General features: G+C 38.3%; 2 protein-coding genes and 1 long non-coding RNA gene across 10 annotated transcripts; 1 reads left to right on the top strand and 2 right to left on the bottom strand.

The window, feature by feature from the left end:
- Positions 1–927: 927 nt before the first annotated feature.
- Antp (Antennapedia) lies at positions 928–99,079 on the bottom strand. 4 transcript variants are annotated; one of them, XM_012371056.2, is made up of 3 exons: positions 97,090–99,079; positions 13,971–15,339; positions 928–5,793 (listed from the first exon to the last, which is right to left on the bottom strand). In XM_012371056.2, the coding sequence occupies exons 2-3, from the start codon at positions 14,773–14,775 to the stop codon at positions 5,540–5,542; spliced, it is 1,059 nt and encodes a 352-aa protein (XP_012226479.1). In that variant the 5' UTR covers positions 14,776–15,339; positions 97,090–99,079; the 3' UTR covers positions 928–5,539. The 4 variants fall into 4 exon arrangements, with proteins under 4 accessions (XP_012226479.1, XP_012226496.1, XP_012226487.1 ...); XM_012371073.2 differs by lacking the exon at positions 97,090–99,079 and adding an exon at positions 54,766–55,889; XM_012371064.2 differs by lacking the exon at positions 97,090–99,079 and adding an exon at positions 38,362–40,407.
- On the top strand, positions 30,840–50,112 carry LOC136999893 (uncharacterized). Its single transcript, XR_010890173.1, has 3 exons — positions 30,840–32,478; positions 48,743–49,069; positions 49,356–50,112. It is a non-coding gene; the product is annotated as an uncharacterized lncRNA (long non-coding RNA).
- Positions 50,533–227,183, bottom strand: LOC105674628 (homeotic protein ultrabithorax). 5 transcript variants are annotated; one of them, XM_067354821.1, is made up of 6 exons: positions 221,778–227,183; positions 149,859–150,267; positions 102,598–102,636; positions 61,983–62,049; positions 61,248–61,366; positions 50,533–51,019 (listed from the first exon to the last, which is right to left on the bottom strand). In XM_067354821.1, exons 1-2 carry the CDS (start codon positions 222,451–222,453, stop codon positions 149,951–149,953), a joined length of 993 nt encoding a protein of 330 aa, XP_067210922.1. In that variant the 5' UTR covers positions 222,454–227,183; the 3' UTR covers positions 50,533–51,019; positions 61,248–61,366; positions 61,983–62,049; positions 102,598–102,636; positions 149,859–149,950. The 5 variants fall into 5 exon arrangements, with proteins under 5 accessions (XP_067210922.1, XP_067210924.1, XP_067210921.1 ...); XM_067354820.1 differs by lacking the exons at positions 50,533–51,019; positions 61,248–61,366; positions 61,983–62,049; positions 102,598–102,636 and adding exons at positions 125,546–126,023; positions 137,509–137,616; XM_067354823.1 differs by lacking the exons at positions 50,533–51,019; positions 61,248–61,366; positions 61,983–62,049; positions 102,598–102,636 and adding an exon at positions 67,683–69,168.
- Positions 227,184–243,793: the final 16,610 nt, after the last annotated feature.

The raw sequence follows: 243,793 nt of genomic DNA, 5'->3' as shown, positions 1-243,793 counted from the left end.
TTCTGGAATAATTTGAACGCACCATATACCGTTAAATAATTATTTCTATCTATCGATAAACAATCGATAATTATATCGGTTTGGATTTTATCTTGTTTTTAGCGACTATTGTAGTATACAATATTCTTGTCTCGCGTTACGGAGTCTATCAGTCTTCATATGGCGGAACCTATAATCGATGAGACCGTACATCTCATGAAACATTCGAAATAGTAAAAGATCGGAATTTTTTTGTATAGTTATGGCAATCTTTCTAACTGCAATTGCATAAACAATATATTTGTATCTTGATTGTTTTATACATATATAAAAAAGTATGATTCAATATCGAGATAAAGTAAATGTAATGAATATTAGTCAATTTAGTGTAAAATTTAAGGAAACAGATATTCTTCGTAATATTAAAGGATAAAACCAGTAACAGATTTTTCAAAATGATAACTTTAAATTCAATGGATAATAAGATGATAGAGCGAGAAATTTGCTTGTTTATACATTTTACGTTGTTGGATGAAAATACGGTATCTAAAAGGTATATGAAACTAATGACACTTTCCTGAAATGCGACAGGAAGTCAGGAACTCTTCGGCGCATACACATACGAGGACGAGATTTCGTGGCTCATTAATTAAACGTTTGCGTGATCAAAAAACATAATCTTTTACACGATCGCGAATTAGAATCTAAATTGAGCAGGAACAAAGCGTCGAATCGAAATGTGAATACACGAAAACACGTTTTTGCATCCTTTTTTGAACATCGTATCGTACCTACATGTAATCCGATAAAAATGATTGGATATGCGAGAGTACAACATCAGCGTAGGATTCTCGTAATCTCTACAAATCCGTGTTACTTCGTAGAGATACTCAAGGAAGTATATGTGTTAGAGTAATGGTACATACAAATACCTACACAACTATCTAGTACATTATAAAAAATATTTATTGTATAATCAATTAAACAAACAGAAAGATCCACTTTGCGGTATATATAACATGTATCAATAAATATTACTGGACTAAACAATATTACGGTCTGAAAATTACTCGTTCGTTGACAAGCATTACTTCTTGTTTATATTAATATTTCATTTTCCGTTTCCTTTTTTTTTTTTGTTCTACTTATCTGGTAGCGTTTTGCGGATAGCCTAGTTAGAAAGATCGGACTTATGTACATTGCCGCCGCTCTCTCGCGTATCGTGGACAATAATAAATAAAAATTTGAATTGCGCGTCTCCCGTGGTGTACGCTAAATGGCGGATACGGTTTTTCTTTATTTTAGACGAAAAAAATCCAATTCAAATTCACGACCGCCACCCTCCACTCGCTCTGCGACCGACATGCCCGTTTCACTTAATACTATTTCATTATTTTACGAATTAGACTTTAGGTGTTACAACACACTTATCGAATACGGACTATCTTAGTGACATACTTCGTACGTACACACTGCTGCATGTAGCTTTTAATTCTACTTTTGCATACACTCACGGTACTTGGTTTAAAATGTACGTATATCTGTAATTTTATGCGCATATATACGAGTAAAGATAAAATATATATTTTGCATTTCGTTCCTTCCAGTTAATACTATGAATTTCCCTTCTCGCGTTATATATATATTTATATATATATAATATATACTTTTAAAATCTAAGTAATAGTTTACTATCCAATAGATACAAAATTTTATTTTTTTTTCTTTAATTGTATTCGCATTCACGGCGATCGCTCACGACGACTACTTTTACAGCACCGAGATCCGTCGTACTTTTAAACGTATATTATTTTATTGCACTATTCGACTTTCTCAATATTACAACCGAGTCGGATTTTCATAGTCAATCTTCAACTTGACAGACCGGTACTGTATCTCGAATTTAAACTTTAAGCGCATATACTACAATTTCGATATGATTAAAATAAAGTAAATCTCATTCAAAACTTATTTTCCTTTCCTCTCTATCCATCTTGAAATAAAATCTCTTATCGAACCGACATCTCAATTTCGAGTATGTAAAATTTTCTGAAGCGTATGAAAATTCTTTTAGAATACTGGTCACAGTATCATGATCTAAAAGTGAAAAATATCTACATCTCAGGAATCGCATATTCTACATTTCAAATGTTATTATGCATTATTATATCCCACATAGATCTCGTTCGTTAATTGATGTACTAAAATTCACATGTAATTTGGTTAGAACAAAATGCATAAAAAAATTTATTTTATGCAAAATTGCACCGCACAAAAAATACGAACAAAAACATAAATTTGGACACAACTAATAGTAAGAAATCTCATAAACGAATAATTTTGATACTCAAATGTAGATTTTATTTCATTACAAAAACCAATAAAATAAAATAAAATGCAACAAGAAAGATTACTTTTATGAGACCATGATTGTAGCTAGATCACGCAGGCGTTTTAAACATGCGCGGCAGCGAGCGATCGCCGCGGATTTTCTGCTTCATACGGTTCATTGCTCCTCCAGGACAAAAGGTTTTACATAAATAAATCTCCCGAGAAGGAAAAACTGGTCGTTCTCATACTCGATTGATGCGCGAACGCGAGCTGGACCAAGTATTACGTATATCAGTTTACACGTTTCCATTGTTTCCTTCGCCCTTTTCTCCATGGGTTTTTTTTTTAATGCAAAAATGGTAAGACGCCGATTTTTGCAGCGAGACTTAGAAGACGGGCTGTTCGTAACTAGCACGCAATTATTAATATTGTTTATTACGTATATCGTTACTTGTCGTGTGTATACAAGATATACACTAAATAATTATGTCGAATCTAAGTTTACAACACAGCACAGATTCGCCGCGGCGGAGTATATCGGCTCGCCTAGCTACAACGTGGCGAGGCTTTCCTGGATCTCCCGATACGGCGTAATCAAATCAATTCATCGAACCAGATCGAGACGATCAGGTTGACGAGTGCTCTGATACCGCTTGCCACACTTAACGCGCTTGTCGCGATATAAATAACAAATTAGACTTACTCATCACGTATACCTTGCACGTGTTATCATAAATACTTTATTGTGTAAAAATTTAATAAAAATATTTTCATCGTCATATCGTTATACGATATGTGAAAAAAATTTATAAAAGGGGTAATACATTATTCAGTTAAGATAACTAAAATAAGCATAATTACAAATGCTCGTTGGATTTATCAAATCAATAAGGAAGAAACGAAGGCAAATAAGTCAACGCTAGATAAAAATGCGTTAGAGTGCATGAGATTATAAAAAAAAATATTTACAAACGTTTCGACTCGTTATCATTAGTGATAAATATGTAAAGATTCAAAATAAAACGTGCTTTAAATCATTATGTCGTGTATAAAAAAGATCTCAGAAAAACATATAACTGTTTGGAATGATAATATACACTCATACGATAAGATATACATATATTTTGCAAGAGAAAAAATTTCTCTTGGTTAATTTAGATCCAAGTCGCCATTAAGGTGCCAAGCGGTTTCATGCCGAAAGCATACTATTCCAAAAATACGCTATGTATTACAACACTTGGTAACTTGGCGTCATGTCGCGCGGAGCAAGAGTAAATTTTCAATCATTACTAATGCAAATAAACTTTTATCTCTTGAGTTATTTTTTAAAAAAATATTTACAAGAGAAAGAAGAATTGCAACGAATACATTTAGTACAATTACTACATTTGCTTTCAAAGGAATTCTAAAGGTAATAATTTATTCGAGATCACATTACGTGTCCGGCATCGTAAAAGACATCGTAGATTACACACTACAGCTTAATATCAAACAGTTATTTTCTAAAAATAGTTTTAAACCGTTTTAAGTATAAACTGAACATGTCCGGCCACGTTGAGAAATAATATATTATTTAAATTAAATATAGCATTTTTAAATTCTCAAAAAAATGCTAAATATTTTAACAATTAAATATATTTTTCCCAGTGGACACTTTTTTTAGAAAAGAACTGCTTATGTATATTATGTATATTATATTCGTCATTTTGAGCAATGTGCATTATAGGAACGAATTTTTCCAATTATCGATCAATGAAAGCACAATTTTGTGCGATCGCGTAAAACAAAGAGCGCGTGAAAATTTTATTCCTCATAATTTTCATATCCCTCAAAACTTATCCCATTTATCGAAAAAATGCGGACACGACAATTCAACGAAGAAAGTCTAACGTTAACCGATAATTGCGTATCATTATAGTAATCTTTATAAGACTGACCTTGCGATGCCGCTGATGAAGAAATGCCAAGTCGATTTGACTCTGCTCCGCCGAAGAGCGCTGCTTTCTTTCTTTCTTTTTTTGTTTCGAATTCACTTTATCATTCAACACTAATCCGTCCTCTATCCACTGTCATTCTGTCGCCTTTGCTTCGTACAACATTCCAAACTTTGCCGTGAACATTACATTTATACTTCGAATTCACTGATTTCCAATGGAATTGGTTTTGCACTCACTTGTTATCACTGTTACTGGAACTAGACGCGAAACTTCGTGACTTTCCTCTTCTCCCCGACGCCGCTTTCCTTCCGTCCACCTGCCGTGTCCCGCCGATACTCAAGCCATTTCTCCGATTTTATCAAAACACGCTCGAAGATCACACTTGGCACGAATCGTTAAATATCCTCGTTGGAGCCACCGCGGTGCTAAAGAAAGGTCTATCTAAAAAAAAAATCCTCTAAAAACACTAAACCGCTTATCTATCGCTAAATACAGACGCGACGGACATCTTTTCGTACTTCTATTCTACCAAATTCGTCCTACAGCTCTACTTGTTTACGATGTAAGAGAATAAATAATAAAATGCTCTCCTAAGATTTCAACGCGAATTTTCTTCTCTATCACGCTCACAATCGCGCATCACATTCTTCCGGTAAGCTTAACTCTTTATACCTATCACTCTATATACCGCCATTTTTACGCGCTCTATTTGCATTACTAGCAGTCACTCGCTTTCACGATTTCACATTAAACTACGGTACATCTCCATTCGCATATATATATATGTATATATATATATATATGTATATATATATGTGTGTATATATATATGTTCATAGGCTTTAGTACAATTACATTCGATTAAACGTAATGGAGGTTAACGCGGTTCTGATTAGCATGTGATCCAGTTTTGTTTATACGTTTTCTTTTCTTCTTTATTAATAATCTTGATCCACATTATTCATGCGCAAATCCTCTGCTGACTAACTGCTTCGTTTTGTTTCGTTCTCCGCTTCCATCTTCACCTTATCATAGCTCTCTTTCCGTTATCGTCTGTTCGTCGTCAAGCGCTCTTATGGGTCTTTCTACAACTTCCTCGGCTTCATCTTTATCTGCTTCGTTTTTGGTACAAGCAACATGATTAACACGATAAAATAAGCGTCATTGCTTAGAGGGATCATTTGGAGGTCATCGATGGGGATTGGAGTTTGGGTAGGGGAGGAGGTAGTGCTGGAAACAAGGTATTAACGACCCTGAGAGAGATGGAAAGAAAGTTCCACTCCTCGGAGCTCTCAACCCTGCGGCGACGTCTGCGGCGAGATTTCAGTGTCGCCATCGCCCGAGCCTGGCTCACCCTTCGTCTTGTTCTCCTTCTTCCACTTCATCCGTCTGTTTTGAAACCAGATCTTTATCTGCCGTTCCGTGAGACATAGCGCGTGTGCGATCTCGATTCGCCGCCGCCTAGTGAGATATCGATTGAAGTGAAATTCCTTCTCCAGTTCTAACGTTTGGTATCGTGTATATGTTTGCCGGCCCCTTTTCCTCTCTGAAACAAAACAAATTGCAATCTCGAATTAATATAAATCATTGAATGCTCCAATTATTTGTTATATAATATCGATATACACGCGTAATTTATTACATGTATTAAACGTGTATTATACAAAGAGAAAAAGAGATCGAAGTAATTTTATATTATATGTATATGACATATTAGAATATGTTCTTTCGTGACATTGCGCTTGCATGAATAAAAAGCGGCATAACGGGCACGAATATTTTTTTCCTTCGAGAGTTGCGGAGGCAACCAGTTGACTAAAGTACTTAATAAATGCCACAATCTTGTGTCAACCTAGCTGGAGTTTCTGTAAACTTCAACGAAACGAAAAATACCTCCGCGATTGAAAAAAAAATCGTCGAGATCGTAAGTGCAGTTCCGCATATGATAGATACCTTAGCGATATCCGCGATACGATCTGCGGTCGGTGCGCGGTACACGAATCCCGAACAAGAATATTAATTATGGTTGCCAAGAAGAGCGAAAGAGGCCGAGGAAAAGACAGAGGGAGATACTAAGGAGACAGAGTGAGTTGACTCTGTGTGAGAAGTCTCACAAGTTTACGAGGTATAAACCTCAAAGGGTTAGCTTAGTCCGCTATACGAGTGCGAGAGAGCAAAACGAGAATGTTTCAGAATGGTATGAGGGAGGGAAAAAGGAAGAGATGGCGCAGGGATGAGAACTGGAAAGTAAGGAGGGGAGAGGTGAAGAAGAAGAAGAAGAAGACGAAGAAGAAGAAGAAGAAGAAGAAGAAGAAGAAAACTCCTTGGCGAGCATTCGAGGCAAACGCCGCCCGTCGCGCTGTCGGCCGATGAAGATGGATGGCGGTTCTGCTCCAGAGAGAGATGGAGAGGTCGCGTAGGTTCCTGAACCGTTCGACTAGACGAAGAAGAAGAGATGGGGAGGAAGAGAAAAAGCGTGCGCGTTAGAGACAGAGAGGGCAGGATGGGAGAGGATAGAGAAAGTTGGGAACATGCCCTCTCGTTCCCTCCCCTTCGGCTACGCTCTCAAATTAACAACATACCAATCTCTAGCGCTCTCTTATAAGCTTTAACGATTTAGGCAGCTTCCTCGACTCTGTTTTAAAAAGGTAGTTTACTATTTTGCCAAAAATGTAGTAAATATTATAAAAAAATGGCTGTCTTTGTTAGATAAAGAAATGCAAACGATGATAATAGATCTTGCGTTTTGTCGCAAATATTTTTATAGAAATGTGTGCCACCGGCAAAATATTATCATAGTTGACTGTCGACTGTACTATGAAAGCTGCATCGTATTAATATTCATTCGTCACACCGTTAATGAAGACCATGTTCTAGATCTAAGATCAGATCAAAGCGTCCGAGAAATGTACGAAACATGTTCAAGTGACAGCATTAAAATCCAGAAAATTGCAATGTACATTTATAAATAAAAATTATACATTTATTTATAACATACTTTGTAAAATAAAAAATACATATATATATTCGGAATAAATAAATAAATATGTAAATGGTTAAAAATAAAGTCCACTCATCGAAATTGCTTCTTAAATTTCATATTAAAAAGAATTTAAATTACACTCGGTGCTTTACAATTCGAATAAATGTAATTAAATTAAAAAAAATGTAGACAGCGCTGTAATCGCGTGCGTTATATTTTTATATTATTGACAAAAATTTAAACACATATTTTTATCCAAGAGAAACATCTGAAACACATCCACGACCAATTTCAAATAAAGATAATCCTGCGCCGACGCGGCGTAATAATCAGGTTTGTTTCGAAAGGTCACTTCGCCCATAAATCCTCTCATGCCACTAGATGTTGCAGAGCAAAGAAATGAATTATTAAACGTTGCATCGACGAGTCCGTATTATTTATGAGCTAAAACCTATAGAATTTTTAAGATCGATTTGATCGTTGAAGACTCAAAATTCGATTAGGCGTAACCGGCTGTGAAAATTAGGCAGCAGACGGCGATATTGTGAGCACGAGATTTCTCGATGCTGAGGCATGCAGGGTTAATTAAAGAGACAGCGGTAGTCTGTGTTCTCAGACGCGTGCATGAATATGATTGCATGCGTATACCGAGCGCACACATAAGCACACTTGTATAGCAATCATAGCGTCCGAAAGAGCTGCACTGATAGTGCAATCACGAGTGCATATCACTCGAGATGAAGAAGTGGCTTAATAACTTTGCAAAAAAAGTCCAAAGATGTACGGCTTTTAGATGAGTTTTAATTGCCAATTTCGCGCCGCGATTGCAGCATTTCATAAAACGTTGAATAAAACAGATTCAGTGCACAGTTTTTTTTTTCTTATAATTTTCGTATGAGAAATACGGACTATTTCAGACAAAAATCCTATTCAATGGTTCACTATGTCAATTATAATAAACAAATGTGTATTCTGTATTAAATTTTTCATTAATATAATCTCAAATGAATACCTTCCTCATAAAGTAACACAGATAAGATCCAGTTTTGAAACAGCGTTATTATATATCTCTCTCTCGCAATAATGTAATTTATTGGAGTTGATACGAGCGATATTTCCAAGATATTGCGTCACACGGGGTGACTCCTGATAATAAGAAAATCGTACCGATGGCCTAAGTTTACGCCGGACCGTCGTACCAGAGCGCTGCCACGGCTTTCGCGGACGGAGGTGACTTTAAACGCGGGGCAATAAATTAACGGCGTTGGGTTACGCAAGGATCAAATGTCCCCTGGAGTATGCCCAGGAGATTTATGGGTCTGCCTTCACTGGCGCAGCATGAAGGAACGAAACAGAACAGAACGTACACAACCGTGCGGCTTATTATAGGCTAGTTGCTCCGCATCTCCACTTCCTCTCCCAGCCCCGACTGGTCTTTCAGGCCCGCCGCAGGATACACGCAGGACTTTTCAGATTAACAGCTAGCCGGATGTTGTAACCCGCTAATAAGGTGCGGCCACCACTCGCTGCCCAATTAAGCTAAGCTTTACGTGGGCACCGTAAGGCCAGGCCTTGAAACGCTCTTCGATTAGATACCCTAGATGTACCATTAATTTTATCATTCACTCGCGGTATGCGAAGCTTGGATTATATTTACACCGCTGACAGATATCCATATTAATTGCGCGAATTGCGCTTCAAATCTCAAAATATTTTTCTCCACAATTGCTAAAATCCACAAAGTTAGTATTTAAAACTTTTACTTCTCGAAATTGTTAATTTTTTATGCCAAATATAAATAAATCATTCTTTTTGAACATCATACATTTAAATATATTTCTTAAAGTGATTTTTCTATCAGATATTCCAAAGATAAATAAATGAGAAATAAGAGACGTAAATCTTTTAAATCTGAATTTTAAAGTATGTATAAAAATTAACGTTTAGTTTTACTGCATTTAGATGCGCAATTATTTACGTAACATACCCATAATTTAAACATAAAATTAGCACAATTTAAATATTTCAGCTGAAGCGAAACTGACTGAATGCCGCAGGAATTGTCGGCAAAGAAAAAAGGCGTCAAGCCTGCTAACATTCATAGAAAGAATTTAGAAACTTCCAAAGAACCAGAGTATCTGATAGGCAGGCGGTTTTCCCTCCTCGCTTTCGCTTTCCTTTTTTTTTTTGTCTTCCGGGCAGACGAACAGACAGCCAGACAAGAAGACGGAGTCTGAAAGAGCCCCGAGGTAGAAGGTTGAGATAATGAGCAGCAAGAATGGTTCGCCGCGACATATGCATCTTTACGGATATCATTTGAAGCATTAAAATTTACTTTTTCTCGCACCTGCTTCTCTAGATACGAGCAATATGGCTGTTCCATAAAACTCAAAATTGAAACGCAACGAATAGAAGCGTTTATTTCAAACAAAAGTCGGAATTAATTGCCAGATGCTAAGAAACAAATTAATCAAATCAATATGCAATACAATTGAGATAATTTAATGCCGCAAGTCTTACATTTTAGCCGCAAATAACGGATAGAAAATTAAACCACGACCTCCATATCGTTCACAATTGCCTCCATGGCGGAGCTCCAAAAGCGAACGGTCCCAGGATTTCTGTGGATTCATTCATCATCATCACCCGTCCCTTCTACCTCCTCCTACCGCCTTTATTCCCTTCTCTCTCTCTCACACACATGCATACACATATTCTCGTGTCTTTTTTTTAGCTCCTCCTTTCCTGCCCCTTTTGAACTCCATCGCTTTTCGAATATCTCACGAAGCCGCCATCATTATGGCCACTAATCTCGTGAAGAGTTAGATTATAATAAAATGCATTTCGAATTTAGAATGTCGGTTTCTCTGACTTGTTCTATGTGGAGCAGTTTGAATTTCACATTAATGTGTCATCAGTTTTAGTACTTTTTTTATCACTAATAAAGAAGTGCATATTTAAAAAAAGAAACAAGAAATTTAAAATTTTAGAATCTATTTCAATAGATTTTCCTACTCGCTTTTCGATAACATTAAAATTTACATTTTCTCGCACCTGCTCTAAAAATCGCTGTTCCATAAAATTCAAAATTTAATGTTCCAAATTGCGTCAATTTATTTGTAATATAAAATATGTACATTTTAAATTTTATTTCAAATACGCGTGATATAAGATTGTATACGATTGTGTATGTGCAGTAACGGAAGCTTCACACGTATATAACTGTATCACGACATGCTTACTCGCCAATTGAGAATACGAAAGGGAAGGAGTAGAGATGTCATAAATCTTTTCTCACAGAGGATTGCAATTATCTCATGCATTAAAAGCATCGCTGGTATCGATGGTCGGTCTCTTTTTCTCGGGTCAACACTTGGGATTGGAATGCCTAAAGTTGGACGGCATTGCAATGCAGCGAGCATCACGATAAAAAAATTAAAACGTATGTCGAAATTTCCGAATTTCATCAGACTGACATTTAAGGCACTTTAGTTTAACCGGTTTTTCTGTATATAAAATATATATATAATTAAAAATTAATTTATTTTAACCAATATAAAGAAATATATAATCAAATTATTTTTATAAAATAATTTTAACAAATATATTCTAAACGTAACAATATTTAAACATGACAGTATTTTGACATCTTTCTTTGGCGCTAACAAAAGATCTGTACTTATTTGCATTTCGTTATTTTATAATGCAGCTTGTGTAACGCGTTTCACAAAAGATGTCAAGCAATCTTGACGATTTCACCAAATGTACTTCAATGGCAATCTGTCAGAACTATGCATAATTCATGAAAGTCTGGTTGTAGAATGTTTAGCTCAGATTGCATTTCGCAATATAGAAAACGCAGAAAGCGTATAATGATATTAGTTAAATAAATAAAACTTTATCAAACTTGTTGCAATTTTAAGAAATCAATAATATAGAAAAAATTTAAAATCTTTCCTACAAGCATATAAAAAAAATTTTAAACTGCGAATATTATCTGATTACAAGTAATATGCTTTTCAATTATTAAAAATACATTTCACGACAAATTTAAAAGATCAAATTGATGAAAATGATGAAATACAAATTTATGTAACTTTGCAACAATTCGAAAGAAACTTGGTTCAACTTTTAAATTCCGTTAAACTTTTTTCTCAATAATGCATTTGCTCCAATAAATTTTTTTTTTAATCTTCTTTTTTTAAATTAAACTACGATTCTTTTGCTAAATTATTGTAATTTAAAATGACCAGTGTATCTTTATTTTTTTAGCTGAAGATACATCTTTATTAATGTATCAAAATATTGCCGATTTCTAACAAACAAAGCTGAAAATGCATTGGTAATTTAAAATCATAATAAATAAAAATTGTAGGAAAAATTTTAAGACAGTTTTTTAAAGACAAAACTTTAAGCTTTTAAAGGGTCTTAAATAAAGTTAAACAATTTCTTTTTCAACTATGCATAATCTCAAAGTTGTTTCTTGTCATGTTTGTACTTCGTTTGCATTGGAGCGATTGCCAAAGAAATACACTAGATAGACATTTCTTAATTTTTCAATGTGCTTTTTTCAAAATTGTCTTAAAGATTTTTTAAAGTTACATAAATTTGTAATTTTTTATTTTTGCCATCAATTTAAAATAATTTAATTTTGTCGAAAAGCATATTACTAGATATATTACTTTAAAACATATTGTAATATAAGAAAGCTTTTCTACATTTTTTGTGAGGAGCAAAGTTAATTAAAATTCTTGTAACGAAATGGATATACGCACAAAATTATAGAGTTAGTAATACGAGAGAATAAGACGGAGCATTCTTAAACGTGCCGACATCTGTGAGCACATTCAGGGACTCAAACCGTTTTCTTCGTTTAACAGGCAGTAAACTACGAACCACGTGGAGCCGTGTCATAACCGTACTGTTTATCGGCCAGTCCTGAAGCAGATACTTGGGATCAGCTTCTGAACTGAACCGAAAGATGGTATGAGCAATCATAAACAAAAAGGAATGTACATGATTGTAAAAAAAGTTGCAATATTGTGTTATTTATATGGATTTTAGAATATGCAAAAATCCTAAATATAATCTCATAATTTTTGTACATTTTAAAATTCATAAAAAAATATATTGCAGGTTTTTTGTCCACAATCATATTATAAAAATGATATTATAAAATATAAATATGTGTAAAATAGCACAAGTTACACTTAAAAATAAATAAAATAATAATCATAAAAATAAAAATTTTTTTAAATATTATAAACCATCTCATAATCTATAATTTGTATTTAATAATTTTTACTTAAAAATTTATATATTTAATGTGCGATAATATCTATCTTTCAATAAAATTAGTTATTTTAATATGCTCCCACAAAATATATAGAATAAAAAATCATAATAAAAAAATATGAATTATTTTAATTACTTTGACACATACCTTCGATCATTTCTATTATTTTTAAAATATAATTTCATAAATATTGTTACATAAAAAGTACTAATCACGTCACTCGCGCTACCGAATACTTAATCTGTATTTAATCTATACTTGACGAAAGAGATGCGGAGAGAAACTGCTGCTTCTACGACAAGCAACAAGCGACTGAAGAAAAAGAAAAGTAAGGAAAATTTGGCTCCTTGCTGTTTAACCTACTAGACAAATGCTACTTCGTGGTATTGGACAATAGAAAGACACTGCTTTTCACTATTGAAAACTGCAGATCCATAAGGAATGTAGAACGAAAAAGTGAATGTAGAATCAGCAGGGTTCCGCAATTTGTTCAATCGGCTGCGTCTAAAAAGGTTTCTTTTACCTAAGTGACAGTGTAATCTTATTGTCACGTCATTAAAGCGACCATAAATCGTCCGAAAAGTGTTGACTGCCATAAGAAATGTGAGAAGATTTGTCAAACTGTTCTACTGGAAATGTATGAGAAATAACCTGCTTAAATGTTCGATAGTATATTATTTAATTCCGCACAAATTTAAATATTAGAAGCTAAATCGAGCTGCGTAATAAATCTTAAAACAATTTCAAAATAAAAAAAGTATATATAATTTCTCTATGTAACAATACGCCATTTGTTGTAATTACAATAAATACAATTAAATAGATTAAAATGAGACTACAATGAATTATTTTGCGAATAAAAATGGATATATATGGATTTTACGAGTTGAAGCGGCCGACATGTGAAAGAAGAGAACAAGAAATAACTCTTATTGTAACCCGGTGAACAAGCGGTGAAACCAGCGGACAGGCTAAAAGGTCGGCGCAATAAATAACTCTGTTCGCAGTATATCTAAAGAAATTGTGCCAATTCTGAGTCGGCTGTCGTACGAATTTGGTCTAGTTTTGTGTGGCGTTGCATAAATACAAAAGTTGGCCACCTGCTACCTGAGAAGCCTTTCTAAAAACTTTAGCTTTCTACAAGACCTTTTAGTCACGCAGTGAAATCTCGATTCTATTCTTGAAAGAAGTGTCACGTATTCCATTTAACTTAAAAAATCCCCCCAATTTTAATGGATACCCCAAAAAAGTTTCTAATAATTATAAATAATTTTTTAATAAATTCTAACATAATCGATTTAGATTGTGCAATAAAGCTAAAATTTTTTAATAAACTAAAAATTTAATACATTAAATCTACATTATAAAATATCGCCGATATCGTTACGCGTGTTTTCACACAAATCTTTCGGCAATAAAATAAAAATAAAATTCTGAAACTCACCGAACTGACTCCTCATCCACGGGTATAATGGACTTGGTAAGTTTGAAGCTGCTGCACCTTGAGGCGTGCCTTGCTGCTGTTGACTGAGCGACGATGCAACGACGCCTTGATGCTGCTGAGCTTGCGGTTGCTGTTGCGGATGCATTCCACTTTGTCCCTGCTGCGACGCACTTTGAGATGGCTGCTGCTGTTGATACATCATATGCTGCTGCTGTGCCTGCAGATGCTGATGCTGCGATTGCTGCTGCGGATGCTGCGATTGCTGCGTCTGCATGTGCGGATGCTGGCTGTGCATTTGGTGGTGCATCTGCGACTCGACGAGGGGCGGACTGTCCGGCCCGTCGAGTACGGTACCTTGATGATCGACAGCAGCCGCCTGAAGCTTGCAACTGGCATAGACAATGGGGGTGGACGGATGTCCATTGGGGGTAGGTGTGTGCCCCATGTGGCCCATACCGGTGCTACTCGGTGACGTCGATCTGTAACCGGCCATGCCGTCCATACTTCCGTGTTCTTGATGCTGATAATAAGCCGTGTTGCGCATGTCGATCCGGTTGTACGGGGGAAACCTCGGATAAGGCATGTCCTGCTGACCTCCCGCGGTACCATAGTGGTGGGCGGACACTCCTTGACGTAACAAACTCGGGTCGCAGGGTTCACTGGCTTGCTGAGACTGCTGCTGAACCGACTGTGCCTGCTGAGGTACCTGTACGGCCGCACCGTAGTGCTGCTGATGCTGATGCGGGTGTTCCACCCCGCCATTTCGCAGGTCCGGGATGTACGAATTCGCGAAGTACGAACTCATGCTACTGTCCCACCTGTCCCACCTGCTAATGCCACTTCTCTAACGTTGCTAACTGACTTTCCTTTGGTTATCTCCGGCTGATCTATGAATCTCTTCCTCAGTTCTCTTTTTTTTTTTTTTTTTCTTCGTAAACTTACTTTGTTTTGTACTCTTCGTGCGGACACACTAGCACACGTCTTTACATAGATACAGATTTATCACTCCGGGATTGCATTTCTTTCACGAATATCTCTTTTTTCTCACTCGATTCTTCTCATCTCACGCACTCTTGGACAGCACAAGCACACGTATATTATATCAAATTACCATCATCGTGGATCACATGTACATCATTTGACTTTTTATCACACTGGATTCACTACCGTGGTTAAAATTATAAACTGGAGCACTGCAGAACCTTTAATTAGCAAGTGGAGAGAGGGGAGAGTATACTGCGTATACGAGGTGGTGGCGGAAGATCAGAGTCCTTCGTCTTCCCCGGTGTGACACCTTCGTTCAAAGCGCCAAGCCACTCCAGACCCGTTTCGTTCCTCTGTCCACCCTACAATCGAAGTTACGCCGCACCTGTAACACAAAAAAGAACAACTTATTACATACGGAACATATATGTAAGAAAAATAGATAAAATATTAAAGACGTAGATAAAATATATTAAATAATAAAATGGCGTTCGTAAAATGGTTCGTATTGCTTTGAATTTTGCGATATATTGTTAGCTAAAATTAAAAAAAATGCATGCTACAAATATTAGTGATATTATAATATAAATCATTTTATTGTTAGAAAAAATTAACCAAATTACGATTAATACGTTACGTAGCATCTTGAAGAATCTAAGATATTTAAATATATAGCGTCGCGCAACTAGAGGCACACTTTGCATGATCTGTGTCAAGCGGACTGAATGAACTGAGCAGAGTTTAGCTCTGAATGACAGAAGGCGAGTTGCACATGTGCTCGTCACGGTGACGGCCATCGCACAGACGCCAAACTTATTACAGCGTTCTGTGTGGGCGGGCTAAGCGATCGTTAAATTTGGAAAAATTTCCATCCATTAGGCAGCATGGCTACTTCTCCCTCCAAGACCTGCCTATCACATTAATCTCTTTTTCGGAAGCTTTGTGATGGTTCCGGTGTGAAATTAGTAGAGCTAATATAAATTACTCATGTTTAACTTGAAGTATGCATGTCAATTTAATTATAAGTACAAAAAAGATACGTATAAAATAAAATAAAATTGATATAACAATCGATTCAAGTTTAGCTTCTCAAAATAAATTTAATATAATTATTTAAACAATTTAAATCAATTTTTCACGCTTTGCAAAAATCAGTATAAAATTAATATTCTAAATAACATAAAAATCTTTTTTTTTAATTTGAGATAATATTATTTAAAAGGAATATGCGATTATTGTCATCAGAACAATCATGCTATAGTTTCTTATCGACTGAAACGCAAAAGACTTTCCTTTATCCCTTATTCCCTTGCTGATTCGAGATCGGAACCTTCTATACCGATATTTGATGATCTCAAAGTCGCATGACTTTTTGAAGTAAAAATTAATTTTTCTGTTTTAATTTTTAATTTTTAATTTTAAAATTCTTTTTAAAATAGACATTAAAAATTTTAATTAAAAAGAGTTTCCAAAACATTACATATTCGTTTAATGTGTAAACTATATTAACTTAAGTGTGATAGACTTTATAAAATGTTAAGAAATATCATAATTAACGAAAGAAAGTCATTAAAATCGAGATTCAATGATGCATTTGCTTTTTGCGAATAAATTGCAAAAAATTTATGTCGCCGCAGAAAATAACCAAAAATATGCATGGAGATATACATGTAGTATTGTTGCGAGCGGTATGACAGTGTGGGTGGTGCTAGACACGGGGTTAGAAACGGGCTCAAATGTGCATCGGGCAACATAGCAGCGTGAAGGGTGCGAGAGAGGGTGAGAGGAGCGGCCCTTGGGAGTTTGCTGTACATGAGAACGGGTCGGACGCGGGACGATCGCGATTAACATTCCGGCCGCTAGCTTGCTGTTCGCGCGGCGCTTTCATTAATTCCAGCGTATTGATTCCACGGATTGATGAATGGCCGCCGATAGCGATTCCACGCGCTCGCTGGCCCCCTCCGCCCCCATCACCCCCGCCTCGTCCCTCGCGTATAAATTCAACCTCTCGCAGGATTTGAACTCAATTCCCGCCCCGTAAATTCCCCTTTATGTATCCTCCTCTGAAGCGCAAGTATCTGAATACTATTGATGCGGACAGCGTACTTTTCGCAGCTTTGCACCCCTCCCCCCCTCCTCGCTGGCAGCCCTTTAATTTAATAGTAGAGAAATGTGCAGAATCAGTTACATTCTTCATACTATTCTTCAACTTTTAGTGAAATATATAAACATTTGAAAATAAGAATAATACGAAGAAAGAAGGTAATGCTACAGAGGAGTCGCTTTTCTTGCTAAATGCAACATATTACTTGACCCAAATTCCAAGATATATCCGATAGATATTTTAGACTTTGTTTAGTAGTGACATCGATCGGAAAGATCACAAGTCAAGAGCATTAAGGGGTGACTATTTAAGGGTTTAAGAAGTGCATGAATGTCACCGGTAGATGGCGATAGTGATAGCACAGAAGAAGAGGAAAAAACGGGGTGGAGCGTGTCTGACAGCTGGGTGGGTTCGGGCCAAGGTGATTGAAAACAGGGTGGAGCGTCATGTGACGCCATGGTTGGATATGGAAGTGACGTCACATAGCTACGATGGCCTCTAGTTAGCAAAATGGCTGGATAGAAGTTTCTTTATCTCCGTCTCATATTTGATACGGAAAACAGATGAGATGTATCTTACATCAACAGCTGACTGCATCTTACATCAAGCCAACAAAAAAAACAGCATGCGTTCATTACGTCATCCTTTCGATTCTAAGAATATCCACACGCTTTACAAAAATCTAGAATCAGTAATAAAAAGCATTTGAAATAATTATAATTAATTATCTAAAAAATTAGAATAAAATTTTAAATTAATTATTTTTTCTGATTATCTGACGTACGGGATTGACTGATGAAGAAATTGTTATTTTTATATAATCAAAATAAATATTTTATAATTAACAAGTTAAATGAGAAATAATAGTGATTTGTATGACGCTCATCATTGTTTTCATTAAAACATATAGAAAAAAATGACAAAGAGTGAAAGTGATTTGTGTATATCGCCGGTTAATGTAGATAAAACGACTGGATTAAATAAACGACACCGTTGTAGGCAGCTTTATCCCTAAAGATTGGACCATAAATGGCACTTGGATTTGACAGTTATGGAACTCGTAGCTCGTGTCGGTCGTTCGCGCCTCGTAAAACAGTCGTAAACTAAGTACGTCGTAAACTGAACGCACTTCTGCTGCCACGTACAGCGGTTTATATTAAAAAGTTTACGAGTTTTTGACCTAGTACTATGTAATACTTATTAGTACGTTTTATTTAACAGTTTTTAACGCGCTTATTTTGATATTCTGAGACGCAGAAAAACAACAGGATCGATGTGTTTCTGGACAAAATTATAATAAGACGTGACGTAAAACATTCAGTTAATTATACGCAATTATTAGAAATTATCAAATTATAAAAAATTGTTATTATCACAGATCATTAAGAGCATTTTCTGCGGTAGCTAACATCGCGATTATTATATTTTTTTTTTGTTTTACAAGCAAGATGTTAATGTGACGAATACCGACTATTTTTATAATATGGTCCGCACTACAAGCAGTTGCAAGATGGGCGCGAAGCGGATGCGGTAATAACTATCATTATGTACAACACATAATTTAGAATAAGATAGGAACTCGCGAAGGTACGAGACAATTAGTGATGAGCGATTAAACTGCAATTGATGCATATTTATGAGATATCGCGATTTCGAAGTGCTTTATTACGCGAAATGATCCATCCTACAGAAACAGGATAACAATATTTTTTTACCTCTATATTATACCGTAATCGAATTTATTATATGTATTCGATATTGCTGTCATATGATTTATTCGTCGGGCGGAAGTTCTCGGGCATTAAACCTGTCTGGACTAGCGACCATTGTACAATGAATTTACATTTTAACGCGTTATTATACATATATCACAATTTTTAATGATGCTGAAAATTACGTACATAACAAGAATGAAGAACGATTTAATTATTATGTTGATCAGTATTTCATATCGTATTGTTTTAAAATACAACATTAATTTGCTATTAAGAACACAAATAAAAAATCCATAAATTTTGCTGTCTACATAATTTCATATTTAAATCGAATATCACACATTGTTGAATTAATTTTTCGACGCGAGTAATATTTATATTCTAAAATTTTTTAAGTGCAATATAAAAATATTCAAACATATACTGTAGATAATATTTCAAATAATAAGATGCAAAAGCACATTTTTTTTGCAGAAAAAATATGCCAGCAAACAATCGCGATAAATTTAATAAAAACGCGGGAACATCTTGGAGATACCGTTAGATGTCCAGTTTGGCGGGAGATCGAGACGGCATTAAAGGATGTTCGCGTTCGAGGATTCTAGCACACTTTCAAGCAGCATAGATATACCGATTCTCAGCGTTGGCCGTGTGCGACGCGTGCGTATATGCTTTTCGTTTCTGTGTGTGTAAGGATAATGGCGCGACGATGAACACACGAGCCACGCGTGCCATGTGTGCGAGCGGGATCAGTCGAATGGTAACACGCATATGCGATTAGCATAATCGAGGCGAGCTGCAGGGAACCAGTTTGCAAGGCCACTGGAAAGCCGGCCGGCCCGATCGCTTGTGCCGTTCTCTGTCTACCGTCGAGAGCGCGCGATCCATCCGTAACACCGATAACGTCAGCCGAACGTGAGAGCAAGGATGGTGCCGATGCGCCCGTCGTGGATCACAGCTGTACGCGGGTGTTACGTGAGCTTTCTCTCGAATTACGAGATTTCGATAAGAACCTGACCGGATAACTGCCACTTAATACCGTATAATGGCTATCTGTACGCGTGTGTGATGTGTGCGCGATGTAAATTACGTTACTATTGAAATTTTGATGGATGACAGCGACGTGAAGTTGTGCCGACAGTGTTATTTAATGAAGGATCTCAATCAACAGTTCTGATTAAATTAATAATGCATCGTTAAAGAAAAAACAGTGATTTAATTATCGCAAATAAATGTTGCAGATGAATAAAAAATTCAATCGGCATCGATAGATCAATTTCGACTGTTTCTCCTGATAAATATTAAATAAAATTATTTAAATATGATAATTAATAAATAAAATTATTTAGATTAATATTTATTATATCTTAATCAATTTCGGTCTGGCTAATTTAAAATGCGAATGAGAAGTAAAATACCAACTTTCTGATTATAAAACGTAAAAAGATTACGTTTTAGATAGGAAGATAAGAGAACATCCATTAGAAAGCATGCTTTCCGAATGAAATCTATCTATCTCAGACTTATCCAAGTTCATCAAGCGGTAGAACCTTTTGCTTCCATCCGCAGCTGCTCACGCTGCCGTAACTCCTCTTAATGATAACAACTAATTAACCGCAGTACATAGATACGTATAATAATCAGTGGATAAGAAATCTACTCTCTTTTCTCGCTTTTCCGTTTCTCAGCGATGAAAAGCGCGATAAAAAACGAAAACCGTTAGCGAGCGAAAACTTGGACAAATCTAATGTATTTTTTTTTTGGAATTTTATGTGAGATAAGTAATACGAATTGTAGCATTAATTATTTAAGCGGTTAAACAAAAACTTGTTGACGTATTCGTTACATAGATACGCCGGTATATTTAATAAATAGAGATATGCGCATGTATGGATCCCAGAGGGCAAACCATTCCTGGTTTAAAGGGTAGAATGGCTCGCGGGTTAAAACTGTCGCCTGTGAACATCATAGATAACTTTCACCGACACTTGGCGTGCGCGCGCGCGCGCGTTTACTGGCCAGCGTACGTTGAATACATAGATGTGTATGTGTGTCTGTTTCATATGCATTCTTGTTTCACCAAACTTTAAACGTGCTATCAAAGCAACTTAATTTACATTAATTGCGCATTACGATGTATAGATATAACACGGTGTACATTTGTGCCGCAATATGCGATATAAATATTTTTATTTTGTTGAAATTTTAATCTTTGCTCGATAATTCTAATAATTGTCATTCACGTAATTCTGTACTGATTATACTTATATCGCGAAACTGCATATCTTCTGCATATAACGCATACAAGCAGGCGATTTAAGAATGCAAGAGGCAGCATGATAAATGAGCTTCGATAACTTGGTTTCCGTGTTTAACATACAGCGCTGCTTTAATTACATGGAATTTATTAACCTATTAAAAGCAATTAATAGCATATTCCGTAATCTAAAACGATCAGAATCATATTCATTGAATAATTCCAGAAGCTTGTACATATAACAATTATTATCACTAACATTTAATGAATTATGCTATGAATGATTATGTAACTGTAACTATTACAATTTTAAGAAAACTTAATTAATAATTTTTAATCAATCAAAGGATCAAAAAAATTTTCAACATTCTATTGTTAAAAAAAACTATTATTTTATATTTCCTTAGAAATTATTAAGTTCAATACTTTTGCTACAAAATTGTTGAACTACATTTCTGTTTGTTGATTATCTATTGTATCTGTTTGTTGTGTATCTATTGTAACAATTGACAGTTCGTACAACAGAAAGCATAAAGGGAACGAATTAGGGCACTGTCAAACCGATTTCCCTTGTAAAATATATTTTCGCAATTTTGCGTGACTACTTCCCCACGGGAGACCCGACGCTCTCCATGATTTTCTATAACCTGAGGGTTCCAATATATCACGCACTTTTTACCGGTAGCATCTAGCCGAAAGGTGTCAAGAATCTCGAGGATCGTCGCACGGTTGCATAACTTTCATATTTTTTTCAAATGGAAACGTTTTTGTTCCGAATTTAGAACGGTCCGTTTTCTCTTTCGGTCGAGCTCTTAAAAGGAGCAGCGGTCAGTCGACAAAGCGACGCGCTGAATCTCGAGTCTCGAGAGATTTCTTCTGATACAAGATGAAATTTCTAGTAATATTATCATTGTAGACAATCAACGTAAAAAGATTACGTCTGTTTTAAACGGGCAAAAGTTAATCACTCGGTCGCGAAGTCACTTTGTGCGACACGGTTTTTAGTATAAACTAGAAACGAGATCGTTAACGGTTCGCCGAATGAAAGTAGACTGTTGCTGATACACTATCGCGCGTAAGTGTCATTCCAAGTCCTGCAAACGTTGCCTCTGATTTGAGGTGCGCCGGGGTCAGAAGTCGGGGGTTAATCGTTCCAGATTTCACTTAATTAACGGAAGGATTAATGGAAGCTGAATTATCTCGTAACCAGATGCTATCGCAAGGTGGTAAAAGTTCTTTAAAAGAGTCGTAAAAGTTTTGCCGGGCGAAATGTACGCGTAGATAACCATGTGCCAGTATGACTGAACTAAATTAGATTTCCAAGTGAAACGTCTTCTACGCAATCTCGCATTTAATATAAAAAAAAATTCAACATAAATTAATTCCCTGAGTAATTAATTATGCTACAATTTTCCAATGCCGAGACAATTAACATATGTACAAGGCTGGCCTATTTTAATCGGTCTTGTAAAATAACTGGAAAACGACACGAATTTAAAAAGAGATTGGACATGCACTTAAAAAAATATTTCGCTGATGTAGTTAGATTTCTAGATATCGCAACAAGAATGTATCGCTATTTTTCGTATCTGTGAAAACATTGTTTGTCACATATAGAATTTATAGCAGTAATGTTCTAGCAATAGCTTCTGAAAAATTTAGGTACCATTGCTAAATGTTATTCATTGCATGATCTAACACGTGATTGATCTTATATAGATAGGCGCTTTAGAGAAACTTTCTTTTTTAAGTTCACAAACAATACAGATATATATTCTGTTTCTGTCATCTAAACTGATTAAGTAATTACATATGCAATATCACAACAGTTGCTAATCATTTATCTGTTTTAGTTAATTTTTTACACCTAGAAAATTTTAGCTATTATTGCAAGATCATTTTTTTGAGTGTGTGCAAATCATGCATATACACTCAAAAAAATATTTCGCTGATGTAGTTAGATTTCAAGATATCGCAACAAGAATGTATCGCTATTTTTCGTATCTGTGAAAACATTGTTTGTCACATATAGAATTTATAGCAGTAATGTTCTAGCAATAGCTTCTGAAAAATTTAGGTACCATTGCTAAATGTTATTCATTGCATGATCTAACACGTGATTGATCTTATATAGATAGGCGTTTTAGAGAAACTTTCTTTTTAAAGTTCACAAACAATACAGATATATATTCTGTTTCTGTCATCTAAACTGATTAAGTAATTACATATTCAATATCACAACAGTTGCTAATCATTTATCTGTTTTAGTTAATTTTTTACACCTAGAAAATTTTAGATATTATTGCAAGATCATTTTTTTGAGTGTATCAAAGTCAGGGAAGAATTCGCCATACTTTTTCAGTTAGCACGGAAAACAGATTTATAAAAAATAAATACGTAGCTGAAGCATTTTTCAGGCGGCAAGCGAAATTTTGCGATTGACCATTTTCACTCATCGCACCGAACTTTCCCGTGATTTAAATTAGATAATCAAGATTCATGATGCAAACTAGTTACTTTCCGGAGGGACAATGTGGGAAAGGTAGACACTTGGATAATTTATAATTTATGCGTATGTGGGTGACCGATGAGACGAGAGCTACATAACACCTGGGGAACCCTTTATTATAACGGTTGTAAAGTTTACGTATTACGTGTATTACATTAACGGGCGGAGTAAACGAATTTTGATTTGTAGTTTGATTTGCATAAACGACGATAAAGAAATTTAATGATTCCCGGGATCGCTAGCTCTAATTTTTGGCACCATAAATTATCTTTCACGGGGGTGAAAAAAGAAGGAAACCGAGCGCGTGTCTTTATACACAATGGCGACAGCGAAACTCGAAATTACGAAGCCGAGCCTTTATTTCGTCGCGAGCGCGCGAGGGGGTATCTATAAGGCCGCCGAGACACGGCGGAGAGTACAAAGTTTTGACATCACCCTATAAATCAACCAACACACTCGCTCGCTCAAGACGTTGCATCCTGGCCTGAAGTTTTGCTCACCGTATGTCTCCTCTGCTCTCAACACAGACAACTTGTACACGGTGAGTCAAAAATTTCGGCAGCACGCAGCTGCATGTTAAACGTCACACGCCGGAACTATCGCAGCATCATTTTAGATCAAATATACATTATTATGTGATCAGCGTGTTGAATAATCATTAGCGTATCGAACGATATGTGTGCGTAGAATTGTAATTGAGGTGTATGAGTAAAAATAGAAGATACGAAATAAATATTATAAATTTTTGTGAACCACTTTGTTAGTTTTTAAACGACAAGGCAATTCGAGAGCGATAAATTCGAATTAATCTATCTCTGGTGTAGAATTAACTATTTCTCAAGGCAATTTATAGTGCCACCGGAGAATTGAAGGGAGTGTTGAGTTAAGATGACACGCGCAGATGTACGGAGGTTAATCACGAGGTGGCGAGCGTGGAAATGAGCTATATGGCACGTGTACGGTGAGAACGTCGGAACGTCAAAATAAACAGCGGCTCTGGAGTTGACCCTGTCTACTGAAAAATTTTGGCATCGTCGCGCCATGGCACCCGACGCTGTCGGCACAACTTTGAAATTATCTCGAGGTAATTTATATAACGGTCGCGAGGAGAAAATGTGCGACGTACTCATGAATTAAAATAGTCGACGAAATAACGAATCGGAATTAATAAACTTTTGGAAAGTAAGCTGATATTGTATTAATTATTTGATTATTCGCATATTTTAATTCAAAAGAAAATAATAACGTAGATATAAGAAATGTTGCGACAAAATGCTCATTATTTTCAAGTAACAAATATAATAATTATTTAATTTCAAAGACATTGCTTTGTTTAATATTTTTTTATTTAACTATGATACGTGAAAAATATATAATTTGCAATCAAAAGAGCGATAAAACAATAAGATTATTGCAAAATTATCCGATGCAAATTAGTGAAATTTATGCAATGTGAAAACTTAACCTCACGCTATAGTTCTCGCAGTCAGTGTATAGATATACCGATACGATAGTCATGGTAATGTTCGTTATAAGGAAAATGAGTGGTCTTTTTTGCGCTTTCCTTTATATGCATGCGTATTTCTCGCGATAAGTTAAAAATAAAAATGTACAAATATTATACAATTAGGAAATAAGAAACCGATTTATCGTGAATCTTGATCACGATATCATACATCATACTACGAAAGCATAATCAGTTTCGAAATTACGCTGTAGATCTTTGTAAGTAATATGTGTGTAATTACCAATGGTAATAGAGACTATTAGTAAAGCCGACGCGATTATTTCACGTAGAAGATTAGAATTATCAACTTTACATATTTTACGTTCCAGTAGGTAACAATAAATTTGCGTTTACGCAACTTATGAAATCGTTATGTCGTAGAATATTGCCCTCCGAATGACCTATATAGATTTTAACAATTGTAAAATGACTTGTTCCTCGCTTTGACGAGATGTAAAAATAGATATTTGTACGCAATATCCGGCATCTGCATTTGCATCAATAAACGACTCACAATCTGTGGGTAAAAACTCATTGCCAGCGATGGAAGAGACTGCTGTGGAGAACGCCTTGAAAGGCGGAAATTGCAGCTGCTCTCTCGGCTCGTACAGTCGGCGATGTCTCGAACGCAAAAATCAAACGGCAGGCAAAGAAAAGCAGGCGAGAGAGAAGAAGAAGCGAGCGAGAGTGAGAGAGAGAGAAAGAGAAAAAAAGGAGGCACCGGGTGGGGTATCGTTCTAAGAGGGTGAGATCGAGGATTTGGCCGGAGGTGTAGAGGGGTTGGCGGCACGGACACGGTATTGGATGCTACCGGGGACGAGGGAGCCGCGGTAGGGGTAGTTTGACAAGTTGACAAGAGCACAAAGGCCGTGGCAGACACCCTCGAGCGAGCGGCAAGAAGGGAAGGGACGAACGCGCGCGGAGGATGGGTGAAGCGATGGTAGGGGGGCGTCGCGACGCTCAGCGACGGAGGATTGCCGGATGGCGGGGAGCCTGAAAGCCCGGTAGATCCGACGCCGCGAACAAAGGGTGGCTCACCCCACTGGGTGCCGGTAGTTTGGAAACGAGATCCCTATACCGATTTACTCGGAGTCGTGAAGATGCACGCGTGTACGTGCGTATATGCGCGCGTGTGCGCGAAGCGTGGGCGAGTTTGCTCGACCGATCCGATAGATACGCCGCGGGCCTAATATCGAAAGTTAAGGGCGAAGCTGAAGCCCGTGCTTAATTAAATCGGAAGACCGTGGGAGATAATCGCTGCTCCCTGAGCGGCGAAGGTCAATATATGGCGCCGGGCAATTTGATCTTCGCATGGCAATTGAAAATAAACGGAAATTTTCATGTGCGCATTCGATACGTATAATTAGACGAAATTAACAATATCAATCAATAATTTGCGAATTATTGATTAGAGGATAGAAATTTCTCTTCCTCAGAATTATTTATCGCTTTAGATCCGGTTAGATATTGAACAATTTTTATGATATTTTTTAAGTGACATGCAAACACAAGACTTATCGTATATCTTCGATACGGTTCCATAGAATTTTCCATCCCCGCCTCGGATTTTAAAAAGAAACGGGAAGCGAAAAGAATACGGTTCGCGCCCGTAAAAGCGCTGACAATTTTTCACAATGGAATGCTGTACCGCGTGCCGATAACCGTTCAAAGGGCAATAAATATCTTCGCTAACCACCTTCTATAAGGCAGCCTCCGCAAAAGCGTTCCATTCATACCGCGGTATAACGTTAGCGTGGGCACCGACTCTTCCCGTTTCCGTACCCCCTTCGTCACCGCGCTTCGGCCCACATTGATACACATATCGACTCCCTTATGGTTTACGAGCCGCCGCCGTGATTTATCGCGCTTGAAAATACCGCACGGCGTCATTAGAAACATCATTCGTATCTCGGAACGTCTATCATTCTGTACCCGAAGTAATTCAATGATCCACGCGCCGCCCTTGTCCGACCCTTTCGTCCCAAAGCATAGTTAATTTGTGTTATTGATATATGCGTTTATGCGCTTTCGCAAAGACCTCGGGGGGAAAAGTGAACTTTGAAAAATTTATTTAAATTTTAAGACGCGGATACGCACGATACATATTAACAAAGGCCGTTATTTCCAAGAATAATAATGTCATGCTAATTATTGAAAAAAAAAAATTAACTTTGATTTTTAAATCGTCGTGCTCGCGATCATTTAACTAAGAAGAAAGTCTGATCGATATATTCGTATATAATTATAGGATAAATATATGATAAATAATATGCTACGGACAAAAAAAAAGCGGCACGAATGAGATAACCGTTTTAAACTGTACAATAGCGACGCGTTGGTACGGGATTACCCCTTTTGCTTTCTGCTTTTCTTCATGCTCATGCCAAGCTTCTCTTCCACACTATATCTCGCTAACCTCATACCTGCGCAGCCACTAAATCAGAAACGCAGCGAAGCGTCTTTCGTTCCCGTCGCGTCGCGGTGCCGCGAATCATCTCCCTCTATACCATACGGTTTTATACTCACTATCTGGAAAGATAGCCGGGATAAATGTATAAAACTGGACTCGAAAAAGGAAATAGCATCCTTTTACACGTTTCTAAAAATAATTAAGAAAATCTACTCTATATAATAATTGCGTGAAAGCGCAAAATTCTTTAACAAATAAAATATACGATCTACTTTATTCACTTCATGAATAAATCTTTTAGAAAATTAAATAAGATAATTTAATACTGAAAAGATAAAGAAATTTGATATTTGAAGAAACAAATGTGAATGAAATTGTATTCGCATTTAGATTAGCAACAATTAGTATACATATTTAATAATAATATTGATGAATAATCACGAGTATTATATATGCGAATATCGTGGGCTTACAAGCAAAACTAAATCGTTCTTTTTATTGAATTTTAAAAAGCATGATTATCTTAAGGGACATATTTTTATTTAAAAATACCTGAAAAGCTAAATATAATTTATAAAAAATTTAAAAATGCATTCAAACTTTAAATTGCAAATAATTCTGAATCTAATTTTTAGACTTAGTGCTTTTTGTCCACGATATAATGATGAGAACTCGTAGAAATCGGCAGCACGTACAAGGAAACTGATATAGAAAAATAATTCTCTTACCTAATTCCCTGTAATCGTGTATAAACCTTTCTTACTACAATGAAAGACGATTATCTATGATAAGATTAATCCTTTGTCGGTGACCCTCGTCAAATCGAAGGGTTCGTAGCTCATTAGGTATTCGTAGGGTCCCGATACAGTATACCGGAACGCCTCTTATGTTCAACGCGATTGTGTACCAGTTGCAACAATAGCCATTTAGCGACACTTGAAAACGGGTTTCTCAATCAGTGACTTAGTACTTAAATGTAATCGAGACTGCCCAGCTTCTCGCTCGGTCGTCATCGTTTCCTGATAGAAGAGAGCAATAAAAGTAAAAGAAGTCATGAGAAGATCGCGTGCGTGACGAAACGAAGAACCGGAAAGCCGGTGAGACCCGGACAACTATTATACGAGATGACTCTCTTATCTTTTCAGGTAACCGAGTGACTTGTGATGCTCTTACTACCAAGTTACCTGTGCGGTCTCCCGCCCCCTGCTATCGGTCGCCGGATCTGAAACATCCGGATTTAAGATCTTAATCCGCGATAATACGGGGGTGTCGCACTTAGTGGGACATTTATTTTCACGTTCCAGAAGTGTCAGAAGTAAATCGCCTAATGCAGGTAGATACAGAGCTACAATTTCTTCGCCAGACAAAAGCAGATCGGAAAATTGCAAATTGCAGTATTAGAAATAATCGATCAAATGCATCGATCAATTAATAAATTGCTCGTATAAAATCGCCTTTGTAATTGTTGAAAAAAATTCAGGAATTTAGAGCGCGGTTTATCGACTAATCGAGTCGCCTTGATTAAGTGAACTTTTACGACTTCGCGATGCAGATCTCTTTCATCGACAACTCAATAACGTTATAGCGCGCGAAACAAACATACCTTTCAACCTTCGGTTACATGATCCGTCTTCGCGTTGATTTCCCGCGGCTAGAGATCGTCGATTCACACGTCTACTACGCACACCACTGCCTCTCGGCGCATACTTCCGCGCGCGCGGCAGCAAAACCTCTTCGCACTAGCTATCAGCTAATTAACATTACAGGCAGCGCGAGTCACAAGCAGGCCGGCAATTACGCGTACCGGACGCGATCGTCGTAGCGTCCTTATCGGCCCCGCGTCGTCGTTGTCAACCGCGAAAAACCGACAGGCGGCTGTCGGCAGACTGTGCAAACGGTGCCAATTAGGTGTACACAGGTGTCAATTTGTCGGTATCCCTCGTCACGCTTTCCTATCGCGAGTGCCGCGACCAAGGAATCCCCGGACGAGAGCGCAGCAATTTTCGCGCCCGCATTTAGGTGATTCGCATCGCGATGCAGCTGCGTAACGGCGGTAATTAGTCCCAGTGCACACGCTGGTGTAACGGACCGGCCGACTGCGCGGCGTATTCTGAACAGCGTGGCTGTCGACTGCAGTCTAGGAAGTGTTTGGATTTCTATTAAACGCTTATCCCTCGCTCAATGTTAAATTAGCAGTTGGAGGCTGAGTGTGATCGATCTGGCGATTCGTGGATCTCGGACGATGTAGCTTGCTGGATAAGAAGAGACATTCTTGCTCGAGTGATTTTTTACACAATGATTAATTAATGTCTATTCCTTCGCTCGCACATGCAGCGCGTATAATCAGATAATTGTATCGTCGAAAATGTGTAGAATCTTGTGCAGTTGTAATTTTCAAGGACTCTCAGATAATTCTCAATGTAGATTTTCTGTTGTACGTGAATCAGTGAAATATATGCGCGCAAAATTTAATTGCCCGCCAATTTTATCTGACGTGATGTAATTGATTTTGCGCGATCTGTCAGTATCGTGATAAGATTTGGCACATCTTTATCTTCCACTTTTCTTCAATTTAATTATTTTTAGACGAAATAGATCTGTGCGGCGATTTACATGCTCCGTGAGACACATGTGCGATCTCGAATGCGTATCGCTAAATCGAGTTCCACTTTTCGACGCGTGCGTAACAGCGATAACGATTACAACATTGTCCGACAAACTTTTACTACGTTAACTCGCGAGGCTCCTTTGCACTCCCAATTGCTACGAGCTGACAGCGGAGTGCGCGTCCCGAATGCTCGCGTACACACGATACGGCCCGCGCGTGTCAGAGCTTCTGACTCGGCAGAAGCACAGACAGAAACGAAACTACACAACGTGACTAACGCGCACAGAGAAACGAACAGACGTGAACTATGCGTATGCGTGTTCACGTGCATGCGTGCGAGGGGGGGGGGGAGCGAGAATGGAGGAGCCGAGAAGGCGAGAGAGTGTGGAAAAAAAGAGGGACAGAACGCTGGAATATCCACCGCGCGTTAACCAATTCCGCGAGCGTCGCGCGTGCGTGTGCGCGCGTATGTGGACGGACGTGAATGTGTGCAGAGAAGCGTATCCTCCCGTCGAGCGTGGAGCGGACGAGAGCGTCGAGCTGTCAGCGCACCCCACCCCGAAATCCCCTTTGAAACCAACCCCTCCCATCGTGACGAACTCCCCCTCTCCACGTCACAGGCTCTCTTTCCCTTGACTAGTCGTTTCTCCATCCCTCTTCGGATACCCGCCGGCTGTGACAATGTCGAGAAATCGTGCGCCTTGTCCGAAAGCGAAAGTAACAGGAGCAGTAAGAAAAAACGAATGAAAATTACTTTGAAACGCTGAAAGATATCGTTGCGGAAGAGAATTTATTTTTCTCATATAACGCTTTATCTCTGAAGAGAGCCTCGTTACTCTTCTTCAAATTGAAATTTTGTATCTTATTTTGAATGTACGCCTCACTATGCGAACTAAATCGAACAGGATGGGAAAGGAAAGGAGTAAGCGAATAAGGAATGATGTGCGAAGTACGGAAATACGAGAAGCGCATCCGAATATCGAGGGAGCGACTCGGTCCCTTTCATTTCCACTGACGCGAACGAATCATAATTCTTATTCACCTCCGGCTCCGAAATCATTCCCCCCCCTGCCCCCCCTCTCTCTCTCTCTCTCTTTCGGTTTCCGGACTTCTACTTCGACCTCGGCTTTGCCCATTTCCTTTCTGACCGCCCCACTTTCGCAACGGAGCGTGAACAGCCGTACCAAAATAGTCGTAGCAGGAAAATGTTTTATAGCAATAGAATACCGCTGTGCGTGCTTTCATGCAAAATTATATTTCGATGAATGTTTGCCAAATTGCAAACATCCTCCAAGCATTTGCTGGAATTTCTTGTTTTTTGTTCTCCGTCCGGTCCCATTCGCTTTATTATTGACGCGTGACCAAGTCCCAGCCCCTCGAGACGCAAGAATGTCAGTCGAAGGGCCGGCTCGGCTAGGGACAGGTATCGCGCGACGAAACGCGTGTGCGCGTCCGTGAACTCCAAAAGTGTATGGACCGACATTATGACCGAGGGCTTGTCACTGAGCACCGCCATTGTTCGACACTGGGAGGCTGACCTTTCGCTAAGCCAGGAATGAAGAATGCGATTTTACTAACATGGCCGTGACTTTTACGCGCTAGATCTCTTGCAAAATCAAATAATTTATCGTTTAGCATCAGTCATTAATTACGATTCATTGTAGTACGGATTTAATATTACTGTAAATATATACAACTTAAGGGAAAAAACAAAATTTATGCAAAACAGCAATATCTAAAATCGATATTGAGTTAATTTTGGTGTCTTTATAATTCAATTTAAAAAGAATTGCGCCAAGATGATATGGAAAGAACGTTTAGCCGACTGTAGATATAATTATCATTTTAATACGAAATAAATCGCGATCCTTTCATATTTCACATCTAGCAACGATTAACATGTAGAAGTTTTTTCGAATCGTTCCCAGATTCGTCCGAGATCGTACGAGGGTGGAAAATTTTTTTCAAAGAAAATGGAGTTGGCCTGTGTCCGCGCAGCGAAGTGATGACTTTATCCAATCGACTCGATTTCTCATCCGCATTCGTTCTCTACCCGCAGGCTGACCCGCAGTCCCATCCAAAGGGGGAAAGAGAGGGACCCGAGTGAGGGAGAGAAGCGCCCATGACTTATGGTCGCCATTACGGTACCGATAATTATATGCTGCTCCGTAGCCGCTCCCTCCTGTACGTTGTACGAAAGGAACGAGAGAGGTACGGTAGATGATATCCTGCCTGCCGACGAACTCCGAACAGCCGACCTCTAACGTAACCGCACGCACATCAACCATACGCTCTCCTCCTGACTCGTCGATCGATCCGATCGATACGTTCCGGTATTTCAGAAGAGCTGGAAAATAATTGCCCCGATCCAGGGTCGATCGTTAATATGTGCAATCTGTTTGTGCCACATGCTGGTGAGTATCTAAAAAAAATTTTAGCGTCCTATAATTTTATAACCGATTTTGCTAACGATAATTGACGCTGCAAAGAAATACCGAAGGGACAAAGGCAATTGCAAAACAATTTTTGCAAATTATTTTAACAATTTCTCCAATTGACCTATAAATTCAATAAATCAGATTTTAATATATTAATGGAATACGTCGATAATAAAGTAAAAAAAAAATAGTAATGGATGTTTTTTTGTAATTCGATAAAAACTGTTTCGGGTAACCGAACCGGCGAAAAATCGGGGAAAGGAAAGATTTGTGATCACGCACACACAGCCGTAACTCGCGCGAAGTAAGGAAGCAAGGAAACACCCTCAATTGTGTGGAAATGGTGGTCGTATATCGAAGAAAAGACTCGGCGGTATCCTTACGACTCCCCGCGGCCCACTTATTACGCTGATTCTCTTACGAAGCACAATCGTCTAATGTAAGTATTTCGTAAGAACCGTAACGCCATCAAATTAATTTGATTAATAACAAATAAAATGCACACATTGAACATTTTGCGCGTATTTCGATTTCACGCTGCGATTAAAAGAAACTTCGTCCATCGATTCTAAATACACAATTGTTCGAGATACAATAATTTATCAAACAAATTAATTTGAACAGACACGGCGACTTTTGATGCAGATTGCATCTCGTTAAAGAAACGCAATTGTCAGATTGTGTTTCGGTGTCCAATTGAGATCGCGCACAGCTTATTGAGACATCGGCGTGTTTAATGCGCCGTTACGTCACGCTCCGTGACTTTTATAGTAACAAATCGGGACGGCATTGTGCCCGTGCATGAGTTTCCACCACAATATTACAGCCTACATGCGTGCGAACGTCATTAGCATAACCAACAAGCTCAACACGGTGCCCCGCGCAGAACGCAGACGCGCCGAACACAGAACGTTGTTAGCTACATGTGTAAAGTTCAGGAGGGGAGAAGGGATGCGCGAGGAACGGCAGCGAATTCATGAGAGCACACCAGGTGTATTCCACCAGTTCTTGATCTTTCGAGCCACGTGCTCCGACACATTCTTAGCCCGGAATATTCGCGGATAATTTTGCCGCACTTTCTTGCTTCTCCCATTTATATCTTTCAATCTGTTGACATTTTCGCACTTCTTCGTCCGTGTATATTTTCCTTCATTTTCCTAAATAAATAATACGATAAAAGATGCGCTTATTTTTACTCATATTTGTTTATGAACGCAGCAATCTGTCAGAATGACAAGCGTCGATCAAATGTTTAATGTGTCATAAGTTTCTCAATTATCGATTCGTACAGATAATTTATTTAACTTACGTAAGGCGAAATAATACTTTTAAGGTAGAGTGGCGTGTCATTTGGTCATGCAACAATAATTTATTAAATATTTCCGGCACTCTTTTATCGTGAAGAGATAAAAAAGTTTCATAAAATATTATTTTCGTTAATTATTATGTTTCTCTGATTTATCACGACATAGATATAAGCACAAAAATTGTTTCAGTCAAAATTAACAAAGCACGCGCACTGAGTCAGTCAAATTCGCGCCTGTACTACTGGATTAAATTACGTGCCGTGCTTTCATTTGCATCACTTAATTAATTACCATTGTAACGAACGGTAGATATATATCTTTTAATATTCCAACTTTTCTGCAGCGGCGAATAACACCAATAAATGAGTTCAATAACTGAGCAAAGCTTCCCTAAAATAGTAGAGCACTCACACACAGACAGCGTTTCTTCACTTTGGAAATTATGTAACAGGGGCGCGCGCGTCGCCTTCATTGTTTACGAGCGCGAGTTTCTTAAATTCGTGTTATTCTCATCCGCAAGATGAATGGCATGCGGGTTTTTTGACAACAACGACGCGTCCGAGGGAGTGCTAGAGCAGAGAAATCAAGAAAGGAGACGGAGCGACGGAAAAGCAAGGATATGAGGGAAGTCTTCATCCCCTGCCTTTTCCCCCAAGAAAAAGTTAGAAAGTTCTTGAAGAGCGCGTTGGAGACGGTGAGCGGCACGTCGCTACCTCCTCGCCCCCGTATGTCATCCGCCCTTTCCCCTTCCACCTCCCCCCCCGTCGTCTTTTGTTTCCGTTGTCTTTTCTCCTTTTTTTTCTGCGCGTCCAAGAGCGACGTGCGACGCCTTCGGGGCGCCGTGCCTTGTTATCCACGTGATGTATAGTGCGCTAATTGTAACAGCCACCGCGTTGCGACAAAATCGATCACCTAGTTGTTCGCGCATGATTGCTTGTGCAATGTTCAAAATTTTACTTGTTTCTAAAATCGTTCAACAAATTATTATTTCCTTAAGTTTTCTTAAATTATGGTTAAAATGTGCATTGGCACACGTTTATCAAATGCAATTGGCGACTCGATAGTTCTTCTTTCGTCTTCCGGATTTACGTGTGTAACGGATCAAGTTTATAACAAAAATGAATAAGAATATTTTTTTGCTTAAAATGTGGTCTTCTATGAACTGTCGGGAATGTTGACAGTCCTCCGCCGCCATGGTTTTGGTTTTGCGTCCGGCAACGAGATTCCCCTCCGTTGGCCCTACTTCCTTAGTCCGTCCGTCGGCATTCGTGATTTATCGCAACAGAAAATAGGAGAAATAACAAGGGATGTCGGCTGCGTTATACGCCTCGCTCTATCCCAGAATAAAAATGTACTTTGGACCCGCAAACCCGCTATAACCAGACGATTTTTGAACCGTGAACATGATAACTGAGTCGAATATTTATTTCAGAAAGTTAGAAATAGTTTTTAACTGTGCGATAACTAATTTCTTTAGCTTTAATCTTCCTAAATATCGAACTCTCTCGCTTCTTAGCATTTTACGAAAAAAATACTTAACATTATAAATTGGAAAAACACAATAAAATATAAATAAACGATAAAATTATTTTCAGATACAAAAGTTCCGTAATTTAATTTATCTAAGAGCTTAAATAATATTTTTTATAAAAATTTCTTCGTTAGAAGGCAATTATTTCACTATGTTCTTGCGCATTAGACATTCAGATAATATAAAACAAATATAAATGCTAATACTAATCAGAAGAAAATGCCAAGTAAAAAATTAATTCCAATTTAAACAGACATTTTTAATGACGCATATGTTTGCGAGATCTGCGATCGTTCCTGCCGACCTTGGAATGTAACACGGAAATGTGAAACGGAAAGAGAGATGAGGTCGCAAGGTCGGTGCAAGCTCATTCTTATCATCGTATTAACTTTGCCTTTTCAGCGCTGGACTTTTAAAGAGAAATCGGTGAAAGTTTGCGCTTACTTGAATCCGAAAAAACAAAAATTTGTAATTTCACGGGAGCATTGTTGGTTCCGTCACTGTCGAGTTATCTTTTTGTCTCCTTTTTCTTTCTTCCTTTAGCGAAGCGAGAAGAGAGGCCTCGTATATAATATCAAAATTTATGACTCAGGCCGACGTAGGTATAGTTGACCTGAGCTTTTTCTTTTCAGCATCTCTCACCGCCTCTTTTCTCTTCTTTGGCTTGTTTCCTCGTCCTTCCGACAATACAGATCTTTTATTGTTATACTCGGCATTGTTTTCGCTGATACATTTAATGCAATACACATGTCTTTCGCCCCGGTATAAATTAGAACTTACTCATCGCGGTCAACTAGCCGACATACTTTCTAAGAAAACGGATATTTTTTTTCACAGCTTACGCGACGAATTCGACGTTACGCTGCGCGTCGAGTTATCTGAGTACAAGTGGCTCGTCTTAACGCCCGCCGGCGTTCCGATATCAAAAGTAAACCTTACTTATTAATAACGGAGTCATGAGAACAGCCACACATGCGGAGTGGTTTGCGTGCTGCGGTAATCAGTATAATGATCAGTGGCCGAATTGACGTATCGCCAAGATAATATATATGACGGCATATGGCGGCAGATGCATTGCGCAGCGTGACGTGCTCTAACGCGTCATTGATAGCCCTCCGCTCCTCTCCCCCGCCCCCCTCCCCCCCTTTCCCATACCTCCCGTCACTCTGCCACCCTCCATCAAATTTTCCTATCACCCCAGACTACTCCCTTCATTTCCTGCCCCGACGATCCCCCCCCTGCTCGCCCCCTGTACCGGCTCCCTCCTCCCTTCTATCGCGGAACGGAAGGGACGTAATACGAGCGAGGGGAACCCACGGCCAACCAGCGCCGTTGCTTTTAGGGATAAGAATTCTATCTGCGCCGTACCGAAGCCCTTTTTTTCACGCCGATGTTCGGCGGACAAAAAAAGTGAGAAACGTCGCAATGTCGACAGTCGACGGAACGGAGAATGAAATGGGCCAATGTTATATATCGGTGATATTTTCCTTCTCAGCCCGATATAGAAAGTATGTAATAACTGGATAAAATTTGTTAACGCAATTAATGCGAGAAACATTTGCGCGGCTTGACACAATAATTCACGTGAATAAGTTTTCCAAGTTTACGTTCTTTTTAATGTTTATAATTTTATGTTTAAAACGCATCAAAATGTTATATTATTTCGACGAGGATATTAACGTACGTGAAAATTGGCTGAAAATCTAAATCAGCCGTGATTGATTGCATATGCAAAAAGTAGAGCGAGATAAATTATAGCATACCGATATAATAAGATTAAAAACGGAGCTATCGCGAAAGCCTGCTAAGTCTAGACCGATCAGGAGACGAGAGTATCCCAACCCACTTTTTTTTGGAGAAATTCCTCACGTATTACGGCTGGAGAGTAGTATTATAAGTATTTGATCGGCACGTCGATGAAATTTGTTGACACGCCGGGAGAAAAACGGAATTGCGGCGCGATGTAAAACGCCAGGACGAGATGGCCAAACGACCACCGGCAGCCGAACCGGGCTATAAGAAGCCGGATAAATTGCAGTTAACACTGGAATCTGTGTTTTTGCGCCGACCGCACAAGCCGCCTTGAAATCTACTGCGGATCAATTACAATTAAGCGCGGTTAGCGAATTGCCAAACGTTTCAAGCACGCGGCGCAGATATATTCCACGTTTCATGCGCGGCTCGATAAGCGTCTTCTCGGAAAACGTAATTTCGCATCATTAATCTCTGCCGCGGATCTTCGACCATCGCGAACCGCCCTGTTTACGAAACGCTGCAGTATATAATCTTATCTGGCATAATGCGTGAAAGTTGTTTGATGACGATAAGAATATTCATTATTTTTCTCATTTTCATATAAAGATCACGCGAAAATGATAGTTATTTCGTCAAATTGCATATTTATTGCATATTTTTTGCATAATTGATATTTGAAAGTTATAATTTGGATATTAAAGTCAAACACACGATGAAAAGCGTGGATGTCGCGAAAGAATCACGAATAGCTTTATCAGTCGTCCACGTACTTCATCAATGGTCGCGCAAATTTTGATGAATAAGCGGAAAGTGAATAACGAATTTTGGCAGGATCATTGATCGGAGGCCGTTACGAGGTTTTGTAATGTGACGGTCGAAGCGTATTCCACACTATGATTCGACGTTAATTTAAATGACGTTATCTCTCGCCTGTTTCGCAATTTGTTATAACTCTATCACTTGCAAAACGTGTATTTCGTAGAAAGTTCGCGCCGCTCGACGATGATAAACTAGACCGCTTCTATTTAAACATTTCTCGCGTTAAATCGCCCAATTAAATCGCCGAGGGAGTTGTTGCATCTTAAAGTTAATATTGTATATGCTCTCTAATAGAGCATGATTACAGCCTCCGTTAAGCAGATATTATTTCATTTTACTCAAATTTCTACCGTAATTTCTACTCGAGTGAAACCGTTTTTCGAGACACAATCATCAATCTTGAACGACAACAATAAGGCGATTAAAGCCATTTGACTATCCGCTCACCTCCGTCGCTTCTTTTTCCGTCGCCTCCGTCGGCGAGGTCGCCTCCTAGTTTCCCCCCTGTTCAAGGGGGTAGTCGCTCTCCCCTGTAGTTTCAGGGCCGTTGCTGCTATGCTAAACTCGATTTCTTCCCTTGCCTCGCGTCTTCCCTGCACCGGGGGCCTTGTCTCCGCCCCGGCGCTGGGCCCCGTCGTGGCTGGTACTGCCTTTCACGCACCACCTTTTCGGGTGTCTTTGTCCACGAAGAGCGAACGGATTCGCCGACAGTCACCGAGCCAGATACGACGGGAAACTGCGTGAGATCAGAAAAATCCAACACCGTCGACGAACCATGTGTCCCTCGAGCAGACTCACTGTCTATCGGATAGAGTGACCATGTGAGTCCATTCACCATCACCCTTTTCTCACTTGGCCTTCGCGATACCGTTTCACACGATCTTACGAACCCGCAGGAGTCACACAGAAAATACTCTCGGAACGTGCTGCGATCCTAACAGTGCCGCGCTTCGAGGTGAGTTCTTACGTTATTGGATTGTCTCGAGGAGATGTCGCAAAATCGTGGCAAATTTATCAGCTGATAGGACTGCGTGCTGATGAATAACAATAAAAAATAAGCGAGCGATTGGCTTAGCGCAACATGAAGCGGATCATCCGAAAATTATCGCCGTTCAAACTCTCGCACCTTTATTCAGATGATATCGCCGACAGAAGCCTGGATTACTGGTTCGGCTTCTTCAAGGCATAGCGAGGGTAACGTTCGTGCGAGGTCGATGAGCAGCTCACTATATTCAATAAGCTGCAATTTAACATTGATTTATAAGATCTGCAATGTGAAACGCAGTTCTGGAACGAGTTTCTGGTACGAGCGCGAAGTCGAGCCCCGCTTTGCAAACTTGGGTTGGTTTCTTCGGTTTTTTTTTGTATCCTTTCTTCTAAAGATATAATGCGGAAATCAATGACGAACAGTTCGAATAGACGAAGATGCGTCTGTTTACGAGGTGTCTCTCACGATGCCACACTTCTCTCTCCAGTCATACAACGTTCTCATACAACTTTAACTCGAGCTAAAGCACAATGATCCCAGTTTCTTTTTTATTTCAGAGTACCAAGAAAAATAAGCATCAATCCTTCAGGATTCGTTAACTGGAACTCGATCGTCGTGTCGGCTCGGTGCTCTGTTCCGCTGACGCAAGTCCTCCGGCGAACTCGTCGTCGTCGTCGCACTTCAAGACGTATCGCACGTGTATCGCGTTGCGCGAAAGACCGCAATTTCGGATGATATCATTCGTCACCGAGCGAATTCCGGACACGGCATCCCGTCCACGATTGACGGTCCTCGCGGGCGCTTGGTGCGTGTCGGCCAGCGTCGGGACGGCTCTGCGCTCGCCGATACCCATGGAAAACCGCGGACGGTGCCGCGGTGATGTATATCTTAAGCGAGAGATGCGACGACTCTGATCCGCGAATTCCGCCCGCTCGGTTTCGCAGCCTCCGACCGGCGGGACCGGAGCGCCGCGACGCGAGGCGCCCTGTGCACATGCGTTAAGCTTCACTCCCCCGATACACCCGTATCCCCCCTTGGCCTTCCCTACGGCTCTTGCTTCTCTTGACGCCCCCGTGATCCAGCACGGTGGTGGTTGTGTACAGCAGCAGAATCTCCCTTCTCCCCCGCGTCCGTCTTCGGGACACGGAGAGAGACTCGAGGGGCAACACGGGACACTCGAGGCGTCTACCGTATATACTGTCACGCTGCTACTTCCTGCGTCAACAAAGACAGCGCGCTGCGCGTCTAATCGGCGTCCTCCGTTGCCGATTACGTCACGCAATTTCGCAATGACGCAAAATCAAATATTGAACTATTTAAAGATAACAAAAAATCTACATTTGCGCGTTACATTTCAAGATATCCCACGAATAAGTGTTAAATCACGTTCGATATTAAAATCGTGACGATAAATTTCGAATAAATTAATGACATTGTTTTTGACAATAGTGACCGGCATCGTTCTACCATTTGAAATTAGATTGCAATATATCTCGTCTTCTATTTCCGAGTTACTCGATGACACACGATGGCTGTTTTCGTCGAGAGAGAGAGAGAAAGAGAGAGAAAGAGAGAGCTATTGAATTACACTTAATCATATAATTTATTGTACATGTATTCAACGGAGAGGAAGAGCCGACTCAGCCTCGAGGCCCATATCCACTCACGAATCTATTTCCTCCCGCAACTATTTTTAATCCCGAGAAAAATGCTGAAAATAACATTGCTGACGCTAACTAAACCGTTGTACACTCGCGCACATCGCATCCACGTGCCACTCATTCAAGCTTCTATCAACCGCAAGCGTACGCGATTCGAATTGAATGCCGAGCTTTCGAGCCTCCGAACGTGCACGGCCTACTGCGCAGCAAAGGCCGCGGAGAAAATTGCAGAAAATCCCGAACCCGTCCACGCCGTAGAAAGTCGCTGACGGATTCGGCCGTCAATCTTTCAGCGATAGTCGTAATCCTATCAGACTACTAACATCGACTCGCGTAAAGTCAGATAAAACGCTGAAATATTTTTCGAGGGAAATAGTGCTCTGCGGACATACGTTAGCGAGACGTATACGCCGGTCTGATTATGCTCGTATAATCTGTCCATCAATATTAATTTTTTTATCAAAATATACAAATCTGCGCATAATTTCGTTATCCCTCGAGATCTGCTAATTGATGTAATTATTCAAAAAAAAAAAAAAAACAGCTTAACAATGTAAGAATAGTTAATTGATATGGACAACAAATCTGAGTTAATTATACAATTATGATTTATTACAAAAACGTGATGAGTTCGTGGTGTTACACGGTCTAAACAGCTATTGCGCGCTGCAACGGAACATAAGCATGCTCGTATACGGAACATAAAGAGTGTAACTAAAGAGTGCAACTGCGTTACGTTATAAATATTAATCGCAGTTTCTGTTCCGTTCCGTCGAAATATCGCTTACTATTACCATGTATTACATCACTTATAACGGTATTAATTACTTGTTAGCAAGTTTTAAATTTTATCTGGTGTCATTATCTGTCTAATTTAAAAGCAAATAAGCCACCGCTGACAAAGCGGTGTTATTAGCGATGGCCATAACAAAATTCGTTAGATAGTTTGCAAATAATGTCAATTTTTTTTCAAATCTATTTTCACGCGTCGATTAAAGTATGTCAAATGTAGTGCAAAACTAACAAAAAGCAAGATTTTGTTGAGATTATAGGCCAAAAAGTATCACTCACATGTGCAAATTGTATATTACTTGTAGTATAAATAATATTGATAATAGAATTGTATTAATAATAATATATATAATAGATATAAAAATATATTTATAGTATTCTTAAGCTGCATAGATCTCCTTCTATACATATTCCAAAGTAAAGAGTGAAGCAAGATTTGTGACGTGACACGAGAACGTATTTTCGAAACGCTGAGTTGCTGTTGCAGGTTTAACTCACTGCGAGAGATTTAAGGGACCTCGAAAGAGCTAAATTTTCAGACAAGTGCGGTAATCGTCCTGCGGATCGCAAGAAATTAACAGGACACTAAGTTGTAGAGTGCTGAGCGTAGGAAGGTAGCATCGAGAAATCACAAACTAGGCAGCTACCGAGACAGCAAAAGTTCGCACGTCGGTAGGAAAGAAAAGAAAAACGAGGAGAGGAATCTAAAGAACGGTGAGCGAAGTAGATAAAGAGAGAGGCGGTGTATGAAGCAACGGGCAGTGGCCGTGAAACAAAGCAGGAGTTGCCGGCCGTGTAATTGGACTTTTTGGGACTTGGTGCTCTTTTTACGAGGAAGCAGGCAGTAGAACAGAATTTTCTTAGTTATTAATCGAGATCTCAAGTCACTTATAAGATGTCCGTTCGTATTATCTTGTACGTACAATTTAGACATACAAGATTGATTTTAAAAAATACTATCGTTAAAAGGGGCGAAATAATTCTAGAAATAAAATATTTTCGAAGTAAGCAAAATTTCAACGATAAAAATTATATAAAATTACAGCGAGTTAAACTCGCTGTACATTTCCAAAGGTTGTAAGCCGGGATGTAATAACGCCATCAATAGCGAAGATAATATCGTCAGCAGCAAGAAGCAGCCAACCGTTCATTTGTCCAGTTAGCTCTCGATTGTAGACGCATTGGGGCTACTACCGTACCCTCGTCTTGGGCAGTCGCACACACGCAGACGCCCATGCGCGCATGGGGCCCCTTCTCACAATCAGTAACCTCTTCCTCCTTCCACTTCTTTCATGGCCCACGCAGCCAGTTGTATCTCACGATCGTAGATACGCTCAACATTCGTCTGCAAATGGTCGCGGATGGTTGCGTGAGTGTGTGCCACCAAAGAACTACGTGACCTAGTTTGTCGATGAGGCGCGTGATGTCCGCGTGCAATAAACAGAGCTTCATGACAATTGAAGAATGCTTTGATTGTCCGTCTTGTTGTGCCGCCTGATAATCGATTCTTATTTATCGATGCTTTTATATGGCCTTCCAGCCACAATGTGAGGTAAAGATCTCATTTGGAATTAAATTTTAGCATTAAGAGATATTTACAAAAAAATAAATGACAAGATACACACGAGCCAGCAAAAAATCGTATCTTACGGAATACTGTCTTGTTACACATTTTTTTTTTAAATTTGCTTTGTCTAAAAGTATAAAAGAATTAAAATATACCGAATAAGTAAAATCAAATGACAAACAGTCTATATTTTTACTCCTATCCGCATTTCAAACGCATATATTTTTAACAATTAAAGGCAAGGTAATATTGACGTTAAAAGCAAAATGAAACATTTCCGTCAGCCTGATACAAAGTATTTTAAATGTAAATCATTTTAATTGCATAATTGGTTTCCATAATGTAATATCATTGTCAACGATATATCGCGTATAAAAATATAAGATTGTTCTATTAAAGTTCCTATCGTTTCCAAGAGTAGACTTAAATTAAAATTCCATGCAAGTTGTATCTTTTTGGATCTGCAGAGTACGTGCCAACGTAGCGATATCGCTTTTCCGTTATCCGTGCAGAGCGAAGCTCTGTCGTCGACAGTCACTTCTGAAACCCTTCACGAGAATATCGCGTTTTAAAATTGCGAAGCCGGTATATCAAATTTAATAGATCTCTTTCATTGTTTTTTCTTTTTTCTTAAAAGTTTAATGTAATGACGATTTGTCTCAGGCAACATATGTACATTGACTCAAGCGAAAATAGCGTAAAATAAAAATCTTATTTGCTACAATTATAGCAGATACTCTCCGTTGGAAAATACAAAATGGCAAACGAAATAGCCGCAAACGGGAGAACGTGTGTGCGTAACGCGTATGAATATACGTTTTTCACGCGTCACCGACATTTCGTGAGCGTCGGGTAGATTATACTGACGCATATAAGGGAGAATCCAGCCCTATGGTAGGAAACTCTCTGCGGGAGTAGCCCGTGGAAGCGGAGCCAGAGAAGTTTCGCCTCGAGAGCGTGACGGGGGTGGAACGAAGGGTGGCGTGGAACGAACGGAACGGAGAAACGCTGGTGAAGGAGGACGTCGGGGGGGAGGGAAGAGAAGCGGGCTGACGACTCGGGGGGTGGACTAAGGGGGTAGGCGAGGGGATGAGCCAGAGCGATGGCAGAGTATTGATTTAGTGGGTTTCACCGTCTCCTTCTATTTGTCTCTCTCGTTCTATATCTCCACGTCTCCACCATCTACAGCCGCTCGGAGAACGCATCAGCTCATTGTTTCGGCGCTACCGTTTCTTAGTTGGCAGAGCACGCTATTTTTTTGTGATATGAATAATCCTACTTGATTAAAGATGGAAATTATTCCCGCTGTTATTGTGCCTCATGTTCAGTTATTTCTTCAAAAACTTCCCTCGAATCACGTTGGTTCTTACATTCACCGAATTATTGATTGTATTAAAGGAAGGATTATATCAATACTTTAAGAGGTATTATATAACACAATGGATAATATACTACTGTGATGTGCTTGCTATGATGTGCTTTTAAAATAATATTATGCAACATCTATTGCGAAATAAGGCAGTAGCATTTTTTTGGCATATCAATATCACTTTTTTTTTCCAACGCTGAATCTTACCCAATAAATCACGCTACAAAAGTACCGCTGAAAGTTCGGTGTGTATAAATTGAGAAACAGTTACCGATTGAATAATCCGTGGTCAAGCGAGATGGCACGCAAAACCGGTTTTGAAAACAAGTCAAGTTCAGAACACATAAATCGTCATGTATCTCGATATTCGTACGAAAAACGTCGCATTTTCATGGTGAACAAGAAGATGTCGTGCCGTGAAGCAAGGTCGTTTAAATGCGAAATTTCTTTGCCGAGCGACAAATGTTGATCCAAGCATTGATGAATATGTAAACCGTTTGTTCAGGTGAACGCTAAACTACAAGCAGGCGGCAGTGTATCGATCGGTGTCGTTCTAGCGTTAACAAATATAACACGAAGGTGTACGATATGCAAATTAAATGGTGGGAAATCGGTCTAGCAACAGCGTTGTAGTTTCATTTAATTCAGAATGATTATTGTTACAATACATAGTATGCACGCTTTACCTTTGATATTTTACGTTTCCATGTAATCATGAATAATGATTTGTAAAAAAAGTATCGTTTTAATTGTTTTCGTATAGCAGAAACTTTCCATTATCAATTTTTTTTCAATATCAATTTGTCGTTTATTTTAATTTAGTATTTTTTTATACTCATTAAAATTCCATTTTGATTAAAATATTTGATTTAGGTTCCTGATTTCATATAAATACACGGAGGAAATTTTATATAAAAAATTACTATGTACGGCCAGTAGCCGCAGATCATATAAAAATTTGTACTATGTTTTTCACATAATGGCCATAGTATTTACACTTATAATTTCTCTTATGGTCCGCGGTTATTGCTGTATTATAGTGATTTTTTATATAAAATTTCCTCCGTGTATAAAATAATTGCCATTGCAGATAAATATTCAAAATAAAAAATCTGTAACAAATCAATTATTGATAGAAATATATTCAATATAGCATACTAGAGATCACCTACGGAAACTAAATAAATCAGTGTAATTAATATAAAGGATATTTCTTTTGACACGGAATAATTAATGTATACGTCTATGTTGGTTATAAAGCACGTATAAATAGAAAGAAAAATATCGCTGAAATCATATGATAATCTAATTAATGATAGTCGCAACACCCACGTAACAGTTTAGGGCATACGAGAAGGGAAACCGAGATACTATCTCCATATAGTTAAGAGGTGTTTACAACTTCAGGCAGTGAATCTGTGGGTAAGTGGTGGAGAAGATGGCAGTAAATATTCCTTGGATGCTACTCTCCTCCCCGCTCTTCCACTCTATCCTTTTTCCACCGCCCGTTTTCTTCTTCTTTCGCGCTCCAGCATGCCTCTCCCCGTCCCGGCCAAACGGGGGAGCATCATCCTTCGCATCGCGGAATTCCAATTTACCCTCCTCGTGTGCCTTCTTTCATCCTCGATCTTGGAGCACGGTTCAAAACGAAAACAATTGATTGTGTCCCCAGTATCCCCGCATGCCATTTCTCTTTGCCCGAATTACGAAGGATTTCCCCCCCCCCCCAGAAACGGTTTTTTCTATCAACTCGAAAGTATAAAAAATAAAAGGTCCGTCGCAATCAAAGATTGTTCTATAAAATTATTTCAACTTTCGATTAAATCGATCAACTTAATTAATGAAAGTAGATCTTGTACAGTATTGAAAATGTATATATAGCAACATATAGAAATAGATAATTCACAACTCTATAGAATTTAAAGACTTATATCTTATCGCTAGAATTATAACAATAACCCATTTTTAGAAATAAATTCATATGCGAGTTTAACTGAGAAAGTAATCTAGTGTAAGATGCGGTCGAGGGATTACATTTTTAGTAATGGTGACCCCTGTCTGACCCTTTCCGACAAGAACAAATATCAGGATGAAGGTTGCCTCGTTTGGATCTGACGGATTTTGCCCTCCATCTCAGCTATTCTCAGAGGAATAACTGGCAAATCTCCGAACGAGTTTCGAGATAGAAAATTGGCTCCACAACACAATTCGAAAAAATAATTAAAAGATTCTCTACAAAACTCACATAGATAATACAGATTATGCAATTAAAATAATTGATAGTTATACCAATAAATCTATCAATCATCCAACAATGCATATATTGATCTCTAGTTTATGATAATGTTTTAATAACAAATGATTAATAAATCTTTAATTTTTTAAGATAGAAATATAAAAATACGCATATCAGAAGCAACGCGGAAAATTGTTACTTCAGATTTTGGAAAAATCTTGTTAATAATTATTCAAAAGTATTAACACGTAATACAAACTATATAGATAAAAATTATTCAAGCATATAAAAGTGATACAGAAACAAAAACGATACGATATATCTGTGATGGAAATTGAAAAAGAAAACGGAGAGAGGAATAGAGGAGGTATCGCAGAGGGATGAGAAAAAAGCGTTGCTGTCTGCAGCCTCGGCCGATACCGAAGAGAGAAAAGGATGGGACTACCGCGTAGACTGGAAATGAAAGAGCTCAGCCCCGAACGGGCGATAATTCATTCCTGAACCGAACGAGGCAGCTGAATCCGGCGTTGCACACGTGCACGATTTCGTGGAATGGGCGGCGCTTTACGTGGAAACTCGCGACTAGTGATATCAATGGCTATGAAATCCACGCTAGATTTGCAAAATAGAAAACCAATAGTGCTGTTTTTTTATGTTGTTTTGTAGAAAATTAATTTGTACTGCAAATTGTATTTAAAGCAAATATCACATTTTTTACATTTTTATTATTAATTAAAAACTTCAATAACTTTAAATACGTTTCAAATTTTGAAAAATATAAAAAGATTTTGTTAAACGCTGATATACATATATCAAAACTAATCTATAAATATTGTGTAGAATTGTTCAAAAATATAAAAACTATTCAATATATTTCAATGTTTTATGCGTGAAAGAATTATTAAGAGATACACAATTGTGCTTCGCGTCATGTACACGCACAGCGAGATAGAGGGCAACTGCAAGAGTGATTCGAAACGCGTGTTGTTAACAACGCCCATAGGAGATTAGGAAAAAGGTCTTGTTTAAATTACGCGGCGATTCATGCGAAAGGATAGAAGGTGAAAGGTGGGGCGCTGCGCTAAGCAAGCACTTGGAGTGGTCCGAGGCGCGTCATTTTGTTGACAGCGTCAATAGTGGGGCAGGAGAAGGACCTTGTTTAGATTGCGCGATAGGATATGCGCGGAAGGGGTGGGGTGTTGCAACTCAAGTGGTCCGAGACTCGTCATTTTATTGACGACGACAGTGACATAGAAGGAGGTCCTGTTTAGATTAAGAAATGATTGGATAGTGGGATGTCTTCAATTCGAGTGGTCCGAGAGAGAGATGCACTTGAGAAAGAGATGTTTTCTTAACGCGCCGATAAAGTAGAGTAGTTGAGACAAAGCGCGGTGATTTACATAAATGAATTTTGCACATCTATTGTCGTAATTTGAGTAATTCAAAATGTACTGTTTATATGACAACGTCAATGGAGTAGAATAGAAAATGAGTTTTATTAAAATAGAGCACGCAAAAACTGTATGACGTAAAAATAATCATTTAAAGAATTATAATGAAATAAAATGTTAAAAATGTAAAGTAAGCGTCGTTTACCTATATAAAACAATAATTAGCACTCTTTTCTTTTAGTTTACTTCACGATTTAAAATTCACTATAATAAAAATAAGCCAATTGTGCACTAACTATAATGAAAAGTAGCTTTCATTGGATCTAAGCGTTTTTTTTTTCAATATGATTATTTTACCAGAATCGCTCTTCCCTATACAAAACGGCAGTGGAACGAAAGTGAAACTCGCCTTTGTGCCTTTGTTTCGTTTTTCCGATGAAATTTAGAGGAACACTCACATGCTTGCGACTATTGTAGTTTACTTTCACTACCACAGAAATATAAAAGCGTCGTTTCGGTATGTTACGCAAAAAGATGCCTGTATACATAATATATGTTTTCCAAGTAAAAGTCCTCAGAAAATAACATCCGGCTAGTTTCGCCACTATTCCAAAAAACTAGATTAAATTGAAAAAGAATTCTTATTTTATTTTTCTTACACAATATGTAAAAAATATTACGTAAAAAAATAATAAACTATTGTATATTTAGTCCTACATTTAAATATACGTATATCAACAACTAGTATATTTGTCGCATTATTATATCAAATGAGACAGGGTTTTAGAAATTATCTTTATAGATTATCTTAACTTTTGTTCTAGAGTGTACTTTGAGGATCCACCCCTCCGAAGGGCAGGAGGAAGAAAGGGAGTTTTGGCTCTAAGCATAGCCAGCGAAAGGGCGGGCAGTCAGCGTGAAACGAAAAACAAGATTTAGATGTCATCCGCCTGATGTGGTGCTTTCCTTTTACTCCTCCCGCGACCCTCCCCTGCCATCTTAAGACAACTAAAATGCTTCTCCATTCGATCTTCTAAAAACTCGTCAAATGACTTATTTAGGCCCGACAAAGAAAATACCGCGTTCTGATGAAGTTATCACGACTTTCCCCTGTCCGGAAAAATTTATGACGATAGAAAAAAAACATGAATGTGAGTTGTCTAATAATATACAATTCAATATGTGTCTTGTTTAAATCTTAAATTTAAATTTTAAATCATAAAATATACATATCTGAAAAATACTTTTACAAATTTTATGTTTAATAATGTTTAAAAATATAATATTCATATAAAAAAGATTACAATCAGTAAAATATTGTAACATGCATTTCATCTTCTGTAATAATGAATACATTTACGATTATATATATTGTTATAATTTTTTCACTGAATCATGAAAAAATTTTAATGTGCTCTCGAGAGTTTGTCTTTCCAGAAAGGAAACCCTAAATTTTCTACGAACGGGATTAGCTCGTCCAATCAGACGCAACATTGGAAGGGCGGGTTTAATTAAAATCTTCTTGGAGCCAGGGCTATACTAAGTCCACGACTGGGAGATGCCACGAGTTGTAAGAATAGAACATGAAGAGGTTTCCCTACGACTAGAATATCTGCATGGTTTGCCAAATTAATGACAAACGATATGATAATGTAATAACAAAAATTCATATTTGTTCCTCATTAATATTTAAGTGCTCTTATTGTACTGCAAAGTATTCAAAATTGATATCTATATTCTATCATTAGTTCACGATTTCATTATTTAACATTAAAAATATATAAGTTTGTTGATTTAAAAATAAACATGATTAATATTTCATCTACGATAATAGATGTAAATCACAGACGTATTTTTTTACAAGTCAAGGTATTGAAAAGTAAATAAATTTGCATGTCATTTATTATTTAAATGGTAATAATTTAAGTTTTCGACTTTTGTAATAAAGAGAAACGACATTAATATATTTAAATGAGGCAATAATGTAATTTAATTTACATATTTAATATACATACTTAATATACGGCCATTTTACGCGTGCGATTTCTCATGATTATTCGCATGTCATTAACTGTAGTAATTAAAAAATCAGAAAAAATACAAATATAGTAACATTAAATAACTTCGATCAATAAATAACTTCATAATATATTAGAATTTCTACATTCATGAATATTTTAGTCATATATTTATAATTTAGTATCATCAATTTTGCCAAAATGTATGTATTTGCAAAAACATTGTAAAAATAACAAAATAAAAAAATCATATATAAATAAATTATGTAAAAAAATAAAATAATCTTTAAATATCAGATGCGACTCTACCTGCTTTAAAAAGTCATGATAACTTTAAGATGTCCTACTTTAACTCCTTTAGCTTTCTACTTTCTAAAAAAATAAATTCTTTAAGCTCAAAATTATTAAATAAAATGGGAATATTTTGCATTTCTACGCATATTTCGGATTTCCATATTTGAAGTAATTTTGCAGAATGTAACTACTGCAAAATAATGCTTTACTGAACATTCATACATACATCTTATTTAATTTTTTTTTAAATTATATTAATATATGAGAGTCATATTTAAATTATTAAACATAATTTCAGTGCAAGATTTTTCAAGAGTTGGCTCGCGAACGAAATTCAGTAATCCATCTCTGAACTGTCAGAGTTAGCCGATGCGAAATCTTCATAAGTGGAGCTATAAATTTATCATGGTCTGAACACCAAGCCTATATTTACTCTATTATACAGGCTCGTTTTTAAAAGCCGTTTACGTTTAACGGCAAATAATCGTTTAGATGCCGCACCATGATACGGGTCATAAATTTGCCGGCACCCATGGCGTTCGAGCTGTGTTATGAAGGTGCGGGACATGCGCAGGTCAGTACCGCCTTCGTCTCGAGCAGGGTGCGGAAGGGTGGCAGCACCACGGAAACAGCTGCCGAGCACGGGCAGCGGCCTTGAGATAGAATTACAACCACCGCCATCTGCTGCATTTTGCTGGAAGGTGGAGGACGTTTGGGTTCCAGCAAAATTGGGTAGAGGGCTTTGGTCCATTTCGCGGGAAAAACAACAATTTCCAAACATCTCCGAGCCTAAATCTCGGGCAAAAACATCGTAAAGATAACGATATTGATTTTATGTTTACTTTGCAGTACAAACGAAAGCATTTATAGTTTATCTGAGCAAGAAAAACGGTATCTAATAATCAAAATTTAAAAAAAATTACGAACTAGAAAGTATGTTGAGTTAAGACATGAAAAACGCGCCATTCTTCTTGCAAAATTAAATTGTTTAACAGTCTATCTCGCCTATAAATAGTACGCTGATGAATTGCAATTATATGCAAATGTACTAATATTTTATCATCCATTTATAACGCTCTTACGACTCTATACACACTCTTACGAATGTTAGCAAATATATCTAGCATATTTCTACTGAAATTTTAAACTTAATATTTTGATTTTCTATGACAAATAAAAAAGTAAAAATTTGTTATACTATAAAATTCGAATACGTTTCTGATTGCGCATAATATTTTTAAATATCACGTTCTGCAACTTCGTTGATAAGAATCGACCGCGAATTACGAAATATATACGATACGCGCAGATGGCTTGTCGCCTTCATCGCGATCATATTTGTTCGGTGGACAGGCGCGTGGCACTGTTTATCAATCACTCGGATCAATCTACTGTTTGATCCGTGTGTCCACGTTCACCATTCTTGTAATACCAATTAGTCCCACACACAGCGTCCGCTTAACGTAAATCCTTTCGCCTCGTGCACGATCGTTTGGGTGGTCCGCGAGTAAGCAAGGTGCCAAAGTCTATTATTAGCGATGGGGCAGGGTAACGTATACGTGAAGGCACGCTGCCATGATTCCTAAGAAATCTCGGGCTGCATGGCGAACAGTATCAGTTAAATATCGATCGAACGAATAACTTGTTCCGCAAGCAGATGTATGTAAACTGTTTTATAAGATTTGTGTAAAATTTCAGCAGCGAAGTGTCTGATAAATTTCACACAAACCCATTTTTTCTAAAAAAAACCGTTTAAACTGAGACAGCTACAAATTTATTTAATATTGAGACTAGATTTTGAGAAATTAAATTTTAATAATTAACAACAAATTTTTATTTAACGCTCAGAAGTGAATAGAATTTCGGACTTAAGTAAAAAAATATGTTATATAAAAATTGCTAATAAATATCGTGTCCAAGAAAAATTTCATCTCTTTGATTAAGAGATTTCAAAATTAATTAACGATATATCAAGGAATATTTAAGTGCACTAAAAGTAATATCATGTTTATAAAGCAGTTTGCAATATTTTTCTCTGGGGTGGGGGTTGTATATTTCTTAATTATAGTATCAAAATGTAGAAAGGCAGAACTACATATTATGTTATTTTTTACGCGCAAAATTTTCTAAAGAATCATTTATTGGGCGGTCCAGTATTCAAGTTTGGTTGACTATAAAACGAGATGATAAATGGCAGACTAGGCCTGAGCATGCAAGCCGGATTGGACAGGTAGTAATACTCCTCGTAGAGGCAGTAACTCATACCCCGTCGAAGCTCGAGGAAATTGTGATGTGACGATCAAGAGCGATAATCTGGAGTAAAACGTTGGGAAAGAATTAAGGTGAAAGGCAGAGAACGACGATGACCAATTAGCCTATATAACCATTTTGCGAGTATATACGTCCCAGTCGTGGAAAAGTAAGATTTAATCGCTCTGCGAGGATGTATGTCTGTTCTCTCACGCATAGCAAACTTCCTTCCAAAACATACAAAACGAGCAGCCAGTCTGTTACTCACGTGCGCGATGATAAACTCATACAATAGTCTTAATTAGTTTGTTAAAATACGTTGGATCATCCACTTCCACAAACTACGCTAATCGAAATCGCGTGGATTAATTTACTTTTCTTAATTCGCTAAGGTCTGCCATTTAAAATCCTTTACGCTATTTTCGTAGCGATTTTATATTTAGATTATGCATAATATAAGCATTGGAGAGGAACTGTGAGAGGACTTGAAATCTAATTTAAATTGCATTTAATTTACATATTAATTTTAGAATTTCTTAAGACTCGAAGTATATTTTTTAGGACATCAATTTAAATAATATTCATGTGTGTGCAAATTTTTACTTTATTTCTATATTATAAATATTTATATTTATATTTCGAATAATATATGTAAAAAATAATTAATCGCGTAATATTAGCGGTTGGAGAAAATTGCAAATTTTGTTCGAAAGTAAAAAACTGCGTAGATCTCAACCGGTTCTCTAACTCCACGCAATCGAGATCCCGAGAACATTCAAGCACCACGCAGTAGTTCGCGCAATCGCAATCTACGTTGCGCAGCAGATCACAGAATAGATAAGTCCGACACCAGCGCGGTGCTCGTGCTGTGGTTTTAACATCCAGCACAACTAAGAAGAAATACAGAAACTACACATCAGACATTTCGCGCATCGTTCCTAGATCCACATCTCGGCGAAAGGCTAGCTTATCTCGAGCTATGCATCGAAGCGTTACGTTGCGACAAGCTACGCCTTGGATGCTCATTCCGCGCCTTATATAAAACTAGTTAAGAATCGCGCCAAAATGGAGAATATATCACGATATTATCTCACTATATATCTTTTTGCACAGAGATACATGCAAATATATCTCCTAGAAGTGTCATTTTTCTGCTACCAAATCTTATAATTATATTAAATTATAATAAAAAATCATAAACTGTAATCACAGATAAAGAAATTTTAATTTCTTAATTTGATCTCTAAATAATCTATAAAATTCATACGCTACTTTGAAAAATTCTATAATTTTAACTAAAGTTCTAAAATTTATAATGATGAATGAAAAGAAAGAGGCCGAAGCACTAACTAACAATCTCTGACCAGCGAGTAGGAAGCGCGACGGGATAAAGGACGAGTGTGGAAAAAAAGAGCTCGAGATACATGACATATGTGCCTATTTCAGCTAATAATCCCGTTATGCCCGGCTCGACTTTGCCTCGCGGCGGATAATGGACGCGCCAGAAACCGAACTCCGGGACTAAATCAGCACGTCGGGGGCGTAAAAGGGGGACGAAAGGGGAACTGGAAGGCCGCCTCATCATCCGTCAACTGTCAAACGTCCGACCAATCCTGTACAGCGGAACCAAGAACGAAGCAACCACCCACGGGGCCTCAAGGGTAAATTACACCTAGCCTTCCACCCAATCTCGCCTCTTCCTTCCTTTCTTTCTTTTCCTTCCTTTTACTCTACCTATCAAAGCATCCGGGAATTCTTTTGTTCTCCCCATCATTCCTATCATTTTCTATTCCTATGCGAAATTGGAAAAACGCGAATCGAAATTATTTGTTATTTATTATTGTAGTTAATTGTTATCATTAATGTTATTAAATTGTCTAATATTTTATTTGTATTAGTACAATTAAATATTGTATAAATTAATTAGCAACTAAAGCATGTCAACTCATTTTAATGTAATTAGAGCAATATTAAACAAAAAACAATTGCAAAATTTAAAAAAATTTATAAGTAAGAAAATGAATAGTGAGAAAACATTTTCAATATTTAATAAATTAAAAAGTTGTGATATTTATAACGTTTTTAAAAAAATAGCTTGGTATTCGATACATGTTCAAGGATATATGTGACGTTAAAAACAAGTTTCAACAAATTTCTTTCAAGAGATTAAATCTTAAATATTGGTATAATTTGTCAGTAAAAAAATATAAGAGCAAACTGTTATAAATAATTTGCAAGTGCAGTACACAAAAATATGACATAGAATAAAAATTGTATCCACTTACCAATTGTCTGACTTCTCTTAGTAACGATAACTATTTTGATAAAATGTTCAACTCACACAATTTAAGTTGCACAAACATGTTTTTATGTTAATTAACATCTTGATATGTTTAATGTTGCATTGTAATGAAATAATGAAAATAACTTGGCCATATTGTGCATGATAAGATGCAAATAGAAAAATCGAAAAGAAGATGGATAAACAAGTAAAACATAAGCGATCAAGGAAAAAAAATTATCTTACGCCACGTACGGCTGCCGGCAACACATTGCATAAATTAATATTTATATGCAAAGCGCAATACTCCGATGCGACGTAAGAAACCAGTTTAACAGAGTGATTAAAAATATCTTTTACATGTGTCCATTTTTTTTCTCTATACGACACCAGTAGAACGAGTCCGAAAATTTGTTGATAAAATTAGTGCAAAATGTTTCGTGCAATATTACGCATTATTAATGCAAATTAAATTATATAACATTACGTAACCGAAATTATAATATTATAAACTTCATATGAAAACTCTCTTGTAAAAAACTTCATAATTCAGAGAGCAACGTGAATTTAATGCAGGAGATGATATCACAATTGGAATATTACGTTCACAAAACAAAAGTCAGACGTTCACGGACGGAAGCATAAGGCCACAATTGTCCGAAATCACTAGACAGCAGACGTTTGACGCGCGGAAGTAATGACTTCCGGTATTCATTGCGAATTCGAAGCGGAGAACGAAGGTATAACTGGTAACTAACAACATATAATTGTACCCTTTTCTTGAACTGTACTCCTCCTTTTAAATATTTTTTTTTTAAACTGCAATGAAACTAATATTAAGAAGAAGGAACAAACCGATCGAGTAAGCTAACGGATCGAGGCGCGCAGAAACACTGCCAGGATTATGAAGTGCGATGTTGATACGACGGCAGGCAGCGCCGCTGAAGGAGGAAGGAGCGCGTGCGGGAAACATCGTGCACACCTATACGACCTGTCGGATGCCACAGCACACAAGCACTCACATTGACTCGCCACATATCGTCGAACATCGAAGCCAGGGCACACCTCAGAATATTTTCCACAGGGAAAAAGAATGACTTTTTAATCATTAATTTATGACAGCTACATATAATTAGAATTTTTTCATCTTTCGCAAAAAATTCAAACATTATAATCTTTTAATTTTATTTATACGATTTTGTATTAATTTTCAACATAAAAATAAATTTTTTTAAATAATTATATGTTGAAATATGACTTTGCATTTTTTAATATTTCTCTACTTCTATTTCACTCACAAGAACAAGATATAGAAAATAAAATAATCGTAACACAAATACTAAAAGTGTAACAAATTTTTGTTAATATTTGAGAGGATATAATTTTTTGCCCATTGTAACACTTCGATGCCGAATTTCGACACGTTTTTAACAGCATCGCAGCTCTCATAGAGTACCTATATATCGGCAATTACTTTGATGGCGAGGAAAGCTTTTAACGTAGCCCACCATGACGGTCGACGAACGAATCAAACATAGCTGACTTACATGTACGAAGCCACCATATAGCCGTGTTGAGAAGGGAAGCCGAAGTAATACCTGGGACGTGGACGTAACGTAATGTATCGCCGCAGGAACAAGCGTGTTACAATGGTAACGCGTTCTGTCACGGTACGTGATATACTACATGGTGATGTGGACTAGAAACGCCCATGTGTATAATCATCGTAAAGTAACGAAGGTCCCGAGATACGTCGTAATCAGCGATTTCTATTTCTTCATATCGGAGGGAAGGAATGATATTAGGAATGTGTGTTTTGTTTTTCATATTCCGTGAGCTTTCGATATATTGATAAATGTATATAGCGATAATTCTGCAGGTAATACGTACGAGATTATCAGTTTAGTATCTAAATTGATATACATATGTAATAGCTACGATCACTCGATTCGCAACCGATTCATAATCGGCTTAATAGATAATTAATTCAAATGCTATTCAAATTGAGTTCAATACTATTTCGCGTGCTTATCTGCGAAATCATGCTATATCATGTTATATTTCATTATTTGCAATCTACGTATACTTCCATAATGCAGGATTAAAAATTATTTATTAACAATATTAACAATCTCTGCAATTGTTAGCTTTGCGAACTTTGAAGTTTATGTTATAAACAAAATTCATTCCTCTATTACGTATCGGGATTTTGATCGCAATTTTCGGACCTAGAAATTGTTCATGACTTTATAGAAACAAATTACATTAAACTTTTTATCATAGTATTCGATATTAAGTTTTGCGAAGCCAGAACAATCGATGTTTATGGATTTCCATCCACATGTGCGGGTAGAAACCGCCACGTGAAATCGTGTAGTTGATAGTAGCAATTACAAATCGCGTGATTTGTGGTCGTAACTCGTCGCGACGGCGGCGTCGTGACGCTCCCAGGTTACCTGCAGGTGGCCGGCACGAAGTTACCTTCGCCTTCAGCACGGCACTGCTTTTTGAATGACGGAATATTACATCGGGTTATATACATCCCCCTCGGAATTAGTGATGCGTTTGTTCATACGGCAAACTCCATCAAACATGAGAAACTGGCAATTTGGAATACAGTTTCCAACTTGGATTTGAAAAGTATTCTATTCGAGCTTTTTCGGGGTTGTAGATATATGTGCCAAGTTATTTACGAAGTGGTCGTCAAAGAGCGAACGAACTTTTATTTCAATTGTGAAAATATTAAACCATAAGAAAAAAAAATTTGGAGGATTCCAAAAAAATTAATTCCGAGAATCTCGTAATGATATGGTGTTCGGAAGAAAGTAGTGCTATAGTATTTCGTTTCATCCGTAAGCCGTAATTTAAAACACGATCAGTGGCGCAGCGTCGACAATTCAACCGGCAGGGGTCGACATACGTGGCGGATTTAGAAAGTCACGAACGGCCCCGCGACCGCCGTCGCCGGCACTCAATTTATTCGCTGCCGCCGAACTCGTTCGGCCGCTAATTGAAAAGCGGACAAATTAACACGGTAAACGGATCGCCGCAATTTATAATGCCGCGTCTGCAACAATGGATAAACGAATGCAACGCGAGTGTCTGGACATGCAGATTATTAACGAGGCGCGATCAAGAGTCCGTCTGATCGGGATTTCATGATACATCGTTGCCTTCATATTTCTCCAAATACTCGAAAGATTTTTTTCAATTGTCGAAAACAAAATCAAATTATATGCTTTGCATTGCTTAGAAGAAAGTAAACCTCAATTTAGATTGCATTAAAATTGTTTTATATAAATATTATAAAAATTAAAAAAATAATAAGTTTTATTAAGATTATCAGTACGCTGATGCACATTATTACTTGCATCATATATTAATTTTAATATTTAAGATATTTGCAGAAAATTAAACTGTTTCGTGTTTGGTGAATCTATTAATATACATATAGAAAATAATCGCATGCAGACTATTACGTATCACAGACAAATATCTAGGAGGGTGCAGAAATTTGAGCAATTCCAAGTTGCCGACGACTATAGTACGAGAAAAGTGACTCGACGCAATTCGAAGAAATCATCCCTAGGTTCTGCGAATGTGGTAGACTCGTGTAACAAATACTAACGATTATTATCGAGCCTCATTTGAAGGGGAGACAATAATTATAATGATTATATTGGAGTCGGGTGGTGCGCGGCCGCCGAGGAATAAATTACAGGTTTGCTTGCTGTGTGCGGTCGACATAGCAGTTTAGTTTCGTTCGATAGATGCGTATCGCGGTGTTTCATGCGACAGAGAACGCCATTGCAACTGCCGGTTTTCGCAATTTCTTATCGCCGTTAATATGGCCGTCATATGAGTTAGACTCTTGACACCCGGCCTGGCCCTTCAAAATTAAAAAATTATGCATTCGCTTCACGGTAAAAGGCGGCACTGCAATTTGCGGATATTGTCAAGGTCTCATTATAATCTTTAAAGAAATTAGACATTATCGCATCCGGATAATGAAATGGTTCATTGAATAGTAATGTCCGATGATTAATAATCCCAGCGAAGTGGCAATCTTGTAGATGAATCAATTACTAGTCGATTTAAACCCGAAGAGATCGAAGATATTACACGATATGATCCGTATATAAAACTTGATAGAGAAAAATACCTTATTTCCTCTTAATGCAATATCCTTTACGGAAATAATTTATCATCGTGGTATTTCAATGCTTTTTTTCCATTCTCGTATCTCTACATTTAGATTTTTTTTGCTACAAACACATAGACGTTTCATTCTTCTTTTTTTTCCTACATTTGTTATACTTGATGCTTCCGTGTTCTTTCACTATTATCTATTCGGTCCTTTTTCTTTTTCTCGCTGGAGACAGGCTCGCAAGACACCACACAGCCCACTTCTCCGTTCTCAATCTTCTTATTCTTATCTTTTCGCGTCTGCATCCCTCTTCACACTTTCCTTGTTTGCGATACTGTCCTTCTCCACCTTTCTTCCTTTGCGAGGCGCACCGAGGGCAGCGATACATGCGATTTTCTTCTTCTTGTCTTCCTTGTTCCTCTCTTCTCACCGCGGTGAAGATTGTCGCGCGATTAGTGTAGGCTCCGATGTCACGTGGAAGATGCATTGCCCTCGTGGTCTTGGACCGCATTATATGTACCCGCGGTGTATGCATATCTACCGCGGCTTATACGGGCACCGTTTATATACGGTAACGCTGTAAGTGCATAATCGCCGATCGCATCTGCTTGCACTTTGCGTCAAGCCACGGGCACCTTGCATGTCGCCAAACACCAACGACGTGACGTGTACCGTGTAAACGAAGTGATACGTCGCGACGACGTGCGACGCTTTTGAGCGATAGATTGCAACTGTTATTGTCGCAAATTGTCGACGTGTGGTGCGCATATTTGAGCAATTAAAATAATGTTTTTATATTGAGTGTTCGCGTAATGCATTATTATTTTTCTCTGTATCGATAATAAGTTTTATACTAATTTTGGTATACTAAAAAAATTCACTTACTATTTTATTACGGATTTTATCTTTTTTATATTTCTATTTATTTTATACGCGTGCGACATATCAACAGAATATTCGAATGTAACATTTAGCAAAGGAAGAAAAGTGTATATTGCAACGAGAACATTTGCATGGTAAAACGATGACATTCTATCGATACTGCCAATTGCAAATATTGCAAGTCACAAACGTTGATAAAAAAAAATGCTGTATAGACTGTATAGCAAATGTGATAAAATCCAGATATGTATCAATGACAATCTAAAGTTAATTTCAATTACCTATCCGACAATCAAAAATATATATGGAAGACGATTCCATATTTTTCTCATTTCCTCTTTTAATGTAGGCTGCAAAAATTTCGCGAATAAAATATAAAAATATCAGCTTTAAAACTTGCGGAGTAATGCATCGGTTCGGTGGACTCGACTAGCAGATGATTCACTGTTGCTCATTACTCAAACAGCTTTTTACTTTAATCATATTAATGAAGCATTTAATCTCGCTGCGTGTTTGTGGGCCGCCGGGTGTGTGGGCCTATCCTGGTTCCGTTGTTGACGAGGACTTCTCAGTGCAACTTTTATAGGCTCTTTTCTAACCATCTCACTTTTTCTTACTCACTTGTTATCTTTTTCTTATTTCCCACTTTACTTTTCCGTCCTTTCTCGTTCATTTTTAACTTATTACTTTCTTCTTATTCTTTATTTTCTTGCAGTGTACTAAATATGGCTCATTTAGATTCATTTACACCTTTATGATGAGACTATTTTGAATTTGCGTGTTGTGAAGTGCATATTAAGATAATCTGTCATGATATAAATGCACATGTTCTTAATATATTTATGCGGAGGCTTATAAATTTCTACTTCCTTGTATGCTCCTCTTTATGTGTAAGATATCATCGTATGTTATTAAATTTATAAAAGCAGAAGTAATCTTGTTCTGTAATCCGTAATCTTGTAAAAAATCCCCTTTGAATAAATTTCAATCTAAATGCAAACGTGTGCATCAATTTTTCTTTAGCCTAACTTGTGCACCAATAAAAACCTATCGCCCAATGAAACGCGCCTAATTGTAATTGCAGAATAACAGCATTAGTGAGCAATGCGCTTTCAATATTTTTTATTTCTACAATTCAATAATAATATTGTATAATTAGAATGCCTAACTAATAATAAAATCTGAAATAATATCATTTTAATGATATTATTCATTCAATAATGATCGACGATTATAACTGCGACTTTGTAAAACCACTGTTTAGTGACTAGCCTTCACGGGTTCATTTAAATTAGGTCAGTCTATTGAAATAGGCCAGTATGGTTGCCCCTCTAAGGATGTAGAATTCAATAGAGTATCGAATATACAATTCATTTATCACGTTTTCCGCTAGTAAACGACCTCGTTGACAGGAGAAACGAATATTGTGTCAATGAGGACATAATAGTTATAAATACCTGCCACTTTTTCGCCGGAATTTTCCCGTCTGGTTTTGTCCCCATTGTATTCTTTCCGTCTGATTGTATCGTCAAAAGTCAAAAACCGAGAAGTTGATTGAGTCATTCGTTTTCCATGTCTACACGTAGTAAAAAAAATTACTTGGTCACTCAAAAACTAAAAATCAAATAATTAAAATAATATCAAGCAAAATTATTATATAAAAAAATAATCAAAATTAAATATATAATTATTTTTATATCGACATCTACTATATTTTATTGCAATTATTCCACCCTCGATCATTTGTCGATTAAATGAAAGTTTTAGTGACAAAAGTGTATTTTTAATAGAGCGGTTTGATTAAAAATTAATACAATAACATATGTGAACGACATACAATGACGTTATTTTATAGCTTTTGTATTTTTTTGCGTCCTTTAATATATTTTCCGTTTAGCGCTTATATTCCTAATTGCATTGTTAGACTTTCCTCGATAAAAGTGCTATTTTCGTTCTATAAATATTATTTCAATTATGGCTTTAATGTGCTACAGTACGAAGCAAATTCTATCTTTTTGGAATATCTTTCATTCATTGTATTTACTGCACAATAGAATTTACGCAACATAAAAATGTACTAAAAAGGGAGGAAGTTATATAATAAAGCGTAGGGTCACTATGTTATATCTTCATTGTTTCATTCGCTCAAGCCATTAAGGTTTAAAACAATGTTATATAAATAAGCTGCTTACATTATACCAAACAAGGAAGATACACGGGTATGCTCCGCAAGGCTTGAGGCGTTGCAATGTCACTTACCTGAAACAATAAATTACATGCCGTTATGTTATGGATTGCCTACATACACATATCTGTATACATATACATACATATATCTTGCTAATTGCGCAATGTGCTACTTAATTTTATGTATTTCTATATATCCCATGTCTTTTACGCGTATAATTCATAGTCTACTATTTTTGTTGCTGGAATTAAATATGATAGAAATGTTTTTTCTTAATCAAAGTAGAAGATATAAAGGATATATAATTATATGACAAATATCATAATAAAATAAACGTTCATGTGTGTAAAATCTGGCTGAACATTCAGTTCAACTGCTTTCTGTGACAAAATATATCCTAAATTTAGGCATATTGCTACACATTAAGGATCGTAATTAAATATTTATTACTATGACTGAAAAATAACGTGGAAATTATGATAACAAAAAAAATCAAAAATGAAGGAAAAAGGATCAGAGTTGAGATTTAATGGGGTAGAATAATCAAGAAATCGTGGAAGTCATTTACCGCCCGAATCGAACCGTGTCCAAGCAAATGCGCGCGCGATAAGGTCACGTTTGTAGCGCATTGATGACGTCGGTATCCGGAGCACGGTCCAGCATCTTTACATTCTCATTGGCTGATACTCAGCATCCGCGCGAACACTTATCGGTCTCATCCGACACGTGGTGTCATCCACTGAACACTTTGCTGTTTCCAAATGCCCGCGGAGTAACACGCACAATTAAACACCATAAAAATCTCAATTTTGTTCAGATTTTAGACACGTTCACTAATTTAAATAACGATGTGCGTTTAAATTGTAACATTTGATGCGATTTTATCGATAATTATGGGCAGTGGTAGAAGTTTGTGACGTAACGCGGACGACGCGATTCGCAGAGTAATTTTAGGAGGAAGATGTATGTAGAAGAGACAGAGTGGGAGGGTGGAGAAGAAAAAAGGAGCGGCACGAGACAGAGTGGAGACACCACATAAACCTTCCCGGCCGCAAGCCACCACATAAATATAATAGAGAAGGTAAGGCCTCGTGATGGTCGGCCGGCATTGCCCGCCGAACCGTCACGGACTCAGCACGTCGTACAGGAAGGGGGAATTTGCGCTGGGTGGGGTGGATGGGTGGACGTGTCAGAGGCGAAATGGTGGCCGCGCAGGGGGTCGGCGGGAGCATCGGTGGCCGACTCCTCTCTCTACGCCGTCGCGCAATACACGGCGGCGTGAAACACGGGGAAACGGCACGAATGATCGATGGGATTCTGCGCCGTTGCGGGCACGGCATAGGTACATATCCCCACTATCCTAACTACTCACACAGGAAGGTGAAAACCCCCTCTTGGACATTGACGAGAACGCGCCACGCCGCCTGGTGCACAGGACACACGTGGCTTTCCGTAAGGAGTTTTAAGGATAAATCCAGAGATGGCGTACTGCGCGTTTGGGCGCCAACAACGCCATCCTACAACGGAAGAGTGAACATTGATAGAAAAAAATCTGGTCTGATTGGAGCGCCGATAAGTCGGCAAACAAGAATACACAGTATAAATAACTGCAATGTAATTTTAAAAAATCAATCATGACAAAAAACATAATTAATATATTCATTAGCAGATAGATGATACATAAAGTACTCTAAACGAAATTGATCGATAAATGTTAGAGAAAAATATATATATTTTATTAATTTCATAAATTTACCCATTTGTTTATGCGTGAAAAAACATGGAAATGTTATTGCTTATTATAATTTTGCTTGCTTGATAATCTTCAGACTTTGAATTGAAAGTTGTTGAATGATTTTTAAAAGTTACTATCAAATATACATAAAAAGATATCACTTTTTATTAAAAAAAAAAAGCAAAGTTGATTTTAATATTTTCAAGAAAAATAAAAATTTCTATTTGCAATCGCTTAGAGTAAAATTTTTTTTAGATAAATTATAATTTTAATTGGATAAACCATAATTTTGATAAACGACTATTTGCATAGATTAATTAAAACGGAATCTTTTATACATACAGTTATACATTTCCATGTATAATGTATGAAAATTATGGCGCTAAATATCTGATTAAGATTTGTGAAATTCTTAAATAGTTTATGCTGTTTATAAATATTAATGTTTTTACACGTTGAGTGTGCACACGTTATTTATCAATGCATGTCACAACTTATCAGCTTAATTGCTGCATTGTCAAATCGTTCACGACTGGTCGCCGTGCATGCGTGGAGTAATGCAACTACCTCCCGGTTAGCCGATCAGCTTAGGCGATTTGTTGAAGCCTCAAGGTGAAATTTAGTTACGCGACACCTCACGCGCACGTGCCCATAAACTGAGAACGCGAGAAGCATTCGTGAAATGCAACCATCGGACCACCCATACCCCGAGGCTCCTTCCACACGCCCATTGACGTGTGTATTGTTCTCATGATCTCGCGCACCGATAAAAAGTACTGAATGAAAGGAAACTACGCGTTCAACAGCATATTTACACAACGAACAACCACGTAATTTTATTTGTAAAAGATTCGCGTGTTTAAAATTAATAACACAATAGAAGACGCAATAAACGTAGTAGAAAAAAAACGATCTAATAAAAACATATCGAAAACAATTGTAATATTTTAAACGCAACAATTAATATTGTTATTTATTTTCCGTAGAATATAGCTGCAACAATAACAACGAGAAATCAGACATTGTGATTTTCTAAAAGCATAATCGTCATATAATTAGTCGCACTCAACCTCGCAGCGGGTATCGCGCGCGCCTCCAAGGGTATTGTACTTTATATCACGAAAGTAGCGCGAAGCACGGTAAAGCAATTGATCAATATAGCGCCAACAATCCCTTGTAGCTACCCCTCTGCAGCTTCCAAGCTCCGTCTGCCCCCTTCCTCCGCCTTCTTTCGTCCAAGTCCCAACGGCGCGGAGAACGCACCCCCATAACAAGTTTCTTACTCATCTTTTTCGTTCAATAACTCTCCATCCAAGATGGCCACCGCGGTCGTCCCTCATTGGCTGGGGGAAGGGTCGCAGGGGTCTGTACGGGGTTTGGGTGGTTGACCCGTGGTGGTGCGGTGCGGGGCGCAGGAGGGGGTTGGAAGCAGTGACGCTATCTATCTTCCGTTGCCTTGGCTCGGCGTAACATAAGGCAAGATAAATTGCGGGATCTCCCGGGTTCTTGAACCTTTCTGGCAAATTGCATAAGAATATCCACCCTCCACCCCACAGGCTGCCTCCTCTCTGCTCCTCCCTCCCCCCCTGACTGCCCCCGCGGCTCCAATGGAATTGGAATTAACTCGAATAAATCACCTCCGCGGCTCTGTACGGGTACGCAAAAGCTTCGGCCGTGTTTCCGCTTCACGAAGTTGAAATTTCTTTTAGTACAATACAACATTGCAACATTGCAAATATTTGTATTTTTTTCACTAAAAAAATTCTTTATGATAAAGTTTCTTCATTAATAAAGTTGCGATAAAATATATATGCTGTTAAATAGCAACAACGAATGGCATTTTAATGTGTAATACGATTTTCCTTTTTTTAAATGCACAGCAATTTAATATAAAAACTTTTGTTATTTTATCTCCACAGAAATTTCACGACAAACGTAGACAATAATCAAACTATTGGCATTACGCAAAGTTATAAATTTTTGGGTTGAATAGTTCGTATATTTTTACTTTGTGCGTATAAAAGTATTTAGAGTTATGTTTGACAAATTGAAAGCTATAGATGTATATGAAATACACAAGTATATATAAAAGATTAAATATATGTTAAAAGATAAAGAATACTGATTATATAATTGCACAAAATAACACAAAAATGTAATTATAAAATTAAACTATTAAATCAATTAATAAAACATAGTTTTAAATTTGCCAAATGCATAAATATTTGGATCTGGTGCGTTTTGGACCCGAAAAGATGAAGGCATATATATGCCGACTGTACGTATGCGCGCGCATATTATAGTCCATTGATCAAAAGAACATATTCGTTGCGTAAAATTGATAGAAGTAATCTAATTTATATAGTTTTATTATATATATGCAAGATTTATTTGTTATATATATAAGCTCTACTTTTTAAGAATATTTTTAAATATATAATATGGAAGAGTGTCTTGTGCCAGCAAGCAACACATAAGATGACGCAGAAGATAATATGATTACAATATCGCTTGTAAAATGTCTTTGTACACGTTATCACAAAAGCGTTAATAGAAAGTATCAAAGGCGCAAGTTGGCGCGCGAACCAAATCCGTCTTTTCAGTCAATGTCCTAATACAGTTTATCTCGAGCTATTATCTACTTCATTTGTCACAATTACGGGCTCGTAACCCTTTTGCGCGCATGCTTGTTGCGATATCTCGATCGCATGCCATCAGCATGACAGTTCCCCTCTTACTCAGCCAGAGAACCGAAGAGGGGAAGTGGCTGGTTATCACTGCCGGCTGGCTGGCTGGCTCTCCGTATCGCTTTCCGTGTATTGCGGCAGGTCAGTAAATCCGAAACCGAGCTTTACGATTTGTTTACTCCGTACTGGGTTATGGGACCCGGTTATATAGCCGTAGGTATGCACGGGGCTATGTGATCGCGGCCGTAAACGCGTCTGTTATGCGCTCGTAAACCGTGAGAGCCCCACTCAACGTCTGACGCTATAGCGGCGTTTCCCCTTCTGCGGTCGAGCCTCGTAAAACGCTTGTTTTACGATTGCTGCCTATCGTTGACGATTCTGCCACCGTTCGCGTGGTGAAAGTATTCAGTGTGTTATCTGAGTCGTCATTCTATCCCGTTCCACGATCCTTTCCCTTTCCGTTCTCAATCGGTTACGAAGGACATCGACACACATACGACCGACCTTGACGATGGGCAAGGCTGCGAAGCTAATTTTTATCGAACATCCCAAACAATTCGCGACAACTTTTTGCGTAACAATATCTATTACTAATTACAATCGCCGTTATTAATCGCCTAAGTTAATTAGAATTTAAACATTTGATATTCTCATCATTTTCGCTACTATTCAAAAATACATTAAGAAAAAAAATTTAATGAAATAATTATTTTAAATTCGCATAATTGCTCCAACAAATTCCTCCCGCGGATGAAGTTATATCTTACTAGGAGTTGTTTCACACCGCGCGTATCATCCATCTATTTTAATCATCGCCTAGCACAGAATTCTTATTGATACATCAAGGCTACTAATTCATCTCCTATGTTCAACATGCAAATCACATCGGAGTAATGGTTTCGTGTCACGAGTAGCGCGCGTCTCTAGTGGTCGACGATGTTCTATCGACGACTGCTCTATCGACGATGACGCCACGCTTCTACTACGTCACGGAGTTGACGTCATCAGAGGCGTAGAGAAGGAGCGACGACAGAGTCGATGTGACGTAACTGGATTCAGTTGAGAGAAAGAGAAAGAGATGGTCGCGCCAGCCATGCTGTTGCAGGTAGGGGAAGGAAGAAAAGGGAGCCATTATAGAAGGGGCGCGACTAGGCTGAATCCTCCCCACCGGCCCGGTCGGCCCACCGAGGAAACAGCTGTCAGCTGCGTGGAGTTGCGGACCCGCAACTCTCACCCCCCAACCCTCCTACATTCTATTCCGCGTGCATGTGTGCGTTGGTACATGTGTCTCGTGTCCCAACCTAAACTCATCCAGGCACAGAATCAGCCGGGCTGCCACCCACCCCTGATGTTAAAATATTCCGGTGGGCGAGCGAGCGAGCGAGTGAGCGCGCGCGCGGGACGGGAATAGCCCGAGAGAATTATGGCCGCCTCCGAGAATCAAATAACTCTTTAATCCGCGGGCGCGTGTACGTTGCTCACGTTCCTTTCTACCGTATGCCGTTTGTCTCGCTTCCGCTCTTTTGCGCGCGTTGTAATTTTCGCGTCGTTATCGTTGATCTGATTATCTGCGATCAAGTGACGCGCCAGTACTTAGTCATGTCAAATTATAGATTTAAAAGATTTTTCTGATTTATAAAAACAGTTTCATGCGTTTCTATTTGTGGTAAGAAATATTTTTTGCAACTGAAATATTGGTTCTGTCAAATCATAGGCCATATCTATTGACAGCATTATTTGTACGAAAAGGAAATACGGAGCTTGAAAATTGTAAAGCAATGATAATATTTTATGTTGAATATCACATTTTGAGATTATATTTTATTTTTTGTCCAAATAATTAATTGTATTCTAAAAAATTAAAAGAGAGCGAGAGAGAAAAATCAATTAAAAGTTGCAGGGTTAACAAACTCTACATATTTGCTATAGATAAGATATTTCGCGGAATGCATATGTACTGATATACTCGAGCGTAATTGAAATGCACGATGTACTTTTTTCTCGTTTACATGGAAATCACGAGTAGGCACATCCCCCATGGCGTGTATGCACGCGGATTAAATATCGGGCAATCGTTTACGTGTAAGAACACACGCATTCGCAAGGGGCGCCAGGAAGATATATCGTTCCGCTAATTTGTTCTTCGTGAGCAAATCCATTATTAGGCGGAACACGAACTTTTGCGACTAATTGTAAGTACCGTGTGCACGCTTGAGCGACTATTACAGAAACTTGTATCACAAACATACTTCCACACACGTTAGAAAATTGTACTGTTCTGCCAAATAAACGTTTGAATTTGTCATAAAAGAAAAAGTATACTCTGTATTTTCTTTCTCGATTTTCCCAAGTTTTTTCCAATTTTTCAAAGATACTTATATTTTTCAAAGTTATTTATATAAATATATATAAAAAAATTATAGTAATATATTCTCTAATAAATTTAAAAGTAATTTCTTTTATTCCTTGTTTAGTATTTTTTATGAACATTGATTTTCAACCGCAATAATTTAACATAAAAAATTGAAACTTTCTACAGATGTTCAACAAATTGTTTTTCTAAGCACAGCAGGAGAATATAATAAATTTTTTTGAAGACCCTAAAACGCATAAAAGTGGAAAATAGCAGAATGTCAGTTCAGATTTTATTACATGGTTATAAACCCAAAACTATATAGGATGAAAAGTTTCCACATGTCTGAAAAATACTGAAAAGAACTTCTTTCAGTTAGTTTTGGCCTCTTTTTGAGTAGTAACCGCAACCCGACCTGTAAAACCATAAATTTGTCCGCTTTTTTATTGTACAAATGTGTAAGAAGTAAAAGATGCCAAAGAAAAAGGGCAGAGGAAATGGTCTAATTATATCCTATTTAATATGGAGTATTGCTGGACTGAAAAATTTACTTTTATTCTAATTGCTTTTATTATTTAACAAATATAGAATGCTGTAAATTTATTGTAATTAATCCCGTTTAAATTAATCTCGAAAGAACCGTTCCGTCACCATTGGTTTTTTTCAAGGTCGAGCAAGTACACAGTCATAAGTGGACATGGACAACAGTCGGTCATCTGCGGGCGCTATAAATCCGCGGGTGACGTTTTTGTCTGTACCGGAGATACCGGACGAAAAAAAAGGACAAAGAAGAAAGAAAAAAAGGGCGTCGAGGTAAAAAGGTACTCCAACGTCCAGCTTGTTATAAGCGGTCCGGTTAGGCGGACGCCAGGCGGTACGATGACGATGGGAGCAAGAGGGGCCAAAGAAGGGACAGGACTAGAGGGAGATCCAGAAGGAACAATGCCTAAAGTTACCAGGAAGAATGTGGTCCGTCGGGCTACGAAAACGCACGAATCCACTCCGCCAGTCCCTCCGTCGATGCTCTTTGCAACTCTACTGGCGATATACGAGAAAATTTACTGCACTGCGTAGCGTTACATCATGCAAGAATATTCGCGAGTTAAAAGCATGATGCCACAAAAATCTAACTTTCCGAAAAATTTTAAAATAACTATTAAACTGAAACGAGCATATTTCTTGAATAATCATATCTTATATCACATGTTTGTGGTGATCAGAACTAAGAAAAATATAACTATTATTTAATTGAATATTGTAAAAAATGTTAAAGAAATTTCCTCTATTATATGCTAAACAATTTACTTTATCAAGCAATCGCCATTTACAGTTTCTCCACGTATAATTGCTACTACCTATTTACGATAAATTCTCATTCTTTATATATGCATAAGTTTTGGCGCACATTGTAATTCTTATGAAGCAATCAAGAAATATCTCGTCTTATGATCAATCCTTGCTAATGATGGCGCGCATGAAATGAATCTACATGAAAGAAACTGAAATGTCTACAGGCTACTCCGAAAGCTTCCATTGGCAACGTATATATCTACACAGATGTAATCTAATAATTTATCGTTAAATTACATCAAACATTTTATATGCAAAAGAATGTTTCATAGAAATAAATATGTAAGCATCAAGCTCATGTGCTAAATACGCTTAAATTAAACTGCAAAAATTGTGTAAGATAACAATTCGTTTTAAGTAATCAAATTATTCTCAACAAAAGAAATTTAATTAAAAATGTTATATATAAATATATTCCGGAAATGTAATTAACATTTTAAAGATTATATTACTTTCTCACACAAAATATATTTTCAAAATAAATTTTCCACCCCATCATACTTTTCCTCTTACGAACGTATATCTGTCGCTTTATGACTTGCTGGCTGCAAAAAGAAGTTGCATTTTTCTTTCGATTTTTCGCGCGTCTTTCTTATAACGCAACTTCGTTGTGATGCTCGGTCCCACCCCTTCCTTGTCGCCGAGAAAGTTTCCGCCGGTTGCGCAGCCGGCGCCTATGAGCACTCGCAGATAGGAAAAAGCGAGCTGGGTGGCTGTAAGACGGAGAAGGAGGAGGTGGTGGAGGTGCGCGAATAATAAAAATCGGCCTCATAACTCACACCATGTGCCTCAGCGTGGGGTGGAAGAAAAGCAGAAGGGAATGGGAGGTTGTCTGAGCTTCTTATCTCAACGCTGGGGTGACATTAGCACTACTACAGCAATTCTCTCTATACCGCTTTTTAAGGCGCACCGTCTAGCTTCACTCGCCGCTCTTAACCAGCGGTTATAAGGTGGAAATAAAAACGACGATTCGAATTTACACATTATAATGTATAACAGAGAAAAGATTTATATAATAAAAATCATGCAGTTTTACCTTCTAATATAGGAAGACATCAATTTAAACAGAGATAAAGCCGCGCATTAATTTTCTACGTGAACATTTATCAACGGGCGAATCTGAGAATACGATAAATAGTCGAACGATTAAACAATCGCAATTCACGGAACATCCGTTCGTGCCGTGCAACGGATCCCGCTGCTGGCTCGTACATGATGAAGTGAAATGGGCTGGCCGCTAATCGGCAATGGTCCGAAAGACTGGCGGACCATCGTAAACAACGTCGCTATAATATACCCATGTGCTTTCACACACCCTTTATCATCGCTGCTCTCTTCACACGCGAACAAGGTAATCAACTCGATCGTACAGAGTGAATGATACATTTCTTCCTCGTTTAATATTGTCTGAAGCGCCGTGTTCAAGATACGTGTCATGATCTTTTAAATACAAAAGCTATTAAATAGTTACAATAATCGCATCTAATCGTAATGTGAAAGCAATACTTCTTTAATCATCTACAATTTATATTTAGAATAGAGATAAACAACGAAGCTAATTGCTAATTTGTAATCTAACAAATCATAAATTTTATTGTACAAATAATAATTATAAATTTTATTAAAATAAATAAAAAAATTTATAATTATTATAGAATTTAAATATGAATAATCGGGACATTAAAGTCTGCATAAATTTAAAATTAAGAACCGCTCGTCAAAGATTTCCGATAAAAAACTTGGAAACATCTCCCGGTAAACTCTGCACGCGATAGTACATACTCGTTCGTCACTGCCGGCGAGCGCGCACAAACGCGTATTTCTAACGCGCTTGTACAGGGTGGAGATGAGTGAGCTGGCGCGCGCGATGGAGGCGACGGGGCGCAAGCGGGGGAGGCACAGACAGGGGATGAGACACACGCGGAGAGTTATGACGCCGCACAATTAGCAGTTCGTGTGAGAGAGATCGATCGCCGCCGAGAACATACATCAACGATGTAAACTCAGGACGCGTATCGTCTCTACGTGTACATCCGCGATCTCGCGTCGGTATGCGTAAATGTGGACGCACCGCTTCGCGCAGCGTTTCACTATTTTCGTCGATTTAACCCGGGTTGCGGGCGCAGCATCGCGCCGCTCTGCCGGGGAATAATGCATTTTCGTTTTAGTTTAAATTGCAGCCAACGGCAGCGCCGCCCGAAAATTGGACGTTTGTTTAGCACGCGTCGGCCTGCGCCAGACGAGAGAGACGCTATAGTGTTTTGTCAATAGCGAGAGATTTAGTTTTGGATAACGTTCCGCGTGTATGCGCGCGCCACGACGCGACGCTAACGCCGACGGGGCCGCCGATTCGTCATGTTATCGCTACTTCCGTTTATGCTTCATTAATTTTAATTAATTTCGGTGTCGTTCGTTGCCGCCGCGCGCTCCGAGCGTGATTAATTAAAGTCGGGGTATTATCAATGTTTTTAATTAATCCGTTGTAAATTGACTTTGTAAATTATGTTTTGGAACTCACAACTCCCGTTATCGGGATTTCTGAAGTTACGATTCCGCTATTCAGTCGTTAGGAAATCGATATTTCTCGTTTATGTCATAGCATCGTGCAGCTAAGCCGCATATTTATTTTTAGACGATTTGAATTTGCACGCGGTGATAGCTGACTTGCAACTGGTTTTACAAAACGGTATATCGATTTTTTAATATTGATTGCTTGCTTTCGTAACTGTTTACCGATATCATTACTCGGTACAGAGCTTCGACTTGTTATTGACAATACTGTTTATCAATATTTTTAGGTTGCAAATGTTTATTCACACGGCTCACATACGCTCTCGCAAATCTCTGTTTATGCTGTTTAAAAAGCCCGATTCATTCGCGAAATACTGATGAGCTTAATAGTTCACATTATTAACGCCGTAACATTATTCGTCGCAGTAACAATTTACAAAAAGAATCAAGATAAACGTTGCTAAATTACCTGCAGTTTTTCCAACTGACAAGGAAGTCCTCCATGGTGATGTATAATTAGTTAAAAAACGACGAGATCGCCCGCAGCCGCTGTCGTCAATCAGAATAATTCACTTTCGCGCTACTTGAAGACGAAGTCGTCTCCACTGGAGCACCGTGGACGGAAACTGCGCGGCAGTATTTCTCGAGGGGCGCGTGCCACCGCGCTAAGTTACGAGGCGTTTATGAGCCATAAGCGATTCTACAGGCTAGATAGAGTTACTTAGAGGAGTTATTTCACTACTTTCAAGATGGAGAGAGTGGGACGGGCTAAGTTTGATGCGTCTCGCAGCACCTTCGCTCCGGATAGATCAGAAGGACCGCCTGCGACTGCCTGATTTACTATGGTGGACCGAGCGTTCCTAGGGATCAGCTCTACCCTGCCTGCGGTACGACAGGATTTTGTGACGGGGGTAAAAGGGGGACGGGCTAGGGCAAAGGAGTCGGTGAGGTGGGGCTTGTGAAGAGCGGATTTTGGGGAGCTTCCTACTTCAACGTGTCATTGATAGGTGCATGCCTATCTCTCGCTCGTTTTATTATCACCCCCATCTAATTACGGAGTTTAAACGATAAGTCTTAATTAAGCGCGTGTTGCATCTTATATAGATACGCGTTATCTGTTTTTACACTTATCGCGATAAAAAATGTTTAGGAGCTTCAACGCAACGCTTGCGAATGATTTTCGTGGGCTCTTATGTCGGTAAAAATTTCTTGCCTATTGTCTATATTTATATAATTCGCGTGTTAATTATTACAAGCACAATAATGAATAAAATAAACACGCGTATGAATAAATCTTTTTTCTTAAACGGCAAAACGCGCCTCGTTTATTCAAGCGATTATCCCTTGTTCAGGAAATTGCAACTTTTGAACAGAGTTTACGTTTAAACTGTGAAACGACGACCGTACGCGCGCAATCGTAAATTCTTGTCTACATTTCCCTGGCATAGCTGCACTTCGCGCTGCAATGCAATGCATGAAACTTGATGTGCGACATTCCTGCATTTATTTATGAGCGGCATCTCTTGGATTTTTTCTGGTGCTTGTATTCGGAGCTATTCGTAAGTGTCTATTGCTAATTAGATCTCTGCTAATCTAATTAGTATTCTCTACTTTTTAGAATGCATTGATTAATTTTTTACATTCAAGATTTTATGCGGAATGTGCAAAAACGCAGAAGCTTTACATGATTATAAAAATTTATAGCCTCCATTACATGCCTGATTGTGAGTGTTGTATCTCTCACCAATAGGATGGTATTTCGACTAACCCGCCTTTTGGATTATGGTTGCATGGTGGCTACCTTCTGCTATGGAGTCTAAGCAACAATGGTCCTTGGGGTGCGACCCCGTGGCTCATAAGTATACAAACGACGTGTGGCATAATTTCTTTTTTTCGTAGACTTTTTCACGGACCAACGAATTTCTTTGGGAAAATTAATGCCGTTTGTATGCTAGCGCTGTTTTCTTCAGTGACAGTGATGTAGAGGCCTTTTTAATCAAAAAGATGCAAACATATGCAATAGTTTATGAAAAGGATTCTTTAAAAAGTGTCACAGAACATTAATTCGAAGGTTTGAGTCGTGAATGAATATTTAATCGTCTGAAAATTCAAAACATAAATAACAGATGCCGGCAGAATATTTAATGTAATTTATAGAGGTAAAATTTAAAAAAAAAAGTTTCAATACCAATCAAGCGGCAAATTTAAAACGGGAAAAAAATACTATGTATACTAATGTAAATATCTTTCACCATTAATCATCGATAAAAAATCTAAATTTATATTGAGATTTCATATTTATATTGCTGCAAGACTGTTTCGTGCAATTGATATATTGTATAATTAGACCTTGTCATAAAATGTATTCATAAGATAGCTACAGATTGCGTATTAGATGTTAGAAGTTGATATTTTGATCATTTCCATCCTTATTCACGTTTACATACATGATACATATTTGAGAGTTGCTGTCACTAACCATTCGTGGGAGAGTCGCGCGGTGAGGAAGGGAAGAGGGGATGACAAACGACATCATCGGTTGGCACGGCGCTACGATGGCGAAATCCATAACTGTCATCACTTCTAAACTAGATCTGGGAGAATTCAGATTGCCTCCCCGTTTCACGTCGACAGGTTGGGAAATTCGTGAAACGTGCCGAGTGATTGAAACGTGCGTTTCACAGCGCGATTGATAACCGATCTTAGCTGGCGCACCTGATAACAAACAAATCGATAAACCAGCTCACGCGCACGTTGACTTTTCTGTTAACTTTAAATATAAATTTTTAAATTATTTAATGATAAAATATTTTTTTATATATTTTACGTACTTTTACGCAAAGAATAAAAATTTAATTTTGTATAACTTCATAAAAAATCTATCAACGATATTCGTGTAAAAACTTTGACACTCGGAATTGAGATAAGTTTTTGTGCAAGAAGTACAATTAATTCTGAAATCTTTTTTTTTTCGGCGCAAGAACACTAGGTAAGAATTGGTCGGCCAAGAAGGTAATGGAACGCGACTGTCTGTACACTCGAAAGAGTGAGGAGGGTATAACCAAGTGCGACCGCAAGGCCACAACCGCAGTGTGGGAAGTGAAACGAGCCGAGTGGCGTGGCTTTTAATGGAGTGAGGGAAACAACATTAAGTTAAGAGCAAAGCAGGGTGTGAGAATTACACGGAAATAACTGTAGCTGCCATAGAAGCGGCGCGAAGAGGGGTAGAATACGATTCATAAACCAGCAATTACCCTGTTGCCCGTTCACAAAACAGCGTGCGATCTTCAAGGTGTCGCGCGATTACGTATTTCCCGGACATTCAAGCCAACAGAAGATGCAAAACATCAAGTCGCACTAATGTTCCATTTTGCGCACTTATTTCAAACGAGACTGAGAGAATACGAGGCATTGAATTTGTAGTAATACGTATTTTGTAAAATGTTTATTCGTAAAAACGTAATAAACAATTTTAACTCGCGATAAAAAATTTAACTAATCATTGTTTCGTTATGATACAGTCTTGAAATGACAAATAAAACAGATTACAAACGGAAGTTGAGAAAGATTTCATATTTATCAAAATGTAAATATAAATTTAAAAAAAAATTTTTTTTCTTTCTAATTATTTATTAAAATTGTTCATCGTTTTATATCGTAAAAATGTTCTCGTAATGTCTTTATAGGAGATATTGTATAGCAGACAATAAACGGAACTTCTGAGGTATTGACGGAACAACAGTTAGGAAGTCCTCGATGTATTACGCGGGCGATGCAATTTATCGAATGATAAATTTCAGGGAGATAGAATCGCGCGGTTAGATTAAACGACGATTCCTCCTCTACCTCCTCCTCTCGTTTCTACCACCTATTCCATCCACAGGCTCCCCAAAGTACTGAAATTAAATATAGGGGTCGAATTACAGTCCCGGTGTCTGCGGTGATATAAGCTTCTCTTCGTCTTCTACTACTTCTTCTACTTCTTCTACTTCTCTTTCCCCTCTTTCTTCTTCTTCATCCCGACATAAAAGAGCGCCTTTACTATTTCTATCTCTTGGTTGCTACAGCTACTTTTTCTACTCTTATCTGCAACAGCAGACTTTTCCCTCCATCTTCGATCTGACAAACACCTTCCTCTTATATCTGAAAGTTACTAGGTTAACATTCCTCCATTCCATTTAGATACCGATATACTATAACTAATTATAAAACTATTGTGCAAAAGAAACGCGCGATACAAGTTTCATTAAACTCATTAAAAAATAATAACGTCTATAATTTAAAACAGATAGTTATAAAATTGAATATTCAAACATTTCAAGAATAAAATTAATGCCTAATTAAATTATTTAAGTTTGTGCAAATAAATCGAATCCATCCATTTTGTATCCAGAAACGTATATTTGTGGCAAATAATAATTTATAAATAATTGTATCTGGTGGAAAGAAAGATGAGAATATTTCATATTTATGCGTGCGACGTGTAAAATCGTTAAATTAAAAAAATAAATGACTCTCACCTGCATCTAAAATATCTATCTATTAGTTTAAATATTATATACTCTCTCTTTGAGAAATATTTAGAATTGTTGCACGGAGTCTGTTGTGCTATTCACGTTGCAGCAATAGATCGTCGGATAAAAGTTAAATAAAAAGTTTCTTCTCGAATTTGTCGGCTTTATAGCCAGCGGTTTTATGTTTTTCTCGGTGATGCTGCGCTTCTTTACGAGCCGGAGCAAAACTTAGGGAATCCGCGAAGGTGATGGGACAGATAAGGCTAATTCCGGGTATTTCGCACCCCGCCGCGATACGTTGAAGCGCCGACCATGCCCCGGCAGAGACAAACCCCTTGCTACAGCAGCCCCTATCGAGGGAGTAAAGGGCGGTGGCGGAGGGTGGACGAGTGTGTGGGTGAGTGGAGAGCAGGGCAGAGCAGCAGCGTGCTGCCCGCACCAGGCGCCCCTTCGCATATTTCACCGGGAATTTACGAGCCTCGATACGACAGGGAAATTGCAAGAATGGCGGAGTAATCTATCTCTCCTTGCCTCTATGGGCTCTCTCTTCTTTTCCCAGGTTCCCTTTCCCGAGCGCCCTTCTTCTCGCACACGTGTGCGCAGACACATAGATACTTATATGTGCACGAGCCATACATACTCGAAAGGAGAAGGAAATACTTCGGCTTTTTCTGTATAGATAAAAAGGATTTGTCCGTTCGTTTCTAACCCGCCGTTATCTTCTAATTGTATTATCATGATAAAGAGACTGATCTGTTCGCAGTCGCGTACTTCTGATCGGAACCGTTGTTCTTTATTTGCATATGCTGCGAAAATAAAAACAATCGTCTTCCTGATATCAAATTAAGCATATTACCGGTAAGTAGGTTAATTAATTAATTGACAATGCATTACGTAAATCATAAGGTAGTCCAAACAGAAGTGATTCAACCCTCCTATTACGCAATAATTACACGGAAGATTGCCGCGACCATTCATCCGACTTGTTTTATCGCCATTTTCCATCCACATCTTTCACTTCGCCGGAGTGAATAACGGCCGATACGTATATGCTGCAATTACAGGACATATATCAGATTTATCCGGAAGCACTTGAATCAAAGTCAGAAAAGAGAGACGACGGAAGACAATAAACAGCTCATAAACATACGAAGGCGCCCGTGCGTGAAATCCGTGATAATACTTAGGCGAAATTTATCCCATCTTATTCCACCCTCTCTTTCGAGCGTCCAGTCGAAACTTAATTGAAACGTAAAATTATGTCTCGCAGAAGTCGCGCTACGCCTGTCCAGCTCGCATTTCGCAGTTATGTCCGCCGCGTTGTTTAAACTGCGAAAAGAGTCACGACCGACATGTTGTTGGACACGATTATGTGTAATGTACCACGTTTCGTAGAGAGAAGGACACTCATACTCAACGCGCGTCAGCGCAGAGAGGGAAAGAGAGAACTAAACAGAGACAGAGAGAAAGAGAGAGAGAGAGAGAGAGAGAGAGAGAGAATGAGACGAGAGTGAGTGTAAGCACCATAGGTAACTGTACTTGCTATACATGGATAATACATATACACGTAGGAAGAGAACCCCCTGTGTCACGGCTCGGTGTGTGCACCTATATCCACATAACGTACTGTATCGTACCCGCGGCCGGCGGCCGGTTTAATTTAACACAGCAGCTGTAATCCCATCCATTACGCTCGCGGTAATATACGATCGCTCGAGATTCATAGTCCGTTTTTTCACTAATTAACAGACGGGACAAATCGCTCCACCGATCCGCGCCCTCTCCCCCTCCCGCCCCCTCGCCCCTCGCGCCCCCTCCCCCCTTCCCCCCTCGCCGGCTCCCGCGCGTCCCTCCTGCCGTCAACCCTCTCTCGCCGCGTGCGCTCTTCATTCTCCTCTCGTCCACCGACGCAAGCGTTTTGTTTTCTTCACGCTCAAATTTACACACTGCTTCATGTAAATCTGCGTATGCTTCATTCGCGCCGCGCCACCGCTGCACAATCCGTCCGATCGTCGGATATCAAATTCCTCGCTAATTCGCGCTCTCGCGAAACTGTTATGTTCACGGCAGCAAAAAGCTGCCTCAACAATCAATAAACATTTCTTGCATTCGCTATAGAAGCAGGGTATGATGTATATGTGCGATTTTTCTCGTTGTCGAAATGGTTTTTCTCTAGAGCTAGTGCTCAAGTGGTAATTAAGATCGATCCATCATTTGGCACAAGCATCGCGATGGCAAGTGCAGCATATACCGAGTGCCTGGAGTAGTAATAATTCTCCCGTCAATATGAGAGACGTGACGAGCGTGCCGTGACACTTCTTGCGCGTAAAAACGTTTTAACAGGAATAATTAACGCGCATTTATCAGCGACTTTGGCCGGTGAATCGAATGCAGACACTAACACGTGCAGACAAATCAAGGGATTACCCGATTAAAATGAATGAGGAAAGAAATGGAAATGTGCGGTGTAACATTGACTCCGTGACGCGCCAAGATCGAAAAACAATGTATTTTAGTTACTAAACATAGTCTTCAATTAACGGAAACTATTTTTTAAGATTTGAATTTCTATAGATCGAAAGCAGTAGTAAAATCTATTTTTCCTCGGAAAAGATAATAGATATTTTAAATAAAACTAAAACGATCTCGCTTGCATTGATATAAAATTGTCAACAATATTACAAAACATTGACTTAAAAATTTTTTTCTTGATAATGGTCAAAGTTCTGAATTATATAAAATAACAACATATGATGGAGAAGAAAAACGTCGGTTAAAAAAAGACGAGTGAGTGCTGCGATAACGCACGAGAGAGACAGGGGCTAAAGGGAGAAGATAAAAATGCGAGAAACAGGGTGGAAAGCGGAATGAGTTAAGAGAAGGGAGAGACGTGCTATGGTAGTTCTCGGTATAACACGAGACGCTCTCTTGGCTGTCGCGTCTGCGTACTCGTAGACTGGGTGAGCGGATTTAATTGGATGGACGCCATCTCGCGATGCTTAATTAACTAATTAATTTTACGCGGTATAAAAACGAAGAAATACCGCTTGTCGATTGTGATGTGCGAAAGCTGCTATCCAAATTATAAAATTTCACGTATAAAAAATAAGAAACATGTGAAGACAATATTTGCAAACCATAACTCCCATCGATAAATTTTTCTGCCAGCCCATATTAAATCGTAGCAATAAATTCTGAGCGAATCAATTCATGTATACTTAATAAAAATTGTCCGTCTGTCCGTCCATCATTTATCAACGGCTTCGCATAAAGTGGACACTCGAATCTACGTGCGATTTTTGTCGTGCAGTTTTCACCTGTCCATTTCTTGTCATTATCGTGGAATTTACTAGCACTCGTAATTCGTATAATACGCCGTATAAATAATATGATACCGAGACATCAATAATGACAGAGCAAGGAAAAATATCGTTCCAAATGCTGGCACGGTATTAAGGATAGCGCGAGGGACGAGAAGAAGATAGCCGAGGTAGACAAGATTTGCATTCCATAAAACATATGCCCACGCCGCACGGAATAAGAAAGCTGCTTGCTCAGCGTCGACGAGAATACGATCTCGGGGTTAAAAAAACTCTACGAGCATAAGGGTTGAGTGCGTCCATAAGAGTGAATTTGAGATGAGAGGAACGAGTAAGATAAGCGAATCTTTATCGTAGTACAAATGGCGGATATAAAAATAATGCTGATTAAAAAAATTAATAAAAATAAATAAGTAAATTTATAGCTACAGCGCAGTTATGCAATTAATTAATTCTGGTCTTTTCGAGTCCCCTGAATTTATCTCCGTCTGTTTTGCAATTTTTGCGCTAATAAAAAGTATTGAATTGTATTTCAAAAAAATACATTACTGTAAAAATATGTTGTGTGTATCACAATTCCATTGTAAAATGCTTTGTACAAAACATTTGTTCGTAATAGCGGAGATAATCTAGGTTATAAAGTTAAGAGCATCTCATCCGGTATGCTAAACATAATTAAACATAATAAAATTACATGCGTGCGCGTTTCTGAAGCAAGCCGCACATTTAAAATAGTCATAAAGAATAAGAACGCGGGGGCATGAATATGTAACGGCGGGTCGGGACTTCGCGATGAAAAAGGTTTACATCGATAAACAGCAAATGAGGGCGCGCGTATACTTAACTTGAGTTATAGGAGTCATTTTCAGATAGATGCTCGAATATTCCCGGCTATGTAAGCATCGTGGGGAAAGAAGAGGCAAGCGGAAGAGACGAGAGAAGGTAGCGGGCAGATAGGCGAAAAAAGAAAGCGAGGAAAGCGGCGTTGTAGGGAAACAAATCAACTCGTCTGTTGGCTCGTCCCGAGTTTTTAGTGGCGAGGCTCCAAATATTTGCTCTGGTCGTTCGAGCCTGATTCGTAGCCCGGGATGTATATATACCGACAACCGCGAGTCTCTAGCGGCATAGGCAGCCTCGCCCGACTTCTCCTACCGATCTTACGGGTCCGTGCAGTTCAGCCAACAACCCACACCACCGCCCCGCCGTTAATATTGTTGCTTGTTCGAATGCAACCCTTCATCCTCCCCGGACTATCGCCACCCCCCTTTCTCTCCGTTCGATACCCGGTCTAGCCTTGCAAAGCCGCTGCCAAGAATAAGCTCGAAACTCGTTCATCACGCCCATTATTATATGAATCGCCATAATATCGCTACTACATCGTTCCGTCCTTACTACGATTCTCTAAATCTCCCTCGGTTCCGCCTTTTTTCCTTTGTGCCGTCTTCTCAGGCTCGGTGCTTTCGATTATTGTCCTTGTCAAATTTCCCATTTTCGCCTTTGTTCTCATACTGTCTCGAGAATTGGCAGTAACATGGTGGTGCATGACACTTGATCTCCGGTTATTTCGAATCGATAAGACAGTTGTCTTGCATTGCAAATTCATGCTTATCCTTGCATTGTGCAACCTCAAGGTTCAACTGCATTTTGCATAACTCATCTGATCAAGTCGGAAGATAATGTAACCAGTATGTAATAGTTCACTTATGTCACTTATTTATCGACATTCTTTTTATCATCACACTTCTGCAAACTTTGTTTTCGCTAATTTTAAAAATAATTACTCATTTAGAGTTTCAAGATTTACATGTATGTTAATTCAAGCGTTTTGTATTATTCTGTTTCTAGTTTTTTTTCAGTCTAATGAATCATCAATTGATATATACAATATTAAGTTAATTTGGAGTTGAAATTTAGTGTGTTTTATTAATAATATTTACGTCTGCAACGTACTTTTCTCAGCAGTTATCTAGACAAACCGAGATAAATTATTAATACATGTATGCAAAGTTATGGAAATATACTCGCGACGACGCTGCGCAACGTCTCGTAAATAAACTATTATAATGCAAGTTTTCGCGGAAACTACCATTGATACTAAATTTATTTTTAGACAATTTTAGTGAGATGGCTTTATCATGCAATTACTTTCCTTTCACTAGGCTCATAAAATGATGAGCTTATTCTTAGCTAATGTTGGTAAAAATATTCAATGTTTAAGAACTTAATGCTCTGTATATAAATCGCTTCAGTATGCTAATGAATACCGATATATCTACAATGGATTAAAAAAAGTACAAGATTTAAAAATGATTTTATCTTTTACAATATAAAAAATAATTTTGATACCGACATATTGTCTTTAATTATTTATCATATAAATAAATATAAATAATATTCCCGCTATTTGCCTGGTAAGTTAAACTTTAAAATTATATTACAAAAAATAAGACTGTTTTCATATATTGTAAAATTGTTGAATTAAAGAATTTTTAATATGTTGCAATTTTTGCATCATTGTAAAACGCAATGATTTTCGTTTTATAGCGATCTAGATTATTATGTCTAATCTTAGTTTATTTCGCGAAAAAAATAATATCTATAAGAAAGTGGAATTTCAGGCACGGTGAGAGGAAAGGCAATAAGAATGAGGTATGGCATCTTTCCCTAGAGATATCGTGCTGGTTGACCGCATATCGATATACAGTTGAAACTTATCGCCTATAACGACAACACTATTTCATGCATATAGGTATGAGCGAACAAGTTGGATTTGTATCCATTTAAAAACAGTTTCCCATCACACTGTATGCTTTGAGCAAAGAAGAACCGCCAGAATTAGTGAATAGACCAATTAAACGTACAATTAAAGATCCATAAAAAAGATACACTTATACGCATTGTTTGACGATATGTTTCAACATCGTCCAAAAGTAAGTTCGCGATTTCGCCTCTGCTCTTAACGGTGGTGACAGTATATTTATTAACGCTTGGCATCTTGACAGCTACTTCCAGAATGGGCTGTTCAAATACCGCGCGTTTGTCTTTAACGAGTCAACTGATGAACGGGCCTGTTTTAAGCTGAAATAGACTCGAAGTAACAAGGCTTCCATCCGTTTCAAAAGCAAGAAAGAAAAAACTTTAGAGCTATTTCTGTAAATAGCTTCTATATATGTGTATATATGATTGCAAGAAATTATTTTCGTAATTGTTGATATCGTGAAAATTTAAAATTATAAAAATTCTTATAATTTTTAGATTTTATTTTTTATGTATTAAGTCTTTGCAATATGTTCGATATATTTATTGTATTTTGAGAAATAAATAAGATATTCCCATGCATCTAAATTGTATTAAAATGTCCATTAGCAAAAATATTTTTTTAACAATCTTTAATTTAGCAAGTAAATATTTATAATATCGAGTAATATTAAACAATGTATTTAGAGTAAAAAAAATATCACACGGATAAATTTAATAAATTTCTATAATATATATTTTTAAGTTGTACCGTTTTTAACATTTCCTTGAAAGATCTGGCAAAAGATAGAAGCTTGCGTGGAGACGAAAGGACGAGAAGGGCTGCATGATAACGTGATGGTGGAAGCGTAAGCGTGAAAGAGGGTGGGAGATTGGTAAGCCCCAAATCCTTGAGCTTAACTAATTCCCGCATGAGTTACGAGCAAGCCGCGGCTAATTCCAAATAAATATTCGGAATACAGATTATGTTAATCGCTACGGATGCAAATTAGATGATTAGAACGAAAATAGTACGTATCGCCGATAGTAGTGATACTAAGATTGTCCTCTGATTCTTGAGAAATTCAACGAACACACGTTCACACTTGACATAGCTTTCATTTAATTTGACGACGAATGCGATCTCTTTTATATGATTTCGTGCTCTATAGAATTCTTTTTTTCTCTTCTTAATAGCTCAAATTTCTTATTTGTCATGTCTTTAAAATAAGAATAGACGTTGATTAATATTATACAGATATAATTGAGGGTCATAAAGAACCCTTTATCAAGGATCCGTGTTTGAATCCAGCATTGTGAGCTTGACAGTGAATTACTGGTGGAGTCTGGTAGGCACTGGTAGGGAATCTAAGTGGCAAGTAGGTAAGTAACCTGGAAGTTAGGGGGTTATACCTACTCGCATGGACTCGATACATGTGCGAAACACATGAATGTACGTACATAGAATCTGTGATGTTCACTTTGTGTGCGTTTGTACATGCACGTAATGTAGGAGTATCTACCTGTGGCCACAGTTTACCTCCGCGTAAACTCTAGTAGGTGCCTACGGCAGAAACTCTACTCTAATGCAGAATAATGTTGATTTATATCCGCATTAGTTTCATTTCACGCCCCTTCACCCCTCTAATATAGCTGCTATTTGCCTATTTCCGCTATCGTATTTTGTTACGCTTAGCATCTAATTAAATACCACATACTCGAATATTTTGTTTACATAAAATAATCTAAACTATTCAATTTTATATATCAATATGTTTTACAAAAAAAATATACACGATTTACACAAACGTTTAACTTGTACGCTAGCGAAAGAGCGATTGACAGATGAAGAGTACGGAAAGAATATCTTTTGAAAATGAAAGAATTTAGAGTATATAAATTTAGTTCTATAAAAACTATTTTCTTTTATTTAAAATAAAAATTTCTCAGTTTTAATTATTATTAATATAATTCTCATTTTATTATTTCTTAAAAATATATTTCTAATTTATCTTACTTATTTCGAATTATTTATATGGACTTGTGTTACACAATAGAACCGTGCGTTATTTTAAAACTACACTTCTTGCAGATCTTACAAGAATCAGTGGCTCTACGAAGGACGAAAGAGAATGAAGTAATCCTCGTTATGAAATCGGTACGCGTGTACTCGCTGTTCCCACACAATCTCCGACGTGAATGCTCCAGTGCGTAATTTCTAAATACATGATTCTATAAATGGAAAAGATTATACGTATATCTTGTAAGTAGCGTCGCGAATAATCTCGACAATGCAATCTAAAATATATATATAAAATAAAAATTTTGCAAAACAATTATTCTAATATTAGTACCAATATTCTACTACGTACAGAAAACTGGACTTATTAAATTCAATTAAAAATAACAATTTTTATGACCTTTTAAAATAAATTTTATCTCCTTTTTAAAACAATCTTGTTTTTTATATTTTAATATCTCTTATCGCTCCTCGCGTTTCTTATTTCTTTGCAAATTAATTATTAAAAAAATATCTATTATAACGATAGCAAAATTTTGATAAAAGAAATTATTATTTGCAGGTTTTACAATGATAGACGGAATTAATTTTTGAGTCAAGGTGCAACTTGATGGGAAACTGGGAAAGATGAATGTCAACCGCAGCCTTCGTAGCACGCGCATCGGCATTATACGCGAATTACACACATGCACACCGTATACGCGTATAAGAGTACGGTATACAGGCACCGCAACGCCTATAGCAATCGCGCGGCGCGGAACGGCGCGCCGGGTTTCTGTTAGCAGTGGGTTATGTTCACCTGCCTCGACGGTCGGTCGGGGCCCGACCGACGCGGCCCGTAACCGGCTCGGCAGCATGTCACCCTCTTGCGCGGGTGACTCTATGCCTGGTTCCTTTTACTTTGCAGTCTCGTCACGCCGTACCTCCCATGCCTTCCACCGTAGAAAACGGAGGCGCGCAGTTTTAAGGTACGTTCACAGCGTCAAATGGTTTTCTTACTCCGCGATTATCACGTAATTTCGTGGGCTGATAAGAAAAATCTTGAATTTAGAAACTAGAGTGTCGACCGACACTATTTTTCTCGAATAAATAAAAATCGGATAATTGAGCCCAACGATAGCAGAATTTTGTAAACAGATTTTATCATAACCCGACGCACATGCCAAATTAATACTTGCATAATTTAATAAGCTCATTAATTAGTTATGCCAAAAACTTCTGATGTAGTAATGCTGCAATTTTAATATAAATGTAGTGTTACATTGAAACAATCTTTATAATTATTCAACTGGTTTTCTTTTGGTTATCTGGTATATAATTTTATGGACAGATATGCCACAGAGCATAAATTAAGTGTCATAAATCACTCAATTAAACATCAAAGTGCTTCCAATAAATTCAACACCAACGCGATCGTAACCTTATCATCCTAGGATTTTAATCATATGATCATATTCAATGTGCTCGTTCTTGCTCTACCGGTTTCAGAGAATTCTTACGCAAATGTCTGTGTCTTAAGACATGATAATATATACCGCAAAGTTGGCTAGCGCGCAGCCTAGAAAATCTTAGCTAGAATAGGCATCCGAGTCTTTCGTCATCGATTTATCCGCCTTGGATCGGTGTGATTTGTCTCTTTGTTCGCTAAATAATTGTGCAATATAGAGCGTGAATAATCGCAAGATGATAAATCTCTTGACAGAAGAGATATATACAAGCGAAAAGATCAATAAAATTATATATAAATAATTTTGTTTATATTACGCACAAAAATCGCGACAATTTTACACAAGTTGCCTTGCGTAACATTATTCGCGTCTGGCATATTAGTTTGCGTATACAAAACAGTTATAACAGACGTAATTCTGTAATGAATATTTCATTACTCGAGAGAGGGAAAAAATGTGAATTAAAGCAAAATATTAAAACCGGCGGCATGAGTTATTAATGTAAGTGGAACATACAGTATCACGGCTCGCGACGCGTAAAAATCACACGCGTCTTCTTTTTCGGCACTCCAATTTGCACGCTTTTCACGTCAACCTGGAATATCGTGAGTAATCCTACGAGCCTATGGGCCATTTACGCTGAAACATTGTCCGACATGTAAATCTGCTAACCTTCGCGAGCAATAATTTGCGTGCGGAAGCAGCAAACAACAGAGATCGCGCTCAAAGACGAATAGCGAAGCGAAGCGCGCGCGAAAACGCAGAAATAAATACCGTGCAGAAGAATGTCATAAAGAGAAAGTAAAAAGAAGGACGAAACCATTTCGGAGCGGCGAGAAGTGACGTGAGAGGGCCGTGTCCCCCACCTCGCCGTCGTGCCGCGTCCAATGCACGGCCCGATGAGGAAGGAGAAGTATTTTCGGCTAGGAGTAGGCCGGTCTCTAAGCGCCTCTCTCCCACCCATTACCAACGACGCGCTGCGTCTTAGGAAAAGACAGAGAGCGAAAAAATCCCATAAGCAGAGAGTGGTCGCGGAGAGTGGAAAGGTGGGCATATAGCGAGCAGGTTCTCACGCGAGGCGAAAGGACGAGATGGCGGCCGCCAAACTACCTAACCGGTTGGTTCGTCTCTTTAGATATTCTCCTAGAATCCTTCTAGATATACGGCTGAGTACCGGTACTGTAAATCCTGTTTTGGATCGCGCAAACCTGTTCTTTTTTTTTCACTTGCGCTCGTTATCACGCTTGTTATCGCTGTTTTGGAATTGAAAATACGCGCACGCGGGATTCGCACGAGATACCCTACCGAATATTTCAACGAAAGTTTTTGTGCTGTGTTTCATTGCGTTAGACGATTTAGGATTTCACGATTAAATGCCACGACTCATCATGTGTCAACGATCGTATTTGTAATTTGTTCGAACTGTGATTGCTCGCACAATGCAACGGAAATGTCGCTCGTATATCTATTACACGTACAATTTTGCGTGCCGCATTATTTTTGCAAGGATTTTGCAATGCATTTTCGTTCGCGTTATGCACTTTGCCGGCAGCGTAATAAATCTGTCAGCTGTAAACCAGTATTCCGAAATTTATCGACGTTATCACTTGAATGTAACGCTAAAATTGTGCTGCGTCTGCAAGACTGGAATATACCTCGTCGACACATAGCGGCCTTTAGATTCCCGAAATCTTCGTTGGTCGCGCCATCGTGCTTGGCCCAGTGCCTTGTCCTGCGAGAGTTCTTAATCCCACAAATACCCCGTAAGCGCTGCATCGTCGTCGACCGGGCAAAGCCGCTTGCAAAAGCTCTCCTTGCTTTGAGAGCGTAACGAAAACGTTGCAGGAATGAAAGGGAGAGATATAAATGTAACGAAAACATGAATATGAGGAAGAGGAAGAAGAAGAAAGAAATGGGAGAGAACGAGAGGGAAGAGGGGTCAAAAAGGAGCGAGAGAAAGAGTAAGAAGAGATCAGTCTGTAAGCTCGGGGTACTTACAGTGTCGCTGTAGTGATCCCATTGTGCCATAGCGACACAAGTCCCCTCTCTACTTTCCGGTAACCTCACCGTTTCTCCTTTACAGCCCCGACGTTCCGCCACGCTCCTGTTCACACATACACATGCAGCGTAGACACCAATGGTATCGTAAAATATTACCGTTGACGCCACTGTTAGGCCGACCGGCCGCAATTTCGCACACGTTCATTCGCACCACGGGATCTCGCGTGATTTTTGCGGAAAAGCAATAATGCGTCGGCGGTTGAAGAAACACTGATCTACAATGGATCAGGGAAAGCTAAAAACCGAGAGCCTTACCGAGCAGCCATAATGCACTGCGGAGGCACAGAAAGGAATAGGTCAGCACAAGGCTTCAGCACGATGACCACTCCCCCTTCGTACCTCTCGCTCATCCACCGTGCGATCACGCTCGCTTTACACCTACACCGCTCTACGTCTACTCCCACTTATCCCTTTCGTTCACCTGCACGAATCCTCCCATGTTTTCCTTTTTTTAACGCCGATAGCGGAAGACGCGTCTATTGATTATTTTATTCACCGCGTAAACCCTTTCGCGCACGTTTGTAATATAATATAAAAACATATGGCCTTTGCAAATTTAATCTATTGCATAATTGTATCGTAAAGAAAAATCACGGAACTTATTTAACAATTTTTTCCATCCTTTTTTTTGCAAATCAAAGATTCGTTATTTTAGATGCGATGAAGAAAAATTAATTCTTTAATTTCGAAATACACATTATGAAAAATTGCTTGGAAACTGCACATACAAGAAACGCATAAATCAATGAGAACGCGTAGAACAGAAATGCAAAGAGATAAAAGCTTTTAACTGTTATTATTACATTAATATGATTATGATCAGTGCATTCGCGCGTGATTTTATGTGAATTATCAGATGCATCGTATATTAATGTGATTGTAATTACGGTTGAATAATATTTCATTGCTCACGACTCTACTCTCTTAGTCACTTCATACATTTTTCAAAATACTACAATTTCCATCGAAATTACTTCAACAGTTCAATTATGTAAGATTCTAAAATTGTCCGTTGTTTTCTTTTTTTACATTCTAGAAATGTTTATATTTCTTCCGCCATTAAATGGTAATAAGGGATGACACATTTTTTAAATAACTTTGTAAAAGAGCAGAAAGATAATTTTTGGTTTAAACGTCTCAACTATTTAGAAAGTACCATTGCACATTTTTGAAAATCGAGAGAGTTAGGAGCACAGCTGCGCCATAACAATATGTGTTCTAAAGAACAATGAGAAAAAGACGAAGATAGCAAAACCAGTTCAGTTTCATCTCTTAAACGCTTAATTAAGCTGGTCCGAAAGACTGAAATAGGGATATGTAAATCCGAATGACGCGAGTGAAGCGAGATAGTTGTTGCGAGAAGATGTATACGCGTATACATACACATGTGCATGTAAAGTATATATAGGCAGTAAACTGTATCTTTTACCTCTGAATACGCACATTTCGATTTATCGTTAACGGCTCTATCGCATGGTCTTCAAACCAGTTTCTCCTTTTATCATGGTCACCGCAAGTAATACGCAACCAAGTAGCGGAGTAATTATTGTACCAGCGGTACCTGTTTGTAGAACAGTTCAAGCATTTCTCTAAACCAATAAGAACTTATTTTTCTCAATTATAACTTTCTACAGGCAGTAAGACTTATAAAGTATATGAAATATTCCATATAGTATAATACCTAATTGTTCATTTACAGACACTTTTATTGATTTAGAGTCGATTCTTTCTTAATAAAAATACCGAAATAATGTTTAAGATAATTTTAAGCGATTAAAATTTCTCTCGTTTAATTTTAAATAAATTTTGTTCAATTCGGAATAATTGAAAAACTCATAGATAAAATTTGGCTTGCTAGATCGAGAACATCCTGCATAGGAAATATGTTAGAGAAACATGCTGCTGCTAGATTTGTGTTTCCAAATATATCGGTTTTTTTTATAAAACAAGAGGAACATATTAAATCAAAATATGTGAAGTTACATTTACAACGCGACATATGCTCCATGACTCGAAACAAGAGACAATTACCAGATACACATATAATACACTAATCTAAAAGTTACGCGTACCAGTACTTCATATATATTGCATCCGAACAATCCATAATTCATGATTCTCATCGCAGTGATGTATCACTATACGATCTAATAATAATTAGCAGACTGTTTCCGAGCAATTCTAGATGTGATAATACTGAAGCGGTAACGCTGAAGCTACACTGGATAATTACCGGTACAAGATAATTTTGGAAATGCATAAATGCAATAAAACGATATGCATGAGATTATATTTTAACTCTTGTAAATTTGCATAATTAATATTTTCTTTCTCAAAAATCATCTTGCAATTATAATTAAATAATTGAATATATAATTTAATGTGAAGTGTTAGTATGAAATTTCTTTTGCTTAATGATTGTTGCAATAAATTAGCAATAGTTATAAGAAGATAATTTATTAGTATTTTTAAATTATTCCGTGTGTATTTCTGTTATTCTGTATTTTCTTACGAAATCTGTTGATCTTTAGGATACTCAAATATAAAATTATATCCTTTTTACGAAAAGTAGAAAAGATATTTATCAGGTGATTTTGAAAACATCACGAACCAAAAAAAGAAGTGAATAATTATAAGGGGCTCTCAAGGCACAGGTGTTTCAGGTTCCTCATGTTAATCAGACACCGCGCGTTTCGCTTGAGCACGCGCGCGCACGTAGTGATACATAGCAAAAGAATATGCAAAATAAGTTTCCAACGTACACACGTGTATCCCGCAGCATTTTACGCATCAGAAATACGGTAAAGCTTATACGCTGCGTAGTTTTTTTTTCCTTCAACGCCTCTAGTCTGCAGGTAAGCCCTTAATGAAATAATTATAATTAGGCGCAGTGTGGCGTTACTTAATTCGACTTTTAAAATAGATATCGTATAAGCGTGCAGGACTGTAATGAGCTTCAACACGCGGCATGCATCTCGGATATGCTATCGTGATGGTGTTCCATCATTATTAATGTGCAACAAATTGTTCCGCGCGTTTTATCTCCGCATTTCACTGTTCTAATCAGAAAGTCTAAGTGTTTCCAATTTGTTCTTATTATAAATACGTAATATACGCGTACATCAATCTTATATATATATATATATTGTATTTAATATTGTCAGATATCGCTTATCAAATTGCGAATCGATTATTTTACGTTAGTGTTGAACTAATGGTGAGGCAATTTGTGCGTTAAGAAGCAATTCGACAATCTTGATGTATCTAGGAACTGTTGGCGATACCTTAAGTATATTCCATGGTGTAACGCGTAATCTCTGTGTGCCATCGCAACAACCCAGCTTAAACTAGGCACCGTGTAACCGATGTCCGGTACGCCGTACGGACCTGTCTCTGTCTTTCTCTCTTTTGCCTGCTAAGGGAGTGACATCATCAGCCACCTATGTCCACCTCGCACCCATCTCGCAGTCCGCGCACGTACTTTCGGCCAAAAGAAGCATTTAAACAAAAATATTGTCCGTCTGGACTTGAACTTATAAATCAACTGCCTCGAGCAACGAGCAACGACTAATGACACAATCATCATTCTACATGGTCATTGTTTTGCGCTGCAAGCGCAAAGATTTCTTTATATTCCGTGTCGTTTCTCAAAAGTCGAGTTTATATTCACGCTTAACTGCAAATAATCGAATTATTCTCGCAGCTCAAACTTCTGATATACACTGCGCGTCCGAAAATAAATTTGTGTTATGAATTGAACAAGATATCAATAATTTTATTTTATTAGTCACTCATTTTTTATTTTTTCTAATTATTCTTTTATGTCTTGATAGATTTTTGTTTTTGTTTTTAAGGTGACATTAAATATACGATAAAAAAGTAATGTTCACAATTCGCAAAAAATTTTCGAATTACTCAAGTTGTAAATTAAAACTACAAATTTGTGCAGACACGAATCATAATTCTCGTAATTTCAATAACACTGACAGGACCGAGAAATTGGTATCGCCCTGGAGACAGCGGCCTTCAGGCACAAAAAGAGCGGAGCGTTACCGTTAAACTCATTTCATTTGCGTGACGTTTTTTATGTCTAGTCTAATTTACGGGGCGGTCGCGAATAAGGTCAGTTTTGTACGTTAATACACCAGGTAGAAAAGAAACTGTACAGGTGACGCAATTCCTATTTCGACCTTGCTCCAAAAACATTTTTGCACCCTCGCTCGAGCTCCACTTTTGTACATCTTCGTCACGCCTCTACAATCGGTTACGAGGGACCGTTATATTTTGAAAAGAAAGAAATTTTATTTTCTTTTGTTGTAATTAGAATAATTTTACGGTAAGGTCAGTTTCATCGTACCGCACAAAATAGCAAATTTATGGCTCGAAGAGATAAGTATTTAATGTTCTTTTACTGTAAATTTCTTGTATGCACTTTGCTTATCAATCTGAATTGCTCATATGGTGTATTTTGTTGATACGACGTTTAAAATCTCAACTTTATGTTTTTTCTTTGCAATCAACGTTAAGTGCTGTGATTAGCAAAAGCGTATATAAGTTTCTCAACATGTATCTAAGTGTGAGAAAATATATTTATCGCGTTTCACACGTTCAAACGAGTCACGCGTGTGCCACTATCCGACGGTAGCTGTAGTATAATATAGAACTTGATGTGCAAGAGATTCTCTATTCCACTAAATTCAATATTACTAAAGAATTCATGTTTATTAAATTTTGATTAATTTACTATCACTATCACATAAAAGAAAGAAATTTCTAATCTAAATTTTGTTATAATTTATTAATATATTGCAATATATTATCGCATTTTAATCCAGTATTGCAAAAATGGTACAAATATTTATAAAATTAAACAAATGTAAATATTGCAACTTGTAATATTATACATGTTATGCTTAATATAAAACATTTGTTGAAAAATTTGTTATTCATTTTTTAATTTAATAAAGAAACTAGTTTAATTGTGCGATTTTATTTACTACGTTACTTCATGAAATTTGTAACTATAATTTGTAACTATAATTTGTAACTGTAATTTTTAAATTTATTAGCGTTATTCTCTTATTTGTAGTTACGCTGAGAATGTTACAGTAGATCGAAACGTAAATATTTTTCCTAATCTTTTGTTATTATCAGCATGTATATTTTACGTTTGGCTAGGCAGGCTCTTTATTTTCTCGCTTTATTTGGATTCATATCAACATTATATTAGATATGTAGAAGAATATTAACTATTTATTTGTTATGAATCAGAAGATATTGAAATTTTAATAAACAATGTGTGCAAAAACAGTTTATTAAGTACTTAATTAAATTAGTTCAGCAAATAACGCAATTAATATTTATCAAAAACAAAAAAAAAATTTTCTTATATTTAATGATAATAATTATATCAAAGCAAACATTTAAAATCTCGATTGGACTGCTAATAAAAATCTTTTTGTTATCAAAATAGTGAATAATTTTATAAATATTCGTACATACATATATGCGAGCTAATGTATCATAATTTGTAGCAGAGTAAACATTCTCTTCTATAAAATATTGAACTGGCAGTATATGGCACGTTTATCATAATATCATTATTGAACAAACTCGTATAAGAAATTCAGGTGTGTTTTAGTATCAAACAATGTAAGGAATAGCTTTATTTTCGCGCCTGACATACGTAAATAATTTCTTAAATTATATCATTTCGACACACCTATTCATTTCTAGCGACACAACACTCTAATAAAAAAGAGATGATCCATCGATTTATAGCGACTTTTACTCAACTATGGATTACAGATAAGATACTTGGTCATGCGCCGTTTTTTTCCCAGGAATGATTCAAGACCTAGCGGGCTCTTTTATCATCCAAGGTTTGTTAAGTTTCGGGCGACACTTATCTTCAGGCCGCGGGCACTCGGCCGGCACTGTGGGGGTTGCGAAACCGAGAAAGGGCGATCGCGGACCACGAGTAGAGACACGACAAAAGGGGGTTCCTTCGGGTCGGAGAAGGAGGGTCTCGCTAAGGTGTCGCGGAGTTAGAAGAGGGATGGAAGACCCGGAGGCGGGCAAGAACGCAAGAGGGCAAGAGGCATCGGATGACATCGCGACGCCCGAGGCTCCCTGAGCAAGTTCTCGAAAGTGTCGGCTAAACTGATATGAGAAATGGTCGCTTCGTGCTGCCCGTAGGGGATGAAGGAGCCTGGCTATACCTATTCGTTATACGGTCGGGAAACGCTCGAGCACCTCGAGTGTTCGTAAACCCCTTCATCCGATACAAGGACAAGCAAATCGCGATTCTACATACTTTTGCCGATATCGAGAAGAATAGCCGTTTAGTGAATTCTGTTCACGCTATTGCAAATGTTTTCACTGAAACATATCAGAAAGCGCTCAGAATGCCGCGTGTTACTCAAATATCGGAAATATTATGTTTTTTTTTATAATATATGCAATTTAGAAATTGATTTGGACAATACTTCAAATACGAAATATCCTCTATCGGATAATATAAACAATTTTATAATTAATAATGCAACAAAAAGAGATAGAGGTTGCAAAAGATGAAAATTCTCTGAAGCGTTAAGATCCAACTTTTTACATATTTAAAATACAGTTTTTAAAAAGTTTTACTCATAAAAGAAATGCAATTTTATGCCAATTTTACAAACATTGCATTCATTACTTTAAATGCAAATAAGTGTCTTTAATTTTTATTATCTTAATTTTATTTCGTATTGACTGCATTATTCGCGCAAACATATACATATATATCGATAAAATTCAAATTCGTGTTATTTAAATTTTAAAAAAATGAAAATGAAAATGAAACAAATAAATAAATACCATTTAAAAGGAATAAGAAAGAAAAATTTTAAATAGCTTCAAATAATGACTTGAAAAATAAAGACTCCAAAACTTTCTATACTATTATTAATAGCAAGATTAAGGCATTGTTGAATGTCTATATCTTACGTTCATAAATTTCGCAATCTCATCAAACTATCCGAGGTAAATATTTAACATATTTAACTAAATTTTAGTTTAATATCATTCTGTAACTATAGGGTGCAGCATAGATAGGTTTTGGGAATGTTCGGTAAGAGGAAGATGACGCATGAGAAAGTCTAAAGGGTTGTGCTGGTGGGGGTAGAGGAACGCTTATCACCGCCTGCAGCCGCGCCGACCGTCGGATCCTTATTTATGGCCTCCGTCAGGCATCGGTGCGGTATACACTACCTATTTTACCCTCAGGTTTCACGATACTAAACTCACTTTATTTTCGCGCAGATACCTTTCCCCCTCTCTGGAAAAATCAAAAACACCCACTAAGCGTAAACGGCGGTTTGTCAGAACAGAGAGAGAGAGAGAAAGAGAGAGAGAGAGAGAGAGAATAAAATAATTTTTTAGAAATAGCAATTGCGAAAGTGAATCTTTGCATTTTCGTCGAAATTAGAGAACCCATTATTGGTAAGTAAAATCATTCTTTTAAATACACGATAATTTTGTGATGAGTACAGGCTGGTTTAAATCTGAATATATTGGCAAAGACTAGACGAAAGTGAATGAACTAGTAAACTTGACCTAATGATTATTAACCGTCTGGCACGCGTCCTAATCGTTAGCAGTATAATGTAAATAGTATGCGCACAAGGCGATGTTCTTCATATATTATTCTCTTCAAATAACGATCGCCACGTTTGATTATAACTCATGCATTTCTCCCACGATGCTAATATCATTTTACTTCAACACGTTAAGAGTAAACGATATATAATTTCCCATTCGCATAATTATCAATACTGTGTGAAACACGCATCAAAGATAATGATTTGGACGCCTAACAAGATTGATGTATTCTAATGACATGATTCGAGTTCTTTGCATATATGTAACGCTTGTAAACACATAAAGAAGGCAGACTGTTTATTGCAAATGAACGAACCTTGAAACGTACCTGCGGGTAAGTACAACGTGCGCATCGCAAAAATTACCTGTCAAAATGACTGATATGAAAACACTTATCATGTTACAAAAACGCGCGCTTGTATAGAAGGTTAATCAATGAAACGGCGCACATATAAACAACAAGTTTCATCTAGTATATCACGATAACACCTGATTAAAAATTAGCGAGAAAGACAGAATAAAAACGAGTGATTTAAAAAATCATCTTGTTATAGCAGCTCTAGCTGACGGAGCATGTGCACTGCGTTTTGGCGGGAGGACGATCTCTCTAACTTTGACAGCTCTTCAGCTTTTGACATGATTAGGTATTCGGATGCTAAACAAACCGTACGAGAGATCGGAAAGAAGAGGGCCTGCGTTTTACGCGCTGTGACAGTGTTCAACTACATGACGACTTACCGCAGCGGCTAAGCATGAGATCAACGATAGCGATGTCGTCTTTGCGGAAGGATAGTCCGCGCACGTTCCTTGCAGCTCATGATAGCGCCTATTCGAAGCCGCTCTCCCAAATTGGTTGCTGCATCCGATTACCTCGATTTACCCGTGGCTCGCTTTTCTCGCGCGGACGTTCGGCGTTCGGAAAGTTCGGCTGGTGTACGCAGATAGACGTCAGAGTTTGATCTCGCGGTCGTTATGTCGCTGATTACGTACGTCGCGTCTTCGTCCGATAGATTTGCCGGATTTTGTGCCCGTCCGAACGTTGTCCTTGCACCAGGATGAAAACCGCGTGTGTCGCGGTGGATCTCGTCACCCCCTCGCGTGTTTCGCGGAGATTTCGCGGAGGTTTTTCCTTCAACGCCGGACTCCGAGATCTCGGGGACGCTCTTTCACCGGCCAAAGCAAACTTGTTGGATGGCAATACGTGAGTTAAATGTTCACCGCGGATGGTTTACGGCCCGATGGTCCCCACCTCGTGCCGCCATGCGGCGCTGCCTCCGTTCTCTCTCTCTTTCTGTCTCGCTCCTCGTGTTTTCGTCCCACTACCGCCAGCTAGAGAGCTCATTCTCTCTCTCTCTCTCTATCTCTCTCTCTCTCTCCCTCTGTCTCTCCTCCTTGTCCCTCGCATTCGCGTCATCCCTTCCGCGTGCACTGTACTCTATCGTTGTGTCTTGCTTCGTTCCATGAGACCCCTAACTCTCCTCACGCCTCTACCCCGCGCCACGGCTATCCTGCGGCCAGCGCAAAGGCGGGGAATTCGGACCGTGGAAGCGAGAACGCGTTAGCAGAAGGGAGAGACCCGATTCTAGTAAGAGACAGTGACATCGTGGGACACGCGGGAAGAACGGAGACGAACGACCGCACACACACACGCATGATCGGCTCCATACGTACAAGAGGCGGATTTATATGCAAGGGCGTTGTTAATGGCGGGAGGGAGTACAGCGAAGGGTGTAAGCTGGCTGCCTCTTTCCCGCGTTATTCCGTCTCTTTCGCGTCTCTCTTCTCTCTTTCTTTCTACCGCTCGCGTTCGGAGTAGTTCTCTCCCTTTCTGTCTCCCACTTTAAATATCGCTTCCTACGATATATAGCTGTCCTCGTTTCTCGCGAACAGTATTTTCATCCCTCTTCGATATCGCGCTCGCGCTCTCCAAGGATAAGTTCGATGTCTCTGTCGTGCGCGCGCGCGCGCGTGTGTGTCTTCCCCCTCTTTGCCATCCTCCGTTCTTCCTTGCTCGTTCACCAGTTTCTCTCTCCCTTCGCCGCTGACTTTGTACACTCACAAGGATGGCCACGATGACGTAATAAAGCACGTGACTATCATTTAGCCAATGGAGGATGGTTAGTTCAAACCTCGCGGGCACCGAAGACCCCACCTAGCAGCTCACCTTCAGGGTTGGTTATCATCGAATGTACATGCAGGATTGAGCCATTACCTGGTGCTTGGCGTTATAGGTATAATTATATAGCGTCGCGATACACATCGAGTAATGGTGATTTGTGGCCGTTCCTCCGCACATATACATACTCAATTCTCTCTGCGGCCACGTGGTAGACACGCTACAATACGGACACTGACGGCTACTATAGACATTTCAGACGTGACGAAATATCGACGCGCGAAATATTCTCAACAATATCTCAATACTTTTTATTTTTGCATCCGCTTTTCAATTAAGAAAATGTTTATCGTATTGTTATGAATTTTTTTTATAATTTATAATGGTTTTCCTTAATTTTTAATCATATGTTTAAAGATGTAATAAATGCGAAAAAAAGAAAAATACGAAAAATCCGTGTACCGAGATTCTACTTTGCAAAAGTCGAAGAAAACTACAGTACAGAGTTCAAAGAATACCATGAATCAGTAAACGTGATGTCTACTGAAATCTCATTCGACGCTACTTGAATAATTTAGAAAAGTCAATTCACACGACATCCCATTAATTTGAATTCGCGCGAGAATAAACTCCGCGCTGCGAAATTGCGTTTCGCCATGCGGCCAATTCCGCTTCTGGCGAAATTTAAATCGAGCCCACCTAAACTCGGCACCGAATTTAGAGCTGGAAGTACCCGGTGGACCATGCGCGCGCTGCACAGTCGCCGCCGGCGCATACATCATCCGATATTTATTTGTCGCTCTTCCTGAAGAATTTAAAGCGTGTGGAAGCTCCTACTTTTTTCGTCGAGCTACAGCAATGAACAGTTTTGGAGAAGATACCGTTATTATGGCGTATGACGCAACGAATGGTATCGCGCGCGACAAGTCCGATATATTGAACAATAAATAATGCCGAGACGTAAAATCGATGAATTGGAGCCGGGACTCCTTTACTTCGCGTGTTTGTTTTGCCGGACAATATTAAATCCGCAAACTGTGCAAATACACAAAACAAATAAAACAGTATATTTGTAAAAAAGAATATAAATCTGACAGATAAGATATATCCTAGAGATTATACTACCTCCCTAGATAGCGAGAAGAATCATATATTTAACAAGTTCTTACAGTTATAGATTTTAAGAGTCAAATACTATTAAAAATTAGCTATAATAAATATATCAAAAACTTTCATAAACTTTCATATTCTCTTTAAATAATTTCATAAAGAAAATTATAATAATACTATATCATCACATTTAATTTAATCATTGTAATTAATCATTGTAATTAATTGTAATTTTTACGATGATAAAAAATAATTGCTGTTCGAGCTGACGTAAGTGTAATTAATATAATGAACTGCGAAGCTACGTGATTGCAGAGACATTTCTGAGAGCTAAGGTGGAGTTAGGAAATGCGAGTATGCATTCGCCGTTTGACGGAATGTTATTGCAGCCATAATCGCAGGCGCCAACAGGTGCGAGCCCGCACAAGCCTATACGCGAGTGTATGTGCACGTATACGCGTGTGTGAGCTTGCAGCAGTGAGCCTGTGTGAGTCAGTATACCTATATTATCGCCATAGGGCAATAAAGACCCCATCCCTATAATCTGTGGCGGAAACAATAACTAAACAGGCAGGCAAGCCAGCCAACCGGCACTGATCCAGTACTAGTCGTTCATAATAGCTAATAGCCACGAGACTGTCAATATTTTGACGCTTTACTTCCACGTATGATCGTTTAATTTTTTATGCTACATTTTTGCTTTTTCATACAAATAATCATTGTGATATGTACGCTGACCATATTTAATTACGTTATAATCTGATATTATAATAATTATGATAATGCCATAAATGTCAAACAATTTAATAGTTTAATATTTCTCCACAGCGCTAAATAAATGAAAAAAAGCTTTACTATTGTATTCTCGGTTTTATATGTAGTATTCGTGTTTCAAAAATGTCTTGACTATATAGCAAAATATATATATAGAATCGTATATGTATATACACACGCGCGATAGAAGGTATATATTCGCAGCATGAGAGATTTCCAACATATCTTTCACCCCGATCTACTTTCTTATCACAGGGAAATTGTCCTGCCTGCCGTGGCAGATCCCCCGACTCTTTCAGCTTTGGGAGGAGAGAGGAAAAAGAGGGTTGGTGAAGAGGAAACGGTGACGAGAAGAGGGAGAGAGAGAGAGAGGTGTCCACTTCTCTAAGGAGCAGTCATACATTACTACTCGCGAAAAAAGACCATCTACAGGACGTTTAATTTCCAAAGCCCTTCCGCCGGCTCCATTCACCGCGCCTCTGAATCCACGGGCATGGCACGAATTCCGTCATTCAGAGCCCAACCCCTCTCACCACTCTCTGTACCTCTTCAGACTTACGACTGCGAGGCACGACGAAAAGCGCCGTCGTGTGCAATCTTCCCCATGATACCACCTCTGACCCTCCAACGTATAGAATTACAGGGGTAAAGAGAGTTCATACTATTACAACAAACGCGCTTATGCTACCGCCATGTGTAATTATAAAAATGTAATGAAATCTTTTAATAAGATTTTAAGTAAATGTTCCTGAAATATGTGAAACACTTGTACGTGTTAAATACTATTTCGCTTTTTTTTTCCTAATGCGTCAAAGAAATTCTGTGAGTAAATTTAAAAAATATATTTTTAAATCTTTCATCACAAATATCTTGCTGCTGAAAAATTCTGCGATGTTACCAACAATATATTATTTCAAGAATATAAATTTTTAAATGTAATTCACAAAATAAAAAAGGTATTCAAGCGCACTTGCTTTAGTAGAATATTATATTAAATAATATAAAAAAAGAACATTTTTTCCTTTCTCCAACGCGCACAAGGAACAATTGTACTATTTTGTTGAAGTAACAAAAAATATTGATACTCCTTAAATTCGCATTAATGTATAATGCGTGATACATTAGTTTCAAACGTTATTAGCTCTCCAATCATGATAGGACATATATGGAATATATTTACATAATTGTAATTGTATATGTATATCATATATCACAATTACGTATATATTTAAATAATAATAGTGGCGGGCACGTTGCATCATAATTATCGTACATCATTATGCTTGTTTCAAAATTGTTTAATAAAAATTTCAATAGCTAGCTTATCTTCGACCGACAATCACTGCATATATTTTTGATAGTAGCAAAATATGAGATAATTATTTTAAAATAATTGCAAGTGTATTATATTTATAAAAGTAAAAAGATATATTATGGAAAATATACCATATTTAACATATAATAATCATCTAAACAATAACTAAAGATTGTTAGGATGGCATAAAGTACAAATACTTTTTCAGCCACTGTGCAAAAGAATTTCTTTTTGCAAAACATATTATATTTAAAAACCTTTCGAATTGTACAGTGCCCCAAAAAAAAAAGAGAATTATTTGATGAAGCACCGAAAAAACAAAACAATTATATCAACAAAAATTGCTGAATAAGCAATTATATCAATAACCACGGATTTTATCGCACAAATGGCGCAATCGAAACTGAGTTTCAACAATTCGCACTTTGGCAAAAATATCGAACAATCAAATTTGCTGATAGGATTACATAAAAAATATATTTATGTATATTAAAATTATATTGCACATTATATTTTCAAAATATATATTCATCAAAATTTAGTTTCTAAATTCCAAGTTTTTATAATTTACATTCTTTTATACATATATAATTGTTGACATAATTAAAATTTTCAATTTTATAATTTTGAAACTAATAAAATAATGTAAAAAACTTAAACAAAATTTGCCTTTTTTAAAATATAAAATTTGTTAATATACAAAAACTAAAAAGAACGCAACAAATTCTTAACAATATATTAAACTAAAAAATAATAGTAAATATTGATAAACAAAAAGAAATAGATAGTATCATATTTTATATTTTTTATATCAATATTTTATATAAAAAATATGTTGAAAATATAATATTCAATATAATCAATGTACGTAAATATATTTTTTATTTAATCTTATTAATTACACACGCATATATTGAATTAATTCACTCACCAATTGTTGTACCCTAGCTAAGCACATCTTGAATTGTACCTGCAGAAATTAATATACATTATAATAATTAATTGTTGTACACTTTATTAATTATTACACATTAAATAATTATTTCCATTTTGATTAAAACAATAATGTGTAATAAATTGCGTGAATAATAATATAATAATTTTAATAAATATTTAATAAATTTTTTCAAATCTCTATAAATAATCTTAAAACGTAAATTTTAATATATGTGTGTTATTATTAGAAAGAGGATGCGAATGCAATAAATCGCTTGGATGTTTACTTTGAGCACCACTGAACACTGAACGAGAGATAGAGAGAGAAATAATCGTAGCTCTCTATCCTAATCTCTTACTTAGCATTCAGCGACGCTCAGTCTTAGCAACCAAGCATTGTGACAATTATCTATATAATTAAATAATCATAAACAAATAATTATACTCACCAGCTAGGGTATTGTAGTTTGTTCAACCCGCTGCACAGTCCTCCTTAGCCATTTCCATCCGCATTAGCTCCACGCATGAACTGATGAATTCCAGAATTCCTTGCACAAACACACACACATACCACACACTACCGAGCAAAAAGCGACCCGCACTAATGAATTCACAACGCGAGTTAGCTACATCGCAGCACACAAAACACAATCGCGAGATAAAACGCATTTGTGCCATAACAAGTTCACGCATATATGTCGTTATTACTTATTATTATCGCTATACATATTTGGCTGTCCGTACGACATTGTATACATACTCATTCTTAGAGCGAGCGAGACAAACAAAAACTGACCTCGAGAATCAAACATCGGCATATACGGACATGTACACAACAACAATGTTTTACTCGATTTACTCGACTTACTTTCGACGAACGGTTTTTCAATATGGCTATCATTAACGAGAAGTATATCGCGCTTTGATCTACTTGAACTATATTCACCGGAATTATAACCTGTTGTTATCCGCGAGCCGGCCGCCCAGATCATCGATGAAACGTACGCGACATACGATCGATACGCAAACAACCGCGACGAATGATGAATCCCGTCACTTTAATTAACATTCCCGACAAAAATTTGCAATTAATTACAGAGTGTGTTTCACTTTGTAAAGACTTAGCCTCGAATACAGACGCGGTTTAGTAAAGACGTCTACCGTCTATCATCTCACTCGCGTTCCACTTCACGTTCCGCTGTTTTGGTTCATGTTTTGGTCCGCGTTCCGCAGCGAGGCGCGCGTAGCTGTCCTGCCGATGAGTTCATACGACACACAAAGCGCGAACGCTCTGCGTATTTAATCCGATAAAAATGCATAATGAGTGCGAAGTTTTGTCCGAAATGCTGATTAAAGTGACGGGAAATTGCCGTGTTACGTTTCGTCAATCGTTTAGTTGCTGGATCGTGAATTAAAATAGATACACAATCCCAGTGAGTATAAATTGCGATATTATACGCGCAATGTATTTTCATTAGATAAATCATGTTGAAAATTTCAATGATAATTTGGTTTCAATTTCGAAATGAAATTAAATGATAAAATGTAGTTGTTATAAATATTTTTAGATACTTGACAATCCGTGACTGCCGAAATAATCGTCGTACGTCTACTTCGGAGTGTGTATACAATGTCGAGTCGAACATGTGTGGGGTTATGATAATTGGACAATTAAGTGCGCGAACGCGTTGAGGCATGATACGTCTTATTTCCTTGCATTTCACATTGCCTGCAACATGGCAAATTCGCGACGTGAATTCGTGATTTTCGAAAGTAAAAAGTGCGCGAGTTAACTTCCGTTCAGTGTGCGTGTGATAAATTATAAGTGAGAATTTCTAGTATTCATATGGTTCTTCGGTGCAGCTCATGCGGAACGGTCAAGGAATTTGCAACGGGTTAGGCAAATTGCGACCCTAGTCAGTGAGTAGAATTATTTATTCATTATCAAACATGTAATTAATTATGATACCTAAAGTCGAAACGAGAATGCTAACACGGTGTATTGCTCAGTTCCTTGCGCTGAGCGCCGTGCAAAACAAGAGGTAGCGATGAAGAGCTACGATTATTTCCCTTTCTTTCTATCCTTTCTTTCTATCCTTTCGCTCAATGTTCAGTGGTGCTCATTGTCAATCAGAGCAAACAAATAAACAATACTCCGCATTAGTATTATCGTTCAAAATTTAATGATAACATACTATACATATACAATAGCAATTTGTATTTATTAATCATTTAATAAGATGTTCAAAAATATTTATTAAAATATTTATAGAATAGTCTTAAAATTTTTTAAATAAATTATTCACGCAATTCATTGCATATAGTTATATTTTAATTAAAATGAAGATAATGTAATAATAATTAATCTACATAAAGTATATGATAATTTACAGTAACTAAAATATATATTATTTTTTTCAGGTGTAACTAAAGATGTATTTAGATAGGCTACAACAATTGGTGAGTAAATTCTTATTAAATTTAATCGTTCAATTTTTGCAAAAAAGCAAATTGTCAAAGCACAATTTTGAATACGCAGTTTGGTGCGATATCAGTAGGAATGGAATTGAAACAATTGTTTATGTAACAATTAATTGATTCGTTTTCGTAACGCGTGTTAAACTAAACGGTTCTTTCTTTTATCGGATAAAAATTCGAGTCTTTAAATATGATACGCGAGGAAAAGTCTCTCTTGAGAGCAATAGATAAAAAAGTATCAGTACATATATTACATTTCGTTCATTATAGCCTCCAATTATATACATTACATTTAAACAATCTATAATTATTGCTCAGTTTTATAACTCACAATTATGACATAAAATGCATTTTATTTGACATTCGCATTTTGTGAATTCGCAAATTCGTAATTTTTGAGAGTAATTTGCATAGTTGATTTTCGTTTAGTATTATATGCGTAATTGTAATTATAAGCACGGATTTTTATCAATTCATTGATGAAGCTGATGCGGAGCAGTCTTAGGCGAATGGAATAAATTCCATTACTTTCTGGTACGATTATTTGTTCATTATTTTACGTATCATTAAAATGTACATTTAAAATGTATATAATTTGTGATAATATATATAATACATAATATATATATATATATAATACACAGTTAATAATCAGTATATAAGAAATTGATTCTATATATATAGAAATTGATATATAATACGTTATAATATTATGTATATATTCTTTGCGTCAATCTGGAAGTTAGATATCAACCGATATTAAAACATATTTACTTTCCGCGCCATTAAATGCCGCGATTTTTGCCGCAAGCAATCATGCGAGTTTTAAAAATCGTTGGGTTAACTTAACGGCGCTATAAAATCTAGATTCTGGCGGCACGCGCACTCATCCCCGTTGCCACCCGCTCTGTGGAGTAACCCTCCGCGAATCTCCACACCACGATAACCTAGCGACACTTCTTCCGCTACGTATATCCTCATTTGTCCGGCGTGTTTTACAACTCGACTCTCGCTTCACGACCGCTAAACGTGACGGATGTCTAGATTCACATTCTCCTACAAATCATGAGCTTGCAATCTACGCGTATATAGTTTCACGCGCTCAACTTTGGCAAGATATATTGAATTACATGATGGCAATAACTATATTTTCTTGTTCTGTAGAACGATCAGATAACCCTTATATCAATTATTTTACTTGCAAAAAAAGTAAAATAGCAATTACTGTACTATAAATTTGTGATCCAATTGTTGCTTTATTTCAAAAATTTATCAGTGCATCATAATGCAATAATTTTGCTTTGCACAAAAAAGATTCTTAAAGAATGTGCTATTATCAACATATATATCTACTATATACATTTCATAAAGAAAAAAAATTGTATAAATTTAATTAAAAATTTAAATATTATTTATTGTAAAATCTTGATTAGGAAAGAATGCTTTCACTACAGCACGCTTCCGCGACAACTATTATGAAATAATGTTATTTAAAAAAAAATAGCGCAATTTTTATGACAATTTTTATAAAGGGAGGGAAGAAATGAGATTTTAAGTACTTTGGCTTGAGGCAACTTGAGAAAGGGTGTTTCTCAAGACGCTACCGGAACTGCCTCTTGTTTACAATGGGAAACAAAGTTTACGCGGTCGGAATTAATCTTCGAGCAAGGCGTCCGTGGGGTCTCCAAACGGCGTCAGGATCAGCAAGATCCCTAATGAATCTAGGCAAAGGGCCCTCGAGAGTCGGGATCTTGACTTTTGAGTGGGTACAACCAACTTCGGCTCAGATGTTGGTCTCGCGGTAGCCAAGACTTGGTCTCGAGTTTCCAACGAGCCAAGGAGTACCTTCCATGTTCCATGAACTTTCGAATGTTCGCATTTACCCACGCATCCAACTGTGCGGAAGCTGTGGATTCCACGCTATAGTTGCAGATAGATATATTTCTTATTCTTCTTTTTTCCTCTTTCGTTTAGTATTCCCTCTGATTCGTTAATTAGCTAACATGGCTCTGCTTAATTTTGAACGATGTATTCTTAATTTTTGTACAAATTTTAAACAATATGGGCAATGTATATTAGATCTTGATTAATATACATTTCGACTGATTTTAATAAACAAATATATAGATTATGGAAAAAATTATATTTACAGGTTTCAGTTTAGAATGCTATTTGACGATGCTTCCGTGTACGCTTTATCGTCTGTACTCAACGTAATTATAGTCATACTTGTTGACCGCGTCCATTTTCACCATGATGGTTACGAGTTGGTTGCATTATGGTTGACCGAACGATTTGATGTTGCTACCGCAAATGTAACCGCAGACCGATGTTAATATTCACTTGGTTTTGTAGTTGTCAGTATTCACGTAACTATTCACAGACTTTCTAAACACCAAGTATACATTCTTTCAAGAGTGCCTAGATTATATTTCATTAATCCAACAATAAATATGTAGTATGAATAGATAAATATTACTCTTTTTACAACAGTTTAAATTAAATAAGATTATAATTTTTAATATGAAGAAAGTCTCTGAAGTGATTATAATGTCGGTTATAAATAAATGAGGCTATATCAGAGGTGACAAAATGCGCGGGTGGCGATCAAACGCACGTGAGTGTTTCTCATGCATAAATAAATGGTGGCGGAGCATGGAATTATCGGTTCCGACCTGCCACCGCCAACATCGTAGGCAGATAGTGTATATTCCCGGTCGCGAGGGTCTTCATCTTTCCCTCCTCTCGCCGCCCACTCGCGAAGACATGCCCAGGTACCATCGAAGTAACGAGGGGAGCGAAGATGGGTTAGAGACAGAGAAAGAGTATAAAGTTCTTTGGACACACGGGCACGGCGCATACGCAACCACGGTATCAGGTATAGCGCAGTGGCAAGCCAGCGTGTTGACGATAAATCATGGGTTACCACATTGTAGCCCAGTAAATCATCGGACGCGGGGAACGCGAGAGCTTCCCAGCGTGAAATGAAACGAATTCATCTCTGTCATCCCCCACTACGTGCACCCATCCGCCTCTCTTTCCACTCCCTTTCCCTCTCTCGCGCTCCCACTGTCGCTCTTTCTTCCGCTTCCTCCCTCCGGCTCACCCTTCTCTGCACCTCATCTACCACCATCCCTCAATTCGTCCCCACCATGCCCCCGCCCGCGCGTCCGCGCGTGTTTTCTATCCTCCGCACGCAACTGGCTAGGGTGGATAGTTATATATAATACTTGGTCCCACCCACCTATCCCCATTCACAGTCCTTTCGAGAGGATCGTCAGGAATCTTTCACGCAAACGAATTTTTCTCGGTCAACACGTGACGCTCTTCCGATTATCTCTTTACTCACTCGCTTCTTGTACGATTTCTGCATCTCTTTTCATCTCAACATAAGACCATGGTTTTATAACTAGCACGTTTAACGCAAGTGTATCGATATTTTAATTATTGCACAAAAATTATTGCTATAAAATAAAAAAAATTTTTAAGAATTTTAAAGCACGATGCCATGCGTACATGTCATATATATGACTGTTGAATAAAGAATGGATGCATCTATTTCTATGCGCTATTTCCGAAAATATTTTTCTTTTTATTTTTAATGATTTGCAGAGTATAAACACAGTCTCTCTCTGTCCTACGTTCAACAGTAGGCTTTTCATTCCATATTCGAACGTTTTTTGAGCAAACTTTGATGCTTCTTTTTCTTTCTTTCTCTCTCTCTCTCTCTCTCTCTCTCTCTCTCTCTCTCTCTTTCTCTTCTTTCTCTCTACGCAATGTTAAGTCGCGGCGTTACGAATAGGCGCCCCTTACCGAGGTTCACGTCGGCACCGCAATATTTATCGTAATTTGATACAAGCGGACCACGAACAAAAAATTGCTGCTAGCTGGTGGAGTGGGAGGTCAGAAAGATGAGGTAAGGGTAGGACGAGAGGTGGTAGACCCATACATTGCGAGCAACTCAGACGCAGCCGCGCCTCCGCCTTTCTCAGCCTCCCAACAGCCCCTATCGCCCGATACCGCTCATTTCTCCTACCGCCCCTCGTGTATTCGAACTTTTCACTCTTCCCTTTTCGTCTGTATTATAGTTCTTCCCGATACGATCATCGATCAGTGAGTGTAAACAACATCGATGCACAATAGCATCTGACAATAAACAGTTGTGTTGCTATTTTATAACAAGTATGATAGTAATTATTATTAATATTGAATTATTATTGAAATGTTAGAAATCAAGCAAATGTATAATTTAATGCGCGACAAATTGTTTAGAACTCTCACGCGAATCTAGAAATCAAGAAAAAATTTAATTCGGTAAAATAAAATAAGTGAAATATTAAAATTATGTAACGTGCCAGATAAAAAATAAACATAACAATCTTTCGCGGTCAGGTATGAAGAAACTCGTTTCTACCCGTCGAATAGGTCTTAATTAACATCAGGTAGATTGTGGAACGTGCGCGCACGAGTACCTTCTATTTATCATTCCCAATTAAGCTCTAATCTGATATGATAAATAATGCCGTTAACGCAGTAAAGAGGCGACAGTTTTTGATTTATTTAATAGAAAAGCGTGATCGCACATTATATAATAATCAAGAATCAATAAGCGCTCGATGTGTACAAACATACATAGCGCTTTTTATTGCGAAGAAAATTATGTAACTTTTTGTTCGCGGTTTGCTTGCATTTACGTTACATTCTTCGTTACTCCTAAACTTCCCTCTTCACTTCAAGTGTAATAAAGCATCCCCGAGGAAAAACGGCATTCATACGAAATTCATGCGCGAATAAGCATCACGCTCGCAATAAACGCACGACTGCAATTAATCCGGCGAAGGTCGTTGGTACGGCTAGCAAGAATGCAAGGAACTAGTGCACTAATTAGGAGTTACCTCCATTTGTTCTTTTATTTAATCAGTGCCGTGGGTGGTGAGCGTCAGAAGGGTGGATGCTGCAGAGTAGATGGCGGAACAAGAAGGGGCGAGAAAGAGAGGGGCCGGGCGGGGAGGGGGAGGAGGTTTCTCGCGTTGCGGTGGCAGACTATTACGGGACTCCCACATAAATTGGATTGTCGCTCGGTCCAAATGTATGTAGCGATAAATCCAGCCAGCGAAAATAATGGCGACTCATTTTGTAAATGGCGTAAAACTTAAAATTGTGCCGTCTCGACGGTGAGTTTTATGGACGCGATGACAGCGGCGCTATTACGATTGGTGCCGCATCTAAGAGCCATCGATCAATGGTATCGGCTTAAGGATAAGACAAACGATAAGATATCTGCTATCAGCGAGATAACCTTATTCGGTGCAAAGAGATTTTAAAGTTAAATTATGGTTTAATATCGGTAAATCACACGGAAACTAGTAACAAACAGCAGATATATTTTAGATGATTAAAAAAGTATTTTTTTTTTTTTTTTAATCTCATTTTGCTTATCTAATCGTATCAATAATTTTGAGTTAACATTAATCAAGCGAGTTTATTGCTCACAGCATTAATATTTCATTCAATCTGCAATCGATCTATCAATCTGTCTATCTTGGACGCATACGAACGCTTCTAACACATCGGCCATCTACCAGTGACAAGAACCGAACCTGGGACTACCCTTATAGTCGACTTCATTGAACGCGCCGCTCGTTTATCTTCAAACGTGTATATCATCCCCTCCTCTCGCCTCGCCAATGTGCCAACCCTGTTTTCGGTTTCGCCTTCTTTACCCCCCTATCACAGACTCGACGCATTTTCAGTGTGGTTCAATAGGGAGAAACTGTAAATCTAAACTCTCCGTCTTCATTTACCAATGTTCAACGTTGACTTTCATTGTCTTGTGCGTATTGCTGCTAAAAAACTTTTTTTCCTTTTAAGTTTCTTATCTTAATATTGCAAATTACGACACGGTTTTTTGCGTATTTATAAAGTAAATACGTGCACGTTTCTCTTACATGTATATTCGCAGGTATTTAATTTATATCTATCTGTTACAACTATGAGAAAAAATATCAAAATTGAGAGCACGATAAAATTCTTCGCGCGTATAAGCTGAATTCACAATGTGCGTAAAATAGATAGGGAATCTAATTCTCAAGAGCCGAGGGCTCTTAGCATTCAGATCTAAGGGAACATTCTCCGGTGTATTATTTGTAATATATACGCAGATGAAATTGATGTCCGAGCATGTTAGGCACGCACTTTCATATGCGTATACCTCGAATATCACTTATTATTTCCTTTCCTTTGAATATGAGAAAATTGAAATGACGAGAGGAAATATTAAGATAGAATAGCCGTGCGATAAAATGCGTAAAAGTCAATAAAATATCTCTTAAAGTGATTAATAAGGAAATACTTTCTCAAATTTAATCACTAAGCATATAAAAAATATTCAAAATAGCATACGTAACATATTTTTAAACTAAATTATTTAAAATTTCATAAATTTAAATTATTTAAATTTTATTGATCAATAAGAATTGATAATGTCTCTCTTATAGTAAGATATTTTGTCGAGAAATTCGTGGAGACTTACAATCAGACTTAACAGGCCATAACATCGCGTATATCTGGGCACGTAAAGTGGCGGGATAAGCTGATAGAATGCCAATGATTGGAATAAAGCTACGCCAACCAGCGCTTTCCGGCGGATCTCGTTTCACGGCTCGATTCTGTCACGAAGTGAACAGGGAGTTTCGGTACCACATTCTCGCCGAAGGGATAACTAGAAAACTTCTTTTCCGCCCGACTGCCTCCTCATCCAACACACACCTATCTCAGAGAGCTACCCCCTTCTTAACAACACCCTCGCCCTGCCCACCCGCGCCCCACCTTCTTTTTATCCTTTGTAGCAGTTGTGCAGTCGTAGAGTATCTTCGCGCTGCAGGGACGTGTTCACCCAAATGCGCTGTTAAAATTTTGGACACAATCTTACCATTTGTCTTGCGGGACCTGAGAATAAATCTTTGGCGGCTCAGGCGGGCTGAGAAAAACGCCTCGGCCCTACGTTACTCACGTGAGCTGGTAAATATATATGTGTATGTGTGTGTGTGAATCTAGTATAGGTGCGCGCGCTCGCATGCGCGTGTATGTACGTGTGCAACGGTACCCTCAGGGTTTCTGCCTTCTTATTCTTCTTTTTCTTCATTTTGCCACCCTTACGAACACTGGCAGGCACGCCGAACAACCCCCGGAGCCTTGCCGACCGATGTTCCATCAATAAATCATAATATTCGTATTAACATTCTTCGCACTTCTTTCGTGCTACGATGTTCTACCACGCCGCCTCTCCCTGCCGTCAACAGAACGGATAACCAATGAGACGTATCGAAGCAGCAAACAGCTTACTGATAAAATTCAAGAGATTATTTATTCGTTTTAGAGTTGGAATTGGATAATTACATTTATTTTTTAGTACATACTCGCGTCTTGCATCCGCAAATTGTGGATCGGAAGAAAAAAATACGCTTTGCGTACGGATTTAATTTTATATACCAATATATTTGCATATTTATAGACATATCATATCACGTAAATATATGCAACGTGATATATGGCGAGCAATTTTAAATGATTGCAATATTTATTTATTGCAAATTATATTTCTTTCGTGTGCCAATATCATTCTATTAACAGAATGCATGGAAAAAACTTATGAGCATTAAAAAAAAAAAATTTCCAAGTAAAAAGCCACATTTCATAAATTATTAAACTAACGTGGTAGCTTTCACAAATTTCAATCATATCTTCTCAGAGAGGCAAGAGGCGTTTAACATGACACGTTAGAATTCATCGCGTAATTCAGCTTTCGCTACGATCAATGCATCGCCTGCGTAGAACGGAAAACAAATGAATGACAATGATATCGTATATCAAGTACCGACAGTAGGGCGTGGAGATGCGATGAGCAACGAAATTGGCGCTTGTATGTATGTGAATTTATGAACGGGAAATATTATTAGTTTGTCCTCCAAAAGTGCAATCACGCTTTACATATAAATATTATATATTAATTCTTTTCGATGCGCGCTTCAAATATTAATTGGATTGGCTATAAAAGTTGTGAAGTTTTAATAATTTAATTACTTATATTTTATATAATATTTTTTATAAATACAAGCTATAATTAAATTATTATGTATCAAATGTGACAGAACGATAATTCTTCACTGATTAAGAGTTTTTTAAATCTAATTCAACGTTGCTATAACAAATGATGTAAAATACTCAGCTAGTAAAATATATATATATATATATATACATATATATATATTTCTGTTTTCTATTAAAAAGAAATCGCGTTATTGCACTTTTTGCTGAATTGCTATCATTTCTATTCGCACGAAAGACGCCATGGAATGAACACAGTGTGCTATATCCGACAAAGGAATACCGAAGGCGAATGCATACACATTTTAGAGTACTACTTCATATAACGATAACTCAGAAACGCGACGTCGTCGTTCGCCGCGTACGCTTTGCCCCATCCGTGAAGAGCTCCGGCGTAAAATATGTGTCTGGTGTCTTATTCTTCACCCGGTCGGTTTCTCTCGAAGGCAACAGGAGAATCGAGAAATGGAAGGAAATAAGACAAGAAGAAAAGAGAAAGCACTCGAAGGGGTTTGAACGAGGATGGTCTTTCCACAACTCTTCCGAATCCTCATCACTGCTCCGTTGCTTTCCGCTACGCCGTTGCCTGCATTCACCATTTCCACGATTCCGCGCAAAATTATTATTATTGTGGTCCCGTGGATGGTCGCGGAATACGCTGCCTGTCACATTAGCGGTTCAGGGAAGGATATCATATCTGACGTTTTTGATAGTCGCGAGACATCGTTACCGCCACGCTGGCGACTGTCTATATATATATAGCTTCGTATTATCGCACAGCACTTATATCGGTACTTGTATTAATTTTCTCATTATATTAGTATTTAAAGAGTCGTTTAATCTAGATTCTTTTTACGATTGCCGCGTGTTGGCGCATTAAAATATTAAAATAGTGGAAAGACATCAGACAGACGCATCTATAGAGTCCAATGACACAAGTCAGTTCTTCATGACGATGAAAGGGAGATTACTTCGCAGTGGTTGCTTTAGGAGAAGGGCGGAACGTGTCCTTGCATACATTTAAAATATTCTAGTTGAGAACCTCCTCTCATAAACTTCCTCATGGCTGTATGTACTTAATACCTGTGAAAGTGTGTAAAGGAGTAATGTATGCGGTGCTGGTAATGCACTTAGGGAGATAAGAGTTTCCCACTTATCCGAGGACATTACCGGATCTAAAAAATCAACAGAGGTTGCAGAAGAACCAAAATTTAGCGGGAAAAATATTATCCCTGTAGATAGCTGTAGGTTTACTGAAAGCGACGGTCTCGCGAGTGCACAAACCACTTTCTCATCAGTAATAAACCGAGCGGCAAAAAAAGTCTCAGAATACTAATTACACGCGATAGATAATTAAGAATGTGACGTGTGGCGTGATATATGATCGAAGTTATTAATATCTGCACGTTTTTCTCCACAAATTGCCAATGCCGATAAAATTAACGCGGACTTAGTTTTACATAACGCCGTCTCTGATATCAAGAAAGGGGGTCGAACCTTTCCCCTAAAAGAAATGCGCATTAAATCAGCGGTATTTCGTCCGTGGCCCTCCTTCTTTGTCCTTAGTCGATCGTAGAATCAGCAAGCCGTGGCAGGTTCTACTTATCTCGAGAAGGAAAAGGGAGCACCTTCCTCTTTTTTTTTTTTATCTAGTTACGAAGATGCGAAGGCGCGTCGCGAACCAACCGAGGGAGACTTTCTGCCGGTGCTACAAGGAGGCAGGAGAAGGATGGTTCGGGAGCTGGCGCGAGGGGGTTGGAAAAGGGGGATGAAAGCAAGGGTGTTATCTGGGTGGCGGAGGACCGAGTACCAACATAAATATTAGGCTCCTCGTTAATGCCTCTGGTAGCTACTGGCGTTACGTTTCGCAGTAAGTAAATTATGCGATATGAAATTATTAGTACCATTAAAGAAATTTATACTTTTTCGGTGCCACTCCCCACCCGGCCATCTACATCTTGCCCGAAGACTCCAAAGGAGTCGAAAAGAACAGTGATGATTTTTCCACTTTATCTGCCGGTGCCGTTTCCTCGCATTCTGGAATGCTGCAACGATATCAGCTTGTCCCCCTTTTGTCGCGTCTGTAACTTGCGTTCTCCTCGTGCCTGCCGCTTCCCTTCTTCCTGCCTGATACGCTTAATGTTTTTGTAAGAACAAGTCTCATTGTTATCCTTCGTGTAAGCTACGATTGAGATTGTCAGGCGTATCTCAAAATATCTCATATTTCTATCGCGTTGCTTCACATCATCTTGTTTAAGAATGAAAACTTATATATATATATGCTATATAATGAATACTATGATTATACGAGCATATTGATAAGCCCAATCTTTCTCCAAATTATCGGCTTTAGTTGTATTAATGTTGAACAATTATCCTCATAGTTGTTGAAGTATTTGTTATAGGTACATAGTTTAGAATTTCGTTCAGTGTGTTTGTTCTCGATACTTTATATCCATTCGTAATTAAATCATGTTTACATCTTAAATATCCGAACGATGCACTCTCACGCTTTCATACAGCGAAAAGAAAAATACGAATGTTTGAGTATGTGTCCTTGAATTCCCTGGTACCTCGCTGGAGAAGTCGGGCGACCACGAAATATACCAGCGGACCAATCGCGTTGCGCAACACAGGTATGAATTTTGAGGCGGACTGTAGGCTACATTCTTGTGCCGCAGGCAAATAAAACGAGCCGACGAAGACAACATTATTACGGAACGCTGCCAGCCATTGCTCATGCCCTGCTTCCTTACGTATTTCCAGGCATATACATATACAGCGGCGCGCGAACGCACACTCGGCGACATTATATTCGCGTACATATTCGCTTATGCACACAACAGCGCGATACAAACGCTCGCGCTGAATTCGTTCTACGCCTTTGCGATATCGACAATAATTGAGTCTGCCCCCCAAGTGAAGTAGGCCCATTAATTAGAAACTACTCTCTCGTGTTTCCGTCACATCCATCACGCAGCGCATCTTCACTGCATGTAACGCCGGAAAGATATGCCTGCAACGATACGATAATTCCGGATAAAGAGAAATTCTTATCCTACGCGATAAATTCAGCGGCTCTTGGCAAGATTTATTCATACATGTCGCAATGGAAATAACTATGAAAATGAATAGGATAGCTGTGATACAGCAACAGTACTAATTCGAAGTTAGCGCGAGAATGAATTATGCTTGATCCAAAGCGATTGTGAAACTTAGATGTATACATTTTCGGGTAATAAGACAAACAGCAACAAGACTGTTGGGCATTCAAGCCGAGGATATTTAAGATGTAAAAAAAGATAGGGAAAACGTTACAAAGATAGAGATGAGAGTTAATTTTCGAAAGGCTTGCAGCAGACGTCGTTGTCATTAGATTGTACAGGCCTTAAAGCCAACCTACCACGCTGAAATATATGAGAACGTTCAGTAGAAAAGAGAATAAGGGACTAAAATGGTGAAGAGCGCTACAATGGAGTTGGCACGCTCTGTGGTCATAGAATCATGGCTGTCTATTCAATGAGCTCGAAAATAGCCTTCTTCTACAGATATCTCGTGGGATTTCACGGAATGGCATATTTTATGAAGGTGCACAACCTGCTGTACTTCGAATATCTCGTGTCTGCATTATCAAACGCTAATTCTATAGCGGTGTATTTATCAGATATGGTTTAAAGCGTTGCAGAATAATTACGAGCAATTTTTCAAATCTAATCTTGCAATTGCAAAAGTAGAAAATTTTCAAGTTACATCAACGTAACATAGATTAATCTTTTAACACTGACATTTAATATAATGTTTAATTCATTTGTCACTCTGCTTTCTAAAATCTTTATTAAAAAGTAAACTCAATTAGATACAAGAGTGATTTCTTCAAGTCTAATCTCAATTAAATTAAGAAAAAAAAATATATATATATATATATATATATAAAATCAGAAACTCAAGTAAAAAACTGTACAGACGCGTAAGCTGAAGATCGTGGAGGATTGGTGGAAGCAGTAGGAGGTGGGAGCGTGGTGGTAAAAGGGTCGTCCAGGAGGTCACTGCCGAAGGAGTCGTAAGAGGGCGAGGAAAGCGGGTGGAGTAAGGAGGAAACACAGAAGGGGTAGAGGGACAGGGGGTGCTCAAGAGGAGTGAGCGGAGAAAGGGGCAAGAGGTTGCCCTCCATGAATCACGACACAGAGGCTGATTTAGAGGCCCAGAAGTTGCCGCTATAGGTACTAGCTGCCGCCTGTAACCTCCAGGTGAACTTGCTGCAGAGTGTATCCTAATGGATCTTTATACGTGAAAATCTCGAATACAGTTAATGACGTTATTATTCATAAATTTTTATCGAATATAAGCATCGCGTTAATATACGAACGATAATTCGACTCTCTTTGATACATATTGACAGCATAATCTCGACGGGAATTTTTCGCATGAACACGCAATGCGATGTCTGAAAACTCCGTGATTCAATCCCTTGTTAAGTCATTAAGGCGTATCGTAAAACTCTTTATCAATCTTTTAATCAAGCCACTGCACTCGTTCCTCTTGCACATCGCGTGTGTGCGTGCGCGCGGACTTTATTGAATAACCACGCAGATGTTGTACGCGGTAGTAAAGAAATCGAACAATGTACATATGTATAGTGTCTGATATATCGTTCAGAAATATTATTAAACTACAAGGTAACCGGTGCTCAATACTACTACGGCGAAATAGCCGGGATTAAGCGTGAGCGCTATCGGGCTCAAGACCGCGAAACGGACGAATAAATTAGAACCAGTACCTGCCCATCGAAAGCATGGTACTGATAAATTTCCGCGCGCGTCCTCGCAGACACGAACTGCATATATTTTACATTCTCTCGGGATGAGCAGATTTATTGAGCTTCAGCGCCCAATACCGTCCGCCTTTTCTCGACAATATTTCTATTTCTCCGCGTATCCGTACATATCGCATATTTTCAATTGTTTTTCGAATCTTGTACACTCGTGTCGCGGCGAGACTCTTTGTAAATTCGGGCCCTTGTAATTTTAATACAAAGTACGAAGAGCCGATTCTGCGATACAAAGATTGGACGCATTATAAGATAACTAGGCTTTTTATAAAATGGTTGAATTTGCAAAGACCTTGCAACACACATACAGCAAGCGAGAGAGAGCCGGAGCTAGGCGAGAGGGGATATAAGAGAGGAGGGTACAGCAGAATGAGTAAGTGCGAGGGCTCGTCGCTTCTCCATTTCAAGCCTAAGCGCGGCCATTCATCAGGATTTCGGCGCGCAGACGTGCTTTATTACTGCTCGGTCGAAATTGCTATCCTACGACTCCATTCCGGTCCGCGAGCTTGCATGCACCGTACCCAGGCAAGCCTCTTTCGGCATAGTCAGGATAATGCATTAGAGCCTTATATAAGATTCAGCCACGCGCAAACGATCCACATTCTTAACCAGGCACAGCGCAGATTAACTAAATTCAAATTACATCGGTACGGTATTTATAGTTGTACAAAAATAAAAAAATCGTTTAGTGATAGATTAATAACAGAGTTATGATAAAGAGTAGAACGTTATTATACCTATCTGTCTCTCTCTAAGCAAAGAAAGGCTCGATTTAAGTTTCAATCGTGAAACTCGAAAACTATTATTGTTTCGGAAACAAATAGCATTCTATTGATCTAGTTTTCCTCAGCTGTTCTCAGTAGCTGCAATTGAGAAAGAAATTGGCCAACATCGAAGACAGTTCGTATACACCTCTCGCAGCCCCTCGTTAAAGCGCATCCAAGCGGGAGTGAGTAATTATATCGTCCGATAAATTTTTACGATCTATTAGATCTATTAGATCTCTTTCCCCGCCTGCCGCGGGATTTCGGCAACCTGCTGGCGCGCGTCGCGCAATTCACACGGCGGTTTACGCGAACACGACGATGTCTGTTGCATATGCCGGCACGCGTGCGTCGCGTTCAACACATGTATACCGAAATACGAATGAAAAAGCTTAATGCGCCATTATTTACTTGATAGTGGACAAGGGGTTCCAGGGGCACCAGCACGTGTTTACGCGTTTATAACAGACGTGACGTAGAGTGGTTATATTCTAGCGGGGCGTGTGCGTCGGGTGGAGGTCGGCAGGGCCGCGACGGGCTCGCGTGGAGATGGCTGGAGGTGGTCGGAGGCGGCGGAGGTTCTGTTTTGTGATGCAGCACGCACATTACCAGACCGTAATGCGGCGTCGGGCTCACCGGTTCATATATTTTATTTAGCACTGACACACACGGGGCTGAAATTACGCGCAGTTATTAATGAAACTAAACTATTAATTTAAATTCCATTGTTCCATTATAAATAATTACCTGTTAATTACCGGCGAACCGGGCCAACCGTGTAATGTGATTGGGGGACAAACGATTGGGCTAACGAACGTTCGTTACAAAGCTTAATATTACCGCGCTACGAAATGTTTTTATCAGCTCGAAAAGTGGCCCTTGGAAATTTACACTTTATTTCTAGCGAAGCGGCTTGGAAATCGCGTACGGCACGAGACAATCATCGATTATTGAACTTATAATATTCCGCATTCAATGTTATTCATTGCACTTTAACTTTGCGAGATATGAGCATTAAATCGCGCCCATAAAATAGTGAGTTTAATTACTGACTATTAATTGGCGCCCGCCCTTGCTGAAGCTTAATGAATTACATTTGCCTGCATTATATGCATTATTTATTATGTCATTGTATTAATAAAAGTATAATCCGGCTACAGCGACTTAAACAAATCGCGCGAGCTACATCCCTATCCATTTATCACCGAAAATTATCAGCCGCGTTCAATTATCGATTCCCAAGCTGCAATAATTAAGTAACGAGATATCAATAAGACGATATCACCGGCCCGCAGGCCCTCTCATTTCCATCATCGCGCGTGGGTAAATACGCGTGCCAACAAGTATGCCCACGTCTCTTAGGGCGGATTCAATTAATCAAAGCTGAGTCGGCGGCCGGCGTTGATTGCTCTTGCGATGCACTTAGTCGCGTACACGTGATTACACGCTGTGAGATAGACAGATGAGGCTACGTGCCTGTAGTAAATCTTCCATACGTCAAACGGTACAAACGACACCAAGTGGAAGGTGAGGGAGCGGTGAGACTCCTCCGCGGACTTCACGTACGAAGCTCGTATCGATATACAGCGGGCGTCTTTGCGCGAGGTGACTTCTAACTGCGTGCTGTGCGTGAAGAGTTCGTGACTGCCATACGCAACGGCATAGGTAGATGTGTCACGTCCAGAAATGGCATTCCTATTCGGTGAGCAATTGTAAAGAGATCTCCTAACGGTCGTGAGATACGTACGGGCTGTAGAGTTCGATTATCGTTTTGTCCAAGGACGCGTGAAATGCAATCTACAAAATGATAAATGTAACGTCTTTTTCTTTCCGTAAATATAATTCAAGTTGGCGAAAAAGTTGAGGGATCATTACGTCACCTTCTCGATATCGCATCGATGTGACATACGAGTCGATCGAAATCGCAGACGACGACTCGCCGCACATAATAAGGAGGCGCCTTGGTGCGAGCACGCGTTCGCCCGTAAATATGTATCGAGCCAGGAAATCACGATCACGAACGCTTTAATGCGTTATAGCTTGATGTATCGTTTGGCGCCGGCGACAGTTTATTATTCGTCGCGAAGAGAACATTCAAAACTGTCACTTTCTCGTTTTGTTTTTTTTTTTTTTTTTTTTTTTGCGTTTGGTAGAGTTATTACTTTTTTTTTAATTTGTTGATATTGTGACAAGCAATATATAAAATAGAATTACTCTCGACGTCCGAATCAGCTACGAAATTATACACTCCTTCGATTTTATTAATATAAAGAGAGATCATAAAGTAAAGAGTAAAGAGAGACCATAAAAAAAAAAATAAATGGATATATAAAAAAGATTTCGTATTTCGCAATGATCGAATTTGTCATCGCTTTTACATTTAATACATCCGCTATTCGAATTCGGGAGCACCTTAGTTCGCTACGAAGGGTCAACGAGGGCGAGAGAAAAGCGAATCGAGGAGATGACGTAACGGAGACATAGTGCTGCCAGAAAGAGGCGAGTGCGATAGAAAGGCATCGGAGCGCACCGGCGCCCTGCCTCGGCTCCGTCGAGGCGCCGGCGTCGCTTCCGCCCTTACTCCTATTCCCTGCTTCCTCCGCCGTCTCGTCTCGCAACTGTTCCCGCCGGTTCCGCGGTTCCTATCTCGATTCAGGCTGCCGCTCGGAATCGCAGAGCCTTGAAAAAGGAGCAAGAGAAAATGTACACCGACTGCCGGCGTTGGTAGGCGTTGCCCTCGCCGCGTGCACTCGCCAGAAACGCGCGACTACGACCGCTCCAGCCACCGATAAATAAATATGAGATGCATCGGCTAAACAGTTCCCGGGTTGTTGATCCTACGACACTCGTATAAATCAGTCTTATACTCTAACATCCGCGTCGCATGACCCGTCGTCGGGCACGTTCGCGAAGCGAATGTGTGTAGCGAAGCTGCGGTATCGATGCGACGCGTGTTTCCGCGCTCCTTGCGATTCCGCGATACGTCTCGTCGAAATGCGTAATGTAACAAACGACTCGGCGATAAATTTAAATATTAAGGGAACGCTTGCAATTATCTTGTTTCGGAACAGTGACGTTAACACGTGCTTCTATCGAACGCGACCCCGTCCGCCGAATTTCTTCGCGCGATTTAAAATCCACCGCATTCCCCGGAACTCATTATTTGATGGCACTCCGTGCACGTGACGCGCACCCGTAATCATTCCCGTCCCCGTTTAAGCCGTCGCCCACGCGCCTCTTTTCCCGAAAAAATAATAAGCGAGAGGGTTGGTCCTGAGATACACGACGTAAGAGACGGGAGACCAGGGCTGACAGGGATTCATAATTTCACGCGGGCTTATTGCAGTCAGTTATTTATCCTCTCTACTCATCCCGCATGCAGCTCTCGCCTAAGACTCGCGGTTCTGTTCTGCCTGCGGTTTTCGCCTTCTTCCCACCTCCCTCGCTTCCCGCGTTCCACGTCCTGTAGCATCATTACATCGCAGTTTCTTGGGCGGATGAGTCATGACACATCCACGGCAATGTCGAGCGTTTAATTTCGGACGGATCGTATTACCGCAGACTATTCGCGCTATTATAGATCGATGATTTAAGTAACTTGCAAACAACTTGAGATCGGAGACAGCGCAGTCCGAGGCCTCGTAGTTCCGGCTACAATAAGAATAATAAAAATGTATGTTCCAACAATCTCCTCTTTCAACGCTCGTGGCTGTAAAATTGTATCGGTTTAACTTTCCGACAGGACAAGTGTTGATTTACGATTCTCGCAGGCTATATATTTCACAGTTATCTGATTTAAAACTTTGTATTAAACTTTCTCTGAAGGTTAAATCCCGGCGGGATTAACAAGGGCCGCTGGTGCAGCGTCGAGTTTTTGGTTTCTCGACGTGTGTATTCATATTTTTGATGGAAAATAGTCCTTGCTCCGCGCGCGAGGCAGAGGAGGCGGGATATTTGCGCAGAGACACGCTAGAGCTCGTGAATGTTTCCCAGCCAGATTTTCCGACCAGTATCCACCGGCGATGCGAATATTCGGCCAGTTCGGTGGCCAGATAGTCCCTCACTCGCCGCCTGCTCGCTTGAACACGGAGGATAATCCTCGTGGATTATTGCGGTATCACGTGGGTCCATACGTGCTTACGGGTAGGATGCCCTAGGACGTCGTATTTGTATGCCGTGGAATACACCTACGTGTTTGTATCGCACGGCTTCTCCATGGAAACCCTTGCTAGGGGCCGGGCCTGCTGCGATACCCTAATTCCTAAATCTGTCGCCATAAGTCCTCGTTACAATAAATAACCCGACCGGCGTGTGTCTGAGCTTGCGTCTCCTGCTTCTCCTGCCACTCCTCCTCCGCCTTCTCTTTCTTCTGGATCCTCTCCTGCTGTTTTCTCTGAACTAGCTTTAAATAAGCCTACTTGCGCGTGCGGCTCCATCGTTCTAATTTAAAAAATGCAATCTATCGTACATGATTTTCTACTAATTTACTCCGATAAAAAATTTTTCATGACGTTATAACATTTCTTTTGGATTCTTTTGGATTCTTTTGGATATATATACTCTATGATAAATAAAAATAAAATCAAAAATAAATTTTTACATAATTTTAAATACATTAAGTTAATATACAATAATATAAATATTCGAAGAAAGATTTATTACAGCTTACTGACTTTTATTTTATTTTTTATTCTTAAAAGTCATTTCTTCTTTAATCCTGCAATATCTCAATTATTGCTGACGTTTATATTTTTTACCATCAGCACCATTCGATGCTCAGCTACCGTCTTATGCTTGTTTAACACGTTGTTACTTTGATTAACATTTCTTCTATCATGTCGCACTTATTGCGTCTTACGCTAAAAGCGGGTACACAAAAAGGTACGCTGGGCGTGAAATAATACGATCAATAAATCCTAATAAATGTCTACCTGCCCCGCACAGACATATATAAATAAAACGTCGGTGTTCGAAGAGCGTGATCAGGCGCATTCTATCCGTGTATACGCGGTCTCGTGTACGGCCACGCATGCGCCACATCCAACGATGTTACACAGCTTCATCATGGACAGCACAATATAGTAGCACGTACTCTGATTGCAAAGCAACCTGGTTAAAGATCTTCAGCAAAAAACCTTTGATACCAGACAAAAATGAAAATTACAAAAAATCTGATCAGATAGGAATCATATCATAAATTCGCACCGAGCAATTGCATTGGCATTAGCAACTTTTATATTATACAACAGAATAGTTTGAAAGCGTATACTAAAAATGTAAATCTATCATACATTTCTAACGACTGAACACACGATATAATATATGCAGGTATAACTCATTAGGAATTAAAATTGGAAAATGTACGAGACAACGCAAAAACTTGGAAACTACTTAAATTGCCCCGGTCATATCAAAATTAATATATCTATTTCCTGTAGATTTTTTTAATAGGTAATTGAATTGAAATGTTTATGAGAAAAGTGATAAGCTCTGCAAAAAAAAGCCCGATTCGCGCAGCTTTATCATGAAAACCTCTGCAGGAGGTAACAGTAACGTGAGTTCAGTTGCAGTTGCAGCGATGTGAAGATGCATCTAGAATAGCGAAGAAAGGAAAGGGAAGTAGACAAAGAAGAGGATGGCAAAGTTGAAATCGCGCAAGAGAGAGATGCGTTTCGAGAGTGTATGAGAACGAGTCGTTAAGGGGCGGGGAAGATGGCGTAAAGGGGGTGCGAGGGGGTCGGGAGAGGTAGCGGCGGCAGGGGGGAGGTGGCACGGCGGAGGATGAAGGCGGTGGGGGTGTGCATTGCGGATTTATTCCCGCCAACACATTCATCATGGCGGATTTAGCTGAACCCGTAACGCATTGCCGTGGATATATATCTGCTTCCATCCCTACCCTAACTTTCTCCCTCCTCCGTCCTTTACCCCTCCACCACCTCATCACAATTCCGACCGAATCCTCGCCGGTATATCCTGTATTCTGACAAAACCTCTCTTTTTCAATGACTCCCTAACTCTTTCCGCAATACGTGAAGCGAAAGGATACTGGATCGTTTACGATGCTCCGAGTGTTACATTTCGCAACGGCTTATTTTAACATCGCGATATAATGACAGAGGCATATCTGCATCCGTTTCAATGAATAATTTAATGTCTATATAATCATGATGCTCCAGAAATAGCTCCGCGGAAGTTTTTTTCAAACATTAGCAATGATAAATCTAGATGAAAAGTTATGTCAAATTGTGGCGGATGTGTGCGGGCACTCCTTTTCTTTCCTATTGACCATTCGCGGCAGAAACAGACCGTAAATAGCTCTTTAATAAATCTTTGCTGTGCTATCAGCAGCTGATCGCAATGCATCATGGTGTAGCGTTGACAGACCCCTCTAACTACTCTTCACCCTTCGTCCTCATACTATCCTCCCCCTCTCCTCTTCTGCTACGCGTAGATACGATATTACGGGGATTGGTATAAATCTATGGCTCATCCATCTACATTTTATCCCCGAAGAACCAAGACACCCACGCAGAGACGCGCGTACAAGCACACAGATACGCCGAAACGTGCACAAACACCGTCAAAATCTTCCTTCTTCGCCGCTGCTCATATCCTGAGGGTCCCTATTCACCCTTCTCCCTCGAGACGGTTCAAATCCGATCTCCAGCTCAGCCCCACCTCCCCCGCGCACCGCTCGTTCTACCTGCTCTATCGAGATTCCAATAGCGGCGTTATCGAAGGCTTTGTACGATGAGGGATCGCACGCTACCCAGGCACTTTCTGCGGTGTCCTCATGATATTTCACATTTATTATCATATTTCAGATATCGCGATCCATTCTTTATCGGGCCGAAATGTTATTAACGAAGTTGCGAAAAAAAGATTCGTAAGAGATTCCGCGCGTAGAAGCGCGGATCTTCGTTCGTGAAACTCAAGTATAATTATTATATATAAATTACTGTCGACTGCAAATCAATTGACCATAATAATAATTTATTTGTGTTAACAACTATAAACAACATTTTACTTTCGCCGTTTTCCTTCTCGTATGACTAACGCATACTTGAAAAAAAAGATATACTTACGGTAACCCTTTCTCTTCAATTATGTATAAATATGTTAATTTTACAAGCTATAATTATATCCTACATTAATTGAATTTTACTTTATTCAACTCCAGAAGCTGGTACTGCCAACTGATGTTGATTCATAAATGACGAGAGTCCGTAATTCCTTGGCGCCATTCTGTAAATACGGAGGATAGCGCGTTAGCTCAGAGAGAACTCCTTTTCGTCACATCGTCTGTACACTTGGTTTCTCTATTTATCATCGCATTGAATCCAAATCGACTCACTACTCTACATTAAATGATCAACAGAAACATACTATTATTTAACAGAACACTTCGTCTTGGATGAACGAAAGAAGGTGTGGATGTGCAGAATTCAATTTCTAAAGAACTGAGTTGCAAAAGTTAGAAACTAAAAACGTAGGAAATAAAATCACGATGCACTAAGACTTGACCGCATGCTCGAGTAGTACTGAAATAATCTGCCAAAAATCGACAGTTAAAAGGGCGGGAACGTTTTGAGTGGAAAAACTTCCGTCGGCTTATTCCCTCGTTGGTTTAACAAAGTACGATCGGGACGGCGGGATAACAGCTGCTCCGAGTGGCCCTTCCGGTGAGAACGAAGGGGGGAAGCGGAACGATTCGAGGGTCTCCCTTCTCACCCTAGTGTTCGTCTCTTTCTCCCCGAACCGAATATGGCGGTTGTCTTTCGCAAAGATGGCTTTTGAATTTCGATTTAATTCAACGTCGCAAACTGTACGGTGCGATCTTGAAAAGATTTATCACAAAACTTTTTAATTCTATATATTTTATGTAGCCGCTCTATATTTTATATAGTCACCTAGTAGTAGCCTTCTCCTTAACTACATTCTTATTTTACGTCCGCGAAAACGTTCCACCGACGATTTATATCGGAGCGGGAAAAAATTGCCATTTCTTACTGCACAAATAAGTTATTCGCCAACGCGGAGTATTTCTTACGCAGCCGAGTCACTTCGTTGCGCGGAAACGTGGCACCGATACACCTCCCAAACAGTACGACGTAGTTTCTTAACTTCTGCTTTCGTCATCAAACTTTCATGAGGTTCCGAACGATACGTCGAGTAAGAAAAACTCGCCGCGAAATTACCGAGGGCCCTGTGTCAGAGCTCGCTTCGGAAGCCACAGTGTGGAAAGGGAGTGGGGGACGAGGGATGAAAACCAAGTAAGAGACGGCGTGGAAGAAAGGAAAAGAAAGAGGAGGTGTATCCCGACCCAAATTCAAGGGACGAGAAAACTTGGCTCGTCAATCAGCAGCCGGAACGAAGAAAGTTCCGACGCGAGGACAAACGCTTGTCCTCTCGTTGTGTATCTTTGATATCTCCTCCGTGAATATACACGACATTCGAATCTTCGTTTTCTTTATATATACAGTCCAGACAATCTCGCACGTTTCTCATTACAGAGGGGCGACGGGAAAACGCTGAATCGTATCAGTCGAAAGGCTAGAGATTAACGGCGAAACTTTGGAAGCTAGAACAGTGATTAAGTGCCGCTTACCAAAATTCAATCCAGTATTAAATTCTCAATAAATTCGAAAAATATCGGAAATACGGATTTCTGGGACTCATAAATCATAAATTTAAAATCCGTGACATTAATTCGTGTAAATAAAAGAAATGACTGTTTAGATGTATTAAGAAACAACGAAACATGCACTGTAATTCTAATTGCTCGCTCGCGAACTCCCACTTTTTCTTCTTTGATTATTTTTCCACGGAAAATGTCAAAATATACATACATTTTACAGAGTTTTTCTTCATTTACGTCCTTATAGATCGTTACGTGATAGTGTAAGAAAAATAATATAATAATATATAAAATAGAATTACACGCAGAAAAAAAAGAATTTACTGGCACAGCAAATTTTACGCTATTATAGCAAAACATGTTAGTTATTATATAGCAAAGAGATTTGTTACGGATGTTAATTTTATTTGCTGCAAATTATTTGCTAAATCTGCAAATTATATCGCTATTATAACAAATAGATTTTCACTTTGCCAGTAAAATGTATCTATTCTATCAGCAAATAGAGTTGATAGAATATTGAATAACTTGAAAAATTAATCATGGTATCAAAGTTTTATCGCTATCACATCTAATATGCAATAGCAACGACGACTTCGCTGCGATAGCAAAATTCTTTCTTTCCATGTATGTATATGACGATAAGATACATACGCGGATAGCGGAAAGGATTGATATAAAATTTCGCGATATTTTTGTTTCTCTCTTCTCATAAAAACATTGCTGTAAAAAGAGAAAGTCATCCGCCATTAATATTCATTCATATCGGTGAAAGCTTAATAAAAAAAATCTGCGAACGTCAGATTGGGCGTTGCCCTTGCCGCTATTCTCGAAGGGGATTTTATTTCAAGAGGCAGGCGACATGGTATCTCAAAGAGCAGGCACACAATATGCCACGTAAGATTTGGCTAAATCATTTTCCACGACAGCCAAGCAAATTCCACGAAGAGGCCGTAGAGCTCGCGCGTAGTCGCGCCGGCGACGGTCGTCGCCCGTATCTCACTCTGGCCATCAGTATTTTCCAACTTGTCTCACGGATTCCCTCCCGCGTGCTCTCACTGACGTAAGTAACAACATATATAAAAGTAAGTGACTCGACTCTCTCGCGGGGCGGTGATACAGGGTCCTCCTATCTGCGGAGTCTATCGGGCAGTAAACAGCGTGCGGCAGATAAGGCGGGAGATATATTATAGACTCCGTCCCGTCGCGTACGAGCGTATACAGAACGAGGCTGTGATAGCCGGGCTGACTCTAGCCAAGCCCAAAGCCCGATGCTAGAGCTCGGCGGCGTGCTCTATATATTTCGCTTCTTTTTTCGCCGGGCTTCGTTGGTAAAAACGCCGCCAGCGTCTGAATACTCGCGCGCGGAGGACGGAAGTCGGTTTGCAAGCCAAGCATGGGGCGGCGGCGCCGAGCAACCCCTTATTTTACTCCTTCCTAGTCGGCGGCCCAAGTAGCTGCCTTCCTCCAGGATCGACTCGACCACCCGCTTCCTCCCTCCTCGCCCCATCCCACCCTTTCCGCCCTCCACCCGCTCGCCGCTCCCGGACCCGGTTCACCGTCCTCTACTTTAACTTCTTTCGCTTCTCGATCTTTTTCTTCTTCGGCCAATGCTCGAATGCTCGATGCTGCGATACATCACGTGCACGCTGTTGCCAGTTGACTTTCTATCTCTCCCTCTCCCGCTTTCCCCTCAACAGACACGGAAATCTAACTCCAAACTCACCAAACGAATATTTCTCCTTTCTCCTTTGGCAAGCTGCCATCTATTCGCAGATTGAAAGTTCCTACTCTGTTAGGCTTTCGCGATAAAAATTGAAAAAAAAAAAAAAAAAAAAAAAAAACGCTTTTTGCAGAGCTGTACAAAGCGATGCGTTTCCCGCACGAATGAAATTCGTCACCGTGCGCATCCGCGCAACACTACCCTCGCACTGAACGTTGTTACACGCGTGCGATTTTTGCAATTGCAGAGAATAGTCGTACTTTTCGTCACAGTCGGCGCAGCAGTTGCACGAATAATTTTGTATACCGAGCGTCGGCGAAGGGGAGGGAAGGGTTATGCTTTATTTCAGCGCTATTCCAAAACGATGCCATGCTGGGGGCAAGTTATTATACCGCTGTCAGCCACCGCACCACCCCACGTTGATCTGCATAACCATCACGTCTCCCCCACGGAGCGTCCTGGTAGCAGTAGTAGACCCCGGTCCTTTGCTATGACTCGAGACCACTCAATAGAGGCGCGGCTATCAGCCAACCGCAAAAGCGATTACAAATTAACGTGACGTTTCTTCGCGCTTTAATATGAACTCCCTCCCATTCCTCTTACGCACACCCTTTCTCGCTCCCCGGGGAGCGAATACAATTATCGTGCCTTTTGTTTCACAATTGCAGCTACTTCTCTGTTTCCTATCCGGAGGGTGAATGAATGCCATTTATTTTTGTTCTTGCACCCTTGCGACGGGTTTAGACCGGGGCAAGGATGATGTCTCATCTGCCATTTTGTATTGCGCCACTTTATAGCAATCTTGGTTGTATAAGTTTATTAAGAGTATCACAATTATATTCAAATTTGATTTATATTAATGGAAATTTTGTCACTTGATTTACATTATGTATGTGTAAAAATATTCGTAAATAATATTTTAAATAAGTAATTCTCCCATTGTAGTTAAAAATTAATATTTGTTTTTTAATATATAAAAATATTTCTCTATTGTGCCAAATTTCTTACAAAAAGAATTTCAAACAATATATACACTTTAAGCAGATTTATAGATAGACCTTGTTAATCCACTTGCAGTTAAAAATTCTTTACGTGACAACACCGACTTATCGTTTCCGTGAAGAAAGAGAGAGACATATTTATAGTGCGTAAAATAAGCCGACAAAAATTATCTCCCACGTAGTCCTAGATTTACGAGATCCGCCGTCGTCTTGAAAATGGAATAACCTTGGATGCGCTCTGTTATAAGGGTCGATGCAATTCAGTTTTTTTAGCCTAAGAAAAAATTCCATGCGTGACGACCTGTTCGCACTTCCGCAAACATTTTGGGACGTTCCAGTCCTGTTATATGAATTGTCACAGTTCATTGTTAGAAAACAAAATGCACAATTCTCTCTATAGACGTCAAGGTTATTGTGGTGAATTAAATCCCGATAAAAAGCAAATGGCATTCCGATAAATAACTAAGCATTCAAAGGTTCTTACGTAACGAATTACGAGGTCAATGATCACACGAAGTTGTGTTACCGAATACACATCGCGATTTGCTTTAATTTCGCACTCAATGATATTCATTACAATATGTAAAGTACTCTGATGTGTTTGTATTTTGTGATAATTAAAAAGAACAATTTTGCATTCGATTTTATAATGCATTAGCAAATATTTTCAAAATAATTCGATTTATCAAAATATAAGACGATTAATAATTTTCGACAAAAAATTTAAGATAAAAAAATCTATTTATAATTTTAAGTAATAGAAAAGATTTTAAGAATCATACAAGAAAGTTTGGAGTTTAACTTTTTATTAGTAGCATTTGTTATATATTAATGTTTTGTTGTAAATATGCTAATGTATATTATTTAATTTTAAGTAATGTAGTAGAAAGAAAAGAGAACACGAAGAAAGAGAGAGAGAGAAATTTTTTGAGATTGAGAATAGAACATTAAATCCTCATTTCTTCAATTTAACTCTTTTCCACAAAGTTCACGCTTCTAATTTCGTACGTAAATCTATAAAAACATCGTGCGATGTCGCTTCCAAGTATCATCTACCAAGATAAAATTGTCTCTCGTCCACTAGTGGGCGGTGTTTTCCATGTAAATACTGAAAGAAACTGACATCACCTCGAAAATGCTTTGATCTCGTCATCCAGACACTTAAGACGTCAAAGCTTATTAAAATAATTTTAAATTTACATACGCAGTTTTGCCAGCAAATATTATTTTATGCGCAGTTTGTTCTATCGGTTTTTGTGACGAAAATTTAATATACATTACAAACCTATTTATAACAATACCTATTCATAAAATAATATATAAATATCAGTTTCTCTATGCTAGCAAAAATTTTCAAGGGATAACACATTCAATAAGAATTATAATTTGCATTATTATACAAAAATACGCGTTTAACGAAAATAGGACATTTATGCAGAAAAGGCGAAACTAAGTTAATAACTAATTCATAAAGGTTCGGGAACAGCCAATAGCAGCTGGACGTCGCCGTTGTCTTGAACGGGGTTGTCCAACCAAGAAATAATACAAGTGCACTAGGCAGAAGAGACCAACCTACCCCTTACTATCCGCACACCCGTCGCCCGCAGATAAATCTTCCCGCCCTCTAATTGGCCTTCCCTCCATTTCCTCGGCCCATACCCTTGGTCGACCTGTTCCTTCTTCTCCTCTCTCTCGCTTCTGTACCTCCTTCTCTTCGTGTCGTCCTTCCCTCTCCTCGCTCGTCTCATCTCGGTTTCACTTCCCTACCTTCCCGGGCACAGCTCCAGGGAACGTTCTCACCCTATGCGCTGCCACCCTTCCCTCCCACCATTCATCTCTAAACCGGCGAATTATTAGAATTATTAGACATTATATTGGCCGCAAAATGTCCGTTAAACCGCCAGAACTCAATTGTAAATTAAGATTTCTGATAATACCATGAGATGTATGTGTTCCACAAACTTAGCAGCCATTATTAAAGTTTCGGATTCGTATATTGGTAAGGAAATTTGTTCATATCGAATTTATTCAAAGAAATATCACATTGGCTTGCAATAAAAAAACAGTGCGGATAAATATAGATACGATTGTACTGATTAATTTAGTAAGTCGAAATATTTTTTTATCTAACGAAATGTGTTGCGAGATTTAAATTATTAATATTTTCCTTATAAATTTTTGATAAATTAAAATTTTGTCAATGTTTTATGTAAAAAAGCAAGAAAGAAAGTACAGAATATACTTGTCAAGAATCTGACGAGAAAAGTGAATTTCCAAGCTCGATATAATGTATAATCTTGGCTCGAATAAACGAATCTTAACTAGCCTTCCCGAAACGCATAAAAGCGTGATTTGTACTCAAATCGAAATGGAAATTCAGCACTCGTGGAAATAACAGATACTAACCGAGAGTTACGAGCGCATCGTTACGAATACGTGTAATATTTGTAGCAGCAAGAGCAACATCAGCGAGGCTTTCACATGGTTTCTCTTTCTCTATCCCGCTCGGCCGTTCCCTATCTCTCTTTCGGCCAACCAACCACCTCACAGTTCGTTTCCGTGTTGTTACATAATACACGCTGCGGCGCGGTTACGTGGATGAGGGATGAGGTGCTGCGTTGCCTAATAACCTCCCCTTTGCACAACACCCCCTCAAACCCGACTGAATCCTCCTCCGACCCCCTTGTTATACCAAGCGCACAGGATACGATGGTATTTGCGAGCGGTGCATGCAACTACGGGCAAACCACCCTGCAAGAGCACGACGGTATAGAAACACCGCTAGAACACCACTGACAAGAGAGCGAGGGAGGGTGGGGAGGAAGTATCTGAGGGCACCGGGTTACGGAGAGAGAAGCGTGAAGTAATTATATGAGGGCGGAGCACGCTAGGCTCATCTACACCTAACACATTCATATTAGTCGGCCCGAGCCAAGGAGCTGCTGAAACGTGAAGCTCGTACATCAGGATTTCGTTGCCGGGATAGTAGACTCTCCTCGAGGAGTAACAGAATGAGTTTTCGCACAGTGGAACCCATTGTTAATTTTCTTTGTCAAACGGAAAAATAAAAGTACTTGACGGGGCGCGCGCACGCTTATTATACATGAGTGATAAGATGCATCGTCTTTGAGAAGTAAAACGTTTATATTACAAAAAAAAAAACTGAAATAAGACATAAACTTGCACAAAGCACAGACGAAAAGTAAATTCAAGCCGCGTCGTTCGAGAGTAGCTTTACCGAATTAAAACGCGTATATAAATTTTTGTATAATATCTACCTGAAAATCATTGCGCGAGATAGGAGAGAGAGAGAGAGAGAGAGAGAGAGAGAGAGAGAGAGAGAGAGAGAGAGAGAGAAGTAGAAAGATTAAAGAAGAGCGAAAGAAAGATGGTGTGGGAGGAAAGGAGAGTAGTGTTATACATTTAAGTGAATACACCTATATAGGAGGACTTACTGGGATTCAATTACCGCAACGTCTGCAAAGCACGCTATTCCCACACCCTTAAAAGACTACCCCTCGCGTTGTGCGCGTCCCCACCTTTCCATCTCCTCAAGAACGAACAGGTGCTCTTGCGCCTGCTGTAAATTGCTCCCCCTGTAATCCAAAGTAAAGCGGTCGTTTTATCCGCGCCATGGCGAGATGGATGCTTCGCTACGTCTTTTCGTGTAATAGATTGCAGCTACGCAGCTAATGCCTCCCCCGGTTTTGATCAAAATTATTTTCTTTTGCCGGCCAAAAAACTTGATTTTTAATTAATTCCTTGATTAATGGTGAACATTTAAAAGATCCATCCATTTTACGCGATAAAATCAAAAATATTGCGTTCAACTAATATGAAAGATTAAAATGCGATACATAAATTACAGATTGACGATACGCATATCTTTAAAATAAATATTCAAAAATTCAAAAAACCTGTGTAAAATACAAGTTTCACAATTATGATGTTAATTTGACAAGCACGTTGAGCATAAATCAGCTTTTTTTTAATTTCTTTTTTAATGTAAATTTATTTTTCTGATCTCAAAATTTGATAACTATTGATAGAATACATACATGATCGAATCTTCGGAACATTCTTTTCGAAAAATGGCAGCATCGGCTTTAGATTAAGGAACCAAGGATCACGAAGTTATAACTAAGGATCAGAGAATAGGAAGTGTTGCGTGAGGCCAATAGCAAACTTACGCCTAGATCGGTTATGTACCTTCGTTCGGTTCGAACGTAGGTACATAATTCATCGGGCGTGCACCATTGTCGGGAGCTTCATTAATACAAATGGCGTCTGCTGAATTCTGCCCCCCAACCATTCCCCGCTACGTGTACGATAGTAACGAGGGCTTCCGCCTGTACGTGTGGGTACGTGACTGTGTGTGTGTTCGTGCGTGTTAGCGCGCGTATGTAGGAATAGCGAACGACAGCGGCATCCACCATGCTACGCTGAACATGTGTGGTACCCCAGGAGACGCCGAGACGCGCGAGACATATTTTTGCAGTCCTTGTCGACTTTCATGAGGGAGTCTTTCCGCAATAACATATTAATATCCCGGAGCGTCGCGAGACTTATGGCTGTCCGTGGAAAGCTCAACTCCGGATCAACGCGGCGCCCGTTAAGGCGGTTCTACTGCGCTGCGATGACGCTGCCTAACGAGCGCTTTAAGTGCCGTAAAGCAAGCGCCGCACGTCTTCCGCTTGCCACATCGTGATATCGTTAAAGAATTGATAACGATCCCGGCGGAAAATATCGCTCGCGTTAAGAGACCGTACGCCGACGATAAATATTTGGATCAAACCAAGACACGTAATTTCGATATTCAAACAGACGTAAGTTGAAACACGTTAATATTTGGATTAAGCGGTGAAAACGTAATTTAAATTAGTGCAATCGTACCTATTGATATTTAAAATTTAATTCGCGAGGGATAGTAAACGACGGGAACGAGGAAACTGGAGCTGATATTGGATGGACTGCTGCGGCCAGGGCCGCAAAGAAGCGTAAGACTTGTAATTAAGTTTACATCGCATTTATTTTTTTTTAGCAATCGTATAATCAATGTAATATTACAATAGCGTTCAAAACGGCAACCGACCCCTAAGAACGCCGAGTTATAGGCCTTGCTTACACCGATTATTTTTATACGTGTACCATATTTGTACTAAATTCGTACTAAATAGCTTAATCTGAAAAATACGTAGTACGAATATGGTACAGATTTAGTATGGATAAAACGTACGGTGTAAATTAGGTCACAATCTTATTCATAGGCAGCTAATGCGGCCCTGGTCGCATGTCGAATTACATACAATCAGGATTCAAATTGATCGACAATTAATATTCTAGTATATTACAAAAAAAGAAGAAAAGAGATTTTTTTTGCCACGCGGAACATTTACACAAATAGCTACTACTACGCATAGGTAACGCCTACCCCTAACAGGACTACGTGTCTAATTGATAACGTATAGCACAGCAGAGCAATGAAATATCATGTTCCGAGATCCACAAAATAAATAACTATTAACATTACATACCTCTTAGAAATACTGCGTTATTGTATTATTACTCTCGCATCCTCTCTTAGCGACTATTCGTATACATTCATTAACTAGAATAAAGTTACTGTATAGGATAGCGCCGTATGTCTCATTCGAGCAGGCGTGTAGGTACTAGATAGATACGTACATTACAATATTCGTTTGTGATCTATCTTCGTTTTACTTTTTATTTCTCAGACTGACGTTGATAAAGAAAAAAAAAAGGAACGCTCTTTTTCTCTAGAAAATCCTTTCCGAATTTATTTTAAAAGAGATATCCATCTCGAGACCGCGCACTCTTCACCGCTTTAACAGGTACTTAATAAGCAGACGCACATCATAAATGTTTCTATACAATATTAATAAAATTATCGAATATCAACATGTGACAGTGCACCAAAGTGCACTGACACCGTCTGCACCGGACAATCGTCCAAATGTAAAACGGCGCTAAGCGCCAAATAAGCTTGCACAATTAAAGTAGGACGGGAATCCGGATGCAGGTCGTATGGTCCAACCCTTATTTATTATTCAGCCGTCCATCGACTGCCGTGGATCGGTAAGCAGTTGAGTCTCTTGAGGCGGCTTCCCCACCATCGTGTGTATCGATAGCGAGACGAGCCGTTCTCGCGAGAGCTCGATGTACTCACTTGTGCAAGATTACTCGGCATTATTAGCGCCGTTTTACGTCTGGAGGGTTGTTCCGTCCAGATGATGACAGTGCACGAGAGCGCACTGTTACAAACATATATATTTTGTACCAATCAAATAAAGAGCATTTTTTTCATCATTAATCTCGCTTGCCGCCGGTAGACGTTTTCAATTAATAATTCTAATTAATATGATAAAATGAAATAAAACAACAAAAGAAGTGAACAGATACTTTAAGCTAGATCGCAAATGTGTTGTATGCGTTTGGAATCCTCGTTCATTAATAAACGAGAATTGTAAACGCACGCAACATCTGCGATCTAGCTCGAATAAGTTCTTTCACTTCTTTCATTCGTTTGTAACAAAACGAGCCTTATTAATAATGAAATAAAACAGTCTTTTCGTAACGAATGAGCGAAAGTTACCATTAGCAAAACGGAACTGGTAACAATATAAACATCTTCTCGCGTTGCTTTGCAAATAAAAAAAAAAAATAACAAAAACAACATTAACAGTAATCGTTATATTTTTTCCTCTATCTCTTTTTCTCTCGCTCCCTCTCTTTCTTACATTCTTTTTTTTCTTCTCTCTCTCTCTCTCTCCCTCTTTCTCTCTCGCGTATTGAGTGCGCATTTTCGAGAAAAAATTAAATAAAAAAAAGTAAGATTTCTAAAGAAACGTGCTAAAATAGTAATTTTGTACATTGAGTTGTAAAAGAGTCGTGCCTACGCTGCGCTCGTCACGAACTAATCGTTCGCATCGACTCGATCTCGCCCACCGAGAATGTTAGATGCTTCTCTATACGTCCTATATTTTAATCCTATGAATAGTTGTAGCCTTTTCGTTACGTATCTCAGTTTCTATTAATCGCGTACAACCTATCGCAATGTAGAGAATGTGACTCTGTTCTCGGTCGATTTTTCGCAAACGACACCCCGTATCCGCGGACGTTGGCTGATTGGCCACCCTCGATAATTCAACCCCCTATCTACATGCTACTGCACCAAAGCAGAAACTACAGGTAGAGAGACCAGAAAGGGGAACGACTACAACAGCACTAGGCTTATACGGATGATACTGTGTACTTGGATACTGATTGGTCTGGGAACATATCGGTCAAAGTGAGCTACGGGAGGTAGCCGCAGTGAGGGTTGGGGGGGGGGGGAGGTTCGTCACTCACCGGGTGCAGCATCCGATTCGCCGCAACCGATAAATTGACGATCGACAGATACGCACATCGACCATCTATTTGGCATTGCAGAGACAGCGAATGCAGCCTGCCACTCACCTGAAACAGAAACAGAAATAACGGAGTTAGCTCATTTCGCATGTTACCAAATATTTGGAGAATACATTGGATTTCTAATAATGGACACATAATTTTGCAATAATTAAGACGGAAGAAATTATACGAGGAAACAATGATCGAATTATTCAAAAATTAGCAATTGTGCTAAATTTATGTGCATACATTACATCTACATGCTGCCAATGATTGCTCAATTTGACTGAAACAAGATTGGCTGAATGCAAAATCTAAAACGTTTTACAGCTATCGAGGATTTTTCTTTTCTTTTAGAAAACGAAAATCATCATATGAAATCAAATGCTTGAAATTTCGTCGTTCATATATATACAACGTGCTAGGGACGCGGGTCGAACGCTGGTTCAGCTTCTTTTGTAATAGAATGAATGCACATGGTGCCTTGTTCGGTCACATGCACGTTGAGCCTCAGCTTCGGTAGTGTTGGTATCTCGGGATATCAATAGTTCACGTTAAGAGCGAAAGGGGTTAGTCCAGAAAGTCTTACGGGGAATGAGAGCTGGCAAAGCTCTACATCACCCATTTCGTTTCATTTCCTCCCGTTTGTAATTAAATGTTCAATATTAAATATCTAAAAGGAAAATGTAGACGTTAGAATTGTCGTGTATCTCTTAAGTTAAGATGAAAAAAATTAAGGAAGAAAAATACCGGCAGATTCTTGGCAAAGTCGAATAATTTTATAGTCGCAGATTGTGCCAGCGATTCAATCTGGTCTTGCGTGATTCAATCTACAATGAGTTCCTTCATCTCGTAAATATCTCGCGGTATCTATGTCTATTAAAAATATCTCAAAGTAGTCTGAAATACAATAAAGAAGCGTAAAAATTATTTTAATTTAGTGTTACATAATTGTGTAACATTAATATTATGTCAGTTACATTTTTAATAGATAGATTCTTATAAATTTCTACAGAATAGAATTCTAGAATTTCTAGAAAAATTTCTATAGAATAAATTCTTTCTGTTGATATTGTTACAAAAACAGAGCATCTTCAATTACTCAAATTGCGACAATATATGTGTAAAATCATTCGTGTATATAAATTACCGCGCTTTGTCTCAGAAAGATTTCTTACTTCATCAACGTTGTTAAAAAAACATCTCTCTTTCTCGGACCACTCAAATTAAAAACGTACCACTATTTAATTGTTTCTTAATCTAAACAGGACCTTCTATCCCACTATCAGCGATGTCAACAAAATGACACGCCTCGGACTACCCCAAATGTTTGGCAAGTGCAGTGTCTCACCTTTCACCCTCTATCCTTTCGTGTAAATCGACGCTGCCGACAAAATGACGCGTCTCAAACGCATTTCAATCGCAATACCTCACATTCTTTGCGATTTTTATGAAATTTTGCCATTTTAACTTGTTTAAATTGTAAAATACACGGTCGACCTCGCTGCGCGTATACATGGCGCGATCATATCTCTTATAAATAATTATTTGTTCGGAATTTCCTTCATTTTTTTCATCAAATGCTTTATTAGACAAGAATAAGTTATGGAAATATATTGCATTAATTATATTTATTTAAAAGTGTATATATTTATAAAACGTTTATCTACGAAACAAAAATAAGATACAGAACGGCAGGCAAAATATTTAATAATGCAAAAGAATAAGTTATCTTTACGGTGAAAAATAATACTTTTTAAATCGGATTTCATTCGTTATCGTTATAAATGAACCAACATTAATAAGATATCACCGACTTTGGACGATAAATAGTCTTTCAGAATTCTCTTCGCGATCCTCGCACAATCCTTGTTACTTGGAAATTGTTTACACACGCTCGTTGTATATCTTATTTGCTGTTCGGCCTAGAATTGCTTCGCGACCTTTTCGAGAGTACGCGACGCCCTGAAACTGAGTCTGGCGTACATACCTAAGCGTCCTTCCTGCGCGCATTTATCAGGATTCCCGAAGGAAGCTAGAGTTTTTAAGCTGCCATAAATTCTCATACTTAAAACTCGCAAAAACCAGAAACATGATTCTCGATATGGCGTTGCAAAACAACATCGTACTTTGCGTAATTCGCAACATTTTCGACACTTTCTCCATTGAAAAGTATAGAAATTATAGTTTCACGAAAGTGCTGAAAACGCTGTCACATTGATGAAACATCGCGCTCTTGATAAATCTGCATCAGCGGAGACGGTATATCACACAAGTAAATTTAATTCTATTTCGCCTGCTGTTTGTACAAATAAATCTTGACTGACAATGAGTCTCTTCTTTTATATAATATTCGCGTGATCCACTTAATCAAATTGCGGGAAATATTCGAGAAACAAGCTATAAAAAATTTTAAAAAAATTGCAGTTAGTTTCATACACATGTATTTGTGCATGCGTGCGCGGGCGAGTTTTTTATGTAGATGTATGTCTAAAAAAACAGAGGGAGAGAGAGAGGGGAGGGGAGAGAGAGGGGTGGAATTGAGCACGGAGCAGTTATTATCTATCGCTCTCGTTACCACAGGTTGCTCGTAAACCGGCCGCATCAAGGGGATGGGGTGAAATGGGGATGGAGTGTAGAAACATAGGTGGGTAGATACCAGTACTCATATCGTCGTCGTCGTCGTCCCGCGTAGCACCACGGGTAAACCCCCTCCCCCCCCCCTCCGCGCCAAACTCATTGGTTACCCCTGCAGAATATCATGCGGGGTGTGAACGGACGGCTGTGTCTGGGGGGCTGTTCGAAAATCTCGGCTTGCCATTCTCCACGCTTGGCCGATCGTGAATGGAAATCAAGGCCGATACTCCGCCTTTGTGCCGTAAAAGTTTTAATTATGCGTAGCAACTGTCTACTCTGTTCTTTCAATGGCCTCATCTGTTGATAATACGAAACGAATAAATATCAGTGCCCACGTTTCAACTGACCATCCGAAATGTCTCGTAAATATCTTCTTTATCAAATACATACATTCGAGTTTTACAGAAATAAATTTATTAAACATGTATTTGTGAAAAAATATGTGGCACATTAAAATATGTCAATAATAAAATCAATTTGGCTACATTGACACTTTACAATTAAAAAATAATAAGCGTATATAAATAGATAAGAATATTTTTTACAATTAATTATTACAGTCTTGGTTACTAATTTTAATTTTGTTCGATGATACTATCACATACTACTAATATGAATATATTATTATGACAAAGTAATTAGCATTCTAAATTCCTATTTAGCTCACATTCATTAAGTATACAGTCCTCAAAAAGATATATCATTTTGTAATACACTCGCGGAGAAACCGCAGCGATGCAAAATGTGCGCCTTCCGAAAGACGAAGCAGACATAGCTACGGGTGCATATTGACGGGCCAGCGGAGAAGAGGCTCGGATTGAGATCGAGTCGCGAATTTTTTGCCCGGATGGCGTCGGAACGAACGCGAGTGTGCGAAAACCCCCGCGGAGCAACAGTCCGCTCGTCTCGCGACAGGAGGCACCACCGCGCTATACCGATATTGTGTAGCGTGTAGTTGCTACGAGCAGCCGCTGCACCAGGAACTCGTAAATCTCCTGGGATATAGATGGTTCTAGTGTCGCGTGAGGTTGCAAGCTACCCCATGCAGGGTGCCGTGGAACGCCCTCCCGTCCCTACCCTATCCCCCTTACCCGGCCCATTCCATCCTCCCTCTCGCTCTCTCGTCGTCGCCCATCCATTCCATGACCGAATTACTGGAATCCCACCTTCCGGGCCGAAGGTGGACTTTTCGAGACGAACGACACTCGTTTTTCAATACTGATGAAAATGCATGGATATTTCGAATAGTTTGGCCTCCCGGCACTTGATGATTGATTAGGATCAAATACAAGTACGCTAAATTGGCTTAGATGTTAAAAATATAGAAAGTTTTTAATGTTTTGTGCTACTTTTAATGCGCATGCTACTTTAATTAATATGAATTGTTATAAAACAAGTTTTGTATTCACAATTGTTGGAAATTTTACTATAAAATGAGAAACTAGAAGATTTATTGACAGACACAAATATATTTTCAATATCAATGATGGAAAGTAGAGAATCAAGAAATAAAAGAGCTTGGCTTTGATTTCTTCCTTGTGCTCCTGCTGAGTTTGCATCGTGAACACAAGCAATGTTCGCAAGTGTCTGGAGAGAAATATCGTTGTATTTATTCGCGCCAATGCAGTGATGCAGTGAAAGTAAAAAATATTATTCTAAATATTTAATGATGACTCGTCTTATTTAATATCGTTTGGAAAATCTGTACATAATATAATTTTGCATTAACGTAAAATCTAGAAAAAATATTCAAATGCAAATTTTCAAAAAATCGATTACAAATCGGCGATATTAGTTGTAAATTGAAACAAATACATAATATTAAAAACATAAAAATATTCTTATTGCGTTTTATTTTATGATTTTACTTTATGAAACCTGAATTGAGTAGAGGAGGCTTTATGTGAAAAATGCCTATAAAAGCATGACTATAATAATAAGAAAGAATTATGTGATAATATGACCGTGTGGGAGTAAAACAAGTACTTGGAGTAGCTCGAGGGAAGGAATGAGAGAAGAGAGAAAGGAGAGGACAGAGGCGCGCACAGAGAGGAAGGGCAAAAGATCCATGGACCAAACAGGCAACCAGCCAGCTAGCCAGCCAGCTAGTCAGAGGAAGAAGAGAAGGCGACGCTGATGATGAATCACTCGTTAGAAGTAAGTGGAAGCAAAAGAGAAAGAGGAAAAAGCAAAAGCAATAAGAAGATACTATGCAAAAAAGACTCGACGTCGGAACGCGCTAGAGCGAGTCGCTAACTGACTTATCTGCACATCAGAGCATCCGACCCGTTCTCCTCATTTCGTTCAGCATTTCGCGAACTAACTATAATGAGATTTAGAGGAGCATTCACCCGGCAGTTAAATATATTAAAAGTATTTGCGTGAAAAACGTACAAATTAAAAGGCAAATAAAAATTAAAACGAACAGGACACATCGATATTCACATTATAAATTTAGGTAGCAGCCTTACATTGATATCAAGTGATATGTGATATAAACCGCAGCGTAATGAAATCGTCGATGTTTTTCGAATCGATTGAATTTTCACGGCAAAGATCGGGATACGAGCAGTTAAATCATTGGAAACAACACGCTATCAAAGGATAACGGCCGAAAAGATGTAACCAATCGCCAACGACGAAACTGAATTCTTCCCGTGGGCATGTCGGACAAATCTGAGGGGTCGACTTGCCGTCGCCGAGGAAATTGGGTTCGTCTTACGGATCTACAGGAGTGCACAAGTAAAAGAAGTTTCAGTATCATCAAAGAGTGTCTCGACTCCGTGCGTTTATACGCGCACACCGATAGGGCTTATACAGAAGTTGCGTTCGCTCGGTCATGGGTAATGGTTTTACGAGCGTCAAGGGTGATATAAAGAAAATGAAAAACACACCGGCACTGTTGCCAGCATGCACGGCATATAACTAACTACGCTGCTACCGTGTCCCCTCCTTTCCGCGTCTATTTCTTAAGTTTGTACAGCGAGGGCAAAACTCGCTGCCTCAAAATATCTCCCGCTTCGCAATTTTACCTCCAATAAAAAGCGTGACAATTAATCACGCACTCTTCGCGCCCTTAAATTATAATTATGTCGCCCATACTTGTTCTCGAACATTTATAGCAATTTAATTTATGGATAGTGAGCATTTTTAATCAAGATTTTTATATTATTTTTATAGACGATATCTAAAAAGAGATGAAAGGGATAAAAATCTTCCTCGCTTATTTGATTTATATTTAATTATTCGCTCAATCTTCTGTGAAAATAAGAATTTGTTCAGTCTCTCAATTTTTGAGTTATACAATCCATTACATGTTCCGTAAATGAACGAAGTGTTCTTACGATATTTCGGCGCATTTGAGATAGCGCCAAGCTTACTTATTCATCATAATATTGAAATAAGCTTTCAAAAGTTTCGCGTGGGAGTTCACTGAATTTGCTCGTGCTGGCTCGTATCCGTGGATTGTATATAAAAGAAAGGGGAAGGTTTTATGAAAGTTGAGTAGGGTATGATGATGGGAGGGGTTGAAAGGTGCCAGCTAATTGTGATACACTCTGTGGGAAGTCGAGCCAGTGAGCGAGATGGCTGTTCGGCTATATAAACTTTGGAAGAGGCGGAAGTATGCGGAGAGCAGCTTTTCACTTTTTTCTTGTATTATTATTGTATTACTTTCCTTATTTGCACTCAAAAGTTTGAGTTCATCACGCCCTTGTGTAATATATAACTTGCGTCGCTTCTAAAAATATATTTTTGGTCTCTTCGCAAGCAAAATGTATGATGTAACGCTCATTTACATGAGCATACATAAGAAAATGTATGCAAGAAGGTTGTTCCATAATGCAAATAAAATTATTCATATATTTCATCATAGAATCATAAAACATGTAAATGAAAGAACACGATAAATTGAGTGGGCGATATATATCACATTAGTACGGACAAGAAATATATCTAACTCGCTCCATTTTTATTCTAACCCGATCATGGGAGGTCTACATAAATAGACTATCTAAAAATCGGAAATGTTTGAAAGGATTGATTGATTTAACTTAAAATATATATAGATTTCTTACAGTGTTTATTTAGAAATACGTCAAACATTATATAATTATCAATTATGAAATAAAATATGAGTTATTTCATACTTGAATTGAAATGGGTGAATAATTTATTCATTCTTCTGTATTAAACGACGCGTGTAACAAGTCACACATGAGTGACAGTAATGTCTGATTGAAAAGTAACTTGATCACTTGATTTATGAAGGCTTCGTTTTCATCAACGTTATCTTACATAAATTATTGTCTATACATTCAACAATGTAATAATTTTTTTTCATCATATTACGTCTTTTTTAATCAGATTTAAATTTATTTTCACTCGATTATCCAATTACTGAATATAATATTTGAAAAAATATGCAGTTGTGTGCTATAAAAGTATTGAAAGAAGTCAAAGATTGCGTGAAATAAATTTGTTGGAGGCATGTTGGAAATAACTGAGCAGGCGGAGCAAACATGTGCTTACATACTGTGGTTGGTAGATTTTTGAAAGGAAAAAAAATTTATGCGAACCCTTAGGTCTCCGAGTCTTTAAGAGTTTCTAGCCGACACACAATGTTGCCCATAGCCTGTTTCACAAACCGTCTCGTTCCACCAAAAACGAGACGAAAAATACAAAAGGGTAAAAAGAGAGAGAGAGAGAGAGAGAAAGAGAACGATACCGATCTTTCGTTCTCTTTCACCTCGCGTGATTCTTCTCTATCTCTCATTGGATTTCGAAGCCCAGGGATTCTCGGAGTTTTTATATTGCGGTTCCTTATTGTTGTGTAAATGTGGTGCAATGGCGCCGCGAGCCAGAGTACTGCTCACTTTTTGATGCTAATATCATTGAATATTCGAGAGAGTAGATTTCATAAAATTCATGTTTCGTCCATAAGCATTAAAAAGTGCACATACAGCTATTGAACGACTGCAAAATGCACAATAATTTTTGCTTGATCGTAGTTTAATTAAAAGACATTGATAACTAGCTAAATAACTATGTTAAAACGCTGTTTGCAATTATATTTCAAAAGTATGTCTCGCGCAAAATGTGAAAATAATATTTCTTGTATTGAATCACACTAGATAATTTTTCAAATAAAAATAATTAATAAAATCTATCTAAATAAATATGTCACGATATATAAAACATAATTGATTTGATCAAATCTGATACGCCATGTAAAATAACTAATCAATTTAACAAATGCAATCTATCAAATCATGAAGCAAGTCATAAGTTTTCTCTCTTTAATTTATCTTAATCTTAATCAATCTCTCATGATCCTTGGCTGGTCTATCTTGTATTCCAGATGAAACTGGTTGAATGAAGACTTTATGAGAATTGAAGCGATATTAGCTAATAATAATGGTCATAAATGTCATGATAAAATAAACAAGAATATTTAATATCTTCTTCTAGTCTTAGCATATCGATAAAAAGCGTGAAATAGTAATAAGCATAATTTAAAGTTACAGAACACAATCGCGCGCGCGCTAAAAAATGTTAGATACATATTCTGGAATTAAAATCTGTTAATTATTGACCGGTGTAAATTATTTGGCATATACATTTCTTTACTCTAAATGTAAATGAATGTAATAATAATTATAATCAAATTCTCAACTCTATATATAAGTAAATAAATACAATAATTTTTGTAAAAATGCAAGACATTATTTTGTGCAAATTGTTACAATAACTGCAGATTATTTTTATATCTCGATGAAATGAAAAACGTATCACGATCTATCGATGACAAAAAGATGTCATACACAATCGGCATCTCAGAATTTTTCTAGGACGACTGCGTGCAAGGTAGGTCAGGGTCTGATTGCAGGAAGGAAGCAGTTAGGCCCGGTTAAAGTCGTTAAGCCAAGTTTACGAGGTGTTACCGGGAGCGTAACCTGTAAATCTCAAAGGAAGTCGAGAGAGAGAGAGAGAGCGAGAGAATGCGCGTGCCAGTGGCCGCCCTTGGAAAGGCCGCGGAAGGGGTAATGGATATAACCGGGATGTAAGAACCGAGGTAAGACTACTTGAGCGCTATAAACGCTTTTATGGATCGTAAAACGTCTTCCTTTACAGCCAATAAAGATCCCTGACCTACCCGTTTGGCGAACGCGCGCGAAAGGAGACGGTGATCGCTCGCATCGATCTGTCGAAATCACGCTTTACTACGCAATAAAATCACGCAGAGCGTTGGTACTTTATTTCCTCTTCATGGGACTGCGAATCGCGGGTTTATTGGATTATTGACCGATAGCTCCGGGAATGCATTCGCGGGGAAAATGTGAATAGTCCTGCCGACTCAGCGGCGCGCGTTTATACGACCAACACCAATATCCAGGATGCGCGCACATGGGCGCGTCGCGTCGATTCGGCTCAGCACGCCGAGAAACAGGAAGGTCGTGAGTTACTGTATAACCACGTCGATAAAAACAAACCATAAAGCGCATTACGGACGATCATCGAACTACCGTTCAATATATCCTGCTTGGTGGGTAGAGGTAACTTCTAAATTAAGTTACGTACCGATTGAGAGCATAGTAGGCAGCACGTTACCGACCGACTAACGCTGATTCGTGCTGCCACCTACCATAGGTATGGTTAAATGATTGAGAAATAGTATCTCGCGGAGTGCTACATGAAGCCATTCAAACTTTAAAAACTACTTTACGTATTTTGCGTGTTTTATGCACATTTGCTGATGATTAATGTAGGGAACAGTATATAGTTTAATAATTTTGTGTCACGATAGCAATAAATTATCATGACGAGTAACGGATCATGCTAAAAAAAATGAATGACCTGCCTTGGCCGCGCCCACGCAAGCGGAAGGAAATAACATACTTATCTAAAATCTTTGAATCGAGATAAATGGCATTACGATATTGCTTAATATGTTTTCATTATTTACACATGTGTACACATGCAAATGTAGAAAATAAAGCTTAATATTTGAGAAACACATAATATTCACTAAATTACACACACAAAAAAATACAACAGCAACCTAAATTAAAAAATTAATTCTGTCAGACCAAAATTCTTAAAAACAGAAATTATTTTCGGTTTTGATAACACAAATAATCCTCTCAGTGTTTTCGTACTGTATCATTCTGTTTATTATTTTATGAGATGATGTGGGGATATATTATGTATATATATTATATTTGTAATAAAAAACTAATTTATTTTTTTAAATTTAAAGCTATAAGACTGATTTTTAAATATAGAACTAGCTTCATTTTTATTTCAAACCAAATATTTTACCAAATTATTTTCGCATGATTGAAAGTGTTTCCTTCTTATTCAACGTAAGCACATAAAGATATATAAAATATTATATTTATTTTTCAACGCGCAAACATGATAAAAACGTTCACAGACGATTCCAACTTGACAGAACAAGTGAGTTAATCATCCGATGTCGCCGTGACCGTTTTATGGTATACATCGGTCGTTGAAGCCCTCCTAAATTGCTTTTTCATGTTCACTGTCAAAATTTATCTTCGCGTATATCTAGATCAGAGTGGATCTACGTTTATTCTTTTTCGAATAATGCATGGAACCATGATTCTATTTTATAAAATTCTTGTGGCATGACTTCTAATAACAAACTTGTTTCTTTATCTGCATCTGCTTTATTTAAGCTCAGATTAGTAGTCAAGAATGATGAGTAACAAAAAAATGAAACATGTAACAAAAACGTAAAAATTAAACGAAAATATTCATCCATCAATTGGACAATTTTCGAACTGAGATTCTCATTGCACGAATCAATTATGCCGCATCACTGATTGTCGCCGAAACTGATAACAATTCTATCTTAAGAGTACGATTATCCTTATATAGGCAATTAAATAAGTGTGATTAAATAAATATCACCGGTGGGGCGTTATTTAATCGCGATTCAAGTGGCGTACAATTACGGTGCAATCCACGGAGTTAATCGGGGAATCACTTCGCCGCCGTAATATTACGTGCAGTCGGGACAAAATTTATGCCCGAACTTCTTCGTCGTCCGAAGATACCAAAAAAGAGATATTAAGCACTCCACTAAGTTTCGAAGAAAAAAAACTTCGAACGGAGTTTTTCTTGGTGTATTTCCTTTCTACCGCAGACATTTCAAGTATTTTGAAAACGTACATAATGAACTAATTTGTCATTTTCATGATAAAAATTGGCAAAGTTGGATTTGTTCAGTTAAACCATATAAATCTGTTCCTTCAGTAAAGTTGTAATCAATAAAAAATAGTCGTTAGGAAAGAAAATATACATTAACCTTATAGTAGCCAAACTTAAGCACAGTTTACTTTCAAAGTTAATGCGACCATTTCTAAAGTCTACTTTTTTATCTCAAACATAGAAAGAGTCGTAAAGCGGCGACAGAGATTCTCGTGGAAGTGTGGAAAAAGCGCGAACCTTTTTTTTAGGATCGATATTGGCTCGACCGAACAATTCGAAGGGCCGTCCATCTTCGGGAATGAATGGTTGACTCTCGACTAAAAATACAGCGAATTATACAGCGGATTTTTGGGATAGATAGTGCAGCGAATGCGGTAAAATTTTTTTGTTTTTCACCTGAATAGACTTTCTTTTTTAAGTCGTTCGTTTGCTTTAGGTAATCTATCGCTCCTGAATTACGTTTTTTTCGACTTAACACGACTTAACAGTTTTCGATTCGACGATTATAAGACTCGTGATATAAAACGTCGTAATTTTACTTGACTCTAAGATCGTTTAGAACACAGTGTGATAAAACTGATAATTTTTTTAAATTTATTGCTAGCAGAAATGACAGGCTAAACGCGATATAATATTTCAGGTTTGTGCGCGTCGCTCCCTCGGGATGCACGTTCAACGCAAGTTAAATACACGCGAACAGCATAACTTAGGAAATTATGAAGGCACGCTTGTATGCGGTTTATCCTCATTAAGCCCGCCGACTAAACTTAATTTTAAGGCCGCTGCTGCTAAAAGCTCGAATCTCATTTTTAACGTTGCTTTTAACGTCCATGCGACTATCATTTTTTTAATGCATAGTACATAATCCTAACTGTTGCACCAAGCGTATACGGCCTCTTTATTAATTCGCAAACAGTGCTAGAATGCGATTTTGCATCGTGATAACGTAGGCAAACATGTTCAAATATCTAATGAAATGAAAAGTAAAGATAAATATGTTGCAACAATTTTTCAAAGAAGAATAAGGAAATCATAATTATTTGAATTGTGTATGTTTTAGTAAATAAAATTTTCCAGAAATTAATATTATTTTTGCTGGTATCGTCAATAAGAAAATAAAAGAGTTTTAGCAAATTATTTATAATACTAAAAACTTTAATAGTAAAACAAATTTTAAGGTCTAAAAAATAGACTTCGAAATTGTTCAAATAAGTTGCAGCTCTGCTTCCGCAGAATTATTATCCCGTATTTAAATCTTGCATTCAGCATTACATAAACACAGCGACAAAATTGATACATCATGGAAAAATTAATCCAGCAGAATGATCTTCTTTTAGATGGTAAAGATTGTACCACAAGTTGGAAGAGTTAAATATGAAAGAGGAGAATAAGAAAAAAGGTAAAAATTACACCGAAAACAATTATCAATCACTCACCTTTAATATAGCTGTGTACATTGCGGTGCTAGTAGAGGGTGGTGTGGATTGGCGGTGGGGTGGTCCGGGGGGCTCCGATGCAGGGCGTACCCCTAGTTACCCCCCTCCGGTCCTCCACCGCCTCCTTGCTGTTGATGCGCAGCCGCCGCCGCTGCTGCTGCTGCCTTTTGCGCTTGTGCTTGCTTCTCCTGCTCGTTTAGCTCCTTGATCGCTTGAATCTCCTTCTTCAACTTCATTCGCCGATTCTGGAACCAAATCTTGATTTGCCGTTCTGTCAGGCAGAGAGCGTGTGCCATCTCGATCCGCCTCCGCCTGGTGAGATAGTGATTCGTGTGGAATTCTTTTTCCAGTTCCAGAGTCTGATAGCGCGTGTAAGTCTGTCGACCACGTCTGCGCATTCCGTTCGCTCCTATAAACAATAAAAAAATTACAGTTACAACGGGCTGTTTTTGTTCTTTTCTCTATCTATTAATTTCATTAAAAATTGCAAAAAAAAAACAACGTCAACATACAAAAATATATCAATATAGATATGTATCTCGAATTACGCTTCAGATATTGAAGCAACGCTTAAATATATTGCAAAAAGCGAGTTGCATTGCATCTCCGATTAAGCATAACTAAAGTACTTCAGGTTCGAAAAAATAAATTTTTAAAACACGATAAATTTTTATTTACAAATAACGTAAAGACAAGTATTATATATCGGCGAAAGTAATGAAGAACTGAGATCAAGGAGTGTGCAAATTTCTTCGGCTCGTCATTCCATTCCTGCTGGTTATCTTGTTCTGAAAGGAGTCGTTATCTTTATGAGCTGCCGCTTAAGATACTTATTAAAAGAACATTCTAATGAATTTCTGATGTCCCGCAGCGCTTCGGAGTTGCGAATATCAGACGCGGCGATGTAAACGAGGCTCGTGCCGATAAAGGAAATGTGTAAACGGCTTAAAATAAAGCGTGGCGTAAGTCGTTCCGAACAAACGAGAGAAAGTAAGAGAGTATACGACAGCGAATAGGTACTGTTGAGCAGTCACTTGGGTACAGTAGCAGAGTAAGCCCCGACGGTGGGGGCGCAAGCTCACCTTATCGGCCATTACTGCCTCGTAAAAACCCACCCGTTTCACCTCTGCCACCGGTATCCAACCTAAACCAGCCTCTCTTCTCGGCCGTAAGCAGTCGTTTCTTTACTCTGTTTTTGCTCGCATACGATGCCTGCCCAAGTGCATAAATGTCCATAATATTACGATTTTCGCTCTATCGACTTATCCTTCCGTATTTGATTTAAATCGATCTTCTCGAAATCTAATCAATGACGGAAAAGTTAATATAGAATATTTTACACTCTCAAATTCTTCGATGTCTGTTCGATAATTATCAATAACGAAATAATATGTTTACTAGATTTTTTCAAATATCTAATGTGTGCTGTAAATTCAGAAGCTTGTAATATATGTTTAATAAATTAGAAGAAAAACTGTTTTCGAACACCTCGAAAATTATCGCGCAAGAATTTTGAATGGCAGTTCAATATGCAAGATTTAATGCGTTTCATCGTCGCGATAAAAATCTAGTCATCCAATAAACGCTCGAAATTTACAATTGTATCTGCGCTGATCCGCTATCAACAAAGTGCACAAAGTCACACGGTGCGTGTGATTCACGTACACGCTGTCGCAATTCCAGACGACCATTGTACTCATATCATACCTGCACACCGAAACAAAGTTTATATCGGCGTGATGTTTATTACCGCGACGTAATCAAGTGGCGTGCCATCCGAGTTACTATCGCTCCGGGCACCTCTTCTCGCCCTCTTTGCCACCCTGTGACACCACCACGATTCTCATGCCAGGTTGTCATGCCTGGCTCGCGCTGCGCAGAGGGGTGTGGAATTACGACGCGGCATTTTTAACGGTTATTTGTCACATGGACCCCGTCAAGTCTGGTTCCCTTCCATTTTGGAATCTTCTATCAAACCCTCCTGTCACCCCGGCTCCACCAGAAATCATTCTCTGTATCCTATTGACACACGCCTTTTCGAACCGTGAGCGCGATATAGCTGCAACGATAGACTTTATTAGACTTGTAAATAAAAATAGCAATTATTTCAATAATATAATAAATTATTTCTTTACATATTTGCGAAATAAAAATTTTATAATGTACACTATTGCCTATCTATTAAAGTTTCCGTAGAACATATAAGATTTTTTTTACGAAAAAATTTACAATATAAATGTAAAGCATAACCAAAAAAAAAAAAAAAAAAGTGAGAGAGGAGATAGCTTTAATATTTCATTTGCTACTTTTTACAAAGTTATTGCTTGATAAATGATTATGGTAGCTCGGGCGGCGGACTACTTAATTACATCGCGGTAATAAATAACACACCGATATAAACTTTATTTCGATGCACTGGTGTGATAAACTTTTAATTTTATATGATGTTTTTACATCATTAGTACCCAGAAATATTTGTACAAATTTTGCAAAAATTGTAAGAGCATAATTTAGAAATTATTCTTCCTTTTATTTTTATTTTTTATACTATTCCTTCTTGAATTACGTGTCTTAAATTCAAATACTACTAATTTCACCCCGCATGACGTCTCATTCGTAAGATATCGCGAACCAAACGAAATAGGGGATGAAATATCAAGATTACCGCACTCCCCGTGAAGTAAAAAGAGGTGCGCATGACTGCTTAACCGAGGGGGTGGATAAATTTTATGCTGAGACCCTAAAATACTTTCATTTGGAGGAACAAAGAAGAAGATCGGCAAGGCACATAGGGAATTGGTTGGCTGAACAGCAAAGCAGGAAAACTGTAGAGCACGTTTAGAAGAGCGAAAAATATATCGGTCGTTATTCACGCCTTTCTTGAAAAATGCTTGCCCGTATACTCTGAAAAATTTCAACCTCACGCAAACCTTCGCCCAAGAAATTATTCCTTCAAAACTCTAAATTATAACAAAAAATTCAAAGGATTATACATTACGAAATATGTAGAATAAATTTTTCTTATTTCATAAATTCTCAAAAAGTTGTATTAAAGAATCCTTAAACATTTATCAATGTACAATATTAAATGCAAATTATTTCGATTAATGTTCTCTTCTATTATTGTAAAATGCACATTGTAAAAACCAAACAGTTCCTGAAAAACAATACTTATTGAAAAGATGAAACAAAAGTTCGATTGAACGAAGGAAATTTCACTAAATAATCAGAGGTTCTTTTTCGGTTCGTTGAGAACCGAAACTTTAAATGCGAAGGGGTATGCAAGTTGAAAGAGATCTGCCGAGTTTCGACGTATTCGACCATAAACTGAGGCAGGGAGAGACTTAACTGGTTGCCAACTCTAACAAGAACAGCCAATACGTTGATTGCTGTTAGGGATTTACCGGTATAACTTTGCAAAACACGATGCCAAAGCTTGCCTTCGGTAACCCTCACTCCTTTTCCGCTTCCTTGTGTTACGTGCACGCATATACGAATCATACACGGGACCAATCAAATCAAAGTAAGTGAATTGGGTCCATGAAGAACTTCCCAGACTTCCTCTTGAGATATTTCCTATAGGCTTGCTCCCTCGAATTTCCGCAACGTTGGGCAGTTTTTGTACGTAAGACTGATAATACATCAACTATGGTGGCTTCTTGCTCTCTGACTCTACCTTTTTTTCGTCTAAATTAAATAATGTTCAGTGTACCGTTACAAGAGTTATATAGGATGTTTTGCACAGCTGGACCATATTGTGTCTCTGAACAATTAAAGATTAAAAAAAATTAAATTTTGTTTCATTTTATTTAGATACAATTCTAAAGTTTTTGAGTGCATTAATCGACGCAAATTTTCAATCTTTATAAAAAAGTATAACGTAAATATTATTAACAAATATTATTTAAACGAAATATTTTTAAATTCAATGAAAATATTTTTATAGTCTTAAAATGTATCTTCATAAACATGGTCATAAAAATTAGCGAGATAAATAATGTACGGATACATAATGTCTCTTCGTGTCATAAATTAGCCAAATCTATAGCTGCTTTATTTGGCACTATTCCATTCCCCTTTTTAAGCCCCGCAACAATATTCTGCCGCGCTCGAAGTGTTACAGTCCGTTCACGTATCACCAGTTTCGGCCTTCCGGTGCCATCCGGAACGCGCCCGCGCTCAAAGAACCCTGTTTGCACGCGGCACGGGAGTACCGAGGACACTTGGTATGAGAAACGCGTAGCTACGCAGCAAGATCGTAGCTCAACGTGGGATATACCCTCCTCCAGCCTTGCCAAGGTAGGTAATCCTCTCGGGGGCGTGAGTTACTGCCTAACGTCCCTCGCGCTCTACTCTCTTCTCTCCCACCTTCTTCCATGCCTCCTAGGCCTCCCCTCCCACGTCACCCCACCTCCGCGGTGCCAGGACCTTCGTCTCGTTTCTGCTGGGGCGTCTCCTCCTATCTACTCTCTCTTCTTACTCTCTTTCCTCGCTTAGGGAGCCGCCGAGAAAGCACCGGGAGAAAGTTGGAGGACGGTCGGCGGACGAAGGGAGAAGGTAAGATGTTGCTACGTGGCACAGCTGGAGCGCATTAGTCAACCGTAATTAATAAGTTATACACAACAGAGACTAACGAAGAGCGCGCGGCGTTACACCCGCCGACGTCGTCTCTCTTTTAGGAGAGAGGCAACGCGACCTCTCGGGGTGTGACGACGGAAACCTCAACGATCATAAATACATGCTAAAAACCTGCCGGCATAAATAAACTAAGGGTTGACGCTCGCAAATGAGGAACAGCGAAGACGTATATTTCTTCCGCAGCTACCAGTAGACGTTGCGGTCAGATAGAGCGCTTATGGAATTTAGCCGCATCTCATAAATGTGTCTAATAAAGCCAACGCTTCTTGCGCCAGCGAGTAACCCAACCAAGTTCAAATTAGAATATCGAGTGTGGATGATTCTGAGATGTTGGATTGTTTAAAATAAAAAAACTTTTAATCGAGACTTACAAGTCATTGAATACATATCGCTTATAAAGAAAGTTGATCGTTTAATAAAGCCATTACTATAAAATATATTTGTATGATCGAGAAGATTTACCGCAGTGATCATATGTTGAATAAAGTGAAGCAATCTTTTCAGACCGCGGGTGGTTCTGGAATGCAAAGATCGGTTTGGTGAACCCGTCGTTACATGCAATCGCGGGCCGATAAAACGGCGCAAAATGTATCGGAGAAATCACGCGTTGCGGACAAGAATATCGCCAGTAGCCAGTGGAACCTACCATAAGGAGGCCGAATGGAGCTATAGTCCGTTCAAGAATAAGATATCGGCTTTACGTGCAAGCACTTTTAAATAAGCACGTAACCGCGCCGCGGGCAAGGTAGCGATTTTACTCTCGCGCAAGTAAAACGCTTTTCTGCGAAAATAATGGAAGAAATGACTAACATTTTCTCAATATCGCATCATGCAGACCGTCTCGAAATTTATTAGTTCGTACATTATTTTAATATCTACAATTCTGATCTTTTTTCTTTGTCCTCTCGCAAAAATAAAAAAATATTTGCAGACTAAATAAATAATTCCCTACTAACAAACTATTCGTATAAAATCAATAATTCATGTCACGTATTGTACAAAATGGCAAGGAACCATTTGCAATCATGAAATGTATTCTGAATACCGTAGTCACACTTTCACACTAGATAATTCGCCGATTATAATCGGCACACCGAATAGTTGCGATGCGCCTTGTATAATAGAACGAAAGTCGGTTGTAAATCACGTTGCTATTTGCACATTATTAATCGAGATTAAAATTCATCTTATACATTTTAATGAAAAACGTGACTCGTTACACGGACGGAGGATCATTAACATTAACGATAGTATCATTAACACGCCGCTGAGTTACGTGATTCGTTGTAATTCATCCAACAGTGCATCCGATGACATGCAGGGGAAACGCTGATTGGCTGACAGCACGTCGAAGTATGCAATTAATCGCGTGCAAAAAGGCAGCCGACGAAGATCCGGACGATAAATTCGCGTGTATCCTTCAAGAAATTTAATTAACGCACACACGCGAGCGCTAAGTCGCCCGTCTTCCTCTTTTTCATCTCTCGCCTCGTGACACTCGAACAACGAGGAACGAGTCGGAGAACGAGGCGGCGGGGGAGGGAGCGGGGGAGGACGGGAGGCGGCGAGGTAGCTTCTCCGCAACGAGCCAGCTGCTACTCGCGGTAATCGTAATAATTATGCAAAGACCGAACGCAACGGTGCATCTCAAGCGAAAGGGAAGAAGGAGAACGCTCCGTGGGACGGAGTACAAAAGGAGCAAGTCGAGGTAAGATGGTGGTGGAGATGCCATGCAAAGGAGGCTCGGCATAGGTAAGCGAACCGAGCCGGTTGTAAGGCGACACCTCGCGCTCCATATATCTCTTTCTCTCTTCCTCGGGTAGAAACGACAAACTTTCCATTTCTCTTTCCCGCCGTCGAGAATTTTCACGTCCTTCGCCGTCCGAATTATCATAACTGTTTTCCTCAGGCAAGAAAGCTAAGAAAAACGATAAACTTACAATTCGGCGTTTCTTGCATTGTTCCGCGCCATATTTATTTTGTGTGACCAATGGGTAACCATTGATATTACAATAGCGCTTTTTTACCCGACGAATTTATGTTTTCTCTCCACCAACATCCTTTCCACATTTGTTTCCAGGACAGATATTTGGCAAAATATCCTTCGAAAAGAAAATAATCGCCGAGGGCAGGCGAGAGTCGAAAAAGAAAACCTCGAACACGATGGCGGAGGGTCCGATACAGGTGGGTAACGTCGCGACACCTTCTAATGAAACGGATCGTCTGTCTTACTTACATCCCCGCGTGCGTCTATAAACTCGCATGCCCGGTACACGCACACGGAGCCGACACGTGTGCGTATCCGGCGTTGTAAGAGGAAAGGGGGACATGGTTACCAGCGGGCAACCGACCCACGAACCATCCATATATCTGTGTCCTAAAAGGAATTCAAGAATATATTTTACATATGCTTTATTGCCGCCTTATTTCCAACTCTACGGGCACGGCTCGAGATCGCAGTGGGTGCGTGCGGATGCATTCTCCGTCCCGAAAGAACCACGCGCGCGCGCGTAAAGCCTCGCGGATTTCGCCGCATATTTCACGCGTGAATCGCCCATTGAAATTATCGGATGCATTATTATTAGATCGTAAACGGAGTAGCCGACGGTTAGAGCGGATCGTCCGCTTCTGTAGTCATCGGAACGCGTACCTGGGGCACGTTTCTCGCTTGATAAACTGCGAAGAATGTCTTCGCGTTGGAGATAAAGCTTCGCTCGCTCGAGATCCCCGATGTTCTAATTATAGATCTAGAAGAACGGAGAGGGGAACGATGTAAATCCCCCACGTGTGCCCTCGTGGCTACGTGTCTTAAAGTAATGGCTTAACTTATACGCATTAACAAGTATCGGACTAGATGATTTGATAATTTGCAAGCGTGGCTGCGGGATTGCCGACTTCTTTTGCGTTCTTTTGCAACACGGGGGCTCCTTTTCGAACGGAGCAAGACACAGAGGGCTGGTCCTTCATACTTGTGATTCGACGAAGCCCCGGGGGGCCTACCAGTACGTACGAGAGCAGAGAAGAGGGTAGGGAGAGCCGGTTTCGACGAATAAGACGCCATCGCGCGCGCTTAACTCGCAAGAAACTATGATTACCGCCTGGTTGAACCGCACTTTGAATTTGGATTTTCGGAAACGATACACTGTACTGCATCGCGGTGCGCAATTACTAGTGATTGCTACGGGCTACTTCGGGGATTTCGCAGGGAGAGTAAATTATACTTGACGTGTCGAAAATTTAAAACGGCCTGCGCGCGATAATGGCGGAGCAAAGAATTGCTCGCATTTAAAGAGCCGCAAAATAAAAGCACGGGAGTTTTGCGCCGCCATATATTTTCTCGCGCATTTTAGAAGTGCAGAATTACGACGCAGTGGAATCCATACGCTGTAACTCATTTTCACTAAAGACAAAAACGCCATTTGTCTCGAATATTTATTCCCGCTATCGCTAAATTCATTCCTAAGTCCCTAACGAATGTTTAATATTAAAATGCACAGTCACTGAATGAGGGGGAAAAAAAAATTCGCTGCAATATTCAACGTTGTAGTTTTCATCTCTCGTGCGAGAACGAAGGGGAAGGAGGGGAGGTTACAGACGGAAGTGCGGAAGAGGCAAGAGGCACGATTGTTCCGTAGCGCGAAAATAATAATGAACTCGCGTAAATCAAGAAAGTTGGGGCGAAACTAGTTCGCGGAATACTCCATTCGCGATATCCGCGATACGCGCGAGCGAGCTGCCAAAAATGTTCTTGGAACGGCAACCTTTCCGGCATATTAAAAAGCACGCCATGTGCGGCTCACACTGTTACCGGAACAACGCCTGTCTCGCGAAAAAAAAGTCGAGCGTACAACGAACGGGTCATCAAACGACGCGTAATGAGTCTCCGCGCTGTCGAGATATTCGGGACTTCGATCGAATCCCCCGCACGCGCTCCGCAGATTATCTAGATTCCGCGATTCCGCGCAAAAGGGCGAAAAAACGGAAAGGGTTGGTTCCGCGAATGGTTAGCTGTTGCAGGTTGGCCAGTCTCGCGGTTAAGATGAACGAGGCGGCGCGCTACGAGATCTTATCCAACGTAGCGCAGCGGCCACTGAATCATCCGCTTTGAATAGGGCTTTGCTTCACTCCCTATATTATATCTATGGATACTAGCCTCATACCTACGTTCGTGTTCACGAGACAATATACCTACTTTCGGGTATATTGAGAGAGAGAGAGAGAGAGAGGGTGGAAGACAGGGGGGCCGGGGAGAGAAGAAAAGGAAAGAACGAGAAAGGAACAATTAGATCAGTCAGAGAAAGATAAAAAATCCCTTAGATTTAAAGGTATTTTTTATTTTTTATTAAATTATCGATTAATGCGTCCAAAAATATGGAGATATGTATGTTTTAAAAGAAATTGCAGCCGCATACGCGTGCATACAAATAGTAGTTTAGTAGTAATATCGGTAGAGATGGAATTTATAATAGAATTTTATTTCATATTTTATAACTTTTTCCCATATCTATTTTAGAGATATAATTTGTTCAGTTACGTAGGAAATTTTTTACATCAAAAAATATTGCGCGCGCTAAATTATCTGCTGCAGAAATTATTGCCGCAACTCGTAGCTATTCCGTATTTTGCGAATGATACGCCCTATGCAATCCCGCGACTTACTAGTCGGCAATAGTATTTGCTACTAGAATCTTAATTAACATAAGTCATACCGAGTAAACCGCGCTGACCGTTCTTTGAGTTCGCGGCGAAGGGTTCTTTGCGGTCTTTGAAAACCGATAGTGAAGAAACCCTTCGAGAGAGCCGTGACGATAACGAATTCAGAAAGAGGCAGTGGCAGTGAGAAATGGTATTACATTAAATGCCAAAGAAGCGCTTTAATTCACAGTAATGACGCTTTAGGCAATTATCTTTCCACAACTTTCACAGGAAGTATAAAGCCGTAACGCGTGCTGTAAATTAGAAATATTTATTGCCAGGAGATACATGATAAGCAATCCGTGCGAAGAGTGGATATTAATATTAAGTATATAGCTCTTATCGCGTCATGCACGTACGCGAGTCGTTTAGTACGCTCGATGACTTAACGCGCTACGATGCACCACTCCTACCAAGATCGCTAATTACTGATAAATTCATTAATTTGATGAAATATAAAACGTAAGCTAGAGTCGATCTATATCTTATGTCTCTCGACAGCGGCTTGGCTGGCGGGAAGAGACGAGAGGGGGGGAGAATGACCCGGGCTGCGTTCGAAAAAGAGGTTCGTGCCGTAATTGTAAACATTGGATTAATGCAAATGCGCGCTTAAAAGCTTAATTGCTTTGATAAAGCATGGCGGTGCATTAAATTCAAATGCATGTAAATTAATTCAAATTTATGAGAAATAGGTGGACGCGGAGCACTTACTGGAAAAGAGGGAAAATAAAAATTAGTCCCCGCGGGGCTAGCCCTTGCGATGAGACTCTTTTTTCGTCCTACCCCCCCATCCTGCCCTCCTCCCCTCTCGCGCTACCCCACGCCTTCCTACCAGTTCCCTCCACCGCGCCCCTCTATTTCGCCAACACGCCATGTTGCCAACCAGATTGGCTGCGGTGCAAGTTTCGCCGATAAATTTCGTCTTCGGCTTTCGTTCGATAAATGTCGAATTTTAACACATCGATCGGCTGCGTCGGTAATTAACAAACGCAAGGTTCTTCACCCGGGCGCTTGGGTTAATTGAAGTCAAAAACCAATACATGTGCCGCGATAAGCTTGATCAATGAGGATTGTTTAATTATGTTAGCAATCGCGACTTCTTCGAATGACAAAAAGAAGGGAATGTTAACGTCTCTATATAAACAATATTCTTAATACTACAGCGCCGTGCGTATTCTCTCGCACAAAAGACAAAATCGTTGCTTTAAATCTCACGATTAAGCGCAATATATTGAAACTTCTATAAATTTACCTTTAAAGACATAATTTCCATGTTGCTTCTTTATTCGAAAAATTTGTTACAACATAACAAACAACTTCTGACAAGAAAATAATTATACAAGATATGTATGCGTAAAAATTCGTGCGCAGTGGTATCTTTACGACGTCATTATTGCTACAGACATTGCGAAAGATGCAAACCACTGGGTGGTGGCATAATGTCCGTAAAACATGAAAACTGTCGACAGTCAATTTTATTAATGCTAGAGGTAACTTGATTTCAATCGATACATAGTTAAGCGTTAATAAAATTACTACTGTAAGCTGCTGTAATCATAAGCCCTACGATAAGCTTCTTGTATCACGCTATTTGCTGTGATCATCGGCAGTTTCGTTAATATTATGGTGTACACGCGAAATGTTAAGCTGCAATTTTAATTCAGAAAAAAAAGAAGCGACTTTCTTACTTTAAGATGAAATCGCGCAAAATACACGCTAAAATAGTATGCAAATTTTTATTTCAAGAATAAAATCTAAAGATGTCATTTTACTTAATTTTGAATATTTTGATACATCTAAAAGAAAACGATTTGCTGATTGTTAAAAGTACAAGAGCTTGAAGCGAGAAAAAGAGAGATTCAAAAATTAAAAGAATATAAAACAGATGTCGGATATATTTGAAGAGTAATCGATAAAAGTGTGAAACATAATAAAGCGCGAGTAGAGCGCGAGCCAATGTACATATGTAGCTGGAAACGTGGGTAGTTATTAGATCGACTCACGTCCAGGATATTGAGTCGTTATAAAGATATCTTTCGCCTTTTCTCACCGATACTTGCATTTCCTAACGCACTCTACACCGCCATTATTATTACACACCTGTCTGCCCCCTGCGTTTACAGTAAGGAGACCGTTTATCCCGTTTTACTCGTTTTTCATACAATGTAATTCTTCGTCCTATTACTTTGTTTTGCAGCTTTACCTTCGTGGCTATCATCGCTACTCGCTAATTTGCGGAAAACGGTAATTATACCTTCTTTTTGCAACGTGGAAAAAGAGAATAATTGCAACCAAAACGTTGTCTTTTACTTTTGTTTTTCTTTTTCCAAAGCAAAATCCACTTTTGTTTACTGACACCCAGCTTTACGTAAACACTATCGTCACAAAATCTCCGTAAGACGCGAACAAACAACTCCTCCCGCCGTAATTATTCCCGTTCCGACCAGTCGAGCGCGACTCACACCGTTCCTCCGCCACTCTTCGCCTCCTTTCCCTCCTACCTCTTCTCGCTCATCGCCTCTTTCCGCAATTTCATTCTCCTGGTTTCATGAAGGCACAACTACGAGAGTTGCCTAACTAAAAGACCGTCTCGCAAATTGCCGGTTATTACGGACGTTACAACGATCCAGTTGCGTTTATCGGCGCGATTCTCTTTGTGCCACTTCATCTTTTGCAATCTGCTCTCCTTCGAACTCTTATCCCGTTCGTGGCTTGGAATCATTTTATTTTAATGGATTTATCGCTTACGTAATTTATGAATGATAACAATAAGTTAAATCCAATAAGAAATATACATAAAACTCGCATAAAAAGTGTGATAAAAGCAATTTATCAGTACAATAATTATTTTTTTCAAGTCAATAAAAATGTCTGAGAACATTTTAATGTTTATCGCGACACCAGTATCGCAACTGAAGCCTTCGATCACTTTCCGTATCGTCTTATTCTCTGTCCCTAATGCAAAAAATACGTAGCTAGTTGATGGTCCCACGGGCATGTCCCAATCGAAACAACGCGGGGAAGAGAAGTCTACCTGACGTAGAGGACGACGAAGAAGCTGCAGCACGAAGAGGAGAAAAAAAAAGAAATAGAACAGGACCAGGTACAACAGAGGAAGACATCGAAACGAGAGGCGAGGAAAAGAGATGAACAGCGAACGGTCAGGAAGGCAGCCATGGAGATGATGGAGGGAGAAAGGAAGACTGTGAGAGACAACGCGGAGCGAAAGGGTGAAGCACATGTACGAAGAAGAAATGAGGGAGCAGTTGAGGAGGCAAGAAGGGGGGATATCAAGAGCGGACCTCCCAAGTTGCGGTGAAATGGCGGATCATCATCGTCGCGTCATCCGTGAGCCGAATACTCTCTACCACGGTTATTAAACTGCCCGATACATTCTGTATTCCGCTCGTCGTCGTGTTAAAAAATTACTGAGCACACGGTACCTAAAATTCCCTCTTACGGCACGAACGATTTTTAGCTGCTGAGCGTTTCTTCAGGTCGCTGACCACAAATTTCCGTAGACATCGTAAATTACTGAATTGTGAAGTTTGCAATATGCGCTGATAAATCTCAGAATGAATTTCAGAATGCGTGTATTTCGCATCATTATTGTTATTACAATTAGAAAACATAGAAAATAATTTTTTGTAAAAAGAATTACAAAGAAATTTCGAAAGTTATACGCGTTTAAAAATCCAAAACTTTATGTAAACATAATTTTTTTCAGACACCTGTTAAAATAATGAGGAAACTAAACACACAATTATAATTTAGGCAAAAAGAATTGCGCATTTTAATACAGGAAAATCTAGAACTTGCCGCAATGATTCCCCGAACGTATCCTGAAAATGTCCCCTAATAAAGTCGTAAGCAATATCATCCTTTCTTACGTTTCATCGCTATTAAGTCGCAGACGAAGCCACGTAGATACAAGCGGTCGACGGATGATATTGAACCAACAGATATTAATTTTGGGGATGTACGAAATATTTCTAGGCTGGGGGATTCTGATCCCCAGGCGTGTAAGGGGAAGATAAGGCACGGTGTGCCTAGCTCATAATCAATGGCAGCCGAGCAAAGTTATAACATGGATGACAAGTAAGCTCTCTCTAGAACTGGCGTCTGCGTAATGTTTCTTGTACAATCAGGTACTCCTGCAGACTATCGATAACCATCGTAAATTATTACTCATTTCGTATTGAAAACTCTATAACACGTAAGAAATTTATGGCTCCTGTGTCGATAAATAAAATAGAAAAAGATATCTTTTAATGAAATCTAAATATATAATATTTTATGCAAAATTTTATAGCACAAATTTTATCTGGAACATCTTTGCGATATTGTTACTTTTTTTATTAACGTAGAAAATTAATGAAATGTAATTATAAACATGACATTGTACAAGAAATAAGATCGATAGCGCATCAGTATAAGGGCGCAATAAAGAATCAATCTACATTATTAACATTTTCATTCGATTGAAAAGTATACGAAATTGCGGAAAAAATACTGATCATATAAGGGACGTTCCCTACACAACAACAAATGTACATACAATTCTGACTGTCACAATCAATGCTTTACGAATCACAATCAATGCTTTACGAGTTTTTCGCGTAAATTGGTAATTGTAATTCGATGGAAAACTGATCAAGGAAGTTATTGCGGATGTGGACGGTCGCTATTGGCACGTGGAACAAGCGTAATACGATACGCTGCACCACGTGTATCTCTACGGATGCAGTTATTACGATTGGGGAGCCGAAATTCCCCACAGGATACGTTTTTGGAATGTCGATGTCTGCATCTGTCATGTATGTCGTATAATCAGGAAGAAGCACATATATCAGTCATATTTTTCTCAGTTATATCATCACGCTTAAAAAATTTAGGCTTAAATCTCATTAGTTGCTAAACTCCAGTAACTTCTCTTCAAAGTGTTTTTAAAAAGCTTGCCATAAACAAAAAAAAAAATGATGTCTTTAAACCTCTCGTAATCCGATACATCGCATCTGTGGTGTTTGATTGGAATCGTCCCTTCTCACAACTAAAATATGGATTTTATGAGTGTAAGTATTATGAACAAAATTCCAAAATCCCTACGGATGTTCCGGCAGAATGGCGTCAGCGTACACCATATGCTGCCCATTTTGGTGAAATTCGTCCGCCATGGTGACCAGACGGCGAATAAATCTTGTCGTACCCTCTCAAAGGGTCGGGCTGATCAAAAAAAGATCGAAACTCCGAACGCGAGAAAATTATGGCCAATCGTTCTATTTTAGAAATTTAAAAAAAAGGGAAGAAAAACAAAATTTCATGTTTTATTAGCGGTTATTTGTCCAATATTTCATTTATAGTCTAATGCAAGTGTAAAAAGAATTATCAAATAAGTGAATAACATCAATAATATGTTTGTAAACAGATTACGTTACAGTCCGTGATCGAATTACGCACGCATTCCACACTTAGAATATATTCTTTATAATTGTGTCAATTTTACAATATCGCGCGAACTATATCATTTATTATATCTTTTCTCCTTGCATATTTCGACACACACATAGCCGTCACATAAACAACATTCTTCCGGCTTCTTATGAATAAGCAATAAGTACTTTCCTTTTTCGCTCTCATCTTTTATTCTTAAACGTTATTCCTGTCGTGACCGAGCATTCTATTCCCAAGCGCTATTCCAGACTTGGATTGCCTCTACCCTCGCGGCATATCTAGATACACTTGCCAGTCAATATTAATGTCTTTATTAACGACGGTACACTTCTCTCTCGACCTTGCATCTCTAATCGCGATACAGGAGCAAATGCAAAATAAAGACTATTATTATACATAACGCACGAATCTGATAATACTTGTTAATATTATCTGAAAGAGCAATTGTGTTACGTAAACACGTGTACGTCCTGCCACCGATAGAATCAGTTAATTAAGTAGCTTTGGTGTATGCCGTACCCCGTACATCACATCATACGCGATATCATTGCTATTGGCATGCACGCATGATACATATCACGGCCATTTTAATATGCATAACTGCGAAATCATTCCTTCGTGTTGTTCTGCAAACCAAACTTATCTCGTTCGCAAATTCCTTCGCTGTCGCTCTTTTCGCTTCGGTTTAATTTTTGTTTCTTTTTTTTTTTTTTTTTTTTTCTTACTTCGAAAAAATCACGCGCTCTCAAAAGCTAAGAATGCAACGTATAAATACGCGAACGCGCCACGTATGATCATATTGCGCGCATTAACATGGCGAAAAGTTGCTCCCGCTACCTGGAAAGCAAGGGAGCAGCAACCACGAAGCCTTTAAGCCGCGGTGCAGGAAGTTTCCCCACTGATCCTCGGTGCTAGGCGAGTTTAAGCCCTGGGATTCCGGAGTTACTGCCATCATGGCACACCATGCACCACCGCCTATAGGTATAAGTATAGCCTCTAGCGTGCCAGCGCCGAGTGTACTTGTAGCCAGCGCCTAGCGTTTCATTCCGCCTCTTTTTCTCTCTCACTGCCTCCGCTTTCGCCCATCCCTCGTTGCCAACCCCTACCACAACTGCTCGTCGCCTCCCTCCCCATTCCGATGCTCCCTCTATGGCTGTCCTTCTTTCTCCATCTCTTTGTCTCGCTCTAACTTTGTCTACCTCCCTTTCAGAGTGCGCTTCCGTTGCTGAGTCGTGCAACCACGATCTAGTGCATCCCTATCGCGACAACGATCGTTCTCCGGACCACGGTAGCTGATATTTATGGCCTTTGCGGCGCGATGTTGAAGTAGTTAAATTGCTGATATTAAATGAGAAACCCGCGAGAAACTGCTCGCCCAGGATAATGCCGCAGCCGCAAGGATTTGCGGGATTCCGGATCAGCGTTCCGATAGATACCTATTCGACGTGCCATTTCGCAATCCGTCGGATTATAACGTTAAGTCGGATGTTTTCTACATATTTCGAGTTATGAAAGATACTTCGATTACGAAATAAAAGTCGCATCGATGAAAATTGAAATTAAAAATAATATTTACATTCGAATTTTATTTTTATTAAAAATAAATTTTAGAAGCTGATTTTATCACTTTATTTTTCACTATAAATAATCATCAATTTAACGGATAAATTGTATAAATAATAATAATGAATTGTAACGTTACATATTTATTCAGTAAAAAGTGTTTCAATACTGCTACGATAATGCCATTATTATAGTAGAGCAACCTTTTTCTTTACAAAAGTCAAGAAGTCAAACAAGAGAATGGCGTGCTATTATGACGGTCAAATAGGGTCAGTCCAATTACACGACGCATCGTTAGAGTTTTACAACCATCGATTTCCTTGAACCGGAACTTTACGATTTAAAATGTTTTGTGTAACGTAAGTTGTGAACATAAATTATTCTGCCTCATGTAAACACAGCAAGAAACAGAAATGGAAAAGATTTTCTTTAACTGCTAACAACCTTGAAAAATTTCCTAATGGAAGAAGAAAAGAGGCAAGTCTTATCTTTTAGGAAAAAGTCCATATGTAAAAGAGCAGGCGAGACAAGAAATCAGTGCAGAGAGAAACTACATTCGCGTCGCGCTGCCTAGCTTCAACTCGAGATCGAAGTCTCCTTTTCTCTCTCTTTCTTTCTCGTCTTCCTCATTGCCTCTATTGCCAGGAAAAAAGGAGAAAGGACGAGAGAGACCAGCCTGTATCTCGTGAAACGAATTCCCGGCAGAACCAGCCCCCCCTCTAAAGCTTCATGCAAGGCAAATCAACTTCCAGAAAGAAAGACGATACTCCCGGATTGTGCCAGTAAAGCCTTTTACTTATATTTAAATTCGTGCATGGAGCGAGCGAACGTGTTTCACCCAAGTGTCTAGGAAACACTCAGAGTACACTCCAACACACGCGCGTTCGCGCATATAAATTTCAAAGCGCGCTCTTCCTTGATCAAAGTAAAGTGTCTAATTCACCGACCCACTTATAGCACACTTAAAGAAATTGGACGAGGAGAATTAATCATTAGACATTATAAGATTGGCCGAGAGTCGCGCAGAAAATTTTCGGTAAGACTTACGTAAGCGACTGAGGAAGATTAGTAGCACGGCACATATTCGGCATTGCTTTAAATAATGAAAAGCGATCGCTCACAATCGAAATGGAATCGAGACACACTTAAACGAATTGCGCCCAGTAGATAAATCATTGGAATCCGTGGGATTGATTTGCATATCCGGCGGAGCATTACAGAACGGCGCTTCCGTCTATGCGGTGAAGGGGTGAATGTAAGGGAGAGACAAAGAGAGGAGGGGTGGGAAAGGGGTCTAAAGTCAGGGATGAGGCATTCTCGAGATTGGCTATATTTCAGAGTAACCAAAATGCGACGCGTATTGATTGAATGTGTGTGACGGAGTGCTAAAAACAAAGGGATATGTGTTAGTTTATTGTACGCCTCCCAAATGCGCGCGCGCGCGCGCGCGATATATATATGTTATTTATGTACGGTCCGAGAAAAGATCCGGAGAATTCTAAAACTTTGTGTGCAATTTCATAAAATAGATATCGCGACAATAGTAATTCTAAACCACGCGCGACGAAGCGTTCGGACGTTGCGTGAAAAACATTGATAAACATTAATTAGTGCAGAATGAAATTAAGGGAAGAAGGATTAACGCAGAGGGGAATCAGAATACTCTTGGGCAAGCTAGTAAAACGTACAGCAATAAACTGACATAGAATCTAATGGGCTAAACGTCTGAGAGATCGATGCTATTGGATACTTATTGGATTACCTCTGTCCGGCGTACGTGTTCTCCGACAAGAAACATCCAAGATACTAATCCAATTATAATAACCATCGCAAAGATATCATGTTATATTAATCATTCTACATATACTCTATATTCCACGTTAATTAATCATTTTTAATGAATTATGTCTACCTAGAATATATTAAACAAATTCTCATATGCTTTTCGTGCGTATTTAAGATATAATACATAAATTTTGATACAAAAATTAAAAATATTATAACACCGAAAAGATATATGCGTTCATTATATTTATTGCATTATTTAACGCGATGTTTCTTAATATATTTTTATAATTAAAAACATAATACAAATTAAGAAGATAAATAACTTTTTTTAGAAAATTAAGTATATAAATAAATTCGTAAGTAAACTAAATTCGAAAATATTAAAAGGATACGCTAACCAATAGTGTGACGATCCGAAAAAATATGTGGAAATAAATGTCACGAACACGGAAGCCGCTTGCATTCGCACGACTGCTCGTAAATACGGTTCTTTTGTAGTCTATTTTTTTGGTTTCCCTTTTTCAAGTCTAGTTTAAGACCGTGTAAAAATTTTCATCGAAAATACGAGTGAAAGTTACGAAACAATGCAAAGAACCTTACAGTTTCTCCAACCCTAAGGAGAAAGGTTGGAGAAGAAAAAATAATTGGAAACAAAGGAGAAAGCTGATACTAAACGCAGTGCTAACAATAAGTAAAGAGAGGCTTGAACACTAAATAATCTTGTCTTTATGCTCGAGAGTAGAAAATCACGTAAAAATTACGTAAAAATAAAATTGCTCATGACGAGTTACAGTTTTGTCACCACATTTTTCATTCGCGCGGTCGACTTTTCTCGCTCAGCGGTTATCAATGTGCAATAAGGAAAAACTATTAGTACGAACGGCCGAGTAAAAAGGATGGCCTATTAAGATCCTATTGACTCTTAGGTATAATCCAAGTAGTGGACGGCGTATATCATAGAGCACCGAAGGGAGGCTCAAGAACAGAAGACCAGTCCTTTCGCCTCGGGATTTCATTATATAGCGAGCACCACGCTCGTGGCGCCATTATTTACGCATCTCCACTTGCGTGGGCTACTGTCAGACGTGGTAATTTACGAGAACGCGGCGACGCTAAGCTGTTAACGATCGTTAATCGCGCCGAGACTCTTGCGGAGAGCAGAATAGAAAAAATGCAATCGACGTGAGTCACACTTGGTAGCGTTTATACAGAGCGCTGAAACATGAATGGAGACGCCGACTGTAAACATTTATATCAGGAGCGTCGGATTGAATTGAAACATCGCATAGGCAACTTTGTCGATCGCGTTCTATCGGAGAACTTTTTATAATAAATAGAAGGAAAGACACAAACATTAACAATAACGAAAGATTTGCTACGATGTGTTGAACATATCGCGGCGAACAATGCGCGTTTGTACGAAAGAACGAACGGAAATCAATAAATAATCGAAGAAGTAGAAGCCGACTGACTCTAAAAGAGCCGGGGAGACATCACCCTCCGACGAAACCCAATTAAGAAATGTTTTGTCCGAGCAGCGAGTAGGCAGTGGGCATCGGGGCAAGAAGAAGGAGAAGAAGAGCGACGCGGGCCGAATAAGAGCACGAGGAGGAATGAAGAAGGCCATGGCCGATCGAATATCCCAGCGTGAGTCCGAGGGGGATCGAATCCTCGATCGAGAATTCGAGGCATATATACTTGCTGTATAAACCCGGGGGTTTCGCATAGGCGGCAGAACGGCAGCTGTTTGAGCCCAGCAAATTAGTAGCCGGCGCGTGATTGGTCTGTTGCCGCCCCGTCTATATTGCAATACCATCGTCGTCGCGCACCGCTATACTTGGACGACCGCGCGATGGCAAAACCGAACACCTCTCTCTCTCTCGGTACCCTCCTGTACCTCTGTTGTGCATTCACCTTTATCCCTCTTCCCGTCTTTTCCCTTAACCCTCTCCGTCGCGCTCCTAGCGCCTCGAAACCCTTCCGCGGCAATTTAGTCGCGATATCTTTATGCTGGGATTTACGAGCAGATAATCATCGGAGGGATGTTCCGGCATTTTTCGGTCAAATTATTATTATTTATATTGCATTGCCCCGCGGACAGAGATCTAATACCTCGCTGGACATTAATTAACTAGGGACCGACGGCCGATATACCGGCGAAAATGACTCTATTACCGGGGCACTCGCTACAAAATTATCGGTGTCTGCCGGAGACGACAATCTAAACCCGACCGAGTATTTCGAATAATTATCGCATACGTCAAGATTATATATGTCCACTTGGAGAAATTTAGACATTTAAACTTTATAGTATATTAAGAATCTTAAAACTAACTTATAACACTAATATTTATAACTCCGTTTACGCATAATAAAAATAACTGTATGTAATTTAATTAATACAAATTCTTCGTGGAATGCAATAATAATTCCTTGCTCAAGTTTATCGTGACATAGCACACTTTCTTGCAAAACCACTTCATCTCCAGGCATGTATTTTGAATCGCTATATATGCTCAGCCGCGTCCGAGCCGCATATTACAGGAAAGTAAAGGATTATTCGGTGTTGCACAGAATTAAATCACTGGGATGCTTTATGGTTCCCCACTGTCCCAACTACCTCTCCTCATTTTGCTCCGGGTATCCACCTACCTCCCTTCCCTTATCCCTGTCCTTCGGCTAACGTCGTGTACGTGTTTCTTTTTCCCTTCCCACCACCTGCGTTATCCCTTCACCACGGTGCGCGATGCTTCCCGGAATTGAGTGAAAATAAAACTCTGAAGAGTATAGCACGGAGAGAAAGAGAGATAAAGAGAAAGAGAAGGGTTGCAAAGGGAACGAGAGGGACGAGCGGAACGATCGTCACGGAACTCATGCAGCGTGAGTCGACCTAAGGCACGATCGCTGTTGCTGCTGATGCTGCCGTTGCTGGTGTATCGCGAGAAGCGTTCGAGTGGTATCTACCTATCTTGATGCGATACAAGCAGCCACCTTCCTATGCGATATAATCCCATTGCCGATGGGATCCGACGTGTTGCGCTGTTCAACGAAACCGTGCTAAGATAGAGCCAGCCGTAAATCTTCACTAGCTACTGTTGTCGTAGCGCCAACTAGCTAGGTTTCTTTGCCCTTATAAAGTCCAGACTATCGATTCGCATTACGCAGCCTTTCTTTCGATAAATCACATCGAGCAAGTTTATTCGATTGCATAAAAATCGATTTCATTCAATACAAAAATATTAAATTGCAAGAATAAAATTCTTTTCAAAATTTTGTTCGTTAACGAAACAAAATCAATGATAAAACATACAGTTGACGATTAAAAACTTCTCTTGATTCAATAAAATTGAAAGAAGAAAGTAATTTAAAAACGGTATAATAAATTTATCAAATCTCTTGTTTCTATTTATCTTATCTAATAATATAAATATAGAAATATTTTCATGTCTACTTACGCTAAACGTAACAGCATATATCAGCTTAATGTGCAAGGATAGCAACAAGTCTAGCGCTTACCTGCAACAATGCAAAAAGGCTATCAGTATAAAGAAAATACATGTAAAAATATTCATGTGTTGGATAAAAAATTCAATTTGCGGTATGATGTTTAAATGAGTTCAGTAAAACAAATTATTAGTATTATATATAGGAACATTCTATCGTTAGATTATTCATTAGCAGAGGTTTTTTTGTTCTTCTTATATCATTTAACTGATCATTAAAGTTAATGAGACGTGTGTAGATTAAAATAAATTATCTGATCTGATCACACATGTACTCATTACGCATTCTAGCAGCACGTAGCTTCGTCGCGGTAGTTAAGTTATGCATCATTAACGATAAATATCAATATTATATGCGCTTCAACTAAACTTGTACAACTACATGTACATTTTTCCGCATTAGATATTTTATAAAAAAACAATCGTTACATTCATGCTAACGTGTAGAAATTGTATTTTTCAAAATAATCCAATTTCCTATTGCATTTAACGCTTTCGTCTGACATTTCTGCCATTGCGCAACTGTTGCTACATTGCTAAAAAAAAAAGAAGAACGAACGGTATTTGTAAATTGATCGTTTCGGTTTCAGGAAAACCCATTTCAGGTTGATCGGCGTCGAACTCGCATCCTCGAGCAATTTGGGGGAGGGAACTCTGAATCACGTAGCGTTGCACAGCAGGAGGGAGGAGAAAGGGTGGAACACGGCCTTTCGAAAACCTGGTATTCTGGTCCCTCGCTGGAAAAAGTGGTAGGTTGGGCCTGTTCGGTCGCCATCTCCGCCGGCGTCACGTCACGTACAGAGCTTCCAATGGCGGGCCCGGTATAACAAACCGTCAGCGTTCCGGCGAGAAAAAGTTGGACGATGCCTCTCGCGTACCATCGTACCACCGATTCCGGCTCGTCGCACGAAGAAGAGTCAGAAGAAAAGCGGCGAGTGAATAGAATGAAGAAGAGCGAGAGCAAGCTTCGGGTAAGTGAAGGCAGGAGCAAAAGAGTAAAAGCAGACCAGACCCCTCGTTGGAGCGGCTTTCAACTTTCGTTCCTGGCCGCATTCACCTAAGGAGAGGCCTCAGGCCGGGCTAATGGGACGCAATTAAACGATTCGTATCAAAGAGCGCCGCCGGTCGCCCTCACGTGAATGTCGCGAACTAGTTGGCGACCGGGGAGCATGCCGAGGATCCAGTTGATTCGCTCTCGCGAACGAGTCTAGAAAAATCTCGGCCACGTCCAATTCCATCTCATTAGTGGAGACGGCCGCTGATGCTTGTCTCTCTTGTGGTCTTAGCGCAAGAAAAGGAAGCCTTCGGAAGCCATGTATGGAACCGGTCTCCCTTCTGTCTCCCTATCTATACACCTCTATATACCCCGCAATAATATACCGGGTGTCGGCCACGTATCTCGTATTTCTTCTCGCGATACAAACAGCTGTGAAGATCTAACGTTCTTGCACTGACTGCATTACGAATGGAACGCGATGCGAGGGGTAGAAAGACATTGGACTAAAAGCTGGCGAGACTCCGCGTTAACACTCGAGAATGATGCCGCGATTTCTATTCACCTGCGCTGTTCACGAGCAAATCTCTGTAGCCATCTTCTAATTATCAGTTTAATCATACATTTAATTTTGTAATTTAGCTTCCGTTTCGGTCATTGTCGATCTCTTTAAAAAGGCAAATACTAGCTTTTATATTTGAATATTTCAAATAATTGTTACAGAACAATATCAAACGATTTAAAACGCTAGCCACGCTATTTGCTTGATATTTATCTTAAGGTAAACAATATTGACGATAAAATACGCAAATCTATTCTTTGAGCAGAACACCCCGTACACCTGGCCACGCTTATATTCCGTATGCGCATACATTGTACACTTATATATCGTAGTCCATACTCGCATGCAGCATGCACATGCATGCGCTGCAAAACAAAGCGAGCTCGTTAGGAGGTGCATCGCAACGAATGCACTCTTTGCTCTCCGGTACATCCTGCTGCCGGGTCGATCTGCGGTTCCGATTTGCTCGACTTGGCCGGGCTTGCCTGTTTGAATGTTTTTCGCAAGTGGGTACAAAGTCATACTTAAACACGTTTTGGCTCCGCACGTATTCGCACGAGTTACTCCAGAAAAGGATAATTGCCTCGAATCCGTAGTCGGTGTTTGAGAATTTCTTGAGATAAACCATGGAATCGCATATTGTGCTGCGAAATGGATTATATGGAGAAGTTCTTGAGCAATGAGAGAGTCACACAATGCCTGTGCGATTCAAATAAGAAGAATATTTCTTGTACTTTATATATTTAGCAGTTTTCTTTGCGTAATTTTTCTCCAAATAAATTTAAATTATTATTTTAAAAATAAATAAAAATTATTATATATACGCTACGCTCCATAAATTTACAAAAGATGTAATAAATATCCGTATATTTTTTTCAGTATAAAAACACCATAAAAAACCATAAAACTTTTATCTGCAAACTGTATATACATAATTATACTGTGTCGCGCTACGTATTCGACATACATATTATTATTTCTGTAATAATATAGTATAAAATTTGAGTATTTATTTTTCTACAAAAAGTACCGGTTAGAGAATATTTATCATTTGTTAACAGAATAAATTTGCAGTTACGATCTCGGGAGGAAACGCGAAAATATTGAAGAAATATTGAAGAACGAGAGACCAGTAGCCTTAAGGCTAAGATAAAACCCGAACACTGAGATATTGCCTTATTAATGCCGACCACTTCATTAACGTCAGACGTTCGCGCGTGCACGGTTGATCAAGGTGGTAATCGGTACCCCCAATAAAATTATTTTGAAGTTCGCTCCACGAACGGAGATCGCTTTACTTGTCGATAAAGAGCGGATCCTTCATAAGTCCGGCTAACCGCATAACTCTCATGCCGGCAGACAAGTAGAATAAAAGAAAATACAGGGGGTGATCGGCCTTTCCTCGCGAGGTGGAGTCATGCGAGCGGGCTTGTAGACCTGGTTGCAAAGAAGAAAAAGATGGAGATGGGCGGGAGAGAAAGAGAAAAGGATCAGCCGGGCTTAAGGTAAAGAGTGTGTGAGAAAGAGATGAAACGGAGAGAAAGAGAGGAAACAAGAGAAAGAGAAAGAGAGAAAGCTTTGAGAGAGAACCAGCCGGGCGGACATAGCTCTCGAGTTTGCACGACGAGTTTATGCGATTTTTACACTCGATCTGATTTTTTGGCGGCGCCCCTCGCTCTCGCAAGACAGATATATGTCCCATGGCCATACAAGAGCCGCGCGTATAAAGACATCGAAGCGAAGCCAGCGAGAATTTCTCATCCCATTCCCCGCGCGGTTCTCTTCTCCCCGCGTCGGCTCTCCTCCTTCTCGATTCTCGTTGCCCCATCATCCCGTTTGCCACCATACTTGGTATACCCTTCTTTTCTACCAACCGCTTCCTTTCACCTCCTCCTTTTTCGCCTCCTTCTACCCCGGGCCCGAGATGCGGTACAAGAAGACGAAGAATCGAAGGGCCTCGCCCATAACCGGTTCAGTCTTTCTCTCGTCATCGCACTTTCCGACTCCCTCGCGACTAACCGCCGGCCTAACAACATGCTGACCTGCTCTATATGGACTACAGATAATCTGCCTCTCGGTCAATTGCATATATTTTTGTACACATACTAAAACATTGATGATAATGCGCGCGAAAAAATGAGAATCGAATCTAATCTAATCTTTGAGAGACTGCTCCGAATTGGACGAAATTATAATATATGTATGCATTAAATTGCGGTCAATAACATGTTCGTACAACATAGTTGTATTTTGTTTTGGCGCGCACTCCACCCATTTCGGCGTGTGTGCCAAACATGGCTTTCGCATGGAAACAACGTTTCTACACAATGACAAAACAGCTGCGTTGATTAAACACGCCTGTAAATAGCTTTATGTTGCTGTGAAAATGAAAATGGAAACAAGAAAAGAACAAGAAAATAGAAAAGTGGAATAAAAATAATTTTAAATAAATAATACAAATTTAGACGCAATCTTATAACTACAATTTCGAATAAAAAAAAAACAACAAAAGATAGTTGTGAGAATAAAAAGATGTTTTTCAATCCAGTTTTCGAGCGCTCTTCAGTTTGATAAAAAGTAAATAATAAGAAAATATAATTTTAAGTATTTTAATATTTTCTTCATAAAAGCTAATTGTGAAAATTACTTGCAACATTTTACCACTAATTTATTAACCATCTTCAATTAAAACTAATAAACTAACGTTTAACTGAAACATGCGTTTACAGCCGTATTTCAAATTTTTACATAACTCTATTTCCCATTAGATTATAATCTTTTAAGTATTACATTACATTTTACACGCAAAGGATGAAGGATAAGCGTACTGTGAAAAGTAGAAATGTTAATATTAAACGATAGCTAAGAGGAAGAAGGAGGAACGAAGAAAGGGAACAAGTATGCAGGTAAGTACACCGCGCGCGTACGGGGCAGCCTTCCCGCATACATAACCAATAGCAGTAAGAGCGCAAAAGCGAGGGCAAAGAGTTAAAAGAAGAGGTGCATAGAACAGCATCCACTCATCACCCGGCGTGTGTAGCCGGCTTTTACATAAGCGACCATGCCGCTTGGCGGTGAGAGCGAACGAACGCTTTTACAACTCAATGCTGGATGCCGAAGGCTCTCTTTCTTGTCTCCCTTCATCCTCACATTCTGTATCTTACTCCAATTTAAAAGAATAAATTGTGTAAATACACATGTAGACATATCATTATTATCATCCTTTTACGATATTTCGTTGCTAAAAAAACAATATTATTCATAATTATTCATAATTATACAAAGATACAAAATAAGATTAAAATAAAATAAGATTAAAAATTCACCATTGATATTAATCAACAATATTCAATTATGTAGCTTATTATCTGCAATCTTTAATGAAATATACATATAATAGGCATAGCCAAGTGCGTAACGCTTTTTAAATAGGTCATTATCATACGAGTTATACCGCTGCGGCCTTGCTTGCTGGGCACGTTCGGCTATTTAAAATGATTTATGAAACCGTGATAAACGTTATGTCGTTACAGTATTTATAGCCATAAAGCTATGAATCTTATAAGTTCAAATGCATATTAGAATACATATTTCACATGTTCAATTGCTCTGTAAATGGTTGGAGATATTTTACGTTAAAATATTAAAAATATTAAAAAATTATGCTGTAACGCATATTTCAATGGCATATAATATAAAATATTTACATAAAAGTTAGACAGAAAAACATATCATTACTTATTTCTTTTAAAAAATTTTTATTTTGCTATAAAATACGTTAAGAATTTAATTTCACGTAAACATTAATAAAAAATAAAATAATTATGTAACTAAAATATATAGTACGCAAAAAATAAAGCGTTTGTAGTGAAGATCTAATAAATCGTATTACTTTGAAGAATGAACCATTCCAATCTATCAGAAAACCAATGAGACAGAAAAATTCAATTTGTATTGAAGCCGGTCAAAATAGGAGGAAAAAAATCAATAGTTTACCGGAACAATATTATCTTGAATGGTTCTCTAAATAGATTTCAAGGTATTCCAACATCACCCCTAAAAGGAAAAGCTCTTGGAAACTCTTATCTCTCTGCATCCCTCGCGTATCTCTTATCCATTATACATTTGCCTTGCCCCATCAATCCTTTTCCGCCTAACGAGTTTCGAGCAAGTTCGCTATATTTATAGCATGATAAAGCAATGTGCAAACATAAATCAAGCTTTTAATTAAGTGGATATTTATATTTTTTAATACACAAATATAAACATCATCGTAAAGTATTTATTAATTTTAAACAGAAGTTCAAATTAGTTTTTAAATTTTTACAGCTTAAATTAAATTAGGCTTTAAAGTTTTGACGAGCATATTTAGAAATCGAAATCTTGAATAAAAATATAAATGACGATAAAAGATGTTAATATTATTTATAATATTCCTTAACTAATATGTACAATTAAATTTTTAAAAGAGTTAAAAACACTTTTAACACTTCTAGTTTACGTGAAAGAGTTATATGTGAATAAAAATAAAAGTTTTTACTTTAGAATTATTATACGAATAAATAACGAAGTAAAGCGATACTATGTTTCATGCGATAATATGCAAATTTAAGACTTATGCAAATTTTTATGGCTGGAGTAAATTTTATTTCAATTATTTTCACATTTATTTTAAGAATATTTCAAATCAACTACATTTTATTTCTTAATATAATTCAAAGCTCGTCTAACCAAATAAATATGAGTGTCAAAAAGGAAACCGTGTGAATTAAATAATGCATATTTATCAGATAAATGCGCTAAATTTAAGATATGTGATTCGCATGGAACGTTAAAATTAAATATTCATCAAAAGAATAAATCAAAGAGAAATTTGTGAAATTTTGCACTCATTTAAGTGGGCGGTGCTTAGAACACGTTGAAGCGGTCCACGTGCAAATGTTTTCGTGTGCAGTGTCCTATTGTCAAAAAAAACAATGTATCTTTCTCCGCCTCTTTCTCTTCCTCGAAAAATAGGGCAGTTCACCGTAAAGTGTCACAAGCGTACCTACATCATGCTACTCGGATCCGATTTAAATCTACTAACAAAATTAACATCACATAAAATTAAAACAAAAATACGTCAAAATGTCAAGCCACGCACTCTTATATTAATTAATAAAACTAATTTGCGTAAAGTTTAGCCTACTGATATATTCGAGACGGTGCAGTCGCATAGGAAAAAATAATTTAATTGCGTACATACAGTACCATCGCTGTGTTTAGCTCGTTTCAAGTGACCAAATAAAACGGGTTTTCATTTACATTAGAGAATTTAAGAAAGCGCGACGATAACTACGCAATTAAAATGCTGGAGCACGTACACAAATTGTGGACATAATCCGCAGAAGAAAAAGTTAATGGTTGTTACTATATGAGAATACGTATGAAATGCAAATCGTGGCATTATAATTTTTGCCAAGAGTACTTCTGCTAAGCTTTTGCGCGCTTGCACAAAATCTAATGCATAACAAAACTGTTTAAAATCATTTCAATTGCTCCATATCGTGCTACGAAAACATTGAATGCCGCGACAAAGTTCCTTTTCCTGCATGAAATTGAATCCGGACGAGCTAATTGTGCTTCCCGCCGCTGATTAAACATCTGAGTTTTGTCAACAATACATCCTCCGTTTTCGCACTAATGTAGAGATACACATTTCACCGCACACACGCACGCATACACGCGCGAATACAAATGGCGTGAACTCTGGTAAAATGGCTACAGCTGTTTCATCTCGCGACTCCGTAAGTCCGCACGATCAAACGACGACTTACATACCATTGCCGACGTCCAATCGACGGTGATGTCGCGTGCGAGCCAGTAGTCGTCTGAAATCACCGTGAGAAACAGTGAGAAAATTAATTCAGCCAAAGCCACGAGAGACAAGCTTGATAGAACGACGCCACAGCCATGTTGGGCGGCCTCGCCCCTCCCCGTTACCAGTGACTGTACGAGCTACAGGCGATCACGCTGCCGCGCAGCGGCTCAACGCGAGCTTCGTTCGCATCGACCAGGCACCCGGCTCCATCGTGTTGCAGCCAACTCCCATCCTGCCCGTAGACTGGCCGAGTCGCCATACTACTCGACGCAGGCATGCGTAGATTGGCCACTGGTCCGGGCTAAGCGTCCATCGGATTACACGCCTACGTCATGTGTCAATCATTCTAGCCACTTAATAAGCTCGTAAACAAAAAGATGCCACGTGTAGCGACGCTTCGTCAATGTAAGTGTTCTTATGATACGATGTGAGAGCATGCACGGGAAAGCCTTTTAGAATGCATCCGTCGCGATTGCATGGCGTGGTTAGGGCTATTCGACAGTGTGCACGTGCGTGACTCCGAAGTGTTGTGTCTGCATCATAGTGATTTGGCTGAGATTGTTGCACGCGACTTTATTTACCCTTTAAGCGATATGTGAAGCTTTGCACAAATCGTTTCTGGTATCAACGAATACTATTTCTTACGTGTGCATCTATCAGCATATTGGACAAATGGTTTCCTTACGTGTGATAATACGCCTGCGCTGTCAAGATGCACACATACATACAATAATAGAGAGGCTATATATAACTTGATAGTATCTATAAAATTTTATGTTGCAATAACACTTATTTTCACATCTTACAATTAGTAATGAGATTAATTAGGTTGAAAAAAATTTATAAAAAACCGATTAACGTGATACATGCTTCTCTAAAATTTATAATAAAACAATAATATTTTAACACATATGTATAATATTTGAATATACATATAATTAACATTAGCACACAATAAGTAAAATCTAAAAAATATTAAATATCATAAAACAATAAAAACATATTTTGTTTAAACAATTTAAATAGAATTGAGAAAAAATTCTTATGTAGAAAGATATACAATTTGTCTCACGCGAAATAGCCATATGTTGTATAATTCTTTCATACAAAAATTTACTATTTGTATATTTAAAGCTAAAGCACATCTTGATATACAATTATTATTTTTTAAACTTAATAAATGTCAGCAAATGTAGAAAAAGTTATAACTAATTTAAGTTTGCTCTGCTTTATTCGCACTCTCTCTCTCTCTCTGTCTGTTACTACTGTTACAATAATTTTAACTAGAAACATTAGGCGTATCTTGATTCGTTTACATAAACATGCATCACGCTTTGAATTTTAAAGAAACCACGACTCAAATTAAGCTGGCATCCCATTAAAAATACAAATTGAATAAATAAATTACTCCGTCCATAATAAACTTTTTGATATGACGTAAAAATTTTCTAATGCGATGCATTGTAACAAATTCAATAAATTTAGACGAATAATAGATAAAATTATGTTTCCCAGACTTATTTACTAAAATTAATATAATTATTATTACAAGTTTTTATCTCATCGTGTAAAAAATATTTTGTTTGTCGAAAAACTTTGCACAGGACTTGGTAAATATCCATCTTGACGTAAGCAAATATTTTTACACTAAATCGTCAAATAATTCAATCTCATCCCCAAGGAAAGATATGTCGGGTTAGTGTCAGAGCACGTAGAACGAAAATTCGAGCGCCTGACTCGTCTTCGGAAACAACGGTTATAGCTTCACCGCGAACGGAACCCGCTGGATAGTTTCGCGGGCGGAGCTAATTTACGTGAAGTCGGGCAATAAACATCGCGTCTCTCACTAGAGAATACCGCCGAACGTGCATACACATATACATACCGACCTACGCGGAGAAGGTGCGAGAGAGAAAAGCGTCGAAGTGCGTTCGTGTGCATGAACGAGAACCATACGCACGTAGGGCGCAACAGTAGTCGTAGCGCTGGTTAATTAGGGTTTAAGTTTATGAGGTGCAGGGCGCACGCCCCACCCCCACCTGCCTGCCCCATCTCTCTCCCTCCCCCCTCCGGATCCACCGCAACCCCAACGTCTACTCATCCCCCTACGCACTAACAGCAAACCACCACCAGGAACAGTAGCGTCGCCCTTTGCATTCTATCCGTACATTCACTGGCGCGCAACCGCGCGTATACATGTGCGCCCGGGATATCAAACTTCACACGCGAGAGCAATAATAAATGTTGGACGTTCGCAGCTTCGCAGGTTTATCGCTGTTACCGCAGATTTACGTGGATTCACAATGAAAAAAAGGATAAACGTTGGACGTATAGGGCAATGAAAAGATGGTGATTACAGTTTCCGTTCGCTTGCAGCGACGCGGAATAAAAAAGCTCGATACGCCGTTGTTCAAAGCACTCGTCGCCCGTTGCGAATGTCCGTATATTAGAACGTTATAAAATATAGTCATTCTCGATTCAAAAAATCGGTATAGGTACATGAAGTAGATAGGTACATTTTTGGTACAAAGATATTACATGATTTCAAGCCGGAATTAATTATTCTTTCGTAAAGATAAAAAAAAAATACTATACAAATTTTGAAATTCAATTAACATTGAATTAATAGTATTTCTTTTTATTAACAATTTTGATAATACTTTTCTCCGGGATTATAAAAAAATATATAATAATTTTTACTGAGTATGAAAACTATGTGTAAAGTATCCAATTCAAGCATGCTGTAAGAGGATAAAACACATTCGTGTTAGTTATACTGATGTTATCTCTTATCAACACTCACATTACGTATTTATTTCGCTAATTACGAACATAAATTTCTACAAAACAGACATGTAGTTTAAAAATAAAAAAAGAACATATAGTACTTCTGATAAACAGTTCTGATAAACCATTCATTAGTTTTCATTCACAGCCTTTTTGCAACTTATTGCGTGTTCACGCTAGAGTAGCTCTAATTGCAAGAAAAATAATAAATCTTTCACACGCACAAAAACAAATTGAAATATCAGATAATGTGACGAAGAAATGGACCATTTAACCTAATCACAGCGAAAAAATCACTCAGATTGAAATGTTTGCCATCATATACACTGGCAACGAGAAACCAGACGATAATTCTCACGCTCCATAAAGTTTATTAAATCTAAAGAGCAATATAGCTGTAGATGTTAATTGCTCCAATTATAGCAGAGATTTTCATCTTTGGAGTCGGGATAAAAAGACTGTTATTTTCTTGGAATTAACAATTCTGCAAGTGTTAACAATATCGATTGTGTTATTTATGAAGACGTGATGCATGGAATAGGTATGTCGTCAGGTCGGTCGCCATGAAGAGAAGGAGTGAGAATGCAAACCTGTCCGAACCACCATTTTCAATCTTCCTTAGCCTGGGCTCAACACGCTCGCGTGCTAGAAACTAACGCTATCAGGTCGAAATCTCTTGTCGCAGGCTGGTCTCGCGCGAAACCTTGCTTTGCGTGCATGCTACGCTACCGCAGACAGACAAAAAGCAAGCGGAGATAAGCGCGCAGTTCTGCGAGAAAGACTGAGTTTTAAGGGACATGTGATACGCTCGATTTTCGAATACAACAGTGCAAATAATTGCAATCAAAAAAACTCCGTACAGTCAGTTTCCCGTTTCACGCTCGCCGTGATATTCTTTGAGCACAGTTACCGCACGATGTTAGTATACATTTATGCTAATACACGCACTTGCATGCTCATAGCGCGTGCGAACAAAATGCGCAAAAACTGTCATAAATATGGAATCAACCACTCATTTACTTAAATTCCTTCTGCAAAGCATTATGTTAAATAAATAGCGCAGTTCCGTTCCTTCAATTTCGTTTACCCTTCATAAAAGCCCCATCTTGAGATTATTAGTGAGTACAAGATTAAATTCTTTCGGAGAAGAATTCGATTAATGTTATTATCATTGTGTTAAAATACATTTTTTTGCTATCATAAAGTGATATTAACGATGCAGAATAACAATATCAGAAAAATATATTATTTTTAAGAATTTATATATATTTGTTTATTCATTTAAATATTTAAATCTTATATTACACTTACATTTATCGAAGTAAATAGCGTTGAATTCGGTATCAGGAAAATAAGCGCGCAGTACTCTAGATCGGCGTTTTACTTATTAGGCGTCCGAGAAGAGTAAAAAAAGGATCGGAGATATATGTGTGTATGCCCGGTACATAATGTATATCCGACAACGTTGTACAGCGTAATTAAATCATGCCGACGGTTTTGCAATTAAACTCGATTATTTGCTCGTCGCTAGCCGTCCCACGCCGGCCGCGATTTAACTCTTTCAAGCCCTGTGTGCTCACCCTTTGGCGTGCCTCGTACATACTCACAGAGCGAAATAATCCTTGCGCTCGATTATGTTGGGGTGATCTCTAAACGCGTTCTTTGGAAAGTTTAATTGTCTAAAGACAATATATATGTGGCTAATCGCAAAAATATTTTAACTGATTTTAATTAATTCAATTTTTGCGATCTAATATTTATTCAAAGTGCTGATTAGATGTTTCACTCCGATAATGGAACAGAATACTAACTTTGATTCATGTTATATAATTCGAAAAATGATACTTTATATTAATAATAATATCGCTATAATGAATATGTTGCTTCAAACAAATAATCTCTATTTGGGTAATTTTGCAAAATATTTTAAAAACATTTCAAGATGTTAAGAAACATTACATTACGTTTAAGAAACACAACATTCAAAATACAAAAATAACATTTGAAGAAAGGCTCAATATGCTAAAAATTATCATTACAGGTTTAGAACTTTCTCAATTTCACCGTCTTTTTTTATTTCTTTTTGTACAAAGAAATAACGGAAATAACAGATTTTTTTTCAAATAAGGCCTTTTACTTCACTTAAGAAAGTTTATCTTTATTAGCCTTTTGATTCAAAAACGACTTAGGTCTATCCTCTCATAAAGTAAAGTCATGCGCGAAGGAATAACGGTAAACATTTCTACGTACTCGTACCTTGTGAATCTGTACACAGGCAAATATTTGGAAGCAATAAAATTGTTACGTTTTAACAGATTGTAACAATAGAAAAGTTACTTTCACTGTTATTTAGTTTATTACTACACTTTTATTACTATACCTTCATAAACAAGTACCCAAACCTTTTAGGATTCTGTACACGTACATGTGTACACGTTCTGTACACGTTCAAATTGTGTTTATCACGTCTCACATAGATTTAATGAAAGTGTCACTAATAATTTAAAATGCACATCGGTGTGGTATTTTTACATATTTAGCAATCGTCGGAGATAGATAATTAAATCCGCGACTTAGTTCGCGCTATTCCATTCTGACCTGCCTTCCTATATTTTGTTCCAACAGCGTATCTCCCTTGCCCCGTTTTGCGGAGTCGAGAGAGCAAAACGGAGGATGCGACAATATCCGGCACCCCGGCGTCCGACAACTGATAACGCCAAGGGATGTTTATGTGCGTGTTCATAATACGCCCGACTGTTTGAATACTGGAGTTAATACAGCAGCACTGAATGTTCTATTGGCATATGTAGCGTAGCAAGTATTCAAAGTATTTGCACTATGATTGATTGCAATTTAGATGCGGTGTAACTCTGCTTATATAATATATTTCCGAGAATTAAAACACATAATTCACATTTGTACAATTTTAAAACATGTAGCAAATGTAAATATAGATTGGATATATCTAGAAATGATAAAAAAATTATTATGAATTTACATAATACGTGTAAATTATTTAAAAAACATTTACAATTGATAGAACTGTAGGAAACGTTAAAAAATATGTTCGTAATTACAGATAACTTTTATTATAACAAAATTATAAATTATTAATTATTGTAATTGTTTGCGATCATTTATTACATGTAAATTTGCTTTATAAAAATTGCGGCAAAGTCAAAAAATAAAAAAAAATGGTTAGTGTGCTTAAACTTGAAGTTTTAATTATGTTATGCATCATTTGAAAATAATGAGATATCGACTCGATATTCGCGACTGATGACGACGAACTTGGCGATAATTCCGAGCAGGCAAATTTTATCGATGCTGAATGAATCAACCCATAAAAAGGGAAGTACTTTCCTGCCAGCCAATGGCTTTCGTATCTATATGTAAATAAAGTAGAAAGAGCTGGCGCGGGGAAAAGAAGAGGCGGCTATTTCTCTCCACGGAGCGTCGCGTAATTTACGTGAAGACTGAAGATAGCGAAGGGACTTAATTCACGTGCCACCGACGAAAAAAATAGAATGGTCTCCAGTGAGATTGAAACAGCATTCACTACTCTTAATTTTCTCAATCGCATAAAATTAGCTGCCGTGATTCACGTTATGTTTCTCGTATTAAATTTTGATTACACCGCAGAAAAGATACAAGATATAACAAGCCTTTATGACGGTCTTAGAATGGTCGTGCTAATGTTTTCGCGCGGCGTAAATCATTCTTGTTGATCAATAATCATTACATTCGACTACAGGACCAAATTATCCTTCAGAAAATACTATGTATGCTTCACAAAAATTTGTTTTCTTTTTGTAATTTTTAATCTGTCTCGAATATAATATAGAATTATTATCAATATCAAATATCAATAATTCTAGACATATGATTTTGAAGGAAATAACGCCTCTCTTTTCGAGTCGAGCGATATAATTCAGCGATTTTTCTCAATAAGAAAAATATGTAATGTATGCTTGACTTGCCGGGTCCTAGAGGATCATAACATATTCTCTATCGACTGAAATAATAGTTTGCCACGACTGCCACACCCAGTATTGTGTACACACATACTTATGTGCTCGTCGCCTATGCACTTGGCGCATTTTACGCTGGGTGTACCAATAATACATACTACATTGAACACATACACGCATCAGCAAGGGGTACACGGAGAACTATATAAAAGATCTATGTATATATAAATAAGAGTGCAGAAGTCATGGTGAATTCAAAAAGACAGCGAAAGATGCGAATGCTGAAGTGAGAGAAAAAGAGAGAAATAGATAAAGTCGGCCGCGGAGGGGTTGGTAAAAGGGATGCGAGATGGAGGATGGTATTCTGGGATAAGAGGGGACGTGGAAGAACGAAGGAGGGTTGGCGGGGTGGCAATGGTGGTTCTTCGTTCGTTCACGTTCGTTTCCACGTCCCCGCAGACGTCCGACTGCTGATCTACGATTCCCTCGCGCATAGCGAAGCACATAACTTTCGCCTTATACCTCTTCGTGAGATCCGTACGATGATATTGCTATCCACGTGTTCAGGGGTAACCCCGAAAACACCGAGAAACAAAGAAAAGTGCCGAAGAAGGAAAGAGGAATGACGATTTTTTTTTTTCGGAAGGGAGTCGCTAAATCCTCGAAACGCCTTTGCCAGGAAAGCACATATTCTCGAATTCTGATGTTCGCCCCGAACTGCAAACTGGAAAACGATAAAAAATGACGAGGGCGATTTTAATAAATCGTAAAGCGCCAAAAATCGCGAGCAGAATCATAATATAAACGCTTGTAATTCGGCAAGAGAATGGAAAACTGAAAGTTCGCATCATAAACACGTTGAGCACAGAAAATTTATTGATTACTCGTGATGTAGAGACTGTGTAAATTACTACCATTTTTTTTGGTCAATGGATATATCCGAGCGAGCATTTATTAATCCACGAACGTGATGCAAAAAGAAATGCATAAACATAAAATTTACTAGAGGATTATTCTGCTGGTTAAGAGACGTTTTATGCAGAATAAGAGATAGCGTTGCTATTCATATTCTCTAAACTCTTGGAAAATCTTGAAAGCACAGAGCAAGCGTTTTGTTGCGTCACGGAGGGAACGAGGGAGGGAAAGAAGAGTGGAAAGTGTCCGCCCCTTTCCTCGCCCAGAGCGGCGGGCTCGTGCAAGCGGTTAACGCAGCCATTTCACGCCTCGGGAAGCATCCAGCTTCCTCATCCAAATTCTAACCGAATCCACGGAAACCGCTCCACGGGTACGAGGATTTCTATTTAGCAGCGACTGGAAAATGGTAGAGACAATTGAGCAAGATAGGAAATGAACACATTATCATCTTGCAAAAATTCATGGAAAATTGTGAATATTCTTGTAAAACAGTAACGAAGTATCGAATTTTGTTATCCTCGTAACATGAACTTTTGTACGAATCATAATAGAAAAAAGACGCAAAATTTACGCTCAAATGAAATTATTTATAAATAGTGTCTTACGTCTCTTTAAAAATCATATCGCGTAAAAATGTTAACGAAGCGGTAAATATCAACAGATAAACAAGTTGTGCAATAATGCTCTTATCATTGCAATGTTCATAGACAGATATATTTATATCTATTATATGTATATTATTTATCGATCGATAGGCCATCTAGCTCTGTCATTAATTATCGTTTCATGACAATTCGATAGCTATTGTAAGCCATTGTTGAAATTATTGCTTTGATATATTAACCAATGGTAATTTATACATAACGCTATAATTCTCTAACAAGATTATCTCTTTCCTATTTCGCGAAATTACCATCAGACATCTAATACCGCAGAGTCGCATAATTTTTGCCCGAATACGAAAGAATATCGAGATATACCGAAATTTCGCCATTTTTTTACGACACCCGCTTCGCGAGTTTTCTCATAAATCGAGCCAATCCCTGCCTTTCGGTTCGTAGCGGGGCAGCTTAAAGTAAGTATCGATCACGGTGACTGAGGGAATTACGATCCGCGAGCGATTCTCCATTGCCTATACCAAGTGGTTATTTCTGCCATACGTCGTGTGCCATAGGAAAGGGGCGGCAACCGCAGCAGTACGACTGTCCTCTCTCTCTCACCCTCCGTCGGCGTGGGCTACCCCAATTTCACCCCCGAGGGCCAATATTTATTGATCACCCTCGAAGGCATCGTTCCGTGCACTTTCTCTTTTCGCGCGCTCCATATCCCGGCTTGTGTGAAAACCTCTTGTAATATATATATATATAAAAAAAAAGGAAAAAACAAACATCGTCCTTCCGTGGCATCGCCAAGGCACTCGCAGCTGTTCTACGTGATCCTACTCTGTTCTTTCGCGAGGGAGACTTCCACCCGGCTCCCTACGATGAAAGCTCACCCCACGACTCTTTATTCTTGCGAGTTCACCTCCCATGTCGCTCGAGGATGTCGAGCGGGATAAAAGAGAATTCAGCAAAACTCGGAAATGGGACGGGAAGCATAACATCTGCATGGCTCAAATTCAAATGGAATAAATTTAACTGGGAAAAGAACTTTTAGACTTCTCTACAGATATGGCTTGAGAAGGTGAAAGAAATTGTCAGGTCGGGTTAAGCTACAAATAAACAAGACTCACCTTACAGCTAATGTCAACCCGTAATTATTCTTACCTGTAACAAAAAAAAAAGAACAAAAATTAATTCAACGAAATTAAGAAATTTTATTTCAAATTTATTCTATACACAAGAGCTCGTTTCTTGTTTTGTTTTTTTCAGTTCTGAAATCATCTCCGATCGGAAATGCTACTTGCACGCTAACGCCGTGCCATTGTACGTCGTCAAATTATTACGCAATAAAAATGAAAGAGCGCTCATCGCGGCTGTATTTTACACCTCGGCGGGCTGACTCGTTTTTCCGGGTATCATGGACTGTCGCAGAGCGGATTATATAATCGTGATAGCGCATTGTTGCCGGTGCATGCGCGCATCTCACGGCCGCGGGCCGCCAAATGATCCAGAACACCAGTGGGAATTGGTTCAGCGACGGAGAGACAGAGGTAGGGGCGAAAGGGGTATAGGGCCACTGTTATAACTAACCGAGCTGATCTACGACCTGTTTAGTAGTTCTATATCAGCGCGCTACACCATGTTCCGCTACACGCAATCGAATCGCCTCCGCTGCCGATAATATCTAACTTAAGTAGGTAACCACGAACGACCCGCGTGTGTGCGCGCGCGCGCGCGCGCGCGAGCGGGAACGCATGGCAGTACCCTACCCTTATACGTGAGCAAATATACTCGATATGGTCCGGCCGCGCGTGCGAGGAGATAATGTCGACGATAGAAGATTGCAGCAATTTAGCGCGTACACAGACTATCGAACACGAGAGCGAAAAATTGTAGCCCGCTATATTACACTTCGACTACGAGCATTTCTGCAATTTGGCCGTAGCCAAATTGTCTCGTATTTCGCGAGCGTGCAATTTATGCCCCGCACGTGATTTATATTTCTTTCATTAAAGTTAGGATCAACAATTTAGACAAAAAAAAGGAGGTGCATCGAATAGCTCGATATATCAACGACACTCTATTCGATATCTCACTTGCAAAATGGATTTAGTAGCGCGGTGATCGATGTTCCATCACGCGCGCGAGATTCTTGTTGAAAAAAAAAAGTGCGATGGTTGTTAATAGTTTAATACCATCCGACACTTTCAAGTACGAATGCTTTGCATAAATAAAGAAATTGCTCGCCGAGATGCGCGCAAAAATGTGTGATTTAAATAATAACGAGACGACCTCTTATAAAATAGAATTGCTGATTGTGGTTTTTGCGCCGTTCGTAATGCCGTTAAGAAAAATTGATGTCACTGTTAAGAACATTAAGATAAGAGAATAAAATTCCAAAAGCATCCTATTAAACAGATAACTTGAGACATTATGTCGCGATATCTATATTTATTCATCAACGGCGACCTTGGCCGTCTGGAATCGCTCGCGGCGGGATCGTAAATCGGTCGCGAAATCTCATATTCCCATCATAGTGCGGAACGTCGCGACCTAGCGACGTTCTTCCGCTGATCCAGACCGTTCTCTCTATCCGGCGAATTGATAATACAAAGAGGTCTCACGTTATTGCTTCCGTACTGGTCGCCGGCTGAAAATCTGCAGACCATGTGACTTACGACACATTGGCGGTGAATGGTTATTAGATTATTGACGGTATCGACAGCTCATGCGTTGTCCGCCCGCGCAGGATTGGAGAGCATAGGCTGGTGGAGACCAGTTCTGCCGGTGATGGTGTCACTGTTGGTGGCTCTTGTACACACCACGTACAAATGGACGAGTCCGAAGGGGGTGGGACGGTAGGAGAAGGGGGGAAGGGGGGGGGCAGCGGAGGTGCTGCAGTACAGTGGGGCAAAATGGGGAGACTGTGATAACGATAACGTACGATCGGCATTAGCTGGCGGCTTGCTGCGGCTGATGGATGCGCTAATTATCAGCAAGCAGGAGTTACAGTGATTCGCGTATGTAGTCCGTGTGTGCGCGATAATTGTCTGTTTTCGATCGCGGGATCTATGTAAGAAAGAAATCTGCTCTCGAGAAAAATTGAGAAGGATTTTCAGAGCGCGTCGGAACATTCCACCGATAATCCGCGCGATGTTAGAAAGCAGAGATTTCATTACTATTAGACAGATGGTAGACGAATAACGAATACGTAGGTAAATTTCGTCAATATAAATTTCCTAGCGCGATGTTTCGAATCTAATGTTAAATTTTTTCATGAAATATCGTATCGAGCGTATCGGGATCCTAAATCGTTCTCGAGACAATTTTCAGCATCGCGCAGTGACATCGGCTGAAATTACGCGAGAATCGGTGCCCAGTAATGAACATCGCGCTTGTTTATTTAATGGGAAATTCGGTGACGCCATAAAGCTCGAAGAAGGGGGTGAAACCTATTAAATTTATGCTTTTGGTTTACCCGGTCTGACGGATCGCAATGCCTGCACGCATCGACCTCCAATCCCCATCCCCGTATAGCTCAACGATTCGCCCCTATCCCCACCCCCTCACCTACCCCCAAACCATCTCTGCCATCCACCATCCTCTACCCATTCGTACTACACAAGTCAACCATCTCTTTCCCTCTCGTTCATTCCAATTCATTCTCTCGGTATCTTTCTCTGTTTCTCTCTCTCTCTCTCTCTCTCTCTCTCTACATCCACCCCCTTCCTCTTGCAACTGTAGCGCATCGTGTGCTTGTGTTTATCCTATTGGTAGCCCGGTGTAATCCAACGGAGATATATTCTGCTGCCTAGGGGGTTCGGTCGGGGATTCGGTGGTTCGCGCTACGGCGCCCATCATGACGGACAGCGGCGCGTCAGCGCGTAAAACGTCGTCGCAATTCTGTGGTCTGAATGTGTAGAATGTGCGTTTTACCGGCTATCACCACTGAATCTACTATTATCCTGAACCGAACGTGACAAAGTGCGTTAGTTTCAAACAATATCTTTGCGAAATTAACTATACTTTTTTTCATCGCAAATATTACGCGCGAATATATTTGCGCTAAATTGAAATTACGATAATAATGAGTGAAGAAGCAACGTGCAGAATTCAAAGCGCTTTCTCTCCCAATCAATGATTCTAAGAATGTTCCGAAACTTGACTAAAGACCGCTATAAAAATTGACTCCCCCTCCCGCTCTACTTCCAGTTAGCAAAGACCCTAATGCCCGGTAACCTCCGAAGAATCTGGCGGAGGAAAAACGACCATCCAACTTTATCCCTTTTGAATCCCCCTAATTACCAAATTTTCCTCGTCCTTAATTTAGTGTTATAATTGCTTCCTACCCTTCGGAAGGGATCGGCTGGTAACACGTCGCGGCCCGTGACTGCAACCCCCCGCAATTCCTTATATCTATCCCCCCAATATCGCCTTACACACGCCTGCGCCTTCCAGAAAGTTTATCCTCTCTCCGCTCTCCTTTATTGCGGTCTCTTCGCAAGTAAAATGATACATCTTCTCTCAATGTGCATTTAAACGACCTCGATAATTCCACCGATTGCTACTAGCCGGCAAAATAGTATTAAATAACTTTGCTCTTTTTTTAACATTAAAATGTGTGGATAATAAGCTCCTGTAATAATTGCAATACAACGTGAATTGCCGATGTACGCGCATAACAGAACCGCGCTCGAAGCAGCTCGTATGCTCGAGCGAGCCGCTCGTCTAATTATAACTTCATCTGTAGGTCAGAAACGCACTTAGTGTTACGAATATGCGAAAAGACTGTGCACGTGCAGCGCGTGCCAGTCTGTTAGCCGCGCAGTCACGTTTCTCGCCGTTTGTGTTTGTGCAACATCGCTACCGCACTTACGAGTACGTAAGCTCCGTTTTTTGTGTCACTGAAAGCGTGACAATAATACCCGCAAAACGTTCCTCGTCAAAACGTTTAATACAATCGGTGCCAACTGCACAAAACCCACATATAATTTCACCTTGCCTCGGATTTTAACATCTTGTGGAAACAAGCGTTGTTATGTCTCACACGCGCATATAAATGCAATCGTAAATCACCAATGGACCATTATCGCGCACGAATTTCAGGCCGATATTTTCTCCTTTCAAACTTCTCCGACTGTTATTTGTGCGGCAGTTTTATCGCTGTCCAACTTGTCTCATGACCCGCTATGCGCGGAAGTAAGTATACCGGAACTCCGGATACATTTTTGTCTACTGCCAGAACTTTCAGCCATTCGGCGCTGTTACGCTTTGGTTTACTCTATACGCCGCGGATGTACGGGGACTAGCGGCGAAAGAAACGGAATGCTCGATCCATTGGTGAGCGAGCCGGGACGGAGACGAGAGGCTGAATAGCTCCATATATACCGCGTGGCAGTGGAGTTGCGTCTACCTACCCCTCTTTATGTAACGTAAAGTAAACCGACTTTTATATACTGGAACTTCTAGTCGCGCATAATACACTGCGCTCCTGCAATATTACGTCGAATAGCGTATCTAAAAGTTACGTGCTGTAACACACACAGCCTCCCTGCATGTATCCAAATGCGTGCGACTGTACGTATGTATGCAATAAGCCGCGTGCCAAAATTATGTCGACTCTTAATATCTTTAATGGCCCGTGATGTTTTTATCGCGCATGCCTTCCTCGTCTACTTTCATTTCATGAGAAATAATTTCTTCAGTAAGAAAAGTCGTTTTTCAACGCACGATAAATTGGCACAAATATCTCGCGGGAATTGTAAAAAAGATGCGGAAAATTTATAATTCAAAACAGAAGATATGATATCCGATTTTACATTATAATACTCGTTATTATTTCTGACGGAAGTTCGCGTATCGATCCGCTGTACACGAATATGTTTCCGCCGAACTGCATTACAAAATATATTGTTAGATATTTAAGCATTTATATTTTATTTAATAGCATAAATCACATGGAAAAGAGATTTAAAGTCAGTCTCGAATTATGATCACCGTGTGTCTGAAAATTTTCGCTGAGGCAATGCTGTCGCCTTAGGTAAAAAACTCGGGCATAATGCAGCGCCATCGAAAAAAGGGTAAAAAGCGCCGCACCGGGGCGAAGTTTCTTCGCGCAATGTTTTATTTCCCGACTGCAGGCGGTGGAAGAGTTAAAGCTCGCATCCACCGCCGGCCGGCAAAGATATACCGAAGTAAGTACCGGGCGTTAGACTCTGTAGAAGTGTATAAAGGGCCGTGCCCAGTCACCACAAACTTCTATTCTCACCCCCGTACCGCCTTGGAAAGGGTTCGTAAAAGTTGGGGACGCCCGGGATATTTATGCGTTATCGTAAACTGTACGCGTCTTCTTGTTTACCCAGGAATATAGCCGCGCTATCTTTGGTTGCCGCGAGATACAGATCGCTTTCATCTAAGATTATTATTTCCCGACTACTATCAAGCAATTCTCTTGACTTTTGTAGCCAAACTACACTTCAGCTCGGATATATTATAAAATATCCATGCGGCGTTAAATGATCCGTGATATCATTGATATTATCTTGAGTTCTCTATTAAAAAACCCATCAATTTCTATTTATTTAACAAAATATAAAAGAGATTTGTATACTGCTCGCAATTTTGATATCTCTATATAGTCAATCATAGAGATTTCAGAGAAGTTATCGAGTGAAACTTTATCGAGCTTCTCCAGAAACATTTTAATTGCAGAAGAATGGAAAAGTTAGGAAGGCATGTTGTATTTATGTAACGTAAATCGTAGGCGTCTTCTTCCCTACCCTAAGGTATAAGCATTCCTTTCCTAGAGCTGTAGTTAAACCCCTTTTCTTCGAACGTAATTATCCTACCAAATGGGCACATTATTTTACATACTAGGGAGACTAAATTAAATGAAATCGCACGTGGTGCTTCTCACGAAATTACATTAACACACAAGAATAATGTTTATAAGAATAACATAAAGAACAAAGAGCCATAAATCAATTGCGCGTATTTCTTGTAATAATGCAAACATTACAAGTCCATCGCGTATGATATAATTTTATCAGATCATTCAATACAATAGCGTTCAGACCTTCGTGCTTCGGGAAGGAATTCGATTCCCTTGAAGCATTATCCACATTAGGCGCTATTACACTCACATGTCCGCGCAATTAGCAATGTAAATGCCCAGTGGTTAGTTAGTTAGCATGTTCATAAAGCAGACCAGAATAGCTAGTGGGATTAAATAACAGACCTTCCAAATGAAGAAAGATTATCTCAACTGTTGATATAAAATATCAATTGTTTTTTAGCTACCAATTGTTCTCGCTAATCATCTTCTCACATAAAAATTGTTTTCATTCTAAATATTCTATTGAAGTTTGATTCTTGCATAGATAAATAGACATCTTCACAATTAAATGTGCTTCATTAAAGCAATACATCGCGAAATATCAAAATTATTACCTTATGTTTCATAGCAGAGATGAATTGCCGTGCTAGATTTATTTTAGTCTCGAAAAACGCGCGGATTAAGCAAAAGTGGTCACAAAGAACGGTACGATGGCCGTTACATTCCACTAATGGAACAATCAACGATAGTCGATCACACTACTTAAAACGTACGTATATAAATCTTGCGCCGGGAGACAACCGGACTAACGAAGCGCCGTGTCGCTTGCTCACGCGTCCAACTGCGACTATCTGTATCTCACCTCACGAATTCCAGCGGTTGTATGCGCGTTAGGATTCGAGATGTACTGTCATTTTGATTCCTACCTACAAATCTCGAGGACCCGTTGTATCCCATTAAGAATGGAAAAGCCATACTGAATTCAAGCATGGCTGTAAGGGTGTTTCCCACGAACGAAAGGCCTGCCCCTTCTCTATTCGGGGGTCTACAAACTATTCATGATACCCCTCTTAGAATCGTAATACCGAGGGTGTCTTGCGCTCTCTACACGATAATATCTTGTAATCATCAACAATATTTAATCGATTAAAAATCGGTTATAAACGTCAATTTATACACGATTAAATCTCCTTCATTTTTAACTTTGCATTCCTTCGATAAAGTTTTGAATAATAATATTCCACGTATATCTTCTAAGGATTTCGCGATTACCGGTACAAAATTAAATTTCTTATCATTTTGATTTTTTTTAACCACTGCATATTCTTGCTCTAACATACAATAATCGAATTTATATAAAGAATCAAATACAATAGGTAGAATTTAAAAAATTATAATACTAATACATGAACACATGTTAATGTTATATTGTTACATTGTTAATAGCTCATATTCTATAAAATCTTTTTAAAACAAAAAATACATATATCAATCAGCGCATAAATATCTTTAAATTAATTATATAAAAAGAAATAAATATTAAAAAATAAGAATATAAAAAAAGCAAAAATTACAAAAAAACTGTAGATTTGATAATAATTTGTTAACACTGTGTTCTATTGTGTCACATCATAATATAATATGCATATATGTATTGAACGCAATATTATCGACTGCAAGCTTCTCGAGTGGAGTCGCTATAATGCATAATAAACTGCACAGATGGCGCCTATATCTTCAAGCCACACCCGATATCCCTTCATTCACTCGTACACAATGTATACTATATCCGAGTTTTTTAGGCTGATAATCATCTAACTACGTGTTTACTATATTTTGCGTAAATTCAGGAAATATTTTTCACTACAATTAGATTATATAAATATATAATTATTTTAAGAACTAGAAAAACTAATAGAACTTTGCTATATTTAATTAATTTTTTATATTATATTTTATATATTTGCTCAAAAATTATTTTTGCAAATAAAAATTTTATATAATATACTTTATAATAGGCTTTCAGACATGCTTCTACAAAATTCTGGTTGATTACAGATCTTAAAAATAATTCTCGATTCTCATAAAAATTCATGGAAAATACTTCAGTGACTAATTTGAATAGGTAACGAGCGCAGAAAGCGAAACAGTGTCCTTTAAAGGTCAATAGTGAGAGAGGCGCGAAATTTCAAGCCGGTTATATCAACTGATTGACATCAGCATAATAGCAAAAATAGCATTTTGTGGAAAGTAATAAAAATTAAAAAAATTCCAGTAGTCAAAACTAGTAGCAATATATCTAATCTTGTCTCACAAACGATCCTCTTACGACACTCGGTATTCAATTTAATGAAGTAATTAAGAGTCGCGCAATCCATAGAATGTCTTCCTTCGATTGTGCATTAAGATAGCGAAAATTCATTGATCGCATAATGGCAAACTTGTTACGGGCATTTTTAAATCTTGGTAGAGTGGTGCTTGCAACAAAATTAGGCTGTCCATAAAATGTAATATTATTTTTAGTCGGTCGCCCATCCCCGTTTACCGCCTAGCAGTAACCATAACTTTCCGTGGGGACCGCGTGGCGTGACGCTGGCTATCCATTCGCGCCCAGAACTCTCACGCATACCAAAACTTCGTCTGCAATACTAGCTTCGTCCTCTATCCATCCATATTCGCACGCATGTATGCTTCTCTTTTCCTCTCTCTTCTCTTTTTTTGTCTCTCGTCTTTCTCCCGCTCTCTCTCTCTCTCTCTCTCCCTCTCTTGCTGCTGCGGCACTTTATTGGCCTCAGCTAATGGTGCTAGCGTCCACGCTCCTATCGATGAACTTACTCCCAAGGTCGGATCGAAATTTTAGCAGAATTTTAATCGATAATCGCAAGATCTTTGATTGGGTTTTCGATTTTATCTACGCTTATAAATCGTCTTACGCATTCATTTAGGCGACAAAATCATTTGTACCTTTTAAAAAGAAATATTTTTTTAAACGTGCTATTGAAATATTTACGTAACAAAATAGTTTTTATAACACAAACTTGTCTCATTATAATTTGTGTTCGATAATATATTATTAAACATATATATAGTATTAATCAGATTAGAAATAAAGAAATAGAGAAGAAAGAGAGAAATCTGATATTGGAAAAGAATGTCTCACCTAATTTGTAATTTTAGAAACTTTTTTTCATTTTCTTTAATATTTATTGATGTTCAAAATCAGATACAAATACACCAATTGAGAAACATCAATAAATTTGATTATATAAAAGACAAGTTACGCAGCATTTAAAATGTAAAAGTCACGAATAATTCTGTGATTTATTAACCGGTAAAAATTAGCATTATGATATAACCACGTTGCAGAGAAAAGAGAATCATACAGATGCATATTTATCGATAAAATCTTGTTGAATTTAAAATAATACACTTTTATAATGACGAGAAGTAAGTTGTGTATGAAGTATTTAATCTCGACTTCATGAGATTATAAAATGTAAAATTTGAAAACAGTCATTCCTTCGGTCAGTGATCCTCATACCAGTCCTTGACCTTCCGCAGGTTTCGCCACTGGCCGGAGCACACAAGTACTTTCGCCACTGCAAATAACTTCGTTGCTTACCCTTCCTCACCCTTCGGCATTTCGCGTCGCGCAATTAACGCATGTGCGCAGGCACGCACGTTCCAAAGGGACTGGCCACGGCGATAAATCTCCGACGCAGGCTCCGGGGAGATTTAAAAACATCCGCGCCCGTCGCGATGCACTATGCGTTCTGCGATGGGCATCCATGTGGTACACGTTTGGAGCATCACGGCGAATGAATTGCTCCAGAGGGCAAATCAAATCTCTTATCGAAACAGCAATTTTTGTGTCCGCTGCTATTTGCCATTCGATACTTATTGCTGGATGATGAAAGAAATTATAACGGATCAATTTGCTATCGGTAATATCGCACGTAAAATAGAACGCGTGCATTCTGCGTGTTTGCATATTTGCTGCGCGTGTTGTTCCACTTGATGAAAAGTATCAAATTTAATGCAAAGTTTTAATTTTATAATCGTATATATACATCTCTTTAGATTTATTATTCGAGCGCAGCCAAGTAATAAATACGGGTTTAAAAGATGCTCCTTAAAAGGCACGGACCTCCGGGCCGATTTCGTGGATACACGAACAAAGTATAGAACACGTCAGCCAGATGGCACGATACAATGAGCGGCGTAATATTTATCGGATTTAAATGAACCCTCGTCGTGTAATTGCGGCGTGATGCATGTGGATGATTTGTGAGCCGTCTAAAGCCCGCCTTCTATGTGTACCACTCCGCCGCTTCACTCCGGCAAGAAAGTGATTCTAGGTACATCTCGGATAATGTTTGTTCGTTTTCTTACATATCGTTCCCGTAATGGCGAGTTATTGCCCGCGACGCGGAACGTTCGACGAACGCTGCGCTTCTTACCCTAAGGTTGCATCAACTCTTCATCGAAGCACCGTTGATCGATCTAACGATTAATGGACTCGGTAGAACACGGGATTATAAGCAGCTCGCGGAGAATGTGAAAGAAGCAAAATGTAGCGTGCCAATAACAGGGTTATTTCTAACATTTTAAGATGTAATTTTCTAAATTATGGATTAATAATTATTAATCTTAATATAAATTATATCCTATAATTGTCCTAATGCTAGTATCGTGCCAATACAGCTACTCTTTACATTTACGGGCTTAATTTATGTAAATAAAATGCTAAATATGAACGTCGATGAGTTTAAGACTGAATTCTACGGAAGGTCTTCGTCCGAAGTCTGTGGATCCGGTTGAAAACGGTCGGAGAATCGTGCGAGCCCTTTGATGTTGTGGCATATCGGCCAGCCGATCGGCCGACGCATCCCTATAAACAAGGGTTACTCGAAAGAAATCACAATAATTTATACTGTAAGGGCTTAAGGGGCGATCGCGTGTCGCTCGGTACCTACCTACCGTGTTCCACGTATGCATGCACACGTGCTTATACTGTCACGTGATCCGACCATTTTCGTTCCACGCGAAGGCGAAACACATTGGTGTTCCCGGTTAAAAATCAATCAAGCACAAATATAACGCGCATATCGGCCTAAATCGTGTGATCGTGTAATTTTAAATTCCCATCGACGCTCTGAAATCGATTCATTTTTAATTATATCCAAATAACGAAATGTAGAGATATATAATAAATTTTTAAAATATACTTCAAGTCTTAAATCTATATAATTATTATTATAAATCTTACATATTTATAGTACGTAAAAATAAATTCTTTTCGATATATCAATATATACTATATAAAGATAATAAAATAATTTATATCGTACATAATGTGTAAAGAAATGTTTAAAGAATAAAAAACAAAATATGTTTAGATCTAGTCTTAGCGTTAATGAAAGAATTTACTGCATGCTAACAAGACGCGTTTGCATTATTCAAGTAATGATAATATATGGTTACGCGTTTAGCGCTGCGTTACTACTGTGTTTTAATTATAAACGGTTGAGAGATCACTGACTGTATCCAAGATATAAAAAAACCGAGATACATATATATATGTATATCAATAAAATATAAAATATTATCAAGATCGCCGAGCGTTCTCCATGTTTTATAAAACAACATATATCAGAGGAAAATTTACAACTTTCCCGTAACGAAATACAATAAAATACGCAAACTATTTAAATACAACCGTAACGTCAATTTCCCTTGATACGGGGAAAACAGTGCAGCAATCGAGAATACGAAATTACATCATACTGTTTTGAATAAAAATTTGCATTTGCGTCCCCACGCAATAGATATTATCGCGTAGCGAAATAAACGTCTGGATTTAGAGAGATGTGCAATCAAACATTATAAATTGCGCGACTTCATTCAAATTCACGAAAAAACAATATTTTTGTTCTAAGCCGAGCGAGAGAGTTGTCAATTTCGTCGACATTGGAATGCTGCCAATTCTTCTGGAAAGCGACCAAATTGTCCTCGGAAATGTGAAGCTCACTTAAAGCATTCCGTCAGTCCATTAAGATACGTACATATTAAAAGTAACATTTCGAGAATTAATGGCCGCCACTTGTTTGTTGTATATCGATCTAAGCTGCAAAATTACATACTAATAATTTTCCGGTGTACATGCAATCTTCTACAGGTAGCGCGCGCTGTTAAACTAGTCCACGCGGATTAATAAAATAAACATTTATGGATGAGAGACAAGTGGAGCATTCGAACACGCACGACAAAAGGCAAATGATATTCCTGTTAAAGTCTCATGTGTATCACGTTAGCATCGTATTCGGGGTGGTCCGACGAGTTTCTGCACGAAGGAATGCAACGTAACAGGAATAGTTTCGCTAGTCTCCCTCTCTTTTTTTTGCTGCTCTTATTGTTATTATTATCGTTATTATTTTTGGACGGCTGTGTGTGTGTGTGCGCGCGCGCCCCGATGTTATAAACCCGACGGAAGGTGGAGTTCCCGATGCCAGGTAGGAGCAGAAAGGAGGGCGGCACGAACGCAAGATGTAGGGAGGAGGAGAAAGAGGGAGAAAAGGGGGGATATATACGTGTATCGCCATGCATCATCCTTCGTTCGTTCGAACCAAAGGCCACCACAGGGTGCGTTGCCTTAGTTGCTTTGCCTATAGGCACCTGAAAGTGCCACGAGATTTTGTCCGCGTGTATAGATAACAAAATTATAATAATTTCAGCAAGTGCCGAGAATACTAAAAGATAATTATGTGGAAATTACTCAAATTATAATAATAATGCGCGATTTGACGCATTACGTATGAGCGCTGCAATCTTTGAAAATAATCAAATTTAATTGCATTATAATTCGCTTAATACGGGTGTAAGAATCATCACAGGTACGACAAAAAGTGAAGAAAACAGTAATTAACCAAAGTAATTAAGAGCCAGAAGCTATTTCAACATGAAAGATAGACATGTAATGAAAATTACTCAATACAACACAATGTAGCAGGACTAAGCGACAAGAATGATTAATGATAAAGTCTAACGTAACACATAATTACTCGTTTAGTCGGAGAGTGAACTGTTTCAGAACTGTTGAAAGCATCGGGATGTGAATATAATGCGAGTTCGACTATAGGAGGTTTGCGAGCTCGCAGCGTGGTACCATCGGAGCACGGATAATGAGACGGCCCCCGACCAAGAGGAGTTGATATGCCCGCACCGCTGTAGTCTTTCCAGACGTAGAACTGTGGCCCTAATCCTCCCACATACACTAACGGTCTCAACAGGCTTATCGATATGCAACAAAAAAAAATGAAGAGTCAAGAGAACCGCCTCGATCATCTTTCATCGGGAGGAAAACGTTCGCAGTTTCACAATGTTTTTAGGTAAATAGAGATAAAGTCACTGCCCGCTCTTGCGCAATTTTAGCAAAATTGCGTGAATACTGTTTATGCAATCTTGTGGAAAACCAGTAGGCAATGTAAATGATTGTTCCGGCGCGGACGAGAACTAATCTGGTTAATCTCGCTCGCGCTGCCCGGTGCATAAATACAACACGGCTCTTGGAATTGGGCTAAACGCCGGTGCGACCTTGTAATTGACGTGACGCAAGGGTCCTTCGGTGATTATGATACATGCCTTTCGAGTAAAATGAAAAAATTTCTCTCTATTCCAAGAGATATCTTGCCTAATACGTAATTCCGTTTCACGCTCCGTTACAAAAGACAAAAAAATTATCTAAATGCACTTATGATCACGTATAAACTCAAACATTATTTTTGTTACTATGATAAAAATATAATTTGTTAAAAAAAAAAAAATTTAATATATAAAAAATACAGATAAATACAATACATAGAAATATTGACATGACATGAAATATTTTCAATTTATTTTGTATAAAATCAAACTCTTACAAATTATCCGTTACATAACCAGGAAAATCTCTTTGAAATTCATGACATTACGATACTCGCAATATTGGCCTGCAGCGTTACATCATTTTTGATTAGATCTTAATGTACCGCCGTGCAGCGTGTACTTTTCGTGCACCCTGGCCAGTAATCCGCCAGTTTACTGAATTAAAAATTCATAAAACTACCAGTTGCAAACGTGCGAAGCAAATGTGGCCGATAGAGCATTTCCAACGACAGCAATTTTCCGAAAACGGAGGAAGGTTATGCTGAGAGTAATGCATTACTCCAGCTCTGTAATCATTCAATGATGACTGACTGAATTAAATTAACCGTAATTGCCTCACGAATCGGAACGATCAGTGGATGGGAAACTGAGAGCATAGTTTCGCGTTTACATCCGCGTAAAGGTACTTCTGACCCTTGAACTACCTGCCTTGGATATTCTTTCCCAAAATCATTCGATTATCACATCGTCATCATTTGATATTTGCTAAATAAATACAACAAATATGAATAAAAGAAGAGAAATCAAATGCTCATTGTAATTAATTGCGGTTATTTGCGCAATAACACAAATTGATTGAAAAAAATTATATGGCAATAATGGCAGCAATTTTACGCTCACTAAACACAAAATAAACGAATCGTAAATTGTACATGACTTGTCTACAATGAAACGATAAAGGAACATATATGCCGATACTGGTATTTCTGACAGAATCCCACAAGGATAAAGAATGAAAGTTCACAAAAGGGCGATCGAAGATCAAAAAAGCTTAGAAACCTTAATTCAACGGGCCCGAGCAACATGTTCGGATACGCATAAGTTCTGCATGGCACACGATGTACGTGCGACGTGCAGTCATTACATCGCGCAAGAACATGTCGAAGATTCCGTACTTCTTCTGGTAATATGCCCGAGCAAGTTGCCGGAGCGAGGAAAGCCGCAGGTCTTACAGCAATTTTATCCGCGTTTAACCGCAAAAGTTATTGTTATCGGAACCTTCGGCTTCGGAAGGATATAATAGGGCAGACCATCAGCCATTGTCCGTACGAGTAATTCTCGACGACCCGAAGTTCACAATTCGAGAGATTGGAGCAATAACGATTATATCGATATGCCGGAGCGAAATGCGGATCGCAGTAACGCTCACCTTTTGCTGGAGCCAATTTATAATGTCCGTCATTCGAACTTCGGCCGGCAAAGGTCAGTATCGTTTTACAAAGATTGTTGTAGTTAAGCTAGAAGCGAAATATATATGTCAGCGTTTATTGTGGCTATGTTCAATATTTAGCACATTCGCGTAAATTACTGCAGCTGATTTTGTATGTGTGATATTTAATCTCAAACACAAACACATAATTCTGCAGCTTCCTAACGCTTATATTTATTTTCTGTTTTTTCTTTAAAAACATGTTTTGCATAATGTCAATAAAACTATTATAGGTAATAATTACACGAATAATTACCTTTTTAAGGAAATCTTTCAGTTTAAGCAAAGATAACAATTAATCAATTTGCTAATTTGAAATAATTTTATCTGTTCTTGAAAACTGCTAATATTATTCCTGCAATTTTCTAACTTTTATACACTTATATGTCTTTCACTTTTCCGAGCTTTTTCCAATAAACAGACAATAGGAATTTAGTTTGTTCTACGAGCCGAATGAATCCGAACTGATGGCAACCCTAATAAACTCGGTATCGGCTTTAAGCGAATTTAAAGGGAAGGCCTACCCCTCTAAACTCCACGATCGCACTTACTAGCCATTTATCCACCTCTTTCCCATCTCCGCGAGGGAAGTCACCTAAATCTCGCCGACCTAAGTTGCAGTCAATATTGTGACCGAAGGAATAACGTATCGCATTTCACTTTCCCCCTTTGTTTCTCGCGCGCGCGTTCGTGTCTCGTTTTTCTTCTCGCCGTCACGTCGTTCCTCCGAGCGTAGTTATCCGAGGCGCTGATTTGATGCACGTTTCAGATACGCGCATCAACCAACCGGACGTTCAGATAACGAGCTGCTAATACCGTGCTCGAGACTTATGGGGGAGCGTATTGAAACTTTTGTTTGTGTGTTTTTGATACTCACGGACATTCCCATATTCCGCCGATGCTCTTACTCACGCCTGAGAGTTGCGTACTGTGAACTATGAACTCGACACGAATTAATTTGCAGAACTAAAACGGTCATTTCTCAAGTGAACGCACAAGAGAATGTCGTAATAAATATATGTAACCTCTTTAATTGTTGTTTTAATTATAAAAATTGTGAGAAACGTAGATGGAAATTGTATAAACATGGAATATAAATTTCCGAGAAAAATTTCGATCCCCCGGTTTATTACACCTTTGTGTAAGTATTCGTGCGGCAGGTTATTCAGATAACGGAAGTCTACCGGCGAAAAATAAATTTCACTCCCGGGGCTAACGGAGCAAACATCATTAAAATTTCCGAATATCACGCACATGAAGGGCAACGAACGCGACCTAATATGGGCCAAAGGACGGCCAGCTATGTTAGATACCTCCATACATTCCGGCCCGTTATTTTGCAGATTTAGTAGGTATACAAGGGACGGGCTGCGCTGATAATGCTGCTTCAACTCTCGTCCGACTACCCATCCGTGGGAGAATTCGCCGTACGAGAGGGACGCGCGCGACTTTTCCAGATATCATCACAAATTAATCTCCCAGCCTTCGCTCGGTCGATTCATTCGCAGCATTCCTTGCGCTACTTAAGTGCTACAAAGTCATTTAGATGCTAAATCTAGCAATAAAATTTAAAATTGGTATGCGAAACAAATTAATTACCTATTTCATTTCCCAGAATAGCATTCACGTATCTACAATATAGCAAAATTTATCAGTTCTCGAAAAGAATTTCGAAGCGTGAAGAGATAATACACTGAAGGTAAACTGTAAAGCGATTTAAATCTCTTAAGACCTTCTTTAACGTCTTTCTTTCTTACTCTTTCTTTTTTCTCCTATGAAATCAAGCGATGATATGATAGTGCAGCCGATACCGAAAGCTAATAAAAAGAACAAGCTCCGCATGAAGGTAGAATTATGCAAAGATCGAGCGCATTTCCACAGATGAAGGGGTAGGTTAAATGTAGCTGCACCATCGGCTAGACCTAGGATTAATTCCGCAGACATGGATAATAAGATGCGCGTTCGATTTTAAGTGGCGTGCCGCGGTTCAGGATCTGCAATCGACCTGAAGGGGTTATACTTAATACGCGATACTTTTTCCTCTAACTCCAAAAAATGCAATTGATATAAATATAATTATCTATCTAAAATTTTCCATTAGTATTAGGATCAGTAGATCTTGACTTATTTTTGTTGCAGAATTATTATTGATACAATAAAAAATAGATCTTCGATCTAAAACTCATTTAATGCTACATTCTAGAGTAAAGAAGCTGATCATTTACAAATATTTTTTTAAATATAAATCTCATTAATATTTATCAAAAATAATATAAAGTAAGTAAAATGCAAAGTAACGAGAAATTTATTAAAATTTATCACCTCCCACATCTTGATTTCGATTGATATGAAATTAAATGATATTAATCATTCCACGGTGTGAGTTATTATGCGCTTACATATATTTGTATGTAAGGAGTAATTTCAATGAAGCATTCGAGAATATAAAGGAACGCCTGCGTCTGGTCATGGTCGATGGCTGTGCTTCAAAGACGCAGGGGCCTATGGGAGAAAGGATCGTCCGACCCGGTTAGTGGGGGAAATCAATGATGGACGGATTCCCGGATCGTTTCCTCGATGGTTCGATAGTTCAATAAGTTTACACGTATGAAAAGATATCGTTAATGTGTTTATCAAAGATGATTTATTATTCCACGTAAAATCATTGATTTAGCTAAGATTACAATCGTATATGATTCTTGATATTAAAAAAAAATATATCAAAGGGGAAATAACAATTTATCATTATTCTAGATGCAACAAAATAAAAATTCTTGGTCATTATTATTAATAATATATTTTAAACGATAATATATATTTAGATTCTGCAAAAATTTTCTTAAAAAATTTTAAATTTTCATATTATTATTATGTTAAAAATGACATTTGCTATTAATATACTTTACTAAACAAAATATTATATAATATACAATATTCACGATACCAAGATTATTTAATCTTGCACATTATGAATACACTTATCGCAAGTATTAGTTGTTACATAAATATATCTGTATGTTGCAATGTGATTAAGAAACATATTGAATAGAAAAATAGATAAAAAATAAATAGTTAGTCACAGTAAATAATTGTTTTGATAACTTTTAATCTACAAAAACAAGTTTCTATGACACCTCTTGTGTTTTAACATGAAGCAATAAAAGCCGTCTGGCTACTATATGTTAAAGAATTGTTTCGCCGTACAAAGTGTACTCGAAATCTGCGATAGAACATAAACATATCATATTAGCCTACTTATTCTTATGAAAAAAACATGCAAAATCAAAAAAATTTTAAACAAAGAAGAACAAATCTTGTACAAGGGGACTACTTTTCTTTTAACCTTGAAGATGTCTCACAATGATATTACTCTAATAATTTATCTCCAAAAGAGTAAAAAAGATATAATAGGGATCGTGACCCGATATAATACGATAATGTTACGCATCCTATATAATATATATTATATCTCACAAAATCACGCACTCCTGCAAAGAAATAAATATATAAATCCACCTATTTTCCATTTCAAACTTAACTCTTTTTGTGGAATAAAAAATTTTGATTTAAAATATATTTCAAAATCGGAATAGATGCAGAAAAGCAAATTTTTTTCGATTTTAATTTGATATCGATTTCACATTGATATTGATTATCAGATAATAATATAAACGAGACAAAATGCCACGCTTTATATTAAATATTACATACAAATACTGGAATATCGCAGAAATCAGGATACACGTATTTTCACGCCCGGGATTTCATCATAGCCCACACAGCTATTTGCTACATTTTATGCCACCCCCGAAAACACGCCGATACGCTCGTACGATACTTTGCTCGACATACATCGAGCTTCGACCGGCATGCGACTGAAACGTCCACGGGTTACTTCCCCAAACTGGTAAAGGAGAAAATAAAAGACCGCTCTATTAGCATACGATTGGCACCGTCCATCTTAATTCCCATCTCTCTCTCACACCCGGCCACCACGTGCCTCTTTGTTCCTCGCGCGTATATCCTCCAACAATGTTTATGTCCGTGTTCTTTGGTATGCCGACTGTAAAGCGCGCACGCGCCTTCGGCCACTGAGTTACTGATTGCGAGAACACCTTCCGTGAGTATTCTCTTTGCTGGCACACGTGTATCGTTACATGAATACGGCGCTTCTTTCTCATGAAATGATGATTAGAGTTCAACGCTTTCATTATGCCAAGTTCATAGGTTGAACTTGGCATAATGAATGTAGTTACATGTTTATGACGGTCATTATGCATCACAAGGAGCGAAGGATTTATGGTTGACTTTCGCGATTGAGAAAATAACATGGTTTATCAATATGCACTTCCAATTTTCAAGTGTGAAACTATATTTTCTCAAGTAAGAGAGCGCGGCAATGTAAATTCACACTTCGGGCAATAATTTATATGTAAGTGTTACAAACATGTTACAAGATTTATTACAGGAAATATAAAATATTTTTCTTTATCAGCGTTGACAAATTCGCATATTAATCCATGCATTTATCGAAGCTATCTTGAGCAAAAATTCTTTTCTGCAAAATAACATATTATTATTGATGTTGTTACCATAATGATCGTCATTATTGTCATCAAGAGTGTTGCTTGGACATTCTCATATTATGAGGACCATGCTGCATATTCTCCGATACAAGATTCTGTCGGATAAAGTCCAGAGAAAGACCCCGAGAATCGACAAGGTTTCTCGCTGCCTCATCATTATTCAATAATCTCGTGGAATACAGGTTTTCATTTTGCTATAAATCCTTTTAACAATTATTTCAATACGCTGGTTCTCAATCTCTCAATGTTATGGTAAAATAATTAATAACGAAATGGAGCATATATATTTATGCATATTTTTCACTTAACGTGCACGTAATATATTCGAAAGAAATTATTGCCAGATAGATAATACAAAAATAAACTCCCAAAAACAATTAATAACAATAACTCTATTAATTTATATTGTATTACACTAATTTCTTCATCAACAATTACAATAACGTCTAGCATCAAAAGATATTGTAAATTTTTTTGCGAGTAGAAGTTATAAAATAATTATCAATAATAAATTCTTAAAGATATCAATTTCGATATACATGTCATAAAAATCTTGTATATCTTGCAAATATTTCAATTATAAAACTGTGCAAACATTTGCGTGAATTGTACAAACATGTACTACATCGATTCTGTCAATTAATTAAAATACAATGCAAATTTTACGAGCGAAACAAATGCGACGAGCGCGACTGCGAATATATGTATAGAAGTGGATCGCTAAAGAATATTCTTCTCCAACGTCTTGGTTGGCAGGGCTGAAGAAGAGCCACTGTTGGCGGTTTGCCCTGTCTTCCGTTATGCATTCCTTATTACCTACATCCCTCATCCTCCCATTTCTTGTAGCAATTTCCGCAACCTTGCGCGAATGCAATATATTAAGATACTTATCATTAGCTATTAATTTATAATGCCTTTAATTTAGATTATAATGATAATGCCACCTGGCAAAAATCACCGCACACATTTAGTAAACAAAAACTTTGAGGTGTAAGTTTGATGCAGCCTCAAGATATGAAATTGATCGTTCGCATCATTTCGATGCTACACAACAACTGTTATACTCGCGGGGCAATTGCTATTTTTTTTATCTACGATGAAGAAGAGTCACTGTCGGTAGTTTGTCGTTTCTTCCGCCACTCTTTATTACCCCGGTCTCTCTACTGCCTCTTCTAACGCGCTCCCGCGATTCTATGCGAGAGTCCAACGCTCTTTTGGGGTAGGGGGTTATCATATTATGTCGAGTCACGAACTCGTTATAACACGGCAAGACAGATCGGCGCTATAAAACCACTCAGTTTTGGTTTAACCAAAGGGTGTACACGGCATAACTGGTTTACATTCCGCCACCTCTTTCGCTTTCTCTCTCTCTCTTTACATTGTGCTTTCCGTACCACCTAAGAATCAAGAGAGAAAAAGAGGGAGAAAGAGAGAGAAAGAGAAATTCTCTCATACAGACACACGCGGTAGGTAGAGAAGCTTGGCGCGCGGCAGAGAAAGAGTAATAAAAAAATAGCAATGGAAGGGAGGAGAACCGCGGTTGGTAGAAGGAAGAACCCAGATGCGAAAATGTAGGAGAGAAGGATTGGCTGTGCCCGCGCGAGAAAAAGAAAATATGGAATTGACGGATATAAAAGCAAAACGAACACGAGAAGATAATAAGTGTGGAGAAGGGCAGGAGAGAAGATGGGCGTAGGGACGGTAAAACATTGTAGCGTAAAAACGAAGTGGATATAAGAAAGCCTGTAGTAGCCGCGACCAAAGAGGAACGAGGATGCGGAAATACGAAGGCGTAATGGAGAAAGAAGAAGATGGGTGTTCAGAAAAATTGGAAATTAGAAGGAGAAAGGCGCGAGCGCAAAAACGGATAATCACGCGCGGAGAACCGAGGGGGAAAGATGCAAGTAGAAAAAACAACGAAAGCAACGAAAGAAAAAATAATTCTTTAAGCTCGTTCGCGGCATATTTCGCGAAACAGTGTTGCGAGACGCAGCAACAAAGAGGACTCACGAATCTGCACCTTTCACCGAAACCGGCATTTTCGTTTCACGCAAATTTCAAGTTCCGCCGGTAAATTGGCGTTTAACTCTACGTTCAGTCGCACTGCGCGAGAAGATTTTCGACGATACGGACGGACCTAATATTCCCCTGAGGAAAGAATTAAATCATGTGCGCCGAACCAGTTCGCGATCTTGTTATTATCAGGACTGTTTCCAAAAGTTAGTCCGTTGTCAGAGTCGACAGCTTCTTGTATCCGAGAGACATGCGTGTCAGGGAACATCCATATGCACGGGCGCGCGCACGCTCGCGTGTACACGCGTTGTACACGCCGCTGCGGATGGCCGGGAGAGAGAAAACGTGAGAGATGTAATTTTAGTTACGGCGAGTAAGTAATGAGCGATCGACAGTCTGAATACCAATTTCGATGCACGATGATGCGGCATAGGGCAACACGGTATCCGCATATTATATGCGCGTACATTCTAATATTGTTGCACGGGCGCATCGATACGGGAAATTACAGGATGTGTGCGCGGAGAGAGACTTTCGCATAATACTTGGACATCGAAACAGGAAATGGATCGCAAAAGAACGAAATTCGCCTATAGATAAGCATATATGTCGTCATACAAAACCTACTTATTATCGATGTCAAAAAGGATAGTCAAGTTTGTTAATCAATATACCGCCGGTGTATTTAGAGCGTAACATCCGTTGTATTAATTGCAAAAAGTAATATTCAACAGATTACAAAATTTGTTTCAAGTTCTTTTTTTCTATACCGGAATATATTTGAATATTGTGGGAACAAAACGTGTGCGATGGAATATTGCTGAGCTTTTAACAAAGGCATAAGGTAAAAATCCGCGTGCCGGAGCGCAGTATGTTAAACCCCCGCAGGGCGGTTTTACTGTGCGCGCGTCGTTTTTAATTTTTATCAAATGGAGATAAGTACGCGAAAAGAGAAAATTGCTACTTGGAAGATGCATCGCGGGCCTGTAAGGATACTCTACCGGCAACTGATTATGCCGCAGGTTTACGTGGTGGGAGCTGAAAGAGGTGTTTCCGAGCCGCAAGACCACCCACCCCCTGGTTACGTAAGGCTTGATTCGCGATGCTCGCGGGCCGGTGAATTCGTGGCCGAACAAAAACTGATGAACGATACCGAGATTATCACCGGGCCTCGGCACACCGTGGCTCCGCGGCACCGCTTCGATTCGAATCGCATTTGTGAAACCCGTTTTTGCAGCTCACTTCTCTCGCGCGCATGTGCTGACTGGCGCGCTTCTAACTGCATTTACATGCCAGGTCGCGTCGTAAATTTTCGTAGGCGGAGCGCGATGCATTCGCGTCGATACTGTCCAAGATCATGTGCAGCTCGGTTCCCGTTCAATCAACCTCGTTTGCGTGACAGATATTCGTGTAACGTATCAAACGTCATCTCTTTTTTCCCGTTGATTAGATCCCCATTAATTTGCGATTTGATAAATGGCTCTAAAGCCAAAGATACGATTTTTAAGCATTAAAATAAATGCTTCGATTAAAAAGAAGACTGCAATAGCTAAAATAACTTGGATTTATTTGCGTAGCGAAATGATCTTTTGCACTGAAAGAAGCACACAACCGTGTAATTTTACTTCCTTCGCGATACATTTAATTACATGATATTTAAACTAGTTGTTATTAATAACTCTTTTGACGTACGCTCTCGACTACTTTATTATCACATGAACGCACAGATATTATCTAACCCGTTAACACACAATCCATTGAAAGATTGTGAAGGACGCACTACCATTGAGATAGATTAAATTCACGATCACACAATCCTCCGTAAGAGCCAACGATCGATGAGGCATCGACGACGGATTGAGTTGGACTGGTCGGATCGTAGATCGTAGGGTGGGTTCGGATGGGATCTAAGGTAGGTCTAAGGAAGGTAGAGAGTAACAGTTATGTTCATTGTCATCGGCTCTGGGCGATCGTTCTGACTTTTTTCTGTAAAAAAAGCCTAACGGTTTCTTTTACTGCCGCCGCTTTAGAGACATCGTGTATTAGTCCGGAAAACCGAGATATTATGTGGTTTGATAGTATTAGTTTCCTGCCTGCGCTTCTCTTCTTGTCGTGTGGAATGACAGTATTGGAGGACGAACGTGCCGATGTGTCCGTCCCGCTGCTTTTTTTACTAACGTAAATTACAGAGATATCCCTGAGATGTTATGCAAATTTCGGACTCGTGTATCTACCGTGCAGTTTGCAACAAAAGAAATTCTAGTTTTTCGATCTAAATTTACGCAAACAAACATAAAAAGAGTAAAGATAAATTTCACGGCGTACCATTTCCGCATATCATTGTGTAATCCAATGTTTTGTAATCTTCATAATTTTGAAAAACACTTAACATATTCTAATTTATACATCCATGTGTTTTATTTCCACTAAATATAATCCATCGATAATTAATTTAATAATAAATTAACTAAAGAAATATTTTTGCCTTCATTATTTACGCAATATATAGAGAAATTTTAATTCACTGATTATTTCGATTAAAAAGAATTTTAAAAAATTTCTGTTGCGCGTCAGAGTGAAATATAAAATTGGTTTCAAAGACATAATTACTCTCCAGTATAAAATGTATTGCAATATATAACGTGCACTCTCGGATGCGAGACCACTTTTAGCCAGCTTATAAATCAAACAAACGACTGCGTGCATTCCTAGCGAAAACCTGCTCTGTGAAGTAAAAATCTTGTCGTGTGCGGTTGCTTTATCGCTGTTTCTAATGAACGTTTCCGCGGCCAACTATTGTATCATCGATAACGCTTGTAATTTTCATCGAGGTGAGATTGCCGGAGACCTTACAAATTGATCTCTGTTTTCTATTTCTGAAAAAACAGTGTCTTGCGTACAACTGTTACGAAACGCACAGAAGTACATATTGTCGATGTTGCATATTAACAGTAAAACTAATATCGTGAATCATACATGCAATTTGCTGCGACAAAAATAATCTTGGAGTACCGCTGCCTATTATAAGCAAGATCGTATAAAACGTATCTCGCCAAACTAGATATCATGTCGGAGACAGGACAAAGGACAGAAACAACGAGATGCAAAAACGCGGAGGCGTGCGGAGGGCACCGCTGGACAGTGCAGTAGCCGTAAATTATCGGAGCTAATGGTGCACAACAAATGCTTGTCCATACTTAAGCTCGTAATGTCGGTTCGCGCCAGCCTAATGCCGTTCGTAGCGTTTAATAAATATGTCGCGGAGGCAATACGTCATAACTTTTACACATGTGTGTGTGCATGCGGGGACATATGGCAGTCGAGAAACGTGACGTCGTTCAGTTACATAATGCTCAACTCTAACGCTTAATCGCTACACAATGTTGCCGACTAGCTCTATGTCTCCCTCTGTCTCTCTTTCATCCTCTCTACGCATACCGATAAAATAGGCGCACGTGACGAATACGTAATTTCACTATAAACGCCGCCGCACCGTACATTTTCATTAGCACAAAAAGCACTTTCGGATTAGAATCTCGGTACATTTCACGAATTGCTCATTCATGGTTTCATTGACGTGATTAGTCATTACAATTTCACTTCAAATTAATCAGTTAATTTAATTTCTAATATTGTTATGGACATTTTTCATTTTTCTTTTACAAAATATTTGTCAATGTATCATTAAATCGAATTATTTTTTAAAACTATTTAAAAACTATCTCAGATTATAGACATATAATCTGTATAGAAATTGAAACGGAACTTGGTCAGGTATTTACCGTGAGACCTATTGACGTAGAACACACAAATAGAAAGATACCGCCGGACATAATTTACCTGTCTACAACCTTCCGATCTTTCAAAAGAATTGCTCCGATGTAGCAATAGCCATGAAAACTTCTTAATTTTAAAGTTCTTTTGCCTGTTACTGGACAGATTAATGCACAATTCAGTTTTAAATTTTTCCTACATTTTTTAAAATCAAATATACTGAATAAAATACAATTAATTACGTTGCTTTATATATTTTTCTTGATATTTATATAAAAAAAAATTATGAAATTTTGACGTGATAAATTCAATAATCATCGTAATTAACGCATTGCAATTAATAAAGACTTTTATAACAATGATGAGATTCTGGCTTGATAAATTACAAATCAAATTGTAAGAGTGGACTTTAAGAATAGGCTAGTGTAAAAATTAATAAAAAATTAATTTTTATATCAATCACCTTATCATGTAGATACATCTAGTTTCTTAACTTTTGCGAAATTGCGTTGGTAAGATCGTTGAAAACTGACAAGGATATTCCCCTAATGATGGAAGTAGTAGTAAAGGTATTGTGGTCAGGTCGCACAGCCAGGGTGGCAGGTGCTATCCGTAATGGCCGCCCATCGAGGCAGACGAGAAGAACGGTGGGCAAGTTTGTCGGTGTAAAAAGTGCTGTGTGAGTTATGGACGTGAAAGACTATTGGCAGTATCAACCGACCCGATTACATCGTTGCGTATTAATTGAATATTGACGCGTCGAACGCATCTACTCCGCAGATGGCGAAGTCGGTACGTGAGACGAAAGATGATTAAGACGAAATGTGCTTCGAGAATATATTTTGTCCTATTGTCAGTGCGATGACTCGATTTCAACAAGTTTCGTATTAGTCGAATGACCTCGTCGATAATTTTTCGAAAATATTGCAACACTCCGTCGTAAATATAAATCATTATATAAATTATAGATTTGTTTTCTTTTATATAAAATCTCACAAAATTAGCAAAGTCCAAGAACATTTGGCGAATTAAATAATAAATGTTTTCAAATAATGCAAGTAAATTAAAACTACAATAAATTTTGCTTATATCACAGATGATCGCATAATAAATCACGCAGTAATTCTGAAGAATTATGGCCGAAATAAAATTTGCTACGTATGCTCTAACTTTTTTAGCGAAAATATATTCGGGTAAGTGACATCTTTATCCATAATCAACGGGCAAAAACATGAAAAACGGGTGCAAAAACGCTTTTTGATTCAATTATTTAAGCATGTACCCATCTTCCCTCGTGCGGCCACAGCTAGCCTTTGTCTGGCGGTATAGTCGTTCCCATCGCCGAGCAACTAAACACGTTCTTCATACCTACGAAGCACGGCCGACCCAAAGTATGTATTATCTCAGCCTGGAGCAACGATGCAGTAGTATATAGATAACTTTAATCTATATATAAGCAACTACCTCGTCAATGCCAAGTCCTGATATGCATATCATTAAATATTTAATGTTGATCTCTATTTATTATAGATTACAAATATTACTAATTCCAGCTAAAGAAAGATAATAAAAATGTGAGAAAGACGCGCGCAGATAAATACCTACCTAACATATTTTCTACGGAGTATTTGCTATACGCGCATAAATTCTAAATAAATATGAGATTTAGTGGACATAAATAAATCACTGTACGACAAATTCTTAACAATGTTCGTGTTCTCAAGCATGCACGTCTCCTAAATAATATTAGAAATCTTGTTTAATTAATTGGGGACGTACGTTGACGGTGACGGTATGGAAGGATTAATACTGACCACTAACAATAACTTCTACGTTATGAAACTTGCAAAACAGTGAGATAGCATACGGCTGTTGTCGGTATATAAAGTCAGGCTAGAGTACGGGTTGTACATGCGAACAGCTCGTTCATCAAATTGAGAACCCTGGCAGGCAGCCGCTATGCTGGCGGCGCGACGTACCGATCAGCGCCTCAACGCCTCGGCGCCTCGCGCGCGTTACGCTTATGCTCACGTGTCTACATTTTTTTCTTCATAATATGTGGACGCGAAGAACTTTTGTAAGGAAAAAAAATTAATTTCACGTACGTGATTTTTTAAGAAAATTGTGATTAGCAGGATGTACTTCGCAATTACTTTTCTTTTAATAATATTTTATAATAATTTTTCACAATGCTATCGTGATAAGCACAAATAAATAACTTTTATACAACATCTTGTACAAAACAAAATATAAAACGTGAATGAAGAAAAGCTTTAGAATATTTTTGCAATATGATTAAGATTCCTAGCTCGCTTTCTTTTCTTCTTATTTAAAACATTTAAATCTGGAAAATAAAATTATGAAAAATAATTCTTTCTTTTCACATCGCCTGTAATAAATAGAAGCAAGTAAGTTATTAATTTTTTATGGTGAAACAATTCGGACGTGCTATCTCATATTGTGTAATGATTTTATTGCTTACATAAAGCATATAGGACTCAATCATAATAATAATAATAAGAATAATAATAACAAGCTTACTGAAGTCCTTCGACAGGCACCATGCGGGTTAAAATTACTACTTACGAAAGGAAGAAGCAAGACGTGGGACAGGACGCGAACGATACGATCGATCAAAGATTATACCTTAAGTCGGCCGCTATGTACAGCGCGAATAGCGTGATTGGTCGCAAGGCGATGCTTAAATTAAAATGCGAAAGGTACGTCAGATACACACACTATATATACGCGTCTTGGCTGATGGCGCCGAGGTTGGACTTCAACCTAGTCTACCTCGTTCAGTAGAACGTTAATTCCTCGATCGATCGACTCGCGAAGGTATTACGCCGCAATGATTATCGAAATTGTTGTGTTCTTGCTAATCGTCCGTGACGCCGCTCGTGATATTCGTTTTTGCACACCCGTCCAATCATGATCTTTTAATACCATCAAGTTTCGCAAAAGTGAAAAAATCAGTAAAAATAAATGAAAAATCGAAGAATTATATGATTAATCATGTAATGAGTGCAATTAGATTGTAGAATAAGTACGTCTGTATTCAAAACAATGCAAATGTTCTTAATAAAATTAATAATTGTGCAAAAGGGATGTAAACCGTTTACAATTTTTGAGACTTATATTTGAATCTTTTATTTGTATCCCGTTGATTTTCCAAATATTCAACGATAAAATCGTGAGTTAACATGAAACATATTTGGCGCATGACTCAGAAAGGCCGGATAAAAATGGAACACAGAAGGTTTGAGATAACACTATAAAATAGCATATTTAATATTAACAATAATATTAAGAATAATTAGAATAATAAGAATAATTACTGACTTTTCATTTTCTAGATAAAGCTACTAAATATCGTATAACGTGTGACTGCAATATATTAGAAATATTTTTGCATGGAAAAATATTTGTAAGCCTTTCTGCATTCCATTTAAATATATTTTCTTCTATCGAAAAATACATATTGCGGCTAAAAAGCGCACATTTTTTACAGAAGACCCCAATGTTTTTCGATTGAACAGTACGAAGGAGCGGCGGGCGTGGAGAAGGGAAAAAGGGCGTAGTAAGTCATACGGAGAGGCTCGTACGTCATGCTTCATCCGGGCCAACGGAGCAACACATGGAAAGGGCTCTCTCCGTGTCCGAAAAACGTACTCACTCTGGTTGCCTCTTTAGGTCGCGATGCTATAGTGTGAGTGTGTATGCTACGTATGGCAGAGTCTCTCGTACACCTATGCACGGGGGAGACCCGAATCACTTGATCACCGGTGTGCAAGATGCACGCCTATACTCAACGCATATCCGTCACTTAATCCTTTAATAGAGTACGCAAAAATTGATTTTAAGATACGTGTTGATATGCAAATGCAAACTTTTACAACTGAATACTATTTTTTCATCTGATTTAATCTTTCCATCGCATTTAATTATTCTCAATCTTTTGTATTATTAAAATTGCATATCGGGATTTAATTAAAATATTTCAGCAATATTGAATTATAATATCTTCCCCATTCATTTATAAAAATAAAGTATATAGTAATTTGTCTATAAATACATTTATATCATAAATAATAATGATTTTAATGGATTGCAAAAGAGAAAGTCTAAATTTGTGTAAAACAAGTCTCTGGTATGTCTCTTCGCAAACAGGAAATTCTTACGATGCACGAAGATCGGAGCTGATCTCCGATACGGGGAGTAGAACGCTGTATTGCCAGCAAGCCTCGTAAACGGCCATAGCAGCAAGTGTGGGGGTTCGCGAGAAGGAGGGATAAACGAGCCGAGCCACGATTTCGTTGTCGTAAACGTCAAAGTTACGGTTACAGCGTTGTTCCTAGCTGCTTTATATTGAACGAGGTTGCTCCCCGAGGTACGTAACACCTACTCGCAATCGTCGTATTGTAGAAAGTAGCACTACACTCCTTTCCAACTCGCGAGCACGTGGCTTTTACGCGGGAATCCGGTAGAGGAGTTCAAGGTTCGTTGAGTATCCCTTTGCCCGTACAGCGCGCAACTGGATGAAACACTTAACTGATATCAATTTTCTTTTTTTAATTCACACACAATTACAAATCTATTACGTCTGCTAAAGAGATTAGTGCTCATTATTATTATCTTTCCTTTTTTTTTTAATAAAAATCTTATCTTTAAGAACTATTTTCTTTTTTAACATATCAAAAGCAGAAAGTTCAAGCGTTAAAAACAGAAGCTATAGAGTTATCATTAATGAAGCGCCCGTCCGACATATCTATCTTGATTAATACTCTCGTATCGGGTTATCGCGCGGTCGTTAATGTAGGTTTAAAAAGGACCATTTTTCTGATCTGCACCGTAAAAGAGGTCCGCTCTCAATGGGTTTGAATGAAGAGATGCCTAAATAGCACCCCAACTTCCATCGTCGCGCCCTCTAATTACCCTGTAGACGCAGTCAACCCCTCAATGAGAAGTGATAAATATTGTTCGCGTTTGGGTGTATCCCGAGAAAGTGATCCCGCTCTATAGAGAAAGATATATTTTTCGTTGCCACTAGAGAGTCTTGCAGACCATTTGATAGTAAGATATGTTACTTGGAATTTAATTGCCGTATAAATCTTTTACTTTGTGTATTGAATACAAACAAGCTTTCTCGTTATACAACGTGATATAAGATAATGCGATTCTTTTTCAAACAATTAGTAATAATTAAATATTTTATATTCATACATAAATTAATAACAATGTAAAAAATAAAATAATTATTTAGACTCAAATATTATGAAATTTCTTTCAATTCAGTCTCATTGATAAAAGCATACATAATAAAAAATTTGTGTATATATTATTGCTATAATAAAATATAAAAAAATTATATTCAGCATTAAAAAGTGAGGTTTTTTAATTATATGTATATCATATATCGCGCATAAAAGAAAGTTAATTCGTATGTCTCTAAAAAAGAAAATTATTTCTACTGCTAATTTTATAAGATAAAAATAAATAGAAGTATTATTTCAAGACATTTCAAATTTTGATTGTACTAAGAAACAATTTCTCAACAACTTGTATGTACATTTTACGCGTTATCTACTTATAAAAAAAAAATAAAAACAAGTTGTACGATTAGTTATCGGAAATTTTTTAATATTTTTTTTTAAACTTGTCGCAGAGCTGCAAAGCTCTTTAATAATAATAGTAAAATAAAGACACCGGGCGTCATGCTTTTATCGCCTTCACATTTATATAGATTGGATAGATAATCGTTCGCGCAATCGATTGTAACATACTTACGATACACATAGGTACAGTTAGAACTGCAATAAATTAAACGACAGATGCAGTATTTCACACTGGCATGCATTCTAGCTATATAATTACCGTTGCCGATAAGCATTTGAGGAACGAATAGAGACAATAGGCATAAATGCTTCTACATCAATTTTTAACATGTCGCAATGGCTGCAAGCCACTATAAACCTATTATTATTGTGTCATGTAGTAAAATTTATACCAATTTAATTCTAATACAGTTACATTCTGCATCATGTATTTAAAAGATTTGCGGAGCGTTAATTAGAAATTTAATACACCAAAGTACAACAAAGATGTGTTTGTAATTCAGCTTCTCTGTATTTATCTTCTAATTTAAATATGATTAATCGAAATGCGCAAAGTACGGAAGCTGCGGTATGCAAATTAATTTCTTGCAGTCAAACGCTGTAGAACAAAATCATTCATATAGCATTGTATGATAATAAATAATCGCCAATAGACAGTTCTATATTTAACTGCAAATCGTAATCTACGACGAAATAATCTATTTAATCGTATACCGATAAATTTTCCTGCACGCTCAATCGTACCAACAACATTGGAAAGCACTTGCTAGAGAGTGCGAAATGAGTCAACGGCTTTCAATCCGCGAGTGCATAGAACCTGTTATACGAGTATGCGGCCAATCAATTGCCTTTTTCCATTCCTGCGATTCCTCCTACGAATACTGCATTCCATTTATCATCAAGCCAATTTGCATCCTACAATCAATGATCCAAAACATCCACTAATTGGTTAAATTTGTGAACAAAAACATGGTAAGTCAAATAAAATAATTTTGTATGTATATTATCGTGACGCTCAAAAATTTCGCTCAGGAATTTTGCGAATTTTAAGGAAACAATAGCTTCCTAAACAATTCACATAATTCACACGATTTTAATTCATCAATTTCTAAAGAATAATAACAAGATATTTGGTTGACTATTAGAAATTAACTTTTTTAAAATAAAAAAAACAATTCCGTGCAAACAATATTGTGCGGAAATATACATTATAAAATTTATTCAATAGTTTGATGCTTTCTAACACAATTTCTTGCAGCCAAAGAAAGAAGAAAAAAATGGGTGACCCATACGCTGGACCGAGGAACACGGGAAGGAGATTCTCACTAAGAAAAATGAAGAAAGAACTAGTGGCGACCCAGAGCAAAGAAAAAGGACAGAGACAGCAAAAAAACTGTTAGCTGGGGGGATCTAGGATCTCAGCTGAGGGCTAGCAAAGGAAACATTCTGACCGAAAGTGTGATAGAGCCCATGAGGCGCGCTTTGATGATTATATATCTAACCAACAGCAAGGCAGAAGGTTATTCGGGAGTATCTCTCTCGCAATGGGAAGGACAAAGACATCGCTAGAAACAGCTGACTACCGGAATTCGGGGTTCCGGTGGGGTGAGTACAGCGGGGAAGGCACTTGAACCCCCAATTGGACGAGGACTTCCCCATTATATCCAGCATACCCAACGATTTTACACGCACTTGACTCCATTCTACCTATCTACCAGACATAATTTTGCGAAGGTACACAGCCGATTTTCCAGGACATAGCGCGCGCGCGTTAATATTGCACGCGCGGAAATAAAAAGCTCGTAGAACTTACATTTCGCGCGTAAAGAATAAAGCTAACAATTCAAAGCGATTATACGTATATATTCATTACTACTACATTAATTGCTCTCATCATATGATAATTTGAGCAATATATCAGCAATTAAAATTTTTTTAAATTGTTCGCAACTTTAAAAACGGAGCTAACAAATTATTGCGAACTATTTGTGAAAGACAAACTTTAGAACACGCAACGTTTACAATATATATATATATATAGTCAATTACGCTTTTAATAATAATAAAAGTAACACTTCGTGTGTTACTATTTTATGTCATTTTTTATTGCAAATGTTTTTGTCACCGTATCTATTTGACCAGAAAGCAATAAAATGTTTTTAGTTTTTCGACGATTATAAATCTGTTACCTCGGGACGGACATGTCGTATTTCAACACGACGTACAAATAGACCTGACGAAAAGTTTCACCGGTTATTCGACATGGTAGTATAAGCTACATTCAATAGAATGTATCCACATTTTCTCCTTTTTTTTATAAACAAAGAGACAATGAGATAGTTCAGCTCATTCACGCAACAGAAAATTTTTCATCCGTTCGAATTTATTAGCGATGCATGCGGAGTGTTCTGTTCTATAATCTCGTTCCGCGCAACTTCTAGGTAATTCGATCGCGTGGAAGCAATTTTAACAATTTAGTCTGGTATAACCAGACGGGCAAGCCTGATCCACCACGCCTTCCCGACCACGTGGTCTACGCTCCCCTCGTTTCCCCTATCCATAGCGGCTCCTATATTTCATCGCGGCTGTTATGATAATAGTCGCATGAGAGAGCATTTATGAATGCAAACTCACCTGCTATAGCCATCCAGGGGTAAAAGGTATGGTTGGCAGTAGGTTGCTGATGCAGTTGTGTGGCGACCGGTTGACTCGCGGACGAGTTTAAACTGCAGGTGTTCCAGGACGACGTGAGGGATCTTGACGAACTGTTGTTACCGGGACTCGATGCAGGATCGCCGCCTACGAGGCCACCGTAGCTACTGACCCTCGTACTCTCCGGAGTACACGCGGAAGGACGTACGACCGAATTACTCTGACTGTTCGCTCCCGAGGTCGCTGACTGCCACACGTCCTTGACCGCCGCCGCCGCCATCACCGCGGCATAGCCGTTTTGATGAGTCGACGTTTGATCTTGTTGCTTACAGTCTTTCGTCGCCGTTGTCGAGTATGAGGACGTTGTGTGACCGGTCGCTTCGGGTGTCGTCGAGTAAAGCTTGCAGGCCGCAACGCTCGCATCGTACGGCGAGTCTTGCGGTGGTCTCGTGTTGCTTCCACCGCCCGGGTGTATCCCTAACGAAGAGGATGTGTGATGGTGATGCTGCGTCGAGGCGTACGGCGACATACCCAATGCGAGTGGAAAGTTTCGATATGCCGCTGCAGTAGCTGGATCATGATGTTGACTCGTCGCTCCAGCTTGATGATGGTGGCTTCCGTAGAAGCCGCCCGCGGTCTGCTCAAAGTACGAGTTCATTATCCCGGGTATTTTGGATCACTGGCACTAAAACACCGGCACTCGAAAAAGAGGTAGCGAGAGAAGCTGTTTCAGAATTCGAACCAGGATTCGGAGCAGCTTACAGTTACATGGAGTGCATGCGGCTAGTCGAATTTTACTAGTCCGTACTCCAATCTAATAATTTTAATGTTACACTTACTTAGTTTTTTTTTTGTACGACAATTAGATATTTGATCTTGTGCCACGTTCAACGTTCGAATGCGAGACATAAACACTCGAAGAAGCGATACGCTGTTTGACGCGGGCGGCGACAGGTATGATGACAGACAAATAGACGAACATTAAGAGTCGCTTTAAGAGCCCATAAAAGTCATCGACAAATATAGTCGGTTACACCCAAAGTGTCAATGTCAGTAGACCGCGGAAGTGCAATTCAGAATAGGTTTCATGACAGTGGCGGGGATTTTACGATCTTGTTATGGTTACCGCTACAGGCGAAGCATTAAACCGGTGGTCTGGACTATGGAAACGGGGCGATGATCGTTAAATCGTTACGATGCAATAAACTTAGGTAATAAGACGGGCTATAAAATTGCCTGTGGGTTTCTCTCTACCGCGTGCGCGCCCGACGACGATTCGGTCAGTCGGCACGCGACCACCCTCGCGGGCGATTCCTTCCTTTTCTATTAAAAATATACAAATCGCGATCGGGTGAGGTCGGGTCAAGGCCTTGTCTTGTTGCCGGTCGATCTGTCACGAAATCAAAGGTGACTTCGCCAGTCTGCACTGCACTAGCACTTGTCGTATTGTGACTTCGCTGATGACTGTGAGGTCCGAAGTACGAGTCGAAGTACGATGGGGATCGTAACGAATCACGGTATGCCAGTGCGGTGGTCCACGGCACACTACCGCTTTTCTCGCGCCCCGTGTACCGCCACTCTGTACCGTCGTCCGTCTCTTGCTCGCTCGTTCACCTCGTTTCGTCTCTCTTCTTCGCAGTCCACTTCTCTCGCTCTCTCTGTCGAGTTTGCTTCTTCGTTCCACCAACCGTCGTCCCTCTGCGCACTCTCTCTTGTTCTGTCGCAGTCGCTCTTTCCCATTCGTGCGGTTGTCGCTTCTCGCTCGCGCGTACTCTTCCTCCGGAGTACTACGTCCTAGCGGAGATCGGAGCGCTATATTCCTCTCCTTGTTTCGCATATACCATCCCCCTCCTGGTACGATAACCGAGTTCTCTCACTCTGTCCTATCGTCGTTGTTATCCCCCTCTTCCACCCCCAACGTTTCCCCCCTACAATTGCTCTCTCGCCCTCTGATTCTGTCTCGCTCCACCTCTCAACGAAATTCGTCCTCTCCCTTCCATTCGATCAGTCCTCTCCCTCTTTCTCACGGTATGATTCCTCAGCGTCCCCTATCGAGCGCTCCAGTAACTCAACGACGTACCGCCAGATTAAATTCGTACTGCTCGCCGTGCGCGTCACATTTGAGACGCGCGGGCAGATAAGACGGTGCGAGGAAGGAAGAGGAAAGAACTGCCTGTCGCGACGCGAAAGAAAGGGAAGAGAGGAGATAGAAAATAGAAAGAGATGAGAGACACGCAAAGACACGAGCAGAAACGAATAAGAAGGTGGGGAAGAGAAAGAGATAAAGAGGAAAAGAAAGAACGTTATGCGCAATTGCAACAGCTAAGAGCGAGACGAAGCGGAGCGAGCGTCGCGGCGATAGCGCGCGAAGAGGGAGAACGTGCCGCTAAGGGAGGAGGTTATACTTAAGGACCAATCAGAATTGAATTCGTCACGAATACCGCGCTGGTATGGCATGAAAGTTCCTACGCCGTGCGAAAGTAGTTCCAAGTCGGAACGACGCCCATGAGCGGCTAGGCACCGCCCCGTAAACCCCCCACTAAAGCACACGGATACCCGTCGGCAGCACGGGCACGCTGCCACATACCGCGTGGAAAGAGAAAGAGAGATGGAGGACGGCACGGCACGTGCGTCACGCAACGATTCTACCGTCTCTTTCTCTCCTCCACCCTCGTTCGTGGGGATACGTGCACCGCCACCTTTGAGTCCCGTGGCAAACTAACCCTGCCAGATCCATTCAGACATTCAAACGACCAACATCAACGAGCTACCTCGCGATTATCATTATTGCGAGAATGACGTCGTAAATCCGCTATTATGCAGAATAACCTGATCGACAAGCCGCATACAGAGAAGGAAAACGAGGGATGAGAAGCGTTATGAGATGCCTCCATCATTTGAGATTGTATTAGGTGCAACCGGACCGATGTCGAGGATACTTGATGACGCGAAAGTAAATGTAATGATAAAAGTGTCGCTGTAATTACCATTTACGAGACACGTCGATGTTTACGAATTAATTAAACAACGGACGCGTAATTAAAATGTCGTAAAAGTCAGCTCTGCGAAGCCGAGTAGGCAAACGAGCACACTTCACGGCGCGCGCCACACTAGTATCGAGAGTGTTTATTGGGATGTAAATGTCGCTGGATTATCGTCCCCGCGGTTCGCACCTCGTAAATTATTCCGTAACGAGCCGAGTAATGCCCATCATAAGCTGTTCTCCGAGGCTGACCCTAGTTATTTGCTTACTCGCTCTTGCCTCGTCTCGCTATTATAAATACTCCGGGTGTTAGCCACCTGCCTTACTCTTAAAAATACGTTCAAATAAAGGACACTTGAATTTTTGTTACAAATGTTTGAACAAAATTGAGCAGTTGATGCAAAAACAAAAACAAACACAAACGTTTGCAATATCCTGTAAAAAAAAACGCGAAATAATGTTGTGTAACATATAAATAATGTATTTAAAAAATTAATTATATGATAATTAATTGCTATATGCTACCTGTTTTTGTCAGCTCCGTAATTATATGTGTCGTTAATTAATATAAATATAAAAAAATTGTAACACTGAAACTATGCTCTTACTATACAACTGTATTTTCATTGTACAGCTACTTATTGGTCTCACTATGCTGAACAAGCTTTTACACGTATAAATTACATGAAATGTTTATCACACTCTTAATTTGACGGGATCGTTGATGAAGAGACATGATGCAGTTTTCGCTTTTGCGAGACTCCGACAGGTGGTGGCCCGTTTGCTTGAAAATCATGACGGCAATAAACTTCGGTTTTATGACCACTTGAACAGAATCGTAAAAGTCAGGGCCTTTAAGCTTATAGCGTAGAAGGGCGCGTGTCGAATATAGTGGGGGCGTGAAGAAAGCCACCATGTGAATGGGGAAGGTGTAACGGCCATATAGATATACAAAAATGGGCCTAAATACCCTCTTTAAAACGATATGCACAACAGCCGACTAAACTCTAGGCATTAATTTGGTGTCGAGTATCACGAACCAAAGTACATAAATCTACTGATTATCTAAAAGTCAATTTCAATATCTACTATTCACGGTTATTAGCTATTACACATTTAATCACTGATATCAGTAGTACTTTCACCTTAAGTTGTATGGATTGAATACTTTTCATTATTTACTAAGTATCTATTTCACGTATATATTCACGTAATATTTCGTGCGGAAAACTAGAGGTAAATGTGAACAGAAGCGCGTATCCGCAGATATCATCGTTAGCTATCGACATAAAACCCATATGGATGATAGACGTCCATTCCACGGATCTCAAATAAAACCGAAGCAGGATTTCAAAGAGAGAAGGGAGGATTAGGGGGCGTAGCTATGGCATCGAGAAAAAGAATGCGAAAACGAAAGGGCCATTGCACCCGAGTCGGGCAAATCTGCACTCTTGCTAAACCAGCATTCATTCTTCATCGCTTTGGCTCCTCTGCTTTCCTCTACATGGTTCAATGCACTGTTCAGGCTCTCATTTTGGTTAGATATTTTTTCTTCCTTTTTCATTTCGCACATTCCTACTCATTCAGTTTCTCATCTTTCGCTATCCAGCGAAGTTATGACAAAATATTCCATTGTAAATCAATTTTAGAATTTTAGAATAAATGTTATCTATGTTACTCACGCGTATGAAAATTTGTGACAATAAAGATATAAAATGCAAGATATAGCCGATGAAAATAGTCAACTGGGCAATATTTCGGAATAACAAATCCTGATTTGCATTTTATCGAACTTTTAAAATAGAGATACTTAATGTAGCATCGAAGATAATACAAACAAATAAGAATTTCTTGAATTATGATCTCAACACCCGAGTAGTTCAATAATATAACATCTATTTAACTGTAATAATTTAAGTTTCACTAACATAATGGCCAAATAAGCTAAAAATCACATAAGAATCCTAGATAAATACATTTTTGCAAATTAACTTTTCCAGTTAGATATGAATATCATTCTTGTTTAACTGTAATTTCTAAAGTTTATAGTTACTAAAAAATCCAATTTGTTAAAATTGCATATCGATCGGCAGCGTATCAGGAGCAATGCTAGGATCACGTAGCAAGGATCCGGAAGATACTTTCTTTGCCATCTGGCGGTCTTTCGTAGTATCACGTGACTGCAAAGCTGCATTGAACTTTCTGCAGTTCTTACAGTCGATAGATATTTTACAACAAAGCATATGCTACATAAAAATATGTTGCCATTTTTGTCTCCGTTCCAAAATAAAATTTAAACTTATTGCTAATATCACCGATACAGAGTGAACAAGATAGTTGATTCTATCAATTCTTATCACACAGTTGCATGTAAATTACAAAATAAAGTATTTAATGCTTGCTTGTTTCGTTTTCTTTTCTAATTTAAAATAAAGTAATATAAGCGATGGGGTTCTGAGTATAATAATAATGATAATTAAAAACACATAAGCTAGTTTCTTGCAAATAAAAAAAAACAGCTAAAAACCTATCAAAAATAATAAAATTTGTAATAAAAAGACAAGAACGCGCAATGATAGTTCTTATAAACCTGTAATTATTAACGATCAATTTTTTTAACGAATTCAAGACTTGTTAAGTTTCAGAGTGATCTACCTTATCGGTTGTAAAACTTGTCCTGCAGGCAGGACAGGAGTTAAGGGATCGACGTTAGCAGAAATTCTCACTCGAGAATCTCTGGACATTGGCACGTTGCGACAATACGTGATTTTTATAAATAACATCGGATAAAACTTTAAAATTGCTATCTGATATTGTTTAATAGCGTAATTAAAATCATTTTTCTTTGGTTAAAGACATGACATGCGGAATAATCGATCATCGCGAATAAAAGGAAACAAAGATCGTAAATTTTACTTAATAAAAACATTAATATATAAAAAACAGTTTCAAGTAAAGTATATTCATAATTTTTTAAAAAGATAAGAACATTTTGATGCGTATCTTTGATTCTATGATAGACCTTTGAAAATGTCTCAAATGTCACGAATTTATCCGTATATGTAACTTTCTTCAAGAAATTTAATATAAATGTATGTTATATAGTATATGTGTAGAAATAAACAATAACGTAATTAAAACAATAAAAAAAAGATAATAATAAGTAATTAAAATACATTATTGCTGAGTTAAAAAGATAATGCGTGTAAAAACATAATGCAAAAACAAACAAGTCGCATCAATGTGTCTGAATTGATACATAAAACGAATGAACGAGGCTATAAATAGAGTTAATGGTAGGGTGCGGGTAAGCTATTGCTAGGGGATCGTTAATTATGCTAACATTGTAAGAAAACAGACATTATATCCTTGTAGAAAGCGACATTTGCCTGTTTTGAAATATATTGACAAAGTTAACTCAATCATAAAATAACTGACTTCAATCAAATAGTAAGAATTTTATAGATACGCAATATGAAATTATAATTAAATAATCAATTAAATTTGTAATAAAATATATATTACATTGAATACTGATAAAAATTCATAATAAGTGACGCAAGTGTTTCTATCTATTTCAGTATTAATCAGCAATATTCTTCGGCAGATATGGTAATGATTACTTCTAACTAGCAATTTGCCATACAAATTTTAGATAAAAATGATCCATAAAACTTCCTTTACAATGTTTTCATATTTTCAATGATTTATTTTATATTTAACAGCGCAGCACGTGATTTCTCAGACGAAATTCATTTTATATATGCTACAAGATTAAGCAGCGTTTTTTAATACTTCGCATATCAAATATATATTTTTTTATATTATTAAATATCTCAATTGAAGATATTATTTCGTTTTATCAGCAAGATAAAATTCCTTAAAAATATTCAAACATATTTTATCTTAATTTATTATATACATATTATATACATATTAATAGAATAAATATTCTTTATATTAAGCTAGAATATTCGCGAAATTTACATTTGATCGATTTCTGCATATAACAGTATTCATTTCACGAAATGTCTGTTTTCTGTTTAATAAAAATAATGTTCACAACTTACCTTGTCATGTTGAAGAAGCGGTGCATTCCTACTGTAAATCCCTCCGTAAATCAGCAAATTGAAGCAACATGTTTTATCTAAAAAAAAACAAAAATTGTAATGTAAAAAAATATAGCAATATATTTATTCACAGTTTATTACACACACATATCATAGATTTATCATATATATGTATAAATAAATTATAAGTCCCGATTGACAAATTTGTTGTTAATTTTTTATTAGTTTTTTAAGTATAAATTGAGCTGAACCTTTTTGTTATGTAATATTTTGGTATTTTTATTAAAAGAATTACTCGCTAATCTTTATTAAAGAAATAAGAATTTTATTTTTACTGAAAAATTGTTTCAATTGATAAAAATATAATACTTAACAAAACACAATTAATACAAAATAGTTAAAACATTTATAGATAAAAGGGATATACTACTGCAAATACATGATATAAAATCATATGGCGATAAAAGATGATATAAAAGCATACGATGTAATATTCTATGCGAATGTCTGAACATTGAACGCGTTTACTTTGTTGGTATAAATGCGATCATAGAAGCTTAAGCTTCTGAATTCGCTGTTTGTACCAAATGAATAATGAATGCGTGATTCTGGGTCCTACAATGATATTCTGTTTGATAAAGACACTGATGCTCTTTGTGCTCTGACTAGTGCGACATTAAGATTGGAGAAGGACTCCTGACAGATGACTGTGCAACTCTTATTGCGTCAGATTTTAATTCTTGTAATATAGATATACAGGGTGTTTTATAATGTCCGTGCCAACGCTCGTGTACGGATAGAGTGCGGTAAACTGAATAGAAAAGTCCTTTATCGTTTTGCAATTTTCGCAATAATAATTGAGATATTAATTAAAAGGGATTGACGAATAATCGCGCGTTGATCGCGGCTAGATCGTAGGCTGTACGCTCTAGGCGTGACAGCAATGAGAATCGCATGGCAACGAAAAATAACAACGCATATCACTCCTGCTCTCGCTACGTGTTATTTTTCGTTGCCATGCTATCCTCGTTGTTGTCACGTTTAGAGTGTACAGCCCACGATCTAGCTAAGCGCAACGCGCAATTATTCGTCAATCCCTTTTAATTAATATTCCAATTACTATTGCGAAAATTGCAAAACGGTAAAGGACTTTTCTATTCAGTTTACCGCACTCTATTCGCACACGAGCGTTGGCACGGACATTATGAAACACCCTGTATATATATAATTTTTTTATTTTTCTTTCAAATACGTTTAAAACTTAACTTCATTTACACATGCGGAAGTAAACAGAAAACATATATTTGAATCATGTAGAATATTTATCTCCGTACTTTATGTATATTTTTTTATGTTTCTTAAAAATTATTAAGAAGCTCAATAATTTTAAAATCATATAGTGTTAAAAACAATGTAACAATACCATGTATTGTGATGCATAACCAAAGTTAATTTTTAATGTAATATTATTTTATATTTTTGTACAATAAATAGATTTTATCTAAAATTTTTCGTTATATCGTTAAATAATATGAGTGTAAAACTAACAATAATACGAGATAATAAATACGAGATCATAAATTTTTACTGGTTAGTGCATTATAAATTGCATATACTTTACCAAAATATGAGAATGCTTTACGAGATATGTATGTATGTTTTATAGCGCATTGTAATAACAAGATTCAACAAAAATTTTATTACATACAATCAAGATATTTAACCAACCCACAAAGTCTCAATCAACGAATCTAGTAGCAAAATCACGGGAGTTGAACGTTACGTAACATCGAGCTAGTGTATTAATACTCGTCCCGTTGAACCGTTGGAGATCGTGTCTATAATAATAGTAATGCATTACTCTGCAGCTCAGAGCTTTGGTATGTTGTGCTATACGATCGGCTGTACGATGTGAATTTGCAATTCAAACGTTCACGAGCATAACACGAATAAATCGGTAGAGGAGGATGGAAGAACCTGATGGAGGGAAATGCAAAAGCGGAGGAACAGGACCGTGGAGGAACATGCAGAATATAAGAATTTATCACACCGACAGCTCGAAAAACATCTCACAGTGCATACGAAATTTTGTAAAAATTGTTTCAGTCATGCAAAAATTTTTACACTAAAATATTAGATATCTATTATTTCGAAAATTTATTTTATTATATAAAAATTTATTTCACTGCAACCATTAAATGAAATTACATGATCGCGCCAAATTTTTATAAAACCATCTTCTATAAACGTAATACTGTGTTTTACATAATTAAATATCGATTATCTTGCTGCACGTGTGAATCAAAGAATATGATTAAATATAATAATTAAAAGAAGATTTTCTTTTTTTAATAAGAATATAATAGTGCGATTTGTTCCGTAGCAGCAGCATCAACCGCGTAACGAAGTTATAAAGAATAATATCCTTCAGAATAATATCCTTCAAATATTAGAGTTCAGTGTGTCGGATAACCCTCCAGAACCCTTGCACGAGCAATAATGGCGTAAGATTCACAAAGAACGGCGATGATTTACAGCGGACAATGCTTTAATACAAAAACCAAATGAAGAATGTCTTTATTAGAACGGTCTGTACCGAATTTAGGTCAGTGTCTTCCATCACGAAAGTCGTTTTAGACGCATCTACCATGATAATTTTTTTCGGGAAGGTCGGTTGGAAAGGAGAAAGGGTACGTGATCACAGACGAATCCTAGGAACCCTAAGGAAAAGGGGAGTGACTTCAGGTATTTGTACCCCGGAATTTCTGTCGACAACCCCGCCTCCAAAATAGTCTCAGGACCATCCTGTTCAACATTCCTTTTGTAGACATCAAGGACAAAACTGGATAGGAAAATATGGTATCCTTTACATCAAAAAAATTGTACGCGTTACTCGACATTCCATTCCGTTTGCGGCGTCGCAAACAATCTCGTGATCTTGAGATATTAACCATGTGTGACAGGAATAAATTATGCTTCATAAGTACGTAATCCATGATTAAAATTCAAGTAAAGATTTTAGCTGAGCAGAGATTTTTAGCTGATTCTAACATCTAACAAAGATCTATATATATTTCATTCTTTTTCAAAGTATAATAAAAACATTTAAAAATCAAATAAATGATAAGTTAAACGAGTCAATTGTTTAAAAACAAGTACAAAAATGAGCAAATAACGCAAATATCATCAAAGAATAAAAATTAACGTAATGGTTATTGTTAAAAGAGTAGATTTTGTTTTCTCTTCGCGTATCTTTAATTTTATAAGACATTTTTGTATTTAATCAAATCAATTATTGCTATAAACGTTTAATTTGAATTTAAAAAATGTTTGTTTTACATTAAATTATTATTTCAAGTAAAAATAATGTCCGCAATTAGTTGAAAGGATAATAACACGTAAAAATCTGTGCTGCGAAAGAATATTTATAAAGAGAATATGTACAGAGCGTGCAAGCAAGATCAACGGACAAAATTGTACCGAGGTCTGGGGAAGAGGGTGATGAATAATGGATGATACGACGTGACCATCTCGCGCCCAGTATGGCCTGTAGGAGTTAGCCGTAATGGTTCGTAAATTGGTAAACCACAGGGACAATGAAATCGCCGCGCTTGGTTCTGTAAACGCTCCGTCATTACGCATTTCCCTGCCTTTATGATTATCTCAAGAGAAGTCGACTAAGATCTGAATGATTGCAACAAGACACGCATTCCCGGGAACACTAAAGAGATGATAATAATACATTTAGTAAATTCGCATTTATCAACATCTACCGGAGCTGGCATTTATAGCAGAATCAATTAAAGATAATTTTTATGAGCTTGTTAAACAAAAGCGTGTGGTAATATATGTATGTAAAGTAAAAGATTTTTTTCTGAAAAGACTTTATTTAAAATTATTCAAAAAACTTCATTGTTTCAATTTATATCAATGAAAATTGACATAATAATCAGAGAATGCTTTGAAAAAAATTTTTAAATATATTTTTAAAAGGCTAATTGTATGGGATTGTATTTCATTTGCTACATAATTTTGCATATATTTATATAATAGTATAAGATTATTAATAATTGTTGTACATCAAGCATGTCTAATGAGCTCCGCTCTACATGTAATCAAGTGTTATTATAATAATCACTTTACTAATTGCTTCGTTAATATGAAATCCTTGAAGAGGTAATTCCAATGCAAATTGCATATTTTATAAGACACAAATTGATAATTACAAAAACATTATGATTCCTGGCGCAAGGTCCTGTCAATTATTTCACGATCGCTGATTTCTATCTTGAAGCAACGATGGGGCATGAGCATAAACGATATTATACGTGATAACCCTAGGCGTTAACGAGTTCAGGCCGATGACTGAATATTTCAGATTAAGCAGATAGGTAAGTACGTAAACGAGCTTCCGGTGCGTGTGTAAATAACGTAATGCAGACAAATATTATAGCCCGGCGGCGTGGAATGAACAATCGTAAGTGAAACGATAGTGATCGTCGTGTAGCAATGTCCCGTGACAAATCGGCGTGAAAAATAAAATTTCTTTAGTCAAAATTCATGATAAACTTAATCTGCGGATTCTGACACTTTTAGCGCACTGTGTACACAGCGATTGCCGCTTGATAGATAACAGCATTTAAATCAATTGAAATGCAATGTGTCAAACGTGATAATAATACTTTGCAGTAGTCGCGTTTGACAAATGATAAAAGGTTTATCAGGCATAGGTTACGTCAACAAGAATTTCCAGCCACATATCATTAAAGTTTAACACGAACAGTGCTGAAACAGCGGCAATAATTATTCGAGAAAATTTTATTAAAATTTCGGTTAATATTTTCACAAGTAAATTAAAATTTTTCTACGCGCTAACGCGTCTTTTTTAAAAAGGATTTAATAACGTGATTATCGTTATCGTATTTTCTACTTGTGAGTTCTGCGCAAAATTATAAGATTAAAGAAACAATAGACTCCGCAGATGGAATCGCGAAACAGAAGCGAATTGCCAAACTGTAATAATACATATGTACGTTTCTGTATATAGAAACTGCATGCATAATCTTCGCTGAATGCAGAATACGTAGCGGCTTGTACATTGTTAAATTCACACGCTAAAATCAAGAATCAAACACCTTCCTCGTTGCATAATATCTGGTGGCGATGTACGATTCTTACGGTGAATTGTATACGACTCTTGCGACCGAGTGTATGTAACATACAAATGCTATAGCTTAGAGACAATAGAGCCAGATAAGATCGTGAAACAGAAGTCGTGGATTAGTCCTAGATATCCTGAGCGTAGGCTTGGATAGGGTTACGTAGGGTACAGAGTGCAAGACCGACTCTACGTGGGCTGGTAAGCTTTTCATCAAGCGAGTTCATCGGGGCCATGAAGAGATCTGGGGAATGCGCACGCTCTAAAGAAGTGCCGAGATGGACCAAGCCGAGAAGAAAACGACAACTACGCGGGAAACTAATGAGAACGCAATCTCTCTCCTCTCTTTCTTTGTCTGCCTCCTCCTTTTTCTCGCGTTTATTATTCCATAATCTCAATTTTTGTATCATTTTTTCAGAATATTAACTTATATGTTTTTTTCATTTACGTCTTTTTGCACAAAATATATACTTCTTTTATCTACTTCCTTTCTTCGTTCTTATTATTATTATAGTATTGCTCGAGCGAGAGTTTATTTATCTGATTGTTTTAAAAATGTGTTTTAACTAGATAGAAGTTTTTTATTTGATCTTTTATTTATAGATATGATTCTTCTCGTCTTCTCCATTTTCTATTTTTGTTTCATTGCCAACTATTTTCACTTTCTATTTTTATATCGACGCGATGCCTCTTCACTCCCTTCTCTTTCTCTACTTCTTGTACTTTCTTCCTTTTCGCTACATACATTCTCATTTCTCGTTTTTTCCAGCAACATTCATTATTTTTTTATTTTTACCTCAGACTGATAAACCTTCTTTATTCTTTCTCTACTTTTTTTGTCGAGCGATTCCTTTCTTTCTCGAATCGTTTCTTTCGCCGTACAATAACTATTTCTCCGTTCAGCCCTGCCTCTTCATTCGTTTTTGTCAAGCAAATCTCTCCATGGGCTACAATCCTTTTTTTCCTTCGAATGTTCAAATCCGAATTTTTCCTAATTCTACTTTCATTGCATACGTCTCACGATGTCTCTTCTGTGTTATTGTTCTTTCATAAAAAGACATCGCAAACAATCTTACACATTGTCTCAAATTTCTAATTCCCATTTTGCATAAAATTTAATGTGCTTCAGACAATTATTTCCAATTAATCTTTTTAACAATAATGTTATTTTGTCTTAATTTTGAATTATAATATCAAAATAAAGATCTTATTATGTTTAAGAATATCATACTTTTTAATCTGTGAGATTATTATACTAAACATTAGATATTCGCGCAATGTATTTCTTGCTAATTTTACAAAACAATTCAAGTGCTAGAAATCGATATTTCGTTATGCGAAATAATCTTTCGATACTTTAATTTTTATCTGAGCTTGCTGAATATTTTTTAATCTATCTAATTTTGTACCGAATTGTAGTTATAATGTCAATTACGCCAAAATCTTAAAATTCTAAAATCCATAATGATGGATCCATGATTTGATTTTCGCTTCGTTGACAAGTTTATCAGAAATCTGAGAATATTTAATGTATTTGTTTTTTGCTACTTGTAAGAAAATACGGCAGAGGCTATGAAAGGAGAGAAAACATTTATCTGATATATGTTTACTATGTTAATATAACGTGCGCGAAGTCGAAACGTACAGTGAAACTCGAGCTAAAGTACTCAGGCAATGTTAGGCAATGAAGTGTAAGTGGATACGTTTTGTGATCTGTTAAAATGCGATGATATCAACGTTCTTTTACGATCGAGAATGATGGGGAACGTGATCAGTGATAAGAAATCAAGAAATTGTAAATTACGTATTAAAATATTGAAGACCAAATTATAAGAAATTAAATAAATAAATTATATTTTATGTGGAAACAAATAAAATATATAATAAATAAAAAAAATTATTATAATAATTATATTATATTTAAAATCATGTTTAAAATTTACTTTGGTTTTTTCGATAAAACTCCAGTTTATTAAAAATAAAATAGATTTTGAATATTATTTCTTACTAAATATTTAAAATTAATATCCAATTTACATATGCTTTGCAACAAATGCATTATTAACTTCGCATAGCTGCTTTTGTCATATTTGTAATATAATTTGCAATATAACATAAGACTGTCATATCAAAAATTGTGAAAATTGTATATAATGCTTCAATGTCTGCCTATTTATGTATTTATATTAATCGTGAATGGATTTTATAGATTATCAAAAAAAGAGAAAAATTTTGAAGATGCAAAACTATAAAAAATTTTTAGAAATATCAAGATATGCAGAAAATACCTGATGGCATCAATAAAGGTAGGTAAAGTGAACATCGGTTGCTAGGGTTGCATCACTGGCTACCATGATGCACTGCCCTAAGCTGACATTGCAAAATGGCCGCCTGCAGCTTGGGCGTGGTCGCGTTTTGTTTCAATTGAAATTTCTTTCGTAAATTTACAAGCATGTCTTGCGGAATTTCTGAAATCAGGACGGTTTTAATTCGCGGAAAATAAACACTATGACGCGATTTGCACTTGCACTTCGAGAAACTCTTGACGTGACAGTAGTTGTCGCAGCACACGATGTTGATACCGTTGCTTCCATGCCAGCCATCTTGGTGATACTCCCTCCATCGTGCGCGTGCGGTCCTCGTGTCGCAGCCTCCGCTGCTTCTCTTTTATCTCTCTTTCCCTACCTCTATATGCTACGTTTCTTCTGTTCGCCTTTCTGCATCTTTGGAGCGATATTCTACCCGGACAATTTTTTCTACTGATGCACCATTTAGAAACGTTTTCCTCGTATCTTTAAGCGAGCGACACGCCGTTGCCTCGACCGATCGATATTGTTAGAGAACTGTGCACTTGCCGAAATAACTTATATTTTTACTGGATTAAAATTTCTATAATATTTCTGCACATTTACGTAAATTTTATCTATCAAACATTCTTGCAACATTTCTGATGTAATATAAATATAGTAAAGATTTTAAGATTTTATTTCTCACATCAGAATATGCGTAATAAAATACTGCGAATCGAAGTCTTTTAAAATCCAGATGTAAATATCCAGTCATAATTTTAACGAAGCATCAAACTTGCCGATACTGCCCCTCTACATATCTCCCCTATTTCGACCCGACTAGAGTCCCCCATACATCTCTGGGGCTACCCATCTCATGATACAACAGAGTAACGTAGTATTATAAGCATTCCGAACGAAAGTACGGGGATGCGTTAGCGTGCGTGTCGCGAGAAAAATCGACGACGACGAAGACGATGACAGTGACGACAATTTCGAAATTCGTGGGCATCGCGTAGTCGAAAAGTCAAAGCGTTAACCGCTGGAGAGCCCGAGTGAAGACGACGAGAGGGAGGTCAGACGGCTTTGGAAACATTCGTGGTAAGTGTGGACATACGCGAGAGACCGGAGCGGCTGTGTGAGTGTGTTCTGTTTGGCAGCACAAAGCTGGTTTTCGTCGAGGCAGGCATTCTATTCGGAGCGAGGGAAGCCGGGGAAGTGGATCCGGCCATCTTGGCTGCTCGTACCGTCCTATCTCCCTCACATATGCGCTTTTTGTTACTCTGTCGCGTCTCGCGCTTGCGTATCTCAGCGCAGCGCCACTGGATTTCTTCTCCTTCTTCTTCGGCGGCGTCGCTATTTTTTTTCTTTCGTTCTCTTCTTTTTCTTCTTCTCCTTCGTTCATCCTTTGACACGTGCCGCCGGCCAATTCCTGCAGAAGTGCGATACTAATGGCGCGATCCAAATCTAAAGCAGCCTTTCTGGCTATTTAGCAGTCAGTCTACTTCGAACAGCTGTCGATAAAAGATGCTTATCTTTAAATTGCAATTTCATATTTGCCTTAACGCGGAATACGATTTTCGATCTTCGCAATTCTTGATTTTAATGCGAGCGGATGCATTTTGTAGTTGCTTCCAATGATTTCCATTAGCGAACTTTGACCGCGTAAAATTATACTCGTGCAAATTATGGGATAATAACTTAAGATTTCATTTACGCTTAAAGCGCGTTACATAACAATACGCTATAAATTCCGATACTAGCCGAACAAACACTTTTGCAATGCGAATAAGATCGCAAGCTATAAATTCGCTAGATTCAATTCACTGCAAATATTTCACAAATTTATTAATGGTTTTGAATAACGTGCAACGAGTTGAAAACCTCGTTGGTTAATTACTTTGCTTTCACCTACAGTGGGGAGACTAACGCTATGAATGTATATGCTCGATAACGCGAGCATTTATTATGTTGCTGATAGCATTCCACTGCCATTAATTTACCCCATCGTGACTAACACGATTGCAAATTAAATATATGACGCTTCACGACAAACTAAACTGACTCCGTGTGCATTTCGGATAATTAATAAACGATAAAATAGAATTATTAAAATGACTGTCACGAGCATTTTCATAGCTAAATACGCGTAGTTTACTATTTTAAATGTTAATTACTATAAGCATAATCTTACTACTTTTTGCAATAAAAAATCGTTTTGTGTTATGCTATGATCTTCAAAGAATAAAAGCTCACATTATATCTAAGATTCAAAATTTAATAAAATAAAGATTTTCTTAGAGCATATTAATAGAATTTCTGCTCCTTGAGATATAATTAAAAATGTGTGCTCATGTGATACAAGTAGCGTTTGCAATATATAACATTCAAATTTAATTCACCGATAAAAATCTTGCTGCTTCTACTATGCGTGTATTCATTCATGTTGCAATATCGAATGTTATCTGCGAGTATCGTAAAAAACGGATCCTGTTATATTCTAAGCGGTAAAAATCGAGATCCTGCCTTTTTTATTCGCGTCATAAAGATTGAATTAAATTTGATACAATACACACAAAAAATTCTATCGCATCTTCTACCTTCTCGCGAGAAAAAATAAAAGATTGCGTTACATGCTATTGAATAAAAAGTGTTTAAATAAGTGTTAAAATATTTGAATATAAAGTGGTTAAAATTAATTTTACTTGTTTTACTATTAAATATTATCTCAATAATTATAATTTATGTATTTTTTATTGTTTTATTTAATTCTTTTTTAATTCTTGAAGTACAGGAAATATTTCTGTGAATATTATTTATTGTCGCAAAATTTTTACTTTTATAAAGTAAAGATATTAATAAAATATTTCACACCTAGCGAGAACTTAAAGCTTCTCCGCAACGCGTCTCAGCCATTAACTCAGAACGCCGTGCTCAGACTTACTGCATATTGATCTCATCAATCCTATCTCCTACTCCCCCCCGGCCTTCCCCTCAGTCTTCTTTTCCCTTTCCCTCCCTCGTATCACAACTGACGCGGTGGCAAGGCCTGTAAATTATGCTTGATCGATATTACGGGAATGATTGTAACTACACAAAATTGGACCACCCGTATTTCACAAAACAAAATCAATTTCAAATGTGTGTACAAAACAAGTAATACGGAAAAACAATTATGATGACTTGAAAAATTGAGTATAACGATGCACCGATTTATGCCGGAATAAGTTCTCAAGATTTAAGGATGCATAAACATAACACTTTCGCTTTCTCAGATACACAATTAGTAATGTCTAACGACAAATTTCAAAGTTATAGTTATTTGAGAATGCTGTTTCATCGATTATATTGAAAAGACGAAGTCATTAAGTGAAATTTATTTTATGACCATCGCTTAGTCTAACTTTCTCTTGTTTAAATTTTAAATTGCTTATATGCCCGTGTTGAATAATTTACTTCTACTAAATATCTATAGTATAATAGTTAACAGAGTATATAAATACATATTTATTATTCAAACATTTTACATATTATCGCTATTTCGCAGGAATCCGCTATTTTAAATTTATGCTCCATTCTAAACAAATCCGGTAGATAAAAATTCTGGAAAAATCCTTCGTTCAATAAGGCGTTTAAATGCATTAATCTCATTTTTATGCTTCGTTATTTTACGGTAATTACAAGCGAATAACTAAAATAAGATATAAGATAAAAATTCTGTATCAAATTGCACGTATATAGATTTAAAAAAAAATACTACGGTGATTCAGATGGACGTTTATTAGTGAATAAGATTTGCATATGTATTTGCTAAACACACAGAAACAAAACCACAGCCGTACAGTTTTTCTCCGGAAGGTGCCAGTAGATAATTCCGAGGCAACGGAGACTCGATTTTGCGGCGCGAAACATCGCGAATAATCCGTGACGTGGTAACGACGAAAACGGCCAATCTGGTTGCACTTTTATGCGCTGTTTGGCACACGAAACGCACGTCGCGCCTATAAAACGCATAAAACGTCAGGTATAAGTGGCCGGCGCGCTCTCTCCCAGCCGAACCTCTTAAAACGCGCGCGCGCCGCTGCCTTAGCCGGATCCAGTAAAAGTTGCCTTTTGTTTGATAGCCGACTAAATCGGCCCGGCAACCCCCTAATGCGTCATTACTGTCGGACTTTACGGCTGCCTCGTATCATTTCACTTAGGTATATTGATATGGCAACGAGTTCTCGACCTATCCCAACACCGATGATCTTACCGTACTATCCACGAAGATGTTACTCATATACTGCATTTTACATAATTCCGTTACACACATACACCCACTGAATAACGAAGCGATTATTTATTTGTCTAGACAGCGATTTCTCTTCTACTAAATATCACGGAAATTTTGAGTCATGCGTCGTGAATCTCAATGTAACTGCGACTTTGTTTATTGTCAATGAAATACTGAGATAATATTTATATATTAAATATTATTTAAAGCAGAGACGTATATCCTCATCAATACGAGTTGTTTTGTTGAAATAATAATTTTAATATTCCCAGATTTCTTTTATGTGCAGAATTGTTATTGTAACAAAAAAATTATATTGTGCGTAGGTGTGTGTGCAACGAAAATTCTATTTAAAAAGTTTTTCTTAAAGGAATTAATATCAATCGTGTAAGAAATATGTGATAAAGAATAAAATATAAATAAAATTAAGATGTATCTATTATTTTTAAGCAATATTTTGCGGAAGCAATCAGTGACGTTAAAAGATATTGAGACTTCGTTAATGATCATGCTTCATCTTTTCCAGCTTATATCAAGAACAAAGTTCAAAGCTAAATATTTCTGTTTTTTTACATCTGCATCACTTATCAGACATTAATTGATCTTCGGCTATCAATTCAAAGTTCGAACGATTGAATAAATCTTGATTTAATAAAATTACATGTGTAACATGAGATTTGTTATACATTTGAGATTATAATTGAAACATTTTAACGATGCTACACTATAAAAATTTTCATCATAATTTTAATGCAACAATTATTTTTATTAAATATATAACAAAAATGAGCATTTATATACGTAGATACGCTTTCTGACCATATCTATTTAACTCCCGTAAAAATAATTTGAAAACTAGTAAAACACTTTCGCGTTAGTATAGAAGTGCTTTTGCGTTAGTGAAGCGCTTTTTGTGTCTGACATTTTTACCGAAATGTTATTGCAAGCATTCCGGAGGTCATTGTCACTGATACACGACGGATAAATTAATGGTCTGTTTTGTGTTCCCGATTACTCACCAGCCTCATATGTTTTTCGTTTAACAGTTGCTTATTTATCCTGGAGCAGACACGACAAATCTATAAATATTTCCAGAATATAAGACGCTTTGAGTTGCATTGACGGCAATTTCTATTATAACAATCTTAAAACTTATTTTTTTGTATCCTGCAATTGCGAAATTGATTGTGCAGTATCAAGTTACATCGCTAAACACATAAAGTTTATTGTTATTGCTACCCGCAGCAAATTGTAATAAACGCAATTCTGCGATATGTGTAGTATACACATCAATCTTTGGTTATGTTCAATACTACATACGTAAAACAAGGATATTTTGCTTCTCGCGTGTTATTTTACGAAGACAGATTTCTTAGCCAATTTAAAGTTTATTTTTTTAACGAAACTCAGATCGTTATTTGTCGCAATTTTTTTTGCAACATTAATATTATTTTCATTAATATTATTTTTTTCTTATTAATTAGATTTTTCATTATATTATATCTGTATTTAACGATTATATCAGAATAAAAATATTTCTTAATATTCGCAGTTTATTCGATGGATCGCACTTCTTATCACTATGTGTCACTAATAAATAATAAAGCAAAACTAAAATATTGCGATACGTACATCAAAAAACTAGGTTACAAAAATATTCCCGCGCAACACTTGTCGAGATAGTGTTATGTTCACGGAGATCGGAAAGAAACTGACTTGTGCAGGGTTAAACTCTACTAACTCTTCGGGCCCACAATCGAATATTGTCCTTGAAAAAGAAAGGAAAAAAAAGCATACAAATTTAGGAAGGGATGAGGTTAAAGAAGTTAGGCCACCTAAGCAGACAATTGTAGGGTTTACGAGGTCGTATCGGGCATAAAACGCTTCAAGCAATGTTGTTAGCTGTATCCGACGGACCGAAAGACGGAGTTCCACCCGGCGGATTTGATATTACAAAGCTCGATTCGTATCACTTAATTGTAACTTTTTAAAAATGAACTGCTATCAATATTCTAAAGATCTAGTCGAAAATTTACGATTGTAGACATTACTGATATTATTTAACAGAAAATTATTATTTTAGACAGCGTATGAATAAAATAATGTTTAATTACAAATTACAATTTTTCAATTTTACAAAAATTATCGTCTTAAAAAATTTAATTTATCAAAGATACAATCTATCTTGTAGGATATCAAAAATTTTATTAATTGCTTGAAATATAAATTTTTAATATTTTCTATGCATTACCTATATAATATACCGCAATACATATTCTAACAAAAAATAAAACATATCTTTAGAAAGTATATTGTGATGTTTGACGCTTGCCAAAGGGATTACAAAACTGCTAATTCCGGCGAGTTGAAGCGCGACCGACGGTCTTGCAAGGCTACTCTTTTACTCCGCCGTTTTTAACCGTGAGTCCGACTATGACCCTTTATGGCCCTACCATAAAACCCCCGCTCTGTCACCCCGTTAAATGCTTTTTTTAGCCAAAGCTCCCTTTTTAACAACCCTTCAGAGACTCTCCCTCGTGACCCTCCGCCCTTTTTTTTAAACCCAGCGCAGACCGTCGTGGAAAAAAAGCCGCGTTGTTGTAGGAAGTGGTATAGTAGTGGCTATTCTTTCTCGAGGTTTTAATAGTCAGCCTTGGGATTCTTCGCTATTTCGTGACTACGAGGTAACCGATGCTTTTTTTAAAACCTTTTTTGTGGTCACGCTGATGATACTAAAATTCAAAGCGGTCAAGGCGCATAATACGCGCGACCCTTCGAAGTCCTTGAAAGGTGGAAATTTAGCACTTCTCCACCCTCTATTTCGACATGATGTTAAAGAGTACTTTTAGCAGGTAAAAACTTTGAGACATTAAAGAGACGGTGCGGATGAAGAGTCGTTGATAGTACAGTGACTGACACGAAACGTGTTGCATCGTGCTCGATTCGTACGCGAATAATCATCAGTTTTTTAATCTTAGTATTTTTTGAATAACGTTTATCTAACAGCAAAAGACTTCTGCCTTAGTTTATCAGTGAAAGTGCAAAGAAACGTACCATTTAAATAACTAATCTGTCATGTGTGAATATCTACATCAACACGCACAAACTCCTTTCATAGGTATGATAGTTTAATTAGAAATTTCAGCTAAAATACACAATATTACGACTGCAGAAAAAGATTGCCAAACTCGATTAAAAATTGTGTAATTTTTAATATTTTAAG

Source organism: Linepithema humile, chromosome 5, assembly GCF_040581485.1.
Source record: "Linepithema humile isolate Giens D197 chromosome 5, Lhum_UNIL_v1.0, whole genome shotgun sequence".
Taxonomy (NCBI): Eukaryota; Metazoa; Arthropoda; class Insecta; order Hymenoptera; family Formicidae; genus Linepithema; species Linepithema humile.
This window is presented reverse-complemented; position numbering and strand designations above follow the sequence as displayed.

Excerpts from the sequence above, each read along its gene's own strand:
- LOC105674628 (XM_067354821.1), bottom strand. The coding sequence starts at position 222,453 with ATGAACTCGTACTTTGAGCAGACCGCGGGCGGCTTCTACGGAAGCCAC. Across the intron at positions 150,268-221,777 it reads CCCCTGGATGGCTATAGCAG|GAGCGAACGGAATGCGCAGA; the intron begins GTGAGTTTGCAT and ends TATTGTTTATAG.
- Antp (XM_012371056.2), bottom strand. The coding sequence starts at position 14,775 with ATGAGTTCGTACTTCGCGAATTCGTACATCCCGGACCTGCGAAATGGC. Across the intron at positions 5,794-13,970 it reads GTGGATGAGGAGTCAGTTCG|AGAGGAAAAGGGGCCGGCAA; the intron begins GTGAGTTTCAGA and ends GTTTTGTTTCAG.